The sequence below is a fragment of the Dipodomys spectabilis genome, unplaced genomic scaffold, assembly GCF_019054845.1.
Source record: "Dipodomys spectabilis isolate Male_0828 unplaced genomic scaffold, ASM1905484v1 ptg000207l, whole genome shotgun sequence".
Lineage (NCBI taxonomy): Eukaryota > Metazoa > Chordata > Mammalia > Rodentia > Heteromyidae > Dipodomys > Dipodomys spectabilis.
The window spans coordinates 9,577,935-9,810,586 of NW_024870884.1; the positions used below are offsets into that span (position 1 = coordinate 9,577,935).

The 232,652-nt window shown below is 39.6% G+C and overlaps 3 protein-coding genes across 8 annotated transcripts; 1 reads left to right on the forward strand and 2 right to left on the reverse strand.

Annotated features, from left to right (window-relative positions):
• Window positions 1–260: 260 nt before the first annotated feature.
• Window positions 261–26,191, reverse strand: Dnajc12 (DnaJ heat shock protein family (Hsp40) member C12). Its single transcript, XM_042696424.1, has 5 exons — window positions 25,990–26,191; window positions 21,601–21,679; window positions 13,571–13,710; window positions 4,914–5,106; window positions 261–1,070 (listed from the first exon to the last, which is right to left on the reverse strand). The coding sequence occupies exons 1-5, from the start codon at window positions 26,065–26,067 to the stop codon at window positions 979–981; spliced, it is 582 nt and encodes a 193-aa protein (XP_042552358.1). The 5' UTR covers window positions 26,068–26,191; the 3' UTR covers window positions 261–978.
• Window positions 26,192–58,232: 32,041 nt separating this feature from the next.
• On the forward strand, window positions 58,233–88,056 carry Sirt1 (sirtuin 1). 2 transcript variants are annotated; one of them, XM_042696400.1, is made up of 9 exons: window positions 58,233–58,677; window positions 61,844–61,960; window positions 64,170–64,411; window positions 67,962–68,114; window positions 76,111–76,258; window positions 77,075–77,154; window positions 78,863–79,049; window positions 81,142–81,687; window positions 86,061–88,056. In XM_042696400.1, exons 1-9 carry the CDS (start codon window positions 58,284–58,286, stop codon window positions 86,387–86,389), a joined length of 2,196 nt encoding a protein of 731 aa, XP_042552334.1. In that variant the 5' UTR covers window positions 58,233–58,283; the 3' UTR covers window positions 86,390–88,056. The 2 variants fall into 2 exon arrangements, with proteins under 2 accessions (XP_042552334.1, XP_042552335.1); XM_042696401.1 differs by lacking the exons at window positions 58,233–58,677; window positions 61,844–61,960; window positions 64,170–64,411; window positions 67,962–68,114 and adding an exon at window positions 75,503–75,618.
• A 1,848-nt stretch (window positions 88,057–89,904) lies between these two features.
• On the reverse strand, window positions 89,905–191,964 carry Herc4 (HECT and RLD domain containing E3 ubiquitin protein ligase 4). Of its 5 annotated transcripts, XM_042696326.1 has the most exons (27): window positions 191,814–191,964; window positions 190,098–190,128; window positions 188,871–189,174; window positions 167,394–167,553; window positions 156,227–156,298; window positions 155,188–155,264; window positions 150,862–151,083; window positions 148,927–149,018; window positions 144,606–144,736; window positions 137,220–137,380; window positions 133,376–133,452; window positions 133,026–133,150; window positions 129,377–129,436; window positions 129,133–129,244; window positions 128,142–128,331; window positions 126,879–127,051; window positions 117,559–117,678; window positions 110,596–110,619; window positions 107,881–107,979; window positions 105,269–105,436; window positions 104,711–104,854; window positions 103,347–103,513; window positions 102,293–102,359; window positions 98,569–98,651; window positions 94,641–94,824; window positions 92,189–92,291; window positions 89,905–91,527 (listed from the first exon to the last, which is right to left on the reverse strand). In XM_042696326.1, the coding sequence occupies exons 3-27, from the start codon at window positions 189,094–189,096 to the stop codon at window positions 91,319–91,321; spliced, it is 3,246 nt and encodes a 1,081-aa protein (XP_042552260.1). In that variant the 5' UTR covers window positions 189,097–189,174; window positions 190,098–190,128; window positions 191,814–191,964; the 3' UTR covers window positions 89,905–91,318. The 5 variants fall into 5 exon arrangements, with proteins under 5 accessions (XP_042552260.1, XP_042552262.1, XP_042552261.1 ...); XM_042696328.1 differs by lacking the exon at window positions 156,227–156,298 and having other exon boundaries at window positions 191,814–191,963; XM_042696327.1 differs by lacking the exon at window positions 110,596–110,619 and having other exon boundaries at window positions 191,814–191,963.
• Between the last annotated feature and the right edge of the window lie 40,688 nt (window positions 191,965–232,652).

Consider the following 232,652-nt stretch of genomic DNA (forward strand, 5'->3'; position numbering starts at 1 on the left):
AATGCTAGCCTTGAGCAAAAGAGCTCAGGGACAGCATCCAGGCCCTGAGTTCAAGCCCCATGACTAACAAAACTAAAATATAGTTGAAGGGCTAGGGATGTGGCTCAAGTGGTAGAATGTGTTTGCTTAGCAAGCATGAGGCCTTAAGTTCAAACCCCAGTACCAGCAAAGGAAAAGAAAGAAAGGAAGGAAGAAAGGAAGAAAGAAAGAAGAAAAGAAAGAGAAAGAAAGAAAGAAAGAAAGAAAGTTGAATATACATATGAACACTGGAAACAGTATTTATTTCATTCCATAGAGTCTAGACAAGTAATTTTGCATTTCATTTGAAAACAAGAGTCAGAAAACAGTGTAGATCCAGCATTAATAGAGATCATGGTATACCAAGGAACTATTTAAATACAGAAACTCTTACCAATTGGTTTCTATAAATAGTATTACCAGGAAAAGACAGAATATAACCTACTTGGATCTATGAGTCTCAATTTGTTCAAATAACAAAAGAAACTAGTCTTCTAAAATTTCCTCACTTAAAAAACACATTGTACTCATTACCTAACTCATGTCATTGTAATCCCTGTATACATCACATTTATAATAACAATAAAGTACATTTTTTTAAACACAACATATTGTAAGATGGGGTGTAGCTCAGTTACAGAATATCCACAAGACCCTGCATTCAATCCCTAGCACAAAACAAACAAAAAACTCATCCAGACAATGAGTTCAAAGATGGAGGAAACAACCATACTCAGTGACTCCCAAACATGAAAGGGAAGGGGGTGGCAGGAAAGGGGTTGTGGAGAGTCAGGGTCTCACCATGCAGCTCAAACAAGCATCAAACTTAACAATCCTTCAGCTTCAGCCTCCCAAATGCATATGCCACCATGTCCAACTCAAACATGACATTTTTAAAGATATGTACAAATACTCCACTTTTAGCCGCACAGGAGATAGACCTTGGGAGCCAGGGGCATTTCATATTTCATAGTTTCTGAACTTCCTCAGGAGGTCTGAAGGAGCATCTGCAGACCAGCGAAAACGAAAGTGCCAACAGCTCACATCTGAATCTTTAGAAGAGAGAAAAGAAATATTTAAAATGGAGTGTAAGGGGAAAAAATGCCAAGATTATACTAGTAAAACAGCTCAGGGATAAGATTTCAGGGTAAAATCTCTGCTGTGAATTATTAGTATGTACAGAAACAGCTTATCAAGTACACTTTGGAATTCTTATAAACAGGAAATATGCTTTGTGTGAGAAGGCCTCACTTGCTGAAATGCATCATAATAATTCTAAGGATGGGAATTTAACAATTTACCTAAAAAAGAAATCGGTAGCTATGCTCACATAGCTTTCAAATACTTCTTTTGAAATCTGAGGCTCAAGTTTCAAAGCTATGCAACACGGGCAGGAAACTCTGAGATTCTTATCTGCAATCAACCAGCAAAAAGCCAGAGGTGGAGTGGTGGCTCAAGCAGTAGAGCATCAGACAAGATTAGGCAACACAGACAAGAATTTGAATCAAAATAACTTTGAAGGCAATCTCAGGAAGCACTGGTAGGTAAATGGGAGAAGGGATCAAACGTGTCAGAAGTGCATATCAAAATTATCACTTTCAATGACTGGGGGACCCTGGGAAGTAATATACAACTGGTTATCCAACTGGAGAAAAAGACCTGAAGATTTCAGCCTCCCACTCCCAGCCATTAGTTTATGGCTGCATCTTAAGGATGTTTACTACAGGCATTTCCTTTCTGCTCATTGCTTGCCAAGCAGGCTCCATTGCCAGAGAAAGACCTCTGTGGATTTTCTCAATGTTTGTAGTACAGGCCTCAGAGCTGGCAATGCCTGGACAGGTAAGGGTACCCAAAGGATGCGGCTGAACACCAACAGCATCTGCTGCATGAGATCTTATTTTTTTTCTGGCCCAGGATGCTACACAAACCTGTTTGATGCTACAATTGTACTTATTAGCATTCTGCTTCTGTTTATTGTGTATTGAAACAAAGTAAAGGGAGACAGCCTTGCACATCGGTTTCCCAGTGCTGTGTGCACATTTTGCTAGTAGTTGTAATGGGATAGGGACCATAGAGAAGGCATCAAAAAAACTCCAAAGCAAATACAAAGCACTGTAATATACATGAAGCCACTCAGTGCTTGATAAGGCTGACAGGAGTGATATCTCTGAAACACTAATGCTATTTTTAAAAAATGTATACAGCAGTAAGGTGAAACTAAATAATCGTGCAACTGCACTTTGATATAGCAGACTCCAGCTTTAAGGTAGTACTTAGAGGCATCAGTAATCTCCTAAATAGCATTAAGGGGGAAAAACCATAGTAACTAGCAGAATTTCGTAATAATTCTCCAACCACAGCTTCTTGAGCAAGAATTGAGGAGGTGAATATGAGCAAAGCACATTATATGCATTTATAAAATTATCACAGTGTAAGCTAGGCACCTGTGGCTCATACCTGTAATCCTAGCTACTCAAGAGGCTGAGACCTGAGGATCACAGTTTGATACCAGCCCAGGCAGAAAAGTCCATGAGAGCCTTATCTCGAATAAACTACTCAGAAAAAGCTGAAAGTGGTGTGCTGTGGCTCAAATGGTAGAGTGCTAGCCCTGAGTACAAAGAGGCTCAGGGACAGTGTCCAGGCCCTGAGTTCAAGCCCCAGGACTGGAAAAAGAAATTATCACAGTGAAACCCCTTTGCACAATTAATATACAGTACTTTAAAAAAAAAAAAACAGTAATCCCCCTAGTACTGGCCCAAAGTGGAAATATATCTGAGCATCCACAATAGAAGCAGAGGAGGATGGGACACTAGAAGAGACACCAATTTATTGAATATTTATAATCCTTTGATTCTTTTTCATGATAAGCTCCTATTGCTGGATTTTTTATATTGAAATAACTAATTTCTAAAAAAAAAAGTTCATAGAATCCTGAAGAAAGGCTCAACTTAGTCCTCAGCAGCATCTCTGAATTCTAAAATGTCCAAGCCAAGCTCTCTCCCTTCCTCCTACCCTCAGAGTCCTGATGAACACAGATGAGATCAGACTCAAAAACAGGTTCTAAGGGCTCGGGAAGCTTGGAACTGAACATTCTAGTGCTGAAAGGAGAAATATTCTGAGTGCTTGCCTCCATATGTGTGTGTGTGCGCATGTGTGCGTGCATAGACAGGAGGTGTGGTGTTTGTTTAAAACACTGTTTTGTGAAAGTCAGGTTCTGCTTTGATCACATTTGTTATGTTATCGTCATTGCCAATTACAAAGCTGATGCAATCCAAGAGCTGACTTGCTAACCAGCAGTGATGTCAGAATCAAATTCTAAGAACTCTTCCTCCCAGCAAGTCACGAATACATAAAACTTCTCCAAAACAGAAAACCTATTATTCACAACAAACTGGTTATCTTTTTTTTTTTTTACAAGCATCCAAGAATATTCTAAAACCTTCTGCTTAAAGGCTCAATTCTAATAGTGTGCTACACCATCATCCTAGGACTCAACAAATCAGAATGTGAACAATTCTAGCATATGTATATTAACACACCTAAACTAGTTAACTCAGCCAGATAGCTAGCTGGGCAAACTACAAAAATGAGAATTGCTAAGATTTACCCATAGCATGCTCTCCGCAAATCACTAATTCCCATTTAGTTCTATCATAACTCTCTGAGCAGGTTTTTTTTTTTTTTTTTGTCGGTCGTGGGGCTTGAACTCTGGGCCTGGGCGCTGTCCCTCAGCTCTTCAGCTCAAGGCGAGCGCTCTACCACTTGAGCTACAGTGCCACTTCCGGTTTTCTGGTGGTTTATTGGAGATAGGAGTCTCACGGTCTTTCCTGCCCGGGCTGGCTTTGAACCGCGATCCTCAGATCTCAGCCTCCTGAGTAGCTAGGATTACAGGCGTGAGCCACCAGCGCCCGGCTCTGAGCAGGTATTTTTTATCATTTTATTGATGAGAAACCCCAAGTCTAAGAAATAAACTTTTGTCAAGTAATACAGATAATAAGTAATAGAAGTAGGCTGTGAGGGGCTGGGAAGGTGGCTCAGTGGTAGAGCGCTTGCCTTGCATGCCAGAGGCCCTGGGTTCGATTCCTCAGCACCACATAAGCAAAAAGAAAAAAGCCGGAAGTGGTGCTGTGGCTCAAGTGGTAGAGCGCTAGCCTTGAGCTGAAGAGCTGAGGGACAGCGCCCAGGCCCAGAGTTCAGGCCCCACAACTGGACCCAAAAAAAAAAAAAAGAAAAGAAGTAGGCTGTGAACACGGGACATTGAATTTTGCAGTGGCCTACTTCAGGAAGCCTATCAGTGACATACACATTATAGATGAAGTATCATCTCAGGATACTGCAGCATCTTGGAATACAGACTCTGAAGCCAGACCTTTTGCCAAACTGCCTAACCTTGGGCAAATTACTTCACCTCTCTGGGCTTCAGTTTTCTCATCTGTAAAATAAGTGTATCAATAATGGTACCAGTTTCCCAATCTCCTAGTGAGGATTAAATAAGCTAATCTATGCAAAATTAATATTAAATGAGGCAATCATGTACAATAATATATTTAAATAATGTTCTTGCACATAACAAACATGCAACAAATGTTAGTTAGTGCCATTTCAATAAAGCAAAAGACATTCCGAGAAATACTTCAAGTTCCCTTGGAAAAAGAGGATTTTCCACTTTCTACGTCAGTGCAAAGTACTGGACCTCCTAGTTTTTAAGCAATAGTCTATCATTTGAGCCACATGCCTACCCCATAAAGTATCTCTTAAGATGTTAACCTAATCCTAAAGTTTAGCTAACTACTGTGCACATTGGAAAAGGTTGAGAATGAATACAATGTACACTGCCTTCCCCTTCTTTAGTTTCAGACATTCTGTGTCCTACAGAGCTGTGTGACATGACTTACTTGGAGAATCTGGATTTGGTGGGGAGAGTGACTTGGATTCTTTCTGCTTCATTTTCTCTGCAGTTGAACCCAGATCCTTTCTCTTTATTTCTCTTTGCTCATTCCAGTCCTCATTTTTACTCTTGTTGGTATGAGTCTGGTCAGATCCTTCCAGCATCAGGTCTTTCTTACCTCTGACAGCCCAGTGCATTGACTAAATTAATTAAAAGCAGACACATAGATATTAAATACAATATAGTTTTCTACATTTAAAGTTCAAGAAGATGTATAACACCTTATCTACTATTATAGTACTGGCTAACAAAATATTAGACTTGACTATTAACCATATATTTATCAATTAATCAGGACATTAATGAATCCCTATATTCATTCATTAATATTCACTAGTTTGGTAACATGTTAGAAGAAGCCATATTCTGGTCCAGAGCAAAGTAACCAACATTAGGGAGATCCAGAGAATGAGGTAACCCAGCAATTCCATTCAAAAAAGTATACATCAAATAATTGAAAAGAGATATTCAAATGCCATAGGAGCCAGATGCCAGTGGCTCACACCTGTAATCTTAGCTACCTGGGAGTACAGATGAGGAAGCTCTTGGTTGAGAATTAGCTTGGGCAAAAAAAAATAAAGTTTGTGAAATTTTATTCAAATGGAAAAGATGGGGAATCGTGGTATGCACCAGACATCCCAGCTACTGCAGGAAGCATAAATAGGAGGATCAGAGTCCAGTTTGGTCTTGCCAAAAGCAAGAGCTTTTATTTATTTATTTATTTATTTGACAGTTGTGGGGCTTGAAATCTGGGCCTGGGCACTGTCCCTGAGCTCTTTGGCTCAGAATGAGTGCCCTACCACTTAAGCCACAGTGTCACTTCTGGTTTTCTGGTAGTTAATTGGAGGTAAGAGTCTCACAAACTTTCCTGCCTAGGCTAGCTTCAAACCATGATCTTCAGATCTCAGTCTCCTGAGTAGTTAGGATTACAAGTGTTAGCCACCCACCTCTAGTAAGACCTTATCTTTATTTTTTTTAATTCACATAGGTTTTTTTTTTTATTGTAAAGATACTATACAGAGGGTTACAGTTACATGAGTGAGGTAATGGGTACACTTCCTATTGAACATTGTTAACCCCTCCATTGTTTTCCCCCGACCATCCCTTCCCTCCCTACCTTCCCCGAGGTTCTTTTTTTTTTTTATTGTGATTAAGTGATTACATAATTTCCAGAATTTCACAGTATTGTGGAATAATGATGCTCATTTAAAGTCACAAGTTCATTCTAACTTTCCTGGAGCAAATTGTCTATCACAGTCTATAACATATAACGGTGTTCACATGTTATACACCATACATGTGATCATCAGCATGGGGATATTTAGTAGTGGTTTGACCAGATGAGTGGGAGTTCTTTGTTTCTTAAGTCCTGTTAGTTTTGTCATATCACCTAACATTTTGGATTTAGCATCCACTTATCAGGGAGACCATGTACCATTTAAGACCTTATCTTTAAAGCAACCAAAGAAACCTGGTACATACCTATAATCCTTGCTACCCAGGAGGCTAAGATCTGAGGATTGCAGTTCAAAGCCACCCTAGGCAGGAAAGTCTGTGACTCTCCGATTAAGCATGAAAAAAAAAAAAAAGGCCAGAAATGGAGCTGTGGCTCAAGTACCAGAGTACTAGCCTTGAACATGAAAGCTTAGAGAGAACAGCAACAACAACCAAAGAAGCTAAGCCAATGGTTCACATCTGTAATCCTAGCTACTAAGAAGACCGAGATCTGAGAATCAATGTTCAAAGCCAGCATGGGCAGAAAAATCTGTAGTACCCTCTCCGGTTAATCAAGAAAAAACTGGACTAGAGGTATGGTTCAAGTGGTAGAATGACATCTGTGAGGGGAAAAAAAAGCCAAGTGAGAGCAAGAAGCCCTGGTATGGTTGAACTATGAACTATCAACATCACAGGTTAGCTAAATGGCCTGGACATGATGTTTCTTCATTTCAATAATGGTTTTGAAAGCCATCAGTGAAAATACATTCTGAGATAGCAGTCTTACTCATTCATCATCTTCCTGAGTAAATCAAAATAAAATATGTTATCATCAGACTCCTTGCATCTGCTGGACCCAATTATAGAAATAGGCAGAAGAAAGATCCAAAGATTCCATATACAGGTACTGCTTATGTTTTGTGGTTCAGAGAATCCATTCAAAAGTGAGCTACAGGCCAGGCGCCGGTGGCTCACACCTATAATCCTAGCTACTCAGGAGGCTGAGATCTGAGGATCGCAGTTCAAAGCCAGCCTGGAAAGTCCATGAAACTCTTATCTCCAATAAACCGCCAGAAAGCTAGAAGTGGTGCTGTAGCTCAAGTGGTAGAGCACTTGCCTTGAGTTGAAGAGCACAGTGCCCAGGCCGAGTTCAAGCCCCACGACCGACAGGGGGAAAAAAAAGTGAGCTACAAAGACTGGTATGTTGGGGCTAATTTAGATAACCTGCCAGTCACTTATTTTGCAGCTCCTCTGGGGTATTGGTTGTGCTGGACAGCACTTAACAGCAAATAAGTTAGTATAATGTGAAATTAATTTCAATAGATTAAGCATCGATAGGGCTGGAGATATAGCTCGGTGTTAAAGTGTTTGCCTAGCAGTTCTGAAGTCCTTGGTTGGCTTCCTAATACCACAAAAAGAAAAGGAAAGGAAAGGAAAGAAAAAAAAGGAATCAAGAGAAATATCAAATGATAGGCCACTGACAGAGATTAAGAGAGAATCTGTATAGTCAAGTAATGAGCTTGGAATGAACAAGGAATGAACTAACATGGAAGTGGAAAACAAACCCTGGTACAAAGGCCACTAATCCTGAAGTCTGTAAAAATGGTGTGTGGTTTTTTCTTCCTTCATGATTAACTTGGCTACCAGCTTTCTTTACTAGCTCTTTTGGCCACTCTCCCTAGGAAATGAACCTTGATCAACATTGGAACATACAATTGTTTATCTACCTGTCTTTAAACACTGGGACAGCAATAGTGGCCATCATTCTAGCTATGCAAAAGGCTAAGAACTGAGGATCCCAGTTAAAAGCAAACCCAGACAGACAAACCCAGGAGATTTATCTCCAATTAACCACCAAAAAGCCAGAAGTAGAGGTGTGGCTCAAGTGGTCTAATCGCAGCCTTAAGTGAAAAAGCTAAGGGACTGAGCCCAGGTACAGTCCCAGCGCCAGCACAAAAATAAAAAGGGGCAAATGGAAAAAGAAATAATTGACTTGAAGGAGCCATGGCTCAACCAAATAACTACAAATTTGATCCATTTTTTTTTTCTTAGTTGTGGGGCTTGAACTCAGGGTCTGGACACTGACCTTGAGCCTCTACTCAAGGCTAGCATTCTATTCCTTGAGCCACAATGCCACTTCCAGTTTTTGGAAATAAGAGTCTCACAGAGACTTTTCTGCCTGGGCTGGCTTTGAACTGTGATCCTCAGATCTCAACTTCCCAAGTAGCTAGGATTACAGGTGATAGCCACTGGCACCCAGTTTGATCAGTTAATTTTATCCTGGATCATCATGAGTGGATTATTTTATTTGATCAGTTAATTTTATCCTGGATCATTATGAGTGGATTATTTTATTTGCCTCGATGATTTCTTGACCTGCTTTTGGGTAACATCCAATTAAGACAAATTGTCTTTGAACATGCTCAGAAGGTATTGAGTTTCCTCTGTGGCTGGACAAAGAGCGCCAAGCAGGCATAGTAGGAAGTTTCCTGCAGTCTATGGTTAACTAGACTCACCCCAAGGACCTCACCCAGCCAGGAGCCCAGACAATCAACAGACAAACAGTTCTATGTGTAATGATAGGAAAACACTTTGGCAAACAACCAATTCACCAAAACCCAAAGAAGGTTTCTAACTGCTTTTTATAAATGCACAGCACTTGATGTGGTATGGGATGGTTCTAGCAGCTCATCAGGACATTTCCTTTACTTTGTGGCTTCAATGCAGTCATTTCCCAGCAGTCCTCCTGAAGCCATTCTGTACATATTTTGGAGTTAGCTGGGGAGCCATCCATACCCTGTATGTCAAAGATGGATCTCCCTAAATTCTTTGTGCTAAAAAGTTTTCTGCCCAGCTGGGTGCCGGTGGCTCACGTCTGTAATCCTAGCTACTCAGGAGGCTGAGATCTGAGCATCACAGTTCAAAGCCAGCTTGGACAGGAAAGTCCATGAGACTCTTATCTCCAATTAACCACTCAGAAAACCAGAAGTGGCGCTGTGGCCTACGTGGTAGAGCACCAGCCTTGGGCTGAAGAGCTCAGGGACAGCGCCCAGGCCCAGAGTTCAAGCCCAAAAACTGACCAAAAAACTCTGCTCTCACGCTATCCCATGGTTTCAAAGGCCTGTACCACCGAAACTCTCAATTCAAACTTCCTCTCTGGTTTGTTGTTGTTGTTTGTTTTGATACTGTGGTTTGACATCAGGGTTTTGCACTTGCTAGGCAGGTACCTGCCACCTGAGCCACTCCTCCAAGCTCCTCCTCTTTTGAAAATTATTTTGCCAGTCCTGGGGCTTGAACTCAGGGTCTGGGCACTGTCCCTGAGCTTCTTTTGCTCAAGGCTAGCACTCTACCACTTGAGCCACAGCACCACTTCTGGCTTTTTCTGTTTATGTGGTACTGGGGAATTGAACCCAGGGCTTCATGCATGCTAGGTAAGCACTCTACCACTAAGTCACATTCCCAGCCCACTCCCAAGCCCTTTTTATATTCATTATATTTTTAATGAGCTCTCAATTTTTTTTCCTGCAATGTCCTTCCTGAACTATGATCTACCTATTTGTACTTCCTACATAGTGGGGACAACTGGCACTGTGCCCAGCTGTGGGATGAGAAGGGAATCCTGTGAATGTTTTGCCTGGGCTGGCCTCAAACCGCAGTGTTTTCCATTTTAGCCTCCTGAGTAGCTAAGATTACAGGTGGGAGCCATCACTCCCAGAATGTATTTATCTCTCTTTTAAAACAACATCACATGTCTAAATTTGAATTTCCAACATATTGACCTGGGTGAATTCCTACTATATTTTTACAAATGAATCTTCCAGGAGAAACTGCTAGAAAAAGAAACAAGTAGCTAATGAAGTGACAAAGAGTTAGTATGAAAGGGAAAAAAATGATCAGTTACAGTTTCCTCACTCATGGGTGAAATGTGTCACCCCTGAAGCTGGGGCTCATTTGAAGAATTCTCCCAAAAGACAATCTTGAGATATGATCCTGTGTATAATGTTGCAGAAGTGCCTTGGCATTTCATCTTGCTTTGTAGGAAAACAAAGAATATTGCTCTGACCAATGCTTCTCCTTCCAGAGGTATTAAACTACTTAGATAAAAAGAGAGCCACAAGAGCGATGGTGTGGAAGAAAGAGATTTTATGAGATTTAACACCCTATAAATGTGCCAGGCAAGCAAATATGCAGGTATGTTTTAAACAAATATCCACTTGAAATCCAAACCCTAAAGTTATAACCATTTTGTTGTCAAAATGGCTTACTAATACAACTAACCCCAGGACCCTAATGGTGATGGTTTTCTACAAAAAGAAAGCCAATGATCTATTGGATGATAAACAATACTAGGTATGTTCATTGTTCTTGATTTCTCCAGAGTACAAACATAAAAGGATAAGCCAATGAAATAACTCAAAGAGAAAGCACTTGGGAGGCTGAGATGGGAGAAGAATTTGAGTCTTGAAGTTCAAAACCAAGCTGTGCAACATAGCAACATTCCAATTTTTTTAAAAAAAATTTTTAAGTTGAGAGAAGGCACTTTTAGGATATGAACAGAAAGAAAACAAAAGAAAGTTACAGAGACCAGAATGATGCAAGAATCATGTGTACCATAGAATGGGGGATTCAGAACCCACTAAGAAGCCAGGCACCAGCAGCTCACACCCGTATTTCTAGCTACTTATGAGATCGAGGATTACAGTTCAGAGCCGACCCAGACAGAAGAGTCAGTGTAAGACTTTTATCTCTGACCACCAAAAAGCCAGAAGTGGAGCTGTGGCTCAATCAATAAAGTGCCAGCTTTTGAGCAAACACCTAAAGGACAGTGCCCAGGCCTTGAGTTCAAGCCCCAGTACCAATACACACACACACACACACACACACACACACACATCCACTGAGACTGATTGAAAAGCAAAAGAAAGATAGAAACAAGCAGCTTTTGCCCAAAGAAAATGGTGTAAGGAAAAACTGCTGATATTAAAGCAGAGAGACATGCGCCATATCTGTATTACTAATAGAAATAAATCTAAAACCACATGCTTACACAGCACATACTACTTAAACTCTGCTGACAAGACAAATGATATAGCCAGTAAGATGTTAAGTGTAATTATTGCAAGGCCTCAAACAATTTCATAGTGAAGCTAAACTCAAAGCTAAAATGATGTGTTTGGAGACAGGAAATTAGTATTAAATGGAAAGATGTTGGTGATATAAATTAAAGTAGAGATATGGAGAAGACTTCTTGGAAATTCCACAGCTAACTTGATATAGGCTGTTAGAAATTAAGTGACAGAGTTGAATAGATCATCAAAAAAAAGCTATAAATCAGAATGCATTAGAATAGCAAGGATTAGTGATTCAGTTGCAGTTAGTGTGTCATATTTAGGAGGGTGGAAATGTGGTTAGGCAGAGTTGGTAGAACAATGTTTATTTTGCTAATGTCAACAAGGAATTTGTATATACACAGTGAAAAAGTAAAGAGTCTTACTTCTGAATATATGAAATCAAGTCAATCATTTTTGAAGGTTCTCTGAAGTTACTTTGTACCTAATATACAATAATTATATAGTTTCTCATAAATAACTAATCCTCCTTAAACAAATCCATACAAATGAGATGAAGAAAACAGTTTACATTTTAGGTAGAGTGGCATTAACCTTCTATTTTCAGAGTTTCCATTGGTTTTCCCCAATATTCCTAAGATGTTCCTTCAGGGTTGAGGATATGGCTCAGGTGGTAGAACATCTTTCCAGCAAGCATGAGGCCCAGAGGTCAAATCTCATTAATACCTCAGTTCTATAGGCCTTTTATGAAAAATTTCCCTCCTAAAAACTATGAAGAAGGAAATGTAAATGTAATTCTGAAGAGCTGAAATTTAAGAGCAATTCATCACATTATAAATCAGTTCTTACAATGTTCCTGAAATTTTGCCTGTAAAGCAATTTTCTGGATTCAAAGTCATTTTTTAAAAAAGTGTTGCAGCTGGAAAGGGAAGGTGGCTCAGTGGTAGAGCACTTGCTTTGCAGGCATGAGGCCCTGGGTTCAATTCCTCAGCACCACATAAGGAGAAAAATCCAGAAGTGGTACTGTGGCTCAAGTGGTAGAGAGCTAGCCTTGAGTTGAAGAGCTGAGGGACAGCGCCCAGGCCCAAAGTTCAGGTCCCATGAACAACAGTGTAATGAATTCTGATACTAAATCATGCCTAAGAAAACAGAAACTTTAATGATTGTATCTATCTATAATTTATAAAGAGCAATGTAAGTAAAATAAATACATCATAGTTATTATAGTGATTTATTTATTTTTGGCAGTGTTGGCCTTCCATGTACATGATAGGCATGTATTCTGTCATTGAGCTACATTTCCAGACATTATAGTGATGGTTTGAATATGTTGGGGTTTATTTAATTGCATAAAGAAAGGTAACATGGTTTAACAAGTCCAGTAATCCTTTTTTGTTTGTTTGCAAGTACTGTGGCTTGACCTCAGGGCCTGCGTTCTATCCCTTAGCATTTTCATTCAAAGCTGGCACTTTACCACTTGAGCACACAATTTCCAGCATTTTGTTGGTTAATTGGTTATTAGAGTCTCCTGAATTTGTCTGCTTAGACTAACTTTGGACTGAGATCCTCAGATCTCAACTTCCTGAGTAGCTAGGATTACAGGCATGTGCCACCACAGCCCTGTCCAACAACCTTTTAGTAAAATATATAATAGGAATAATTTGTAGTTTTCTTTCATTAATGAGACTCTCTTTTAATAGATTTTTTTTTTTTTGGTGCTGGTGAGGGGGCTTGAATTCAGGGCCTGAGTGCTGTCTCAGGACTTCTTTTACTTAAGGCTAGCATTCTACCATTCAACTCCACGTCTGGATTTTTTTTTTTTTTTTTTTTTTTGGTGGTTTAATGGAGATAACAGTTTCACAGACTTTCCTGTGCAGGCTGGCTTCAAACTGCAATCCTTAGATCCAGCCTCCTAAGTAGCTAGGATTACAGGTGTGAGCCACCAGTACCTGGCTACTTTTAATAGATTTATAAGCTTTGAAAGAAGAATAAACTGATATGAACAGAAAGGATGAAGGAAAATGAACCTGCAGTGCTTCAAAATTCAGTTATATAAGCCACCAGAGAATCATATTTATTAGAAATCATAAAATGAAGTATAACACACAGGGAGGGGGAAACACGCTAGAAGTTGTAGCCATAGACTTTGCTAGCACAGGCTGATGGCCTCTGCTCCAAATTTTCACAGGGTTTTGTGAAAATTGAATTATACCCAGACTCTCCCAGTGAATGTGTTTATTTTCTCCATCCTGTTGTCTATTAAGTCTTCATCCCAGTTATGAATCTAACGAATTCTCCCCATCTCCAGAGAGCAACCCACCGTTTTCACTGAGTCAGCCAAAGCTTCCCACTGCTGGAAGGGCATCGCTATCTGGCTCCTTCGCCAGTGGTCATAGCGGGCGCGACTCTCCTCATTGGTCAGAATCTCCTTGGCCTTCTGCAGCTTCTGAAATGTCTCCACTGGAAAACAGATGAAGAGATGAGCACTTCTCTTTTAGGAGGATTGTTTTAAACTCAGAAAAAAAAACCATCAGATCTCATAGAACCAGGGCCTTGCCATTTGCTGTGTGACCTTTAGGCTGGTTTACCTTGTCCAGCTTTAGTCCTCTCATTTGTAACCTGTATGATACAGACAAGTGAGATCCTGCACATGAGGAGCCTGGTACCAGCATAGCAGCTCCCTTTACTGGATTTCAGTGATGTGCCTTCTAGGGCCTTCTATGTCCTGCAAAGGATTTTTGTCTTTTTACTGTCATTAGAGCAATGGGAAACTATTAGAAAGCTTTGGATACAATAGTGTTGGTGCTCAGTAAGTGGTAGTTTTGTCACTAGTCTATCTGACCACACAGCATGCAATAGAAATCCTTTTTTCTTTTTTTGCCAGTCCTGGGGCTTGAACTCTGGGCCTGGGCACTGACCTTGAGCTTCTTTTTGCTCAAAGGCTTCTGGCTTTTTCTGTGTATGTGGTACTGAGGAATCAAACTCAGGGCTTCATGAATGCAAAGAAGCACTCTACCACTAAGCCACCTTCCCAGCCCAATAGAATCCTTTCATGGCTCTGCTGGATACACTTCTAAAGTCCCTTCAGCCCCAGTATAGTTAAAACTTTCTGTAGTGCAGAAAGCAAGAACAATATATAAAATTCAAGTATATTTCCAAACATGATCACTGAACAATCTGAAAATGAGATTAAGGAAAGAATTCATTTTTATTTATTTTTCTTTTTGGTCAGTTGTGGGGCCTGAACTCTGGGCCTGGGTGCTGTTCCTCAGCTCTTCAGCTCAAGGCTAGCACTCTACCACTTGAGCCACAGTACCACTTCCGGCTTTTTTCTTTTTGTTTATGTGGTGCTGAGGAATCGAGCCCAGGGCCTCAGGCATGCAAGGCAAGCGCTCTACCACTGAGCCACCTTCCCAGCCCCTCATTAATTCTCTATATCGCTTCAGACACGCGTGCCTCTTTCTCTCAAATCTTACTTCCAAATCATTATCAAACCCTGTTCATTCTGTCTTCAAAATACACCTAATGTCTAATTTTGTCGCCACTTCTGCTGCTACCAACCTGGCAAAACACAGCTGTCACTGGGTAAGGTGGTATTCACCTGTAATCCCAGTACTTACGAGGCTAAGGCCACAGGATGTCAACTTCAAAGGCCAGCCTGGGCTATAGAGTGAGACTCTGAGTCAAAACAAAGAAGCAAAGTGGTTGATCCTGAGCCGCCATGGCATAATCATGCCACTTCATTTCTAGCACCCTGCCTGCGGCAGCAGCACTCCAGGACCCTTCCCCAAAGTAAGTCCATCCAGGTTCCTTTCAAGCCATTAGCTACTTTATTATCAATCCTGGATGAATGAGTTAAATCCTAGCAATGAATGAGTTAAAGAGAAGATGCAGTTACTGAAAGCTTCAAGAAGAAAGACAAATAAAGATCATCTCTAATGAGCAATTCTTCCTAACGCTCATGAAAAGGGAAATGTCCCATTATATGAATGAGATATCACTTTCTTCCAACAGGAATAAAGAGCTTATGAAATTATCCCCAAGAATGCACGTGCCAATCACGCTTAGTGCAGATTTGCATTTTTAATCTGAGTCACCTTTGCTCTGCATGTTACTGTCGGCCTCGCTTGCTGGAATTTCCAGGAGAGAAGCCCACTTGGAATTATTCTGGTGTCAATCACTCCACAGCAACAGATATGCAGAAAGCAAAAAAGATCTCTCTTCTGTCATCTGATCTTTTCCTTGTGCCATATCTTTACCACATTTAATAAAATGAGCTTAGGTGATATTTGCTCTAGAATGTATTGCTAATTCAATGAATCACACAGCATAAACATCTGCCAATTCTGGGAAGTGAGACCTCATTTTGTAAGCAAATGATGAGCCAACGATGTTGGAATCCTTGAGACGCTTTCTGATTTAATTCCTAGGCCTACTTTGAACAATGTAAAGGTTCTTTTAACTTCATATTTCACCATCGGATTTGTGTCTATATGCTGTTGACAATTACTTGAGAACTAATAACAATAGGCTGCCAGAATATATTTTGAAAAATTCTAGAAGAAAATAAACCAACGCTTAGTAGTGGTTCTCCGGTAGGAAGTGATAGGAATACACTTTTCAACATTAGTTATTACTGTTATTTGTAATTTTTATTCTGAGGGAATTTGTGAGTCAAGTTTTCATTCTTATAATGAAAAACCAGAGATGATTAACTTAAAGGAGAGAAAGGTATAGTTTGAAAGTTTCAGCCCATAATCAATTGGTCCCATGACTTTGGGTTTGGGACAAGGTGGGAGTATTCAGTAGTGCAAAGCCACTCGTGTATGACCAGGATGCAAAAATGAAGAAGAAGGAGGAGGGAGGAGGGATGTAGGGGGGGAGAGGAGGAAAAGGAGGGGAAGAAGAGGAGGAGGAGCAAGAGGAGGAGGAGGAGGAAGAGGAGGGGAGGAGGAGAAGGGAGGAGAAGAAGCAGGAGAGAAGGAAGAGGAGGATGATAAGGAGGAGGAGAAGAGGAGAAAGAAAAAGAGAAGGAGAGAGAGAAAGAGGAGAAGAAACAGCAGGCAAGCTTCCTGTAGGCACCACCTGTTAAATGGTTCATCACCTCCCAACAGTGCCACCCTGTAGATCATATCAAAAAGTAGAATTTGTAGAGAACACTCAACACTGAAAAAATGTAACAGGGGAAAAGGCAGTAAGGAGGGCTGTTTTGATTGTCATTTGTTTTGTTTTGCTTTGTTGGTCCTGGGATTTGAACTTAGGGCCTGGGTGCTGTCCCTGAGTTTTTTTGCTCAAGGCTAGTGCTCTCTGCAACTTGATCCATAGATCTGCTTCCAAGGGACTTTCCTGCCCAGGCTGGCTTCTCAGTCTCCTGAGTGGCTAGGATTACAAGTGTGAGTCACCAGGACCCAGCAGGAAAGAGGTTTTAAAGAAAAAAAACATTGAGATACGAAAAGCTATCTCTTAACAAAGAGCAAATTGCTCCTCTTTAAATATCCAAATATCTCTGAGGTTTGAACGTCTGTAATGAAAATACCATTTCACAGGCTCTTACTTTAGTCTGAAGATAATTATCTTCATAGCCAAAAAAAGAGTTAAGAAAGTGTTATTCTGAAATAATTACCGCTGCACAGGGTCTGGCATGAGCACCAGTCAGGAATCTTGGGGCTCAGTGACCCTATTTCTATAGTACAGTCAGTCAGTACTGCCTACATCACACCTACCTAGAGAGAAGGAGAAATTTCTACAGGCCTTAGATTTAGATTTTTTAGATTTTTTTTCCCTCCCTAATGAATAAGAGAAAGATTGAATGATTGCTAACAAAAAGCTAAGTGTCCCATTGTTTTTATCATGAGCGACCTAAAAACAAGAAAGGAAGCCCAATCACAATTGCCAACATCCGCTTCCCATGTGCAGGACCCCCACTGAATCTGCACAGCAAACCCATGAAGTCATACACAATCAATCTGCCCATTTTACCTGTGAGAACACTGAGGCTCACAGAGGTCATCCAAGGTCAGACAAGGCTGTGTTCACCTCTACTGCTCCATCATGCTAACAAATCAGTAAAGGGCAACAGTTGACGTTGCAATTTAATTAGCGAGCCAAAAAGTTTTATATTCAAATTGAATTTCTCCTACCTACAAGGGTTTTGCAAGTTTGCTTTCTCAGTTCAATAAGATGCATTTTGAAATCTGCCCATCTGAGTTCTGTCAAGTAAAATTCATTATCTGAGTAAATTTTTTTGTCAGTCCTGGGGCTTGAACTCAAGGCAGGGGTGCTGTCCCTGAGCTTTTTTTTTTTCTTTTAATTGTGAAAATACCGTACAGAGGGGTTACAAATACATGGGCAAGGTCATGAGTGCATTTCTTATCAAGCATTGTTGCCTCCTCCTTTGTTTCCCCTTACCATCCCTTCCCATCCACCCCCCCACCCACCCACCCCCACCCCCCACACCCACCCCCTCCAGGTCCCTGAGCTTTTTTGCTGAAGGCTAGCACTCTACCACTTTGAACCACAACACTACTTCCATCTTCCTGGTGACTAATTGGAGATAAGAGTCTCACAGCTTTTCCTGCAGGGGTTGGCTTTGAACTGTGATCGTCAGATCTCAGCCTCCTGAGAAGCTAGAATTACAGGCATGAACCACCTGTATCTGGCTAGGGTGAATTTTTTTTTTAACTATAGTTTTTACCAGTAAATACACTCCTCCTCCTTCTCAGAGGGTATAGAGAACCACTTACATTTTCAGAAAATCATATTAATCCAAATTGAATAAACTAGGTGCTTTAATAGATTTTAAAAAAACATCTCCACCCAAAGGCTGGAGCTATCATCTACCAGCCTGACAAGGAAAACATTGACGTCTGAGCCTTTCATTGTAAGCAATATTGACACTGCCCAGTGTTTCTCAAAAGGAGCTTCAAGGTCCATACATGAACCCCTCATCACCATAGCAACTAGAAATGGCAATGATTACAGTTATTCATCACATATTGTCAGGAACAGAGCAACAACTCAGAGTCAAGCTTCATGGGAAAGGAACTCAGTTAAAGAGTAACCTGGGGTCATGGTTGTTTTTCAGTGTTTACATCCAATATTTTAGAATTTTGTTCTAGGACACCTCTCTTAATATTAACCCCAGTCCAGGGGGGTAATTTGTGTATCCTCAAGAAATACTGATTTAATGATCCGTTAACTCATTCAAGAAGTGGGGCTGAGTAGGTGTCCTGTCGGCTGCTGCAGGCGCTCTGTGAGGAACAGGGCAGAGCACTATGAAGGAGACAGGCAGGGGTTCTGCCCTGCTGAGCTTCCAATATGACAAATAGCAAATGGGCAGCAAAAGACGGTATGTCACACAGTCCCTTGACTGACATATGAAAAAGACACAAAACATTAGAAAGAGCCCATCTCAACCATCAAGCCAAGCCTGTAATCCCAGTTATATTGAAGGAGAATAGCAATCTGAGACTTCTCCAATAAGTAACTAAAACAAAAGAGGGCTAGAGGCATGGTTCAAGTGATATACTAAGTGCCTAAGTTCAAACCCCAGTACCACCTCAAATAAAAAAAGAGTAAAATAAAAAATCATATATACACACTGACTAGCAACCTATAGCCAATATAATAAACAAAAGATGTCAAAGTAAGGCAGAAGCCTCTGAGTTAGATCTCCAGCAACATACACATTAAAAAAAATTTTGTCAGGTGCTGGTGGCTCACACATGTAATCCTAGCTACCCAGGAGGCTGAGATCTGAGGATCAATGGTTCAAAGCCAGCCTGGGCAGGAAAGTCTGTGAGATGCTTATCTCCAATAAACCACCAGAAAACCAGAAGTGGCTTTGTGGCTCAAGCAGTAGAGCACTAGCCTTGAGCTGAAGAGCACAGAAACAGCACCCAAGCCCAGAATTCAAGCCCCATGACAGACCAAAAAAAAATCTTTTTTAATAAGCTCTGAGGGTGTAGTTCCAGTACCAAGGTGTTTGTATAGGATGTACTTAGTTCTGGGTTCAATCCCTAGTGCTGCATAAAAGATTAACAAACAGAAAAGAAATTTATAAAATAGGATAAATGATATAATTAAAAGTTTTCATTTAAAAATAAAAATCACCAAGAAACCTCAAGTGCATTGATGATGTTTAAGTTGGGTGGGAATCTGTTCTAATCTTCTTGTTTCCTTTATATATACTTCTTTCCCCATAATTAAAAGGAAAAATCACCATCTGCAAAGTGAAGCATTTAAAAGACTGTCTGTAGGTGTCCAGGCATGAAATGGCAGTGGGTTGCCTGTGGTACTGGCAGTGAGGATGGAGGGAAGAAGACACAGAAGACAGATATGGGAAGGAAATCAACAGCTTTTGGTCATTGACCACATATGGACATGAGAGAGTAGAAATAGACAAGGGCTTTTGTTGTTATTACTGCTTTAGTTGGACCAAAGCTACTCTTAACCGATCTACACACCCCTCCCAGGATGAAATTTCTACTTGGCCAACTGAATGGATGGAGGTATCATGCATCTAGTTTTTGATGCAGTAACTTTGAAGTGTTTCAAAACGAAAATTTCCAAGAAGCCGTTACAACCACTATCTATAAAGAACAAGAAGCTGGATGTTGGTGGCTCAGGCTTTCTACTTAGGCTGAGATCTGAAGATACCGTTTGCCAGCCTGGGCAGGAAAGTTCATGAGACCCTTATCTCCAATTAACCACCAGAAAACTGGAAGTGGAACAGTGACTCAAATTAGTAGAGCTCTAGCCTTGAGTAGAAGAGCTCAGGGACAGGACCCAAGCCCTGAGTTCAAGCCCCACAACTGAAAAAAAAAAAAAGAATTGGGTTAAAGGCAGATTTGGAGGCCCTCACCAGAGAGCTGGTTAGTTACTTGAAGCCTCAGACTTAAGACAAGGCTCCATAGAGAAAAGAGAAGTAAAATGAGAAGAAAGCTTAGAAGGGAATCTTAGGCCAACAGGGAAGAATCTACAAAAAAGAAAGTAGCAGAGTCTGAAAGAAAACCATGAATGTGTGTTATTCTGGAAGCTAGGAGAAAAAAATTCTAAGAAAGGTATTGTCAACACTGACGAAGTCTAATATAAGCCATGAAAGACAAGAACTCAACTTTTAATGTCACCATTTGCTAACAAGTCCTTGATTCATTTCTGAGAAAGATGGGGAGGAAGTCAAAGTGATGTGAAGGGAAAGCTCGAAGAGAGGAAATAGAGACATCAGCTGTGGGCTTCTTCAGGAAGTTTGGCTCAGAAGAGAAGGAATAATGAATCTTAACTCCCATTTCCTGCATGCAATGGTGCTGCATGCCTATAACATAAGCTCTGGGGAGGCTAAAGGATGAGGGTCATGAGTTCAAGGTCAGCAGGGGCTATACAGTAAGAGTCTGTCAAAAAAAAGGAGGAAAGAAAGAGAAAAGCAGAAAGAGAGAGAGAGGAAAGAAGGAAAGAAGGAGGGAGGAAGGGAGAAAAAAACAAAATAAACTGAAGTAGGAATATATGAACATATTCAAGTCTCATGAAATGAAGGAAACAGCAAAGTAGCAAAATTCTCATCGAGACTACTGCCAATTACAAACATACTTAAGCCATGTTAACACTCATTAACTGGTTAAATAAAGCATGCACTGGTCACATTTTTTATTATTAGTAGTAGTAGTAGTAATAGTATTATAAAGAGGATATACAGAGGGGTTTCCATTTCATAAGTGAGTTAATGAGTTCATTTCTTCACTCTCTCTCAATTTTTCCCTCCTGCCCTTACCTACAGATTGTAGAGCTCATTTTCCACATAATGGCTAGTGAGTACTGCTTCCACATTTGTTCACCTTTTGTCCTACCATTTCTGTGTCCCCTCTCACCACCCCCAAAGACAGATAAATTAACAAATAAGACCAAAACAAATGAGCCAAGACACCAAAAAAGCAAAAAATAGACAACACCATCTTTACCAACAATGCAGAAAGAAAAAAAAAAACCCTGTTTCAGTTTTCTGGAGTTTATTTCAATAAATATTATTCTATATGTTTGGAGGCACAGAAACATTATGCCCTTGAGTTCCTCCCCTATGAATATCTTCCTTGAGTCTTACTCTGTGGTGAATGCCCAGAGTCCTGTGTAATTTATCATGAAACTGTACAAATTCTAAATCACAAAGCAGCACACTGTAGCAGAAAGAAAAATGGATTGTCAACAACTATTAGAAAAGATCCTTCTCAATTGTCTCCCCGACCATCCAATGGCAAAACCAACATTTGGCACTAAATAGAATACCTTTGAGGACCATAGATAAAAGGAAGTTACTATTGAATGCCTGAGTTCTCCATATGGCCACTGTTAAATTCTTACCAGCTTTGGGATTTTCAGGATGCTTATCAGGATGACATTCCAGAGCTCTGATCTTAAATTCTGCCAGGATTTGTTCGACCTAAAACAAAAAGTGTTTAAAATAAGGAGACAGTTTAAATGAGACCCCGCAAAAGTGGGGTCTCAGTACTCCCTAAAACAGCCATATGATCTCCCTTGTAATTTTTATTCTTTCTTTTTTTCTTCCTTCCTTCCTTTCCTTCTTTCGTTCCTTCCTTCCCTCCCTCTTTTCTTTCTTTCTTTCTTTCTTTCTTTCTTTCTTTCTTTCTTTCTTTCTTTCTTTCTTTCTTCCTTCCTTCCTTCCTTTCTTTCTTTCTGAATGGGGAGAAGGGGGCTCCTGTGGGGCTTGAACTCAGGGCCAGGGAGCTGTCCCTAAGCTTCTTTGCTCAAGACTAGTACTCTACCATTTGTGCCACAGTTCCACTTCCTGTTTTTTGGTAGTTAATTGGAGATGAGTCTCACTTTTCTGCCCAGGCTGGCTTCAATCTGCTTCTCAGTTTGAGGCTCATTCATGATTTGATTTGATTTACCTATTCAATTTCTTTCTTGTGAATTATTCAGACTTGGTTTTAGATGGGTGTGGTAGCACATGCTAGCACTTGGGAGGCTGAGGTACAAGGGTCCAGAGTTTGAGGCCATCCTGAACTATATAGTGAAACCTGGCTCAAAAGGAGAAGAAAAGAGAAGACAACTTTATTAAATAACAACTTTAATATCATCAATGAGGGACAACAGATTATGTGGCTCTGAAATTTGATTGCTTAGTTTTTAGTCCCGGTTCCTCCAAGAAACTTTAGGGAAAAATGGTATAACTTTCACAAATAAATAGGTCTCTTTTTTACATTAGATGCATAATAAATGTAGAGTTACTGTTACAAAGCTTGACCACAATTAGACTTTGATAATAGTATCTATAATTAAATACCAGTGGTTATATATAACCTGCCATTCAGGAGGGGGTTTTTGCTTTGTTTTTGGTCAGTCATGGGGCTTGAACTTTGGGCCTGGGTGCTATCCTTGAGATCTTCAGCTCAAGGCTAGTGCTCTACCACTGGAGTCACAGCGCCACTTCTGGTTTTCTGGTGGTTAATTGGAGATAAGAGTCTCACGGACTTTCCTGCCCAGGCTGGCTTTGAGCCATGATCCTCAGATCTCAGCTTTCTGAGTAGCTTGGATTACAGGCATGAGCCACTGGCACCTAGCTCCCAGTTTATTTAAAAAGCTGAATTTTGAGCTGAAGAGTCCAAGATCTGAGGATTGAGGTTTAGAGTCAGTCCAGATAGACAATAACCAACAAAACAATTAACCAGCTAAAAACCAGAACTGGAGGCATGGTTCAAGTGGTTAGAACACCAGCTTGAGTAAAGAAGCTGAGTAAGAGTGTGAGACTCTAAGTTCAAGCCCCAATACCAGCACAAAGAGAAAAAGAAATAGAGAGGAAGGAGGAGGAGAAGGAAGAGATGAAGGGAGGAAAAAAAGGACAGGGAAGAGGACTGGGAAAGGGAAGAAAGCAAGGAAGGAAGGATTCTAAACAATTTAGAAATACAAACTCTGAAAATTTCCTATCAATATAGAATAGAAAGTAAACACCCTCTTATCCTTTCCCTTTCAATGTTTTGCCCATATTTATGTTTATGTTGGGAATTTTTCTTTTGGGGGGGGGGGTCCGGTAGTGGGGCCTGAACTCTGGGCCTGGGCAATGTCCCTCAGGCTCTTCAGCTCAAGGCTAGCGCTCTACCACTTGAGCCACAGCTCCACTTCTGGCTTTTTTCTTTTTGCTTATGTGGTGCTGAGGAATCAAACCCAGGGCCTCATGCGTGCAAGGCAAGCACTCTACCACTGAGCCACCTTCCCAGCCCATGTTGGGAATTTTTTAAAGCATGAACATGTGTGTGTATATGTATGGGTTTAAAGCTGAGACCTCACACAAGCTAAGCACACACACTACTACTGAGCTCTACCCCATCCCTAATATTAGAATTTTAATATCAGTATTATTAAAAAAAGAAGCTGTGTGTGTGTGTGTGTGTGTGTGTGTGTGTACGCACACACGCGCATATGCACGCCATTCCTGGGGCTTGAATTTAGGGTCTCAAACTCAGGAATTTTTTTCTTTTTTGTGTTTTTGCTTAGGGTTGGTGGTGCTCTACCACTTGAGTCATACCTCCACTCCCAGTTTTTTGCTGGTTAAACTGAGATAAGAGTCTCAGATTTGTCTTTCCAGACTGGCTTCAAACTTTGATCCTCAGATTTCAGCATTCTGAGTAGCTAGGATTACATGTGTGAGGCACTTTTACACAGTAGAAAATCAGAGAGATTTTTTTGCTCAAGACTAGCACTGTACCACTTGAGCCACAGCTCCACTTTCAGCTTTTTTTCCCTTTAGCAGTTTGTTGGAAATAAGAATCTCAATGACTTTCCTGCCCAGGTTGGCTTCAAACTATGATCCTCAGTACTCAGCTTCCAAAGTAGCTAGGATTACAGGAGTGAGCCATTAGCTCCTCTCTAACTCTCTTCTTTTAGCTATTCTCTTTGACTATCAGGAAAATAAATAAAGCTATCCTCACCTGAAAAAATAGTATGAAGAGATAAAAATGACACTGATCTATCAACCAAAAATATAAAGTTTAAGGGTTTCTTGCTACTTTTTTATTTTTTTAATTGCTATGCCATCAGAAAACATTCTGGTATTGGTCTAAGCGAGCACATAGTAAACTCTCAGTAGTACTATCCTGTGACTGCTCTTTCCCTACTATGGGTTTTGCTAACTTAATATTTTGAAATGAAGAACAGCCTCCATCTGTCTGTCTTTCTTTACCTCACTCTTTTACTGTCACAAAGTTCATCTTAAACCTTCTTCAGGGAAAGCTGATCAAGTAGCTTAGTTTGTTTTTGACACAGTCTACTTATCTCCTGGACTCCCACCCGGGGCCAAATGCAGTCCACAGGCAGTGAAGCCTCAAGTCAAGATCCCCAGCACCCTGCCCTCCCGCTCCGACATCCAACCGTCTAGAAAGCTGAGGAAGCTTTTGGCCAGTAAGCAGTGAAAAAAAAAAAAGAAAGAAAGAAAGAAAAGAAAAAGTCCAAATCTTCTCATAATTAAATAAATCAAATAAACATCCCAAGGGTGATAAAGTTTTACTCTGGGTATAAAAAAATGAATGAACATTAGAATGCGAATAGTACAAATTTCTGGAAAGCAGTTGGGACACAGGAAAGACAATAGGTGAACTACTAAAGACCAGTAAACATGCTAAGATTTATTATGGGAATATAATTACCTTTACTTTATAACCAGGCACATATTTTTAAAAATACAAGTTATGAAACTTATCAGTTAACCTATCTTCTTTTAATTGTGATTCTCTCAAAAAATAACACATTTGTTGGTAGCATATCTAAAAGGATGAGGAAACCATTTGGCAAAACATTAATAAACTTTTTCAATTGTTACAAGCAAATTTTACTAGCAATGTTAACAATAGGAGCGTATTATTCTTAAGGAAAAATACTTCACTAAAAGAGTATTACCATGAGACAGTGAACTGGATATGATAGCGTAGACTTGTAAATCCCAACATTTGGGAGACAGAGGATTACAAATTAGAAGCCAGCCGGATCGTGCAAGGAGCCCTGATTCTAAATAAATTAAATTAAATTTCACTTATTTAAAGTAAGAACAATTTGTTCTCTGTGTGTGTAAAATATTAGGGAACAAAATGTCAAAATATTCAATATTACCCTTGGAGATACATTTATGATTTTTCCAGCATTAAATGGCATCTACAACCTTCAAAACTGCTTACGGGGAAGTTTTTAAAGCATTATTCCTTTGTAGATTCATGGACCACAGAGTTTTTCACATATTTGGTTCAGAAGTTACTCTCTGAGGAAGTAATCCTTGTTACACAATTTATGGTCCTAACACAAAACAATGATTCTTAGTTTATAAATCACATAAAAGTACTTTTTTATAACATATTTTGAAATCACTGATTTCTAGAAGATTACATTCACTTCAATAGAGCATTATTGCCATAACAAAGGTGCATCTTGTGCACATTATAAAGCACTGACATAAGAAATTACATTAAATTTTCAATATGATTTAGTATACTTAGTATATTGTAAGGTAGAATACATGAACATTCGAGTTTTCAACCAGAAGCTTCCATACAATTGCCAGAGTACACTTAGTCAAGTAAAGACCTAACATACATTTCAATCCTTAACTTTCTTTGAACCAAAACTGTTTTACAATGACACAAGATTAGGGTTCCATGCAATATGACTAAATGTTCAAAGTGAATGTCTGAAATAAAAATCTTGAAATACTGATGTAAAACAGGATGGCATTACCCACTGTCTTACCGAAGAAAGTTCATCACATCCCAGTAAGGTGTAGAAATCTTCACTGTCTTCTAACCTGTAATCCAGTATTGAATCCATTGAGATCAGTGAAAATCAACTGCTCTCAGCTACAGAAAACACAGAAGGCTTTGATTTACACAGGCACGAAAGCTCTTTAAATACAAATCAGAGCCACCGTACTTTCCCGAAGACAAAGGCTAGCTTTCAGAATCCACCAGATGTCAGTCTACACCTTCGTAAACACTACCTTTCATTGGCCCGGACAGAAGACAGAAGAATAGACCACGTGCAAACCTTGCAGAGTTGCCTGGGAAATGTAGTTTGTGTATGAAGCCACCTCATCCTATGTGTTCATAAAGACTGTTTATAAACTCCCCCAAATTAATTATCTCTCCATTCCTTGTAGGTTTTATCTTTTTTCTCTTTGTTTTAAGAGAAAAGAAATTCTGAAGAAATGCAGTAAAAATCTGAAGATGTGTTCAATATGAATAGTGGTGACTTTCTTTTAAAATACTCCTTTAAAATATTCTATAATTTAGGGGATGGAATGTAGGTCTTTGGTAGAGCACTTATCTACTTTGTGCCAATCCTTGGTTCACTTTACCAAACAGTTACAATAATAAGAAATCAAAAACAATAAATGTCCAGTGGTCATAAATAACAGTCTATATACTTTGTACACAAAGTAGTCATTTTAAAGGATTAGAAACATTTTCAGCTGGGCATCGCTGGTACATGCCTGTAATCCTAGCTACTCAGGAGGCTGAGATCTGAGGATTGTGTTTTGAAGCCAGACCAGGTAAGAAAGTCTAGGAGATTCTTTTTTTTTTTTTGGGGGGGGGGGGGGGTTTTGGGTGTCTGGTCATGGAGCCTGAACTCTGGGCCTGGGCGCTGTCCCTCAGCTCTTCAGCTCAAGGCTAGTGCTCTACCACTTGAGCCACAGCTCCACTTCCGGCTTTTTTCTTTTTGCTTATGTGGTGCTGAGGAATCGAACCCAGGGCCTCATGCATGCAAGGCAAGCACTCTACCACTGAGCCACCTTCCCAGCCTTATGAGACTCTTATCTCCAGTAAACTACTCAGAAAAAGCCAGAAGTGGTGCTATGATTCAAGTGGTAGAATGGCAGCCTTGAGCAAAAGCTCAGGGACAACAGCTAGGCCCAGGACCAGAAAGGAAAAAAAAAAGAACATTTTCAATGTCTAAGATGTTCACATTCTTCTATTTGTTAGTTGAATAAAAAAGGCTATCAGTCTATATTGGGAAAAATTTACTAAGCACTAACATATTTTACCAAATACAAGTTTTATCCCAATTTTTTAAGTAAAAACAAAGCTAGAAGCTGGGTGCCAGAGGAATGAGCCACCGATGTGAAACCAACTTGGGCAGAAATGTCTGAGATGCTGTCTCCAAAATAACCACTAAAAAACAGGTTAGAAGCAAGGTTCAAGTAGTAGTATACAAGCTAAACAAGACTAAGAAGTTCTAAACTAAATCCACACTAGTGGTACATAAAAAGCCAATAACAAAATTAAACCAGGGATTGTGATACAGGCCTGTAATTCCAGCACTGGGGAAGCAGAGGCCAGCTGGAAGATCCTGAATTTGAGGCCAGTCTAGACTACATAGCAAGTTCCAGACCAGCCTGACCTACCCAGTCTAGACCTTGCCTCAACGAATGAGTGAATATATGAATGAATGATTTTTATGTTTTATGTTGGGTGATAAGGGTTGGATTCTTGGTCTTACAACAAGCAAACATACATTCTACAACTGAGCTACATCACAGCCTTGTATAAATTGAAAAATATGTGTAATTACTCAGGAGGCTGAGATCTGAGGATTGCTATTACTATTTGAAACCATGTAAAGAAGGAAAGTTCCATGAGACTCTTTTTTTTTTTTTGGGGGGGGGGGCGGGGGGTCTGGTCATGGGGCCTGAACTCTGGGTCTGAGCGCTGTCCCTCAGCTGTTCAGCTCAAGGCTAGCGCTCTACCACTTGAGCCACAGCACCATTTCCAGCTTTTTTTTCTTTTTGCTTATGTCGTGCTGAGGAATCGAACCCAGGGCCTCAGGCATGCAAAGCAAGCGCTCTACCACTGAGCCAACTTCCCAGCCCTGAGACTCTTATCTCCAATAAACCACCAGAAAACTAGAAGGGGCATTGTAGCTCAAGTGATAAGAGTGTTAGCTTTGAGCACAAAGCTTGGGACAGTCCAGGCCCTGAAATGAAGCCCTAGAACAGGCCTACACACACAAAAGTACATGTGGTATGATTATAATGTTATGAATATATACCTACATAAAATATGAGAAAGTATATATAAAATATGTCAAATTATTACTAAAGGTTATAGCTTTCTGTGTGGTTATAGGTTTGTTTGTTTTTTCTCTTTTTCTTTTTGCTGGTCCTCCGGCTTGAACTCCGGGCCTGGGCTTTGTCCCTGAGCCTCTTTGTGCCCAAAGCTAGTGCTCTGCCACTTGAGCCACAGTGCCACATCTGACTTTTTCTGAGTAGTTTAATGAAGATGAGAGTCTCACAGATGTTTCTGCCTGGGCTGGCTTTGAACCATGATTCTCAGATCTCAGCCTTCTGAGTAGCTAGGATTACAGGTGTGAGCTGCTAGTGCCCACCTGGGTAATTTATATTTCTTTCAATTTACGTACATTTGTTAAGATTCACACACACACACACACTGGGGCTGTAACTTAGGGCCTCACATTCTCACTCAAATTTTTGCTTCATAAATGGTACTTTACTGTCAACGTCTAAGGCGTTGGAGTCCCTGGGTAAGGGTCGCAAAATCACCGGGACACAGGGGATGCAGAGTGCAAACAGCAATTGCCACTGCATGCTGTGCTTTATTGCTAGTGGGTATTTAAAGACAAGCAAGCATTATCTTTGCCAAGATTTAGTCAGGAGACATTCACACAAACAATTTCAACAGATACAATTTTGCTTAAATTAGCCGGACGCCGGTGGCTCACGCCTGTAATCCTAGCTACTCAGGAGGCTGAGATCTGAGGATCGCGGTTCAAAGCCAGCCCGAGCAGGAAAGTCCGTGAGACTCCTATCTCCAATAAACCACTAGAAAACCGGAAGTGGCGCTGTGATTCAAGTGGTAGAGCGCTCGCCTTGAGCTGAAGAGCTGAGGGACAGTGCCCGGCCCAGAGTTCAAGCCCCACGACAGACAAAAAAAAAATTTTTTTTTTGCTTAAACTACGAGACAATGTCTTCGTATATTTTTATCTAAACTATTTTAGAGCAAGCTCAAACCACTTCCCCGTACTCAGGAAAATGCTTGACTAGCTGTACGTGTATGTTTTTTGTTTGTTTGTTTTGTCGGTTGTGGGGCTTGAACTCTGGGCCTGGGCGCTGTCCCTCAGCTCTTCAGCTCAAGGCGAGCGCTCTACCACTTGAGCCACAGCGCCACTTCCGGTTTTCTGGTGGTTTATTGGAGATAGGAGTCTCACGGTCTCTCCTGCCCGGGCTGGCTTTGAACCGCGATCCTCAGATCTCAGCCTCCTGAGTAGCTAGGATTACAGGCGTGAGCCACCAGCGCCTGGCCTGTTCGTCTATGTTTAAGCAAGCAGAAGAGCTACTTCCTCAGCTCTCAGGAGTCTGTGACATGTGCTTTGAGATACAGAGAGAGAACATGTTCCCTCTCTAGCCCGACATGCCAAGAGCTTTCCACATACACAAACACAGTCCTCAGATAATCCTGAGGCCGGAGCCTGCATCATTCTGCCCCTGCAACACAGACCCTGAGTCTTCACAATTTCCTTCTTTTTTCTTTTGTTCTAAAAGTAAAGCTTGGGGCTGGGAAGGTGGCTCAGTGGTAGAGCGGTTGCCTTGCATTGCCTGAGGCCCTGGGTTCGATTCCTTAGCACCACATAAGCAAAAAGAAAAAAGCCGGAAGTGGCGCTGTGGCTCAAGTGGTAGAGCGCTAGCCTTGAGCTGAAGAGCTGAGGGACAGCGCCCAGGCCCAGAGTTCAGACCAGACCCAAAAAAAAAAAAAAAAGTAAAGCTTTCCACAGGGTCATCATAGAAGCTTGCATTGCTTTCATAAATATCAAATATAACAGTACAAGTACAAACAAAATAATAATCATAATTCCCATACCACTAGCAGTATGTGAAATGCTTTGTAGTATTCCTTTGGGATCCAACCCTTCCAACTGTTTAATAAATGCATCAGCAATATTAGAAGCATCATCATTTGCAAATTGTTTACCAAAAATATCATGTACATTAAATTGTAACTGAGCAATCAATTGAGCAGCAGTAGAATTTCCAAGTAAATACTGCTGTATTACATTTCAATCATGTATAGATTCATTATATTTTACCTTAGTAATGCAAAAGGTAGTCGAATTCCAATCACATTTCAATAATAACTGTCTTTCCACAACCAATAACTTTTTTCCTAACCATCCCACCGTCTGTTTAAGAACATTAATCTGTGTTTGTAACCAAGCATCAATTTCTACCTGTGAGACCCACAATTCATGTGAATCCCGGTGCCAATATTTTACAAAGTGTTTAGTTTGTAAGGAAGTGTATAGGGCAATTTCAGACACCGCAGCAACAGTGGTAATAGCAATTAAGCTTAAAATCACAGCTACAATGGCTCCAATCATACGCTTTGTACGTTTTAGCAGTTTGGTAAAAAATTTAATAACAACACTATCCAGGAGATTTTGGGACCATTCTCTTCCTAATTTAACAGGCAGCCAAATATGAGTTCTTTGTTGTAAAATCATAATATTATCACTGTCATTAAAATCAAGAGAGGAATTAACACAAGAATACAGGTGACAATTAAAACAAGAAATAGTAGGAGAAAATGTAAAATTTCCTACTAAAAATATAAAAGGCAGAGGTACACAAGCAGTTACATCATAAGATTTGTACAAAGTAAAATTATAAGTGGACACAGAGTTTGCTGTGCCCGAAAACGATCCATTTGATAGCATCCCGAGTTTCAGCGCTGCTGTGACCTTCCAAAGATGAGTCTGAACAGCAGTGGGTGCAGCCATGACAGCCCATTGAGCATCTGCAATGCCTCCATCTCCCCAGGCCATCAATCGAGCTCCAGCAAACGATCCATTAATGGCATCCAGCATCCTAGTAACATTAGATAAATCACATCTGGTAATATTCCATTCTGAACATGTGTTAATAAACTGTCCAAAAGGTCCGCAATCAATAAAATTATTGAACATTTTTCCAAATGTTCCTCTACACTCTTGCCACACAAAAGGCTGATATTTTAAATCAATATAAGTAAAATTAGGGCACGTAGGTAAGGATAACTTGCCATCAAAGGTAACGCTTTCTCAGCTGCTATTAATGAACCAAGTAGTTAATCACTGCAGCTGTGTTCTAGAAGTGGAAGTGCCTTTCCCAGGTAAATCAATTCGTAACTAAACACGGAGGAGGCCCCAGACAAACAGGCAAGGAATGAGTATAGTAAGTAAAATTTAAAAAGCTACCATCATCCTTATTGTTAAATGTCAAATTATTCCAAGGAGGAGATAAAACAGCAGGAACGGTGTAGATGGTTATATCCATGTCTCCCCAGACAACGGGTTCCAATAAAGGAGGGTTAGGAACAAAGGCCCAATAACTTACATTGGCATAGGCAGAGTTTACAGTAAGCAGGGCGCAATGGCCAGCAACAAGTGCTCAAGTGGTAGAGCACTACCTTGAGCTGAAGAGCTGAGGGACAGCACTCAGGCCCAGAGTTCAGGCCCCACAACTAGACCCAAAAAAAAAAAAAAAGATTTTTCTGATATTTGTTCCAAATGGCGCTCAGCTCTAGTTAAAATATCTCCTTGTGGTAAGCTTTAAAAGTTAAGAACAAAAAGAGCCTGATGTAAAATTATTTTAGGATTTTAGGATTTTGCATGGAAAACTACAAAATATCCATACTTTCGTCCAACCTTTTCCTCCTTTTTAATTTTTTAATTTGTTGTTTTAGTGTGCCATGAACTCGTTTAATAATGGCTTGTTCTTGGGGGTTATATTTTATTTTTGTAATATGTACCACATCATAAAGTTCACAAAATCTTTTAAATTTGATACTTTTTTTTTTTTTTGGGTCCGGTCATGGGGCTTGAACTCTGGGCCTGAACACTGTCCCTCAGCTCTTCAGCTCAAGGCTAGCACTCTGCCACTTGAGCCACAGCGCCACTTCTGGCTTTTTTCTTTTTGCTTATGTGGTGCTGAGGAATCGAACCCAGGGCCTCAGGCATGCAAGGCCACCTTCCCAGCCCCTAAATTTGATACTTTTATAGGCTGGTCCATTATCAGTCTTTATTTTGGCAGGTATTCCCATGATGGCAAAAGCTTCCAATAAGTGTTCTATTACATGGTTAACAGTTTCTCCCGTAAGGGCAGAAGCCCAAACAAATTTGAAATAAGTATCTATTTTAACATGTACAAAGGAAAAACGGCCAAAGGCTTGTACATGGGTTATATCCATTTGCCAAAGCTCATTAGGTTGTAATCCTCGAGGATTTACTCCAGCAGGTACAACTTTCAGATGCATTGGTCTGCAAACAGGACATTTTTTAATAATTTGTTTAGCTTGAGAATAAGGTTTTTTATAATGTATATGTAAATAGCCAGCATTTGTATGTAAATGAGCATGTCCTGTTCAGCAGAAGCAAAACTAACTAATTTATCAACCTGATTATTACCATACACAAGGTACCCAGGTAACGAAGAGTTAGCCCTATTGTGAGTTACAAACACTTTGGCATTACGTTGTTACAGTAATGCTTGTAATTGTTTAAATAATTGGTTTAGCTGGGGTTTAGATGAATACGTAACAGCAGTGACTATATTAGTCACAATGCCTACAGCATAGGTAGAATCAGTAACAATATTAATATCTCCCACAAAATCTTGCCACATCTTAATAATAGCAAAAAGTTCATTTTGTTGAACTGATGCTAAAGTAGTTGTTTGCACCCAATATTTATTTGTCATCCAATAAGCACTCTTTGTTTTGGAGCCATCTGTAAAAGCGGTAAGAGCAGTGGGAAAAGGGGCCTTGGTAATTATATCATTAATGACAAATTGTTGTTTACACAAGCAATTCCACAATCTACCTTTGGGAAAATGATAGGAAAATTGACCAGTAAAATTTACTCATGCTATTTGTAGCACTTTCAGACATGTTTAACAAATATTCTACTTGGTCTTTTGGTAAAGGAAAAATGATTTCAAATAAATCATACCCCAATAGAGTATATACCCATTACCTGGCCTGTTGAATAATAATTGCCAACTGTTGTTCATAAGGCATAATATTTTTTGTAAACCTATGCCGTGTATAAATCCACTCTAATGGTAGTTCATTTTGTCCTATAATTCCTGTTGGGTATTTCCATGTATCCAAAATATATAAGTTTATAAGTTTATGGGTTGATCCAGCGTTATTCAATGTAAAAACTTTTTTTTTTTTTTTTTTTTTTGCTAGTCATGGGGCCTGTACTTTGGGCCTGGGCTCTGTCCCTCAGCTCTTCAGCTCAAGGCTAGCACTCTAACACTTGAACCACAGCACCACTTCCGGCTTTTTTTTTCTGCTTATATGGTGTTGAGGAATCCAACCCAGGGCCTCATGCATGCAAGGCAAGCACTCTACCACTGAGCCACCTTCCTAGCCCCAAAACTTTTTATTCTCTGCTCTACAAATTGTAATTTTCTTTTAGCCTCCTTAGCTAAAGTTCTTTTGCTATGTTAATCAGGCTCCCCTTATAACAATGAAAACAAATTATGTAATTGATAAGTAGGAATTTTTAAGGCCGGTCGCATCCAATTAATATCTCCTAGTAACTTTTGAAAATCATTTAACGTATGTAATGGATCACATCGTAAAGATATTTTTTGAGGTGCCACTGTTTGTCTAGAAACAACATATCCTAAATATTTTACCACCGTATCTTTTTGTATTTTTTCAGGTGCTATTATTAATCCAAAATCTTTACATATAGAGGGTAAGCACTGTAACACCATTTTTAATTCTGCCATATTTGGTCCGGCAAATAAAATGTCATCCATATAGTGAGAAATATAAATGTGAGGCCATTTTTGTCTAACAGGTTTTAAGGCCTTATCAACATATATCTGACACATGGTTGGAGAGTTCATCATTCCTTGGGGCAACACTTATCATTGGAAGCGCTGATGAGGGGCTTGATGATTTATTTGTGGTAAAGAAAAGGCAAATCTTTTACAATCTTTTACATGTACAGGAATGGCAAAAAAACAATCTTGTAAATCTGTTACTATTATTGGCCAATTCTTAGGAAGCATGACAGGCGACGGTATATCAGGTTGTAAAGCCCCCATAGGGTACATGGATGCATTAACTCCTCGTAAATCAGTCAGCAATCTCCATTTCCCTGACTTCTTTTTAATAACAAATATTAGAGAATTTCATGGTGACATAGACAGCTCAATATGTCCTTTGGTTAACTGTTCTTCAACTAATTGATGAGCTGCTTCAAATTTCTCTTTTGATAAAGGCCATTGTTTAATCCAAAGAGGTTCCTCAGATTTCCATAATATCTTTATGGGCTCCATCTAAAAATGTTAAAATTGAATATGAGCTCCCCATTGTTCCAGTACATCTCTACCAATTATGTTAACTGGAATTTCCATAATATAAGGTTTAAGGACAGCTGTCTGTCCGTCTTCTGAGGTTATAGTAACATACGACACCGCTTGTCATATAGAATTTACGGAAGTATTGCTAACTCCTTTAATATTACAGGGGATTATTTCATATAATAAATGATTAGGCCATTCATGAGTGTTGATAATTGTAATATCTTAGCCGGTATCTATTAGTCCTGTCAATATCTTTCCCTGAATATTAAATTTAATCTTAGGCTGCATTTTAGTAATATGAGTAGTCCAAAACACATTTTGTTGGTTAGTTCTTCCAAATCCCCCAATGCGGGGTGTACATGACTTTCCAATAGATATATATGATAATAACAAAATTTGAGCAATTCGTTCTCCCTTTTTAAAGGAAATATCTGCAGCAGCTGACATTAAAATTTTTATTTCCCCAATATAGTCAGCATCGATAATTCCTAAATGTACTAAAACTCCTTTTGCATTAAGACTGGATCTACCGGTCAATAGGCCAAATGTTCCTTCAGGTAAAGGCCCATAAACTCCGGTAGGAATTTTTCGTGGCTTATCACCACCTTTCAAAGAAAAATCTTCTAAGGCTGGTATATCCACTGCGGCGCTGTGGGCTGTGGCAGGGACGAGGGAGAAATTGGTTGGCTGCCCTCGGTTATTAATCCTGGGTTCCGTGGCTGGCCCGATGGAGGGTTTCCCTGCATAGGGTAAGCATTTTTTATAGGAATTCCTTTATTACCTATTTTTGATCTACACTCTCTTGCCCAGTGCTTTCCTTTTTTACATTTAGGGCAAATTCCTGGTCCTCTCTTGTTAACATCAGTAGCCTTTTTACAATTCTTCTTTATATGTCCCATTTGACTACATCCAAAACATTGTAGATTAGAGGGTTTTGTTTGCAAAGCATGCCAGGTAGTGGCCATAGTTTCAGCAAACACCTGCATACGCTGGGATTCAGGTGTAATGTCTTTGCACGCCCTTAAATATGTATTCACATCCCCAGATTCTTTAATAGGCAATAGGGCCTGTCTATAGTCCTCATTAGCATTCTCATAAGCCAACATACACAGCAGTTATTGCTATGCAGCCTCTTGCACAACAGTACGCTCCAAGGTCAATTTCAATCGTGATAAAAATTCAACATAGGGTTCATTAGGTTTTTGAATTACTTTAGTCCAGGAGCCATAATGCTCTCCTACCAGCCGAATCCTCTCCCATGCCTCAATACCTATGTGTCGTAACTGCTCATGGATCTCTTCAGGAGAGTTCACTTGCATATGAGCATCTGGATATTGTTCTGTTCCACTCAACATGGGAAAGGTTATGACCTGCAGGCGTGGATTATTGCTCTGTGCATTTTGTCTAGCCCTTTCTGTACATAACTCAGTAAACCACATTTGCCATTGTAGGTATTCAGGTTCCTTAAGCAAAGCTCTACAAAGCATCTTCCAATCCTCGGGAGCAAAATTAGTGTAATGTCGGGCAAGCCCATTAAGCAATTCCTTAACATAATGAGACTGAGGACCATACAACGTCACTGCCTTCTTAAGTTTACCAATATCATCGACAGCAACACCCTCATATCTGGCTGGTTGATCTATACCATTCATAGGGGGTGAAGGTCTTACAGGATAAGAAAAAGTAGGCATTTCATCATCAGACTCACTGTCTGAGCCCTCTGTTTTGTTTTGTTTTTTTTTTAATATTTTTTTATTTTTTATTGTAAAGATACTATACAGAGGGTTACAGTTACATGAGCAAGGTAATGAATACACTTCCTATTGAGCATTGTTACCCCCTCCATTGTTTTCCCCCTACCATCCCTTCCCTCCCTACCTTCCTTGAGGTTCTTTTTTTTTTTTAATTGTGATTAAGTGATTACATAATTTCCCAAATTTCAAAGTATTGTGGAATAATGATGCTCATTTAAAGTCACAAGTTCGGGCTGGGAAGGTGGCTCAGTGGTAGAGTGCTTGCCTTGCATGCCTGAGGCCCTGGGTTCGATTCCTCAGCACCACATAAGCAAAAAGAAAAAAGCCGGAAGTGGTGCTGTGGCTCAAGTGGTAGAGCGCTAGCCTTGTGCTGAAGAGCTGAGGGACAGCGCCCAGGCCCAGAGTTCAGGCCCCTCGACCGGACCCCAAAAAAAAAAAAAAAGAAGGGCTGGGAAGGTGGCTCAGTGGTAGAGCGCTTGCCTTGCATGCCAGAGGCCCTGGGTTCGATTCCCCAGCACCACATAAACAAAAAGAAAAAAAGCCGGAAGTGGCACTGTGGCTCAAGTGGTAGAGCGCTAGCCTTGAGCTGAAGAGTTGAGGGACAGCGCGCAGGCCCAGAGTTCAGGCCCCATGACCGGACCCAAAAAAAAAAAAAATAAAGTCACAAGTTCATTCTAACTTTCCTGGAGCAAATTGTCTATCACAGTCTATAACATATAACGGTGTACACATATACACCATACATGTGATCATCAGCATGGGGATATTTAATAGTGGTTTGACCAGATGAGTGGGAGTTCTTTGTTTCTTAAGTCCTGTTAGTTTTGTCGTATCACCTAACATTTTGGATTTAGCATCCAGTTATCAGGGAGACCATGTACCGTTTGTCTCTTTGCTCTTGGCTTACCTCGCTCAACATGATTCCTTCTAGCTCCATCCATTTCCCTGCAAATGCCATTATTTTGTCATTTCTAATGGCTGCATAATATTCCATTGTGTATAGATACCACAATTTTTGGATCCATTCATCTGTGGTGGGGCATCTGAGTTGTTTCCATATCCTAGCTATTGTGAACAGTGCTGCAATAAACATGGAGGTGCACGTGTCCTTGTATATTGGTTCCTGTTGTTCAGGGTAGATGCCTAGAAGTGGTATGACTAGGTCGTAAGGGAGGTCATTCTTTAGCTTTCTAAGGATCCTCCAGACTGCTTTCCAAAGCGGTTGTATAAGTGTACATTCCCACCAGCAGTGTAATAGGGTTCCTCTTTCTCCACATCCCCTCCAGCATTTGCCATTGGCTGATTTGTGGATGTGGGACATTCTGACTGGGGTAAGGTGGTATCTCAGGGTTGTCTTTATTTGTATTTCCTTCACCACCAGGGATGATGAACATTTCCTCATGTGTTTCTTTGCCATTTTTATTTCTTCATTTGAGAAGTCCCTCTTTAATTCTCTTGCCCATTTAGTAATTGGTTTGAGCCCTCTGTTTTGTGAGGGAGTGACGCTGTAAAGATTGCTTTGGCCAGCGGAGGAGCCGAAGGCTGCTTTACTTTCACTTTCTCAGATTCTCCTTTCACTCTGCTAATTTCTAACTCTAGATACTGTAATCTTGATACAATCAATTCCATTTGCTCACACATTCTATTTACGCTTTCAGTTTGTTCCTTTTCAGCATTCTTTACTCCTTGTTTTTTCTGTTAATTGTGATGCATCCTTATCTATTGCGTCCTTAACCTCAGAGTCCAATTGTAAATCTACAACAGAAGGGGCGGTCTCTTTAAGTCTGCTATTAATCTTTCCTCATTTAAAGCTTTAAAAAGGGTATGTAAAATAGCCCAAATGGACCAAAATCTAATAGGAATTCTTTCCCCTTCTGGAACAGCTCTTTCTACATTATACTTTACTTGTTTCCAATTATCAACATCTAACATCCCTTCGTCGGGGAACCAAGGATTCCATTCCCTAACTATATTCTGTCTGAAGAAGAAATAGTTACACCATAAGCAACAAGTAAATGTTTTAGCATATGTAAGTGCGGAATAGACTTAACTTGTCCCATCACCCTTTAATAACAGTACTTACCTGAATATCCTTCTTGAATTCAACACTGCAGGGTTGCTGTTCGGGCGCCAATTGTCAACATCTAAGGCGTTGGGGTCCCTGGGTAAGGGTCACGAAATCACCAGGACACAGGGGATGCAGCATGCAAACAGCAATTGCCACTGCACGGTGTGCTTTATTGCTAGTGGGTATTTAAAGACAAGCAAGCATTATCTTTGCCAAGATTTAGTCAGGAGACATTCACACAAACAATTTCAACAGATACAATTTTGCTTACACTATGAGACAATGTCTTTGTATATTTTTATCTAAACTATAGTAGAGCAAGCTCAAACCACTTCCCCGTACTCAGGAAAATGCTTGACTAGCTGTTCGTCTAGGCTTAAGCAAGCAGAAGAGGCAGAAGAGCTACTTCCTCAGCTCCCAGGAGTCTGTGACTTGTGCTTTGAGATAGGGAGAGAGAACATGTTCCCTCTCTAGCCCGGCATGCCAAGAGCTTTCCACATACACAAACACAGTCCTCAGATAATCCTGAGGCCGGAGCCTGCATCATTCTGCCCCTTCAAGATAGACCCTGAGTCTTCACACTTTACCACTTGATCCATATGTCCACCTCCAGTAAACATATTTTCCAATAAACATATATTCCAATAACATGTATTAGTTGCACAAGGGGGGGGGGGGTTCACTGTTACATTTCCACATAAGTACACAGTGTATCTCAATCAACCACACTCCCTCTATTACTCTCTCTCATCCCATTCCCCTTTCTAAGGACATTTTTTTTTTTTTTTGGTCTGTCATGGGGCTTGAACTCTGGGCCTGGGCTCTGACCCTGAGCTCTTCAGCTCAAAGGGAACGCTCTGCCACTTGAGCCACCGCACTACTTCCAGTTTTCTGGTGGTTGATTGAAGATAAGACTCTCACAGACTTTCCTGCCTGAGCTGGCTTTAAACCGCTATGAACTGCGATCCTCAGATCTCATCCTCCTGAATAGCTAGGATTACAGGCATGAGCCACCAACACCCATCTCTAAGAACAATTTTAACAGATTCCATTGTTCTGTTTTCATACATGAAAATAAACTACTTTCATCATGTTCATCTTCATTCATATTCTCTTCACTAGCCCTCTTTCCTCATATATTTTCTTAAGAGGAAGAAAGGGAGGAAGAGAGGAAGGGAGGGAGGAAAGAAGAAAGGAAGGAGAGAGAAAGGGAAAGAAGAAAGAAAAGGAATAAACCAGTAAAACACAAACACACACACACACACACACACACACACACACACAGCCAAATATCACGTTATCAACTGTAAGGTCTGCACAGGGACACCTCCCTCCCTCTTGGCTAAGTTTCCGCCCAGTATCTGTTACCTAGGTAACAGGCAGACCTGGAAGCAGTCACCTTCCCCTCCTGCTAGGTCACATCCCCCCCCCCCTCTGGTCACATGCTCCCATATGACCTTAGGAGGGTCCCAGACCCTGAGGTCACATCCAGATCCAGTGTGGCCACACCTTTCCCCCACCAGGCCACAATCCTATCCCTGGCCTAGATAAGTCCTGGCCCAGAGGTGGGTGACCCCTTTCCTCCCCCACCCCCACCCCTTGTCTTTTCAGCCCTGCTTCTCCAACTTGCTTGGCGGGGGCAGCAGTTCGGTAAATAAACTTCTTTTCCTGCCTGAATAGCGCATGGTGTTCTCATCAGCTACCTAATGAAACCTATTTAATATACCTTACATCGACATACTTAGTAGAAATGGAACTGAGAAAGCTTGTTTCAAGAATTTATTCTTAGGTGGGTTTGGTTTGGCTGCACATTCCACCTTGGCTGTCATTAATCATTTTTTGAAAGTAACAGTAACAGACAAAATAAAGTAGGGTCTGTAGGTGTGGCTTAGGAGTAGAGGGCTTACCTAGCATGCCTTTGATCTCCAGCTAAGAGAAAAGAAATGAGTGGTCCCAGTGCTTGTACAAGGTCTTAACAACATCTCCCTCCTCCTCCTCCTTCCCCCTCTTCCTCTCCCCCTCCCCCTTCTCCCCCTCTCCCTCCCCCTCCCCCTCCCCCTCCCCCTCCCCCTCCCCCCTCCTCCTCCTCCTCCTTTGTCAGTCATGGGGCTTGAACTCTGGGCTTGGGCACTGTCCCTCAGCTCTTCAGCTCAAGGCTAGCACTCTACCGCTTGAGTCACAGCTCCATTTCCAATTCTCTAGCAGTTTATTGGAGATAAGAGTCTCATGGACTTTCCTGCCTGGGCTGGCTTTGAACCACGATCCTCAGATCTCAGCGTCCTGAGTAGCTAGGATTACAGGCATGAGCCACCAGCGCCTGGCTACAACATCTCTTAAATTAATTGAAAACATAAACTTAACCTACATAAAACTTTAGCACATCACATAGTGAAATGTTAGATCATGTGGTCTTGAGGAAAATATTAACAAGAATTCATGGCAGTATTATTGGAGGAAAGAAGGGGGGAAATGCACAAGCTGTAATATAAAGATGGCAATGCCCACTGTATGTTCAAAGGTGAGGAAGGTAATTATATGCTAAGGCATGTTGGAGAAAACACAGCATTGTTTCCAACAGAAAAGAAAAATTGGAAACAACTAAAATGTCATGAGATGGAGAAAACAGTGCATAAATTATGTCATGAGTAGGGTGAACTACCGTAATTAAAAAGAGATGAGGAGGAGCTGGAAGTTCACACCTGTAATCCTAAATACTCAGGAGGCTGAGATGTGAGGATCACAGTTCAAAGCCAGCCTGGGCAAGGAAGTCTGTGAGACTCTTCTCAAATTAACCACCACTTGCTGTGACACTAACTTTGAGCAAAAAAATCTCAAAGATAGCGCCCATGCCCTGAGTTCAAGCCCCACAACTGTGTGTGTGTGTGTGTGTGGGTGTGTGGGTGTAGAAACAAGACATCTTTATATTTATGTATTTAAAGATCTCTAAGATGAATTATCAAATGAAAAGGTGAGTCTGAGGAAAGTTTTATAGTATTATATCTTGTGTCATTTTAAATAATATGTACACTTGTACTTTTTCTTAAGGTATACAACTCAGCTCAAGGTGAACGCTCTACCACTTGAGCTACAGAGCCACTTCCGGTTTTCTAGTGGTTTATTGGAGATAGGAGTCTCAGGGTCTTTCCTGCCCAGACTGGCTTTGAACCGCGAGCCTCAGATCTCATCCTCCTGAGTAGCTAGGATTACAAGCGTGAGCCACCGGTGCCCGGCTAAGGTATACAACTTTTAAAAGCAGACAGCAGTATTCTGATCGTAGAAGAAGTTGAATACAGAAAGGAGGATTTCCAGCTGGAGGCATGACTCAAGTGATAAGCAACTGTCTAGAATGTGTGAAGCCCTGATCTCAAATCACAGTCCTGCACCCAAATAATAGAAATCCCAGTACTGAACCCAAAATAATAGAAAAGAATTATTTGAGTTATATTCTTTTTTAAAAATTTATTCTCTTTTTAACTGTATTCTATCAATGTAGTCACTCATTTTTTTTCTCCCCTATGCTTTTTGTGTTTGTTTTTGTTTTTTTTTTTTTTTTTTTTGGGGGGGGGGGTCCAGTCGTGGGGCCTGAACTCTGGGCCTGGGTGCTGTCCCTCAGCTCTTCAGCTCAAGGCTAGCGCTCTACCACTTGAGCCACAATGCCACTTCCAGCTTTTTTTTTTTCTTTTTTTGCTTATGTGGTGCTGAGGAATCGAACCCAGGGCCTCAGACATGCAAGGCAAGCACTCTACCACTGAGCCACCTTCCCAGCCCCCCCTATGCTTTTTGTTTAAGCAAATATCACCTGTTTTAGTTGCATATGTTCACGGAGTAAAACCTAACAATGTATATTTAGCGAGGCACAGTAGCTCATGCACGTAATCCCAGCTACCCCAGGGGCAGAAGTCTGCAGGATCATAGTTGGACGACACAGCCAGGGCAAAAAGTTGGGGAGACCCACCCCTCATTTCAACCAATAACTGGGAGTGGTGGTGCTGGTCTGTTATCCCAGTTTTGAGCTGGGACTGGACTGCAAATCCAGGCCTACCATAAAGACGAGATGCTTTCCCCAAAATCACTAACTCACGAATGGCAATGGGTATGGCTCAGCCTGGGCCTTGCAAGCACAAGGCGCTGGGATCAAACTCTAGCACCACACAAAGCAATCACATTTAAAAAGAGAAGAAAAACAAACTAACGCCTAACGTAGATTTCAAAGTCTTCACGTAAAACAGCTAAAAACCCCTTGGCCTTCAAAATGCAGAAGCCTTCAGCCCAGGAAGCGGGCTCACTTCGGACTTCAACTCCCACAAAGCATTGCGGGATTGGCGTCAAAGGAGCGACGGGAACGTGCCTACAACTCCCATAAGGCACAGCAAAATGTGCCTACAACTCCCATAAGGCGTAGCAGAAATGGCGCCAAACGAGCGTAGGAGCCGGGTGCCGGTTGTTTTTCTCTCCCCAGTAGTGGATGTGCCGTCCGCTGCAGTTCCTATTGGAAGTGAAGAGGAAGACAACTAGAAAGAAAGACCGAAAGGCCTAGAGACTAAAGCCGAGAGCGAGGACGGAATGGCAGGCCGCCCCTCGGAGGCGTCCTGCGGCCCGGGGTTTCCGGGAACGTGGCCCCAGGCCTCTGCGTTCCTCCCTGGCGTGGGGCCGCCGTGCCGAATCCAACCAGCGCCTTCCCGTCCAGGCTTCCAGAGCGCCCACCCCGAGTTCCAGACCTGCAAGCACACGTCGGGATTTGCTTCCCCCAGCTCAGGCGCCCACACCCGCTCGGGCCAGGATCCGGGACGCAGCCGAGTCAGCCCTGTGATTCCCTGGTGGGCTTCAGAGGACTGACTCCCACGGCCCCGGGCCCGTGGCTCTACCGTCCGGACGTACTTTGCAATCACTGAGGTTTTGTAGAGCTGAAATAAGCGAGTCACACAGAATGTTGCCACAAAGAGGTTTCTTCTTTCACGATGTTTGAAGAAGGGGAGAGTACGATCTTGAGTTTACGTGTTTGACTTTTAAAAAATTATTCTGCGTCTATCTGTTTGCCCTGTGGCTTGAACCCAGGGTCTTGGAGCTGTCTTTTAGCTTTTTCTCTGTCACTTGAGCCACACCCCCTACTTCAGGCTTTCCTTGAAGCCCTTGTGGCACCTTTCCTAGAAGTCCCCGCCCAGCACCTGAGGGCCGTGGGCAGTCCTCCAGGGTCTGAGGTCCTCGCTGTGGCCACACCTCCTCCCTCTCCCTTTCCAGTCAATCTCCATCACTAGTTCTGCCCCGTGCCCCTTTTCCCCCTTTCCCTACCTTTTTCCTTCCCTTTCCCTTTCCCTGCATCCCTGGCACCCTCCATCTTGTGCAGACGGCAGTATGTTCTCCCCCCAACTAACTCTGTTCTTCCTGAACCATGTGGCGTCTCCTTTCAGTGGACCTTAAACTGAGTAGCTAGGATTACAGGCATGAGGCGTCAGAGCCTGGCAAAAATGAGAATTTTTAGTGTATACCTTCTAGTATTTCTAGTCCTAGGCCTCCTCCCTCTGGCACTTCAGAGAATCTATTTAAGTGGTAAGTTCACAGACACTATAGGAAGTGAAATATAAATGTAGAATCATATTCAAGAGCACATTGATGGTTCAACAAAAGTTGCTTGAGGACATAGTCTGCAGTGGGACGCATTAAGAGGAATCTATTGTAGTGGCTCCTTCCATAAGAAACTTGCATTGCAAGAGACAAGACTCAATCTATGACCCTCAAGTCAAATCAAGCATACCAAACTACATCCCTAAAAAAAAAAAGACTGTGTAATTGTTGCCAACACTTTGAAATGCTGGACTTTTACATTAAATTCAAGACTTCTAGGGACCAGTGGTAGACTTCATGGGCAGGCTCAGGCACATTGGTTTAATCCCTAGAGCCACAGAAAAGAAAATGTACATAGTCTGAAGTCAGACAAGAGATTCAGATCCCAACTACAACCGACCAGCCCTGGGATTCTGCTTAAGACTACCCTCCTTGGCTGGGAATGTGACCTAGTGGAAGCGTGCTTGCTTCACATGCATAAAGCCCTGGGTTCAATTCCTCAGTACCACATACACAGAAAAAGCCGTAAGTGGTGCTGTGGCTCAAATGGTAGGGTGCTAGCCTTCAGCAAAAGGTTAGGGACAGTGCCCAGGCCCTGAATTCAAGCCCCAGGACTGGCAAACAAATAACAACAGCAAAAAACTACCCTCCTGTACAAGGTGGCAGGAGAGGAGGGGGGGAAGATGGTGGCATCTAACTCACAGGAGTGATTTGAGGATTGAACAAGATAACATGAATTAATGAAGTATCATAATCAAGAACAGATCCCTAAATGCTATCTTCTTTCATCCTGGTCAGGAGGTTCTAAGGGAGGGGTTAGGGAGTCAGAAACTGAGCTTCTAGGGAAGCTGTGTAGAAGGAGTGAGCTAAGAAGGCAGGAAGCAGTGACTGACTGTCCATGCTAAGACCTATGCTAAAGCTCAGAAGACATACCTATGGCCAGCTGTTTAAGCCATATGGTTTCAAAATAATCACACTTGGGGGAGCTTTCCTGGTTTGTTTTTTGTCATTTATGGGGCCTGAACTCTGGGCCTGGGTGCTGTCCCTCAGCTCTTCAGCTCAAGGCTAGCACCCTACCACTTGAGCCACAGTGGCACTTCCGGGTTTTTCTGCTTAAGTGGTGCTGAAGAATCAAACCCAGGCCCTCATGCGTGTAAGGCAAGCACTCTACCACTGAGCCACCTTCCCAGCCCTTGTGTTTGAGTTTTGAAAACTAAAGACTGCTGGTACCAGACTCGTGGTGCACACTAGGAGTCCATACTAATTATTATATTGATTTTTGAACTAAAAAAAAAATACCTGACAAGAATTAAATGATTTCATGAATTCAAACTGCTGTTTGTTTGAGAGCTAGTAACGCTTTCTTGTTTTGTTTATGTGTTTGTGCTGGTGCTAGGCTTGAACCCAGGAACTCATACATGTGGTTTGTTCTCTCTCCCTCAGCTACACAGCTAAACCCTACTGAAGATATTTTAGATCTTAGGATGCTTGAACTTGCACACAATCACCAGCACAATCTCATGATTACCACTAGAGGGAGTAGAACCAAAGGAATCATCAAGCCTCCAGGTACAGTACTGGAGATTTGTGGTTGTTTTTGATTTTTGGATGGCTCAGAGCCAGTACTGTTTTTTCGTTGAAACATGTTTCTTTTATGAATTTTTTTTTTTTTGTCAGTCTTGGGGCTTGAATTCAGGGCCTGGGCACTGTCCCTGAGCTGCTTTTGCTCAAGGCTAGAAATCTACCACTTGAGCCACAGTGCCACTTCCAGCTTTTTCTGTTTATGTGTGAACCCAGGGCTTCATGCACGCAAACCCTCTACCACTAAGCCACATTTCGTGCCCCTCTTTTATGATTTTTCAAGTTCAAATCCTATGCTAAGATGGTAAATAAAAGAATCCTACTGACCTTCATCTCCAATTCCCACTCACACAATAGCCACTGCTTTTATCCTTTAAAATAGTTTCAATTTATATACAAATATACATGTTTTAAAATTTAAAACCACGATTTGTCCCCTGACTGACTCTGGTTTCATCTATCACGCTGCCCGCTCTACAGACTATATCCTAGATCTTCAACCTTGCTAAGCTTATTCAGCCTTAGCACCTTTGCACTCACCCCCTTGTCTTACTGGCCGACTCTCTTCTCCCAGGTCTTCCTTACTCAGGAGTCAGCTCAGATGTCTGCCATCTGTCCATCTGTGTCACTCACCATTGTTATATTTAAGATTCTTGTGTAACTGTGTTCTTAAGCATTTATTCATCACTCAAGTGCAGTCTCTGAAAGAATGGGAGCCTTGTTCCTAGTTCCAGGTCCCTGGTGTCTAGAATGCCCATCAGGAACTCAATGAAAAAGTGAATGAATGAATGAATCTGTGTACCCTGTCCTGTGACCTCTTTCCACTTAATATATCTTATACAAGCTGTGTTTATGTGAATGAGCTTCAGTGTTTTAACTTTAGTCAAATTCTTATTTTTTTTAAACTTAATTTTCATTGAAATTCACATGACTCAAAAATAAAACATACTGGGCACTCACTGGTGCCTGTAATCCTATCTACTCAGGAGGCTAAGGTCTAAGGATTACAGTTCAAAGCCAACTTGGGCAAGAAAGTTCGTGACTCTTTATCTCCATTTTTAAACTACTCAGCAAAAGTTGGAAGTGGTGCTGTGGGTCAAGTGGTAGAGCACTAGCTTTGAGCACAAAGAGGCTCAGGGACAACACCCAGGCCCTGAATTCAAGCACCAGGACTGGCAAAAAATAAATAAATAAATGAATATAAGACAATGTTAATAGTGCAGTCAAGCTTTGACATTCACTACTGTCTCCCACCTATCTCATTCCCATTCAATAGACATTTATTAGCTTAATTAAGTGTGTGTGGGGGGGGTGTACACACACACATGTGCGTGCTTGCACATACCAGTGCTGAAACGTGGAGGACCTCCAACTTTTACTTGGTCTTTCGGTGCTCTACTACTTGATCCAGGCCTCCAGTTATGGCTTTTTGCATATTAACTGGAGGTAAGAGTCTCATGGATTTGTCTGCATGGGATGACTTCAAACTTTACCACTCAGATTTCAGACTGTATGTGTGAGCCATCAACACCCGCGCTAATTGCATATGTTCTTATTCTTACAGCAACATTTATTTACATTCATCCTTTTACTAGTTGCATCGTCTTAATAATTTAGATTTATAATTTATTTCATTCAGTTTTCTATGACTTGGGCCACACCTCTACACTGTGCTCACTGCACACGGAAATAAGCTGAGGCCCTTTAAAAGTACTGACACATGGCTCCCACTCCGAGAGACTTCCATAGTGGCTCAAAGCTGCAGTCTCTTTTTTTTTTTTTTTTTTTGGGTCCGGTCGTGGGGCCTGAACTCTGGGCCTGGGCACTGTCCCTCAGCTCTTCAGCTCAAGGCTAGCGCTCTACCACTTGAGCCACAGTGCCACTTCCGGCTTTTTTCTTTTTGCTTATGTGGTGCTGAGGAATCGAACCCAGGGCCTCAGGCATGCAAGGCAAGCGCTCTGCCACTGAGCCACCTTCCCAGCCCAAAGCTGCAGTCTCAATGTGAGGATTTTACAAGACACAGACAGCATGGCTGTCTACACTCAGAATCTTAGTAATCCCAAAGGCAGAAGTAGAAGGAAATTTGCCAATTCAGGCCAGGGCAGGAGCAGGAAAAACAAACAAAAACAAAACAATGAACAGCATCTATTCTTTTGTTTTTACCATGCCCCCCTTCAAGTAGTCACTGAGTACTTCTGCATAATAAACTTCTGGGCATCAAATAGTCACTGAGTACTTCTGCATAGTAAACTTCTGGGCACTGAAGGCTCTGCATGGTAAACCTTGCTATTCAGGAGGCTGAGACTCGAGGATAATGTTTTGAAGCCTTGAGACTCTTATCTGCAATTAATCAGCAAAAAATCAGAAATGAAGCTGTGGTTCGATTGGTAGAGTGCTGGTCCTGAGTGAATAAAGCGAGTGTGATTTTGGTTCTGAATTCAGATCTGGTTTGAGCCGGGTGCACCCCATAATAACCACGCAGGCGCTGTTGCTGTGTCATTGTCTTGTTGTACTGTCTTTGTGTCTGGTTCTGAGTATAACCTACTGGTTTAAAATGGGACAAAAACCCTCTAGGGGCTGGGAAGGTGGCTCAGTGGTAGAGGGCTTGCCTTGCATGCCTGAGGCCCTGGGTTCGATTCCTCAGCACCACATAAGCAAAAAGAAAAAAGCCGGAAGTGGTGCTGTGGCTCAAGTGGTAGAGCGCTAGCCTTGAGCTGAAGAGCTGAAGGACAGCGCCCAGGCCCAGAGTTCAGACTCCACGACTGGACCCCCCCCCAAAAAAAAACACCCTCTAAAAGCAGTAGCCCCCTAGAATTGATTGGGGCCCATTTTAAAGATTTTCCAAAAAAAGGCTTCTGAGTCCGGAGACAAAGTTTAAGCCCAGCACCAGCACAAAAGAAAAGAAAGACAGACAGGAAGGAAGGGAGGAAGGGAGGCGGGGTGAGAGGGGAGAGAGAGAAAAATATTTAAAATAAACTTTAAGATCCTACATTTGTGTTTAATTTTGGTACCTTTTCAATCTGCAGATGAGCCTGAGCTCTGACCTGGCTCTCTTTAAGCCTTCATTTCAGAGGCTGTAAGGATGAGATCTGAGGTGGAGAGGGGATACCCTTCCCCACACACCTCTCTACTTCCAACCTCTACCCCCAGTTCAGTGCTCCCCTTCCCCTCTCTGCATAGTGCCCTGGGCTTGCTAGAGTGGCCTCACACTGACCCTTTTGCAGCTAGGTAAGATTCTGTGTCTCTCAAACCCAACTCACATGGATCTGTGAGGGAAGGGAGAATGAGGGGGAGAGGTGTCCCTCTCACCCCTCTGCGCTGCAGGCTAAACTGAAAAGTGGGGGAAGTGAAAATTCCAGTTCCCTCATGGCTGTGCTGAGTGTATTCTAGCCTCCAGCAAAGCAAAGCTGCCTTGTTCCCTTCTGTTTCCTTAGTCCCTTCTTTTTAGAGGAATACCTAGGTTTCGTGTGTGTGTGTGTGTGTGTGTGTGTGTGTGTGTGTGTGTGTATCCCTCCCCCAAAAATTCTCCCCATGGGCTGGGAATGTAGCTTAGTGGTGGAGTACTTGTCTCGCATGCATGAAGCTCTGGGTTCAACTCCTCAGAACCACATACAGAAAGATCTGGAAGTAGCATTGTGGCTCAAGTAGTAGAGCACAGTGAGGCTCAGGACAGTGCCCAGGCCCTGAGTTCAAGCCCCAGGACTTGGGCGGGGGGGGGGGGGGGGGGGGGGGGGGAATGCTGGGTGCCAGTAGCTCATGTCTGTGTTCCTAGCTACATAGAAAGCTAAGATCTGAGGATCATGGTCAAAGCCAGTCCGGGCAAGAAAGTCCATGAGACTCTTATCTCCAATTAACCACCAGAAAACCAGAAGTGGTGCTGTGGCTCAAGTGATAGCACACTTGCTGAATGGCTCAGGGACAGTGCCCAGGCCCAGAGTTCAAGCCCCACAAGGGACAGAAAAAAAAAAGTCTCCCCTGACTTGCTCAGGATTTTTCATTATTTTTCTAAGTCTACTAATGCTAGTGAGAACTCAAAATGCAGGCATATAAGAATATTACTATAAAGCCGAGCGTTGGTGGCTCACCCTGTATCCTGGCTACTCAGGAGGCTGAGATCTGAGGATCATGGTTCAAAGCCAGCCTGGGCGGGAAAGTCCCAATTAATTATCTAATCTCCAATTAACTACCAGAAAACCGGAAGTGGTACTGTGACTCAAGTGGTAGAGTACTCACCTTGAGCTGAAGAGCTCAGGGAAGCGCCAGGCCCAGAGTTCAAGCACCATGACTGACTAAAATAAATAAATAAATAAATAAATGAATATTAATATATATTCATTGAGTTTGTCAATTTTGAAATAATACAAATTTTCTGGGTTTTTTTTAAAGGGACTGAGTATATTACTCAGTGATAGAATATTTGTCTAGAATGCTTGAGGCCCTAAGTTCAGTCCCTAGCAACCATCACCAAAATCAGCAGCAACAGCAAGAATTCCATGATTTATTGGGCGCTGATGACTCTACCCTGTAATAACAGGTACTCCAGGGGCAGAAATATGATAACCTAGGTTTGACAGTGGGGGTGGGGATGGGTGTTAAATCTCCAATTAACCATCAAAACCCAGAAATGGAGGCCCTAAATTTTAGCCCTAAGACCAACAACAAAAAAAAAAGAAAAAAAGAAAAGAAAAGAATGGGGCTGGGAAGGTGGCTTAGTGGTAGAGCGCTTGCCTTGCAGTTTGATTCCTCAGCACCACATAAGCAAAAAAGAAAAAAGCCGGAAGTGGCACTGTGGCTCAAGCAGTAAGTGCTAGCCTTGAGCTGAAGAGCTGAGGGACAGCGCCCAGGCCCAGAGTTCAGGCCCCAGGACCGGACCCAAAAAAAAAAAAAAAAAGGAAAAGAAAAAAATAATTATATTATTTAAGTTGGAAGTCCTTTATGAACATAAAACAATGTAACCTGTTGAAATTGTTTTAATAAGGCAAGGAGGAGAGAATCATAGAGCAGATGAAGCTGATCAGATACATTGTATACATACGTGGAAAAGTCACAATAAAATCTCCCTTGTAAACCAAGCACTGGTGGCTCACACCTGTAATCCTAGCTACTCAGGAGGCTGAGATCTGAGGATCATAGTTCAAAGCCAGCCCAGCGCTGAGAAGGTGGCTCAGTGGTAGAGTGCTTGCCTCACATACATGAGGCACTGGGTTTGATTCCTCAGCACCACATAAGCAGAAAAGTCCGGAAGTAGCATTGTGGCTCAAGTGGCAGGGTGCTAGCCTTGAGCTGAAGAGCTGAAGGACAGCGCCCAGGCCCAAAGTTCAGCCCCACAACCAACCAAAAAAAAAAAAAAAAAACAAAAAACAGCCAGCCCAGGCAGGCAAGTCTAGTGAGACTCTTGTCTCCAATTAACCACCAGAAAACCAGAAGTGGCATTGTGACTCAAAGTAGTAAAGCACTAGCCTTGAGCAAAAGAGCGCAGGGAATTCAAACTCCTGAGGAGGAATATATGGGGGGAACCTTCCCTTGTACAATTAATACATTTTTTGTTTTTTGTCGGTCATGAGGCTCAAACTCTGGACCTGGGCACTGTCCCTCAGCTCTTCAGTTCAAGGCTCTACCACTTGAGCCACAGTGCCACTTCCAGTTCTTCTGGTGGTTAACTGGAGGTAAGAGTCTCAAGGGGACTTTCCTGCCCGGGCTGGCTTTGAACCATGATCCTCAGATCTCAGTCTCCTGAGTAGCTAGGATTAGAGGCATGAACCACTGGCACCTGGCTGAACTAATACATTTTTTAAAAAACAATGCAAACTAGAATCCTTGCTGATATGGGTGCTACTTTAGCTGCTGAACAGTAATCACTTTGCCACAATTCTTTGTCCAAAATAATCTTGAAAAATGTGAAGTTTGAACTATGAGATCTTCGAGACCTTTGTTTAAAATGAATAGGCCTATGTCCAGGGTTTCTGTACACGATACTATTTTTCTTCCTTAACCTAAGGAACATGTTCCTTCTTGCTTCCTAGTACACATCCCAAAGAAATAGAACTTTTATGTGTTTCAAGCAAATTATGTTTAACGTTTAATTTAGAGATTTTGTTTTTACAGGAGAACATTTCATTTTCTCATTCCAACATCTCTAACCTCCCTCCCTCATTTTCCTCCTCCTCTCCCTCCCTCCTTTCCTTCTTCTTTCTTTCTTTTTTTTTTTTGCCAGCTGAAGTTTGAACTCAGAACTTCTGCTTCCTAGGCAGATGCTCCAGCCTGACAATCTGCCTTTCTGAAGTAAATAAATACAATGGAGAATTAGCAAGTTAAAAAAAAAAGTGGAGCTGATGGAAGGCAAAGAGAAGGGAATGGAAAAGCAAGAAGGAAAAGAAGGAAGAAGGGAGGATGGGAGGAAGAGATGGAGGAAAAAGAGGGAGAGAAGGCAGGAAGAAAAGTAATGCAGGTATCAGTGGCTCACACCTGTAAACCCCAAGAGGGTGAAATCTGAGAATCAAAGTTCAAATTCAGCCTGGCCAAAGAAGTTTGTGAGGGCTGGGAAGTTGGCTCAGTGGTAGAGGCTTGCCTTGCATGCCTGAGGCCCTGGGTTCGATTCCTCAGCACCACATAGGCAAAAAGAAAAAAAAAAGCCGGAAGTGGCGCTGTGGCTCAAGTGGTAGAGCGCTAGCCTTGAGCTGAAGAGCTGAGGGACAGCGTGCAGGCCCAGAGTTCAGGCCCCATGACTGGATCCCCCCCCCCAAAAAAAAACAAAAACAGAAGTTTGTGAAACTCTATCCCAATTAACCAGTAAAAAGCCACATTGGACATGTGGCTCAGGTAGAAGGACCTGATTTCTGGCAGTCTCCCTGTGCCTATCAGAAGAACAGTATCTACTTAGTCTATTATCTACCATGTCTGGTGTGAATGGAATAAAGATAACAAGATGTGTCATTGAGCTGGAAGAATGCATATTTTAGGCCAACATCTTCAAATGGAGAATGGAAGACTTCCAGGAGATGTGTAGGTGGACAGAATTTCAAGAAATTCTTCCATACCTTCAGTTTCCTTCTGTGCCCTTGCACAGTGTGACTCAGCTAGCCTTCCCCTGCTCTGCTCACAACAGCACTTGTCCCCCGTCCAAAGAAAAGTCAGGCCCACCTCCATCCCAAAGATGGCTTCAGTGTGACCATGTCCCAAGTGCTACCAAAACAAATAACAATTGGAAATGGCCCCTTTAGTGTTCATGATGCCACAATCCTCTTTAAAACCTCTGCCTCTCAGACACAATTCTGTTTAGAATGAGCCATTGAGTATAGATGGAGAGCACTAGGGACAGGACTTCGTGAAGTTAGCGTGGTGGTTCTTGCTGGGCCGCCTCCCTTCTTCTACCCCCAGGTGGGTGTGCAAGATACTCTGTTCACAAAGGAAAGTTTGAAGAGGCAAAGCACTTCAGTAAGAAATGCCGAAAAGCTTTGTGTGAATTCTGCTGTGAATTTCAGTTTGAAAATTCTTTAGTGACAAAACTAAGTCCCAAAATATGCCTTTGTCTGGAAAAACAACTAAATAGCTGGAACAGTACATAGAGCAAGCAGATTCTTTTTTTTTTTCTTTTTTTTTTGGTCAGTCAGTGTGGGGTCTGAACTCTGGGCCTGGGTGCTGTCCCTCACCTTTTCAGCTCAAGGTTAGCCCTCTACCACTTGAGCCACAGTGCCACTTCTGTTTTTCTGGTGATTAATTGGAGATGAGGTTCATGGGCTTTCCTGCCCAGGCTGGCTTTGAACCTCAATCCTCAGATCTCAGCCTCCTAAGTAGCTAGGATTACAGGCATGAGCCACAGGCGCCCGACTGAGCAGATTCTTTTAACTGGAACATGATGGTGTTATATTGAAATGTTCAAAGGTTTTTTACATTGGCTCAAAGTCATACACAGGGCTGGGATGTTGTAGCCCAATGACAAAGAGCTTGCTTCGCAAGTAATATCCTGGGTTAAATCCTCAATACCAAAAAAGAAAAGAAAAAAAATGCAGTTCAAAAACAACACATAAACATTTACCTAACTGACTGCTTTCTGGTACCAGAGCTTGAACTCAGATCCTCATGCTCTGACTTGGCTTTTTCTGCTCACAGCAGGTACTCTACTATCTGACTACATGTCCAGTGTGGCTTTTTGCTGGTTAATTAGGATTGTGTTTCCCAACTGGAGTTGGGATTGGAATTAAAGGCAGCACAATTGTTCAGTTACTTGGTTGTCACTGAATTCCATGAGCCACATCTCCTCTCTGGCTTTTTGCTAGTTATTTTGGAGATAAAGTCTCTTAGATCTTTCTGCATGGGCTAGCTTTGAGTTTTGATCCTCTGGATCTCAGGTTCCTGAATAGCTAGAATTAAAGGCAGCTTCTAAAATGTTGTTTGTTGGTTGATTAGTGGCACTAGGGTTTGAACTCAGTGACTTGTGTTGCAAGACAAGTGTTCTATCACTTGAGTCATGATCTTGGTCTCTTAAAAAATGTTTTAAAGTAGTTATCAAAGTGTACACTAACACAGAGTGTGTGTGTGTGTGTGTGTTAACATGCATGCACACGTGCATGCACAATAATCCTGGGACTTGTACTCAGGGCCTGGGCTCTGTCCCTGAGATTTCTTGCTTAAGGCTAGCACTCTACCACTCCATGTCGGGCTTTTTTTTTTTTTTTTGGTGGTCGGGCTTTTTTTTTTTTTTTTGGTGCTTAACAGGGGAGATATGAGATTTATAGACTTTCCTGCCTGGTTGGCTGGAACTATAATCCTCAGATCTCATCCTCCTGAGTACTAGGATTATGACAATGAGCCATTGGTATCTGGCATCACTGTCTTTTAAACACTGGTGAAAAGCAGGCTGCATTACCAGTCTGTTTGCTATATAGTTTAGAATCCCTACATAACTGTCAAATGATGTTTGATAAGTTACAGAAGACTAAGCTCTGTAGAGAAGTCTACCTATCTTATAACCTAATCAAAATGAGAAAATAACACACCTTAAACCATGAAAATACTGCATCAGATAAGTTTGTGAATGTAACTAGGGTGTGTGTGTGCGCATGTGTGTGTGTGTGTGTGATGCTAGGGATCAACCCAGGATTTTGCAGATACAAGGCAAGCACAATCCCACTGAGCTACACCCCCAATTTCAACCTAAGCAGGCACCCTACTTCTTGAGGGTTTTGGGGGGCCCTTCCCCTCCCTTTTCCTCCTCCATCCTTCCCCCACCCCCTTTCTTTCTTTTTCTTTCAGGGTGTTTGTCAGTAGTGGAGCTTGAACTCAGGGCCCAGGTGCTGTCCCTTAGCTTTTTAACTAAGGGCTGGTGTTCTACCATTTTCGCCACAGCTTTATTTCAAGCTGTTGATGAGTCTCACAGGGGCTGGGAAGGTGGCTCAGTGGTAGAGTGTTTGCCTTGCATGCATGAGGCCCTGGATTCAATTCCTCAGCACTACATAAGCAGAAAAAGCTGGAACTGTCACTGTGGCTCAAGCAATAGAGCGTAAGCCTTTAGCTGAAGAGTTGAGGGACACTGCCTAGGCCCAGAGTTCAGGCCCAAAGACCAATACACACACACACACACACACACACACAAAGAGTCTCACAAACATTCCTGCCCAGGTGGCTTCAGTGATCCTCAGATCTCAGTCTCCTGAGTAGCTATTATTACAGGCATGAGGGAGATGTTGGTTACTTTCAAGATAGGGTCTTTTCATGTCCATGAAGGTCTGGACGGAGCTCCTATTTGTACCTCTCTTTCCTGCTGGGATGACAGATGCGCACAATGGATGACAAGTGTGGGTGAGTGTGCTCAGCCATTGGTGAAGTTTTTTTTTGTTTTTGCAGAATTTTCCCTCAAACTGTGTTCTCATCACCTTCTAGGTATCTAGGATTACAATCTTGAGCCACTGAGCCTGGACAAGTAAGAGCTTTTTGTTACTGTGGTGTATTTTTGTTTTTTTTTTGGGGGGGGGTCCGGTCGTGGGGCCTGAACTCTAGGCCTGGGCGCTGTCCCTCAGCTCTTCAGCTCAAGGCTAGCGCTCTACCACTTGAGTCACAGCACCACTTCCAGCTTCTTTTTACTTATGTGGTGCTGAGGAATCGAACCCAGGGCCTCAGGCATGCAAGGCAAGCCCTCTACCACTGAGCCACCTTCCCAGCCCCTTATTGTGGTTTTTAATGCAACTCGTCTCTCATTTATTTTACCTGCACACATATTCCATTTCTAACCTTTCTGCAAGGGAAGAATCATATTGGCCACAGCACTTCTCTTAATTCATAAACTTGTGATGTTACTATACAACAAATATAGGTGAATAAATAATAGGATGTTCATAGCTCAGAAACTTAATTTTTCCCCCCAAGAAAACTAGGAATGTTGTTTCTGTCTTAATGGTACACAGACTCTCAAACAGTCCACCTATGTGAGAAGCCATTTATGAAAAAATTTTGTAAAATAGACAAAATAGAGAACAGGGCCAAATAGGTCAGGAAGAAGTGAGATGGCTCTGTAGCCAGGCATGTGCAAGCAGCAAGGAAGGGCAATGGGGTTGGTCATTGATTATTTAGAGGAGATCATGTTGAAGAGTAACTTTAATGAGGACTTTACAATTTTGACATAAAAGATACTTTTAGCAACAAACATTGACCAGATAAAGGGGTAAAGTGTCATTTGGGGGGGAGAGAAATTAGGGTGCTGGTCCTGGGGCTAGAACTCTGGGTCTTGGGCACTGTCCTTGAGCTTTTGTGTTCAAGCTAGTGCTCCACCACAGGTACAGCTCTACTTCCAGCTCTTTTGGTAGTGTTTTTTGTTTGTTTTTAAGTGGTGGTCAGGGTGTCATGGACTTTCCCACCTGGGCTGGCTTCAAACTGTGATCCTCAGATCTTAGCCTCCTGAGTAGGTAGGAATTATAGGCATAAGCCACCAGTGCCTGACTCTATTTATTTTGAGATACAACAACTTGGATGTAGATGGAACTTAAGAGACAATTTCTAGCATTCTAATTTTATTTTTAGAGATGGAGAAACATGAACTAGACTGCCTAAGCTAACACAGGTAGACAGCTGGGGATACAACCAGGACCTCTGTTAAGTTTAGAGGGTGGTGTATGATAAACTTGGAAGAATTCTGTAAGTGAATAGAAATGCTACACTCCAGGAAGGTGCCATACCAAATCCAAGCTCTGGAGCTCTCATATAATATGGGTCCTTAATTAAGACTTCATGTGCTATGACAGAGGCCCAGAATTTCAGGGTAAATGTAAAGTGAATGACTTCAACCTCTGACTTTTTTTTGGTCATGGGGCTTGAACTCTGGGTCTAGGCACTGTCCCTCAGATCTTCAGCTCTAGGCTAGCACTCTACCACTTGAGCCACAGTGCCACTTTCCTGTTTTCTGGTTTATTGGAGATAAGATCTCACGGACTTTTCTTGCCTGGGCTGCTTTTGAACCTCGATCCTCAGATCTCAGCCTCCTGAGTAGCTAGGATTACAGGCGTGAACTGCCAGCACGGGGCTCACCTCTGATTTTTTTTTTTAAATTTGGCTGTCTCAATTTTCACAATAACCCAGTCCTCCATGTATTATTTTAGAGATGAGAAAAATTAGGCTCCCCCCCCCAAAAAAAGAAGGTTGTCACTTGGTCAGGTGACAAAGGATAGAGCCAAATTTGAACCCAGCCCAGATGTGTGTTCTCTCTCAGCGACCCTGGCTGCCTCACATAACCCAATATACTAATTCTACACGTGAGAGAACTGGGTCCCAGTGGTGGGAATCAACCCACACTTGAGGCCAGAAAGCAGGTCTTTGCAGGCGCTGGTGTGGCTCATGCCTGTAAATCAATCCTAGCTACTCAGAAGGTCGAGTTATGAGGATCACTGTCCAAAGGCTGCCTGGGCAAGGAAAGCCCGTGAGATTCTTTATCTCCATCGAACCAGCAAAAAACTGGAAGTGGAGCCGTGGCTCAAGTGGTAGAGGTAGCCTTGAGCCCCAGACTGCTTAGGGACAGCGCGCCCAGGCCCTGAGTTCAAGCCCAGTGCCCCCACCAAAACCAAAAAAGCAGACCTAGGAGGCCAACCCCTAGGCCAAAGGCCTGGGCGCGCGCGTGCGCGTGCGCGCACCTCCCGGCCCGGGTTTGACAGTTCACACGGAGCGCTTTGCAGGTGATGGCGGGAAGGACGAGCGCGGGCTGGGGGAGGCAGGCGCCGCCGGAGGAGCTGTCGCCGGGGCGGGGAGGCCGCGGAGCGCGGGGCCCTTCGCCTCCTCCTCCTCCTCCCGGTCCTTCCGCGCCGTAACCGGCGTCGCCGGCCAGGCGCACCCCTTCCTCGGCCCTCAGGAACCAACTCCCCGCCCCGCGCCCCCCAGTCTGAATGCCGAGGTGTGCAAGCCCGCGCCGGGAAGGAGCTGGGCGCGCGGCGGGGGAGGCGACGCCGCGGCGGCGAGCGGCGAGCCCGGCGGCACGACGACGCCGCCGCCGCGCGGGTCGCCGCGGGGGTGGGGCGCGCTTCCGCCCGCCCGCGCGCCCGCCTCGCCACGTGACCCGCCGTGTTGTGGTCCGGCCCGCGTGGGCGGCGGCGGCGGCGGCGGCGGCGTGGGGGGCGGGTCACGTGACGGGGTTTAAATCTCCCGCAGCCGGAGCCGCGGGGGCGCCAGTGCCTCGCGTCGAGCGGGAGCGGAGGAGGCGAGGCGGGCGGGCCAGAGAGGCAGTTGGAAGATGGCGGACGAGGCGGCGCTCGCCCTTCAGCCCGGCGGCTCCCCCTCCGTGGCGGCCGAGAGGGAGGCCGCGTCGCCGCCCGCCGGGGAGCCGCTCCGCAAGAGGCCGCGCAGGGACAGCCCCGGCCTCGGGCGGAGCCCGGGCGAGCCCGGTGGGGCGGCCCCGGAGCGGGAGGCAGCGGCGGCCGGGGACGGCCTGGCGGCGGAGGCGGCGGCGGCGGCGGGAGGGGAGCGGGAGGCCCCGGCGACGGCCGCGGCCGGAGAAGGAGACAATGGGCCGGGCCTGCAAGGCCTAGCCCGGGAGCCGCCGCCGGCCGAGGACTTCGACGACGACGACGACGACGACGAGGGCGACGAGGAGGAAGAGGCGGCCGCGGAGGCGCTGCAGTACCGAGGTGCGCGGGGCGCGGGCGGCCGGCACTGCGCGGGCTAGCCTCCCTTCCCGGTGCGGGGCCCCTCCCAGGGCAGAGGAGTGTGTGCGGGGACCCGGCGGCGGGACGGGCTCCGCACGGGCTCCGCGCGGCCCTCGGCCCCGCCGCGCGCCTCGGCCGCCCGGCGCTGTGCGCAGTCTCGGGAGCTCTCGCCGTCGTCTTGAAGTTTTCCCTCCCTTCCTCCCCCCCTCCTCTCCCTCCCTCTCCTCCCCCTCTGCCGCCGCCGCCTCCTCCTCCTCATCTTGTAGTGCTTTGCTTTAAGACTTCTTAAGATTTCTTTTAAACAGAATTCGGCCTCCCCCCCCCCCCCAACCTTTAAGCCTGAAACTTTTGGCCGTCGCATTGATCGACCTTTTGTAACTACATTTTGCAAACTGACACCTGTGCAATTTCTTCCTCCTCCTCCTCTTCTTCCTCTCTCTTCTCCTCTTCCTTTTTGGTGAGTCATGTTTTCTTAAAACTCTTAAGTTTATATATATATATTAGAATACCCAACTTAATAATAATAGGCATTGCCTTCAAATTAAAAAAAAACCCACGCAACTTCTACTTTTCTGTGATACAGTTAACATTGGGTGTCAACTGGAAAGTTTCAGAACTTTAGTTAGGACTACTTTTTTTTTGGGGGGGGGGAGTCCGATCGTGGGGCCTGAACTCTGGGCCTGGGCGCTGTCCCTCAGTTCTTTTAGCTCATTGACACTTTTGGTCTTGACTGCTACATTCCCCTCCCCTGAGGTGCTGGGGACCCAATCTAGAGCTTGGCAAGCCTCACAAGCTCTTGACCACTGAGCCCAAACCGCCTCTCTGTTTTGACTTTTTAAAAGTTGCTTTCCATGCCGGGCACCAATGGCTCATGCCTGTAATCCTAGCTACTCAGGAGACTGAGATCTGAGGATCGTGGTTCAAAGCCAGCCCAGGCAGGAAAGTCCATGAGACTCTTATCTCCAATAAACCACTAGAAAACTGGAAGTGGCGCTGTGGCTCAAACGGTAGAGCGGGCGCCTTGAGCTGAAGAGAGCAAGGACAGCGCCCAAGCCCAGAGTTCAAGCCCCATGATAGACAAAAAAAAAAAAAGTTGCTTTCCAGTTTTGGGGGGCTAGTTTTCATAGTCCATATTAGCTTGGAGCTTCCTACATAGGCCAGGTTAGCCGTGAGTTGTTCACTGTCCTGCTTTTGCCTCCTGAATGCTGGCTCTTTATTTATTTATTTTTGGCCTGGGTACTGTCCCTCAGCTCTTCAGCTCAAGGCGAGCACTCTACTGCTTGAGCCACAGTGCCACTTCCAGTTTTCTAGTGGTTTATTGGAGATAAGAGTCTCACAGGCTTTTTTCTTTCCGCTTATGTGGTGCTGAGGAATCGAACCCAGGGCCTCATGCATGCAAGGCAAGCGCTCTACCACTGAGCCACCTTCCCAGCCCCTTATTTTTATCTTTTGAGTGTGTGTTTCAAGTCAGGGTCTCGAATTCTCCTTTTTTCTGCTCACAGGTAGTGCTCTACCACTTGCAGCAACCTTCTCTGTCATCTTTACTTTTTTTTTTTTGTTAGTGGGATTTAAATTCAGGATCTTCTGGTTGCCACAACCATATCCTTTTTTTGGACAGATCTTTTGTTATTGCCTAACATTGGCCTCTAACCAGCATCCTCTTATGCCTCCCTGTACCTGTAATTACAGTCCTTCTCCACCATTCCTGATTTATATGTTTAAGGTGGTGTCTCATGAACATTTTACTCAGGTTGGCCTATAACCAGGATTCTCCCAGTCTGTCTGGGGAGTAGCTTTGATTACAAGTGTGAGCCACTACTGCCCATCTTGTTTTAGTGGTTTGTTTTTAGTGGTTTGTTTTTCGTTTTCTTTCTCTCTCTCTCTCCCTCCCTTCCTTCCTTTCTTTTCTTTCCTTCCTTCCTTCCTTTTTTTTTTTTTGTCGGTTGTGGGGCTTGAACTCTGGGCTTGGGCGCTGTCCCTGTGCTCTTCAGCTCAAGGCGAGCACTCTACTGCTTGAGCCACAGCGCCACTTCCAGTTTTCTAGTGGTTTATTGGAGATAAGAGTCTCATGGACTTTCCTGCCCGGGCTGGCTTTGAACCATGATGCTCAGATCTCAGCCTCCTGAGTAGCTAGGATTACAGGCATGAGCCACCGGTGCCCGCCTGGTTTGTTTTGTTTTGTTGTGTTTTGGGTCCGGTCATGGGGCCTGAACTCTGGGCTTGGGCGCTGTCCCTCAGCTCTTCAGCTCAAGGCTAGCGCTCTACCAATTGAGCCACAGCACCACTTCCGGCTTTTTCCTTTTTGTTTATGTGGTGCTGAGGAATCAACCCAGGGACTCATGCGTGCAAGGCAAGAGTTATACCACTGAGCCACCTTCCCAGCCCCTCTTTTGGTTTTTTGGTCAGTCGTGGGGCTTGAACGCTGGCCTGGGCGCGCTGTCCCTGAGCTCTTTAGCTCAAAGCAAGCGATCTACCACTTGAGCCACAGTTCCACTTTGGCCTTCTGGTGGTTAACTGGAGATAGAGTCTCTTGAGCTTTCATGCCCAGGCTGGCTTGGAACTGTGATCTTCCTATCTCACCTCCCTGAGTAACTGTTTTAAAGATTTATAAATTATTATTAATTTTTGGAGGTACTAGGATTTGAACTCTGAGCCTTGTGCTTGCTAAACAGGCAATCTATTGCTTGAGCCAGGACCTAACCTTTATAGCTTTTGATTTACTGAAATTCAGATTCTGTGCAGAATCCCTGTAGATGACAGAACTGCTCTGGTGAATGGTGCATTCACTGTGTATGCATTCTCTACATATGCAATATGAATGTTAACTTTTTAAAAATTTCATCGGTTATGGGGCCGAGCTCTCTCAGCACAAGGTGAGGGCTCTACCATTTGAGCCACAGCACCTCTTCTGGTTTTGTGGTGGTTAATTGGAGATGAGTCTCACGGCCTTTCCTGTCTGGGCTGGCTTTGAACCATGATCCTCAGATCCCAGCCTCCAGAGTAGCTAGAATTAAGGCGTGAGCCACCAGTCCCCAGCTGAAAGTTAACTCCTTTAGTCAGTGAAAATGGTTGCTTTGTACCATTATAGGTTTTCATTTTAGATGCAAATGTTTCAGCAGCCCTGAGTTACTTTTGATCTCTTTTGCAGATAACCTTCTGTTCAGTGATGAAATTATCACTAATGGTTTTCATTCTTGTGAAAGTGATGAGGATGACAGAGCTTCACATGCCAGCTCCAGTGACTGGACCCCAAGGCCACGGATAGGTATGGCTAAGAGTTGTGCAGCTTTGGAATGAATGCCTTTTTCTTTTGTACCAACTTTAATTTTTTTCTGTTCTTTTAGCCTGGGTTTAGGTTTTTAGCTATGTGTGGTGGTTTTATGGTGGTATTTTTTTTTTTTTTTGGAGGGGGGTGGTATTCAGGGCTTGGGATTGAATATATGACCTTGCATATGCTAGGCAGGCTTTACCACTGTTCCCAGTTCTATTTTTGTTTTTAACAGGTCAGACCATAAAGAATAGCCAGGTAGGGGTTGGGAAGGTGGCTCAGTGGTAGAGCGCTTGCCTTGCATGCATGAGGCCCTGGGTTTGATTCTTCAGCACCACATAAGCAAAAAGAAAAAAGCCGGAAGTGGCGCTGTGGCTCAAGTGGTAGAGCGCTAGCCTTGAGCTGAAGAGCTGAGGGACAGCACCCAGGCCCGAGTTCAGGCCCCACGACCAAAAAAAAAAAGAATAGCCAGGTACACCTCAGAAAGTTCTTCCTCCAGTTCTCTAGCTAGAATGTCTTCTCCCTTCATTTGACATCTTTTTTTTTTTTTTTTTTTTAATTATTTTTAGCTAGCACTGGGACTTGAAATCCAGGCCTCAAGCTTGCTTGACTTTTTTGCCTCATTTTTTAAGCTTCATTTCCAGTTGAGCACTTGGTGATTAATTGGAAATGGAGTTTTGCAGAATTTTCTGCCCATGCTATCTCGGCAAACTTGCTTGGTCTCAGCTTCCTGATTATCAGGATTACAAGTATAATTACAAGGATTAAAAGCCACTATCTTTTGGCTTGACATCCCCACCCCCACCCTTTTTTTTTTTTTGGTCAGTCATGGGGCTTGAACTCTGGGCCTGGGCACTGTCCCTGAGCTCTTCAGCTCAAGGCAAGTACTCTACCACTAGACCCACAGAGCCACTTCTGGTTTTCTGGTGTTTTATTGGAGATAAGAGTCTCAAGGGACTTTCCTGCCCAGGCTGGCTTTGAACCATGATCCTCAGATCTCAGCCTCCTGAGTAGCTAGGATTACAGGCATGAGCCACTGGTGCCGGACCCTTTTTCTTAATATCTGACACTTAACAGTCTTTTTTTCAGTTGTATTTAATGTGGTCATATACTATTTCTGTTTTACATTGTCAAAGTAAGATGCCTCACATGTAGTTTGCTCAGTATTACATACATGAATGAGTTGGGAAAGGTTTTTTTCTTTCCTTTTGGTGTTGTGTATCAAACCCTGGACCTTTCTGATACTAACCACAGCCCCTTGGTAAAGAATTTTGAAATAGAGTACATTATCATTTTTTTTATATTTGTTGGGGATCAAACTCGGGGCTTCACACATTCTAGGCAATACTCTATCTTTGAATTATACACATGGACCTACATTATCAGAGTTTTATACCAAGAGATCAAGCCTCAGGGCTTCGTATATTCTAGGTACGCAATGTTCTACCAATGAGCTATATCCTAGTTCTGTGATATAACTATATTGATAGTGATATTTTTTTTCCTGTGTTCTTACTTTTCCAAATGGATTAGCCATTTAAACATAATAACATACATTTTTAATTTTTTCAAGTTAGATAGCTGATCTAAGCAGCCTCAAGGCAAAGAATTATTAATGCTTGAGACAGCATTGTTTGTATCATGAAACTGAAGGTTATTGCTGAAAAAATAGAAAAGATTTACTTATGAATATTTTTCTTGTCTCTTCTGTCTCCCTGATGTTATTTAACCAGTCTCTCATGTTATTTAACATGGAATTTCAGGACTTTTAAAATGTTTTCCATAGTTTACTGAACCGTTAAAAAATAACTTGTTACTATGTTCTGTAATTCTTGATTTTAACCACAAAAACTTACATTGGTAATTAGCTGCACTTTTTTCTTTTGGTGGTGGGGAGGTGCAGAGGTTTAAACCCTGGGCTTATGAATGTTAAGCATGTGTTTTACCACTGAGATATTCCCTTCACATCCCTTTATTTTGACTGTTTAAAGCATAAGGAGTCCCTTCAAGTATTGATTAGATCTCTGTAACTTTGGGATATAGCATTAACTGTGAAGGGTATACTGAGAGTGAAGTGCCTTTAAAGTTGCATTTTCTTACTTTGCATAAAACCTTATAGATAGCTGACTCATTACTTCAGAAAATAAATGCGATTTTTCTGATTACTTAGAAGAAAACTTACCTAAGTCTTTTTCTCTTAATATAGGTCCATATACTTTTGTTCAGCAACATCTCATGATTGGCACAGATCCTCGAACAATTCTTAAAGATTTACTGCCAGACACAATTCCTCCACCTGAATTGGATGATATGACACTGTGGCAGATTGTAATTAATATCCTTTCAGAACCACCAAAAAGAAAAAAAAGAAAAGATATTAATACAATTGAAGATGCTGTGAAATTACTCCAAGAGTGCAAAAAAATAATTGTTCTAACTGGAGCTGGGGTATGTAAGATGTAGAAAACACTAGCAAAGGGAGAAGTGGTGTATAGATTTTCTTACTCTTTTTCCATTTTCTTCTTTTTCTGCTGTAGAAAAGTAATCCTTGGGGCTGGGAAGGTGGCTCAGTGGTAGAGGGCTTGCCTTGCATGCCGGAGGCCCTGGGTTCGATTCCTCAGCACCACATAAGCAAAAAGAAAAAAGCCGGAAGTGGCGCTGTGGCTCAAGTGGTAGAGTGCTAGCCTTGAGCTGAAGAGCTGAGGGACAGCGCCCAGGCCCAGAGTTCAGGCCCCACGACCGGACCCCCCCCCCAAAAAAAAAAAAAAGTAATCCTTGGTGATAATGGGTGAAATGGCCCCACACTAAGGGTAACAGTATTGCTAAATGGTTCAGATTTTAGAAAAACTCCAATAGCCTTAAAAAATACATACTTTTGGCCAGGTGCCAGTAGCTCACACCTACCAATTATAAGCCTAGTTGCTCAGGAGACTGAATTCCATGGATGGAGGTTTGAAGGTATCCTAGACAGATACATTTGAAAAACTTGTCTCCAATTAACCAACACACACACACACACACACACACACACACACACACACACACACACACACACACACACACACACACACACACACACACACACACACACACACACACACACACACACACACACACACACACACACACACACACACCCCTACACCTCTACACCTCTTATCTGCTCCTAGCACAGTAGGTAAGTGAGGTTAAGGCAGAATTTTTACCTACATTCTGCTTGTGTGTTAAGGTATGTCAGAGTCTGGTGGAGCTGTTGGTATTTGGTCAATTTTCATTGAGAAAACCTAATTGATAATCAAAGAGCTTACCTGATGATAAGAAGTTAGTGTTGGGAAGTAATAGGACATTGACAAAAAATTGACATTTTTTGACTCATCTTAGGCTATTGATATTGTGTGTTGAGTGTGTAAAACATTAGCAACTAGAGCAATTGGAGTAATATTCAGTCCTGCTTTCTACTATTTAGTTTTAAAAGAGTATTAAATAGGCTGGGAAGGTAGCTCAGTGGGAGAGTGCTTGCCTTGCATGCATGAGGGCCTGGGTTCGATTCCTCAGCACCACATAAGCACAAAAAGGCCAAAAGTGATGCTGTGGCTCAAGTGGTAGAGCGTTTGCCTTGAGCTGAAGAGTTGAGGGACAGTGCCCAGGCCCAGAGTTTAAGCCCCATGACTGACAAAAAAAAAAAAAAAAGTATTAAATAATCATCAAGAAAGTTTTGTTTTCTTTTTTGGTGCTGAGGATCAGATCCAGAACCTAATAAGTATGCTAAATAAGCATAAGCTTGGTGTTTGATGCACCTGCAGCCTCAGTATAGATTTTGCTCACAGATGTGATATTAGTTTGATTTACACTGAGGTCAAGGTGGCACCAACTCTGTTAAATTTGTGACTTTATCTTGAACTAACTAGAATGCCAGACTGGAGGTGTGGCTCAAGTGGTAGAGTCCCAGCCATGAACTAAAAAAACTGAGAGTTCAAGGCCCTGAAATCAAGCCCTGGAATTGGCATGAAACAAATAATAACTTCTCAATTCCCTACTTGAAATGTCAGGATTTGTTAGTAGAAAAAGTATCTAAAATCTACTTTTAAAAAATTGAAATACTGTGCATTGCAATTTGTATTTTCTTATGGTTTTATGTCATTTTTTTTGTGATAGTCATACACATCCACACGCACAAAAATATACCCTAGCTGGTCTAGAACTTAGAACCCTGCTTCTTCCTCTCAAGTGCTGGAAATAATTGGTGTGTACCACCGTGCCTAGCTTACTTGCTTACTTCATTATTGACTTAAGTTGGCACTGGGGCTTGAACTTAAGGCCTAGTGCTGCTCCTTAGTTTTTTCTCTCAAGGCTGGTGCTCTTATGAATTGAGTCACAGCTCTTATTTCTGGGCGCTGGTAGCTCATGCCTGTAATCCTAGCTACCCAGGACGCTGAGATCTGAGGATCGTGGTTCAAAGCCAGCAGGGGCAGGAAAGACCGCAAGACTTCTATCTCCAATAAACCACAAGAAAAACGGAAGTGGCGCTGTGGCTCAAGTGGTAGAGCACTCGCCTTGAGCTGAAATGCTGAGGGACAGTGCCCAAGCCCAGAGTTCAAGCCCCATGACTGACCCCCCCCACCCCCCAAAAAAAGTCTTATGAATTTGTCTGCATGGGCTGATTTTGAACTGTGATCCTTAGATTTCAGCCTCCTGAGTAGGACTGCAAGCATGAACCACCAGTGTTCAGCGTTGTTTTTTTTGAAACTGTTTCCCTAGTTGGCCTCAACCTTCAGGGCTCGGGAAATCCACCTGTCTCATCCTCCTGAGTTGCTGGCACTACGGGCATCCCTACCTTACAAACACACACATAACTATTTTTAGGGTGTTGTTATGTACCCCAGGCTGATGTTAAACTCCTGATCCTTCTGGCTGTTTTATTTTTCTGTCAGTTGTGGGGCTTGAACTCAGCCTGGGCACAGTCCCTGAGCCTCTCTGAGCTCAAGGCTAGCACTCTGCCACTTGAGCCATAGCGACACTTCCTCATATCTTAAGGGCTTGGATTAGAGGTTTGGCACCATGGCCATCTATGATGAAGTATTTAAAAAAAATACAAGACTGAGGGTAAGGCTCAAGTGGTAGAGCATCTGCCTAGCAAGAGCAAGGCCCTGAGGTCAAACTCTAGTGCCACCAAAAAAAGAGAATATACAAGCTTAGTATTTTTATTCATTTATTTTTTTTGGCTGGTCCTGGGCTCTGGTTCCTAAGCTTCTTTTGCTCAAGTCTAGCGCTCTACCACTTGAGCTCACAGTGCCACTTCCGGCCTTTTCTGTGTATATGGCATTGAGGAATGGAACCCAGGGCTTCGCATTTTCTTTTTCTTTTTTTGTCGGTCGTGGGGCTTGAACTCTGGGCCTGGGCGCTGTCCCTCAGCTCTTCAGCTCAAGGCGAGTGCTCTACCACTTGAGCTACAGCGCCACTTCCGGTTTTCTGGTGGTTTATTGGAGATAGGAGTCTCACAGTCTCTCCTGCCCGGGCTGGCTTTGAACCGTGATCCTCAGATCTCAGCCTCCTGAGTAGCTAGGATTACAGGCGTGAGCCACCAGTGCCCGGCGGGCTTCGCATTTTCTAGACAAGCCCTCTTACCACTAAGCCACTTTCCCAGTCCACAAACTTATTTCTTTGGAAATCATTTGTAATAAAAATTCTTGCTTGATTTCTAACGTAAAATAAATTGGTTGAATTGATTTAATTTTGTTTTCAATTACATTGTGGTCATTTTTGTTAGTTAAGTGTTAGGTTTCAAATTAGCCCAACTTCCTTACATCCATTAAAAATAGATTATGTGATAGGTTAGAGATACTTATTTGGCTTTGTTACTTCTGTTTGTTACTTCTATAGTAGTTCCATTCCCCTAAGGAAGTTTAAAAATAAAACTATTTCTTCCCTAAATGGTGTAGTAAGGGAGCTCATTATTACTCAGGTAGGAGTAAAAGTTGTATGTCACGCATATTTTCAGGTATCTGTTTCATGTGGAATACCTGACTTCAGATCAAGAGATGGTATTTATGCTCGCCTTGCAGTAGACTTCCCAGATCTTCCAGATCCTCAATCTATGTTTGATATTGATTATTTCAGAAAAGATCCAAGACCATTCTTCAAGTTTGCGAAGGTACCACTAATTTTCTAGTTGCTTGATTTATGAAAAAGTACTTTGTTAATGTATAGATTTTTTTTGTGTGTGTGTGTGAGTTTTTTTTTTTTTTTTTTGTGGTGCTAGTGATAGAATCTAGAACCTTCTGCATGTTTGGTATGTGCTTTTATCAACTGAACAACATCCCCAACTCTATTTTATTGCCTGGTAAATGGAGTGCTGCTAATGTGGTGTATGATCACTCACCAATCATCAGAATCTTTCTTCATTTTAGATTTTATTTTCAAAGAGTTGGATTTTGTTTTTGTTTTTAAGATACATAGACCATGAATTATTTTTTTCTAAGTCAGACCTAATTTGGTATACTTTGTAGTAGGCAAACTTTAACATGATAATGTGACTAAAAACTCATTTGTAATTAGGGGCGAAGAAGATTCTTAGCTTGGATTTTTGTCAACAGATTGCACAGTTTAACCTCATTCTCTAGAACTGTACTGTTCAGCAGCATGTAGCTGTATTTGATGTGTGTTGATGTGAATAACACTAGAGTTTTAGGGACCATACTACAGCAAAAAAATTAAACATTTTGCTGATTTTATTTATTAACTACTAACAAGTGATTATTCATTATTTACAGAAATAATACCTTCAAGCGCCAGATGTGTTTGCACACACATGTAATCTTAGTACATAGGAAGCAGACAGGAGAATGAGTCCAGCTTGGGTTTCATAGTGAGACCCTGCTTCAAAAAAAAAAAAGGCATTTTATTTTGGATTAAATGCTTGAAATGTTCACTTTTAATATGTGGTTAATAGAGAATTTAAAATTACAAGCATAGCTTACATATATCTATTGTATCCTAAAGATTTTAGTCATTAGAAAACTTGGATTTTTTTATTTCTTTAGTCTTGTGGAAAGGTTTGAGAAAACCTTTTGTACTAGAACTGTTAATGAATATAGGAATAATATTGATGAACCTGAACTTGGTTTCAGCTTGGGTCCTCAGTTTGCTAAGCTGGAGCTCCTGCCACTTGAGCTATATGTACCTCCAGCCCCCATAAACCTGAATTTTACAGGCTGAAAAATAACTAGAACATGGGCTGGGGATGTGGCTTAGTGGTAGAGTGCTTTCCTAGCATGCTTGAAGCCCTGGGTTTGATTACTCAATAACACATGAACAGAAAAAGCCAGAAGTGGCACTGTGGTAGAGTGCTATCCTTAAGCAGAAAGAAGCAGCTCAGGGGCAGTGCCCAGGCCCTGAGATCAAGCCCCAGGACTGACAATAATAACTAGAACAAAAAAGGGTTTGGAGGCATGGCTCAAGCAGTATAGTGCGTATCTAGCAGAATTCAATCCCCAGTACCTGTAAAAACAAAACAAGAGGAAAAAAAAATGTGGCAACTGAGAATAGAAAATAACAAAATGAGAAAGATTATAAATTTATCCAATATAAATTTATCAGCTTATATTACCTTTTTTTGTGTGTGTGTGCCGTGCCAGTCCTGGGGCTTGAGCTCAGGGATTGGGCACTGTCCCTGATTTTTTTTTTTTTTTTTTTTTTGCCGGTTGTGGACCTGAACTCTGGGACTGGGCGCTGTCCCTCAGCTCTTTGAGCTCTTCAGCTCAAAGCCAGCGCTCTACCACTTGAAACACAGCGCCACTTCCGGCTTTTTCTGTTTATGTGGTGCTGAGGAATCCAACCCAGGGCCTCATGCATGCAAGGCAAGCACTCTACCACTGAGCCACCTTCCCAGCCTCTGTCCCTGAGCTTTTTGTTATTTATTTTTATTTATTTAGTTTTTGGTGGTTGTGGGGCTTGAACTCTGGGCCTAATCGCTTTTTGCTCAAGGCTAGTGCTCTACCATTTTTAGCCACTGCTTCTAGTTTTCTGGTGATTAATTGGAGGCTAGAGTTTCATGGATTTTTCCTGTCCAGACTGGCTTTGAACCACAATCCTCAGAGCTCAGCCTCCTAGTAGCTAGGATTATAGGCATGAGCCACCAGCACCCAGCATCCCTGAGCTTTTTCTACCACTTGAGCTAAAACTCAAGAGTCTCATGGACTTTCCTACCCTAGTTGGCTTTGAACCATGATCCTCAGAAATCAGCCTCCTGAGTAGTTAGGATTACAGGCATGAGCCACAGGTACCTGGCTATATTAACTTTGATGTGTAAAAACCTATCGATATAATTACAGTTATACCGACAAAGGCAAGTCTTAGGAATTTTAAACAGAAATCAAGACAGTAGCTAAAACTGGCAATGTGTTGTAATCACTTTAAGCACTAAAAATAGATTTTATAATGCTTAGGAGGAAAAATAGATTAATCACTTGTCTACAAAATTGAAAATATGTATGAAGTACAACTTCTAATTTTGTTTATATAAATTAGTTTTTGCTTGTTTTTTAAGTTCACTTAATGTGAAAAGATAATTTGTACTTATCACTTTGGGACCTGCCTAAAAGCCTTTAGTTACTGTTATATAATAACATACTACTTTATAGTAGCTCAGTATAACTTTTAGTACTCTAAAAAATGATTACCCTTGGGCACATGTCTATAATCCCAGCTGTTTAGGAGGCTGAGATGGTAAGATTGCTTGAGTGCAAGAATTCTAGGCTTGAGTGTGCTATACCAGTCAGGTGTCCTGACTGAGTTTGGCACAAACTTGATGACTTCCAAGGAGCCGAGGACCACCAGATTGCCTAAGGAAGGGTAAACTAGCCCAAAACAGAGCTGGTCAAAAGTTCTATATTGTTCAGTAGTGGGATGATGCCTGCAAAGACTCACTCCAGCCACACAGCAAGACCCTTCTTTGCACACTTCACACACACACACCAAAAACCACCAAAAACCAAAAATGATTACCAGCAGTGCCAAACACTTTGTTCCCTAGCTTTAGCTTATTTTTCCCCCACTTTAATACTCTTGGAAGTAGTTTCATAATGGCACTTAATAGGACTAACCATTGTTAAATAGTTGTAGCCAAATCTTTTTTTTAAACTATGGTTGTTTGGTAATTTTGAAATTATCAATGTAACAGGCAAAAAAATTAACGTTCTAGCTGTCATGCATGTATGTGTGTATGCTAGGTGGATGTGTGTGTATTCTTGGTATTGAACTCAACTCTGCATATGTTCTACCGTTGAGCTAGACCATCTGTTACCAGCCCCAGGTGTTGTGGTATTTATTTGTTTATTTATGGCAAACACTTGGGGTTGAGGTGAAGGTCTCACATTTGCTAGGTAGATGCTCTACTACTTGAATCATTTTTGCTACTTTGTAGATAGGGTCTTGTATTTATGCCTAGGCTGATCTAGACCAGGATCCTCCTATTTATGATCTTCCCACTTAGGTTCCCTGTGTAGCTGGGGGACAGTGCCTAACTAGGGCTTGTTTGAGATGGCATTTCACCAACTTTTTCCTGGGTTGTCCTCAAACACCAATGCTCCCATTCTCTTGACTCCTCTGAGTAGTTGGGATTATAGGTGTGAGCCACAATGCTTGGCCCAGTATTCTGCTTTAACTGGAGTAGAGGACTGCATTTTTGTTTTTGGATGTTACCAGGTTTGAATGCAGGGCTCACTTGTCTAATTTACTGAGCTGGCACTCCTCCAGCTCATTTTTTTTTTTTTTTTCTGTTTTTTGGGGGGAGATGGGATTACTGAGGATTTTTCTTTGGGCTGGCTTTGAATCTTGATCCTCTGCATCTCAGCCTCTATGAGCTACTAGCACTCGGGGCTGTTTTTGTGTGTGTGTGTGTATTTTTTAAACTATATGTTTATCTTTTGAATTGCTTGTCTTGTTTTTCACCTTTTTTGCTTGTTTCTTTTGTGCTGGTCCTAGGACTTGATTCTGGGCCTGAGAGCTAGCTGTCCCTGAGCTTTTTCGCTCAAGGCTACCACTCTACCACTTGAGCTACAGCTACACTTCAGATTTGGTGGTTTAGCGGAGATAAGAGTAGCAACAGACTTCCTTGGCGAGGCTGGCTTCACACTGCGATTCTATCCCAGCCTCCTGAGTAGCTAGGATTACAGGCGTGAGCCACCAGCACCTAGCTTGTTTTTCACCATTGGGTTTTTTTTTTCTTTCTTTCTTTCTTCCTTTTTTTTTTTTTGTCACTTTGAGTGCTTTTCCATACTGATTTGTAGAAATGTTATAGCACTTTAGAGTGCTTTTACTGGAATTCCAACCTCCATTAATGCTAGGAAGTATTATAGTCTTTTCTCAGTTACACTCATACTAATACCTAAAAGAAAATTGTGCTAGGCCTTAAAACTAGAAAATTTAAACTGAGGAATCAAAACTTGGGAAGTTACTAAGAACTGATATTGCACTCAGAACTATGTATAAATGATAGTTGTGCTTGTTACCGACTTTTGTAGCCAAATGATGAATTATTTCTATACTTTCGTTGTTTTAGTCTAGGTCTATGTATATCTGGAGCAGGGTTTACATCAGCAACTTGGTCTAAGGGTCATCTAGTAGAACGTGGCCTGCACAAGGTCTCTGTCATATGTTCTGTTTTTCTTTACAGCCCTTAAAAAAATGTGAAAACGCAGCCTTTTGCCTTATCTCTGACATAATAAAGATGAAATATAAGTGCTTGTTAACGTTATGCCTAGTACATACTAAAGGTATATTAAGTAGTAACTGATAGCATCACTAATCACAATTCTCTCAGGTAAGTAAGGGTTGGCTGGCAAACTATTAAAAAAGGCTGCTGCTTCCTTTCTGATGTTTTAAAGTCATGCATAATCTTTCCAAATGTGGACCATTCTTAATTTGATTGTGAGTCATTATTTACTTAGATAAATAATTATATATAAATGGTGCAAATCATTGTCTTTTTTGGTGTTCTTGGGGTTTGAACTTGGGGCCTCATGCATGCTAGGCATATGCTTTCACTTAAGCCATTTTCCCTGTTCTTTTTGCTTTAGGGTTTTTGTTTTTGTTTTTGTTTTTTGTTGGTCGTGGGGCTTGAACTCTGGGCCTGGGCACTATCCCTGAGCTCTTCAGTCAAGGCTAGCTTTGTCCTATAATGCTAGAGCTGAGAGAAGACAGAAACCATGTGACAGACTGTATAGACCCTGAAGCCTAAAATATTTACTATATTGTAGCCCTATATGGAAAAACCCACAGATTAAATGAAGTTGAATTTGTCAAGTAGCTAACCTTAAGTATTGGTAAGTCAAGAGACTGAAGTCTATTCAGTATCTATTTAGTGTAGTTTTGTGAAATGGATGAAACACTACAAGAATTCATAACATTCCTCTGTTTCCTTTTTTCCCCGGGGCAGGGGCAGTGCTGTGGATAGTTCTTCCTGCATGTATGGCAAGTGCTGTACCACTGAGCTCTATCTCTGTCCCTCACTTCTTTTAATAGCATAAAGAATCTAAGTGCTAGGTTGTTTTTTGTTGTTGTTTTGGTCAACTCTTTTACTACCTTCTTCTGTTCTATAAACTCTAAAACCTTGATGAATCATTTTAGTTCTTAGTGGCTGTAATTACACCCATTTTCAAATTGCTAGGGATTTGAGGAACGAAATAGGCAGCACCATTGTTTTTGGATGGAAATTATACTAGATAATTTTGAGTTCTGAGCTTTGACTGTATTGGTCACTTATGGCCAATTACCTGATTATTCCCAGGTTTTCAGACACAGATGTGTGGAATTAGGCTTTTTTGTTTTGAAGCTTTGTTCTCAGAAGAATGGTTGATTCCTTTAAAAAGCTGTATTGAAATCTGAGATAGCCTGTCTTAAGTACAGGTAGCATCACAATTAAACCATACTCTAAATGTGAACTGTATCCCATACCTTTGGTTTTCAGCAACTTCTCAGATTAAGAGTCTGTTTTAAGAGTAGTGTGTATTAAAACAGTCCTTGGCTGGGAATGTAGCTTAGTGGTAGAGTGCTTGTCCTGCATGCGTAAGGCCCTGGGTTGGATTCCTCAGTACAATATGGAAAAAAAGCTGGAAGTGGCACTGTGGCTCAAGTGGTAGAGTGCTAGCATTGAGTAAAATAAGCTTAGGTACAGCACCCAGACCCTTAGTTCAAGCCCAAGGACTGGCCAAAAAAAAAAAAAAAACCCCAAACCTTTCAGATAATAAATTCCTTAGCTTGAATATATTTAAATATAGCAATTTAGACACAACCTACTTCATCTGAAAGAAAACGGAGAGTTAAGGTTCAAATCATTTAGCTTCTCAAATATAACATGAAGGTTTATAAAATAAGAATTCTTCAAAAATACCCTCAGTATCATGAATTATAGAGATCCTATTTATCTGTTGTACCTCTTTTAAACAGTGTTTAAAATGTTCTATAGCTAAGTATCCTGGGTAGGAGACATTCAGTATAGTATAGTATAAACTATACTATATTACAACTCAGTAGCATTTCAAAACCTAAATGTTGACTTCATTAAGCTCTTTTGCTGCTTGCTATACACATTGTTCTGTTTCTTAATATGCAGAGAGGAGTTTTATTATTTTTTTTAATTTTTAATTTTTTTATTTTTGGGTCCAGTTGTGGGGCCTGAACTCTGGGCCTAGGTGCTGTCCCTCAGCTCTTCAGCTCAAGGCTAGCACTCTACCACTTGAGCCACAGCACCACTTCCGGCTTTTTTTTTTTTTTTGCTTATTTGGTGCTGAGGAATCGAACCCAGGGCCTCAGGCATGCAAGCACTCTACCACTGAGCCACCTTCCCAGCCCAGGAGTTTGTTTTTAATACACATTTGAATGTAAGGCAACATTTTTGGGTTTTTGTGTAATAAATTTTAAGGATCATATGGATATGTACATGTAATTGTAATTAGCCAAGTAAGTTTTGCCAAGAAAGTGTCTATTTGGATAGCAAAAGTACTTTTTAAATTTAAGGTATTAAATTAACTAAAAGCAAGCTCAAAAATATTTTTGTGTAAAAAAGTGAACATTGCCCCATCTCTATGTAGTTCATATATATTCTTCCTGACTTGTTTATATGGACATACCTTTATGTATGTGCACATAGTTTTCATTTTTCTTTAGTAACAGAAACAAACTACACATGTTGGTGACTAAGATTTTTTTCATTTAGGTCATGGACGTTTTCAGAACATCTAGCTTTCATTTTAATGGCTGCGTATTTAATATTATTGATGTACAACCTGTTCCCTACTGAGGGCCATATGGTTGTATCTAGTTTTTTTGCTAGTATTTTGATGGGTTAGAGCCTGTAATAAATGGTAAGGAAGTAAGTAGATAATAAAGAAAAAGTAAGAAGAAACTTCCTTTGCCAGTCACTTACTAAATGAAATTAAATAAAAACACTTGTCAAAAGTTGGGAGGACCAAAATTGATACATTTTCTCTGATCTTTTTGCCATGTGTATATCTGAATTCTTTGTTTTTAAAGAAGAAACAGCATTGAAGCATTATTTGGGGGGAAAAACACACACACAAAATCCAGCAACTCAGCATTCATGAGCAACTCTATACTATCCCAGTATGTGCCTGTGCAGTGGAAGGAAAACAATTTTGGTAAGGAATTAAAACTTTAGCTTTAAACTTCCAACAGGTTGATATTTATAATGAATGATGAATCAAAAAATTTTTTTAATCTTACGTTGACAGCCTTTTTTTTCTTTTTAGTTTAAAAAGTCACCATTCTTTTGATACTTGTAAATTTATTGTAAAGTTTTCTTTTTTCCTTAAAGAAAAATCTGAACTTGCAGCCAACAAAAATTAGATATCCTAGGTATTGCTTCTGTTAAAACGTTAACATTTACTAGATAAATTTATGGGTCACTTTCATCCTTTTCTTAAAGGAACCAAGTTCACTAATTGCTGAGTTTTGTAGATGTTGTAGAAACAATCTTTAGGTGTGTGTTGTATCTATCTCTAGAGGCTTTAAGGTGGTGCTCATGCATTTTAAGATTACATGGGGGTTGTTATTGGAAACTTTGTTAAACCTAAGCAGGATGTATGTTATATCATTAATATAAATTTTTTTCTACCTTTTACATTATGTAGGAAATATATCCTGGACAATTCCAACCATCTCTCTGTCACAAATTCATAGCCTTGTCAGATAAAGAAGGAAAACTACTTCGCAACTATACACAGAATATAGATACCTTGGAACAGGTTGCAGGAATCCAAAGGATAATTCAGTGTCATGGTTAGTAAATTTCAAAATGGCTTTCTGTATTTTTTTTTTTTTTTTTTTTTTTGGGTCCGGTTGTGGGGCCTAAACTCTGGGCCTGGGCACTGTCCCTCAGCTTTTCAGCTCAAGGCTAGTAGTACTCTACCACTTAAGCCACAGCGCCACTTCCGGCTTTTTTTTCTTTCTGCTTATGTGGTGCTGAGGAATCGAACCCAGGGCCTCATGCATGCAAGGCAAGTGGTCTACCACTGAGCTACCTTCCCCGCCCTGTAATTTAGTTTTACAGGATTATTAGAAAGCAGGCTATCCATTAATAATGAGATGGCATTATTATCAAATATTAATCTTAACCTGTATAGCCCAAAAGAATGCAAAAACAAAATAAAAATGACCTTGATGCTTGAATTATACAAAACATCAAATATTAATGTACTTTTGGGCTGGGAAGGTGGCTCAATGTTAGAGTGCTTGCTTTGTATGCATGAGTCCCTGGGTTCTATTCCTCAGCACCACATAACTAGAAAAGCTGGAAGTGGCTCAAAGCCAGCCCTAGCAGGAAACTTCGTTGAGACTCTTATCTCCAGTTAAGTTAACCATTAGAAAACTGAAAGTGGTGCTGTGGCTCAAGTGGTAGAGTGTACACCATGAGCTGAAGAGCTCAGGGACAGTGCCCAGGCCCAGAATTCAAGCCCCAGGACTGACCAAAAAAGAAAAAAAAGGTTTTAATTCTGTCAAGTTTCCTAAAATTCTCTAATCTCTCTTGTGTCAAACTAATCTTTATGTTCAAGAAACAGATGGTCTTTTAATAAAACATATTTTGGTTGCTTTTAGGTTCCTTTGCAACAGCATCTTGCCTGATTTGTAAATACAAAGTTGACTGTGAAGCTGTACGAGGAGATATTTTTAATCAGGTGATTTATGTATTTATATTTTAGTATTTGTCTCTGGTCTGTCTCTTCTTTTGTCTCTAAATCCTTTTAAAAAAGAATCCACAAGACTCTTAACAGTATCACTGGAAATTCTGGTGAAATAGAAGAAGCTTTGATACTCTTAATCAAACTTGAGTGGTGATCCATACTTATAATCACAACCTTTTGGATCTGAAACAGAAGGATAAAGTCTGAAGCTGTGGACAGTGCATTTACTAACACTGTATAAAGAATACAGAGCCATTTATTATGTAGAAAATCAACTCAAGCCAGGCCCTGGTGGCTCATACCTGTAATCCTAGGTACTCAGGAGGCTGAGATCTGAGGATCACTATTCAAAGCCAGCTCAAGGCAGAATATTCCATGAGACTCATCTCTTAACCACCAAAAAGCTGGAAGTGTAACTGGCAGATCACTGGCCTTGACTAAGAAAGCTCAGAGACAGTGTCCACGACCAGCAGCAAAAAAAAAAAAAAAAAGTTCTTGGTAAAGGTCTTTCTTGTTTGTTACTCCTGAAAACTTGTGCCTTTAGGAACTGAGCAGCACAATAGTTTTTTTTTTTTTTTCAATTTTTTATTGTAAAGATACTATACAGAGGGTTACAGTTACATGAGTAAGGTAATGAGTACACTTCCTATTGAGCATTGTTACCCCCTCCATTGTTTTCCCCCTACTATCTCTTCCCTCCCTACCTTCCCCGGGGTTCTTTTTTTTGTGTGTGTGATTAAGTGATTACATAATTTCCCAAATTTCAGTATTGTGGAATAATGATGCTCATTTAGTCACAAGTTCATTCTAACTTCCTTGGAGCAAATTGTCTATCACGGTCTATAACATATAACGGTGTACACATATACACCATACATGTGATCAGCAGCATGGGGATATTTAGTAGTGGTTCAACCAGATGAGCGGGAGTTCTTTGTTTCTTAAGTCCTGTTAATTTTGTCGTATCACCTAGCATTTTGGATTTAACATCCACTTATCAGGGAGATCATGTACTGTTTGTCTCTTTGCTCTTAGCTTACCTCGCTCAACATGATTTCTTCTAGCTCCATCCATTTCCCTGCAAATGCCATTATTTTGTCATTTCTAATGGCTGCATAATACTCCATTGTGTATAGATACCACAATTTTTGGATCCATTCATCTGTGGTGGAGCATCTGAGTTGTTTCCATATCCTAGCTATTGTGAACAGTGCAGCATAATAGTTTAAAAGTCTAATTGTTAAGTCATGTACTTGTATGATAGACTTGCTTTGAACCATGTTTATCAGTTTCAGCCTCCTGAGTAGCTAAGATTATAGGCATGAGCCACTAGCACCTGGCTTTTGAGTATTTTGAAGTAAAAAAATGAAAATGGAAGTATTTTGTATATATGGTCAAAAAAATGCAGTAATAGAACATAGAAGGTAAGTTTTTGGTATTTTGCTGCATAGTTAATAAGACATAATTAGATGATGGACTCGTGACTGTCAAATCTACTTCTACATCTATAAACAATATCATAGTATTTCATTGAACGTTATGTCAGTAAATTTGAAATGTTATTGACATTTAAGTTGTGTTGTTCCCCTGTTTACAGCTTTTGTTTTCTGTGGTAATTCTGAAATGCATTCTTCAGCTGTATGAAATGATTACTTCTAACATGGGCTTCCCTTTATGTCCAACGAATATCTGCAACATGTAGGTAGTTCCTCGATGTCCTAGGTGTCCAGCTGATGAACCACTTGCTATCATGAAACCGGAGATTGTCTTTTTTGGTGAAAATTTACCAGAACAGTTTCACAGAGCTATGAAGTATGACAAAGATGAAGTTGATCTTCTCATTGTTATTGGGTCTTCCCTAAAAGTAAGACCAGTAGCACTAATTCCAAGTAAGTTGGTAATGGTTTTGGGGGAGCATTTCTGCATATAATGCCATAGGTTGTTACTGATCTTAATGTTTGTAGTGAAGAACTAAACTTTATTTTTTAAGTGATTTTTTTTTATTTGAAAAAAGGACATTTTTGTCAAGATGGAGTCAAAGATAACTAATTTTATTAGAATGAAATTTATAAGAGGGTTTTATTGTGACAGTTATAATATGCATATATGTACTTTATCAAACTCAGCCTTATCCATATATTTTTGGTAGGTTTCTTTATATGTGTATTTTATAATATCACCTTCCCATCACCCTCAACTAAAGCTTTTTAATGTACTATGATTTAATGTGGCAGAGATTAGCTCTGATTAATTTACATAAACTTAATGTACTTTTGATCTTAATATGTTTATAGTGGTGTTGGATTTTGTTTTTGTTTTTGTCAGTTTAAATGTGTATGGCTTGTTAGCTGGGCACTGGTGCCTCATGCCTGTAATCCTAGGTAAAAAGTTTAAAAAGTGGAGCTGTGGTTCAAGTGGTAGTGCCAGCTTTGAGTGAAAAAGCCAAGCAAGAGCGTGAGGCCTTCAGTTGAAGCCTTAGTGATGGCACCAAAAAGAAAAGTTATACCCTATCAGAAGTGTAATCCACTTGTACAAGATAGTAATGTAGTAGTCATTTATTCTGTTATAGAAAAGTTTGTGTTTGGATCTACCTCACCAAGGACATTTGTGTGTGAAAATGCTTATGTGGCTGGGCACTGGGTGTGTCTCATACCTGTAATCCTAGCTACTCAGGAGGCTGAAGTCTGTGAGGATCAGTTTGATGCTACCCCTGGCAGGCTTGGGCAGTAAAGTCTGTGGGATTTTACCAATAAACTACCACAAAAATCCAGAAGTGGGGCTGTGGCTCAAGTAGTAGAGTGCTAGCATTGAGCAAAAAGGATTAGGAATAAGTGTCCAGGCCCTAAATTCAAGCCCCAGGTCCAGCCCGCAAGCATACACATGCTTATGTGTAATTTGAAGCCAGAATAATTTTGGCATGTTTTCATACTACCTTCTTCCTCATTATTTCAGGTGTGTCCTTTGAGAGAAACACCATCAATCAAATAGCCAGTTGAAATAGTTGGGAGAAACATAATCAAAGTCTCCAGGCTACCTTTGGTAGCCTTTTAGCAATTAATTTGGTAATCCCTAAATAACTGCGAAATCCTACTTTACAAGATTAGAAATTAAAAACTGGGAGTGAAGGGGTAATGTTTTCTAAAAAGAAATGTAGTCATACCTGACTTACATAAATGGTAACCTCATGTTATATCATGATCCTTTATGATACATTTTTAAAAAAAGACAAGAAATTATTTGTAATTATCTGAAGCATGAAAATCTAGTATGCAAGCCTATTTATTCCAGTGCTGAGGATTAAATTCAGAACCTCATACATGCTGAGCTACACCACATGAACCATGTACTTAAGCCATTTTGTGTTTTGTTTTTGAGACAGTGTCTCAAATTCCTGATGAGGACTCCTGCTTTAATTCCCAAGTAGTTGGGATTATAAGCTCATACCACTGGGTGTAATATGTTAGCATGATAGGCAAAAATCATTTTGAAAATCTAAAACTCTGTGTACTAGACTGACACTTGCACTCCTTGTTATTTTTTTTCTCTATCATTTTCAGCCACATTTCCACTTTCGGCTTTTTGCTGGTTATAAGTCTCAAATATTTGACCAGGCTGGCTTTAAACATTGGTCTTCAGATCTCAGCCCCCTGATTAACTAGGATTACAGGTGTGAGCTACTAGCACCTGGTTGAAATGTAAGGTGATGGTATAGATTTATAGGACTGTTAATCACAGACTGCAATAGTACTGAATGGTAACTTAACATTAATGTTCTATCCTCAACTCAAATATTGTGGGAAATTTTCTTCTCTCTAGAGAAGAAAACAGTTAATTCTGAGGGGTTAGGTTTTTTTTTTTTTCTTTCTGAGGGATTAGGTTTTAATCAAACTTACTGGAGGGTGTCTTTATTGGCATAGTGCATTTGTTGTGGTCTTATTAGCATTTTCTTTTTCTAACACTTGCTTTTCACCTTGTTTTTAGGTTCCATACCCCATGAAGTGCCTCAGATATTAATTAATAGGGAACCATTGCCTCATCTGCATTTTGATGTAGAGCTTCTTGGAGACTGTGATGTCATAATTAATGAATTGTGTCATAGGTTAGGTGGTGAATATGCCAAACTTTGCTGTAACCCTGTAAAACTTTCAGAAATTACTGAAAAACCTCCACGAACACAAAAAGAGTTGGTTAATTTCTTAGAGTTACCACCAACACCACTTCATATTTCAGAAGAGTCGAGCTCACCTGAAAGAACTTCACCACCAGTTTCTAAAGTAATTGTTACAGCAACTAAGAGTAAAGTTGATGATTTAGTCATATCTGAATCAAAAAGTTGTATGGAAGAAAAACCACAATTAGTACAGACTTCTATTAGGAACAATGAGAGTATTACTGTGGAAAATTCGGATTTAAAGGATGTCGGTTCTAGTACTGAAGAGAAAAATGATATAACTTCAGTTGCTGAAACGGTGAGAAAGTGTTGGCCCAATAGACTCCCAAAGGAACAGATCAGTAAGCGGCTTGATGGTAAGAAATTCTATTGATCCATTTGACAGTACAGTTATTTTAACAAAACGAAATAAGTATTTTGGGGCAATTAGCTGACTTAAGAGGGAGAGTGCACACACATCAACCCCAGGGCTTCATGCATATTAACTAGACAAGGGTTGTAACCATTAACTATTGCTGTCCCCCACCCCCAGGTTGTCAACTGGTAAGTAGTAGTAAGAGATTTAAATCTGATTTATCTTAAATAATAGAGAAGTATTTACTTTTATTGGTTAGCTATGTTGTCTTTCTGCTAGAGTATGGGAAGATAAATATTAAGTTGAGAATAGGTTTTACATTGCATGTTGTGCCATTGTCTGATGAGAATTATGGCTAAGATTTGGGTGCTATAAGCTACCTCTCATGAGATACAAACATAGCTCTCTGAGAACAGGCCCAGAGAGGTTAAACTCTGTAAGGTAACAATTAGGAAGTGGAAGAACCAAATTCATTTCCTCAGAGGCTTAACCATTGTGCAATTTTTCCCTGATAATAAGACTGACATGGGGCTGGGAAGGTGGCTCAGTGGTAGAGCACTGGCCTTGCATGCCTGAGGCACTGGGTTCAATTCCTCAGCACCACATAAGCAAAAAAAAAGAAAAAAAGCCGGAAGTGGCGCTGTGGCTCAGGTGGTAGAGCGCTAGCCTTGAGCTGAAGAGCTGAGGGACAGCGCCCAGGCTCAGAGTTCAGGCCCCACGACCGGACCCAAAAACAAAACAAAAAAAACTGACATATATACTGTTTGGACATATGCAGGTCACCTGCCACTGTGGGGAAGAGAAGTGAGACTCCATATCCAAAATAACTAGCAAAGCAGGGGTCAAGTGTTAGAGGGCCAGCCACGAGCCAAGCAATGGTGCAAATCCCTAAGTTAAATCAGTCCCCTATACTGGCACCAAAAAACAAAAGTCTGTCAGTATTAAAAAAGGTGAAATAGCCTTTTGCTTTTTGGAAATTGATGTTTTAAGTCAAAATAGTATATGTGGGCAGAATCCTAATTTTGTCAATGGAAAGAAAATGTCCTGTTTAACTGTTTTGGATAACTTAAAACATTGTGTCATTCTACTTAACCATACTTGGTGTAAAACTCTTCAGACTTTAGATGAATGTGTACAAAATGTTCCATTCATTTGCTGTAAAGACATTTTAGTTCAGTTGATTTTTTCCCTACAAAGGTACTATTCTAAATTTTGGAGACAAAATGATCTCATGTTTGCATAACATAAAAATAAGCTGATCAACTCATTATTTTAGTGGATGCTGTTGAAACAGATCAAAGTACTGTGTTTTAAACAGAACACCCGAACAATAGGTTCTACTCATAAGATTGGGTTTAGAAAGCTTTCTAAAAAACCTAACTTTCTAAACAATAATGAGTTTTGAATAGATGATATTCTTTTATTTGCAGATGTAGTTTTGTTCAATATCTTTAACAAGCATTATCACTGTCTCTGGAAACAGAGCAAACTTAGAGTTAGTCTGTTCTATATCATTCATAGGTTTATTCTACTATGAGTAGAATTTTTACCTTAGGTATGTTGTGCCTCTGCTCTGAAACAAGCAACAAATGGTCACTGCCTCAAGTATTTAACCCTTCAGGTACAGGCACCAGAATCAGATGTCTCAACTTCTTCTGGGTCAAAATTAGTTAATCTGTAAATTGGGAATAAAATCACATACCTGATACGATTGTGCAGATTTTTAAAAATACATAAGCTAGGAGTTACATACTGGCAAATCCCAGAACTCAGGAAGTGGAGATAGGATTACAAATTTCAGGCCAGTGTGGGCTGCATACATCTCAAAAAGACAGTATAACATTTACAGAGAATAAAATTGTTAAAACCTTGTGATCACATTTCATTAGCCACTTACCACCTCTACTTGTACTTTCTATGACATTGTGCAAAAAGGAAGAAATGGAAACATAAATTTTACCCCCACCCCCCACAATCCTAGGGCTTGAACTCAAGGCCTGGACACTGTCCCCGAGCTTTTGCTCAAGACTAGTACTCTACACCATTTGAGCCAAGCACTACTTCTGGCCTTTTCTGTTTATGTGGAGAAGCAAACCCAGAGCTTCATGCATGCTGGGCAAGCACTCTACTACTAAGCAACTTACTCAATTCTGGAGAGGAGGGCAGAGCCAAGTACAACATTTTTTAGTAGTAGAGGCCAGAACAATAGAAAAGTGTAAGACAGTCATATGCTGAGACCCCTTAAAAAAAACTGGGTACACATAATATGGGCTGGGAAGGTGGCTCAGTGATAGAGCGCTTGCCTTGCATGCCTGAGGCCCTGGGTTCGATTCCTCAGCACCTCGTAAGCAAAAAAAAAAAAAAAAGCCGGAAGTGGCGCTGTGGCTGAAGTGGTAGAGCGCTAGTCTTGAGCTGAAGAGCTGAGGGACAGCGCCCAGGCCCAGAGTTCAGGCCCCATGACCGGACCCCGCCTCCCCCAAAAAAATCACATAGTATTTTCTATTAGAAATGGATTTTAAGTATTTTAACTCCGTGTTGCAACTGCAAATTAATACTAGTGTCTTAGGAAACAGAATACTTTTTTTTTTTTTTTTGGTCCATCATGGGGCTTGAACTCTGGACCTGGGTGCTGTCTCAGCTCTTCAGCTGAAGGCTAGCACTCTACCACTTGAGCCACAGCGCCACTTCCATGAAAACAGAATACTCAATACTCTTTTCTTAGAAAACTAAGTGGCTTTCAGTGTAATAGATTGTGAACTCAATTTTATGGATTCAGGTCAGAATTGTTACATGGAGGGTTTCACTGAGAACTTGGGTAATGGTACAGTCTAAAAAACTGACCTAAGTAGCTGGGCAGTGGTAGCTTATGCCTATAATCCTAGCTACTCAAGAGGCTGGGCAGCAAAGTCCAGTTAAATTACAGAAAAAGCCAGAAGTGGTGATGTGGCTCAAGTGGTAGAGTGCTTGCCTTGGCAAAAGTAGCTCAGGGACAGTGCCCAGGCCCAAAGTTCAAGCCTCAGGACACCGCCCCCCCCCTCCAAAAAACAAAAAACAAAAACAAAAAAACTGCTAAGTGGTAATGTGTGCCGAAATAAGCTTTTCTGATCTGAGCCTAATAAATTCTAAGTGTAATGTTTTTTTTCTTACATGCTCATGACATCCCCACCCTCTTGACATCCACTGACAGTTTATATTTGTAATAGGGAGAAAAAAAGTTAATGAAAAGTTTATTTATAAAAGCATGTGATCAAAGTATATGTCATCCTAGCACTTAGCAGGCTTTTGAGGCAGGAGGATGGTCGAGTTGAAGGCCAGTTTGAGGTGCCTAAGACCCTGTCTAAAGAGGGCTAGGGGAGCAGTATGTGTTTTCAGTTGCACTTAATATGAACTGGGTATCTAATGTAGGCTAGACTGAATACTACACTTAACCATAAACATTTTTTTTTTAAATTAGCTGGGTGCTGATAGTCCAGGCCTATACCTAGTTATTTGGGAGACACAGACTCCATTTCCAGTTAGCCAGCAAAAACCAAAGGAGAAGCTCAAGTGGTAGAGTGCCAGCTGTGAGCAAGGAGCTAAGTCACAAACCTAAGGTCCTTGAGCTCAAACCCACTTTTAACATTTAAATATGAACCTCTACATTTTTTGGGGGGGGGGGGTGTCGGTCGTGGGGCTTGAACTCTGGGCCTGAGCACTGTCCCTGTGCTCTTCAGCTCAAGGTGAGCGCTCTACCGCTTGAGCCACAGCGCCACTTCGTTTTCTAGTGGTTTATTGGAGATAAGAGTCTCATAGACTTTCCTGCCCAGGCTAGCTTTGAACCGCAATCCTCAGATCTCAGCCTCCTGAGTAGCTAGGATTACAGGCGTGAGCCACTGGCACCTAGCTGAACCTCTACATGTTTTCCTGGACTTTATAACTTAGAGAGTTGTATAATTTTCTAGATGGGAAAACAGACTTGGAGATGCTTGTTCACAAAACTCGAAAGGGGTAGAACTAAGATTTGACTAACAGACTATTGAAAAACAAAACCCAGGGCTGGGAAGGTGGCTCAGTGGGAGAGCGCTTGCCTTGCATGCATGAGGCCCTGGATTCGATTCCTCAGCACCACATAAGCAAAAAGAAAAAAGCCAATAGTGGCGCTGTGGCTCAAGTGGTATAGTGCTAGCCTTAAGCTGAAGAGCTGAGGGACAGCGCCCAGGCCCAGAGTTCAGGCCCCACGACCGGACCTCCCCCCCCCCCCAAAAAAACCCCCTAAACTTACAAAAGCAATAGCTTCCAGTGGTAGTTAAAAAATCAAGACCTTTAGTTGACTCTAATCAGTGTTCAGTTCAGTATCAGGAAACTGAAAGTAACTAGTGTTTATTGCTTTTTCAGGTAATCAGTATTTGTTTTTACCACCAAATCGCTACATTTTCCATGGGGCTGAGGTGTATTCAGACTCTGAAGATGATATCCTATCCTCTAGTTCATGCGGCAGTAACAGTGATAGTGGTACATGCCAGAGTCCAAGTTTAGAAGAACATATGGAAGATGAAAGTGAGATTGAGGAATTCTACAATGGCTTGGAAGATGATGCTGATATCCCAGAGCGAGATGGAGGAGCTGGATTCGGGGTTGATGGAAATGACCAAGAGCCAGTTAATGAAGCTATATCAATGAAACAGGAAGCACCAGATACGAGCTATCCATCAAACAAATCATAATGTAATTGGTCCAGGTACAGGAATTGCTCCACCAGCATTAGGAATTTCAGCATGTCAAAAATGAATGTTTACTTGTGAACTCAGTAGAGCAAGGAAACCAGAAAGGTGTAATATGTATAGACTGATAAAATAGATCTTTTTCCCATGGGTAATTTTTTAACCATTATTTCTGTTCTTGTACACTCAACACTAACACTTTTTAAAGAAAAGGTACTAAGTATCTTTAATCAGCTGTTGGTCAAAACTTTCTTTTAAAGGTTTGTATGATACATCTGTATGTATATATAGTTTTTGGTTTTGCCTAGTGAGTTTAAACATTTAAAAGTTTTCAAAAAGCCATTGGAATGCTAATGTAAAGGGAACAGCTTATCTAGACCAAAGAATGGTATTTTCACTTTTCTTTGTAACATTGAATGGTTTGAAGTCCTTGAACTTTTTGATTTACACACTGGCATCTTCCAAAACTTGTGGCAGCTAACTTTTTTAAGACAAAAAAAATGATACGAAATGTGATGAGAACGAAGTCAGCAATGTGTGGGAAAGCACCTGGTGTAATACTTGGTGCTCAAAAGTATTGTATTTATTATTCAAATGAAAATGGCTTTTGTACTTCCTAAGGACATGTAGTAATGTCTATATTGGCTCATAAAACTAGCCTGATAAGCAAATAAATGCTTTGGAAATGTTTCAGTTGCTTTAGAAACAATAGTGCCTGCATTGATCCCCTTAGTTCTGAGTGTTTGCCATTGTTGTTTAAATACCTATCACTGTGGTAGAGCTTGCATTGATCCTTTTTCAGAGTATTAAACTGCCAAGGTGTGAATATGCAAAGCCTTTTTGAATCTATAATGGTACTTCTACTGGGGGAGTGTGTAATATTTTGGACTGCTTGTTTTTCCATTAACGAGGAGAGCAACAGTTCCCTGATTACAGTTCCAAAGTAATAACTCAGCCAGAAAGTACATGTCTCCTATGGGGAGGACTTGGTGAAATGGAATGAATACCAAACAGCTAGCCTAGTATTATGAAGATGAACATTGATTGTAATAGCAGAATAGTTTATGAAACTAGCTAGCTCCTATAAGGTATCTTTATTTAAAAGCTTAGCCTGCCTTAAATAGAGATAATTTTTCTCAACTGCACAAGCTTTTAGCCTTTTGAAGTTCATACCTGCAAACTTACATAGTAAGTGCTTAACAGACCCATTTTTTTGAGCATTACTCCCAAATTATGAAGTATTCCTGTTGGTTTAATATTTATTAAAAAGGGGGTTGAAATTCAGCTGTTCTTTTTGCTTAATACCCAAATAGGACCATTATTGCCAGAGAAAAACTCTTACTGAATGGTCATTTCCATACCTGAAAGACATCTCAAACTGAGTTTATTTGGCTACACTAAAGAATGCAGTATATTTAGTTTTCCATTTGCATGGTGTGTTTGTGCTATAGATGATATTTTAAATTGAGAAATTTGTTTTAAATTATTTTTACAGTGAAGACTGTTTTCAGCTCTTTTATATTGTACATAGTCTTTTATGTAATCTACTGGCATATGTTTTGTAGACTGTTTAATGACTGGATATACTTCCTCCAACTTTTGAAATACAAAACCAGTGTTTTATACTTGTACACTGTTTTAAAGTCTATTAAAACTGTTATTTGACTTTTTTTTCTGTTAACTTGTATAAATTTGTCCAGCTTTTGGGTTTCATCATTCCACAGTTAAGTTAAAACAAACAGCTGAACCAGGCCCAGTACCTGCAAGCCGATAGCAAGCTCAAATCAAGTTACGGTATCAGCAGAGACAAGGAGTAATAGTCCTCTCCCTTGGGAGTGCCTGTCAAATGACTATTAATAATAACTTAAAGTACCTACAGCCCGAGCCTCACCTAAGTGACACAGGGGATGACTTGTACAAAAATAAAAAAGCAACAGAAAACATTCAAGAGTCAGGTGTTGGTGATTCATGACTCAGAAGGCTGAGATCTGAGGATCACGGTTCCAAGCCAGTCCAGGCAGAAAAGTCTATGAGACTCTTCAATAAACTACTCAGAAAAAGCCAGAAGTGGTGCTGTGGCCTAAGTGGTAGTGCACTAGCCTTGAATACAAATAGGCTCAGGGATAATATCCAGGCCCAAAAGTTCAAGCCCCAGGATTGGAAGGGGGTGGAAAGGTAATACAGGTGATTTGCTCAGATTTGAGCAAAAGCTTATAATGGAATTGGGGGAGAGCTCAACCTGGCTAAAGGAAGCAGATAAAACTACCACTACCACAAGTAGTTTTCAATTGCTAAAGTACATAAGAACTATAGATGAGCTGGCCAAGAACAAGGATATACTGTCCTTGTGAAAATTGCCACTTTGTGCTACACATACTACCACACAAAGACATTCCTAATAAAGTAGTACAAGAATTCATTTTGCTTAATCTGAGATAGTCTTGTTAAAAAGCCCATGCTAACCTTTGAACTGCTAGTCATCCTTTGCCTCTGGCCCTAGGATTACATGCCTGTGTGACAACAAAAATCTGTAATCCTAGAAAAAAATTTACCCCTTTGCTATTGCTCAGCTGGGCACAGGTGGCTGAGATCTGAAGATTGGGGTGGCTTGAAGCCAGCCAGGGCTGCAGTCTATGAGCCTCTTCCAATTAACCAGTAAAAAGCCAGAAAGTGGTGGAATGCTAATCGAGCAAAAAAAGCTCAGGGACAGCAATCAGGTCCCAAGTTCAAGCCCCAGAACTCCCCCCCCCCCCCCGCCCCCCCCGCCCCAACAAAAAAAATCACTGGGATGCTTAATTTGCCTCAAATATCTGGAGGTTCAAGTTTAGCCAACCCAATAACCATAGTTTCTATAATAGCAGACTCAGTATTTTTTCACTTGCTACTCTGATCCACAAAGCAGGAGGGTCTTCTTAAATGACAAGCCAGGAAATGGTGGCTCATGCCTATAATCCTAGCTATTTAGGAGGCTAAAACCTGGAGGATCACAGTTTGATGCCAATTCAGGCAGACAAAAACTGGTGAGATTCTATTTATATCCAGCAAAAATGTGGACCAAAGGCAAGAATTACCACCTGAATTATCAACCTACAAATCAACTGAAAACAATGAGACCTTGAATTTAAACCCTGGTACCAGCACAACACACACACATACACACACACACACACACACACTTGAAATATTTTCACTGGTATTTTTTTGCTGCCATATAGTCTTGTCATTAATGCTACAATGTTAGTCTATAGTAACCGGGGGAAGAAGTATCACTTACCTCAATAATTAAGCCTTGTATGGTAAGCTATTATGTCCTCATTAAAATACCTGGTCATGGAATTCTCATTTCAAAGTGGCTGCTGTTTCACAGATCAACTTCATACATAACAAAGATTACTAATGAAAAAAAGTCCCTGACACATATAGGTGTTTTTATTGTCATCTGAAGTATCACCACCCACAAAGCATAGACAGAAATAGTATAACTATATGCATGGAAGAATGCTCCTACAAGGAAAATTACCTTAAATGAAAATGCTATTTTAATGGATTTCTGTAAAATACAACCATGATTCAATAGTTGCTTTAAAAACTACTGAAAAGTACAGGTCAACAATCGCCATCTCCAAGCCCTTGGACTTATCTGCATTTTGGAAGTAAGCTTTTGAGAATATCCTAAAATATTAGTATCACACCAGATGGGTCATAAGTCCATTTAGTGAATATCAGCAATGTCTTCAATAATTCATATTTTGCTACAAAATAAAAAATAAAATTTGAAATTGCAGATATATACCTCTATAAAATGTAAATTTATAAGGGAATGAAGATATAATCCAAAATTTAAAAAACTTTCCCTGAGGTAACCCCCTTCTTAAAGAGTCTTGGAATCTTAGGAGAACCACTGAAAGTTCAAATATTAAACCAATAAATCTTTATTATTCAAACAGTTTTCACGGCATATTTTTATAAATTTAAAAAATAAATATTTGTATTATAGCAGAAAGTCACACGGATTGCATCAACTGACTTGTACAATGTAATGACATGAGATAAACTAAGCATCAGCACCATAAAACTGTTAAAATTCAAGGAAATAGTTCTTAAGCACTGAAAATTTTGACTACATACAACCTGCACCATCAATAGTTTAGAAGCTATAACTCAGTGATTGGTTCTCATAGCGGCCATGTTTCTATTTCTGGCAACTGTAGAGAATGTTCTTCCATTACTAAATAATCAAGAAGCTTCCTGATAACCTCCCATCTATGAGTATGTCAGGATTCACAAGAGAACCATAAATTACTTAATATCCCTATCTGTAATTTAGGATTGCACAGATATTTGTTCTAGCAAAAATGCAAAGACTGTTTCCACCATGCTTCTTTTTTCCTTTTTATAGAATCTCAGAGTAAAGATTTAAATCATAATTTTTAATCCTTAAATTCAGTTCAGCTCAATTACAACCATAGAAACTGTACTGGTATCAGAACATAATAACTATTTTATTACAAAACTTACTATTTACAAAATGGAAAAATAATTAAATGACTATTGCAGGCCAAAGTTAAAGGTTTCTCACCCAGTGATTGAAGAAAAATTAAGCAACATTTCCATGCACTCACACATCAGATCATTTCTGAAATATGCAAACTCTTAAAATTCATGTTAGTAAAACTTTAATGTATTCACAATACTTGTATGTTTATGTGGGAGATGGGAGAATTCCACGGTTCTGTACAGTAAATTTAGTATTAACAGTTTGTGTTCATATTCCTTTAATATTTTTTGGCTTCCATGAGTACTCATAGCACTGGACATTTCACAGGGAAGAATTATAATAGTACCTTTGTCACTTTGCTGAATTCATCACAACCAGAAAAACACAAGTAGTTTAATGCTTTTGCACTAAACTGAATAGTTTCATCTCTGAAGTTATATTAAACTGAAGCCTTCATTGTGATCAATAGCTTGGATCAGTTTAGAGCGTAGAGTTTCTTTTTCTGTGTATTTTGGAAGATCTAGAAGATTAAAACAGGTATGGGAAACCGGGAGATAGTCCTCACCGCCTCCTGTTGACTGGATGACTAGTTTCAGGCTCTTCATACCGAGAATCGGAATGCGATCACTACCTGTCAGAAATACTGCCAACAAGAAAATCATTTAAGAGTGGCAACTAATATTCAGTAGTCACTGTAGTATAGTCTCACATGAAAATCTGCTCTAAGGTAGGAATAATGGAAGACAAGTTTTTTGAGACACATACTAATTACGCTTTTGCAAACTACCTCTTAAATGTTAGTATCAGCACAAAGAAGTGGCCCACCAAGTCAAACTGCAATTAGAACTCAGATTATTTATTTTTAGCAAGGACTCAAACTCCTGCCTGAACTCCTTAGTGCTGGGATTACCATCACCAGGCCTGCCATAAAATTCAGATGTGACAGATAAACACAAAAGACCCAAAAACTGTTTTCCACAGAAACTGCCAAAGTTTTGGTGCTAAAACAAATTTTTAAAAAATGACGACAGAAAATAGCTACATTCCAAAAATCTTAGGAATTCTAAAAAAGATTCTACAATTATAGTTTATATAACAAATTTGTAAGATCCAAAGCTGTTTTGGAGGCCTACTAAATTTAGTTGCTGAAATATTCTCATATTCAAACACATGCTAATGATACAGATAAGTGCTTTAAAAATTAGCTTAAAAACAGGACTTTGTTGTATATTATATAATCAAATCTACAACTTATTCTATAACAATTAAATTCCTACAATAAAATATCGGTTAGAAATACTTACACAGAAATTGTTTTTTCTTTTCCAAAGGTAATTCATGGAATACTTCCCAAAAAATTTTTATCGTAGGATGTTCTGCCCAATACTCCCCTTTGTATTCTGTATTCTAAAAACAATATAATCTTTCATTAGTATTAAGGAATATTAATTTTGTCTGGTAAACTGGCTTTCTTAGCCTATAAAGCTACCATGGTCTAAGAGTTTGGAAACCTGTGGAATGCAGTTTATGTAGTATTTCCTCGACATTTTGAAATTTAAAGCTCTTAGTTTCCAGAAGAAAAGATGTACAAATGACCACACCTGTCTCATCACTTCAAGAACATGATGGGGGGGGGGGGGGGGGGGTCAGTATTATCAATATTTGAATGATAACTGAAATTACTAAAATGTTAGAGGAATATTAAAAGTTCAATACAGAATTAGCTATAATCATAAAATTTTCTTTTGCTGTTTTCATGAACAGAGCCAACTGTTTTGTAAACATGTAACTAAATGCTACCTCTATGACAGTCAATTTCCAGAATGGTTCCTCTAAGCCCTCCTGTCCTTGTTAGTCTTCTCCCATGAAGAATGGGCCTCAACTGTGTTATCACTATGATTTGTGCATCTGCAGAATGTATAATTTCTGGAAGATCATAAATAAAACACCTATATGAGCTTTAGCTGCTATTTCATGGAGACACTCATGAAGCCTCTTGGCAACAGCTATGTGGGCAAAGAAAATATCCTCATTCAAGCCTTAGGGGACTGCAGTAGTAACAAACATCTTGACTACACCATCAGAGAACTCAAGCCAACGATACCTAGCTAAAAGAGCCACTCTTGAATTCTTGGCCCACAAAAATTGTGTGAGACAATGATATTTTTATGCTACTAGTAGCAATATACTTCCCTCCAAAATATTTTTCACATAGTGAATCATTTATTGACATCAACTCAAGCTTGACCTTAACTTTCAATTCTTAGAATCAGAGATGCTTCTAGTATCAGGGTTTTTGGAGAAACTGTTCCCTTATGAATTCACAACCCTTATCTTCATATATTGACTTATTCAACAATTATGTAATGAGGTTTAGTCCAAGTTTTTGGCACCAGGACAAAGTTTAGAGAACAAAGTCCTCCTTACTTACCTCATGGAATTTTACAGTCCAGCAGGAGGCTTTCCAGATTCAACTGCTAAGGATATCATTAGCCTTATATACCAATTCACTAAACTCTTACCCTCCTTTGTGATCATCACAATTCTATTAAGAGTAATTCAAGACTGTAATGTTCAATAGTATTCTACAGAACTATGGATGTCCCACAGTTTATTCATCTACCAAAACACAACTGGTTGTTTCCAGTCTTGTGCTCAATGGCAGGGATGATTTTTGTTTTCGTTTTTGTTTTCTTTAAAATCCAGTGCCAGGGATTAAACTCAGTGTTCTGAATATTTGAGGAAGGTGTTCTAGCACTGAGCCACATACAGCTCTTATGAAAGACTTTTTCTTTCTTTTTTTTTTTTTGGGGGGGGGGGGGGGTCCGGTCGTGGGGCCTGAACTCTGGGCCTGGGCGCTGTCCCTCAGCTCTTCAGCTCAAGGCTAGCACGCTACCACTTGAGCCATAGCACCACTTCCGGCTTTTTTTTTCTGCTTATGTGGTGCTGAGGACTCGAACCCAGGGCTCATGCATGCAAGACAAGCACTCTTATCACTGAGCCACCTTCTTAGCCCTTATGAAAGACTTTTTGTGCCAGTTCTGAGTCTACAACTCAGGGCCTAAGGGTTTTTCCCTGAAGTTTTGTACTCAAAGCTAACAGTCTACAACTTGAGCCACATCTCCACTTCCAACTTTTTGGTGGTTAATTAGAGATAATAGCCTAATGGATTATTCTGATCTTCAGACCTCAGCTTCCTGAATAGCTAGGATTACAGAAGGGAGCCAACAAACACCTTGGTAAATATTGTAATAATTTGAACTTGTTTACATAAGGATTTTCCTAGGATGGAGGCCAATGAAAAGCCATTTAGTTTTGGCTGGGGATTCCATTCAGCCCAGGTCACATACCACCACTAATATAATCAAATACAAAAATACAGTTGAAGCTCATTCAGTATGGAATAAAAAAAGTGTTCATTATAAAAGGACAGTAAATTTCACAAAAAAGGAAAAAAAAATCACATAAAAAGGCCAAGACTTCCATCAATAAGCCATATGTCTCATAAGCTGCTCACTCTAGCTGAGCTTTCTTGTTCATAGGTGGTAATCTACTACTTAAGCCACATCTGCAGCCTGGCTTTTTTTTCTGGTAAACTGGAGATACAGAGTCTTGAAGACTTCTGCCCATACTGGCCTTAAACTTTGATCCTCCAGGCTTCATCCTTCTGAGCAGCTATGATTATGGAGGTATAAGCCACAAGTACCCAGCCATATTTTTCTTTTTATTTAATATCAAACATTTGTTTTCCCCTACCTTTTCCAGTTCCTTCCAATCATAATTTGTATTTCCAATAACCATTGCTTGTAGTTCATTAGGTTGGAAGAGTAGAAGAACTTTTCCTCCACAGACCTTATGAAAGCCAGCATGAAAAGCATCAAATAAGGAAGCTACTGATTTATTGAATATGTAATCCACATAAGCATCAACAAATTCCTGCCTAGAAATAAAAAAAGACGCATGTATAAGTTACAAATCCAGTAGACTTTCGGGTGGCTCTTGCATTTCCTGCTACTTTTCTACAAAACAGAAAAAAAAATGGATAGAGTTAAAAGGACAAAGTCATGATAGAGAAACCCATTATTCCTCCCACATTATAGGGAAAAAGTCAGGTATTGGTGGCTCATGTCTAGAATCCTAGTTACTCAGGAGGCTTCAATCTAAGGATCAAGGGTCAAAGCTAGCCCAGGCAAAAAGTCTACCAGACTCTTATCACTAAAACCAGCAAAAGCACCAAGTGTGGGATGGGATGTGGCTCAGTGGTAGAGTGCTTGCCTTGCATGCATGAAGCTCTGGGTTCGATTCTTCAGTACTACCTACACAGAAAAAGCCAAAAATGGCGCTGTGGCTCAAGTGGTAGAGCACTAGCCTTGAGCAAAAGAAGCTGAAGGACAGTGCCTAGGTGCTGACTTCAAGCCCCAGGACTGGCCAAAAAAAAAAAAAAAAAAAAAGCCCAAATCGGAATTGTGGTTCAAGTGATAGAGTACCAGCCATAAGCAAAAATGCCAAGTGAGAGCATGATGCCCTGAATTTAAGACTCACTACCATCACCAGCCTATAATCCTAGCTATTTAGTAAGCTAAGATCAAGGATGAAAGTTTGAGACAAGTCAGTACAGATAAATTCTGACTAGTGATATGACTGAAGTGGTGGCGTCAGCCTAACAAGAGTGAAATCCCTGAGTTCAAACCACGGTATAACAACAGTCATCAGGAATTTTCATTTAGTATTTACAATGATTCTTAGGCTATCCCCAATTAAAAACAAATATATATCATTTCCTAATGGGCAGACTGAGACACTGGCTATCAAAATAATTTGTGGGTGTGGCAGTGCTGGGGCTTGAGTCTCATGCTCTTCCTTGTCTTTTTCGCTCAAAGCTGGGGCTCTACCATCTGAGCCATACCTCCAATTCTGGCTTTTTACTGGTTAATTGGTGATCAGTCTCGCAGACTTTTCTGCCTGGGCTGGCTTTATCTGCAGTTCTCAGTTCTCAGCCTCCTCAGTAGTTAGGCTTAGAATTAATGAACTACTAGGGCTGGGAAGGTGGCTCAGTGGTAGAGCTCTTGCCTTGCATGCATGAGGCCCTGGGTTCGATTCCTCAGCACCACATAAGACAAAAGCCGGAAGTGGCGCTGTGGCTCAAGTGGTAGAGTGCTAGCCTTGAGCTGAAGAGCTGAGGGACAGCGCCCAGGCCCAGAGTTCAGGCCCCACGACCAGACCCCTCCAAAAAAAAAATTAATGAACTAGTGAAAATTTTTATTATTCAACTCAAATGTATCACTAAAGACTAATCTGCTACAAACAGTGGGTAATTTAAAAAAAAAAAAAGAGCTTTGAGGTTCAGCCATTTTTCCTTGGGTTCCAAGGAATCTAAACAACAATAAAACTTTGTGTGCCTATGCTGGGGCTTGAATTCATCAGGAACTGGACACTGTTCCATAAGCTTTTATTTTCAAAGCTACTGCTTTACCATGTGAACCACAGTTCCACTTCCAGCTTCAGACTTCCCTGCCCAGGCTGGCTTCTAACTGGGATTCTCAGATCTCAGCCTCCTGAGTAGCTAGTATATAGATATAAGTCACTGGTACCTGGTAACAAAATGATAAAGAATATGCTAGGCACTGATGGCTCACATCTACTTGATAGGTGAAGACTGAGAGGATCATGGATCTAAGCCAGTGCAGGTAAAACTCTGATGAGAACCACCTCAACCAACAGCCAGGCACTAGGGCACATGTAAGTTATCCTAGCTATGCAGGAAGGGTAACTAAGATTGATTGCTGGCCTACCCCACAAAAACCAGAGCACAAATGGCTGGAGTTGTGGCTTAAGAGCAGCAGAGCCCCTGTCTAGCAAGGGCAAAACTCTTGAGTTCAAACCCAGTAACTGGGCAACACTGATGAAGAATACTCAAATTGACAACTACTTAAATAATAATTAAACAAAAAACCAGTACTGGCAAAAAGAACTTTAAACAAGAACCATTACTTGCATAGTGTAAGTCAAAAGATTCTCTTTTTTCTCTAAAGATACTAAAGGAAACTAAAAGGACACCCCCTGTACCAAGTAATTAATGAGGGGAAAAACTGATGAAAGGAGACCAATATAAAAATCAATTGGTGGGCTTAAAGAAAAAAGTGGCATGATAATCCCTTTAGGTGAAACTTTGTTGTACAATTAATAATTTTATAATTTATCCAATTAGAAAACTGAATTCAGCAAGTGAAGCTGTGACTCATGTGGTAGAGCACTATCCGTAGAGGGGGAAAGGGGAGGGGAACAAACTCAAGGATTAACACCCAAAGCCCCAGGACCAGCACACACAAAACAGTTAAACTACAGTGGTAATCAAGTAGAAAATGCCAAATCATTTTACCTGCAAACACATTTTCGTCAAATTCTAAAATTGTTTTTCAGTTAAATAATCTATGTAAGTTACTTATTTTGTGCTTCTGGGGGTGAACTCAAGGCCTAGGTGCTGAGCTCTTTTTCTTTTCTCTCAAGACTAGCGTTCTACCATGTGAGTCACAGCACCTCCACTGACAGCTTTAGTTTAATAACTGGAGGTAAGAGTTTCACAGACTTCCTGCCTGTGCTTGCTTCTACCTCAATCTTCAGCTCTCCGCCTCCTAAGTAGCTAGGATGACCGACACCTAGCTCATGAACTATTTTTAGGAATCACAGTGAGTTTAACTACAGAAACTTTAAAAGTAGAAAACATCTAAACCATGGTCAAAATTTACAAAACCAAGTGATTTTTTTTAAAGAACAGAAGGATCTACATTTTTTAATGTCATTTTAACAGCTTTAATCAAAGACATATTTGCAGTTGAAAATATCAAATCATCCTAATAGCCAACATTAATTGAGCAAATACATGTGCTAAGTCCTAAGAATCTTAAGATTATTGCTTCACCTAAACCTCAAGAGCCACCAAGAAGTAGGTACAACTTGTCAATTCTCCTCAATGTAACGGACAACCAAGACGTTACTAATTTACTGATGGTTACATAGAAGCCTGCCAGTAGTAGAAATACAATTACAATTGTTTTGGCCACAGCTGCTAGGCTAGTGTATAAAGAGTTGTTCTTTAAAAAAAGGGATGAATCAAAGCAAAAAGGACTGGGCATGGCTCAAGTGGCAGAGAACCTGCCTACCAAGTGTGAAACCTCAAATAAAAGGTAAATCTTCTAAGTTGTATAAGGGTAGTTGTTAGGGTACTTCCTATTGTTCTAAGAAAAAGGATTTGTTTTGATTTTTATAAAAGCCAACCTTTCTGATTTCAGCCATTTCTTCAAATTCTATATAGTTTCTAATGGTAAGTTTTCTTTTCAGCCCTGCAACTTTGTTTTGAACTATGAGCTGGGCAGCTTCTTGGAGCTCCAGTCCATTTTTTATTGCTGCTTTCTCCAGTTTGCTAGCAAGTTACCAATATTTTCTGGCTTCCAAAAGAACATGTCTGCAGTTGTCTCTTCTCACTTCTCATTGTTCTTGTTTTTTTTTATCATTCCTTTATTGATATCTTAAATAGGATTTCAGAAACCAAGGTGATTTACTTCATCAATGAAAATTCAAAGACTGTTTTATCTAAGTAAAAATGGTTCATGATGGCTTCTTAAATACAGTAGGAAGCACCCATTAAATGTTATTACTCCCACTTATGCTGCTAGAGTCCACTTACCGATTTTGTTTGTTAACAGCTGTATCTGCACCATTTAGAACCAGCTCTTTCACTTCTGTTGCACCAAAGTTTTCAACTGTGATCTATTAATTTAAATGTTTAAAAAAGTCAATGTCAGACGAGTATTTTAATAATCTAAATTCTCCCTTCCCCTTGTTAAATATAAAAATACAATAAATCTGAGACAAAAGTGTATAACCAAAAGCTTATTTATGAATTCTGCCCAAAGTCACAATTAGGGATTTTCATCTTCTCTAGTAGATTAATATCCTATCACCATTTTAACTAGAAATTACTGTTTGGTTAGTTAAGCACAGGGTTAACTAAGCATTGATACAAAACCTTTAGAATGTAGAAAAATGTTAAAAGGATATTTTCCTTAGATGAGAAACTGATTTCAAGTATCAGAATGTATTCAGTGTAGAACAATTATTCATTTTCCCATGACTACTTCCTCCTATTCCTCTATCTGGATGAATATCACACATTAATTGGATTTCTAAGGATGGTCAGTTTCTTTGAAACTTTGTATTTCTCCTTCAGATCTGGGCAAAGCAGTACATGTCTGTAATCCTAGCACTTGGGAGGTGGAGGCAGAAAGATCATGAATTTGATATTAGCCTCAAGCGGGGTCCTTTCTCAAAAAGCCAACAGCTTGGGGGGGGCGGGGGGAGGATGGAAAGGAATGGGAAGGGGAAACAAAGGAGCAGGATACAATGCTTGGTAAGAAATGTACTCATTATCTTGCCCGTGTAATTGTAAGCCCTCTGTACAGTATTTTCACAATAAAAAATAAATAATATAAAAAAAGCCAACAGCTATCAACCAACCAAACAAAATACTATTCCTACCTCTAAATCTTTCTTACTTTATTCCTTCTCTTATTATGATAATCTAAATAGACTACACAGGAAGGAAAGTTTAATTCCCACTAGAAATAGGCATTGAAGATTGAGGAAGAAATGTCATTTGTTTTTTTTTTTTTTTTGTCGGTCGTGGGACTCTGAACTCTGGGCCTGGGTGCTGTCCTTCAGCTCTTCAGCTCAAGGTGAGCGCTCTACCACTTGAGCTACAGCGCCACTTGCAAGAAATGTCATTTGTAAAGCACCTAGAAGAATTGGTAGGATTCTGGACGATCAGAAAAGGAAATTCCAGGCTGAGCACATCCATTTAACCAGAACAATGAAAATGCATAGCAAGTGGCTCTAAATGAGGAAGTAAGGTAAATGAAAGAGCCCAGTATAATTTGGTATAAGTGAAGGATACAATAAAAAGTTGAAGAAAACGAAATTAAATATGCCTTTGAGGCCTTTTCTAAAGCTTTTATTCTGGAAGCAGTAAAGAGCTAATTTGAGAAAGAAATAGCAGGAAGAAATGTTTAGACTTCAATTGTTCTTGAAGAAAATGTCTACTTCAAGGAGTTTACAAATGATGACTATAATATATCAGAATTTAAACGGCTTGGAACTCAATATTTTAGTTAAGCGTGATAATCAATATTCATAAGCTGGGTACCAATTGCTAACACCTGTAATACTAGCTACTCAGGAGGCTGATATCTGAGTATCAAAGTAGTTGGAAGTCAGCCCAGGCAAAAGTCCCTGAGAGTCTTATCTCCAATTAACTACGTGGTAGAGTGCTAGCCTTGAGCAAAAAGAGCTTAGGAATAGTGCTGTCCCCACCCCAACCTCCCCCCCCCTCAAAAAAGGCTAAAAAACTTAAATGGACATAAATGAATGCAATGAAAAGGGGAACCAAAATTTTACAGAAAGTATGATAATTGCAAGGAAATTTCTTTTTAATTTTGAAAATTTATTCACTTCAGCTTAAATATAAAATTTTTTTTTATAGCTCCACTATGTGTCAACTCTTATAAAGACCACTGACTTTATAAACATTTGTAGGCAAATTGGCTTTTGTGTATATGTGTTTGCCAGTCTTGGGGCTTGAACTCAGGGCCTGTATGCTGTCCCTGAGCTTTTTTTCCTCAAGCCTAGCACTGTATCACTTGAACAAAGCTCCATTTCTTTTTTTGAATAGTTTATTGGAAATTAGTCTCTGGACTGTTGTGCCTGGGCTAGCTTTGAACCATGATCCTCAGATCTCAGCCTCCTCAGTGGCCAGGATTGCGACACAGACATCCGGCTGGTAAATCATATAAGAGCAGAATATGATTTTTTTTTTGGGGGGCGGGGGAGAAGGTCAGTCGTGGGGCCTGAACTCTGGGCTGGGCGCTGTCCTTCAGCTCTTCAGCTCAAGCCTAGCTAACACTCTACCACTTGAGCCAAAGCACCACTTCCAGCTTCTTCTGTGTTTATGTGGTGCTGAGGAATTGAACCCAGGGCCTCATGCATGCAAGGCAAGCACTCTACCACTGAGCCACCTTCCCAGCCCCAGAATATGATATCTTTTGTTAGCTTTGACAACAAAACCATAATCAGACTAATTGGGGTAGAAAATAAACATATAAATAAAGATTTCTGTAAAAAGCTGTTGGAGTTGGTAGCTCATGCCTTTATAAGCCTAGCTACTTAGGATGAGCAAGGTTCCAGCTAACCTGGGCAACAAGAGATATCCAAAACCCTCAACTCAACCATTAAAAAAAGCTGAGGAGGGCTGGGAAGGTGGCTCAGTGGTAGAGCGCTTGCCTTGCATGCATGAGGCCCTGGATTCGATTCCTCAGCACCAAATAAGCAAAAAGAAAAAAGCCGGAAGTGGCGCTGTGGCTCAAGTGGTAGAGAGCTAGCCTTGAGCTGAAGAGCTGACGGACAGTGCCCAGGCCCAGAGTTCAGGCCCCAGGACCGGACCTCCCCCCCCAAAAAAAAAAAATTAAAAAAAAAAAGCTGAGCATGGTGGTATGGTCCTGTCATCCAAGCTATGTAGAAGTATAGATCCTAATCAAAAAATAAGATCATATTTGAAGCATATAAGGTCTGAAGCAGAAAGGTCTGAAAGTGATAAAGCCTATCAAGTATCTTTAAGTCCTGAGTTCAAACCTCAGCAATGCCAAAAATAAATATCCTCAAACAACCAAACCAACAAACAAAAGGATTTTATCATGTTCATAAGTCTAATTTATAATATTTAAACTGTCCCTTCATCCTTCCTAATAGTCTCTTAAGTGTCAACTAGTCTTTTTCTGACACATTCCCATTTGTCAATAGCTTTACATGTGAAGAGATGTTATTCAACATTCCTTTTGCTGACTTAAATGAAATATTGCATAATTTACAAGAGCTGTAGTTTCATTTCCAAGTGTATATTTATTTGCATTTATATCTTATTAATGTGTCAAATTGTAAGACAATATAGGCAAGGATGAACATTATGTAAAGTAGAATGAAATGTATCAGAGAGAATCCATCTTTTAAGTGGTGTAAGTAGTAAGCTCATTGTTAATCTCTCCTGCTAACAACCTTTTGCTTTTCTAAGCATTCCTGTAATTGTAGGTTCAAAAGTGCATTACTAGACAAAGATCTTTTACATTAAGTATTGTTAGCATAATAGTAAAGTATATAAGCAATCAAGTCACATGGTTGAGTATGAATACTAATTTTTCCATGAAAATTGACAATAAAAGGAAATAATGCATGTAGTATGACTTATACACAGTTGGTGCTCAATAAATGTTAGCTTAAGGGTGAAGAATTCCAACTACTATGAGAAATCATTGGGCACATTGGGCCATGATGAACAATCAGGCTAACCTATGACAGTATCTTACCGTAAAATTTAGACAAAATGTTTCCTCTATATCATCTTCTGGATAATCCAGTAACTGTTGCATACTTCTGTAAAACAATGTATATTTCTTTAAGGCAAAATATTATTGTTATTTTGATGATTTTGCTTACGTATTTCTCATTCCCTGTTAATAAAAAATCATGTATTTCTCATTTGTTTTTATTTTTGTGTAATCTTATTCTATTTTATATTAGTAGATATTACTTACATATTCAAAAAAAGTATAAATGAAGGCACTCAAAAGTGAAAGTCCAATTAAATCATTTCATCATGTTCAGAAAATACTACTTTCCTAAATTTATTATCCAGTATCTATGAAATACTGATTAACCACTAAAGATGAACTTTAGAAACAAAACATTTAGTCTTTTTTAATGAACATTTTTATCTCAGTAACATAATGAATTTTCATAGGTTGACGACTGACTAGTGGTATTAGAGTTTGAACTCAAGAGCTTCATGCTTGCTTTGACAGGCTCTCTACCATTTATGCCATGCCTCTAACCATTAGATTTTCCATCATTAAAAGGGTTTCCAGCAGGGCACCAGTGTCTCACATTAATTTTAGCTACTCAGGAGGCTGACATCACAGGATCACAGTGTAGTTCAATGCTAGCCCAGGCAGAAAAGTCCATTAGACTCTTTTTTGCTTTTTCCATGAGACTTTTTTTTCTTCTGCATATATTTTTATTGTAAAAATACTGTACAGAGGGGTTACAGTTACATGAGTAAAGTAATGAGCACATTTCCTATCAAACATTGTTACCTCCTCCTTTGTGAGACTCATGTCCAATTAACAACCAAAAAATCAGAAATGGAGCTGTGAGTTCAGGGAAACCATCTATGGCACAGGGCTTTGCGTTCAAGCCACAGGATGGGCACAAAAAAAAAAAATGGAGAGGAGGGACCCTTCCATTTATTAACTTCAGAAATGGAGCAGAAACAATTATTCCTAGAAATCAATAATATAGACCTTTTTCTGTACAGTTCCCATTTCTTCCCAAATCTTACCCTTGACACTTTTTAAAACTAACCTCCCAACATCAGGCATTAGTTCTTTCAAATCATCCAGGGATGGCTTCTTTTTCAGGAGTTTCTTATATAAAGCCAAAGGAAAGTGAAGGTCCACAATAGTAAAATTATAAATTGCTAACCCACAGATAACACCAATCAGATGGAACAAATCGCTATCTTCAAATGTCTGAAAATAAAGTTTTAAGATTGATCTAAGTTAAAACATTGATTTTATTACAAAAAGTCACCCTCAGAAAAGTTTAAGGATATAGAAAAATTCATCCTCATTACTACCTCCCTAGTATAACGACATCATTAGCATTTTTTATTCCCACTCAATTTTCTAAGACCTAAAAACTTACTATCTAGGTGAAATCATAACCTACACACCCTTCCCAAGTGGTATTTCATAGAAATCAGAATCTCCTACCATTATATAAGACAGCTTCCTGGAAGAAAGACTAATACATGCAAAGTTTACAAACAATGTAGCTCATTCATAGAAATTTTCTTCAAATCAGATTACTAATCAGTAGAACCATCACGTTTATTTGTTTTTGTTTTTTTGGGTCCAGTTGTGGGGCCTGAACTCTGGGCCTGGGCACTGTCCCTCAGCTCTTCAGCTCAAGGCTAGCGCTCTACCACTTGAGCCACAGCGCCACTTCTGGCTTTTTTCTTTTTGCTTATGTGGTGCTGAGGAATCAAATCCAGGACCTCAGGCATGCAAGGCAAGCGCTCTACCACTGAGCTACCTTCCCAGCCCATAGAACCATCACGTTTATTAAATCAGAACTCAGCAACCTTTTTCTGTATAAAGAGTAGGTGGTAAATATTTTAGACTTTGTAGGAATAGGTCTCTATTGTAGTTACTCACTTGTACCTCTGATGCAGTAGGCTCAAAAGTAGCTATAGCCAGAATGTGACTCTATACAAAAGTATGTGGTGGAAAGAATTTGGCTGATAGTTTTCTTATCCTTTGTCTAAATGATCTCTAATACTAAATTAATCCTTCCCAAGAAAAAACTCAATCTAGTAATTATTATTCAATTTTCAAAATGAGATAAACAGAGGAAAAAGTCAGTATTATTTTCAAGCTGATCATCTTTCAAAAATTATGGTTGGGCTGGGGGAGTAGTTCAAGAGGTACAGTGTCCGTGTAGCAAGTGTGAGGTCCCGAGCTGCTTATTTGACTTTTGTAGAAAGCATTGGTTTGAATAATTATAAAGTGCAAAAGTTTAGAATATTTCTAATAATAAACTGAACAGGTCACTGAACTAAATATGCTAGAATGATTTACTGAGTTATATATACATACACAGTAAGTACATAGGTATGTATAAACACATAGGTATGTACAAAAGAAGCAATTTGGATGGACAGTTACCTTATCTGAAAACCAAATGAGCCTGGAATCTTCATAATATCTAAACATGCCATATTTAGGATCCAATAATTCCCTCATGATGAGCAAGAAAAATTCTTTGCGTACCCCTCCTGCATCAACAGCATCTTCTCCAACAAATATAACCTGAAACAATATAATGCAAACACTACAAAGAAGTAAAAGAACACTTTGGTGTCCTCATAATATGCCACTTAATTCTTTAAAAAAAGAAATATACAGTTTTGTTTTTAAATTCTCAAGATACAAAAAAAAAAAAACCTCACCAAAACACTGAACTTTAAGCAACTTACGTAAAAATCCCAATTACACAAAAAGAAGTGTTGGTCAGTTATCAGTGGCTCACAACTGTAATCTAGCGCTGGCAGGAAAGTTAATGAGACTCTTTTATTTCCAGAAAACGGATGCTGTGGCACAACATGATAGAACATGAGCCTTGAACAAAAGCTCAGGGACAGCATCCAGGCCCTAAGTTCAAGGCCCACAACCAAACAAAAAAAAAAAAAAAGAAAGAAAAAGGAATAGAAAAAGAAAAATTACCTTGAGTGGCTTCTTGTAATCTATATTCTTCGTTTTTCTAAGAACTTCCATTGCATCTCCCACAATATTTTCTCTACGAACTACTAGAATTAGGCAGGGATTCACAGATTCAATCACTGGGAGAAAAAGAGAGGAGACGTTCTGTCTGTGGGCCTGGTCAATTGCCATCTAGAAAACAAAAGTTTAAAATTGTAGAAGCAATGGTGCAAAGCAGCTACTGACTAGTTATATAAGCCAACATCTACCTACAGCTAGAGATATACTATTGAGTCCTGATGTTTCTGCATTCACACAGCATTTAATGCAACATTTAGTATAGCATAAGAATTTGGTAAACTGAACATGGAATACTTTGAATTTGCATATTATTATGAGTTATAACTCATAACTTTATGAAGAACTATATCATCTGGGCAAGTCAAGTTAGGAACTGATGTCTAATTATTTAATATAAATCTGTTCATTTTTAGCCACTGTGGGGGGAGTGGAGGGTAGGGATGGGGAGTAAGGATAATAAGAAAATGTTTAAAGAGGGACTGGGAAGGTGGCTCAGTGGTAGAGAGCTTGCCTTGCATGCCTGAGGCCCTGGGTTCGATTCCTCAGCACCACATAAGCAAAAAGAAAAGAAGTAGCGCTGTGGCTCAAGTGGTAGAGCACTAGCCTTGAGCTAAAGAGCTGAGGGACAGCGCCCAGGCCCAGAGTTCAGGCCCCATGACCGGACCCAAAAAAAAAAAAAAAAAAAAAGACAGAAAAGAAAATGTTTAAAGAGAAAAAGAATAATCTAGCTATTATCTAGTGTATTACAGGAATTTATCAGACATAGAGTGATCATCAAATGTACTCTCAAACCAAACATTTGGCTTTTACCATTTAAAGCCTTTGTTGTTTTTCTGTGTTCTTGCTCTAAAACAGAATATATAATATTAAAAGTACAAATCAGGGTAGACAAGAACTCAATGTACATCCTACAAAAAAGAAGAATGAGGGAAGTTGTGAGTTGGGAGGGACGAGTGAGAACGCTGAAAGGGATGCACTGTATTCATAAACTGCTTTGATGAACGGCAACTCCTTTGTATAATTACTTAAAATGATTAGTTTTATTAGACTTACAAAACTAATTTTCTTCTTGTAATTAAAGTAGAAATAAGCATTATCTCTAAAAATTTTCCCCTTATTTATTGTGATTAGTAGTGTGTATATAAATGTGTGAGTGCACATGCACATGTAATGTGTGCTGATCCATGCTATTTTGCTCAGGCAAGCACTCTATCACTTGAGCCACAGCTCCACTTCTAGCTTTCTGGTACATAATTGGGAGAGAAGAGCTCATAGACTTTCCTGCCTGGGATTGCTTGGAACCACAATCCTTTGATCTTGGCCTCATGAGTAGTTAGGATTATAGGCATAAGCCACTAGGATCCTCCAGCCCTAGTACTTATTTTTTAAATGTTTAGAATGGTTTCAAATAACAAATTGACAGAATGAAGTTATCAACGTCTGTTTCTAAAAGTATTTTTAGAATATTAAATAGTCAAATGTCGCATCTCATCATTACCTTGGTCTTGAAATCAGTCAGATATTCTGTATCTGAGGAAGATAAATGTTTTTTCTGGGTACTTGGATTTGAACTCAGGGCCTTACATTTGGTCAGCTTACATGCTCAGGACTGGCACTCTACTATACTTCCAGACCTGCTTTTTGCTGGACAATTGGAGATGGAATCTTACCAACCCTTCTGCCTTGGCTGGCTTTATTTTGAACAAAAGGAGGTTGCAATATTCAGCCTCCTGAGTAGTTGGATTACAGCTTCAAATTGATAAAGTAAACTTACTGTAATTCTTTAAGGTCATGGTATTAACTAGTTTTAAAAAGTCTTCATTATGAATGAACAAATGCTGAAAACAAGAGAGTAGTTGGTAAAAGCAGAAGAATGAAAGATGATAACCAATCTCAAGATTCTAGAATTTTCTTCAAGGAACTTCTAAGTAACGGAATGCTTCCTACTATATACTTCACCTGTAGTCACTCCATCTTTTACCAAGTAAATAAACAATAGACGTATAACCTAACACATTTTCATGTAAACTAGTAAAAACTTTTTAAAAGACTGCATATTTATATAATGAAAAAAGCTTATATTATTTTAAAGATATATAAAGAAAGCTGAGTGCCAGTGGCTCACTCCTGTAACACTAGCTACTCAGAAGGCTGAGATCTGAGGATCATGGTCGAAGAGCAGCCCAGGCAGGAAAGTCCATGAGATTCTTATCTCCAATTAACCACCAGAAAATCAGAAGTGGTGCTCTGATTCAAGTAGTAGAGAACTCACTTTGAGCTGCAGAGCTCAGGGACAGTGCCTAGGCCCAGAGTTCAAGTTTCACAACTGACAAAAAAAAAAAAGATAAAGGAAAAACATTGTTTTAATTGAAGCATTTTTTATAAACCTCTCCCAGAAGTATATGCATGTCACATTTGTAGCTACTTAAGTTACTTCTGCAAATGACAAGAGCATAATACTGTACCCAAAGAAAACATTATAGGCAAGTTTCAAATATTTCTGTTGTACAAAACATTAGAGAAGCAAGTCAAATTAGTCTCATACACTATTTTACCTGCATCTGTAAGACAGCATCTGTTTGTAGCAGAGTAGTTTTTGCTTGGGCATCAAATACAAATGGATACGTACAGATTGTAACAGGGATATCTGCCAACTGAAAGTAAAAAGTTAATTTATTAGTACAAAATGATTTGTTGTATATTATTCCAAGTACTGTTATTTTTTTGTTAAGGTGATCACATTCTTGATTTAGCCACACATCTGTAGTTCAAGAACTATAAGTAAAACATGTAGCTTATTTCTCAATGCAGAATTATTTTGCGGATTAAATGAGGCATCAGAATAAACCCAATTGCCCATTTAAGGAGAGAAATGTATACTTTATAGAATCCTAAAGTTATAAAATAAAGTATCTCTCTCTCCTTTATCTCTTCCTCCTCGCCTTAATGTTTTTCTCTGATAGGCAGTCCTGGGAATTAAACTGAGAGTATTATACTCGCTTGCTAGGCAAGCATTCTATTACTTGGCTGCATCTTCAGCCCATGGTTTCTTGAGACAAGATTTCATTATCTAGCACTGGCTTGTCTCAAACTCACCATCCTTCTGCCTTTGGCTCCTGAATGCTGGAATTACATCATCCAGCACAAGTATATTTTGCTTAGCTTATAACAACTTGAGTTTCAGTGCACTAAATTTACCTTACAATTTAGCATTCCTATAAGTAAAATACACAGTTCTTACAGATTACAGGTCCTGAGATCATTGCCTATATTCTTCATTTAACAGTTACTTATTGAGTGACATGACGGTGCCAAAATTATATTGTTAGAATTAAGATTAGGTGAACGATCCAACATTATCATTTTTAAACGATAGTCACTTTAATGAAACTATCTCAAATAGTGATTGCTATTTACAAAATACAAAGAATTATAAACTGTCATTTAACATTCTTACAATTGGGGGCTGGGAAGGTGGCTCAGTGGTAGAGCGCATGCCTTACATGCCAGAGGCCCTGGGTTCAATTCCTCAGCACCACATAAGCAAAAAGAAAAAAGCCGGAAGTGGCGCTGTGGCTCAAGTGGTAGAGCGCTAGCCTTGAGCTGAAGAGCTGAGGGACAGCGCCCAGGCCCAGAGTTCAGGCCCCATGACCGGACCCAAAAAAACAAACAAACAAAAAAACATTATTACAATTGTGCTAACTCTGAATTTGCATTCTTAAAAAAAATTTTTTTTTAAATCACTTTGTTGTTGTTGTTTATTTGGTACTGAGGAATTGAATCCAGGGCCTCATGCATGCTAGGTAAGCACTCTACCACTGAGCCATACTCCCAGCCCGATAAATCTGCATTATTATTATTATTATTTTTGCATCAGTTGTGGGGCCTGAACTCTGGGCCTGAACACTGTCCCTCAGCTCTTCAGCTCAAGGCTAGTGCTCTACCACTTGAGCCATGGCGCCACTTCTGGCTTTTTCTGCATATGTGCTGCTGAGGAATCGAACCCAGGAACTCATGCATGCATGGCAAGCACTCTACCACAGAGCCACCTTCCCAGCTCCTGCTTTTTTTTTGAACTCTGGGCCTGGGCACTGTCCCTCACCTCTTCAGCTCAAGGCTAGTGCTCTACCACTTGCCACTTCCTGTTTCGCTGGTGGTTTACTGGAGATAAGAGTCTCACCGACTTTCCTGCCCAGGCTGGCTTTGAACTGTGATTCTTAGATCTCAGCCTCTTGAGTAGCTAGGATTACAGACATGAGCCACCGGCATCTGGCTAAATCTGCATTCTTATACTCACTAAGGATTACTTAGTCTTGTTTTGCCTTTACAAACATATCTATCTCTTTTCCATTTTAACTACCTTATTTTCAACTTGACTCTCTTACTTTGGGCTAGTAAAACCAAATTGATCTAATATTGCTCAGCTCTGCCAACTTAGTTCTCAATATATTAAGAAAATATACTGAATTATGAATGTGCTTTATAAAACCTTACCACTCCTCAATTTATTTCATGTGTCAATGTTTATATTTGTCAATCTTTATATTTGTTACTAAGCTCTTTTCTTCTTTTCCTTCCTTCTTTCTTTCTTTCTTTCCCTTCCTCCCTTTCTACCTCTCTCCCTTGCTTTCTTGTGGTACTGGGGAGCCACACCTCCCCCTCATGCTTTTGCTTTTATTTTCTTCTGATAGGGTCTCCCAATTTAGCTTTACTAGAGTGGAATCTGTCAAATTTTCAAATGAAAATCTGTTTCTTAATATTAAGGACATTTACATTTTATATGGGAATATTGGGAGAGCAGGAACTACTGTAAAACAAATCTTACTGAAAATATCAGGCAGAATTGTTAACAGGGTTTAATTTTATTCAGAGAATTCTTCTGAAATGTAATATAGAATAATTTCTATAAACTCAAAATATCAAACTGAAATAACACATATACGTACAATTAAAAAAAAAATCAGGGGCTGGGAAGGTGGTTCAGTGGTAAAGCGCTTGTCTTGCATGCATGAGGCCCTGGGTTGGATTCCTCAGCACCACATAAGCAAAAAGAAAAAAGCCGGAAGTGGCGCTGTGGCTCAAGTGGTAGAGCACTAGCCTTGAACTGAAGAGCTGAGGGACAGTGCCCAGGCCCAGAGTTCAGGCCCCACAAACAGACCCCTCCCCCCACAAAAAAAAAAATCACACAGAAGAGGAAATTTTACTCTTCACATAGTAAGAACAGAAGGATATCTTACTCTGAATACAAGACTTTATTACACCAAACTTACCTCAGTTAATCCATGGCTGACATCCTAAGACAGCAATGCAGAATGCAACAATAATGAGGAAGAGCAATGTTAGTGTCCAAACAACTACTTCTATTCAAAGAAGCATTTTGTATCTTTTGCCTGAACTAATGAGGTAGAAAATGCATTTACCACAGAAGTTATCCTTCCTCTATCAGTTTAGGTCTATAAATGTGAGCCTTTGCTTCAGATATTTTCTGAACATAAAATTATCTAAACATTAGCACAATTATCTCATTTGCAGAATTCAGGTTGACTAAAAACACTAATTTTAAAGTTGACATAGTCTTGAAAAAATAATTTTATGGCTTAGTTTCTTTTCCTGGAAAATGGAAGAAATATTTTTCAGGCTTTTGAGAATGGGTTAAACTTAATAAAATAAAATGTCTTCTATATGGCAATACTACGCAGAAACAAAACAAGGGAAAATAAGCTACAAATTAGTTTCTGACAGAAATAATCAGTAAAACATAAGCTATCTTATATTATTTTTTAAAACCAAATTAATTTAAAATATAAAACAGAAAACAGATTGGTAAGTAGCAAAAAGAAAATTTACACAGCTTACCACTTTACTGAAAAGGAATAAATACTTTCTTGAAGAACACTTCCTACCTCTAGAAAAGGCCAGCCACATGAGTATTGTTTTTAAAATCCAAATTTAAAATATAAAGTGTAGGACAGGAAATGAGTTGAGAGGTAACAAAAAGAAAATTTACAAAGCATACCACTTTACTGAAAAGGAATACTTTCTGGCAGAAAACTTTCTTATTATGTTCAGCATTAGACCAGCCATCTTCAGAAACAAGTTACTAAATTTATGCATGCTGCCTGGTATAGTGAAGAATCAATCTTAGCCAAAGAGAAGTTGTGGCCCTGGGCTACTAGGAAGATCTATAGGCCTTTGAAATATCACATCTGAAAAGTATCTTTATTTTCCCAGGGCCTTTTGTCACTAGACAATGAAATAATGTGACTTATAATGGAGATATGGGCTATGTGCTGCCAGTTCTGCCTCTAGAAAAAGCCAGCCACATGACTGAGACCCAATAAACACTGAGAGGTTTGTGTGAGCTTCATTGATTAACAATCCTGAGTAGTACCATACATTAATACCAAGCAATTAAGAGTTAAAAGAAAAGGAGGGGGTAATAATGCTCAATACGAAATGTACTCATTACCATACTCATGTAACTGTAACCCCTCTGTACAGCATCTTTACAATAAAAGAGTTAAAAGAACAGTGAGTACTCTGCTTTGGGTATATCTCCTAGATTCTTCCTCATATGCTTCTTTTTTTGTTTGTTTGTTTGTTTTTTCTGTAGGTCATGGGCTTGAATTCTGGGCCTGGGCACTGTCCCTGAGCTCTTCATCTCAAGGCAACTACTCTACCAGTTAAGCCACAGTGCCACTTCCAGGTTTCTGGTGGTTAACTGGAGGTAAGTTTCACATACTTTCCTGCCCAGACTGGCTTTGAATGGCGATCCTCAGATCTCAGCCTCCTGAGTAGCTAGGATTACAGACTTGCCTACCATTGCCAGGCTCTCAAGTGCTTCTTAATGTAGTGGATTTTAATCTACATCCTTTCCCTACAGCAAACTAATTAATCCTCTGTGTTTTCTGAGTTCTGTGAGTTCAAAAACAAGTTACTGAACCTGTGTTTAATGTGGAGAACTCCTTGTTCAAACTTGAAATGGGTATCAGAAGATAGGACACTCTAGAATTTAGGCAACTTTATAGCCAACTGGAAACAAGGCAAAACTCAAACCACGGTGAACATGTTATGTTGCTAGCTTGGTAGCTGTTTGGAGGTGAATATACGAGAACTCAATTACATAGGACAGTGATGAGTTAAAACATACCACAATTATACTGAATAATTAAGGTTGATGACATAAATACACACAGTACCAAAGATGAAAATTCTCATCAATTTATATTACTTTTACTACCAATTTTTATGGGTTATACCACATAGATAAAAAAAAATTTTTTTTTGGTTGGCCGTGGGCAATGACTCTGGGCCTGGGTGCTGTCCCTCAGCTCTTCAGCTCAAGGCTAGCACCCTACCACTTGAGCCACAGCGCCACTTCCGGCTTTTTTCTGCTTATGTGGTGCTGAGGAATCGAATCCCGGGCCTCATGCATGCGAGGCAAGCGCTCTACACTGAGCCACTTTCCCAGGCCAGATAAAGTTTTTAAAAGGAAAGAAAACTTTTAAAAAAATCACTTGAGGGTGACATTGACCAGAAACATACTCTTTACCTGCCTTATGTAACTGCATTCTTCTGTACATCAACTTTTTAAATATCAAAAAAATGTAAAAAAAAATATACTTGAATCTCACTGTAACATGAAAAACCAGTATAGATCTTTCTTTTATTTTCATTTGGCCAATTTTTCCTAGACATACAGAAGAAATGGATATACAATAACTTAAAAAAATGTACCATAAGGGAAAAATAGCAAAGGGCTTAGTAGTAATTAAAGTATTTCTTATAAATAGTTTAAAAGAATAAGGAAATACACAAGAAATTAGAGAACAAGCATCAAATAGCAGAAGAGAAAAAGATAAAGCATGCCACCCTATCATTTTGCCAAGATATAACTGCAGAGGGAGAAAAGAGATAAAACAAGGAATCCAACTGAAAAACATTTCATACATCACCATTAGTGTCTTGGGGGAAAAAAACAGGATTATATAATCACGGAATCAAGCAATAACTTCACAAAAATTTATAACTGGAAAGAGTTTTGAAAAAGGACAGGAGAAGGGAAGGTGGTAAGATAAAAAGCTAGGCATCTCAGCAGAACAAAAGGCCAGTATCCTTCTATGAAAGCCTGGAATCAAATCAGATTTTACAGGTTTTTTTTTTTTAGTTTGGAATTTGTACATGTTGCTTCTGCAACATTTGGGATGTTCAATCTGTGTATATAAAGCCAGAAATTCACAAAATTAGTTATTTAAGCTTAATGATCACAGAAGCACATACTTGGCAGATTCATAAATTTCCTGACTGGTAAAGAAAGGTAATGGAAAATCCTCTCTTTCAACAGATGTCAAAGAACAAAGCAATTTTTTTTTCAGAGATTGGCAAGAAGTTTTTTTTTTTTTAAATACAAAAAAAATGAGTAATACTTTCTTGGGGGGATGAGAGAAGACTATGTCTTGAGGCTTGAACTCAGAGCCTGAACACTATCCCTAAAGATTTTTGCTCAAGGTTAGTACTCTTGAGCCACAACACTTCTAGCTTTTTATTAGTTAATCCGGGATAAAAATCTCACAGACTTCCTGCCTGGGCTTGGCTTTGAACCATGATCCTCATATCTCAGTCTCCTGAATAGTATGGATTACAGGCATGAGTCAACAGTGCCCAGCAAATTAACAATACATTTCACTTTTTTGGGGGAGGGGGGCAGGGTCGTGGGGCCTAAACTCTGGGCTTGGGAACTGTTCCTCAGCTCTTCAGCTCAAAGCTAGCGCTCTACCACTTGAGCCACAGCACCACCTCCATTTTTCTGAGTGGTTTATTGGAGATAAGAGTCTCACGAACTTTCCGGCCCAGGCTGGCTTTGAACCGTGATCCTCAGACCTGAGCCTCCTGAGTAGCTAGGATTATAGGCATGAGCCACTGGTGCCCAGCTATCAAGACACATTTTAAGACACACAAACATGATGTAAGATACACATAGTAAAATAGTTACATAGAAAAAAAATTTTTTTTGGTGGTGGGACTGGACTTAAACTCAAGGCCACTAGCTTTGCTTTTGGTTGGCCCACTTGGGCCACATATTTAGCCTAACATTTTGCTGGTGAGTCTTATGAATTTGTCTGCCCAGACTGGGTTCAAAGCAAGATCTTCAGATCTCAACCTCTTGAATAGCTACAATTACATGTAAGTAACTGGTGTGTGACCTGGTTTATAATTCTTTGTCTTGTTGTTTTTTGAGACAGGGACTTACTACATAGCCCAGGTTGACCTTGAACTCAGTTTCCTGCTTCAGCAGGTATGGACAAAAACCCTAGGTAAAAGGACAACTGGTATACTTCATGATGATACAGACAATGTTTTTTAAACTAGGTTATAGAGTCCTAGGGTATATATGTCTATGGATTTATAATTAATCTGGGAGAATTTTAAATTTAGTGATTTTTTATTTGCATTTATTTATTTATTGCCAGTGCCAGGGCTTGAACTCAGGGCCTGGGCACTGGCCCTGTGCTTCTTTCACTCAAGCCTAGCACTTTGCTACTTGAGCCATAGCTCCACTTCAGCGTTTGTGGTAATTTAATAGTGCTAAGAGCTGGATTTGAAGTAGCTAGGATTACAGGCATGATCCACCAGCAACTGGCTTAAATTAAGTGTACTCATATCAGAGATAACAAAATTGTCTGTATTAGGCCAACATCCTCTCTCCATTCATCTGTAACCCTACTCTTGACCAACATGTTTTCTGCTTTTTGGTATTCATTTTGTTAATCTATAAGTCTGTTTAATGGAGTTACACTATTAGAATACACTCATAATATTCCATGTACATGTGTGAAAATAGCACAAGCTAATTTGAGAGAATGGATGGGCTTGGGACAGATGGTGGAGAATGATGGAAGGGTGACATTGATCAAAAAGCATTGTACTAATATACTGACATATTGATTTAAAACCCTTTTGTACAACTTTTTTTTTTTTTTTTTAAACCAGGGCTGAGAACCGAACCCACGGCCTTGCGCGCGCCAGGCGGGCGCCCTTCCGCTGGGCTAAGCCCCCAGCCCCCTACAACTAATTTTTTAAACAATTGTATCTTTACTATTATAAAGATGATGCAGAGAGGGGTTACAGTTAGGTAAGTCAGATGAGTAAATTTCTTTTTAGACAATGTCATCCCTTCTAAAGATAATTTTTTTCCCCAAAACCTCTAAAACTAAAATAATCCATTTATAATCCCTGCATTACCATTAAACTCCAAGGCCTCATTAAAACCAAACTAGCACCTCAACAGGAACCCTATGATTGTGTATGACTTCATACAAAATTTATTCAAAGAGTAGAAGTCAGACAAGTATTATATCTCATACAAAAAGGAGATGTTTTTATTATAGTCCAGACAGAGAAAAGTAGCAAGAGTTACCAAGCATCTGAAAAAGGCTGCCTATTATAAAACATTTTCTGTGCTAAGACTGTCAGTAATAATTACCATTTACCAAGACTTCACCAAGTTTTGCACCCATTCAGGTGTTTTTTCGTTTTTGTTTGGTTATGGGGCTTGAACTCAGGGCCTAGATGCCATCCCTGAGCTCTTCGGGCACAAGGCTAGCATTCTACCACTTTGAGCTACAGGGCCACTTCTGTTTTTTTGGTGGCTGATGATTGAGATAAGAGTCTCACAGACTTTCTTACCTGAACTGCAATCCTCAGATCTCAGCCTCCTAAGTAGCTAGGATTTCAGATATGAGCCACCAGTGCCCAACATGGTCTTTTGTTGTTGTTGTTGCTATTGGTATTTTTTTTTTGGGGGGGGGGGGGGGGTTCGGTTGTGGGGCTTGAACTCTGGGTTTTGGCGCTGTCCCTGCGCTCTTCAGCTCAAGGTGAGTGCTCTATTGCTTGAGCCACAATGCCACTTCCAGATTTCTAGTGGTTTATTGGAGATAAGAGTCTTACAGCCTTTCCTGCCTGTCTTTGAACCTCGATCCTCAGATCTCAGCCTCCTGAGCAGGGAGGATTACAGGCATGAGCCACTAGCGCCCAGCAAGTCCAGTATTTCTAATTAACTGAGCTAAAAAACATTCTTTGATTTAAATTTTCTACACAGAACATATATAGCTGGCATTTTAATGACAACTGTGGCCACTATATTTATACATGAAGAATGAGGATGTAGACCCAATACCTGGAATAGTATTTATGCAACAAGTTCCAAATAAGTGTTTGTATAATATAATTTACTACATTTACATTTATGTATACACAGACACAGACAGACAGACACATACACACACACAGTTCTGAAGCACAGTCTTGCTATTATAGCCCATTTTGGCCTCAAACTCATGGTCCTGCCTCAGTCTCTCTGAGTATTAGAGCTACACATATGAGCCACAATACTAGGTTTTACTAAGTACCTGTTGAATAAGCAAATAAATATATCTGTATGTACAAAGACAATGAAACTGATTCAGCCTTTAAGTCACTTGAGATTGAGCCTTCCAGTGATTCTACAGAAGAAAAAAAAATCACTGAGTCTCTGCAAGTACTGAGAGAAGGAAGTAATGTTTTAGGAGTGACTTGATTCCTGGAGGAAAAAACACACCAAAAAATCACATACTAACCACACTGTTAACAAACAAAAAACCCTACTATGGTTTTAGTTACTACTAGACTTAGTCCAGACACTGTCAGAGATGTTGGTGAGTAAACTATGCCTATCCACAAGAGCTTCTAATTGGTAACATGCAAGTAATAATTTACCCATGCTTCTATAATCACCAGATATAAATTAATTTACCCACTTTAGGGATAGAAAAATTGGCCTCCTTAACACAAAAATATATAGCAATTAAGAGTATTTTGTATCTAGCTGCTTATCTATTTCCACATTTAATTATTGAGAGTCTAGTTATCAGAAACTTGTCCACATGCAAAAAAAAACTATGTACATATGAAAATACATATATATGTACATACACATGCACACACACAGATAGGCAATCTGAAATACATTAAACGTATATAACAAAGAAAGAAAAAAGTGTATTTTGTCTCTTTGGTTTGGCTTTTGCAGAACAGAATACTTGCTGTTAAACAAAAATATTTACACTATATATTCTAAAGAAAATACTGAATAAAAGCTATGAAATAAACTCCAGTATTGCAAAAAAACCCTTTGTTTCTTTTGTATTAGAACAAATGACACGAGAATTAAATCACAAAATATACAGGAAACGTACCATTCCATAAGCCTGTTGTTGGACCCAGTTGATGTAATCATTCCTTATGTCTATCAGTTCTTGTACTTCATGTATATAAAATTTATCATATTGTATAATCTGTCCTGATTTCTCATTTACCTAAAAAAATTAAATTAAATTAATTAATTCTGTTTAATTTAACCAGAAATACTAAGAATCAAGAATATTTAAATAGGAAAGGATTTGGGAGTATTTCTCAGTTTTTCTCCTCCTATAAAAAATATTACAGAGTACCTATACATGCAAAGAATTAGTTGTTATGGGAGATCGAGCATGCAATATCTGCACTAAGTACCCCAAAATCTAGTAGAAAAGTCATAAAATGACTTCATAGTGACAACATAGTATGAAATATGTACCATTAAAGTATATATAGAATAAACTAGAAATTATACAAACTTCTGGTTGGAAAATGGGACATAAACAATAACAATAGCTAGACTTTATTAAATCTTATTCTGTATCCAATACTCAATACAGAGGATAGGATGTGAAAATAAAAGTAAGTACAGATTATGACCCCACAAATTACACAATAGTTACAATAGGAAAAACAAATCTTTATGGTACCAAGTACCACCTTAACCAAATGAACAAACTAACCATCTCTTAATACTGACTGGGAAAATATTATATTATAACATGATATACTACAGCATGACTTTTTTTTTTTGGGGGGGGTCCGGTCGTGGGGCCTGAACTCTGGGCCTGGGAGCTGTACCTCACCTCTTCCGCTCAAGGCTAGCTCTCTACCACTTGAGCCACAGAGCCACTTCTGGCTTTTTTCTTTTTGCTTATATGGTGCTGAGGAATCGAACCCAGGGCCTCAGGCATGCAAGGCAAGTGCTCTACCACTGAGCCACCTTCCCAGCCCTACAGCATGACTTGTAAAAGCTCAAGATTTGTCATTTAATTTCCATTTTGCAAGAAATATAAGGAATAGAGAAAGAACTAAAAATCCTGATGAAGAAACTACTAGAGGAACCCTGGTTGTGGAAATTTTCTCATTTGGTCACCACTCTTCAAGAAGACAAGGTAATAACGATAGAAAGCAGGAAAGATACTCTAAATTAAAAGTTAACTAGATGGCCAGGCACTGGTGGCTCATGCCTGTAATCCTAGCTATGCAGGAGGTTGAGATCCGAGGATCGTGGTTCAAAGCCAGCCAGGGCAGGAAGGCTGTGAGACTCTTATCTCCAATTAAACACCAGAAAACCGGAAGTGGCACCATGGCTCAAGTGGTAGAATGCTACCCTTGAGCTGCAGAGCTCAGGGACAGTGCCCAAGTCCAGAATTCAAGCCACACAACTGACCAAAAAAAAAAAAAAAAAATTAACTAGATGTTGGGGGTCAATAGTCAAAATATTGTGTATACATGTGTGACACACCAAGGTAAAAACCTTTTGAACAATTAGCATACACCAAAGAAAAATGAGTAACAAGAATGTAAAACAGATCAAGGTTAATTGGGGATACTAATAAGAAGGCAAACAGAGAAGAATCAAAGAGGATGAATATGGCTGAGAGACATACATGTGTGAGATGGGACAATAAAGCTTGTTAAAACTGGTTTGGCAAGGGAGAAGAAGGGAGTGACACAGGTGTGAGTCTGATCAAGGTACAACTATACACACACACACACACACACACACACACACACACACACACGGACATATCCAAATGTTGGGGGGATGTCAGGGAAAAGGCTTAAGAAGGTGATTAAAGGAATTCTGATGGCAGATATGGTCAAACACATTGTCAGAAGTGAGCCTTTTATAATTATAAACTCTAGACCAGATATAAAGCAACTATGGAAATCAGCCCAAATAAGTATGCAAAAGACATCTTTTTTTTTTTTTTTTTTTTAAAAGAAAATACATCTTACTCCCAAATCAGCATGAGGGATAGAGGGAATGAGCTCAAGAAGCAAGCAGAAATCTTACTAAAAAGGGAGAAATCAAGAGATTGGAGGCTCCAGGATGGCCAGTGAAAAAGAAAACTACCAAAAGAAACCAAGTGGATTAAGCCCCAAAACAGTGTCTAAAATTCCCTTCATGTCTTTAGCTAACTCATATGTTCTTTTGTCCACAATGGCATTATACTAAAGTAACAGATGTTTAGAAAATTCTACAATCATCCAAAATTTAGTTTCAAGAACATTAAGATGCACAAAGATCCAAAAGACACAAAACTCAAAAGCAGAAACTGTCTATTTCATCATTTACAAATCTTAAAAGCCCTGAGTAACAACAAGGAGAGGAGGCAAGAAAAATGGGGAGAGAAACCTTGAGGAACACTGTAAAAAAACAGTTTAATACTCTCACTTCTACTCTAAATGCAAGACACATTATACAGATCTGAAGCTTGGGCTACAACAACTAAATTTTAAAAACTCGGTATCAGAGCTGGGCACATATGGCTCACGCCTGTAATCCTACTCAGAAGGTTGAGAACTGAGGATCAAAGTTCAAAACCAAGCATGGGCAAGCAGCAGGTAAGCAGTAGGCAAGTAGTAAAGTCCGTGACATTCTTATTTCCAATTATCCACCAAAAAGAATTAGAGCTGTGGCTCAAGCAGTTAGAGCACTAGCCTTAAGCAAAGAAGTTCAGGGACTATGCATAGGCCCTAAATTCAAGCTCCAAACAAAAAGAAACAACAAAAGAACATCTTAATCCCAAATCTTACTCCCATGGTTTAAGACTGTAATTCCAACTATTTAGGTGGTTGAGATCTGAGGATCACAGTTTGAAGCCAGCCAAGGCAGGAAAGTCTGTGAGACTATTATCTCTAATTAACTACAGGGGTGAAAAAAAAAAAAAAAAAGCCTGAAGTGGAGCTGTGGCTCAAGTGGTAAAGTGCTATCTTTGAGAGAGACAGAGACAGAGAGAAGCTAAGGGACAGGTCCCAGGCCCAGTGATATCTCCAATACTCATAATAAAAACAAAACTTCAATTCCAGTATAACTCCTGATTAGACTGATTTAATCCCACTACTACATACCAGACAGAAGTAGTATGCATTCATTTAAACCAATTTCACTTCGGTTTCTACTATTTTACAACCAAAACTTATGAACATACGAAAAGCAAATAAATAAGAAACCAAAAAAGATGTCTAAGAGACGAAGAAAAACAAAAAAAGCCAGATTCAGAGATGACCTAGATGCTGGAGCTAGAAGCCAATTCAGGCCAATATTCTCTGTACCATTACACAATCATACTGGAAATAAAGCATCTAAAGTCAACAAGTAAAACTCTGATATAAGAACTTAGATCAAGGGGCTGGGAAGGTGGCTCAGTGGTAGAGCGCTTGCCTTGCATGCATGAGGCCCTGGGTTCGATTCCTCAGCACTACATAAGCAAAAAGAAAAAAGCCAGAAGTGGCGCTGTGGCTCAAGTGGTAGAGAACTAGTCTTGAGCTGAAGAGCTGAGGGACAGTGCCCAGGCCCAGAGTTCAGGCCCCACGACTGGAACCAAAAAACAACAACAACAACAAAAAAAACTTAGATTAAATTTAAAAGATGAATCATTTAATTCATTTTACAAAGCCAGAATAACCTTGATACCCAAAGTTGATAGGGATTTGAGAAATAAAAAATACAAATTGATATATCCTTTATGAAAAGACATAAAAACCTCCACAAAACACAACAAATTAAATCTGACAATAACTATAAAGTACAGTAATGCTTAAGTGGAATTCATTCCAAAAGTATAAAATTGACTTTGTATTCCAAAGTAATAAATTTTATATTTCAGAGGAAAAAAAGGTTGAAAAGAATCATTTGTTCAACATGATAGATATAAAGTGCCTGACAAAACTCAAAACCATTCATTCATAATACACAGCAAACTAGAACAGATAGAAACCTTTTCAAACAGATAAAAGCCCTCTCACAACTAAACCCTATCCAAAACACCAATTTTACTGATAAAATATGACAACTTTCTCCCTAAAATCAGGAAGTATACGCATAGAGGCCCACTTATATCATTCACATTCTACTAGGATTCTTAATAAAATACTGCAAAGACTGGGGAGGTATGGGGATCATGTATGAGGCCCTGAATATAATCACCAACAATGAACAGGCGCATGCATGCATACACACACTTGTATTTATACATATTTCATTTGTGTATGTGCATAAATACTCGTATGCATTGACTGTGTACAATAGGTACAGTGATTTGCGTGTGTGTGTAAGTGAGTTTTCTGGTCCTGGAGCTTAAACTCAGAGCCTGAGCTTTTTACTCAAGGCTAGCATTCTACCACTTGAGCCACAGCTGCACTTCTGGCTTTTTTGGTAGTTAATTGGAGACATGTTTAATTTGTATGCTACCATGCAGCTCATTTGGAAGAAATAGACCAGAGTGAAGCTTCTACAACTGGGTTCCAAAAAGACAAAAAATACATATATTATACATGGACTTCTTTTCATCCTAGAGCAAGGGGTCAGGAATCACTTGTAGGTCAAATATTACTTACTGATATTTATAAACAAAGTTTTACTGAAAAGCCCATTTATTCACCTGCTGTCCACAGCAGAAATTATAGCTGAATACTTGTAGTAGAAACAAGAAATCTCACAAAATATATTACTATTTGGCCCTTTAAAGAAAAACTTGTGGCCGAGCACCAGTGGCTCATGCCTGCAATCCTAGCTACTCAGGAGGCTGAGATCTGAGGATCACAGTTCAAAGCCAGCCGGGCAGGAAAGGCCGTGAGTCTTATCTCCAATAAACCACTTAGAAAACAAAAAGTGTCGCTGTGGCTCAAGTGGTAGAGCACTGGCCTTGAGCTGAAGAGCTGAGGGACAGCGCCCAGGTCCAGAGTTCAAGCCCCATGACCGACAAAAAAGAAAATCTTGTGGATCCTTGCACAACTAAAATCATTAGTCAAACTCCTATTTACTAAAAGAGAACATATATAAATATAAAAACACATGATGGCTTCCCCATCCCAATATTTTAAATATAAACATTAAAGTGTATTTATTTATTTGTATGTGTGTGTGTCTGAGCTCAGGGCCTAGGTACTGTCCCTGATCTTTGGTGCTCAACACTAGTGCTCTACCACTTTGAGCTACAGCTCCATTTACGACTTTTTAGGAATCAACTGGAGGTAAGAGTCTCATGGACTTTCCTGCCAGGCTGGCTTTATATTACAAGCCTCAGATCTCAAGACTCCTAAGTAGCTAGGATAGAGGTGTGAGCCACCAATGCCCAATTGTCCCTTTTGCTCAAGGCAAATGCTCTACCACTTTAAGCCCCAACTCCACTTCCTGATTTCTTGGTAGTTAATTGAAGATAAGAGTCTCAGGGGTTTTCTAGCCTAGGCTGACACTGCCCTTGGTCCTCAGTTCTCATCCTCCTGAATAGCCAGAATTACAAGTACGAGCCAACAGTGCCTGGCCATTTCCTTATTTTCATATCTCTAATATCCAATAAAATTGACAAGTATACAAGTAGGTACTCAGTATTTTCAAAATAAAAAAATAGGAGAAATCACATGGTAAAAATTCAAAATGACTATTCAAACTACCTTAAATGTTTAAAATTTGTAAGTTTGGTCATAATATTTTTACTTCAAATTTTAATTAGTTTAATATGTAGGCTTATAAACTTTAGTTCAAGGCTGGTTAGAGTGAATAAATGTAGTTCTTATATTTATTTAAGGATTTGTTTAAAGATTCCTTAAAGAAAAATGGATGTGAAAATCATTAATTTGGAAAACCAACACAATTCTTTAGCAACTAGGCCACACAGACCAAGGTAAGCCTTTTCTTTTGACATACTAGTATCACTACAATATACCTTATAAAAACTCTGAAATAACCCAATTACTTGCGAGTAAACTCATTATTCTCATAATTTATTCATTCCTGACAGCAGGTACCAAAGGTATTTTTCTTATGATGCCATTTGGAGCACTGAAATGATTTTTCATTTAAAAAGTTTTCCAAAGGACATGACATATGGGAGGAACAAGCACATCCATATATCCTGAAATCTAGTTCTCTAGAAAGTTCTTAATCTTGCTCCAGGGTGAGGTCAAAAGGAAATCAGAGAAACAAAACAATTATAAACAAAGCAATTGTCAGATTCAAGTATCTTTGGGGAAAAAAAGTTTCTGATAAGTAATTTGGGTTTCATAAAAGTGAATAATCACTGTTAATAACCATGGGTATTTATCATAGAGCAAAATGAAGTACAGTTTTGTTCCAAGTAGGGGTAGGAAAAAAATAACTAGCTATCCTAGAGAGGCCTAGAAGACGGTTAAAAATTCATCCTCGAAAGATGGTAATGTAGCTCAGTGACAGAGCAGTTACTTAGTGTGCATGAGATCTTGCATTTAATCCCTAGCACAGAAAAATATAAAAACAACGGAAAGCAAAGAAGGAAAAAGGAAGGATAAGGAAAGGGGGGGAGGGGTCATCCTGTATTATTCTTTTCTCAAGTACGTATCAACTTCAAACAAGAATCCATTTTCTTATAACCCAATAAATCAAAGTACTGGCTTTCTGGAATGTGATAATACCACCTTTAATAAGTTAAATTCTTATATATTTTAAATAACATATCAGCCCTGGAAATAAATTCCTTTACAAATGATTAGTTATTTGCATATTTATAGATGAATGCTCAAAAATCACACTATTACAAAAGGGACTAAAACATTATCTTTTGATTCCTAATCCAGGCCCTATAATGTAATACAGTACTATATGTAATCTAGCCTATATATAATCTAACTGTATAAACTCCTAGATCTAGGGGCATAATAATAAAGCAATCCCCCTTTAAGTATATTATAGTATTAATATAGAACATTACAAATAGTTGGGGCTTTTTTTTTTTTTGGGTCCGGTTGTGGAGCCTGAACTCTGGGCCTGGGCGCTGTCCCTCAGCTCTTCAGCTCAAGGCTAGCGCTCTACCATTTGAGCCACAGCGCCACTTCCGGCTTTTTTCTTTTTGCTTATGTGGTGCTGAGGAATCGAACCCAGGGCCTCTGGCATGCAAGGCAAGCGCTCTACCATTGAGCCACCTTCCCAGCCCTAGTTGGGGCTTTGAAAACAGATTTTGATTCAGTAGTTCAACACTAAGACAGTAAGATTCATTTTTCTCATATATAAAAAGGAGTAAAGGCTGGGAAGATGGCTCAGTGGTAGAGCGCTTGCCTTGCACACATGAGGCCCTGGGTTCGATTCCTCAGCACAACCAACAAAATAATAATAATAATTCAAATTAAATTAGTTTTTTAAAAAAGATCTATGGGGAACACATTCTGTTCTATGGAATGAAGTGCTGCCTGATACTAAAATCTTAACTCATAAAATAAAATAAATTTAAAAAATATCTCTGGAAATGGAATCTTCTCAGGACCTTTCTCAGTAGAGACTGGGGGTTTTGTTTTGTTTCGTTTTTTTTTTGTCAGTCCTGGGGCTTGAACTCTGGACCTGGGCGCTGTCCTTGAGCTCTTCAGCTCAAGGTTAGAGCTCTACCACTGGAGCCACAGCACCACTTCCAATTTTCTGGTGGTTAATTGGAGGTAAGAGTCTCATGGACTTTCCTGCCCAGGCTGGCTTTTAACTGCGATCCTCAAATCTCAAGCCTCCTGAATAGCTAATATTACAGGCATGAGCCACCAGTGCCTGGCTGAAACTGAGGGCTTTTTTTGTTTTGTTTTTTCATCGGCCGTGGAACCTGAACTCTGGGCTTGGGCACTGTCCCTGAGCTCTTCACCTCAAGGCAAGCACTCTGTATCACTGAGCCACCTTCCCAGCCCGAGACTGGGGTTTTTTTTAAAGATAAGTTATATACTCAAGGCCTTTCTATGGTTATTAAAAGACAAAAAAAGAGAGTAATTAATAATCAACTCCAGCTGAAAATGAAAATTCACCAAAATAGCAAGAAGTGTGTGTATGATGTGTGTGTGATCTAATAAATCTTTTGAATCCTAGCCAAGAGGTTTAGCTCTGTAATAGCTATGGACCTAGAACTTGATAGGTTCTGTTAGAGAATGACCTGTCTTCCTAAGGAAGAAATTACTATCATTTCTTTCATAACAATGAAAAGAAAAATTAGTTGTTTGTCTAGGAATCTGGAATAAATTAACTATAAAAAGAAAAAGTTCATTAAGTTGAGATGGTTGAGAAAAATACCCAGGAACCTAAGAAAATCAAAAGGGAAACAAATGAGCCATAAGGTTCTTTCATACAGAGAGCAAAGGATGGCCAGGAGCCAGTAGCTCATGCTTAGCTATTTGGAAAGCTGAAATCAGAGGATCCTTGTTCGATGCCAGCCTGGGCAGAAAAACACATGAGATCCTTATCTCCAATTAACCAGTAAAAGGCTGGAAGTAGGGCTGTGGCTCAAGTAGTAGAAAGCCAGCCTTGAGTGAAAAAAGTTCTCTGAGAGAGCACCCAGCCCTGAAAGAGGGAGGAAGGGAAGTAGAAAGGAAGGGGATCCCAATAAGACTACTCCTTTAGCCCCTTATTAATTACCTAAATGTTAGGCAAGAAGCATCTGAAAGTACAAAGTATCCATTACAGAAAAAATTTTTTAACGTTATAGATTCATAGGAGGTTTTGGGTCACTCTGTAGGCTAGAAACATATGCTTCTCCCTTAGGTCATGTCTGATCTAAATAGCAACTCAAGAATACCAAATGGCATAACAGAGATATATATACCTACCAACTGTCAGGGATGCCTCAAATCCATCTCTAATGAAACAGCTGAGACTCTACTTCTTCATATAACTTTGCACTTCTACAAGTGTAAAGGGTACTATTTCTTACACTGAGAAAAAGGGCAGGAAAGAACAATAGGCAAATTAATGAATTATATAGGGGTTCAATTTCAAATTAGTCATTTGTTTCAAATGAAACATTCACTTTGATTGAGGCCACTAGTACCTGACATCAAAAGAACATAAGTTTAAATGTTCATAATAACAACAAAGGCCCAGTAGCTTTCATATGATAATCATTAAAAACTCATAAAAATATACAACTAAATCAACATAGTATATTTCTCACAAGAAAATACAAGAGTTCTAATTCATTAATATGCTATTATTCTGCCCAATTATAAACATGTTATCTGCAAATGCTTAGCAAAGTCCAGGAGGACCAAAGTTCCAAAGTATAATACATTACATTTTTAAAAGGAAACATAACTTTTTCAAGTTTCAATATGTATTTCATGCCTCTTTAATATATCAATGTGGAAAAGAACATTATCAGTTTGTTCACATCAATGGGAAAGAAGAAAATAAAGAAACTATTAGACATACCCTATGTAGTATTTCTAAAACCTTTAATGCAGTATGAAGAAAATTGTTGAAAATTCTTCTTTCAGAAGGGGGGATGCCAATCTTGTAGAGTTTCAAAAGATGTACCACAACTTCCTTAAAAAGCTCTACTATCTTGAGGAATAGTGGAGGTTCAAGTATGGACCACCAGTTTTCTGTTATTAAAGGGTGAACATGCAAATAAAATTAATTTAAAAGGATCACAATTTTCAGACATACTAACCTTTCTTTTAGAGTTGTGGTTCTTAACATTTTGAAAATCCCAGGGTGATGAACAAAGCAATCTAGATTTATAATTTTTCCCACAACTAAGCTAAAGTATATTATCCTAAAAATTTTCAAAAGCAAAAATAGATTATGAACATTTAACTAAATTTATCTTAGTTACATAAATTAAAACTCACTTCATTTAATAATAAAACCAGTTAAAAACATGTAGAAATAAAAATTTTTATTTTTGAAGAAAAGTTTAAAACTGTATTGCTCAAATATTTAACGATCATTCTAAATTTCAGCTTAATATAAAACTAAATTATAAAGTGCCAAGTTTAAAATGTAAAAGCCTCCTGAAAATCAAAAACAGATCCTTAATATAAAATTATAATTTCTCTTTCCCTACATTTGTTATTTGTAGTTATATAACTACAAATATTATCCCCTATAGAGCAGATATAGAGAATACAAAAAATTCTTAATTATTACTGGCTAACACCTTCAGATTCTAGTATTCTATCCTTTGTGCTTCTTGCTTACTTACTACACTATCCTTAGCTTTCATGTTCTTTTTTTTTTTTTTTTTTTTTTTTGGAATCCGGTCGTGGGGCCTGAACTCTGGGCCTGGGCACTGTCCCTCAGCTCTTCAGCTCAAGGCTAGCGCTCTACCACTTGAGCCACAGCGCCACTTCCAGCTTTTTTCTTTTTGCTTATGTGGTGCTGAGGAATCGAACCCAGGGCCTTGAGCATGCAAGGCAAGCGCTCTACCACTGAGCCACCTTCCCAGCCCCAGCTTTAATGTTCTTGTACCGGAACAAATGTTAACAACCCATTATAAAGGCCTGAAGTTAGAAATTAATCCACAGAATTAGAAAGATTAGAGTTTAGACAGACACACACATACAACAGAAAAGAGGCAGAGCTGTAAGAAGGTCCTCTCCCTTCTAACAATGTCAAATAAGGCAGCAAAATTTAAACAAAAAGATTTTCACTTATAGAGAAAAGGTTTCAAAAAAATATTAAAATTCTTACCAAGTACTTTTAATGGTGCCTTTTCTAGGTTCACAAGAGCTGTGCCAAAGGGAATTGCTATTGTTGTGAAATTGTTGGAATCACTCATCAGGGGACATTCTGGCAGAGTAAGATAAAACCTCAATGCTTCAACATCAGGTAAGGAGCTGGTCAATTTAGGTATAAGGTTCTTTTCCAAACTAGCTGCAACCTATATTTTGACAAAAAGCAAAACCTACTTCATTTAAGTGAATGCACTTAAAAAAAGAAAAGAAAGAAAAGAAAAAAGGGTAGATCTCATGAAATGGTGAAATGAAAATGCTGGCTTAGAAGGAATGTAGTTTAAACTATAATGAAAATTAATGCCTAAGCATTGCTAAGGGTGAAAAATGTTTAAAAGTCTGTAAGTCTCCATCCATCTAAATTCTCATATCACTATAACCTACTATCTATGAATAGACTTTAACCAACAAGGGATTATTAAGAAATTCAGAGACAAACATTTGAAAAGATTTATACTTCTTTGACAGCTATATTACAATTGTTTTAAGATAAAACTTATTTTAATTATTTTAATGAATTACTTCAATTGGTTTGAACTCAGGGCCTTGAGCTTGCTAGCCAATTACTCTACCACTTGAGTCGCATTCCTAGCTCTTTTTGCTTTTTGGATAGGGTCTCATGCTTTTTGCCCAGGGCTGACCATAAACAGTAATCTCCTTCCACATCTCTCACATAGCTAGGATTATAGACATGCATGTACCACCATACCCAAATTATTTATGAGATAGATCCTTACTTTTTCCCAGGCGTAGCCCAAACTGGGATCCTATTAATCTCTGCTGAGCTGCTCCGTTTACAGAAGTAGCCCACCCTACCCACCAACTTCCTTATTTTAATTCTTATAGTAATGTATTCAATAAAATTATACAAGCATAGCATAAATGAGCTTAAAAATTGCAAAGTTCATTAGCTGTAAGTGAATGTAATTAAAAATTATTTTAAACCAAACCTGCTGAGATATCTGAGGATGATCAGGTTGTATAAGTTTGTGGAATAAAAGCCTAGCAGCATTCATATCAACGCCTGAAAATTTGGTGCCTGTTCTATAGTGATCATCATTGCTAAAGAAAGATAAAAACACAAGAACAAAAAAATTATTTGACTCCTTTTTTATTAGCATACAGTAATTGTACTACTTTAATAAATGATTTAATACATTTGAAAGTTTAACAAAAAAGGGAAGTATGACTTACCTAACAGCTAAAAAACTTCCATTTAGGCAACCAGATGAGGAAAATGTTCCATCAATCTCACTAAAAAGAAATTTAAAGAGAAAACAATTTTTGAATGAAAAATTTGTTTTTCTTTTTTTGTTGTTCCTTTTGGTGCTAGTCTTCGAACTTCAACTCCAAGCCTGAACTTATGTGTTCAAAGCTAATGCACTCCCACTTGAGCGATAGCTTCACTTTTTTGTAGTTAATTGGAGACAAGAGTCTCACAAACTTCCAACCCAGGCTGGTTTTGAAATCCTCAATGTAATTGTAACCCCTCTGTACGGTATTTTCACAATTAAAAAAAGAAAAAGAAAAAGAAAAAAGAAATGCAATCCTCATTACAGGCATAAGTCACTGACACCTAGCAGTTTTTTAAAATAAAACTTTAAGCCAGTTGTCAGTGGCTCACGCCTGTAATCCTAGCTACTCAGGAGGCTGAGATTTGAGGATCATGGTTCAAAGCCAGCCGGGCAGGAAAGTCCAGAAGACTCTTATCTCTAACAAACCATTAGAAAACCAGAAGTGACACTGTGGCTCAAGCAGTAGAACACTCGCCTTGAACTGAAGAGTGCAGGGACAGCATCCAAGCCCAGAGTTCAAGCCCATGACGAACAAAAAATATTTAGAACCAGATTGAGGAGGGTTTTCACCACAGTGAAGCTGAACAGAATGAGAATCTACCTAATTTTTAAAAAGGAAAAAGATGCCTGGAGGCATGGCTCAAATAGTAGAAGGTCTGACTAGCAAGCACAAACAAGAATAGTATTTAGTATTTAAAGCTAGAGGAAACTCCTATAACCAATCCTCAAATTAAATTGAAATTAGGTAAATTACTGAGGAATGATTTTTAATTTGTGTGTGTGTGCATGCATATTCACATCTTAGGGCTTGAACTTTGGGCCTATGGTGCTGTCCCTGAGCTTTTTTTTTTTTTTTTTTGGTCAGTCGTGGGGCTTGAACTTTGGGCTTGGGCGCTATCCCTACACTCTTCAGCTCAAGGTGAGCGCTCTACTGCTTGAGTCACAGCACCACTTCTGGTTTTCTAGTGGTTAATTGGAAATATAACAGTCTCACTGACTTTTCTGCCAGGGATGACTTTGAACTGTGATCCTCAAGATCTCAGCCTCCTGAGTAGCTACTTTACAGACATGAGCCACGGGCACATGGCCTGTCTATGAGCTTTTTTGCTGAAAGCTAGTGCTCTATCAGCTCCACTTCTGGCTTTTTGGTGGTTAATTGGAGATAACAATCTTAATGACTTTCTAGCCTGGGCTTACTTTGAAACTCGATCTTTAGATCTCAGCATACTGAGTTAGGATTGATTCACTGGCATCCAGTAATTATTTATTACTATTTGCTCTACACTTTCTTAAATAAGTTCATCTTCTGATTCATCAGGTAAGATGACAATCTTAATTTTCCCATCAGCATGCATATTTAACTTTTTTGTTTTGGCAAGTAATGAGGTTTGAACTCAGGGTATCCCAATTGCTGGGCTTGCTCCCTAGGCTGTGCTCTATCACTTGAGACTTATCTCTGACCTTGCTTTTGGCTAAATTTTTTTCTTTTGCCAGTCCTGGGGCTTGAACTCAGGGCCTGGGCACTGTCCCTGAGCTTCTTTTCCTGAAGGCTAGCCTCTACCACTTAGGCCACAGAGCCACTTCTGGCCTTTTTTGTTTATGTGGTACTGAGGAATCGAACCCAGGGCTTCATGTATGTTAGGAAACCACTCTACTACTAAGCCTCATTTCCGAGCCCTATTATTTTGTTTTGTAAGAAGGGCATCTAGAGGACTTTTCTGCCTAAGATGGTTCCAAACCTTCTTGGTAGCCAGGATGACAAGCCACTAGCTATGGGCATGAACACTACAACATTGTGCATTTTCTGGTGCCCGTACACGGACTTGAACTCAGGCTCTAGCCACTGTCCCTGAATTGTTTTGTTCAAGGCTAGTGCTCTACACTTCACGCATTCTTGACTTTTTGGTGGTTAACTGAAGATAAGTGTTTTCAGGATTCTCCTGCCTGGGCTGACTTCAAAACTCAATCCTCAGATCTCAGCCTCCTAAGCAGCATGAGCCATCAGCACTGACATTTAAGTTTTTAAAAGTCCACACTGGGGGCTGGGAAGGTGGCTCAGTGGTAGAGTGCTTGCCTTGCATGCCTGAGGCCCTGGGTTCGATTCCCCAGCACCACAAGCAAAAAGAAAAAAGCCGGAAGTGGCGCTGTGGCTCAAGTGGTAGAGTGTTAGCCTTGAGCTGAAGAGCTGAGGGACAGCGCCCAGGCCCAGAGTTCAGGCCCCACGACCGGAAAAAAAAAAAAAAAAAAAAGTCCACACTGTAGTAATAATCTTCGGTGTTTGACAACCCTGGTGGTATTCTTGAAGATATAAAAATCATAAAATAATTTAAATACAACCATGCATGTTGGTAAATATGTCATTTAGAAATTGTGTCATAGGAACACCATAGAATACTCCTAAGACAAACTAATAGGAAAGAAATAAAAACAGCCAGGCACTGGTAGCTTACTCCTGTAATACTAGGTACTAAGGAGGCTGAGATGTAGAGTGCTGTTCAAAGCCAGCCCAGTCTCAAAGTCTGTGAGACTCAACTTTAATTATCCACCAGAAAACTGGAAGTGGCACTGTGGCTCAAAGTGGTACAGCATTAGCCTTGAGCAAAAAAGAGTTCAGGAACAGCACACAGGCCCTGAGTTCAAGCACTACCACCAATAACAACAAAAAAAGAAAGAAAGAAACATTGTATAGCTACTATATCCCAGACTATAGGATGTCAATTATAGATTACTGCTCTTGGGGCTATGATGAACAAAACATAAGATCAAATCAAGAGAGGAAAAATGTTGCACTGAAGAAACTTGGATAAGCATGAGGCATATGAGACAGCTACCAGCATAACACAGCATATCACTGTACAAGAAACATTTTTATGACTAAATGACTTCCAAAATGACTAAATGACATTCTAAAATGACTATAAAAAGTAGATAGTAGTAAATATACATATGAGTTACAGGGTTGCTCACTATCAAATATTAAGTACTATATATATTTCTGGCAGATGCTGGGCTGAACAAACAATTGTGTGGTAATGCTGATATCACCACAAATACGTGAAAAATGTATCATCCTCTGACAGCTACAATTTCACTAGCCAACTGACATTTTCAGCTACATTTCTGATGGGACCAACACATACACAAAGTGTCAAATTGTCATTGCACACAGCACATAAAACACTTCATCCCAAATACCAACAAAAAGCAAAGCAACAAGCAAAACCCTAAGTGATAGACTATTCAAGAAGAACTATTATTTAATTCTGTCAAGGATATACAAGTTTAAGACAGTAGTCATAAGACAAAGTATTCCAAATAGAACTTTATAAGAGCTACATTTCATATTCCACCATAATATACTTTTGAATGTATAAAAGGACTACCTATATAAATGTAAATGAGATTTTTTTTTTTTAGTAACTCCATTGGGAAACTGCATCATTTACATTTTTCTATATAAAAATGCAGTGAATGGTAGTGGAAAAACATTTTAATAAATCCCCATCAGTAAAGGTTGTGTCTTTGTACAGGTGCAATGTTTTCCTTACTTGGCTATCTCCACAGGAAACCTTCCAGAGGGGTAGCTTAGCCATTTTTGAATAAGAGTTTCATTCACTGTCCAGATCTGCTTTGAAGGATCAGGATATCTAAAGTCATCAGGTGGCCCAGAGTTCTAAATTTTAAAATTAAGGAGATTAGTCAGGTATATATTGCTCAATATATATGTATATTGCTCAATGCAAGAATCTCCCAGTATGTATCTTTTTAAAGTGTTTAATTAAAAAGAATAAAGTCACTTTTGTCTAACCATTTAAAGAAAAATAGGTAAGAGAGAGGAAAAAATTTAATTCTTCAAAAATTTTTGTGCTAAGCAATGTTTACATGACTATATTATTACCTGAAGACTAGAGTAATGTGAAAAGCTTTGGTCTCCACCTGAGAAAATTCTTTTTACACAGAAATATTCTTGAGAATCTGTAATAAAAATAAAACCTTTTTTAAAAAAATAACAAAATTAGAATTCAGTATTTTTTAACACATTTCAATGCATCAAATTTGCTACTGGATTTGTTCAACTCATCTAATTAGACTCCCATTAAAGGACACCCTAATCTAAGATGACTTGTAATATTCTGAATAATCTGGGAATTGTACTGACGAAAGGATAGAATAACAACAGTAAATGATTCTATAAGCATAAGTTTCAAGGCTTCTTTCTATTCTGCACACAAATATTTTTTCTTTTGTGCTGAGGAATGGAACCCAGGGCCTCATGCATGCTAGGCAAGCACTCTATCACTAAGCCACCTGCCAGCAAATATTTTCTATTTCTGTTTCACTAAAAATCTATTTAACATGAATATAGAAATGGAATAAATGTTACAAAAGATAGAACAACACAAAAATTGAGAATACTGTGTCTATCTATGTAATTGGGATTTGAACCTGAGGGCCTTGTGCTTGTTACACAGGTGTTTTTGTTTTTATCAGTTCAGTCATAACCCTTCCCCCAGTCCTTTATATTTTTCATATAGGTTCTCCCTTTTATGTCTAGGCCAAACTGGACCACAATTCTATTTACATTTCCTGCAGATAGCAGTCTTGACAGACCCATACCATTTTGTCCAACTTTTCATCTTAAATAAGGGTCTCACCAACTTTCTGCCCAGGCTGGTCTCAAAACTAAGATCCTCCCAATCCCAACCTCCCTAGTAACTGGGATTACAGGTATAAGCCACTGCACCTAAGACTACATGTGTGTGCGCATGCACATGTGCACACATGTGCACACGCGCACACACACACACACACACACACACACACACACACACACACACACACACACACACACACGCTTGCACTCACAGTATCATACTTGCTTCACTTTTTGGCTCCTGCCTGACACTCTACCACTAGAGCCATGCATCCAGTCCAGCTTCTTGCTGGTTAACAGGAGATGGACTCTCACTGACTTTTCTACTTCTCCTTTTTTTTGGCTAGGGGAGAGAAGAGGGAGAGGGGTGCCACTCATGGGGTTTGAAATCAGGACCTAGGAGCAATTTTCTCAAGGTGAATGTTCTACTACTTTGAGCCACAGCACCTCTTCCAGTTTTCTGGTGATTAATTAGAGATAAAAGTATCATGGACTTTTCTGCTCAAGCTGGCTTTGAACCACAATACTTAGATCTCAGTCTCATGGATAGCTAGGATTATAGGAGTGAGCCACCAGTGCCTGGCTCCTCACTGACTTTTCTGCCCAGGTTAGACCTCAGTCCTCCAGGTCTTACTATCCTGAGTAGCTAGGATTACAAGAAAGGCCCAGAAAGAATATTTACTTTTTTTTTTTTGGGGGGGGGGGGCAATGGAGAGGGGACTTGGACCACAGCTCACCTTCCAGTTTTTTTCTGGGTAGTTTATTTGAGATAAACAATCTCATGGACTTTACTACCTTGGGCTGGTTTTGAACCTCAATCCCCAGATCTCAGCCTCCTGAGTAGCTAGGATTACAGGTGTGAGCCAACAGTGCCTGGCTAGAATATTCATTCTTAAAAAGAAAAACAATACAGCACAAAATAGTTTTGGGGCAACAATAGATCAGGACACTTCCCAATGCCAAATTATTTCCTCTCAATCAATCTATAAAAGATAGCTGACATCTACAGTTTCTTGATGAAAATTAAATCAAGCCCATAATATATAAAATAACAGCAAAATTAGGCAGGGATAAAGAAATAGCAATAAACTTCCTTTTGAAAAAAACGCTTAAGGCTTCCCCTTTTTTACTTCTCTTCTGCTTCCCCAAATAGAGTATGCATAACCAAAAGTACTGCTACATTAGTAGTATTTTGAGGTATCACATAACTTCATATTGTAGCTTAAGGATAGTTATTTCCAACTATAATCCATCTCTGCAATATTACTTCTACTCCCAATAGTTAACTATTTCTTTACCTTGTATATTATCTGTGACCATCACTGCTATAGAATTATTGATCTTTTTGGTAGCGCACTTGCCTACAAAGCATTCTGGATTTAATCCCCAGTTTAGCAAAACAAAGCAAAACAAAATATTCCTTTCCAGGAAAAGAAACACATCATAATTTCCTTGATTATTCCCTAAGCCAACTAAAATGTTTGACTACTGTAAAAGAACTGAATAATTGCCAAATAAATACACAATAAATTTATAAAACAAAACATACTAATTTTCTACAAGTCACAAAAGTGTCTTAATGCTATAACTTTCAAGAACAACTAAAAAAGCTGGGTGCTGATGGCTTATGCCTGTAATCCTAGCTACTAACTATGAAATGATATTATCAACACAAAGGCACAAAGTCAAAGCAAAATATAAGAGCAACGGTAGAATCTTATGCTGATCTTTGTTTAATAGGAACATGACTAAATTAGTCTTATAAAAAATAAAAAATGGGAGCTGGGAAGGTGGCTCAGTGGTAGAATGCTTGCCTTGCATGCATGAGGCCCTGGGTTTGATTCCTCAGCACCACATAAGCAGAAAAAGCTGCAAGTAGGGCTGAGGCTCAAGTGGTAGAGCACTAGCCTTGAGCTGAAGAGCTGAGGGACAGCGCCCAGGCCCAGAGTTCAGGCCCCACGACCGACAAAAAACAAAACAATAAAAAATAAAAAAAATAAAAATAAAAATAGGGCTGGGAAGGTGGCTCAGTGGTAGAGTGCTTGCCTTATATGCACAAGGCCTTGGGTTCAATTCCTCAGCACCTCATAAGCAGAAAAAAGCCAGAAGTGGCACTGTGGCTCCAGGGGCAGGGCACTAGCCTTGAGCTGAAGAGCTGAGGGACAGCACCCAGGCCCAGAGTTGAGCCCCTACAACTAACTAAATAAATAAATAAAGTGGTTGAGGATAGGGAAAAATGAAGAAAGGGATGATACCTTAACAAGATGTACTGTACTTAATAAACACACGTGCTGAATGGTATCCCCTTTGAATAACTACTTAAAGGTAATAAAGAATAAAATAAACCTTCCAATTTATGCGTAATAAAAAGTATGGACCTTTTCAAATATCAATGTTCATAGCATGCTCATGCCCATTAATGTGAATAGATAAAATCTAAAGAACACACGAACACACACACACACACACACACACACACACATCAAGTTTTATTATTTTTAGAAATAACTAGTGCTGGTGGCTCACACCTGTAATCCTACCTACTCAGGAGGTTGAAATCGGAGGATCACAATTCAAAGCCAGCCCAGGCAGGAAAGTTTGTGGACTCTTATCTCCAATAAACCCCTCAGAAAAACCGGAAGTGGCACCGTGGCTTAAGTGACAGAGTGCTAGCCTTGAGCTGAAGAGCTGAGGGGCAGTGCCCAGGCCCAGACGGATCAAAATCAATCAAACAAACAAAAAACAACCCTGGATTCTGGTTTGGACACAAGCTCTCTTAAGTTCCAAACGATCCACCCTTTAAAACTGCTTTTGTAACTTTATCCAGAATTTCCCTATGCATAGATAAGCAAATTTAAACTAACTATATTACATTGTTCTGGGGTTTTTGTTGTTGTTGTTGTGACAAAGAGCTTTTTATGTAAACAAGACTAGAGGACTCACTGTTGAGATTACAGACCTGTACCTTCAAACCTATAACTTGATATTTCAGCTTAACAATATATCTTAGAATACTCGCAGATACAGAAACATTTTAATAAGAAGTTTGATGTGTATAGCAAAGTTTACAACATACATTAGAACTTACCAATATCTGATGGACATTGCCCATTATAAGGAAACCAATTTCCTTTTACAGTGAAAGGACTCTTTCTGTTGCTTGTTGACCCAGTTCCCAGCTGCCCATTACCACCAAGCCCAAAAGAGTAAATTCGTCCTGATGAAGGAACAAATGCAGAGGTATGCTGCCTAGAATGAAATGATTGAAGATCTCAGAATTTATAGTCCAAACAATTTACAATGAGAGGAATAGAGCAAATTTTTAATAACCCAATTTACTTTTTAAAAACAAGTTTAAAAGTCTGGGTAAAAACACACAATATTCAGTATCGTTACTTTCATTATAAATATTCACTTAGGAAAAAATAACTTTAATAAAATGTAATTCTGTAACTTCTAAACAAAACATTAATAGCTTTAAACAGAATAAACTCAGTAACATGGAGGTAGGTTGTGTAAGTATAATACAGAAAATTCAGATCTATTCAGAAATCCTTTTTTAAATGATTCAGCACTGAAATAGTATTTATTTATGTTGCCCAAGGAAGTCTTCTTTCCCCTTCTCTATTTCTCAGAATCTAGTGAAAAGCCTACGTCAATTAAAGCCCATAGCTGGCTATGACCAAATAGTTTTAGGCTAACTGGACTCTCAGTTTTGGGTCTACATGCCTCACACATGGCTTCACACAGTTTGGAGTCATGAAGATACTTATGTTAGCTACTCTGCCACATACTAGAAAAGATATGGCTCCAGTAGAACACCAGCCAAAAAAGCAAGGTAAAGCCCAAAGTTCAAACCTAGTATTTCCTTAAAAAAAAAAAAACTGGGATGAACAAAGGTTTAACATGGCCCATTCTGCCTCCCTTAGAAAGTGTTCACTGTGGAATTGCAAAGGTATATCAACAGATTGAAAATTACTATCAAAGTAGTCTGTTCAGCTTCTCAAAACCAGTCTCCCTATCTCTATAACAGAGGTAAACCAAGACAATAATACATATCTGAAAAACCCTCCAAGTGATTAGAAAGTCAGGGCCACTAAACAATTATAACTATTTCAAGTATTATAATTCAGTGTTTAAAAATAACTCATATACCTGTATTACTAGAAAGAGAACCATTTTCTTTTGGATGATCTCCATGATGGACTAACTTCTAATACTGCTTCACTAAAGATTCTTAAATATTTAACAAGAAAGTAGTTCTTTTTTTTTTTTTTTTTGCCAGTCATGGGGCCTGAACTCTGGGCCTAGGCGCTGTCCCTCAGCTCTTCAGCTCAAGGCAAGCATTCTACCACTTGAGCCACAGCGCCACTTCTGGCCTTTTCTGCTTATGTGGTACTGAGGAATTGAACCCAGGGCCTCATACATGCAAGGCAAGCACTCTACCACTGGGCCACCTTCCCAGTCCCTAATTCATATTTCTTACAATACTGACCACCTGAAAGCCAAACTGGCCAAGACCCCAGACATCTACAACTATTCCTTCTGTGTGTTAAGTCCTTGGATTTTACTTTATAACTGAAATGTCTTCCCTGATGCATATTACTAAAATTGCTGGAAGAACCAATTTCCAAAGTGATAAACAACAAATCATGTACATAGTTGACAGAAATACAAAATTAGTTAATATTAAATAATTTGTGATAATTCATCCAAAAGAAGACCAAAATTTATTATCCTATAATACTGAGTACGGCATTCTTGTCATGGCTTAGAGGTATTTGAGTATCATATATGTCATATCTTAATTTTAGGTTTCGTCTTATAATTTTTGCCTTTGATAAATAGGACTTCAGCCAGTATGAGACAAGCAAAACTTGAGCTACACATAAACAGTTGAGTTTTGACTTTTTAATGTATACTCTACACTGGGCCCAAGAATAAGACATATATGAGTGCTATTTCACCTGGAATACAGCCTGCAATGAACAAGCAGCTTGAAACAGAGCTGCCTTGGCCAATATGTACAGTGAATATGAGGCCACTCCAGCTAACCCAAGACCTGAGGAAGAACCAGTTCAACTTAACTATGGAATCAGAAACAAACACTTATCATTGTAACACTGACAGGTTGTTTGTCAACGGCAAGAGAAAAATTCTTTTTTTTTTTTTTTTTTTTGGGTCCAGTCGTGGGGCTTGAACTCTGGGCCTGGGCGCTGTCCCTCAGCTCTTCAGCTCAAGGCTAGCGCTCTACCACTTGAGCCACAGTGCCACTTCCGGCTTTTTTCTTTTTGCTTATGTGGTACTGAGGAATCGAACCCAGGGCTTCGAGCATGCAAGGCAAGCGCTCTACCACTGAGCCACCTTCCCAGCCCGGAGAAAAATTCTTTAAAAACTTTTACTTCCAAATAACTGAATTAAGAAGTTCAATAAGGGGAGGGAGGGGGGAGGCTGGGAAGGGATGTGAAGGGTAAACAAAGGAGGAGGCTGCAATGCTTGGTAAGAAATGTACGCATTATCCTGCCCATGTAATTGTAACCCCTCTGTACAGTATGTTCACAAATAAAATTAAATTAAATTAAAAGAAGTTCAATAAAAGCATTTTTATAGTCCTCATTCATGTTTGTTTCTAGATCAATCAATGAAGCCTCTTACTAGCAACATTATCAGTGTATCTTAGATATAAAGGGTCATAATGAACAAATTATAACATTACATCATATATAAGAAAAGATGATATACTAAAGTGTCTTAATAAAGATATGTAGGAAGCTGCGGCCATAGTAACATGATATGTTTTATCTTTTTTATTTTATTTTATTTATTTATTTATTTTTGGGTCCAGTTGTGGGGCCTGAACTCTGGGCCTGGGCACTGTCCCTCAGCTCTTCAGCTCAAGGCTAGCGCTCTACCACTTGAGCCACAGCGCCACTTCCGGCTTTTTTCTTTTTGCTTATGTGGTGCTGAGGAATAGAACCCAGGGCCTTATGCATGCAAGGCAAGCGCTCTACCACCGAGCCATCTTCCTAGCCCCAACATATGTTTTAAAGTAAACTTTTTTCATTTAAGTAAAAGGAGTACACTCTCCAACAGGATAAATACATAAGCCAGTAACAGGGATTCATTATCAAGTTATTATGTACTGAACATAATTGTGTGTGGTAAACATCTGTATGATTGGCAGTATAATTGGTTTGTTTGTAGTAGTATCACCATAAACAAATGAGTAATAAATGACTATACTGTTATGATGGCTCCTGTATCATTAGGTGCTAGTTTTTTAGCTCCATTACAATGATTTGGGACCATCTGTAATATATATGATCAAACATCACTATGTGGCACGTGACTACATATGTTCTGACAATATACTCAACTTTGCACATCCAAAGACAAAAAATAAAAGAATAATAATAACCAAAGAGAGAACAGGGAGGCTATGCTGATAAAATATAAAAGCCTATAAGTCCAGCACAGGGGAAGCTGAGAAGGATCTTGAGTCTGAGACCAGTCTAGGTTACATTAGCAAGACTCCATCTCAAAAACTAGCCTGCCACCAGTGACTCATGCGCTAAATAAACTTCTTAAAGTAATAATTTAGTCATAAGTGTCTTGTTATAACAGTAGGAAATGAGCTTAGACATACATAATGACCTTTTTGTTGTTGTTCCTCAGAACAGTTTTTGGTGTAAAGGTTTTGGTTGTTTTTTTTTTGTTTGTTTTGGTTGGGGGTTTGAACTAAGGGCCTCAGTGCTGTCCCTGAGTTTTTTTGCTCAAGGTTTACACTCTATGTCCAAGAATATGGTACCAGTATCTGCCTAGCTTCTGGTGAGATCTTCATGTAGAAGGGTAAATATAGGCATCATGTAAGATGTGGAAGAAGGGGAGTACTTTATAGTAATCCATTTTGTCATGTAATCATGAAGGGAGTATTAATCCCTCTTAACAATTACATCTTAAACACTTTGACACCTCTCGCTTTTATTGTTAGGCTGGATACCAAGTCTGGACATAAGTTTTGGTAGAACCAAACTATGTTAAAATCATAGCAACGTAATAAAAGGCTTACCACAAGGAGATGCAACAATTATAAACACTTGGATAGCTAATAAAATGACAACCATCAAAATATGCAGTAAAAATGAACAACATTTAAGGGAGATGACATTGGTACAATTGAAGGTTTTACCTCTCCCTAGCAATCATGATCAATAGGAGGAAAGAAAACTAGAACAACACTTAAATTAACCAGATCTAACAGACATGAACAGAGTACTCAACAACAAAACATTCTTCAAGTATGTACTGGGCATTCTCCAGGTGTTAAGATACAAATTGTTAAAGACACTATCATAACATGTTAAAAAGAAAAAAAAGCTAGCAAAAAGTAACAGAAGGAAAGCTAGAAAATTCACAAATGTATCAAATTAAACAATCAATGGATCAAACTGAAATAAAAATTAGAAAATGCTTAGAAATGAGTGAAAAAATTCTGAAATACATAGTTAAAGAAGGGCTAAGGGAAAAAGGTATTGCATGGGGTGTGTGTGGGGAGGGGGTATGGGTATGTGTGTGGTGTAGGTATTAAGGCTGAGCATGATATGGCTCACATCTGTAATTTGGGACCTAAAGACATACAGATGGAGAACAAGGTTTGAGTCAAGTGTGGGCAAAAGTTAGTGAGATACCATCTCAATCAGTAGTGGAGTTAAAGAATAGTGCCCTTGTAATACTACCTACATGGAAGAGCATTGGATAGAAGTACAGTCTAGGCAGGTCCACACTAAAACACAGACTCTATCTAAAAAATAATGAGCAAAAAGGGAGATTAAACTGATAAAGTACCTGCCTTAAAAGATGACCTAGAGTTACATTACAACATAAATTCATTGGGATATACTATATATATATGTCATTAAAAAAACCTCTCTTGTAAAACAAATATACGCTAAAAAAAAAAAAAAATCAAGAGAATCAAATCAACATTTTTTTTTGGTCCGTCATGGGGCTTGAACTCTGGGCTTGGGCCTGTCCCTGCGCTCTTCAGCTCAAGGCGAGCGCTCTACCACTTGAGCCACAGCTCCACTTCCAGTTTTCGAGTGGTTTATTGGAGATAAGAGTCTCACGGACTTCCCTGCCCGGGCTGGCTTTGAACCGCGATCCTCAGATCTCAGCCTCCTGAGTAGCTAGGATTACAGGCGTGAGCCACCGTTGACTGGCCAAATCAACAATTTTATAACTTATGAAACAAGAGAGAACTATCTGACTATGTTACTGTAACTCCTCTGTACATCACTTTTATAATAACAATAAAGATTTTTTTTAAAAAAGAAAGAACTAAACATAAGGATAAAAAGAAAGAATATGTATATAGCCTGGATGAAATAAATATTGCTAAAAACATACTACCAATTATACATAATCAAGAAGAAAACAAAAGCTAAATAAAGCTATAATCCAAACAAAATACGGTGAAAACATACACTCACACCTAGAACTGATGGCTTTACTTATAAATTCTACCAAACATTTAAAGAACCAGTGTTAGGTCATGACTTTCAGAGTTAATGCAAAATAATCTCTTATAGGAAAACTTATTGTGATAAAATGATTATACATACAGAAAAACTGATCACACTGACAACATGATCTATATCTAAAGGACCTGAGAGGCTCCATACCCAGGCTTCTACAGCTGATCAATAGTTTCTGGCAAAGTAGCAGAAAAAAAAAAAAAAAAACAACAACAACGCACAAAAATCAGTAGCCTTTCTGTAAACCCACAGAGTACAAGCAGAAAAGGGCAATTAGGAAAGCAATTCGTTTGCAATAGCCTCAAAAATAAAATTTTAAAAATATTTAGGAAATAAGAAATATCTACAATAAAAACTATAAACCTGAAAAAAGAAATTGAAAATGACATCAGGAACTTCCATGCTCATGGATAAGAAGAATATCATGAAAATCAAGCCAGCGTCAGTGGCTCACATCTGTGATACTAGCTACTCAGGAGGCTGAGATTTGAGAATTGCGGTTCAAAGTCAGCCCATGCAGGAAAGTCTATGAGACTCTTATCTTCAATAAACCACCAGAAAACTAGAAATGGTGCTGTGGCTCAAGTGGTAGAGTCTATCCTTGAGCTGAAGAGCTGAGGGACAGTGCCCAGGCCCAGAGTTCAAGCCCCACTATTGACAATTAAAATTTTTGTTAATAACAATTGTTGTAATAATGAAGACTATTTGGAACTGGCACAGCCTTAGGCCTGAAGATCAATGGAACAGACTAGAAGACACAGAAATAAAGCCATATACTAACATTTATCTGTTACTTAACAAAGGAGCCAAAAATGTAAGGTGAAAAAAAATATAGGGAAGGGAGAGGAGAAAATGGGAAGAGAAGTTAACAACCATACACCACTGGTCCAGGATTAAATCGCTTGCTGTATCTGGGCACCTGCTATATCTGGGTAGCTTGTAATACTAGCTACTAAGGAGGCTGAGATCTGAGGATCACGGTTCAAAGCTAAGCCCAGGCAGGAAAGTCCATAAGACTCTTATTTCCAAATAACCACCAGAAAACTGGAAGTGGTGCTGTGACTCAAGTGGTAGATAGAGCGCTCGCCTTGAGCTAAAGAGCTAAGAGACAGCGCCCAGCCCAGAGTTTTGTGGGTTTTTTTGTTTGTTCTTGGGGGGTCCAGTCATGGGGCCTGAACTCTGGGCCTGGGCGCTGTCCCTCAACTCTTCAGCTCAAGGCTAGCGCTCTACCACTTGAGCCCCAGTGCCACTTCCGGCTTTTTTCTTTTTGCTTATGTGGTGCTGAGGAATTGAACCCAGGGCCTCATGCATGCAAGGCAAGCGCTCTACCACTGAGCCACCTTCCCAGCCCTCAGCCCAGAATTTAAGCCCACCACCAACAATTAAAAACACACACACACACACACACACACACACAAACGCTAGCTACTCAGAAGGCTGAGATCTGAGGAAATAGTTTAGAAGACATCCTGGGCAGATAAATTAAACTTATTTCCAATTAATCAGCAAAAGGCCAGACAAGGAGGCATGGCTCAGGTGGTAGAGTGTTGAGAGAAAAAGCCATGTAAGGGTGCACAAAAAAAAACCCAGACACATAAAATGATGAAGATATATGAAACACTGTAGCAGTTACAAACTGAACACTGTAGCAGTAACAAACTGAAAATAGAATCACCATGTGAAAGACACATGATATTAGGAAGTATCCATAAAAAAAGAAAATTTTATGAATCACTAAATAATCATGGACAGCTGTTTTCATTGTTGTATGTTTGGGGTTCTGCTTTTTTTTTTTTTTTGAGACAAAGTCTCGTGTACTCCAGATTGACCTCAAACTTGAGATACCCCTGAATCCAGTGCTAGGATTACAGGCATTTGCCACTACACTCAACCCAATAATTATACCATAGAAACAAAAACTCTTTTCTATTATAGCTTACCTTCCACAAGCAATCTGTGTAACAATGCTTCCCATAAGTTCAAAAACTTTCCGTGGGTTTATTTCATGACTGGTAGAGTTATGACCCAACTGGCCATACCCTCCAGCCCCGAAAGTAAACACTCCACCTTCCTAAGAAAAACAAACAAAAAATTACTGATAAAAGAAAATAAACTGATCTTCAGAAAATTAAGTCAATACTTAGACTCTTCTGTTTTTAAAGTTTGACAGATAAAGCTGATTCTTTCAAGAGAGTAGTAAGTCTTAAAATTAAAGAGAATCAAGGTTGAAAGCTAAATATTTTCGTGTATTTTTGAAGTGTTTTAAGTTTTCACTATTTTAACATATTTCACTGAAGTTCTCATTAAAGAAGTATTTATTTGCAATGCCTTTTACTATCATTATGCTCTGTTGAAATTCAATCTTTGAGTAAGTCCAGCACAGCAATAGAGGTCTGTGATCTCAACACTCAGGAGGCTAAAGCAAGAGACCTTGAGTTCAAATCCAGCCAAAGCTACTAACAGCAAAAACAGAAAGGGGAAAAATATGGCAATATTTTAGTATATAGTTGTTATACTACAATGATGGTCTTTAAAATGTGAATATAAAAATATATTGGTACAGGTGGCTTATGAGATTTGAGGACTGCAGTTAGAACATAGCCCAGATGGAAAAGTGAGTAAGACTCTTAACTCCAATTAACCAGTAAAATGCCAGAAGTAGAAATAAGGAAAAATTTACCAGATGTCAGTGGCTCTTGCCTATAATACTCATCATGAGGCTGAGATCATAAGAGCACAGTTCAAAGGCAAAAAGGCCTGTGAGACTCTTAACTCCAACTAACCAGCAAAAACCCGGAAATGGTGCTATGGCTCAAGTGATAGAGCACTACCCCTGAACACAAAAGCTCAGGGACAGTGTCCAGGCCCCAAATTCAAGACATAGGTACTGTCTGTGTAAATTTATATTTTATGAGAATATAATTTTTTTATATATTGCAAAGAAAAAATTTTCTTTTTAAAACTTTTTAAAAACTTCAGATACATAAAAAATATAATAAATTATGATATAATCAATATACTTTGTAATATTAATGAACAGCACTAAGAGTGAGTGTTTTACTGATGCCTCTCTTCCCCTTTTGGGGTGATTAAAGCAAACTGTGATGAACATTTTCCCCCTAAAATTTATATATATATTCAATTGCATACTTCTCCAAATTAAAAAAAATGCATTACCCTGCCATTATCACAGTCAGAAAAATAATAGTTTCTTCATTTAAAACACTTATGTCCTCCTCTTTTTCTTTCATCAGATCACAAAATATGACAGGTTGGTGATATTAAAAATAGGACAGCCAACTGGGTGCCAGTGGGTCACGCTTGTAATCCTAGCTACTCTGGAGGATGAGATCTAAGGATCACAGTTCAAAGCCAGCCAGGGAATGAAAAGTCTCTTATCTCCAATAAACCATTCAGAAAATGGAAAGTGGTACAGTGGCTCAAGTGGTAGAGCGCTAGCCTTGAGCTGAAGAGCTGAGGGACAGTGCTCAGGCCCAGAGTTCAAGCCCCACCACAGACACCCTCCCCCCCCCAAAATAGGACAGCAAGTCTGATAGGGTGAGCCCAGCATTTGGAGCCTAAAGGAAATAAATCCTGAGTTGGAGGCCAGTTTGGACTACATGTTAAAACTTCATCCAAAAAACAACTGAAGCACAAAGGACAGGGATGTGGTTCAAGTGTTAGAGCATACCTAGCAATTGAAAGGCTCTGAGTTCAAATCCTAGTAATGCCAAAAACAAAACACAGCATGCAATTTATGTTCGCACTTTAGGCCCTTTCCTACACAAAAGACATCAGTGCCAAGTGAGCATGGTGGTTCACACTTTTAATCCCAGTATTTGAGAGAATGAGGCAGGAAGATTTTAAGTGTGAAGCCAGCAAGACCCTAATTTAGAAAAGACATTGGTTCTTTTAACTTTAACTATATATTCTATGGCTCATTCTACAATATAAAGTACAGATCTTTTCTCATTCTATTTTAGTTTGGTATTCTCCATCACACAAAAGTATTATAATTTATTCAATTAGAATATTATCCATAGAGATGTAACTTTCTTCTTGTCTTTTGCTATTAAGATGATAATAAAAGGCAATACATAATTTTCTGCTTAGGACTTAGATTCTTGAAAATAGTTGTTAGATCAAAAAGGTATAGCCGGGCGCTGGTGGCTCACGCCTGTAATCCTAGTTACTCAGGAGGCTGAGATTTGAGGATTGCGGTTCAAAGCCAGCCCGGGCAGGAAAGACCATGAGACTCCTATCTCTAATAAACCACCAGAAAATGAGAAGTGGCGATGTAGCTCAAGTGGTAGAGCACTCGCCTTGTGCTGAAGAGCTGAGGGACAGCACTTAGGCCCAGAGCTGAAGGCCCACAACAGACAAAAAAAAACAAAAAACAAAAAGGTATATATATGTGATTTACATAATGAATTTGAAAAAATGTGACCAATGGTCAGATTTCATATCCACTAACGTAAAATGCCTTAGTATTTATTCTAATTTAAAAAGTATATTTCAAAAATCTTCCCTAATGTTTTCTTTTTTTTTTTTTTATTGTGAACATACTGTACAGAGGGGTTACAATTACATGGGCAAGATAATGAGTACATTTCCTATCAAGCATTGTACCTTCCTCCTTTGTTCCCTATGTTTTCTTAATGCTATTCATCAAATACGTATTTTACAAAAGGAAACTGCTTCATAAAATAACCAATCTACATGTAAGAATTATATGTTACAGAAAATCCAAAAATGCATCAATACAGAACATAAATTCTAATTTGAAAAAAACAATGTTTACTTCTGGGACATTTAAACCTAGTTTCATTAAAAAAAAATACATATACTTGTAGCATATGCCACAAGTGCTCATGAGAATAACTCTGATGTTAAACGGAATGGAAGCGCAGAATATTTAAGATAACTATGGTGGCAGACACCTATAATCCTGGCACATTAATAATAAACATTTTTTAAACATTTTGAAGTCTGTTTACAAGCTAATTTCTTATTAATTCATTTTGGCCAGACCAAAAAAAAAGGTAAAGCTTAAAAAAAAAAAAAAATCACGGGCTGGGAAGGTGGCTCAGTGGTAGAGCGCTTGCCTTGCATGCATGAAGCCCTGGGTTCGATTCCTCAGCACCACATAAGCAGAAAAAAAAGCCGGAAGTGGCACTGTGGCTCAAGTGGTAGAGCGCTAGCCTTGAGCTGAAGAGCTGAGGGACAGTGCCCAGGCCCAGAGCTCAGGCACCAGGACCAGGCCAAAAAAAAAAAAAATCACTTTGTAATTTGGCCAATGAAATATCTGCTATATCCTTTATGCTGACATAAATTAGTGTAACAAGTAATTCTTCAATAAAAATTAGTTGAAAATTTTTGTTCTGTTTTTGCAATACTGGTAATCAAATCCAGGACCTTGCACATGATAAATGATAGACCACTGACCTACCTATTTGAAAATTTTCATTTTGCCTTGTAATCAAAACAGATCTAAGCAGGGCTGGGAAGGTGGCTTAGTGGTAGAGTGCTTGCCTTGCATGCATGAGGCCCTGGGTTGGATTCCCCACACCACATAAACAAAAAAAGCCGGAAGTGGTGCTGTGGCTCAAGTGGTAGAGTGCTAGCCTTGAGCTGAAGAGCTGAGGGATAGCGTCCAGGCCCAGAGTTCAAGCCCCACAATCAACCAAAAAAAAAACAACAAAAAAAAAAACCCAAAAAACAAAAAATCAACTACCCCAAAACAGGCTAAGCAATATTGTTACTGAACTGGAATATACATACTAAAGTGAGGGATGAGAGTTAAAGCCATTGACTACACTGTTGAAACTTCATTATAATTGCTAACACAATACTTAAAGACTACAAATAACAAACTCAGTCTCTTATTTGTTATATTTATAAGCCAAATTTAAAAAATTGGGGGATGCGTTTGAGTTTTTTGTTTTTGGGGCTTGAATCCAGGGCCTCAGGATCTTGCTAAGCTTTTTAGCTCAAGGCTGGCACTCTGCCACTTAACTGACGAACTGGAGACAGTCTCATGAACTTTCCTGCTTTAGCTGCCTCTAAACCTCCATCGTCAGATCTTAGCCTCCTAAGCAGCTAAGATCACAGGCAGGAAAGCCATCAGCACCTCGCTGAGGAAATGATCTAACACCAACAGTATGTACTCTCAAGTTTTAATATAAATACCTTGAAAATACTCAATAAATATAAAAAAAACTACTGTGAAGTAATAAAGACAAACTTTCAGAAGTACAATACCTTGGTTAACGCAGCAGTGTGATCTTCTCCACAACAAATATAAACTATTTTCTGAGATCTTAATGACTTTAGTAAATTAGGAACATACCTATCTGAAAATTCCAATAAAAGAGATTAATATTTTTAAAGTTAAAACTCTTCTAAAATATAATTCGTATACAGCTCCCACGCTCAGTAGACTGTGATGACTAAATTTTTTTAACTATGAGTAGATTGATTTTTGCTTATAAGCCAACTGTTAGGTTCCAACTCATCTATCTATTCAACTAAAACTCTGTTAGAGTTACATTTTAAACAGCATATATGCAAACCTGCACAAGACTCTGCCCTCAAGGAATTTTAAAAGTCTGTTTCTAACTTTCTCCCTATGTATCATTCTTTAAATTTAGGTTAGTTATGTTTATGGAATACTACGTAAAAGCCTGAAAATCCAACTTTCCTCTATTTTGTAGAAGGAAACATTATCATAATGACATTTTTTTTACACAAAACAAACTTCTTTAATTCTATATCAGTTTACATTATCAGTTTCTTTTTTCATTTGTTTGTTTTGCCAGTCCTGGGGCTTGAACTCTGGCCTGGGTGCTGTCCCTGAGCTTCTTTTGTTCAAGGTTAGCACTCTTATCACTTGAGCCACAGTGCCACTTGCAGCTTTTTCTGTATATGTGGTACTGAGGAATCAAACCCAGGGCTTCATGCATGCTAGGCAAGCACTTTACCACTAGGCCACATTCCCAGCCTCTCATGATCAGTTCTTAATAGATCAACAACTCACTTTGTCCATTTCAGTCATTAAACAGTTAAAACTTTATGAAATTAGTATTTCTGGCAATCACAATATTAACAACTATAAAAAATGACACCCAAGATCCCAACTGTTTATTTATTATTTTAAACTTTTTTATTGTAAAGATACTGTATAGAGGTGTTACAGTTACATGAATAAGGTAATGAGTACATTTCCTATCAAGCATTGTTACCCCCTTCTTTGTTTTTCCACTACTATCCCTTCCCTCTCCAACTCCCTCCCCGGCCTCCCCAAAGTTATAAAGTTCATTTTCAGCACAGTGTCTTGTACATCTTATTGTTAACTGGTTTAACATAGTTTTAATTTCTTAAAATCCTAAATGTGTATTTTAAACATTCTAGTATCCATGCCAAAAGAGTGCAACTAAAACTTTATTTAAACCAGGTAATTATGGCTGTAATCCTAGCTATTCAGGAGGCTGAAATCTGAAGATCATGATTTGACACAGCCCAAGTAGGAAAATCCATGGGACTCTTATCTCCAATTAACCAATAAAAAGCCAGAAGCAGAGCTGTGGTTCAAGTGGTAGATTACTAGCCTTGAGCAAAAAAGCTGAGGGATAGTGCCTAGGCCCTGAGTTCAAGACCCAGGATCCACCCACCCAAACACAAACACACACATACAACAAAACCTACACAAAACCTTTGTTTAATATCATATAAATATTTCCTTAAAGTACTCAATACTTAATGTTATTTTTCCCAAATATTTTCTGGGGGATACATTTAGGACTCAAAACCAGGCCTTATGCATGCCAGGCAAAAATGCTCTACCATGGAGCTACATTCCCAGCTCCTTCCCAAAATAATTTCATAGTCTTTTTTTATCACTGGTGGTGGCCAATGAAGAAATAATGCCGGTTACTAACTTGAAGTAGTATTATTGTCTTTTAATGGACATCCAATAAAAAGAGTTTGACTAAACTTCTATAGTTTATGATAAAATCATTTTTTTTTTGCTTCCCACAATCATCTCAAAATTTTATCAAATCAAAACTTTAACACCTTAGTCCATTTTTATTCTTGGAAATATTTGAGTACCTTTCCCTCTAACACACTAAAAACTGTTCATTCATTTCAAATGATTATCTTTTTAAAAAGTATATTTGAATTAAAATGAGAACTTACCATTTTCATCATTAAGACCTAGCTGACCAAATTTGTTGCGTCCCCATCCAAAGATAGCTCCAGAAAGGGTGAGTACAAAACTATGGGCGCCTCCTGCTGCAACTTGCATGAAGGGGATTCCAAGCAAAGACTTAAGCAGCTGTGGTGAAGTTTGTTTTTTACAGTCAATGCCCAAACCCAACTGGCCGTATTTATTCTGTCCCCAACAGAAAACTTCACTTGCTGAAAGACAAAAGATTCTTAAATTATTTTTCTCATATCAAAATAATTTTCAATTGAAGATCATCAATTTTGGAACATTCCTCCCTTCATTAAATGCCAATACTTATTTTTTCTTTTTAGCAATTAACTTTCTTTACATGGAAATGTACTACTACCTAGAAGAACTACCTGTATTAATACACTTGAAGCTTGACTAATTATACAATAAACGGTTAATTACCTAACAAGGGGTAAGGCTAATCTTATTTCCTTTTGTTCTTCAACAAAGGACTGTCTTGCTTAATATTCTTCAAGTTCTAGTTTTATTCTATAGCTTCTCCCAAGAGGCACTCATATACAATTAAGGCTTGAGTTATCAACTATATGCTAATCATACTGAAATTTTTATCACGTGTCCAAATCTCCTAAGTAATAACAAGACATGTAACTGAGCATTTAGCTTACATTGGTTTCAATATATTTTTTTTTTTTTGGTCGGTCCTGGGGCTTGAACTCTGGGCCTGGGCACTGTCCCTCAGCTCTTCAGCTCAAGGCGAGCGCTCTACCACTTGAGCTACAGCGCCACTTCCGGTTTTCTGGTGGTTTATTGGAGATAGGAGTCTCACGGTCTCTCCTGCCCGGGCTGGTTTTGAACCGCGATCCTCAGATCTCAGCCTCCTGAGTAGCTAGGATTACAGGCGTGAGCCACCAGCGCCCGGCTGGTTTCAATATTTAAAAGGTCTTAACATAGTATGGTCTTACCAAAGAAAGCCTCAAACTGAATTCATGACAACCACTCTAGCACTGATCTTATACCTAATACCTGTATCTCCTTCTGAATTTTATTAATAATTAGCTGAGTAGCACAAGGCATATGCCTAACCAATCATACTTGTTTAGTAAGTCATATTCCATTAATAATCTGTCCTCTCAAACACACCCAAATCTAGTCTTTATCACTAAATTATACATGATTTTCTATTTTGGTCCAGTCGTGGGACCTGAACTCTGGGCTTGGGCGCTGTCCCTCAGCTCATCAGCTCAAGGCTAGCGCTCTACCACTTGAGCCACAGCACTACTTCCGGCTTTTTTCTTTTTGATTATGTGGTGCTGAGGAATCAAACCCAGGGCTTCATGCATGCAAGGCAAGCACTCTACCACTGAGCCACCTTCCCAGCCCCTATACATGATTTTCTTAAAAAAGAAAAAATAAAGTATAGCCAGGTGCTAGGTGCTCACATCTGTAATCCTAGCTAGTCAGGAGGCTGAAATCTGAGGATAGCAGTTCAAAGGTAAGCCCAGGCAGGAAAGTCTGTGAGACTCATCTCCAATTAACCATCAAAAAGCCAGAAGTAGAGCTGTTGCTCAAATGGTAGAGTGCTAGCCATGGGCACAAAGGATCAGAGGCAGCACCCAGACCCCGAAGCTTCAGGATTGGCACCAAAAAATAAATAAAAAGTGGGCTGGGAAGGTGGCTCAGTTGTAGAGTGCTTGCCTTGCATGCCTGAGGTCCTGGGTTTGATTCCTCAGCACCATATAAGCAAAAAGAAAAAAAAGCTGGAAGTGGCGCTGTGGCTCAAGTGGTAGAGCGCTAGCCTTGAGCTGAAGAGCTGAGGGACAGTGCCCAGGCCCAGAGGTTCAGGCCCCACGACCAGACCCAAAAAAAAAAAAATAATAATAATAAATAAATAAATAAATAAAAAGTATGACAGATGTATTCTTCACTGTTTTATACCATAATAGTTTCCTATAACAGTCTGTCACTTTTGCCTTCTCCTGCCTATTTTATAACCTTTTAGACATCTTTTTATTTTTATTCAAAGAACAACTTGCAGCCAAGGGCCAGTGGCTCATACCTATGATCCTAGCTGAGATCAAGGTTTGAAGCAAGCCCAGGCAGGGAAGTCTGTGAGTCTTATCTCCAATTAAACAGCAAAAAAGCTACAAGTGGAGCTGTGGCTCAAGTAATACAGTGCCAGATTGAAGCAAAAGGACTAAAGATAGACTCTAAGCCCTGAGTTCAAGCTCCAGTACGTACTCTAAAATTAAAATTAGGCCTGTTGCCAGTGGTTCACCACCTGTAATCCTAGCTACTCAAGATGCTAGGATTTAAAGCTTGTGGTTCAAAAATCACCCAGGGAAAGAAGCCTATGAGATCTTAACTCCCACTAAACATCAAAAAGCCAGAAGTAGTGTTGTGGCTCAAGTGGTAGAGTGTTACTCTTGAGCACAAAAACTCACCAACAGGTCCCAGACCCTGAGTTCAAGCCCGAGGACTGGCACCAAAAAATAAGTACATAAAATATAAACAGTTCTGGGGGGGAGGGGGGGGGGAGGCGGGGGGGAGGATGGGAAGGGATGGGAAGGGGAAACAAAGGAGGAGGCTACAATGCTTGATAAGAATTGTACTCATCTTGCCCATGTAACTGTCACCCCTCTGTACAGTATTTTCACAATAAAAATTAAAAAATATATATATAAACAGTTCTGCCTGGCGCTGGTGGCTCACGTCTATAATCCTAGTTACTCAGGAGGCTGAGATCTGAGGATCATATTCAAAGCAAGCCCAGGTAGGAAAGTCTCTGTGAAACTATTATTTCCAATTAACCCTGAGAAAACTCCAAGTGGCGCTGTAGTTCAAGTGGTAGTGTTCGCCTTGAGCTGAAGAGCTGAGGGACAGCGCCAGGCCCAGAGTTCAAGCCCCACAACCGACATACATACATACATACATACATAAAATATAACAGTTCCAGTGGCTCTAACAGTAGCAGCAGCATCTACTGTACAATGAATAAAGTAAAAGGCTCGAAGGCTGGAATTTAGTAAGACAAAAATTACAATAATTTCAGGAACTATACAGCCTAAGAGGCAATTAGTCTAATAAATGTAATTTGAGGCAGGAAAATACATTTACCAAGAAGTGAGTAGGGACATTGTGTTAGTACTAACGAGGGCACAGAGTCAAGAAAGTCTTTTGTTTTTTAGTGTTGGCATATAGTTTAATGTTGGTATTGTAAGATATATTCACATTTCAGTTGAGACTGAAATGAAAAGCAATCTATTAAAAAAGGCCTTGAATTGGGGCTGGGAAGGTGGCTCAGTGGTAGAGCGCTTGCCTTGTATGCCTGAGGCCAAGGGTTCGATTCCTCAGCACCACATAAGCAAAAAGAAAAAAGCCGGAAGTGGCACTGTGGCTCAAGTGGTAGAGCGCTAGCCTTGAGCTGAAGAGCTGAGGGACAGTGCCCAGGCCCAGAGTTCAGGCCCCACGAATGGACCCAAAAAAAAAAAAGGCCTTGAATTTATACGTAAGGAGTTCGATTTCTTTAGATAGCCAATCTTTTTTTTAAATCATTTTTCTTTTTGTTTTTTTGAAACAGATTCACTGTATATTCCAGGTTGACATTTTTATTCTTCTGTCAGCCTGTGATTAGAAGTGCATGCCCTTATGCACAGCATACACAAGGCACAGAGTTCAAACTCCAGTACACAGGGGGTGTGACTTAACAGGTGAAGCAGGTCAAACGTGAAGCCCCAAGTTTGACTCTCAGTAATGCAAGGAGGAAAAAAGCCACACAAACTCTAATACTACAAATAAACCCCCACATGTATGGCAAATTCTTACAAATCCATATTCCAACCCTCAGGTGACATATGAATAAATTAAACCAGTGAAAGAGAAATACAAACAAGTGAATAGGATGCTTTGCCCTGTAGTTGCCCTGTCATGTTTATCTGGGAAATTAACTGTTTGGTGAAGCAATCTTCCCCAGCTGTGTTATGACAAAAAAAAAAAAAAAAAATACTTAAGAGAAAAATCTGCTGAATATGTATAAAATTATTCCACACGTAAGAAAATACTGAGAAAAATTAAAAGGAGAAAATGGTACAATATCAGTTTCAAGGATTCCAAGATTTGACATTATAAAATTTTTTCCAAATTGATTTAGACAATAAAATCTCAACCAAATTTGCATAAAAACTAATAAGATAATTCTGAAATTTATATAGAAACAAAACAGATCAAGAAGAACCAAGAAACCTTGAAAGAAGAAAAAGCTCAGGACCTTGATGCTCAAAATAACAAAAAATAAAACCAAATTTAATGAAAAGAAAAACAATGCTTACCTTTAGAAAGTGCAAGGGAATGATAGTAACCACAAGCAACCTGTACTATCTGGATATCTGACAAACTCTTAATATTTCTAAAAAACAAGAAGAGAGAAAAGTAATCAGTTCATTCCATATAACAAGTGAATCTTGAATGCTACTTATGTACGGTATTTATTAGTCACCTACTATATGCAAAGTTGTCTACCCACCTAGCAGATCATGGGATTTTTGTTTACATTTTGGGATTTTCTTTTTCCTTTTTTTAAGGTGTGTGCCAGTACTGGGGCTTCAACTCAATGCCTAGGCACTGTCCCTTAGCTTTTTTGCTCAAGGCTGGCACTCTACCACTTGAGCCACAGCTCCACTTCTATATTACTTTTTAAAATCAATATCAATTTAACAAAAATCTGTTAAAATCAATAACATCTAGATATAGACTTTAAAGGTGTGAAGAAAAAACACCTTGAAAGACAGTATTTAAGCAACTATGCTTATATGTCAAATACTCCTGAGTGCGCTAAATAATTCATGTTTTCTTTTGTTATCAAATTTTTAAAAATTAGTGTGAAATTTGGCAATATATTTACAAAAGTGTATATAATCTAATTTTTCTAAACTTGGTATTTTTCCTTAATATATTCTCCTCTTATCAGATTTCTTAAGAATCAAGAGGGATTCCTATCATATGTTCTTTCAATTCAGGAACTATGAAAACTACACTTTTATTTACATCTAAGTTAGTGACATTCATTTTAATTTAGCTCACATTTATGGTGATCAGTAATGCTGTATTATTATCTCCATTCGTGTTGTCCTTATGCTTTTATAATCCCCCCTTTCTAACTTTCTCTTCAAACGGAACTTGATTCTAAAACCTAACGAACGCTACAAAAATCTATTAATTTTGTGCATAAATAATCCCAGTATCTTCTTATGTACCTCCCCTTCACCTTGACAACCTTCTACTGTTTTTCCTCAATGAATGTATTCAAGGAAAAAAACAGGGAGGGGGAGCATGTTTCTTATTTCCCTTTACCTGATACTGCCACCTGACCTGATTCTGCCAAATGAGAGTCCGGAGCAAGTTCTGAACAGAGTGTCGATACCCATGATTTTCGGGAGGCAGCTTCAGCAAATCAAATTGTGAGCAGGAAAAAGGAGAGTTACTCTAATTCCGTATTGTTGTATTAAAAATATTTTTATTTAGTGGATTTATGTTCATTTATTTCTTAACTACAGAACCTGAGAACTGTACTGCTACAAATTAGAAGAATCCAATAAATTAGCAGGATCCAATGTACCTTCAAATTTTCAAATGTAACAGAATGCCATTCTTCTGTAATAGTAAAATTAAACATTGGCCATGCAAAGTTTGGAATAAAAAATAGATGGACATGTACAACTATGCTGAAGTTAATATTTACTATTATTGCTTATGAGTATTAGACACATCCCATATTGATTTGTTCTATTAAGTATTTTGGAAAAATTACTCCAGTTATCAATTTCAAATCGCAAGACCAAATAAAACATTTCAAAACACTATACTCTCATAGAACCCTGTATTTTCTCCTTCATATCATGTATCACTACTGATTATCAGTGTATATATTCACTTAATATTTGTCACCTCTGTTCAATAATAAGCTCAGGCCAACCATGTGTCTTATATTCACAAGCATCCTAATACCTACTATAGTGCTAAACAAGCACTATACATGACATACAATGTTAAAGGTAATTGCATTTGTAGTCTTGAAGACCTAGTGGTTACTAGTCATAAAGTTTGCCAAAACCATCTTGTGAATTTGCTTAGAAATTTAAATTCAGTGATTCTCCTTTGTGAAATATTATAGTGAGGTTTGGAAGCTAAGATAAATGCTAATTTCTTTAGCTATATCTGTATGCAGGTAAGAAAATGTGTTCTGTAGTATTATATTGAAGAAAAATTATCTCTCTTCATGTTAGATTTATTAATACATAACAATAGTGAAAGGAGGTTTGTTTTCTTGGCTTTCAGAATTAAACTTATCCCATTGTTTTCCCATGTTTCATTTTCTCTATAGATAATAAACTAGAAAAAGTTTAATTAGCTGGGAGCAAGTGATCATACCTGTAATCCCAGCTTTGTGGGAGGCTGAGATCAGGAGGCTCAGGGTTTGAGGCCAGCCTGTGCAAAAAGATTCTTGAGACCCTTCCCAACTAATAGCTGGGTGTGCTGGTATGAATAATACATGATAATCATCTCAACTAAAGAAGCTGGATGTAGTGATAATTCAATTATTACCCTAGCCATATTAAGAAGCAAAAAATATGATTGCATTCCAAGGTATGCACCCAGGCAGGAACCCAGATCCAATCTCAAAAATAATCAGTGCAACGAAAACAAAAAAAGAATTGGAGGCATGTCTCGGCAGTAGAGGCACCTGCCTGGCAAGCACAAAGTCCTGACTTCAAAAAAAAAAAACAACAAAACCTAATACCACCAAATAAATAAATAAATAATACTTAATTAAAACACAAGTTTATAAAAAATAATTTTATAAAATCATCAAAAATAAACTATAGTTTTCATATAAAGACTTAAAACTCAAAATGATTAAAAACAATTAGGGGAGTGGAGAAGGGGGAAGCAAGAGAAAATAAGGGAGAGGGTACTCCTGCTCAAAAAGAAACGTACTCATTACCTTACTTATGTAACTGTAACTCCTTTGTACATCACCTTTATAATTAAAAAAAGTGCCTGGCACACAGAACAACAAAAAACATGACTACATTAATCTGTTAAAAGTTGGCAATACTGGAATATGTAATAAGGGACCTTAAAAATACAAAATATGGGAGTTATAGGACAAACAGGGCTACATAGTAAGAACATATCTCCAAAAAAATATTCAAAATGTGGGGAGTAGACAAATAGAAAGTCAAATATGAGCCAGGCGCCGGTGGCTCACACCTGTAATCCTAGCTACTCAGGAGGCTGAGATCTAAAGATCACAGTTCAAAGCCAGCCCGGGCAGGAAAGACCATGAGACTCCTATCTCCAATAAATCACTAGAAAAACCGGAAGTGGCGCTGTGGCTCCAGTGGTAGAGTGCTTGCCTTGAGCTGAAGAGCTGAGGGACAGCGCCCAGGCCCAGAGTTCAAGCCCCACAACCGACAAAAAAAAAAAAAAAAGTCAAATACGTATGCGTTAATATATTCTTTCTTGTTTGTTTTTTCTTGTCTTTATGATCATGTTAAGTTGATACCACTTCAAAGTATCTTGGAATCATTTCAAAGTAGTGTCCTATATTCAAAAGATTAATTTTTTTTATAAACTTAATGATAGCTACAAAATTCTACAATAGACAAACCAAAGCTTTAGGTAAGAATCAAAATGCACTAACAGAGTAAATCTCTTAAATACAAAGAAAAACTATTAGATAATCTAAGAGAAATACAGGAAATAGAATATACTAGAAAACTAGTTATAAAATGGCTATAGTAAGAACTTATCTACTGATAACTACTTTAAATGACAATGGACTAAACTGTCTAACGGCCATAGAGGAACTGAAATGTTTAAATGTAAGACCTAGCTATAAGCTCCTTATTTCACCTCTAAGGACTAAAAGTGAAGGGATGGTGAAAGATAATCAATACAAATAGAATTTTTTAAAAAGGCAGTAGTCATATTTACATCAGATAACACAAACTTTAACTATAAATGGCACATAATACATAAAACTATTTACAGACTTAACGGGAGAGGCAGACTCCAATAGAATAATAGTTAATAACCCACTTTCAGTAATGAACAGGACATTCAGACAGAAACTCACAAAAGTTGGCAGAGCTAAATCAGGCACTCTAAACAGACCTAACAGACACCTACATAACATTCCATCCAGTAGCTAAAGAATACACAATCTTCTCATCAACACATGTAACATTCTCCAGAATATATCATATGATAGCCCAACAAAACAAATACATTTTTAACTGAAATTTTATCAAGTATCTTTTCTAACCACAATGCACTAAAACTAGAAATGAGCAACAAGAAAAATTGGCAACTACATAGATACATGGAAATTAGACAGCTTGGTCTTAATCAATGAATGAATAAAGAATTTTTTTAATTTCTTAAGACAAATGAAAATGGAAATAGAACATACAAAGCCTATGGGGTTACAGCAAAAAGCATGACTAAAAAGAAGATTTGCTGAATACCTCCGCTTAGAGGATTTATCGTTCAGAGGCCAGTCCATTAAAAAAAAAAGTTAGAGAGACTGAATGCCAATCAATGGCTGGGCATGGTGGTGGACACCTTGTTACTCCTGCTACAGATGAAGCAAAATGCCTGAGCACTGTCGCTTGTGCTGATCATCCCCAGCAATTTAGGAGGCACAAATAGGAAGAGCAGTCCCAATTGGCTGAGGCATAATGTGAAATGTTTTGAAAACAATCAATTCAAAAAAAGGAATGATTTTTAGCAATCAATAGCTACATTTAAAAAAATTTTTTAAAATAGGTACTAGTAGCTCACACCTGTAATCCTAGCTACTCAGAAGGCTAAGATCTGAGAAATGTAGTTCAAAGCCAACCAAGGCAGGAAAGTTTGTGAGACTTTTATTTCCTATTAATCACCAAAAAGCTGGAAGTAGAGCTCTGGCTCAAGCAGTAAAGCTCTAAGCCATGAGCAAAAAGAAAGCTTAGGGACAAGTACCCAGGCTAGCACCAGTACTGGCACATACACACACACACATCTCAACATATCCAGCATCTCAAAAGACAAGAAAAATTAAGACAAATCAACAAATTAACTGATGACAAGAAAAGAAATAAGTGAAATATCGAAGAAAAAGCATACATGCAAAAGATCAATAAGATGAATGTTTCTTCAAAACAATAAAACAAAACTGACAAATGGTTAGCCAAACAAAAAGTTACCAAAAAAAAAAACACCCCAAAATTTCAAAACAGACACTACAAGTAACACTATAAAAATATAAAGGTTCCCTTGAGATTATTACAAACAAGTCTACACTAACAAATTTCATAACCTAGAAAACAACGCACAAACTTCTGGTCAAGCTTGAGCCATAAAAAAAATAGAAAACCTTAGCAATTACTAAAAGACTCAGTATTTAAAAGTTACCCACCAGAAGAAAGTACATTTAAAGAAATGATGCCAGTTCTTAAAAACTATATATAAATAACCTGGAACAAAACAGGATGTCTACTTTTACTTCTTTCATTCAACAGAATACTTCTAGAAGGAAATACTACCCAGAGAAATCAGAAAAGGACATTCAAATTACATAGATAGAAAGAAGTAAAATTGTAACTATTTACAAATTACATGACTGTCTGGAGAAATCTCTAAAGACCTCACCAAGAAAACCTATTAAAGATAATGAATAAATTTAGCAAACTGAGAAGATTAAAACAACAACATAAAACCATCAATAGTACATGGGTCACCAATGGCTCTAGCTTCTAATCCTAGCTATTTAGGAGACCGATCTAAGGATCTCTGTTCCAAGTCAACCTGGACAGCAAAATCTTTCAAACTCATATCCCAATTCTCCAGCGAAATGCTGGAAGTGGAGGTGTGGCTCAAGTGGTAGAAAGCCATCTGAAACAATCGATCAGTAGAATAACAGGGAAAATACTTAAGGGCAATGGAATAGGCAAGAATTTTTTGGACCTCAAAAGAGCAAAAAAAAAAAAACATAAATGAAACTGCATCAAACTAAACAGTTTCTGTATGTCACAGGAAACACTAATCAGAATGAAAGGAAAAACTACAAAATGGAAGAAAATACTTATAAGCTAGGCATCTAGTAAGTGTTCATATCTACCATGTTTAAAAAAAAAAACTTAAACAGCTAAAAACTCAATAGAAATAAACGCACAAAAAGCATAAAATAGTGGCTAAAAGCAGAAAGAGCTGGAAGCATGGTTCAAGTGAAAGAGTGCTTGCCTTGCAAACACAAGACCCTGAGTTTAAATCCTAATACTGCAAAAGGAAAAAAAAAATTCACTTTGGCAAATGACAAAGATAATGTAAATGTTTGGTTGCTCCTAATTTTTTTAAAAAGTATACTTAACAGAAAAGTAAAAATATTTTGCATACATATCTTCACATACACATATACAAACCATAAAGATTCTTCTGCTAAAACAAAATCAGAACTCATATCTATAGCAAATATTATATGTTACTTAAAAATTTAAGGTGACTCTCAAGTTTAGTGTGTCAAATACTTTTAAATGACTATGAAACAACAAAAGAACTGAATCTTGGCTGGGAATGTGGTAGAGTGCTTGCCTAGAATGCATGATGCCCAAGGTTCAATTCCTCAGTACCATATAAATAGAAAAGGCCAGAAGTAGCATTGTGGTTCAAGTGGTAGAATGCTAACCTGAGCAAAAGAAGCTCAGGGAGAGCAACCAGGCCCCGAGTTCAAGCTCCACGATCAGCAAGAAAGAAAAAAAAAAAAAAGAAAAGAACTGAATCCTTTTTGCTTTCCCCTCAGTGGTAAGGATCAAACCCAGGGCCTCAGATTATCACAGAAAATATTCAACCACTGAGCCATATCCCTAATCTTCAATATAATTTCCTAAATTAATTTTTTAAATGGCTTAAAATTTGTAATGAAGAAGTTAGCAAACTTGGAAATAAGGTTTACATAGCCCTCCCTTCAGAATTATTAAAGACTATTAATTGTTGATTGTGTCTAGTACTAATGAGTTCATCTATTTTCCCAACTTAATGTATAATGCCAATTCTGGCAAAAAGTTGGCATTGCCAGTTGTTTTTAAAGACAAAATTCTAAGCCAGTGCCAGTGGCTCATGCCTGTATATAATTGTAGCTACTCAGGAGGCTGAGATCTGAGGATCATGGTTCAAAGCCAGACTGGGCAGAAAAGTCCGTGAGAGTCTTTATCTCTAATGAAAGACCAGAAAATCAGAAGTGGTGCTATGGCTCAAAAGCTCTAGCCTTGAACACAAAGAGGCTCAGGGACAGCACCCAGGCCCTGAGTTTAAGCCCTACAACCTACAAAAAAATAAAAAATCTAAGGGCTGGGGAGGTGGCTCAGTGGTAGACCTCTTGCCTTGCATGCATGAGGCCCTGGGTTCAATTCCTCAGCACTACATACGCAAAAAGAAAAAAAAGCCAGAAGTGGCGCTGTGGCTCAAGTGGTAGAATGCTAGCCTTGAGCTGAATTGCTGAGGGACAGCGCCTAGGCCCAGAGTTCAGGCCCCACGACCTGACCCCCCCCCCAAAAAAAAAATCTAGTAACTAGTAAAAAGTTAATTAAAGACAGGTTCCAGGGCTAGGAATGTGGCTTAGTGATAGAATACTTGCCTCACATGCAAGAAGCCCTGCATTCAATTCCTCAGTACTACATACACAGAAAAACTGGAAGTGGCGCTGTGGCTCAAGTGGAGAGTACCGGAGCCTTGAGCAAAAGAAGCTTAGGGAGAGTGGCAGGTCCTAAGTTTAAGCCTAAGGGAAAGGGAAAGGGAAAGGGAAAGGGAAAGGGAAAGGGAAAGGGAGGGGAGGGGAGGGGAGGGGAGGGGAGGGGAGAAGAGGGGAGGGGAGTGGAGGAGAGGGAAAGGGAAAGGGAAAGGGAAAGGGAAAGCCAGGCTCCAGAGGCTTTGTCAAGTAGTCCTACCTATTCAGGAGGCCGAGATCTGAGAATTGAGGTTAAAATCCAGCCAGAAGTAAAGATGTGGCTCAAGTGACAATTTCAGTCTTCAGTGGAAAAAGTCAAGCAAGAGCTCAAGGCCCTGAATTCAAGCCCCAGTTCTAGCATGCATGCAGTGCACATGCGCCTGTGTGCACACATGCGCGCGCGCGCACACACACGCACACACACACACACACACATACACACACAGATTTAATTAATAATTTCTTATTTCCAAGCTAAGCTGTAAAACCCTAATATTGAGAATGAGAAACAGCCTTTTTCTGACACTTATATTCAGTCCCCAATACGAACAAATAGGAGGGAAAAAACTTTAATACCAACTTTTTTTCAAGTTTGCAAAATAACAACTGGTCTCATTTCCACACACTTCAGTGGTAGCAAGCTTGCCTAGCATTCATGAGGCCTTGCACTCAATCTCCAACACTGCCAAAAAGAAAAGAAATATACTAATTTTTATGTTTCCAATAGTTGCTGGAATAATAAGCACTTGCCCACTGTATCCAGCTTTCCTCCATTGAGATGGAGTCTCATTAATTTATCTGTACAAGTTGGCTTTGATCTCAATCCTATCATTCTCAGCCTCCAAAGTAACTAGGATTACAGGTGTGAAACATCTGTGCCCAAAATCTAGCTAGAAATGCGAGTCTATGTTATCACTGAACTATTGAATATTTTGCTGTTTTTTCAAAACAAAAGTAAAAATAAGAAAAAAAAATTCGACGGGTGCAGGTGGCTCAAGCTTGGAATCTTATTCAGAAGCTCAGATCTGAGGATTATAGTTGAAAGCCAGCCCAGGCAGGAAAGTTTGTGAAAAACTCTTATTGCCAATTAACCACCAAAAAGGCCAGTCTAGCTGTGGCTCAAGTGAAAGAGCATTAGCCTTTAGCAAAAAAGCTCAGGGATAGCAGCCAGGCCCTGAATACAAACCCCAGGCCTGGTAAACACACACACAAAAACAGTAACTAGCAAGGCTAGTAAAAAATTTCAGATACAATCTATTATTAATTATATATTACTTAATTTTGAAGTGCTGCTTAGCTTGCTGGTTTTTGTTTTTAACAGTATTGGGGATTGAGCCCAGCCTCAGACTTACTAGGCATAAATTGTACCACTTGAGACACACATTCCCAGACCTTTTTTGTTCTAGATACTTTCAGACAGTTGTTTTCAGATAAGTTCTAATTGTTTTCAGATAGGGTGTTCAGTTATGGCCCAGGGCTAGCCTGAGACCATAATGCTCCCTACATACACCTCACCTCGCGATTTACAGACATGCATCACTATGGTGTGGCTTATTTGCTGAGATGAGGTCCAGACTTTTTTTTTTTGCTGAGATTGGCCTTAAACTCTATCTCCCAAGTAGTTATAAGTACAGGTATAAGTCATCATGCTCAGCATAAAAATGGCTTTTATCAAGAAAGTATTTTGCATCTGAGCACTAGTGTCTCCTGCCTGTAATCTTAGCTACTCAGGAGGCTAAGATTTGAGGATCGTGGTTCAAAGCCAGCCCAGGCAGCCCAGGAAGTAGCGCTGTGACTCAAAATGGTAGAACACTACTAGCCTTGAGCAAAAGGAGTTCAGGGAAAGCATCCAGGCCCTGAGTTCAACCCCATGACCAACCAAGAAAAAAAAAAAAAAGGGGTAATATGCTCAGGTGGAAACCTGGCTCAAGTAGTAGGGTACCTACCTAGCAAGCATGAGGCCCTGAGTTCAAACAGCAGCAGCATAAAAGGAGGGAAGAACAAAGGGACAGCTAGCCTAATTGAATGTATACCTTTCTGATGGATTTATGAAAATGCTTTATGTTTATTACAATTTACAAAGCTGCCTAATATCTATCTATAAATCACCTTTTAAAAGGGGGAGGGAAGGGGGGGAAGGGGGGGGTAGAGCCATGGCTCAGCTGGTAGTGTCAGCCAATGAGCAAAAGCAGCCACAGGTGCTGAGTTTGAGTTTTGATCTTGGACTAAGAAAAAGGAAAGAAAAGGCCTTGCCACTAAAATATGATTTGGTACTGAAAATTATTGTGTCTGTCATAACAAGCCAGAGCTGTAGAATTTTTTAAAACTGAAAAGTTCTAATAGTATAAATACCTTCACATATAGAGACTAAAGTTAATATAAAAATTCAGAGGGGCTGGGAAGGTGGTTCAGTGGTAGAGCGCTTGTCTTGCATGCATGAGGCCCTGGGTTTGATTCCTCAGCACCACATAAGCAGAAAAAGAAAAAAGCCAGAAGTGGCGCTGTGGCTCAAGTGGTAGCGTACTAGCCTTGAGCTGAAGAGCTGAGGGACAGCCCACGTCCAGAGTTCAGGCCTCATGACTGGACCCCCCCCCAAAAAAATTTATATAAAAGTTACCTCCTTACAATTATCTTTCTATTTACTATTCACCTGGTATTACATCTGAAACCATATCATAAATGAATAACAACAAAAAGTCTGAGGTTACTGGGTTCATCTCTATTATCCTAGCTACTCAAGAGGCCAAGATTTGAGGATTGTGGTTCAAAGGCAGCCTAGGCAGAAGAGTCCTCAAGACTTTCTTCAAATAACCAGCCAAAAAAAGAATAAAGAAAGAAAACCAGCAGACTTGAGAAGCTAGGAGAAAGTTCACGGCTCCAAGTTCAAGCCCTGGTACTGGTACAAATAACAACAAAAATAAAAAAATAAAATACAAAGCAGAAGGTCTATGTTAATATTAAGAAAAATTAGAACGTTTCACCATAAATCATGGTGAAATATTGTCTTAGATATCACATAAACCTTTTTCAGCCTAAAAACAAAAACCCTTTAAGTTTTAAACTCAAAATACTACAGCAATTACATGTGAGAGAAAAAGTAGAAAGTAGGTCAAATGTGAGGTCATTACATAATTTTTAGTCAATAACTGTCACTTTCCAAATTGCCACTTTCTAAAAAAAAGAAAAAGAAAAAAATTAAAACAAAATTCAGTGAGAAAAAAATTAATTTACTTAAAATAAATTTCTCCTAAAAATTTACTTAAAATAAATTTCTCCTAAACAGCACCATCATTAAGAGGCATCATAAGCAAGTTGAGAATTCTGTTGTTTTTATCACAGAAGAAAAAATGAGGAAATTCATTTGGGGAGCTGTGTGGAATTTGGTTATAAAATGTTCAATAAGGAAAACATTAAGTATGATATATATAATAAGTATATAATATATAATAAGTATATATAATATGTATAAGTATGATATATATATAGTTCATATTAGAAGTATCTATTCTGAAATATATTAGCTCTAGTACATATCATTCTATCATAGTTCTTAAAACAAAACTTAATGTTAAAAATATGCAAATGAGTTTTTTTAAAAAGGTGCTATTAAAACAAATCTAAAATTAGTATAACACTTTGGCTTCCTTGAGAGTTTTGTCCCAGTAACTAATACTAAGAAGAACAAGAACGTTTTAAGAGGCCAGAATTTGTGTAATTTTTTTTTAAACAAAGTATAACTAAGTTAGGATATTATTTGTGTATCTGAAGAACTAACTAGGCAAGGACTCTACCATTCTCTTTTTATTTAGCAATAGTGGGTTTGAACTCAGGTCCTTTGCATTTGCTAGACAAGCATCTACAACCTGAACCATATTCTCACCCTTTATTTTGTTTTACAGAAAGACTTTATCTTGTCCAGGCAGGATCCTCCTGCCCCTACCTCCCAAGAAGCTGGGATTACATACAAGTGGGTGCTACCACAAACAGCCTTTTCTTTTTTCTTTTTGGCCAGCCTGAACTCTGGGGCCTGGGTGCTGTCCTTCAGCTCTTCAGCTCAAGGCTAGCTAGCACTCTACCACTTGAGTCACAGCACCACTTCAGACTTTTTCTGCTTATGGGGTGCTGAGGAATCGAACCCAGGGCCTCATGCATGCAAGGCAAGCACTCTACCACTGAGCCACCTTCCCGGCCCCAAAGGCAGCCTTTTCTTTAAATCTATTTGTCTACCTAGATCAACCCTACATAAATCTATAAGACTACACTGATGAGATATTAGTTTTAAATTTTGAAGTAATTCTGTAATTCTGAGTCAATGGTTAATATTCATTCCTATTTTAAAAAGTAGGAGTAACTCTATCCTTTGTACACTAACCATGTTTGATCTTCCACACTGAATAAAAACAATAAAGCCTAAAAATCAAGTTAGAGAAAAATGAGTAATATTTAATATTTTAATAGCTGAGATATTCAAGATAGTAAAATTAGTAGCTTAAAAATCAGTCTATACCACAAACAGAAAATTTATAATAAAGCATTTATTTTCTCATTCCTCTTTACAATCAGAAATTCTATTAATTATAGAGAAAAATATAGAGTATACAAAAATAGCCAATCAAATAGCTTAATTCAAGTTAAAAGCAAAAACCTACCTAATAAGTTCAAAGGATTCAAAGAAATAATTAGGTGTCAATGCTTACAAGCTCATAGTAAGAATGATTTAAAAAATTAATTATAAAAGATTAAGGACCTCTTTCCCATCACCTTTGTTACCTGGGTACTCTGATACATTCCTCTGATCCTAGTAGGCCAAGTTGTCCATCAGAATCGAGACCCCAAGCATACACCTGGCCCTTGTCATTAAGCGCTAATGTATGAGCTTCTCCACATGAAACAGCTACGATATTTTGGGCATCCAGGGCAACAACCTGCTCTACAGAACACAAGTCAAGAAGAGAGACATTACATTCTAGTTTTGAACTTCCAGTGAGAATACATTCAAATCTTCATTTGTAGTTTTTAAATTAAGTAAATGCTTACACACAGTAATCACAATCAGTTACATTGAAAAAAATCTACCAAACATGTTCCCTACAAAATTGTCATTGTGGCAGAATACAGATAACTATAAGAAAGCTACTCCAAATACTAAGTGGTCAGAACATCTTGGTTGAAGGTTCAAAGATTATTTCAGAGGTATTCTCCATTCAAAACCAGTATCAATCAAAAAAGACCAGGCTTTAAATAAAACTATTTTAATAACCCGGATGGTTTAACAATGAAATTATAACAAACACATAAATTATCATATACATACTACCATGGAGTGATTTTTTTTTTTTACCAAAGAATTTGAACTGGCAGTTTCTTTGGTCTCAAATTTTCAATCTTTCTGCCTCTAAATCCTGAGAGCTAAGATTATACTCATGCACTACCATAGCTAGTTCAGATTTTTAAAATATAGCATCCATTCTGTATGCTGAATGACAATTATAACTGGCAAGTTCTAATTCCAATGGAATCCTATGTTAGCAACAATTATGTAACCTCTGTATGTTTGAGTTTTAAATAAAAAATTCATTTAAAACCTCTGGCCCTTCCACACTTCAGTAGTCAGACATAACAAATAGTAAGCAAAGTCAAATTATTTCTCTAGTCCTCAGTATCCTTAAGATATACAATGTTTGTCAGTGTTTCACTAGTGTAAGTTTTTCTAAAATTAATTTTTAAGTTAGTAAAAAAATGCTACAAATACGATCTTCAACAAACTAAAATCATCATGTTGAAAGTGATTAAAAATGGATCAATGAAGAGTTATATTTCTAGTTCACATGTGCAAAAGTAGCTATCGAGTAATGAAACAGACTACATCAAAAAAGTTTACATTCCTGGGGCTGGGAAGGTGGCTCAGTGGTAGAGCACTTGCCTTGCATGCATGAGGCCCTGGGTTCGATTCCTCAGCACCACATAACCAAAAAGAAAAAAGCCGGAAGTGGTGCTGTGGCTCAAGTGGTAGAACACTAGCCTTGAGCTGAAGAGCTGAGGGACAGTGCCCAGGCCCAGAGTTCAGGCCCCACGACCGACCCTCCCCCCCCCCCAAAAAAAAGTTTACATTCCTATGTAGAAAGCAATTCAAATTGCATCTGGATTACTTTATGTGGCATTCTGGAATAAGTAGTTATCCAGAGATATCCTCTAGGAATCATCTGCACAACTCTTATAACATGTTAAGTATTATGAGTTTATATCTCTTAAAGTGGATAAATAGTTCACTGAAGTTTATTACACTAACCCCTCATTTTTGTATGTATTTGTATTTTTTCATAAAATTATACTGTACAAATATGCAAAAAAATAGGATATACAACACAGTCCCTCACAAGAAAAAGGACTCAGAAGAATCTTTTGCTTATACAAAGCAGTCTATAAATCTTAATTATGGAAGAAAGAAAAGAAAACATACAAAAGAATCTATTATTACTCAAAGATTTCTGAAATCACTGAAGTCACTGTCTTGCCAGGACAATTGTCAAAGTAAGTAGCAAAAAAAAGACATGACAACAAAAGAAGTAAATTAACACTGGCTGCTTCACCAGTAACGAAGTAGCAAGAGTTCTTAAGATAGTTGAGGGAGCTGGGAAGGTAGCTCAGTGGTAGAGCGCTTGCCTTGCATGCATGATGCCGTGGGTTCAATTCCTCAGCACCACATAAACAGAAAAATCTGGAAGTGGTGCTGTGGCTCAAGTAGTAGAGTGTTAGCTAGCCTTGAACTGAAGAGCTGAGGGATAGTGCATAGGCCCAGAGTTCAGGCCCCACAACCAACCAAAAAATAAAACAAAAAAAAATTCATGGACTGGGAGGTTGGCTCAGTGGCAGAGTGCTTGCCTCTAGTTCTAGCTTTGAGCTAAAGAGCTGAGGGACTGTGCCCAGGCCCAGAGTTCAGTCCCCACAACAACAACAACAAAAAAGATAGTTGACTATACAATCAAAAGCATCAAAATCAAGAAACAAAACTAATCATTTACATCAAACAGTATTATTAGGGGCTGGGAAGGTGGCTCAGTGGTAGAGCACTTGCCTTGCATGCATGAGGCCCTGGGTTCAATTCCTCAGCACCACATAAGAAAAAAGAAAAAAGCCGGAAGTGGTTCTGTGGCTCAAGCGGTAGAGCACTAGCCTTGAGCTGAAGAGCTGAGGGACAGTGCCCAGGCCCAGAGTTCGGGCCCTACGACAGGACCAAAAAAAAAAAAAACAGTATTATTAAATTAATATCACTGCATTCCTTATGTTCTAGGCACTAGACTTACAAAAATGAGTATAACAGGGGCTGGGTAGGTGGCTCAGTGGTAGAGTGCTTGCCTTGCCCAGTCCCAGAGTTCAGGCCCCACAAGGGGGGGGGGGGGGGGGGGGGGGAGTAACAGGGCTTAAGTCTTCAAGAAATTTAACAGTTTTTGGGGAAAGAGATTAACACTAAAATAACAATATGCAGCAAGCGATATTTATTTAAGCCTTGGAACTTATTAGGAACAATTCTGGATGGCAATAACACTTAAGTTCTGACAATAATACTATGATCTAAGCTCAGAAAAAAAGGAAAAGATTCCATGTATCCACTGAAGAAATTCAAATTATTTTATCAAAACAAAATAAAAGCTAAGATTGGTAGAAAAAAAAAAGTTAGCTCTCAAAAAAATAACCTTCCCAAATTTTAAAGAAAAATGGATAAAAGGTATGAACTACACAGAAGAAAAAGAAAAAGAAAACAGTGGTTAATCATACCAAGAAGTTCAACTTCAGTGATAGGAGAAATGTAAGCTCCATAAGAAGGCAATAATGCATTTTGCTATATGGGCTGTCTTTCAAAAAATGCGTTTATCAGCCTGGGGAGGGGGGGAGGTATGTTTATCAGCCTGGGGAGGGGGGGAGGTATGTACCTAGCACATATAAGGAACTGGATTTGATCTCTAGCAGCATAAAAAGGGGAGGAAAATGTTTATCAGAAAATGAGAATATAAGTCATGGAGTGGTGGACAATATTTGTAATAGGCAGAGCTGATAAATTGTTATCTAAAATACTCAAGGAACTCTAGAAGGAAACTTTATGGTAAGAATACAAAACTACCAAGTTAAAAATAGCAAAAAATACCTGAACACATACAGAACCAAAGAACACGTACAGATGGTAAGTAGGTATACAGATGCTCAACTAATATCTCATCTCGTAACTATAAACTAGAACAATCATATAACAAAAGCCACTAAGGACACAAAACGAAAACTCTTACTCTTCGCTGATGGAAAAATAAAAAGTAACTGAAAAACAGTTTGGCAGTTTCTCACAAAACTATGTGATCCAACAATCCAACAGTTGCACTGCTTAATATTTATTGAAAAGAACACTTGTAACTACAAAAAAATGCATGGATGTACATTTATTGCAGCTTTATTTACAACTGCCAAAACAAAGAAGCATAAAAGTATACTATCCTTTCAGTGAGTGGTACTGGTATCCAAGCTAAAAAGAAAGGAGCTATGAAGCCCCTAAAAGACAAAACTGAAATAAACCATCTGAAAAGCTTATATACTGTTTGATTCCAAAAGTATAACATTCTGGAAAAAGTAAAAATATGGAGAATGGAATGGTTTTTTTAAAAAATCTAGGGATGGCTAGATTGGGAAAAGGAAGAAAGAAAGAGCATGCAGAGCACAGACAATTGTTAAGGACACTGAAACCCATTTTCATGATAACTACATGATTAAGTACATGTCACTTACATCTGTCAAAACCTTTAAAATATGTAATACAAAACTGAAGCCTAATGTAAACTATGAAATTTCTACTTTAATTTTGTGGTCATTACCTCAACAAATGCAAACTATGCTACAGAATAGTTCTCAAGTCCCAGGATAATCTGAGAAACAGCCTATCTGAGGGAATGAAATCTGCTTTAAAAAGTTATCACTGTTCTATCAGTATTTATAGATCATAATATTTCATATCTAAGATATGAAAAAGGACATTTGGCCTCAGGAGGCACAAGAATACAAGAAAACAGAAGACCGTCTCAGAATATTTTTTAAAAAGATTTTTTAAAAACAGCTGTGCTGTCCGGGTGGCTCATCCCTATAATCCTAGCTACTCAGGAAGCTGAGATCTGAGGATCATGGTTCAAAGCCAGCTCGGACAGGAACATCCATGAGACTCTTATCTCCAGTTAACCACTAGAAAACCAGAAGTGGTGCTGTGGCTCAAATGGCAGAACGCTAGCCTTTATGTGAAGAGCTCAGGGACAGCATTTAGGCCCAGAGTTCAAGACCCACAACAGACAAAAAAAAATCCAACAACCAGCTATGCTATATTGGCACACACCTCTCCTAACTACTTGGGAATCTAAGGAGTCCCAGAGTCTCAGAGTTTAAGACTCAATCTGGATAATATAGTGAGATCCTCTTTAAAAGCAAAACAAAACAATCACAGTCAGAAAACATAAAGAGTAAAGTGGGGGCAGAGGGGTGCCTGGCTCAAATAGAGCACCAGGCCCAAAGTTCAAACCCCTGCAATCCTCCCAGGACTTGGAGGGCTGAGGCAAAAGGATTTTGAGTTTAACCCAGCCCCTCAACAAATGAAAAAAAAAAACACCAAAAGCATAAAAAAGCTACTTAGTTCCAATCACTTAAGAGGATTCAGCTGCCTTCCCTTGAGTTTTTTTTTTTTTTTTTTTTTTTGGGGGGGGGGGGAATGGGGTGAGGGGGGAACGGTTAGTCATGGAGCTTAAACTCAGAGCCTGGGCACTGTCCCTGTGATTTTTTTCTACAGAGGAGCACAGCTCCACCTCCAGTTTTCTGGTGGCTAATTGCAGATGGGTCTCACAAACTTTCCTGCCCAGGCTGGCTTTGAACCGTGACCCTCAGATGTCAGCCACCTGAGTAGCTAGGATTACAGGTGTGAGTCACCAACATCCAGCTTCCTTGAGTTCCTTTGCTTCCTGGCCCTCCTATCCCTATTGGACCCACCTATTCCCCATTATCTTCAGCAGTATTCCACAGACAATTTCCATGCTAGTAAAGAGATAGCATACTAATGCCATTATCCAGAACTTGCACTCTTGGCTTCCTCCCCTTCACTGATGCAAGTAAGGATGATGATGACCTCTGCTTTCTGATGTCACTGAGAATTTAACAGAGATAAGACAAGAAGACCCTTACTACTGCCCAAGGGATAGGTAAGGATTAATATAAAACTAGAGAAGGCATTTAAGAAGTTTTCCTCACAAGGAGTAGAATTTCCCTTCTATTTCTTATCACAAGTTTAAAAACCTCACACCTTGTAGGTTCTGTTTTCAACATGAACCAGTGTAACTCCATGCAATAAACTAAACAAAGAAAAAGGCCATGCCCTGCCCTCAAAAAGTAGACTAACCTTTTTTTTTTTTTTTGGTCAGTTGTGGGGCCTGGACTCTGGGCCTAGGCGCTGTCCCTCAGTTCTTCAGCTCAAGGCTAGCACTCTACCACTTGAGCCACACCGCCACTTCTGACTTTTTCTGCTTATGTGGTGCTGAGGAATCGAACCCAGGGCCTCATGCATCCAAGGCAAGCACTCTACCATTGAGACACCTTCCCTGCCCCTTTTTATACCTTCTTATAAAACAAAACAATATTCTACACAATGCATAGTGAAAATTGAAGGGCAATAAATCTCATTTATTTTTTGGTATGGTTGAAAATAAGTTGATTCTCATTATTTTTTACTACTTATGTTCTATAGAGTCACCATGAACTTAGCAATGTCAAATCATTGTCCTTAAGGAAAATCAAGGTTAAATTCCTACAAGCCTCTGGTGAAAATGTCAACTGAGCAATAGAGAATCTTGATGTGTCTGTGTTCGTGTATGTGAGTCTATGTGAGTTTAAAACACTTTAATAGGGGCTAAGAAGGTGGCTCAGTGGTAAGAGCGCTTGCCTTGCATGCATGAGGCCCTGGGTTCGATTCCTCAGCACCACATAAGCAAAAAGAAAAAAGCTGGAAGTGGCGCTGTGGCTCGAGTGGTAGAGCGCTAGCCTTGAGCTGAAGAGCTGAGGGACAGCGCCCAGGCCCAGAGTCCAGGCCCTATGACTGACAAAAAAAAAAAAAAGAATACACATAAACATACATAACCATGACACTATTATACATATACATGTTTATGTGTATATAATATGCATATACACATATATACAATGGTATATATATATATATATATATATACATATATTCACAAACATTACAAAGTTATAGTAATCAAAACAGTATGTTATAGGCATACAAACAGACTAACAGAATAGACCATAAATAACTCCAAACATACAGGGAAAATTATTTTTCAACAAGGGCATCAAAAGTAGACAATGGGGGAAGAGATACTATGCTAGAAAAACTTGGTTTCCAGATACAGAAGAATGAAACTGGAGGATCTGATGGTTACTCTGATGTAAAGCACTGGCAAATGAGCAAAGCATCACATACCAAGTTTGAGTCCTGGTTTCAGACAAAAAAAAAAAAAAGAAGGAAATAAAAGAAAGAAATTGTAGCCTTATATACAAAATCAAGTCAAAATGGATAAAGAACGCTCTGTTGACACTGGACTGACAGATCATTTATCACAAAAAAAAACTCATGCTATAAAAAACAAACAATGCAGCCATAAAATTTAGGTAAACAATCACATGAACAACCTATGGCCTGGGATGAAAACTATCTCACAAGAGGTTAATAAATTCATAAAGAGCCCTTACAAATCAGGGCCAAAGTATAACCTGAATTAAAAATGAGCAAAGTCAGGCACCAGTGGCTCATACCTGTAATCCTAGCTATTCAGGCAGCTAAGATCTGAGGATTTCAGTTTAAAGACAGCAGGAAAGTTCATGACTCATCTCCAATTAACCACCAAAAAACACAAAGTAGAGCCGTGGCTCGAGGTGTAGAGTATAGCCTTGCATGAAGAAAAAGCTAAGGAACAGCACACAATACTGGCACACAAGCACACATGCCCACACACAAATGGCAAAGTATCTAAACATTTTTCCAAAGACAGAAAAATTGCCAACAAGATATATGAAAATCTGCAGTCTAAGAATCGTAAGTGAAATGCAAATTAAAATCATTCCCTTATATACTTCACGTCCATAAGGATATTACCAAAAAGAGATAAATGCCAATGTTAAATGTGGAAAATACGGGTCCTATACATTGCTGGTAGGCATATATATTCCAGACATTATGGAAAATAACAAAGGTTCCTATAGAAATTTTTTTTTTTTTTTGGGTCCGGTCGTGGGGCCTGAACTCTGGGCCTGGACACTGTCCCTCAGCTCTTCAGCTCAAGGCTAGCGCTCTACCACTTGAGCCACAGCACCACTTCCGGCTTTTTTCTTTTTGCTTATGTGGTGCTAAGGAATTGAACCCAGGGCCTCAGGCATGCAAGGCAAGCGCTCTACCACTGAGCCACCTTCCCAGCCCCTATAGAAATTTTTTAAAATGTAACTATTTCATACTCAGAAATCCCTTTTCTGAGTATACACCCAAAGAATATGAAATCTCCTAGAAAGGTAACTCCAGTCCAGTGTTCACTGCAACATTATTTACAATGGTCATGACATGGAAACAACCTAAACGGCCTCTGACAAGTGGATAAAAAAAATGTGATGTGTGTACAGCAGACCCAAGTAAATCGTTCTAAAGAGACCAATGCTGCTGGGCACCCATGGCTCATGCCTGTAATCCTAGCTACTCAGGAGGCTGAGATCTGAGGATCACAGTTCAAAGCCAGCAAGGGCAAGAAAGTCTGAGACTCTTATCTCCAATTAACTACCAGAAAACCAGAAGTGGCACTGTGACTCAAGTGGTAGAGCACTCACTTTGAGCTAAAGAGCTGAGGAACAGCATTCAGGCCCAGAGTTCAAGCCCCATGACCAACAACAACAAAAAACCAATGTTGAAGAAAAAAAACATGAATCCTGCTGGTAGTTGGTGGCTCATGCCAGTAATCCTACATACACGGGAGGCTAAGCACTGAGGATCAAAGTTCAAAGTCAACACAGGCAAAAAGTCCGTTAGACTCTTACCACAATAAACCACCAGAAAGCCAAAAGTAGAGCTATGACTCAAAGTAGTTAAAGCAGTAGCCTTGAGCAAAAAAGCTCAAAGACAGGATAGCACCAAACACACATACATGTGTGCACACACACACAACCTACCACACCACAATGCTCAGGATACAGGAATTCAGAACTGTACTGAAAATGCTTAATTCAATTTTCCTATAAGGCCAATACTTCTGCTAGAAACAAGCTGCCTTTCAATAAAGCTAAAGTTCTGATTTTATCATTTCAACTAAATACATTAAGTTTTTTGGGGGAGTTAGGGGATTGGTCATGGGGGAACTCTGGGCATGGGAACTGTCCCTGAGCCCTTCAGCTCAAGGCTAGTGCTCTACTACTTGAGTCATAGCTCCACTTCCAGTTTTCTGGTTGTTAAATGGAGTCTCACCTACTTTCCTGCCCCAATGCCTCTGAACAGTGAACCTCAGATCTCAGCCTCCTGAGTAGCTAGGGTTACAGGTGTGAGCCACCAGTGCCCAGCTTACCTTGCTTTTTGAGCACCATTTGCTTTTGGGGAAGAATACAAATAAGTATAGTAGAACCCCATTTGTGTGTGTGTGTGTGTGTGTGTGTGTGTGTGTGTGTGTGTGTGTGTGTGTGTGTGTGTAGTAGAACCCCATTTGTGTGTGTGTGTGTGTGTGTGTGTGTGTGTGTAGCCCATTCTTACGTGTGTGTGCACGAGCACCAATACCAGAGCTCGAATTCAAGCCCTGGGAGCTTCCCTTAGTTTTTTTGTTCTACCACTTGAGCCACAACTCCACTTCTCTTTTTTTTTGTCAGTCCTGGGGCTCAAACTCAGGGCCTGGGTGCTGTTCTTGAGCTTCTTTTTGCTCAAGGCTTGAGCCAAAGTGCCACTTCCAGCTTTTTCTGAGTAGTTTATTGGAGATAAGCGTCACAAGGACTTTCCTGTCAGAGCTAACTTTGAACCATGATCCTCAGATCTCAGTTTCCTGAGAAGCTAGGATTACAGGTGTGAGCCACCAGTACCCAGTTATTTCTGGCACAGTACTAACACACACACACACACACACACACACACGCGCGCGCGCGCACACACACCAACTACATAGCATTACATTCATTACATTGCTAGGTGGATCTTATTTTGAAGGTTTCTCAACCAAAAGAGATATTAACATTGTTTTTTGTATCTTTCCAAAGTAACATGTTACAAATTCAAATAACATTGTACAAATTCAAATAGTTTTATTAATTTCCTGAACATAAACTTTTTAGATAAGATGGTATTGTATTTGTAATTCTGCTATATAGTAGTAACTTTCCCATTTTTTTCTTATATAGAAACAACATACAAATACTTATTTACTATCAAAAGTTTCATTAATTGGTGTGAAAAAAAGGTACCATTGTGTACTATTTTGCATTTCTCTATGAATGAGGGTGAGCAATATTCACTTAAGAACTGCTTTTCTTTTTACTTTTCTGTGACCTACCTGTTTCACATACTATGTTATTTTGCTATTATATTTTATATTTTGTTATTTTGCTATTATATTGCTATTTTTTCAATTTCAAGAGTGTTTTACATGTGGGAGATTAGCACTTGTTAATATGAATCAGAAATGCTTTTCTATTTGTCTTTTCAACTTAGTGACATGCCTAGCATAATGTTTTGTACTTTTATAAGTAAAATTTTCTTCTGTTTGTTGTCAATTTTAATCAGAAAGGCTTTCCTGACTCCAAAATAATAATTTCAAATTGTCCATGATTTCTTCTAGTACTTTGATTAGTCTTTACATTTAAATACTTGAGTCACAGAAATTTATCCAAATAAATTCCACACATGGCATGAGGTATTAATCCAACACTTTTATTCTCTAGATGACTTCCAGTTATTCTAGGACCATTTACTAAATTGTCTCCACCTAAATCTTTTCCCTAGTATTCAAGAAGATGTAACTCTATGTCTTGGTTTTGACATTACATCTTATGGTTTAATGTGTCTATTTCTGAGGTAGTATTAAGGTTTTATAATTAAATGTTAACATCACATAATAGCCAAGTTTTGTAAACAGTTCAGATAGTCCACAATAGAGATGAGTGGATCAAAAAACTGTGGCACCTATACACAATGGAATTTTACACAGCCATTAGAAAGAATATTGTCATTTGCAGACAATGGATGGACCTAGGACAAATCCTGTTAAATGAGGTAAGCCAAGCTCAAGCTCAGAGAGACAAATGGCACATGCGGAAGCTAGATCTAAAATACATGATAAATTACACAGTACTCTAGGCATTCAGTCATAGTGAGACCAAAGGAGGATACTCCTAGGAGAGGAACAAAGTAGTGTAATATACCTCTATGTCTCTAATCATATAACAAAATGAACTCCAAGAAATGGAAACGAGATTTTTTTTTTCTTTTTCCTTTACATCTTTATAGAGAGGTAAAAGAGCACAAAAATGGAGGGACACAGAATAAACAAATACAGCAGTAGTACTCAGTAGAAACTATGTTGAAAATAAACTATACAACTTGTGGGTGGGGATGTAGATGGGAAAAACTGGGAGAGAACAAAGGGTGACAGTCAATAAGAAATGTACTTACTACTTGACTTATGAAACAGTAGCCCCTCCATATACCACCTTTATAACAAAATTAAAAAATAAAATGTTAATATAAAGCTTAATGAGAAAGGCTTTCCTGATTTTTATCTAGTTTCCTTCTTCCCTCCCCCCACAAAAAAAGGTTTCACTATCCCCTCAATAATGCATTCTTCATACAAGTCTTACATTTTTCCCCCCTTGTAAATCTAACCATATTTTACTCTGGTAAATTAAAACATGAAAGATTCATTGGGGCTGGAAAATTTAGGGCTTTTTTTTTTTTAGTCGGTCTCAGGGCTTGAACTTTGGGCTTGGGCCCTGTCCCTCAGCTCTTCAGCCCAAGGCGAGCACTCTACCACTTGAGCCACAGTGCCACTTCCAATTTAGGGCTTCTAAGAAGATAATTCTAAAAATTTCCCCGTTTGGTAAATCAGCTGCAGACTAGAGACTGAGCAGATTCTGTGCTGGGAAGGCTTTTAAACTGGCCGTCTTGCAATTCACTCCTATAGAGAAAGGAAGGTTCTGGAACAAACGGTTTACTGTCTGGCTATCTGCAAGGGAAGAGCTTTCTGCTTTCATCAGGGACGGGTAAGGTCCATGCTAGGAGGTCCAAGTCATCCCAAGAGCCAGGCTGCATCTGTACCCAACCGCACTGTCTCCATCTCCAAACCTTCCAGCGTTGGGCTTGAACGATAGCCAACCAGAAGACCTACGGTACTGAGTTTCTGCTTCCCTGATTCCTAGCGAGGTTGAAGAAGGGTGCACTTTAAAGGAGATCTTATTACTTTTCCCAGACCTTTAGGCTCAAAATAAACAGATACACAGTAGTTTGTGTTTGGAATTGAATTGTCAATGATATAGCTGAAATTTCCACTGATGTTTCCATTTATTTGGGGTGTGTGCATCTTCACCATTTCTTCGTAGTGTTCCTTGATGACAAGTGGTTAAGTGATGGGAAATATCTCTTCCATAAATCTTGAAAATGACAGGTAGAAATGTCACTGTCACATTAATGTGATCTGTAAAGCCCACAATGCCAAACTCAGGTGGCTCAAAGACAAGTTGGTGGCCAAGAAACTGCCCACACAAAGCAGCAACTGTTGTGTTCCCGCGGAACCCCTCCAATAAAGGGACGTAGGTCTCGGGCATCTCTTCCCACAAATCTGTGACATCGCAAAATGAGGATGTGATATTTGTAGTTCCCAATGGCCTTCACATCTTCTAGTTTACACATGACTATGTATAGTGAGTAGGTACAACGTAAGTGTTTTTTAATTCCCATGATGAAATGAGTTTCGTACTGTCATTTTCAAAATGCAAGATACCTCACCAAACATTAGGCTCATGTACTCGATGAGTCACCAGTGAGCGGACGGCTGGGGCCCTGTAGTTCAAAAGCATCTTTACTAGGTTTTTAAGTTCTTTTTTTACTTTTCCATCGGCAGACCGGACTTCAGCGGGCAGCGCTGGCAGGCGGGATGTGCACGCGCCACGCGCCCCGCCCCACCCGCCGTGGACCCAGCGCGGGCACCGGGCAGGGCACCGGGCAGGGCTGGCGCGGGGAGGGCAGTGGGCTGCGCGGCCGGGGCCCGACCCGGTGGACGGGGCCTGGGCACTTTCTTTTTTCTTGTGGGGCCTGAACTCAGGGGCTGGACACTCGCTGAGTTCTTTTGCTCGAGGCTAGCATTCTAACATTTTGAGCCACAGCTCCACTTCGAGTTTTTGAGTCGTCAATAGGAAATAAAGAGTCTCACGGGGACTTTTCTTCCCAGGCTGGCTTTGAACTGCGATCCTCAGAGCTCAGCCTTCTGAGTAGCAGCTAGGATTACAGGTGTGAGCCACCAGCATCTGGAGCACATTTCTTATTTAATGTATCTTAAAAGCTATTTATCTTTTTTGTCGGTCGTGGGGCTTGAACACTGAGCCTGGGCACTGTCCTCAGCTCTTCAGCTCAAGGCTAGCGCTCTACCACTTGAGCCACAGCACCACTTCCGGCTTTTTCCGCTTCTGTGGTGCTGAGGAATTGAACCCAGGGCTTGCAAGACAAGCACTCTACCCCTGAGCCACCTTCTTAGCCCCATTAAAAGCTATTTTATCTTTTTCTTGCTATATTTTTCTTGCTATAAATTATCTTTTTCTTGTTGTTATAAATTGTATCTTTCATTGTTCCAATTGCTTCTTATTTCCATTGTGTTAATTCTGATTCTGAGCAAGTTATTTAATCTCTTATAGTCTTATTTTCCTCACCTACAGAACTGAGCAAGGTAATTGTATGACTTTTTGAATAATGCAAAGAATATAGCACCATGTCGGCATAGTTATTAGTTTTAAATATCAGCATTACAATTTGTAAATATTTCATTAAGTTTATCTTCCATAATATGATTTATATTTTCTCACTATAAATTTCCATACCATTTTCTAAATAAACATTTTCCTTTTTATTCCAAATTGTAGACTCACTCAACTCCTCAACTGAGTGTACAATAAACCCATAGTTAGTTAGTTAACACAAACCAGTCAACCTTTTACCTAATTACTCCTCAAGACTTGTAGATTTATTACTGCTGACAGTCTAGAAATGAAATCTATAGCTTAGAAATTCTTGATCAGTTAGCATGTATGTGCTTTTTTTAAAGATGGTATGTAGCTCAATTCCAATCACATAAAACATTAACTTACCAATTATAGAGAGAAAATGCTTTCTTTATCAGGAAAGGGGGGCAATACTGAGGGGGTTTGCCATTAGGGTTTTGCACTTGCTAGGCAGATGCTATGCCAACTGATCTACACTTACAACTTTTTTTTATACAGTCTAGAAAACTTATTGCCTAAGCTGGCCCAGAATCATGAGCCTCTGAATCTCTACCTCCTAAATAACTAGGATTACAGGTGTGAGCCACCAGCATCCAGTGAAGATAAAAACAAAAAAACTTTTTGAACTCAGGACCTGGACACTGTTCGTAGCTTTTCCCCTCAAGGCTGGCACTCTATTATCTGAGCCACAGCTCCAATTGAGCTTTTTGGTGATTAGAAATTGGCCTTGAATTGTGATCCTCAGATCTCAGGCTCACAAGTAGCTAGGATTATAAGCATGAGCTACTGGCACCTGGGGAAAATTCTTTGAAGAAGCCACCACTGTTCTGAGTAAGCATTTACTGAGTTTTGTTTTCTTTGTAAGTTAAAGCTGAAGGCATAACTCAAGTGGTAGAGCCCCTGCAATGCAAGTGCACATGTCCAAGTTCAAATCACAGTACCAAGGAAGGGGTAACAATGCTCAATAGGAAATGTACCCATTACCTTACTCGTGTAACTGTAACCCCTCTGTACAGTATCTTTTCAACATTTTATTTATTTTTTTTTTGTCGGACATGGGGCTTGAACTCTGGGCTTGGGTGCTGTCCCTGTTCTCTTCAGTTCAAGGCAAGAACTCTACCACTTGAGCCTCAGCAGCACTTCCTGTTTTCTAGTGGTTTATCGGAGATAAGAGTCTTAGTGAGTTTCCGGCCAGGAATGGCTTTTAAACGAGATCCTCAGACTTCAGCCTCCTGAGTAGCTTGGATTACAGGGGTGAACCACCAGCACCTGGCCTTCAAACCCACAGTACCATCATAAAGTTTTATGAAACACTAAATCAATGAATCTCAGAGACAGATGAATATACCTACATTCACAACACAACTAATTCAAGTTCTAATATTAACCACCAAATCAACCTTACTATGGACTTGTGATATTAGCAGAATGGCAGTTAAGACAGCAGAGGGATATATAATTTGATGTATAACAGAGAAATGAGAAAAAACTAAGTGTTATGATAGTGAGTTTTGTTGAACTATTCTTGGTCTGGGGGTGCATCTCAGCATCAAAGTACCTATTTAGCATGCTTATGGCCCTGGGTTTGATCCCCAAACTCACAAAAATGTATTATACATATACATGTAATATTATATGTATACTATATATAATTAAATTTTGAAATGAATATTCTTTTACCACACAAGATTATAGAATACAAAAGTGGCATAACAATATCATAGTAAAATGCTGGTTTACTTCAATATGCCACCAAATAGAATGGCAAGGAAAAACAATTTGTGCATTAGAATTTGATCTGTTTCAAACAGAAGACATTATTGTAAATAATACTAAATATAAGCACAATTTAGGGGATAAGGCCAAGAGACTGGTTGGCTTAAACTTTCAGATTTAATTTATAGCTGTTCACCAGTCATCTATGGTTTTGACAAGTTACTTACCAACTTGTGCCGCCATTTCTCCGAAAATTTATCCCCTAAGATGAGGATAATTCTTGCAAACTGTGTCACAAGGATTTTGAAAGGAACCATGAGTTATTGTGTAATGCTCTGGAAATTCCTCAGGTGTACGGTCCTACACAAAGTAAAGTATTATTATACATCTAACAGTAGCACCTACGTTGATTTTCTTTTCCCCTACATTCCACATTGTGATTCTTGGGTACTAGAGGTCTAACTCTGGTAATTAATTACTTTTCTTCAAGTCTTCACATCATCCATGTATTTCTATTCCTTAGAAAATATTGTGAAAAGCAGGAGTTATAAAACAATAAGCTTCTCTGGCCTTATATGTTTTGGATATAAGACACACAGAAAAATTTAGTATTTTTAAATCTGCTCTTCAGTGAATAATTTTATTTCATGTATTTATGTATTTATTTTCCTATGCTACTTTTTAAATTTTCAACTACATTTAAAGGAGCAGTTCATTCGCAGACTTGTTTTATGAACAGAGAGAACGGGTCAGAAGATGAAGCAAGAAAGACAAGCAATGCCCTTTTAATTCTAATTTCTGATATGTGATCAAAATGACTAATAGTAGAAATTATTTTGAGATGTAAGAAACATCAAATCAATGTTCATCTTCTAACTTCTATGAAAGTGCTGCAAATAAACTTTTTTTTTACTAATTGCTACTCTTCAACAATACATGCAAACACATATACAGTACATATATATATGAACACATACACATACGTACATAATTTTTAAGTTTTTAGTCTTACGCTGTTCTCAAAATGCATTTTGAGTTTATGTGCAAGGTAAGGGGGATATGAAACATAGTATCTTAACTATAACTGCAGCTATAAAATAGCACTTTTGTAAAATTTATTTTTAATTAAAATTTTGGAATTATTAACCAAAACTGAAACTAGTTTCTTCCCAGGTGAATAAATATGCTTCTACTTTCTTGGTATGTCAGGAGAAACATTTGGGAGATTGAAGTAAATATTTGGCCAGGTTCCAGTGGCTCACACCTATATTCCTGAGATCTGTGAATCTCAGTTCAAATCTAGCCCAGGTAGCTAAATCCAAGGCTCTATGTCCAATTAACTAACAAAAAACAAGACGTGCAATTGTGAGTCAAGTGACCTTGAAAAGAAAGAAAAGGCTCTGAGTTTAAGTCCCAGTAGAGGAAACGAGGGAAGGAAGGAAAGGAATAAAGGAGGAAGGTGCATAGGAAGTCTTTCAATGTCTATTTGCCTTATAGCTTTTTTTTTTTTCTGCTTGCAATACTGGGGTTTGAACAGAGGACTTTGTGCTTGCCTAGCAAGCTCTCTAACATCTAAGTCATAGCCCAGCCCTTTTTGCTTCAGTTATCTTTCACATACGGTTTCCTCAGACATATGGACATCTCAGACTGAAATCCTTCTCTGTCTCTGGTGTAGCAAGCATGCCCAACCATATCCAGCTTGTTTCTGAAACAAGGTCTTGCTTTTTTTTTTTTTTTTTGGTTGGCCATGGCTCTTGAACTCAGGACCTGGGTGCTGTCCCTGAGCTCTTTTGTTCAAGGCTAGTACTCTACCACTGAAGCACAGATCCACTGCCAGTTTTGGGGTGTTGAACTGGAGAGAAGAGTCTCAGAGCTGAGAATGTGGCTTATGAAGCCGTAGGTTTGATTCCTCAGTACCAGATAAACAGAAGGGGCACTGTGGCTCAAGGGGTAGAGTGCTAGCCTTGAGCAAAAAGCAGCTCAGGGACAATGCCCAGATCTCAAGCTCAAGCCACAGAACTGGCAAAAAAAAAAAAAAAATTCTCACAGACTTTCCTGCCCAGGCTGGAACCATCCTCAGATCTCAGCCTCCAAAGTAGGTAGGATTACAGGCATAAGCCACCAGTGCCCAGCCTAACCCTGTTAAACTCTTAAATTCAGTTTTCTCATCTGTAAAATGGAGACTTATACCTGCAATAGCTACCATAAAATACTGCTTTGAGAATTAAACGAAGTACTTTAAAAAAATTATAAACCACAAGAAGCTATTGAAACAGTGCTTTTTTTTTTTTTTGGGTAGGTTGTAGGTCCTGAACTCTGGGCTTGGGTGTTGTCCCTGATCTCTTCAGCTAAAGGCTAGTGTTCTACCATTTGAGCCACAGTGCCACTTCCAGCTTTTTCTGCTTATGTGCTGCTGAGGACTCGAACCCAGGGCCTCATGCATGCAAGGCAACCACTCTACCATTGAGCCACCTTCCCAGCCCTGAAACAGCCCATTACTTACAAATTATGGTCATAATACTATTTCTGACATGAAACAAATCAAACACATACAAAATATTTATTTATGCTTATCAACACCAATTTATACCTATGACTGATATTTAGTAAATAAACTTGTCAATAGTAATACATTTCCTATAGGTTATCTTAAGATGTTCAGAAGTAAATCTGTAGCTATAAAAACTAATAATTTGCTGGACGCCAGTGGCTCATGCCTGTATTCCTAGCTACTCAAGAGGCTGAGAGCTGAGGATCACAGTGTTCAAAGCCAGCCCAGGCAGGAAAAGTCTGTGAGACTCTTACCTCCAATAAACCACTCAGAAAACAGGAAGTGGTACAGTGTCTCAAGTGGTAGCATGCTAGCCTTGAGCTGAAGAGCTGAGGGACAGCGCCCAAGCCGAGTTCAAACCCCACAACCAACAAAACAACTACTACTAATAATTCATTTAAAGGGACTCATAAAGCATACTGAAGATTCATTATTTCCTTGCTAGTTATAAATTAGGAAACTGAGACACTAGCTTCAGAAAGTACTTAAAAAGGTCTTGCCCTTTGCGGGTGGCTCATGCCTGTGATCCTAGCTACTCAGGTAGCTGAGATATGAGGATTGTGGTTAGAAGCCAGCTTGAACAGCGAAGTCCCTGAGGCTCTTACCTCAAATTAAGCTGGAAATAGAGCTGTGGCTCAAGTGGTAGAACACTAACTTTAAGCAAAAAAACTCACAGACAGCACCTAGCCCTAGCATTCAAACCCCAGCAGTGCCACCAAAAAATAAAAGTTCTTATGTAGGAAAAATACACGAAAGTGAAGTAGACATTAATTTCTCGAGAAATATTTCAGAAATAGCTAGGGTGACAGAATACCTACACAAAACAAAGATGAATGTGAACTTAATCAGCTAAATCTCCAAAATGGTTCCAAGGATGTCAAGAATGGAAACACTTTCCCAATAGGCCATAGGCAAAAATCTATTTACCATATACAAGGCCAGGTCCTCTAGTGAATTATCATGATTCAATGCCTCTAGCTCAGTCCTATCATCTCAAAGCTACTCATTGGTCTTAGATCTGAGAATGGAGGTTTAAAAGCAAACAAATCCAAGAGACTCTTATCGTCAAATAATCTAAACATGGGAGGACACACACACACACACACACAATATAAGTGTGACTCAACTGACAGAGTGCCAGCAGTGCAGACTCATGCCTGTACACTAATCTTAGCTACTCAGGAGGCTGAGACCTGAGGATCAAGTTCAAAGCCAGTGCAGGCAGGAAAGTTCACGAAACTCTTATTTCCAATTAGCCACCAAAACAAACAAAAACAAAAAACAGAAATTGGAGCTGTGGCTCAAGTGGTAGATCCATATCTTTGAACAAAAAAGCTCAAGGACAGTGCCCAGGCCCTGAGTTCAAGTCCCAGGGCAGGTACACACACACACACACACAAACATCTTCATTCAAGCACCTTAAATCAAGATGGAAGTTAAAGATGAAGACCCTAGTTTTTCCTACTTTTCTGTATCATGGAACTAAGATTTCTGATAACGAAAGGTTTTCCTCAGGATCAAAAACACAAATACACACATAAATACATATATAAAAGTAAGCAATCGAGCCCCAAACCTACTTCCTACTTCCTGGCAACTTATGTGATTACTAATAGAATGTTTAAAATTAAAGTCATTATCTTTACACCCAGAAATCTTGCTTTAATTCCACAATGACATTTCCCATTATTTAATTTTCATAGGATATATCATATAAAATTTTAATTCTTTCCATTCGTTTTACTTATACCTTAATTCCCAACCCAAAATCTAAATTTATGTGACAATTTTTTTTTTATTTTCCTATTCCATAGACTGTGGTACATACTTTAGACAAAATGAGTTGGCCCCTAAATCCCCAAAAAGGGATACTAAAGAGAAAACCTACCCTCCCAACTTTAAATTAGTAAATAATGTTTCCAGGATCACAATGGAATTATCACAATGTTAACTATACCACAAAGGGGCTAGTTAGGTTTTCTGAATCTAAGGTATAGTTAAAAGCTACTTCAAAGCCAGGCACTGCTAGCTTGCCTATAATCCTAGCTACTCATATGGCTGATATCTGAGGATTTTAGTTCAAAGCCAGCCTGGACAAGGAAGTCTGTCAAACTCATCTCTAATTTTTGGTAAAAAAGGCTGGAAGTAAATAAAGCTGAGGCTCAAGTGGGAAGACACTAGCCTTGAGCAAAACAAAAAACAAAAGAAAAAAAAAACTCCAGGATAGTGCCAGGCCATGAATTCAAGCCCCAGAACAAGCACCAAAAAAAAAGGAAAGAAAGAAAGAAAAAGCTATTCCAAACAGTAGTCATACCATTACAGTCAGTCAGTATACTGACAATTTCTATGTGCTGGCCTTTTACTATTTACTTGACCTTTCTAAAGCAATGCAAAGATGTTTGGCCTATAGAGCACCCTATGTACAAAGAAAAGTAAAAACCTCACCTTCAAAATCTCAATTTGAAACAACATTCCAAACCTAAGCAAAAATGTAAAGGAAGGCCTCAAACATAAAGACAATAAACTAATATATTAGCATCCTGAGTACCTCAATACCTGAGATTATAAAAATCTAGTAAATTCCACAAACTATCCTTTAAGGTACAGTACAAGAAAGCTGCTATTTATCTTGAGTTGTACAATAATTAAATGTATTGGATCATTATCATTCATCCAACAAAAATTATAAATTAAGGCAGAAGAGATTAAGACCCTAACTACAAAGAAAGGATATGAATTCTACAGTATTTGTAAAGTAGAAAAAAAAGGAGTGAGATGCACACAAAAATGAAACTTCAATACCTATTTTATATCTACATTAATTTCAAAAAAGTAGAGTAATAACAGAAACCACTTATATAAATAAACTGATAAAGAAATAATTGCTACAAGAAACACAACTACCATTACTGTTAAAAGTTAAAAGAAACTCCATATATGTGGTCTTAATCTGAATTTACGGCTTAACAACAATTTTTAGTTAACATAACTAAAAGCAAAAACAGAAATATTTCTGAAAGTAGTATTTAATTTTAAAACATATAGGAAAACAGAACATGAAATGTGACCAAATTCCTCAAAATTCTTATTACCTGAAAATTTTATTTTGCTTATTATAACTACTGCTACAAAACCCACATTCACAAAATCTTTTATAGCTAACGTGGACAGTCAAAAGTGGAAGAGAGAAATAAAAGGCATTTCCAACTAAACCAAATAAAATTGTATATCTAAAATATGTTAGTGATAAATAATGGAATCAAAATATATTTTAGGCTGGGTGCTGGTGGCTCAGGCCTGTAATCCTAATTACTCAGGAGGCTGAGATTTGAGGATCATGGTTCAAAGCCAGCCCAGGCAGGAAAGGTCATGAGACTCTTACCTCCAAAACAGAAGTGGCACTGTGGCTCAAGTGGTATAGCGCTAGCCTTGAGCAAAAGCAGCTCAGGGCCAGCACTCAGGCCCTGAGTTCAAACCCCAGGACTAGCAAAAATAATAAATAAGTAATAAATAGTATACATTATGTTTTATATTATATCACATATAATATATATAAAGAATGCATATATACATATATATTTTAGGTAAGTAACTGAAAAAGAATGCTTTCATTCAGCCCCTCTCCTCACTGAACAGAAACATCACAGAATAAACTAGGAATTTAAAAATCTGTCCAAGGTGGCTCTATACCTTTACACTCTATATCAAAGATTATCAAAGAAGGATACTTTTCTCTATTGTTTTACAATGTCACGCAATAAGAAAATACAAATACAACAGTAGTAGATTTTAAGACAAAAATGCTAAAAGCATGCAAAATGTCAAAGATATATTTTACTCGTACTTTGTTTGTAAGCCTGATAAAGGATTATAGGCTTAGGTGTTCAGAAATTATACATCATTTCCAATTTTTTAATGATATAATTATTAGAAATGGTTAGATAATTTTTTTGACTTACCTGGTTTCTTCCTGGATTTTTCATGACCTAGCTGTCCTAGATCATTACATCCACATGTGTACACAGTTCCATCATCCAGAACAAAGACTGTATGTCTGAGTCCACATCCTACATCTCGGATTTTTTTATTTATAAAAAAGTCACTTTTTCTGGGCTCTAGTACAATTTCTTCATCAATTCCACCCAAACCTAGTTGTCCAAAAGATGCATTTCCCCAGCACAACATGCTTGTAATTATTTTGGTCTTCCAGTTTCAATAAAAAACTCCCTTCTGAAACACTGGGAAGTTGGAAGTACCCTATGTCTGAAGAGATAGAAAAAAAGTTAACATGACTTCAAAGAAAACCTGATACACAACTGTTTGCATCAAGTACTAGGCTACAGTAATTACTATACAATAAACATTAAAAATATTTATAAGATGCTACAAGTAAATATTATTCTATCTCAGAAATTAATCAGCTATATTTTTTAATGTATTACAAACAAATGTTTAGGAAAAACCAGTTTCTACAATTCTTTGCAAAACTTAAACATAGTAACTAGTTTGACTCGTTACTTTATGACAGACTACATATTAACTATGATACACTCTGTATTAACTAAAGGAAACAATAAATCCTGAATGGAATTATTGAGTTTTTGTTGTTTTCTTTAAATAATTTCAATACCAGTATAAAAAAAAGTTTATTTTCTATTCCTGGGGCTTGAACTCAGGGCCTGAGCACTGTCCCTGAGTTTTTGTGTTCAAGGACAGTGCTGAAACACTTGAGCAGCTCCACCTCCAGTTTTAGGTAGTTTATTGGAGATGAAAAGAGTCTCACTTGGCTGGGAAGGTAGCTCAGTGGTAGAGTGCTTGCCTCCCAAGCATCAGGCCCTGGGTTTGATTCCTCAGCACCACATACACAGAAAAAGACTCAAGTGGCGCTGTGGCTCAAGTGGTAGAGCACTAGGCTTGAGCTGAAGAGCTCAGGGACAGTGCCCAGGTCCAGAGATCAAGCCCCATAACTGACACACACAAAAAAAAAGTCTCACAGGTATTTCTGTGACTGGATCTGCACTGAGATCTTCAGATCTCAACCTTCTGAGTAGCTAGGATTACAAGTGTGAGCCACTGGAACCAGGTTAGAAAATCTTTTCAATATCGAAAAACATACACTCAACTGCAGAAATACAACCTTGCAATATCCCTTAACTCCTAACTTAATTAAACAATCTAATACCTACCTCCACATCAACAAAATACTGAAGTTCTTATCTGTAACAGAAATGAAACCCATTATGGAAAATTGTATTAATTCCTCACAATTTAAAAGACTTCTAATTATTCGTACTAATAAGGTATATAGGAAATTAAGATTTTTCTGTACAAGTTAATAGATTTCATTATGACAAATTTTACATGTATATAATGTATTTTATCAATTCAACCCCTTCCCACTTGTTATTAAGCTGTAATCTTAAAATACCGTATTTTTTAGTCAAAATATTAACATCTTAACTTCTCTATTAATTTAACTTTAAAACTGAATTAGTGGGATTATAACAACAACAACAACAAAAAAAAGTGCAGCCTAAATGTCAAGATCCTCCTCTGAGTAATCTGTTACCTCTGGGATAACTATCAGAAGACCCGGTGGCAGCGGAGGGGGGGGGGGGGGGAAGGAATGCTTATGATCCCAGGAGTGCTGGTTTTTCAGGAATAGGAGAGGGGGGCAGGGACACTGATGGTTCCGTGGTGAAAGCTGCAGAACTTTCCAGTACACTGAACAGTGCTTCTGCTAGTAAAGACAGAAGTATCAGAAATCCTCTTCATTTAATCCTCTATAGACTTTTAAAACACATCGCATAGAAAGAAAGAAAGAGAGAGAGAGAGAGAGAGAACCCAAGTCATCCTTACTCCTGCAGTAGTCACACATTCCTTACACCTAGCCTACGGGAAGTTTCAGGATCCAATTTTCCTGCATTTCGGACGTCCCATCCCACTAGACCCATCCATGAACTGGAAGTTTGTTTTCATGATGGGGGGGGGGACATGGGTCCCCGACAGTTTCAGAGAGTTCTTCTACACGGTTTTCCCTCCCACCACCCCCCCCCCTTTTTTTTTTTAACAAAGGGAGAGGACAAGAGAAGTCTCTCGGATCTCGGCGTGGTAGGTTGAGCCACCTTTTCTTTAAGAAGTCGGAAGGGGGTAGTGGAAAGTCGTCCTCTCACCAGCAACAGGTTAGGAGAGTGAGAAGCAGTTTCCAGTCTTTCCCTGACCACGCACCCCCCCCCCCACGGTGGCTCACGTGCGGGGGTGGGGGTAGGGTGGGGGGACGGGGAGCGGGGGGGACGGGGAGCGGTGGAGGGACATGGTCCTCACACACTCGCTCACACCCAGCCTCGTGGGCCGGCCCGGCCAAATCACCCCGCAGCTGCCCGCACGCACGCACGCACGCAGGAAGAGGCTGGTCGGTTCGGGCTGGGCCCTCGGCGGCCTCGGCCCCCCGGGGGGGGGGGGGGGGAGGCCCTGCCTCTGGGACGGGCGGGCATTCCGGCCCGGGGGGGGGGACGAGGGGGTGGGAGAGCCCACGACCCTGCCCTGGTCCTCCCCCCCCCCCCGCCCACCCCGCACCCCAAGCGAGCGCCCCCTCGCCGGCCTGGCCTGCGGTGGTCCCGTCGCGGCCAGCCGCCGTCCCACGCCCCCCAGCGCCGCCGCCGCCGCCGCCCACCCGGGCAACGACTCCGCCCGCCCCGCAGGGCAGGGACAGCCCGAGGCCAGCGGAGCCGGGCTCCGCGGCCGCCCAGGCGCGGTCCCCTCCGCTTCCCGGGACCCTCCGCCGGCCGTCAGCGCCGGCGACCACCAGGGCCGTTCCCCACCGCCGCGCCGCCGCCGCCGCCCCGTCGGGGCCGCCGCTCCCCTCCCCTCCAACCCCCTACTCCGCCCCTGTGAAACTTTACCCGGTGCCTCAGAGAAACGCTGCCGCCGCCACTCTCCAGTCCCGAGACAGCCGTCAGCGGACCCGGATGGAGCGGGAGGGGAGGACTGGAGGCGAGCGGGGTGGAGAGAGAGCACGAGGGGTGGAGAAGTTGAGGGAAGAGGCTGACGAGAAGGGAGAGGGGGGAGGTGACTTCGGGGAAGGGGGAAGGGGAAGGGTTGGCCGGAAGTGAACCGCGTGACACGCGCCAGGGCCCGCCCACTTCCGGTCTGCGCGCAGGAGCTAGAATCCTCCCGAGGTACCGGGCCCCAGGCGCCTGCGCGGCGGGCAGCTTTGTGCTGGTCTGGGGTCCCTGGGAGCAGCCAGCCACCTGCGGAGAAGTTGGCCTGGGGGGGGGGGCAGAAAACAGGACCCAGGAAGTGTCAGTCAGGCCGTTAACATGTCTTTAATCAAGCTGTGGGCCGCCCAAGGAGCACTCAATGAGGAAAATCGCCTCGGCCTTTGTTTGTTTGTGGGGGTAGGGTCGGTTCTCTGCGCACTGTCTCTAGCCTTTGGGGGGTTTTCCTACCTTTCCTAGGAATTTGAAGAAGCAGTTGAAAGTAGTCAAATAGAAAGATGAAGACAGGTAACTTATCTTTACTATTGATAACAATGGCTCGTTACAGGTCAGCATCATGGGCCCAAGTTCCTGGTTACTGTGGGCTCACCACGGTTTCTACCATCTCTCTGGAACATAAGCTTAAATGGCCTGGCCGATTCAACCCGAGGAAACTAGAGCAAATAGCTAGAGCCTGTGCTTTATAAAGGTTTCCCCCGCCTGGCTTTCACACTTTAACCGAACCCAATCAGTGTTAAGCCAAGTTGTTAGGGCCAGGAAGGTTTATTCTGTTAAGAATGGTAGAGTAGGGCTGGGAAGGTGGCTCCTTGGTAGAGCGCTTGCCTCCCATGCATGAGGCCCCGGGCTCGATTCCTCAGCTCCACATAAGCAGGAAAAAGCCAGAAGTGGCGCTGTGGCTCAAGTGGTAGACAGCTGGCCTTGAGCTGAAGAGCTGAGGGACAGTGCCCAGGCCCAGAGTTCAGGCCCCACTACCGACAAAAAAAAAAAAAAAATGGTAGAGTGGCTTCCTGAAAGCCTGTTACTTATAGTATAGTAGAACACAATATATACATAATACAATAGCAATTATATTTAACATTTCTAGAGACGTTTTGGGCCTAGAATACAATATGTCTGAAAATAATTGTTCAAGGAAGCAATTATTACATGACCAACATTTTATCACAAACATAAATAATGAACATACACTAATGTTTATCAAATCAGAGATAAGCGAAAATTCAAAGAACAAATAGTGAAATGGTGCTGAAAGACTATCTTTAACACAGGTTCCTCGCTCTTTACTTCTTGGGGAGAAACGATTGACAAAAACTGGTAGCCAACAATCTACTAGCATCTGGGAAAGAGAAGAGTCAGGAAGTCTCCTGCAGCTAACTTAAATGATCTAGGACCACCACATGGTCCAGGAGATATGGGCCCTTTCCAGCAAATGACAACTATAAGTATAGCCCCAAATTATTTAAAAACAAGGAAATTTGGGGATTTTATATTAACTGAAGACCCACCTCCCTATGAAGCCTTGCCTTGAAATAATCCTCAAGCCTCAGGACTGCTGCGATTAAAGGGCCTGCACTGTCATGCTAGGCTTTATTTTTCAACAAGTTATAGCTATGTTACCTTCAAAACTGTGGGTCCTTCTTCCTTAGTACCTGGGCTTACAGATGAGTGCCATAGTCTCTAGCTTAGGTTCTACTACTGGAACCTAACCTATGACTTAAAGGTGAAGGTTGAGACTAAAAGGAATTAAACAATAGGCTGTGTTTCTCTTTTAGCGGAAAGTCTATTTCAGATGAGGAAATGTCTATGCTAGAACATGTTTGAATAAGTGCATTAATTTCCTGGGCTGTTTTAACAAATTATACCACAACTTATGTATCTTAACAGAAATTTATTGTCTCACAGTTCTGGAGGTCAAGTCTTGAAGGCAGCAGCAGTTTGGTTTCTTCTTGTTTCCAGGGGGAGAATTTATTTTCAGTGCCTCTCTCCTATTTTCTGCTGCTTGAAAATTGGAAATTTTGTGGAAGTAGTATTCTAATCTCTGTTTCCATCTTCACTTGTTGTTTTCCTTTCGTGTCTAAGTCCAAATTTCCCTCTTTCTATAAGGACACCAGTGATTGGGTTATAACCCACTCTCAATCCATTATGAGCTCATCATAATTTGATTGCATCTACAAAGACTTTATTTCCCAGTAAGGTCACACAGGTCCCTGAAGTGAGCATTTCAACACATTTCCAGCAAATGTTAAGGGCGTGTGAAGGCAACAAGTTGGGCTGGACTGATGCACTTTACAGAAAATTACTTCTCCCTCAATTCTTATGTTAATGATATATCTCATTGGGTTGATAAAGGATTTCAAGAGATACATTGTAACATTGTACCCATAGCAGCAGCTATATGTGGAGTTTTGTAAATGTCTATTACCATTACTATTATTTTCTCCCCCAAACTACAAATAGGGATAGTATCAGGATAATTGGGAAATCATAGCACTAGAAAAACAAAAGTAAAGTATTTTTAAAGGATAATTATCAGGCTACTGAGAAATCACTAAAAGATTCGTTCTTAGCTGTTTTGTTCTTGCTTTCTTCTATTCAGCCATACTGCTTCCTGATGAGCCTGACCTCAACTTCATCAGTGCCCCTAACTCCTTAACTCACCAGTCTTCCTGACCTCCCTATCCATAAAACTACCCTCTCCATCCCCATCATGGCTGAGACCTGGAGGATATCTCAGTTTAAAGCTATCCCAGGCAATAATTGCCTCAAAACTCCATCTGTAAAAAGCCAGGCTGGAAGTGTGGCTTAAGTGGTAAAACTCCAGCCATACAGATGAGCACAGGCTCTGAGTTCAAACACTGGTACTGGCCAAAAAAAAAAAAGTAATCTTCAAATATTTAAATAGATGCATAACTGTTTTTGTATTCAAGACTAAAACTTTCATAAACTTTCAGTATTCTGTCCTTCAATATCTTACACAGCTTGTGCTCATTTTCTATTTATTGAATTATCGGTGGGGCTGGCTGGCAGTGTTGTAAATTATTATACACTTTAAAATAAATTTGGTAATGTATTGAAGAACCCGTTTTCTTCTTAATAATTATAGTTATAATAATATTTATTATAAGACATTTCACAGGTAAATTATTTACCTATTGTGTCACTTTCAGTTTGTATCCTAAGAAAATAGAAGATATGTTGGTCATGGTGGTGCATTTTCCATTTGAAATTCTAAATGGACAAGAAATTTGAAGGGGAACACTATTCAATTCACCTTAGTCCCTTAACAACAATTAATAATTATTCTTCCATTCTAATTTTTCTAAAATCTTAATGTGACTTACACCTATCTCTAGATTACCCTCATGGAGAACTGGTGATCTATGGGGTAACATAGTTTGAAAACTTTCTGAGAACGGAAGACCGACATTGTGTATGTAACTGCTCCCTGTAGATAATTTATTAGCTTAAAATGTTGGCATTTGTTAAGTGCTTTTAATTCTACCAACTTCATTTTCTTCTCATGGACTCCACTATTCTTAACTTCAATACTATTTTCCAATTCATCCTTTTACTCTTCTTCCCCATCTTATATTTCCTTCTTGCTTTTAATTTTTTTTTTTCAGTAGTAGGGTTTGAACTCAGAGATTCATGCTTGTTAGGCTGACATGATAGTATTCGAGCCACGCTCCAAGCCCTTCTTTCTTGCTTTTTCCTCTCCTTTTCTTCCTCCTGCTTATCCTCCTCTACAGCCTTCTCCTCCCTGCTTTTTCTCCATCTTTTTCCCTCTTTGTTTTTAAAAGAGGGTCTTACTGTATAATTCAAGCTACCCTGGAGCTCCTATCTTCCCAACTCAGCCTTCCAAGTGCTGGGAGTGTGGACCATCACTACTGGCCATTGTTTTCTTCTGTTTTGAAAAACAAAAATAGACTTCTGTTTAAGCATTTTTAGATGGAACCATTTGATTCAGCAAACATTTGTGGAACATAAGATCAGGAACTCTGTTAAAAAATTCTGGACAATATGAAAGTAGATTATGGATTGACCTCACGATAATATATACTCAGCAAGACATAAAACCCAACACATTATAGTGATAAACATTCTAATAAGACTGTATGGCACGTGTGATCACTTTTTGTTCCTTTTGAAAGAACAGACTGTCCAAAAGAATTTGCGACCAATTGTCCTTGAGTGAGCAACTATAAAAGCCTCCTATAGGTTTTGTTTTTGTTTTTTTATCCACCCCTGCTTTCCAGAGTTGAAGCATTCATCCAACCAATCAAGGGATTGTGCAGCCTTTCCTAATATGATCCCTCAATGAGTCCCTACAGTCTAGAAAGTTCCCTATTTTCTTCCCTGTCTTAGGGACTCCATGGTTGTTTTTTGTTGGGTTTTTTTTTTTTTCCCCTCTTTGGTCTTTAGCCTAGAATTATGGCTTCAGCCTAAAATACATAAAACACTCAAATCTTTTACAAGATTCACTCAACAAGTCTTACTGAGTGCGTTCTCTGTGCTGCCCTCCAATCTGTCTAGAGAAGAGATATGCAAAAGCAAGAAGGCAAGCAGATAAAAGGACCTTGAAGGCTGGAGCTGGTAGCTCACACCTGTAATCCTATCTACTGAGGAGGCTGAGATCTGATGATCTTGGTTCAAGTCCAGCTGGGCAGGAAAATCCAAGAGACTTTTAGCTCCAATTAACCACTGCTGTGGCTCAAAGTGGTAGAGAGTGTTGAGCAAAAGAGTTCAGGGACAACGCCCAGGCCCTGAGTTCAAGCCCCATGACTGACAACACCCACAAAAAGCATTCTGAAATTGTAATAAATGCAAAGGGTAGAAATGGAGCATAATATAGTGAATCCTTGAAATAGGATGAGCAATGAAGGCATCAATATAGGGTTGCCATGAAGACTGAAAATAAGCTGGACACAGTGATACATGCCTTATAATACCAGTACCCAGGAGTCTGATTCAAGGCCAGATTAGCCTATAAATTCCACATCAGCCTGGGCTACATAGCTAGATTCAAATATTAGCAGTAGGAATAATAATCATGATGATAAATAGAAAACTGAAAGTAAAGGAAGAGAAGGATCAAGCCCCGTGTAGTAGGAAAACATTCTAGGTGGAAGGAGCCAAAGAAAGTCCTTGAGGCAAGAAAGAATTTCACATTTTCCAGAAACCAAAGATTTGTCAAGATAGAGCACAGACACATTATAAATGTTTAAAAACAGGCAGAGGGTAGATAAAACTGGCAGAGGCTGGTACAAGTAGGGTGCACACAAGACTTTTAAGTGAAAGGGAAATAGGACAGTAGTGACTCTAAGGAAAAAGCTAACATTTGTCATTGAATAGACAGAATTGCCGGATTCGAGGAGAATGAAAATGGTGGGAGTTACGTTATTTTGGAGGCTTTTGCAATAATCTAAGGGAGCAAGAATAGTGGTAGGAGCTGAGGTGGTAGTGCTAGAAATGAAGTAAAGAAAGTAGATTTAAAACTTATTTGGGGGCTCGGGAAGGTAGCTCAGTGGTAGAGTGCTTGCCCTGCATGCATGAGGCCCTGGGTTCGATTCCTCAGCCCCACATAAGCAGAAAAAGCCGGAAGTGGTACTGTGGCTCAAGTGGTAGAACACTAGCCTGAGCTGAAGAGCTGAGGGGCAGCACCCAGGCCCAGAGTTCAGGCCCCACAACCGACAAAAACACACACACATTTGGGAGATTGGGTTGACATGGTAGTGATTATGGTTTGTGGGGTTGCAGCCATTGGTAGCCCTTTTGACTTGAGCAATTGGGTGAAGAATGGTGACATTTACAAAATGAAGACAATTGAAAGTAGAAGATAGGTTTTGATCAGGAAAAACAAATGTTCTGTTCTAACCTTAAGTTTCAAAATCAAGAATATGTTTGTATCCTTATTTGCTAGGGCTGTTATAACAAAGTACCACAAACTGGTAGCTTTAACAAATTACTAGCTCACTTACTTATGAATTATATAGCTTAAAGAAATTATATTCTCACAGTTCTGGAAGCCAGAAGTCCAAGATCAAGATGTTAACAGACCTGTTCCCTCCCTCCCCCTCAAGGCTTCTTTTCCTATGCTCGTAAATGGTTACATTCTCACTGTGTCTTCACATGGTCTTCCCTTGGTCTATATGTTCTCTGTATCCTAGGCCAGAGTTCTTTTAAAGACATTAGTCATAATGGATTAGGGCTTATCCTTATGACTTCATTTGATCTTAATTACTTCTTTGGAGAATACTTGTTTTTACCCAAATGACCACAAATAAAGCCATACTAAAGCTACCAGCACAACTATGTTGTGCTAGATATAGAACCAACCCAGAAGCCCCTCAGTAGATGAATGGATCAAAAAAATGTGAAACACATGCGCGTGCATGCACGTGTGCGCACGAACACACACACACACACACACACACATACTATAGCTGGGCACCGGTGGCTCAAGCCTGTAATACTAGCTATTCAGATGGCTAAGATCTGAGGATTAAGGTTCAAAGCCAGCCCTGGCAGGAAAGTCTGTGAGACTCTTAATTAACCACCAGAAAACTGGAAGTGGTGCTGTGGCTTAAGTGGTAGAGCGCTAGCCTTGAGCTGAAGATCTGGGAGACAGCATCCAGGCCCAGAGTTCAAGCCTCATGACTGACAAACAAATAATGAAATTCTATTCTTCCATCAGAAAGAATGATACCACCTCATTTGTAAGGAAATAGAAAGATGGGGGGAAAAAATCATATTAAGTGAAGTAAGCCAGATCCAAAGAAGTAGAGGTCCCATGGTTTCCCTTATTCACAATGAATAGTACAGGTCTAGGATAATCTTAGCAGATGAGCAAAATAGCTCAATAGCTATGTACATATGGCCATATAAGATGATGCTAACCGAAATGAACTCCAAGACATGGACACAAGAAGTTTTTCTTTGTTGTTGTTTTTAATGTACTATGTGATTTATTGTTTCTTTTGTATGTTCTTCCTTCTATGGTATATTGTCACTGTATTTGATTTTGGTACCCTGGTATTGTGTATAAGTTTATATGAACCAGGGAAAGGAAGGAAAAGAACAGAATAGTGAGACAAAGGACAAGGGGGGAACCCATGCAACAGTGATATTCACAAGACAGTATGTTGGGGCTGGGAAGGTGGCTCAGAGGTAGAGCACTTGCCTTGCATGCTCGAGGCCCTGGGAGATCAATTCCTCAGCACCACATAAGAAAAAAGCCGGGGGGCTGGGAAGGTGGCTCAGTGGTTGAGCGCTTGCCTTGCGTGCCTGAGGCCCCTGGGTTCGATTCCTCAGCACCACATAAGCAAAAAGAAAAAAGCCGGAAGTGGCGCTGTGGCTCAAGTGGTAGAGCACTAGCCTTGAGCTGAAGAGCTGAGGGACAGCACCCAGGCCCAGAGTTCAGGCCCCACGACTGGACCCAAAAAAAAAAAAAAAAAGACAATATGTTGGAAATGATCTGTACAGCTTGGGGGGGGGGGGGGAGTTGGGAGGGAGGGAGAGTAGGAGAATAATGAGGGAAGACTTAACAAGTTGGGCAGAAAATGTACTTATTGCCGGGCGCTGGTGGCTCACGCCTGTAATCCTAGCTACTCAGGAGGCTGAGATCTGAGGACCGCGGTTCAAAGCCAGCCCGGGCAGGAGAGACTATGCGACTCCTATCTCCAATAAACCACCAGAAACCCGGAAGTGGCGCTGTAGCTCAAGTGGTAAAGCGCTCGCCTTGAGCTGAAGAGCTGAGGGACAGCGCCCAGGCCCAGAGTTCAAGCCCCACGACCAACAAAAAAAAAAAAAAAAAAAGAAAATGTACTTATTACCTTACTTATGTACATCACCTTGACAATTAAAGAAAAGAAAATACTTGGTTTTTTTTTTGTTTTTTTTAGTGTTTTTCTTTTTCTTTCTTTCTCTTTTTTTTTGTTTGTTGGTTGTGAGGCCTTAACTCTGGGCCTGAGCACCATCCCTCAGCTCTTCAGCTCAAGGCTAGCGCTCTACCACTTGAGCCACAGCACCACTTCCCTCTTTTTCTGCCAATGTGGTGCTGAGGAATTGAACCTAGGGCTTCATGCATGGGAGGCAAGCACTCTACTACTGAGCCACCTTCCCAGCCCCTGTTTCTTTATTTTCTGAGACAGGGTTTTTCTACATAACTCAAACAGGCATGACCCACTCATGCCCAGCTTGGCCCTTCTTCGTAACATATGCAAGCAAAACTATTTTATTGAGAATATGTTATGAAATATGCCACTTAGTCTAGAATATAACAATAGTAATTGGATGTTTATTATAGGAATACTTCTCAACTTTTACTCTCATAATTATCCCAACCTCCTTTGTCACTACTACAAGTTTACTCTCTGGCTTCAACTTCTTTCTTAGTATCCCAGAGTCACAGAGAGGTGACACATGAATACTGGAAATATCTTTAAATAATCTCTTTTTATAACTATGACTCTTTGTGTTTGTGTTCCATCCTGTACTTACACATATTCAACTGATATTCATACAGGCATAAACCTGAAAAATTACATGTAATGTGGTCCTTGACCAGTATGTGGGGATGTGTTCATGCATTTGCAATTATAGTGATATATTAGTTGATACTACTCTTTCTTATCAGAGAAAAGTTCTCAAAATACCAGATTATTTTAACAATAGTAAAGAATAAAACTTGTGTTTAGAAACAAAGGCTTTACTACAGTCCAAAGCCAGCCTGGGCAGAAAAGTCTGTAAGATTCTTATATCCATTTAACCAACAAAATGACAGAAGTGGAGGTGTGGCTCAAGTGGTAGAGTGCCAGCCTTGAGTGGAAAAAATAAAAGATCTCAAGGCCCTGAGCTCACACCTCAGTACACACACACACACACACACACACACACACACAGAATTAAAATTTGTATGAAAGGTGAATAGAAAATAAAATAAGTTTAAAAGCTTTTAAACCCTAATCTTCAGAATTCCTTACTTTTACTGCACTTATACTTATTAAACACATTGTTGGTTGCGTTTGGCATGCAGATAATTTCTAAGGTGGCTTCAAAATGATGACCCTTCTGCTTCTACCTCCCAAGTGCTGAAATTATATGCATGTGCCATCACACAAACTTGGATTTATTTACCTATGTATCCCCAAGAATGAATGAATACACATTGTTTCATGTTAGTTAGAAACTTTAGTTGACAAAATTTTTATCTTTGTTGAATAAAATATGAGAAATGAATTCCTAGAATTTTTATTAGCTAAGCACTGGTGGCTCATGCCTGTAATTCTAGCTACTCAGGAGGCTGAGATCTGAGGATCGCAGTTCAAAGTCAACCCCAGGCAGGAAGGTCTATGAGACTCACTCTTATCTCCAATTAACCACCAGAAAACTGGAAATAGTGCTGTGACTCAAGTGGTAGTGCACTAGCCTTGAGTAAACAGAGCTCAGGGACAGTGCCCAGGCCCTGAGTTCAAGCCCCACAACCCACCAAAAAAAAAAAGCATATAAAATTTTTTCAGAACAATATCTCTGGGGAAAAAGGGAAAGCTTCAAGAAAGACTGAATACATATGCAGCATACATAGTAAACATCCATTAAATATTTGTCAATTGAACAATTGTTCCTTATTTAGATTGCAATATCTCTAAAGGTATGTATACTTTAATTCATTATCTCTAGCAGTGATGAACTAGTGAACTTAGTTGAGATAATCCATTCATAATCTCAAAACTACATCTCAACAGGAATTTGTAAGAACTATGTTTTCAAGTCTCTATGAATTGAAATATCTATGAGCCTCTTGCTATCCTAGATACTTAGGAGGCTGAGACCTGGAGGATCTCAGTTCAAAGCCAGCCCAAGCATAAAGGTCTTCAAGACTCCATCTCTACTGAGCCAGCAAAAAGCTGTAGTTCAAGTGACAAGAGAAAAACAAGCAGTGGTCAGGCCTTTAGTTCAAGCTCCAGCCCCAGGGGGTAAAAGTTTTACACACACACACACACACACACCACACACACACACACACACACACACACACACATATATCAACAAATTGATGATGAGAAAAATCATGAGATATGTACTCAAACTTATTGAATATTAAACCTTAGCTTACTATATTTTAGAATATTCTGTTACATTACCATTAAGTTGCCAGTCATCTGACATGTCAGTTTTGTAACAAAAATGTTAAATAAAATAATTGAACAGGGGCTGGGAAGGTGGCTCAGTGGTAGAGCGCTTGCCTTGCATGCTTGAGGCCCTGGGTTCGATTCCTCAGCACCACATAAGCAAAAAAGGAAAAAAGCCGGAAGTGTCACTGTGGCTCAAGCGGTAGAGCGCTAGCCTTGAGCTGAAGAGCTGAGGGACAGCGCCCAGGCCCAAAGTTCAGGCCCCACAACCAGATCCAGAAAAAAAAAAAATTTTTTTTGAACACAGAAAAATAGAAATATTTGTGAGCTCTCAGGAAAGGGACTCTACTTTTTGATTTATATAGTCCAGGATCTTATTAAAGAATTCAGAATATAGTGGAAGTTTGATAAATCTGTTCAAGAATTCGATAATGCCAGGTGCTGGTGGCTCATGCCTGTAATCCTAGCTACTCAAGAGGATCGTAATTCAAAGGTAGCCCAGGCAGAAAAGTCCATTAGACTTTCATCTTCAATTAACCACCAAAAAGCTGGAAATGTAGTGGTGGCTCAAGTGGTAGACTGCTAGCCTTGAGCAAAAAAAAGAAATGCTAGCCTTGAGGGACAGCTTCTAGGCCCTGAGTTCATGGCCCAAGACTAGCACCAAAAAAAAAAAAAAAAATTCATTACCGAGTGTGGTAATGTACACCTTAAACTTAAATATAACTAAAACCAAAAGGACTGGAGGTCTAGCTCATGTGGTTGTGTCCCTGCCTAGCAAGCACCATGTTCTGAGTTTAAATCCTAGTTAATGCCAAAGGATAAGGAAAAGGAAAAGATTTCACCAGTCTAATACCTATGTGCTTTGTATTACTGTAACCTAGGACGATGCTTTTTTGTTTTTTTTTCTTTTCCATTTTTAGGGACTTGAACTAAGGGCCGGGGGGCATTATCCCTGAGGGTATTTTTTTTTTTGCTTTTTTTTTGGGGGGGGGTCCCATCGTGGGGCCTGAACTCTGGGCCTGGGCGCTGTCCCTCAGCTCTTCAGCTCAAGGCTAGAGCTCTACCACTTGAGCCACAGTGCCACTTCCGGCTTTTTTCTTTTTGCTTATGTGGTACTGAGGAATCAAACCCAGGGCTTCATACATGCAAGGCAAGCGCTCTACCACTGAGCCACCTTCCCAGCCCCTATCCCTGAGTTTTTATGCTCAAGGCTAGCACTCTACCACATGAGCCACTTCCAGGACAATGTCTTTTTTTTTTTTTTTTTTTTAATCTGTACTAGGAATCTAGTAAATAGTTGTTAAACATGATTTAGAAATCTGGCTGCTGGCAGGTGCAATTAAAATCTTTTCTTTTCTTAAAGTTTTCTTTGATTTCTTAGCTTCAGGAATAAGTTCAGATCAAAGTGAGCATAATTCTGAAAAACTTTTTAATTTTATTTGATACTGAGAATTGAACTCAGAGCCATTCGGATGCTAAGCAGTTCTACTACAGAGCACACTCTCAAACCTGAAAGACATTTGGTGTGTGTGTGTGTGCGTGTGTGTGTGTGTGTGTGTGTGTGTGTGTGTGTGTTTGTGAATATGAAATAGCTCAACCACACAGATATGGGAAGAAAGAAAAGAAGGGAGACAGGTTGGAGGAAAACAAGTGAGGCTCATAAGAGAAAATAGCTTCTCTGAAGGGAACCACATGCTCTGATACCCAAGGCAGCTGCATGAGAAAGCAGCCTAAAATTAGCAGAATGGGCAAGCCCAGGAAGAGAAGTCCGTGGCAGCCTTCCCTACCCTGGAGAAGTGAGGTGAGGGGCTGCGAGTCCAAGCAGCCGCGACAGAGCCTTTGGAATTCCTCTGCTGTTTGTGCCAGGTAAGGCCCACCCTCAGCTCTCCCAATGGAATGTAAAGGACTTTCTTAAAGGAATGCCCAGAGAACTGGGAGATTTAGTGTTGCCCAGGAAAGAGATATCTCAGGAGTCTAATGATCAAAGAATTCTTATGTCCATCCCTATTCCGAAAGTACTCATCTAAACTCTCACTTTTTTGAATTAGGAATTTCTTGGGTGTGTGGGTGCTGCTTCTTTTAAGAAGATGGGGGTGGGGAAGCTGTCTTGAAAACTTTGTAAAACCATCTGGGAAGAGGAATTAGGAAAGGGACTATCGAATGATATAAAGAAAGGGGCAAGACACTGTGGAGACAGAAAGATTAGAGATAATATCAACCAAGGTTCAGTAAGTGGCAATGAGCTTTTTCACACTAGACATACCAAGTGGTTGAGCCAGTTGAGGACGGATGACAGAATCCCGGAAATGGCTAGACTCTTGTGTGTGGTTGTTTCATAAATAATTAGATTGTGATTGATTTTTTCAATGCATTAGACTCATTCTCAAGCGAGGGTATTGGTCTATCATTAGCTTTTTTGTTTGTTTCTTTGAGATAAATACTGGCTGGCCTTCAACCTGCAATCCTACTGCCTCAGCCTCCAGAGTGCTGGTCTTAGGGGTACAGTCACCACACCCAGCTTTCATTGTTTTGTTGGAATAGTGCTAGGTATGAACCTAGAAACTGATGCGAGTGTTCTACACTGAGCTACAACCCCAGTCCTCCTATATGGAACTGTGCAACCATTGCCACAATCAATGTTAAACATTTTCATCACCTCCTCTAAAAAAACATAACCAGGGCTGAGAAGGTGGCTCAGTGGTAGAGCGCTTGCCTTGCATGCATGAGGCCCTGGGTTCGATTCCTCAACACCACATAAGCAAAAAGAAAAAAGCTGAAAGTGGCTCTGTGGCTCAAGTGGTAGAGTGCTACCCTTGAGCTGAAGAGCTGAGGGACAGCTCCCAGGCCCAGAGTTCAGGCCCCACGACCGGACCCCCCCCCAAAAAAAAAAAAAAAACTCTCAGGGACAGTGCCCAGGTCCTGAGTTGTAGCTCCAGAACCAGTACATACACACATACAAACACACACACACCCCTTAAATGTAAACAGACCAATATCTAAATGTATAGCAAGATCAAGAGTTGGAAACAAGCCTAGACCACACAGTTTCGGGCCAACCTAGGCTAAAGGTGAGATTCTGTCTCAAAAGACAAAAACAGAATGAGTGAACAAATGAACCAAATAGCGAGGGGAGGGAGGGGAAAGAGAGAAAGAGAAAAGAAAGCAGGCAAGCAAGAAAGAAGGAAAGCAAGAAAGCAAGCAAGCAAGCAAGCAAGCAAGAAAGAAAGAAAGAAAGAAAGAAAAAGAAAGAAAGAGCAAAAAATAAAGAAAGCCAGCCAGCCAGAGGGGGTTGGGCTAGTAAGGAAGATAAAGGAGGCTGAAATTCAACAAAACAGAGTTTTTGCAACTATGAAAACAAAACAATGAAATTTGTTGTAATTGTTATGAGACATGGGAAAGATAAGAAAAGAGTGACAGGGGTTGATTGGAATCAATTGTAAGCATATGTGGAAATGCAACAATGAAATTCTTCCCCCCTCAAAACTAAGCTGAGAAAAAAAGAAGGAAAGGGAAGGGAAAGGAGGAAAAATTGAAAAAAAGAAAAGGAAGAGGAAAGAAGAAGGGAAGAAAAAGAAAGAGAAAAGATAAGCCGGGCACCGCTGGCTCACTTCTACAATCCTAGCTACTCAGGAGGCTGAGATCTGAGGATTGCCGTTCAAAGCCAGCCCAGGCAGGAAAGACCATGAGACTCTTATCTCCAATAAACCACTCAGAAAACCAGAAGTAGCGCTGTGGCTGAAGTGGTAGAGTGCTAGCCTTGAGCTGAAGAGCTGAGGGACAGCATTAAGGCCCAGAGTTCAAGCCCCATGACTTGAAAAAGAAAAGTGTGTATATATAGTAAGGAAGAAAAATGTCACTGGAGGCATAGCTCAAGTGGTAGAATGCCTGCTTAGCAAGCATGAGGCCACTGAGAGAAAGGAAGGAAGGAAGGAAGGAAGGAAGGAAGGAAGGAAGGAAGGAAGGAAGGAAGGAGTAGTAATATCTTTGAGTTGTATTTGAGCACTGCTTAAATATAAGACCTGTGCTCAAACCCCAATACTATGCCAAAAAAAAAAAAAAAAAAAAGAGGAGGGAAGGAGAGGCAGAGGCAGACAGAGAAAGAAAAAGAAAATGCTGTTTGTTGGATGTATTAACTATTGATTCATCTCACAGGGGAACTTCATGCCTTCAGTCTCCAATATCAATGAACATTCACAGCCGTCTAAAACTATTCAGGCAGGGTGCTGGTGGCTCACACCTGTAATAGTAGCTACTCAGGAAGCTGAGATGTCAGGAAGGTGGTTCGAAGCCAGCCAGGGCAGGAAAGTCTGTGAGACTCCTATCTCCAATTAATCACCCAGAAATCAGAAGTGGTGCTGTGGCTCAAAGCAGTAGAGCTCTAGCCTTGAGCAAAAGAGCTTGGGGACAGAACCAAGGATGTGAATTCAAGCAAAAAATAAATAAATAAAACATAGATGTAGTGGCCCTTCAGTCTTACATAAGATTATAAAGGCTATGTAGGCATGGAAATTTTTATTTAATGGACGTTTTAGATATGATGTGATTGAATGAAGAACATCCATTTAGAATATCACTATAGATCTTATATGGTAATATATACATGCTAAGGTTTGGGGTTTTATTTGGGGTTATATTTTATTTATTTTATTTGGGAGGGGTTGTTGATCTCAGGGACTTACCCTTACTAAGCAGGTGTTTTACTGCTTCAGCAATGCCTCCAGCCCTCATCCAAAGGTTTTAGTAAATAATAAAAATGTCCTGTGTCTAGATAGTTCCAGGCATGTTCCAAGATTCTTAGTAAATAGCTGTATTTCTCTCCTTCCTGCTCTTTGTTCATACAATAAAACCTACAGGGCATATTTGGAGAAAATCTTAGCCTATCTGTATGCTTTGAATGTACTTAAGTGCTTATTAAAGCAGGAAAAGAGATACAGTTGTGGATATGAACTTTATACAACTGATTGTGGCATCTGACATTAGTTCACACAGGATGTGGAAATTGTTTTATGTGCTAGACCAGGAGGCACCAATTACAATTTCAAGTTTGAATGTAATAACTAACTTACTTTCTTGGGTCCTCAATTTATCTACATCTCCAGATTAGAAATAATAACACTGAAGGGCTGTGGAGCCAGAGGATGGAACATAGCTCAGTGGTAGAAGGCTTTCCTAAAAATAATTACACTGGATCAGTGTTATTATTGTTTATATTATTGTTTATACTATTGTTTATATTGTAGAAATACTTTATGGTTCCAAGATGCACCTGGCAGTGTTGATCTCATGTTAAAAGCAACACATTGAATTATAGTATTGCTTGCTAGGGACGTCTATTTGGTTGACTGTCATAGATCTTGTAGCTTATAATTACCTCGACGAAATCACCAGGTTCCACTGTATGGCTGTCAGCTTTCCAAGTCCAAGCTCAGAAATGTATTTTCCAAAAATTCTCAGAACAATCCACTTCTAAAAAAAACAAAACATATTAACCAAACTCCCACAAGAGAACTGCATTGGCAAGAATTCCAATATGTTAATTTACGATAAGAAAAGTGACTCTAGCCAGGCATTTGTGGCTCATGCCTGCAATCCTAGCTACTCAGGAGGCTGAGAGCTGAGGATTGCCATTCAAAGCCAGCCCAGGCAGGAAAGTCTATGAGACTCTTATCTCCAATAAACGACCAGAAAAGCAGAAGTGGCACTATGGCTTAAGTGGTAGAGTGCTAGCTGTGAACTGAAGAGCTGAGGGACAGCATCCAGGCCCAGAGTTCAAGCCCCACAACCGACAAAAAGAAAGAAAGAAAGAAAAATGACTCTAAAGCAAACCAATAACATGTTATCAACCTAGTTTTTCTTTATAATGAAACTTTTTTTTTTAAATCGAAGGAGCTAGAGGCATGGCTCAAGTGGTAAAATGTCTGCCTAGTAAGGCCCAGAGTTCAATTCCCAGTACTGACAAACAAGCAAACAAATAAAAACTGAAGTCATTGGGCTAGGAATGTGACTTAGTGGTAGAATGCTCGCCTAGCATATATGAAGCCCTGGATTTGATTCTTCAGCACCACATAAAGAGAAAAAGCTGGAAGTGGCAATGTGGCTCAAGTGGTAGAGCACTAGTCTTGAGCACAGAGAGGCTTAGGGTCAGAGCCCACACCCTGAGTTCAAGCCCCAGGACCAGCAAAACAAACAAACTCAGAATCAAGGTCATAATGCTTCTGGGTAGCCATAAGCTGGAGAAAGCAAGGAAGTGAACATAGCATCTGGCAGTATTAGTCTCCAGCTGCCAGCTTCCCCATCAGGAGCAGATTGGGCTTCTGAATAGTGATGATTCTTTTTCTGACTTCCCTTTTCCACTCATCACCAGTCATTCCTATTATCTCCTAAGACTTAGATACATAGAAGTACAGATAAATACATATGTATATTTATGTATGTTTATATACAAATAAATATAGATACATAATCTATACATACATTGCATATATAGTATCAATTAGGCTCTAGCCAATTTTTGCTCTTTTTTCTCCCTCTGAGGTGAAGGAGGGGAGACTTTGACTTTTTTTAACGTGTGTGTGTGTGTGTGTGTGTGTGTGTGTGTGTGTGTGTGTGTGTGTGTATACTAGGGCTTGAACTAATAACCTTGGAGATAAACAGTGATCTATATAAATACTTTTTTTTTGTACTGAAGTTTGAACTAAGAAACTTACGTTTGCTAGGCAGGTTGGAGGCACATGGCCAGCCTTTTTTCCTTTAGTTATTTTTCAGATAGGGTCAGACTCAGACCATGTGTTCCTACCTATGCTTCACTCATGGCTTAGATCACAGGCATGCACCACCACAACTGGCTGGTTGGTTGTGGCTGGTTGGCTGGTTGGCCCGCTCAATCTCAGTCTTCCTTATCTCTGCCTCCTGAGTGCACCAGCATACCAGGCCTTTCTAAATGAGAATGCTTGGTTTGTTTGTTTTCAAATATTGAATTGCTGTGTTAAATTGGAAATTGTTTGCTTTTTTCAGAAAAAAGAAATGTTCTTTCTGTATGTTCTTTCAGTATGTTTTCCTCATATGGAAAACATGAATATTAAAGCAGATTTTAAAGGTCAAGGCCAGCCTAGGTCTATCTACATAGTGAATTCCAAGCCACAGAACAAGACTGAATCAAAAACAAGAAACAAACAGAAAACAGAGAGAGACAGAGACAGAGACAGACAGACAGAGAGAGACAGAGACTACGAGCTGTGATGGGAAATAGCTTTATCACAGCTGTGATAAAGTTGCCAAGGGAAATTGCTTAAAAAAAAAGAAGAAGCTGAACACACTGGTGGCTCATGCCTATAATCCTAACCACTCAAAAAGCTGAGATCTGAGGATCCTGCTTCAAAGCTATCCTAGATAGAGAAATCTGGGAGAGTCTTATCTCCAGTTGGCCACCAAAAAGCCAGAAGTGCAACTGTGGCTCAAGTAGTAGAGCATTAGCCTTTAGGAGAAAAAAAAAAAAGCTAAGGGATAGCATCCAGGCCCTGAGTTCAAGCCCCAGGACAGGCACGCACACACACACACACACACACACACACACACACACACACACACACACACACACACACACACACACACACACACACACACACCCCAAGAAGATACAGTGTTAAATAGATAGTAAGTCTTAAGACACCATTATTCTACTATTCTTGGGATGTACTCCAGTTCATCTTCAGGAGTATTTTGTTTAGTAGACCTAAGTCTTCTTTGTCTGATTCCACATGTAGTTTTATATGCCTTCAATGCTGGCCTATTAGACAATTCAGACCATGGAAAGCCTAATCTCTCCTCTCTCCACCTGCCCAGATTTTTCACCTCTAAGTCACTTCCTCTTCACAGTAGTTTTGCGCATCTAGGTTAAATATCATACTTAGGCTGATATTCTTTTTCTAGATTGAATAAGAAGCAAGATAGTCACCAATACCTTCAATTATTCTTTTCTTGTCATAAAGTACCTACCCTCAAGTTAAATATATTGCTTTGATATTTGTCACCAGTCTATTTATTTGGCCGAAGAAGTCTTGTTGGATACCTGGTTGTCATATCAAATTATAATTTAAATCCTTTAGCTATGTTTAGCCCCTTGGCTGTGGGTGAGTTGAGAATTTAGAATGCAGAAGCAGGTGGTTCAGAGCATGGTAACTGGATAAGAAGCATTTCTACCTGTGTCTCATTGGCTTCAATCTGAGCAAGGTTGATGGCTATCTATGTTTTATACACGAGGCATATGACCTGGTTCACATTTCTAGTGGACGACCCTTCATGGTACAAAAACTCATCACTCTTGGCACTAGTGGGCATTCTTGTTGTCAGCCTCTGGAGAGATGCCAAAGACTGAATCAGTCCGGAAACCTGAACTGCTGCCGGGTCTGAGTCATCTGTCTAGGTGGCCCATTCAGCCTTTGGCCTTTCCTTAGGTTTACAGCTAGGCACAAGAATTCCAGTCTGTGGATTCACAGAGAAGACTAGATGAAGTTTATATCAAATGCATTTTTTTTCTTACTAGTATTCTTCCATTGGCTTTTAATTCATTAACTAACTTATTTTGACAGGGCTTCACTCTTCTTCCCAGGCTGGTTTTGAACTCCTAGACTCAAATGGTCCTCTGCTTCAGGCTCTTAAGGGCTGGGGTTACAGGCATGTGCCGCTAAGTTTGGGCTTTACCTAAATAATCGTGAAAAACTTAGAAAGCAGATAAGAAAAATTTTGGGAAAATCTGGTTCTGTAGGTTTTTTGTTGTTGTTGTTGTTGTTTTGTTTTTGGTACGGTTGTGGGGCCTGAACTCGGCCTGGGCGCTGTCCCTCAGCTTTTCAGCTCAAGGCTGGCGCTCTACCATTTGAGCCACAGTGCCACTTCCCGCTTTTTTTTTTCCTTTTGTTTATGTGATGCTGAGGAATCAAACCCAGGGCCTCATGCATGCAAGGCAAGCGCTCTACCACTGAGCCACCTTCCCAGCCCCTGGTTCTGTGTTTTTATGAGATGCAATTTCACGTAGAAGGGTAAAGAAAATTTTAATACAGTAAATAGCTTTAAAATAAAGTTCATGTAGTAATTAGATTTGTTTCAATGAATAAAATGAGTTAATCTGATTCTCTGTTTTCTTAACTCCTAAAAATGATACTTGTAGCAACCACTATCTAGTGACATGAAAGGATTTTTGGCCGCCTTTAATTTTTTAAGTTGTCCTAGTAAAAAAAAATAATTATAATGAAAACCATTCTCAGGGGTAATAGTATTTGTGTGCTTATGTATTTATAGACCAGATCTCAATATAGACTGGTCTCAGATCCTAGGATCAATCATCCTGTCTCAGACTCCCAAGTAGCTGGGACTCTATGCATGTGCCACTGTGCCTGTCTTGTTGTTGATAATGTTGTTTTTATTGGAGTGTAGAAGACCATTATGTGATTGTAAATAACTTAGACAGATGAAATGCTAATAAGATATCAACTTAAAGTTCTTTTAAAAATGTACTTTTTGCCTTAAAATATGAATAAAATGATTATAAACCAAAAAAAAGACAAGTGAAATCATAGAGGTTATTCTCTATAGCTGATGAAATAATATATAATTGTTTAGTCATTGTTAAAAATCCATTGTTTACATTTTGTAGTCTTTAGGCCTAATGCCACTGCTCCCTATAACCTGTAACTTAAAATTGATGCAATTTAGCCATATATTCATGTATACTTCTGGGGGCACTTAAATACAAAACTAATTTTAAGTAAGTGAGAATTATTTAATAGACACTTCATTATTTCTTCTTTTTATAAGTATATATTAATTGTATAAAATATTTGTGATATTTCTATTTGAATTAATATAATATACTTTGATCAAAAAAGAAGATATCAACTTAAAATATTGCAACTATATGGTTACTCATTCCTAAGTTTAACATGCCTAATAATTTTCACATAGAAATTACTTATTATTATTATTATTATTACTATTATTTTGGCCAATCATGGGGCTTGAACTCAGGGTCTGGGCACTGAGCTTTTTCACTTTAAGTTAGTACTCTACCACTTTGAGCCATAACCCACTTTGGTTTTCTGGTGATTAATTGGAGATAAGAGTATCATGGCCTTTCCTGTCAGGGTTGGCTTCAAACCTCAATCCTCAGATCTCAGCTTCATGAGTAGCTAGGATTACAGGCATGAGCCACCAGTGCCTGGCTTTTATTATTATTTATTGTTACTTCAGTTCTTTTCTTTGACCAATCAGACCAATCAATCATTTGGATTTCCCAAGACTTGGAAGCACTTTGGACTAAGTAGCATATTCCCAACACTACCACTTGTCTCCTTTAGAGGCTTTTCCCAAATTGTCTCTTAAATGCATTCCTAACAAGAACATGAAGGCCTCTGAAGGTGATGTGGTGTTTTAGAGAATAGCTTGGGCTTTGGCGTGACGCAGGACCTTGAGTGTGAATCACCGCTTTGAGTAGCTTTGTGCTCATTTCTTCTCTGATCTTGTGTTTCCTCCTCTATAAAAAGAAGATAATGACATAGTAAACCTAGGACAAACTCAAGGTGGACTTCCTGAGATGTTTTCTGATCCTTGAATTTGTGAAAACTATCCTAGCATATAATTTTCATGTCTCACCCTGCATATATTGAGGATAATGATGCATACTTCTTGGGTTATTGGATTAAATTACATATTAAACATGAACAGCAGAGCTTGGTTGATGTGGATGGACACTGGGCTGGAGTTAGCTAGTGTCACAGCAAAGTCATCCATTCCTTCTGTTTCTTTATTCCTTTGGAAGTAAATCCAAGTTAGAGATAGTCACAAATAGTCAAAATCTTGATGGACACTAGTCCATATCATGTGTATTTTACGTGTATTATTTACTGCCAAGCAAACAGAACACTTAGGGGCATTCGCTGGAATTCCCCAAAATCAAGGTATGGGAACAGACAGAGCTTGCCTCTCTGCTATGAAGATTAGGTTCATAAGTACAAAACTCAAGAGCAACAGTATATTAAAGCATTAAAAAATAATAACTAGTCTGATCCTTACAGGGTGGTCATAAAGCAAGGACCTGATATAAAACAAAAGTTGTGGAAAGGTGGTCAGGAAAAATAGCAAAAAGTCAGATCAGAAGAGTAGGAAGGTATGAATGCAACTCTTATGAAGCACATTGGAAAGACCTTCAAGAAAGGTGGCTATGGTAAACAGCACCAAGATTTTTCTAAAGCAAGGACTCCTCTCCCAATTACCTCAGGAATTGTTAACATTCTTCGAATCAAGCACATGTAATTCCTCATTTTGTGAATATCCAGTCATTTTTTTCTTTTCCTTTTCCTTTCAGTTTCCTTCTTTTCTTTCTCTCTCTCTCTCCTTTCCCCCCACCTTTTGTTTTTGGTCCTGGAGTTTGAATTCTGGGTTGAGGTGTTGTCCCTAGGCTCCTTTTGCTCAAGGCTAGTGCTCTGTCACTTGAGCCACAGACCTACTTCTGGCATTTTCTGTGATTAATTAGAGACGAGTCTCACTGACTTTCCTGCCCAGGCTGGTGTTAAATCGAAATCCTCAGATCTCAGCCTCCTGAGTAGCTAGGATTACAAGTACAAGCCACCAGTACCTGGCCTCTCTTCTATTTTTTTTTTTTGGGGGGGGGGGGTCAGTCCTAGGACTTGAACTCTGGGCCTGGACTCTGTCCTTTGGCTCTTCAGCTCAAGGATAGTGCTCTATTACTTGAGCCACAGCATCACTTAAGGTTTTCTGAGTAGTTTATTGGAGATAAGAGTCTCAGGGACTTTCTTGCCTGGGCTGGCTTTGAACAGTGATCCTCAGATCTCAGCCTCCTGAGTAGCTAGGATCACAGGGGTGAGCCACCGGTGCCCAGCCATTGTATTTTTTAAAATACGTTTTTTATTGTAAAAGTACTGTACAGAGGGGTTACAGTTACATGAGCAAGATAATGAGTACATTTCCTATCAAACATTGTTACCTCCTCCTTTGTTTTTCCCCTACCCTCCCTACCCTCCACCTCCACAACTACACTCCCCCTCTCACCCAGCCTCCCCGCCTAAATTGTAAAGTTTGTTTTTCAACATAGTGTCTTGTACATCTCATTGTTACAATGGGTCAACCTGTATCCCTATTTAAGCATTTTGTTCTTTCCCTTCCCCTCCCCAAACTAGAGAAGTGTATATACAAGATTCAGGGCAACGGAATCAAATACAGTAAAAACAGGGGTTATACTGTGGGGGAGGAACATACAAAGAAAAAAAAATCACATGGTACATTATAAATACTTTAGGAACAATAGCAAGAAAGAAAAAACACTCCTATCTTTATCTTAGGGTTCATTTCACTTAACATTATCTTATCTGGTCATATGTATGTAGCTTTTAACCTTTTCTGCTTGTCCCAGACACATACTAGTTATTAAGGGAAATCATAGGACCTATGTTTCTTTGGGCTTGGATTACTTCACTTAATATAATTTTTTCCAAGTCTTTCCATTTCCTAACAAATGGGGCGATGTCATTCTTTCTGATGGAGGCATAGAATTCCATTATATATATATATATTTATATATGTATGTATATATATTTTTTTCTTGATCCATTTATCTACTGAGGGGCATCTGGGTTGGTTCCATATCTTAGCTATGGTAAATAATGCTGCAATAAACATAGTTGTGCTGGTAGCTTTAGCATGGTCTTGTTTGTGATCAGTTGGGTAAATGCCCAAAAAGTAGGATTGCTGGGTCATAGGGGAGCTCTATGTGGAGTCTTTTGAGGAACTTTCAGACTGCTTCCAAAGTGGTTTAAGAAGTTTACACTCCCACCAACAAGGCAGAAGCGTTCTCTTCTGGCCACATCCCCTCCAGATCTGTTGTTATTAGATTTCCTGATTATAGCCATTCTAACTGGGATGAGGTGGAATCTCATTGTTGTTTTGATTTGCATTTCTTTTTTTTCTTTCTTTCTTTTTTCTTTTTTTTTTGCCAGTCATGGTGCCTGAACTCTGGGCCTGGTTGCTGTCCCTCAGTTCTTCAGCTCAAGGCTAGCACTCTACCACTTGAGCCAGTGCCACTTCTGGCTTTTTCTGTTTATGTGGTGCTGAGGAATTGAACCCAGGGCTCATGCATGCAAGGCAAGCACTCTACCACTGAGCCACCTTCCCAGCCCATGATTTGCATTTCTTTTATGGCTAAAGAGGTTGAGCATTTCTTCGTGTGTCTATTGATCATTCTTATTTCCTCTTCAGAGAAGTTTCTCTTTAAGTCTTTGGCCCACTTGTTAGCCCAGTTGTTTCTTTGAGAATTTGTTGTTGGGGGATTTAATTTTTTGAGTTCCAAGTATAATTTAGATATGAGACCCTTGTCCGTTGTATGGACAAGGTTAGTGAAGATCTTCTCCTAATCCTTGGGCTTTCTATTGATCTTGCTAGCTATGTCCTTTGCCATGCAGAAGCTCTCCAGTTTCATGCAATCCCATTTGTCCTACCTTTCTTTGATTTGTTGTGATTCTGGGTCTCTACTGAGAAAATTTCAGCCTGTGCCTAGGAGACCTATGGTTTCTCCTATTCATTCCTGTATGTTTTCAGGGTGTCTGCTTTGACTTCTAGGTCTTTGATCTATTTGGAGTTGATTCTGGTGCAGGGTGATATATAAGGATCTAACATTAGTTTTCTATAGGTATTTAACCAATTTTGCCAGCACCATTTACTGAAGAAGCTGTCTTTCTTCCATTCTATTTTTTTTAGCTCCCTTATCAAAGAGGTAGCTAGAGGTCTGTGGGTTCATTTCTGGGTTTTTAATTCTGTTCCCTTGGTGCTCGGGTCTGTTCTTGTGCCAGTACCAAGCTGTTTTGATTACTATGGCTTTGTAGTAGAGTTTGAAATTTGGTATTGATATTCCTCCAGCACTATTCTTTCTGTTAAGGATCATTTTTGCTATTCGGGGGTCTGTATTTTTTTTACGCACAGTTTTCCGATATAAAGCTTTACATACTCACTCTTCTTATACTTTAGTATACTATATCTATACTATATATACTATCTATACTATATATATACCTCCCTAGTGCTGGGATTACAAGGATGATCCACCACATTCAATTGATTTAATTCTTTAAGTATATTGATGTATTATACAAATATAACTATTTAAAGATCATTCAGTGAGTTAATGCTGATGATGTTTTAGACCATTTGAGCTCTCCTGACACAGAATTGCAATAATTGAGTAAATATATATTAAATTGAGATAATGGGGGGCTGGGAATATGGCTTAGTGGTGGAGTGCTTGCCTACCATGAATGAAGCCCTGGGTTCAATTCCTCAGCACCACATATACTGAAGAAGCCAGAAGTGGTGCTTGGGCCAAGTGATAGAGTATTAGCCTTAGACAAAAGAAGCTCAAGACCAGTGCCCAGACCCTGAGTTCAAGCACCAGGACTGACAATAAATAAATAAATAAATAAAGATAATAATTTAAGACAACTCAATGATTTATACATCATTTTTATGGCACACCGCGGAAAGATATTTATTGCCTGCCTACCTTGAGACATGCCTTAAGTATAGAACTGTGTGGTGAAAAACAATTTTTAAGGCTCGAATTCTCAAGTAAGTTATTTAGTTGGGTAGATTAAAACTAAATGCAGGGGCTGGGAACGTGGCTCCGTGGTAGAGCGCTTGCCTTGAATGCATGAGGCCCTGGGTTCAATTCCTCAGCACCACATAAGCAAAAAGAAAAAAGCCAGAAGTGGTGCTGTGGCTCAAGTGGTAGAGCGCTAGCCTTGAGCTGAAGAGCTGAGGGACAGTGCCCAGGCCCAGAGTTCAGGCCCCACGACCGGACCCAAAAAACAAGAACAACAACAAAAAACTAAATGCGTAAGTACAGGAAATGTTGTTTAATTACATAATGAGAAAGAAATAGTTAAAGATATTAAGAAGATAGATGACAAAGAAATATTAGTGGAATTTTAGATGGAGATAAAGACCTATAAAAAGCAACAACAATAACAACAAAACAATACCTGGAAGCCAGGTGCTGGTGGCTCACACCTGTAATCCTAGCTACGTAGGAGGCAGAGATCTGAGAATCGTTGTTCAAAGCTAGCCCAAGCAGAAAAGTGCATGAGACTCTCATCTTCAGTTAACCAGAAAAAAAGCCAGAAGAGATATGGCTCAATCCACTAGACCATTTACAACTATATTTATCCCCAGTTCAGTTTACACTGTGGTAAACTTTTGGATTAAATTCTCTGCAACATTCTTCACTTATTCTTTTTAGTGAGGTTTTTTTTTTGTGGGGGGGGAGGTGTCGGTCGTGGGGCTTGAACTCTGGGCCTGAGCACTGTCCTTCACCTCAAGGCTAGTGCTCTACCACTTGAGCCAAAGCGCCACTTCCATTTTTTTCTGCTTAGGTGGTGCTGAAGAATCGAAACCAGGGCCTCATGCATGCGAGGCAAGCGCTCTACCACTGAGCCACCTTCCTAGCCGGTCACCCATATTTTGAATCAAGCCTCACTGCGTAGGCTAATGAAAGGAAAGGAACTCTAAGACATTAACACACATAATGACTACCTTAAACCAAGAGACCTTTGTTTAGACTAGACTTTAAATAACCTATTCTCAGTTTGGAATGAGGAACAATTTGGAGATGAGCATAGTGGACAAAAAAGCAAAACAAAAGATTTTTCAAATCTTCCTACATTAAAGGTACACTAGTTTTGTTTGACACAAAGTTTGCAAAATCTAAGAAATCACCAAATAGATGCATTATGCAAGTAAAAATGTGAGTTTGGATACAAATATAAAATCCAGATTTCTCCTGAATATCCATGGTTTGTGTTCTGCATACTCTGACTTTGTACTCTTATCTCTTTGGCAACAAGTTCACTCCAATTGACATTTACTCATTTATGATCAATTCCATGCAATAAATGATAACCTCAGAAATATGATTCCCTTGCTTTTCTAGCCAAGCATCTTTATTATGTCCTTTCTAGGACTTGAATTCAGGACTTAAGTGTTATCCCTTAGCTTTTTTGCTCAAGGCTGACACTCACTCACTTAGGCCACATTTCCAATTCTGGCATTTTTGGAGATGAGAGTCTTGTGAACTTTCCTGCCTGGGCTAACTTTGAACCATGGTCTTCAGACCTCAGCCTCCTGAGTAGCTAGGATTACACGTGTGAGCCACCAGCACCCCACTTTTATTGAGATTTTTGTGGAAAATAGCCCTACACAACTTAATATGTTCTTTTTTCTGTTCTCTTCTTGTTTTTGTTCAATAAACACCAAATCCATAAAACCAAAGTAATAATTTTCACAACTTCTTTGCCCATTTATACTTGGAAAAATAAAGCTGAATTGCCTTCTTCGGATTATTTCTGGGAAGGTGGCTCAGGGGTAGAGCGCTTACCTTGCATGCATGAGGCCCTGGGTTCGATTCCTCAGCACCACATAAGCAGAAAAAGCCAGAAGTGGCACTGGCTCAAGTGGTAGAGCGCTAGCCTTGAGCTGAAGAGCTGAGGGACAGCGCCCAGACCCAGAGTTCAGGCCCCACGACCGACAAAAATAATTAATTAATTAATTAACCTTACTAATAATTATTATTCATAAGAAGGCAGTGGTGGCTAATAAATAAAGTAAGTTTTAAACTAAAAGAGCTGTGTTTGATTCCACGCAGCTGTGTAGCCTACTAGTTGGATCATTTTGGGAAAACTATACTTCTTCAAATTAATTCCCTTTTCTCTCCCCTACTCTAGTTCTCCCGTTCCATGCAGATAACAGTGTGTCTCAAGGTTGCTGAGAATTAAAGAAGAGTGACTAAGGCTACTCCCTGAACAGGTATTCAAGAATGCTGATTTCCATCTTCTTTCCTCACATAATTAGTGTTACTTGGGTCATGAGTAAGAACATTAAACTTTGTTTCCAGCTTTCTGAGATGTCCTTGCAGTACAAAAATAGAATCTGAGTAGAATCGTCCAGAGCCTGCCATTCTAGCAGATTCCATGCTCACATTATTCAGGGAGAATTCAAACTCATTTTGCTACCCTTAAGTTACCAAAAATAAAAATTGAAATTGAAAAGTATTGACTTACATTGGTGTGCTCAGACATAGCTTTTAAAGCATTTAAATTTTGTTTCAAGTGAACAAAGCTGTTAAATTATTTCAGCACAATACTTATATTGAGACTTATATTCAAACAACAACAAAACTCTGTGAAAGTAGTAACTGCTTCCAGGGCTCTATCTTTGATCATTAATGCCTAGTACTTGTCTGAATATTACTATGTTCCCAGCTGAAATATTTCAAAGTGTTAGTTTTGCTTTACTTTTGTTTTCAATTTTCTAATTTTTTTAAATTTTTAAATGTTTTTAATTTTGTTTTTAAGTTTTTCTTTTTTGTTTGGTTATACCAAAGAATTTCAGGGTTGGCTCCATCACAATAATGAAAAACTAGCTAGATGCCAGTGGTGCATACCTGTAATCTCAGCTACTTGGGAGGCTCAGATCTGAGGATCGCAGTTCGAAACCGGCCCAGGCAGGAAAATCCATGAAGATTTTATTAATCACCAAAAAGCCAGAAGTGGAACCATGGCAAAGCACTAGCCTTGAGCACTAAAGCTCAGAGACAGTACCCAAGCCCTGAATTCAAGCCCCAGGACTAGCACAAAGGAAAGAAAGAAAGAAAGAAAGAAAGAAAGAAAGAAAGAAAGAAAGAAAGAAAGAAAGAAAGAAAGAAAGAAAGAAAGAAAGAAAGAAAGAAAGAAAGAAAGAAAGAAAGAAAGAAAGAACAACCTTCAAATACCAAATAATGTCCATTTGGAGTGTTCACTAAAGGAGAAAGTATGTTTTGTATTTTTTAAGTTTCAGAAAAGATTTATTTTAGTATAAAGTAGTAACACAGAAATAAAAAAGAAAGAAAATTTTCCTACCCCCCACACAGGAAATGAGAGTTAGACTCTTACCCTTAATTATTTTCAGATATATGTTATAAGTGTTAATACTTAAATATTTGCAATGGTGATGAACACACTCTAAGCCTTAGATTCACTTCTGGCTCAAGTATTTACTAATTGTATGAACTTGGGCAAGTTTTTAACCTCTTTTGAAGCTCCAGGTAAGAATTGTAACAGTATCTGATTCATACATTGTTGTACTTTTGCTTTTACTTTACTTTGTAGATTGTTGAAGGACTGCATTAGACAAAGCAGATAAATAATATGTTCCACATATTACTATTAACAAGTTCCTATCACATGGCTAGGGAATGTTAACTTATTTCTACAAAGCTGGCATATTAATATAATTATTAGTGTGATGAATCAGTGTGTACTTTTTTTTTTTTTTTGCCAGTCCTGGGGCTTGAACTCAGGGCCTGCACATTGTCCCTGAGCTTCTTTTTGCTTAAGGCTAGCACTCTACCATTTGAACCACAGTGCCACTTCCAGCTTTTTCTTTCTTTCTTTTCTTTTCTTTTTTTTTGGGTCCGGTCGTGGGGCCTGAACTCTGGGCCTGGGCGCTGTCCCTCAGCTCTTCAGCTCAAGGCTAGTGCTCTACTACTTGAGCCACAGGAACACTTCCGGCTTTTTTCTTTTTGCTTATGTGGTGCTGAGGAATCGAACCCAGGGCCTCAGGCTTGCAAGGCAAGTGCTCTACCACTGAGCCACCTTCCTAGCCCTCCAGCTTTTTCTGTTCATGTGGTACTGAAAAATTGAACTCAGGGCTTCATACATGCTAGGTAAGCACTCTACCACTAAACTACATTCCTAGTCCCCCAATTGTATATTTTCAAGACTATATATGTGATACTAATTGTCTTGGATTTCTTTAGTAACTTAGTGTTAGTAACAGGGTGTTTGCTTGTTTATTTTTTTTGACAGTACTGGATTTTGCACTCAGGGCCTTATGCTTAGTAGGCTAGCTTTCTATCACTTTAGCCATACTTCTAACTTTTGGATTTTTTTTTTTTAATCAATAGACTCTTGAAAACTGCTCTTGTCCTACCTGGTCTTGAACCATCACCCTCCTGCTTTCTCCTTCTGAAGTAGTTAGCACTGTAGCTAACAGATGCTTTTTTATTTTATATTTACCACTGTCAGTGGTATGTGTGTGTGTGTGTTCCTGAGGAATCCCAGATCCTCATGCATGTTAAACAAACATTCTACCCTGAGTCCCCAAGATGAGCTTTTTAAAAGTTCCAGGAACATATTCTCATAAATACTTCTTTTCCTTTCCAGTCCTGGGGCTTGAACTCAGGGCCGGGGGCTATCCTTGAGCATTTTTGCTCAAGGCTACTGCTCTACAATTGAACCACAGCTCTCTACTTCTTTGGAAATACTTTTTAAACTGCAAAGAAAGCTTTACTTACCCTAAAACTGGGGAAGCAAACATGAAGTGTTGTACTAAATGATCATTTCCCTGCACTTACTTTTCTAAATGCACTGACCTTAGTTTTGAATCCAACAAAGGCATTTACACATTCTGCGTGTGGATCTTTCTTTCTTCAGAGATTCCTCTACAATCTTTACCAAAGTAAAGATATCTTTACTGTAGAATTTCTTCACATTTTTCCTCCAGTCTCAGAGATCAAGAAAGCTTATTTCCTTAGTCACCCTAGTTATTTTTCACCCCCACCATCCCTCCAGGCAAGAACATCACACAGACTGGGTTATTAAAGTTGATCTGAAAGAGCAATCTGTTCTCAACCACTGTCCCTGGATCTGCAGTGGAACCCTGTAAATACCCTTCATTACTCTGGCGGGGCAGGATCACATTTCCTTCATGCTACTTTTGTGGCTGACTCAAGGTTAGGCAGAGAGATCTGGACTTGAGATGATCCTGGTTGATTGATATAAGGATGGCGCCTCTCTTGAGACAGGTAACAACGACAGGTTTACCTTTCAGGATCGTGCTTTTAAACAGGTGTTCTGTGTGGTTTTTAAAAACCAAGGAGTTTTTGAACTTAAAATTTAATTTTTGTTTTGTTTTCTTAAGCAAGCATTTTAAAAACTGTTGAGATGAGAGAGAAATGTCTAATTATATCCTGGGGTTGGTATAAGACCATTGATAATCCACCACCTCTTTATTGTTTTGGATAGCTAAGAAATTGTCTTTGGTGTAAACATTTTTCTCATTATAAAAGTCTAGGAAAATGCATGCTTTTGTGTTCAAAAATGAGGTACAGATTTGGTCTGGTTTGGTTTGGTTTTTCTTCCGGTGTTGGGAGGAGATATACCTCGACATGAACCTAGGAACTGCAAGTTCCTAGGTTCTGAAACTTTGGTATATGTGAGGAGTTTCTTTTAGACAGTTAAAGCTTGTGGGAATATGGAAAACTAGCAAATACTAAAATGAATCTATGAGCCTATTAGCACCAAAGTTCTCTGGCACTTTTCCTCCAAGTGAAGACTTTCTCTGTCATAGATTTCCCATATTCCTTGACATTCCTGCAGATCATCCCACCGTGAGTAAATTGTCTCTGTAGCTGAGTGGCTGAATTGAGAAAACAGTAACAAACATAACAAACACAGATCCATGTGTTGGATAGGCCACTCAGCTTATGGGGCAGGCTTGAGACACATAACCTTGTGCTTGCTTGTCACTAACAGTTGGTTTTTTAAGCTATGTTGGGTATTAGAAAGTTTTAAAGATTCTTTCTGTCACTAAACTCTGATAAAATCTAAACTAGTAAGTGTTGTGGTGTAATGTTTATACAAATATGTAATCATACGGATGGCACAGAAGCAAGGAAGGCCCTGTGATGCGAGAGTTGAAACTAATGTTATAAAGTAAAATCTACAATAGGAATTGGATGCATTTCAAGTTAGGTGCCCATCAGTGCTGAACATTTCTGAAACATGTGTGTCTAGATCTCTTTTAAGAGACCAGAAAGATTTGAACATTATATATGAGAATGTTACAATAGAAATGAAAGGTGGCAGAATTTCCTTGGGCTTTTTCTTCTGTAATTTTTTTTGTTCACTCTAAACCTACTTGAATACTTTATATGGATTCCTAAATTCTCTGCCCTAACAGCACTATTCTTTTAGTCTGAGTCTCCTCCAACTTCAGTATTTTACTCTGGGTGAAAAGCAAGATAAACAGGTTTATTTTTTATTATTTATTTATTTATTTTATTTTATTTTTTTTGGTCAGTCATGGGGCCTGAACTCTAGGCTCAGCTCTTCAGCTCAAGGCTAGCTCTCTACCACTTGAGCCACAGCGCCACTTCCTGCTTTTTCTGCTTATGTGGTGCTGAGGAATTGAACCCAGGGCCTCATGCATGCAAGGCAAGCACCCCACCACTGAGCTACCTTCCCAGCCCCAATAACCAGGTTTAGGATGGCAATTCACAAGAAGTAAAAATGGGTTCCCTTACAGGGTATGGACATTTTCTTTTGGAGGATCAGTTTGTAGCCCACTTAGCTACCTGAAGTAGAGGTTCCACTTTTCCATCCCAAGACCTAGCAGCACTGATATTGGTTATCATTTAAGATGTAAATAAGATCCCAGCCCAGTGGCTCAAGCCTAGCTACTTGGGTGGCAGAGTTCAGGGGGATATGGAGGTTTAATGTAGCCAGCCTAGTGAATAAAGGTTTGACACACTCCATCTCAACCAGCAGCTGAGAATTATGATGCAAGGAGTTATCCTAACTATTAGGAAACCCAGTGGCTGGGTACTCTCAATGGAAATGAGAGATTCATCGTCCAGCCTGGTTGGGACATAAAGCAAGACCTCACCTCAAAAATAAGCAATGAGGGCAGGGAAAGTGGCTCAGTGTAGAGTGCTTGCCTTGCCACGCATGAGGCCCTGGGTTCGATTCCTCAGCACCACATAAGCAGAAAAAAACCGGAAGTGATGCTGTGGCTCAAGTGGTAGGGCGCTAGCCTGGAGCTGGAGCTGAGGGACAGCGCCCAGACCCAGAGTTCAGCCCAGGACCAACAAAAAATAAAATAAAATCAATCAATCAATGAGGGGCTGGGAATGTGGCTTAGTGGTAGAGTGCTTGCCTAGAATTCATGAAGCCCTGGGTTCAATTCCCCAGTACTGTAAACAGAAAAAGCTGGAAGAGGCACTGTGGCTTAAGTGGTAGAGCACTAGCCTTGAGCAAAAAGAAGCTCAGGGACAGTGCCCAGGCCCAGAGTTCAAGCCACAGGACTGGCAAAAAAAAAAAAAAATTCATGCAAAAAGGGGCTGAAGGCATAGCTCAAGTGACAAAGGGACTACCTAAAAACTCAAGTGCAAGGACCTGAGTTCAATCCCTAGTATAGGGGGAAAAGGATTTGAATTGATGATGGGAATATTATTTGTTTATTTGTAATAATGGGGATTGAACTCTGAGCTTTGTGCCTGCTAAGCAAGCACTCTACATTTCCTAGCCTGAGATCCTCTTTTTAAATAAAATTGTTGGAGAATACACATAAATAAATATGGGAGTCTTTCTATATAGTCCAGGCTGGCATAGTAGGAATTAGATACATATTTGCTGAATAAATGAATAGATGGGAAGAAACTGTGTGAAGAAACTGTGATTTAATTATAATGCTAGATTGAAACCAATGAATTTCTTCTTATCAGAATGAAAAATAGTCATTCAACTTTAAGTGAAAAATTTCAAAACTCAGGAGTTTGACAAGATTGGTGATGTTATATCACCACTTAATTTGTAATAATCAATGGAAATTTTTTCAAATTCCAAAAATGTATAAGATTAATATCAAAGACAGTGATGGGGAATGAGCCCAGGATACTACTACTACTTTACAAAAGAAATATATGAGCAGATGCTGGTTTAAAATGGTTTTTTTCTTCCTAATTGATAATACTAACAAAAGATGATATCTAGTGTTGAGTTTTTCCAAATAAAAAAACTATTCCCAGGTTCTCACACGTGGTAAAAGTTGTAGCATGTTATGTTATATAATTATGTTTTTAATTTTATGTGATTTTTGTGTTTATGTGGTACCAAGGAATTGAACACAGGGCCTCATGTGTGCTAGGCAAGCATGCTACCACTAAGCCACATTCTTTGCCTTATATAATCATTTTGACTTTTTAAAATATCCTTTTTTTTCCCTGGCTGGTTAAAGGGCTTGAACTCAGAGCCTGGTCACTGTCCCTGAGCTCTTTTGCTTAAGGCTAGCACTCTACCACTTTGAGCCACTGTGCCATTTCTAGTTTTCTGGTGGTTTATTGGAGATAAAAGTCTCAGGGACCTTCTTGCCTTGGCTAACTTTGAACTGTGTTCCTCAGATATCAGCCTCCTGAGTAGTTAGGATTACTGGTGTGAGTCATCAGTGCCTGGCAGATTTGTTGTTTTTTAAAGAGAGTTTTTTGAATTTTTTTTTTTTTTTTTTTGCTGAATTTATTCTCAGACTGATTTACAAACCAAATATTTTTTGTTCTTTCCCCTATATGGATCCCATTCTTGTTTGAAGTTTCAGGAGCTCATCATGGTGATTTTCTAAATATATTATTATTATTATTAGTGTGTTTGTACAGAGGGATTACTACTTTAGCTTTTTTATTTTTATTTATTTATTCATTTATTTATTTATTTATGTTTTTTGTCAATCGTGGGTTTGAACTCTGAGCCTGGGTGCTGTCCCTCAATTCTTCAACTTGAGGTGAGCCCTCTACCACTTGAGCCACAGCACCAGTTCCGGTTTTCTGAGTGGTTTATTAGAGTGTTGTGGACTTTCCTGCCCAGGGTTGGCTTTGAACTGTGATCTTCAGATCTCAGCCTCCTGAGTAGCTAGGATTACAGGCGTGAGCCACCAGCTCCTGGCTTTGCTTTAGCTTTAAAAAAAATATTAGTTATTGTCTGTTTAGCCTCTGGAAAAGAGCACAATAAAGTTTTTCGGTTTAAAGCACTAGACTTTTGTATTGCCATTTTATAGTCAAATTTCCTCAATTATATCAATCATTAAATGATAGTAAATATCTTATGGTTTAAAATGAAAGGTCTTAAAAATTAGAAATTTTGGTACTTTAAAAAATGATGGTGCCGGGCGCTGGTGGCTCACACCTGTAATCCTAGCTACTCAGGAGGCTTACATCTGAGGATCGAGGTTCAAAGCCAGCCTGGGCAGGAAAGTCCATGTGATTCTTATCTCCAATTAACTACCAGAAAACCGGAAGTGGCGCTGTGACTCAAGTGCTAGAGCCCTTGCCTTGAGCTGAGGAGCACAGGGACAGTGCCCTGGCCCAGAGTTCAAGCCTCACAACCGACCAAAAAACGAAGTCTTTTTCCCTACCGCTGCCAAGCCGCGCGGAGGCTGAAGCCCTGGTGGCTCAAGAACTAGTACACGTCTAGGATAACCTTACCAGACAAGCAGAAAAAGTCAAAAGCTATGCACATATGACCATATAAGATGATGCTAAGCGAAAGGAACCCCAAGAAAGGGACACAAGAGGTTTTATCTCTTGCTGTTGTTGTTAATGTACTTTTAGTGTACTATGTGATTTGTTTGTTTCTCTTGTATGTTCCTCCCCCATGGTATAACCCCTGTTTTCACTGTATTTGATTCTGGTGCCCTGCATCTTGTATATACATTCTTCTAATTTGGGGAGGGGAAGGGAAATAACAAAATGCTGAAATAAGGATACAGGTTGACCCATTGTAACAATGAGATGTACAAGACACTATGTTGAAAATGAACTTTAGAACTTGTGAGGAGGTGGGGGGGAGCTGGGGAGATGGGGAGGGAAGGGATGGTAGGGGAAAAACAAAGGAGGGGGCAACAAGGCTCGACAGGAAATGTACTTATTACCTTACTTGTGTAACTGTAACCCCTCTGTACAGTGTCTCTAATATATGTATATATATATATATATATATATAAGATAGATAGATAGATAGATAGATAGATAGATAGATAGATAGATAGATAGATAGATTTGGCTTCACTGTAATCCACTGCTGCTGCCTCTGGGGGTGTAATGGATGTTAATACTGCTTTACAAGAGGTGCTGAAGACGCCCTCTTCCTCCATGGCACATGGAAGCCGTGAAGCTGCCGCAGCCCTAGACAAGTGCCAAGCACATCTTTGTGTGCTTGCATCCAACTGCAGCGAGCCCATGTATGTCAAGTTGGTGAGGCTCTGTGTGCTGAGCACAGCAACTTTATTAATGTCCATGACTGCAAAAAAAAAAAAAAACTAGGGGAGCCTGATGCCGGTGGCTCACGCCTGTAATCCTAGCTACTCAGGAGGCTGAAATCTGAGGATCATGGTTCAAAGCCAGCCCAGGCAGGAAAGTCCATGAGACTCTGATCTCCAATAAACCACCAGAAAGTTGGAAGTGGCGCTGTGGCTCAAGTGGTAGAGCGCTTGCCTTGAGCTGAAGAGCTGAGGGACAGCGCCCAGGCCCAGAGTTCAAGCCCCACAAATGACAATAAATAAATAAATCCATGTTTTAAATAGAATGTAATATAATGCATTTGGGGTTTATTCCAACATCAATCAGTAAGCGCCATTGACCTCCTGCTACAAGTCTATAGGTAGAAAACCAATTGCCTCCAGCCCCCCCTCCCACTCCCCCCATAGGTGCAGTCCTGCCATGGAATCCCTTTGCTCAGTTTTCTCCTGTCCAATCAGGTGGAATGTTTCACAGGCACATGGTTTATACAGCTCAAAATAACTTGGGACCTGCAAGCTGACAAATGCTCTGGCTCCGGTGGTGACAGGTTGTCCAGCTTCTTACAGCCATCTTCACTGAAACTGAAGTTAACTCCACACTCTCTATGGACAGCGACGCTCTATTTCCAAGGACTTGAAGATTTTTACTTGTTTTTGGCATTTTCTCCTGTGCGCTCATCTCCAAGTTCTCCTTTGGATAATTATCTTCGAAGTGGAGTGCCTGGGTTGAACATCCTCTGGGTCAACTAAAAAAAGAAAGGTAATATCCAAATTTAAGTTCACAAGTGTGGCTTGATAACAGGGCATTGACAGTGGGAAAGGGGATATTTCAGACAGCTAATTACTGTCACTGAGAGTGGAACCGAGGGTAACTTTCTAATTATGTATGCTGGGATACACAATTAAATGAAAAACAGAGAAGTCTACATGTAAAGCTTGGGAGGGGATGAAGTGGGGTTCACCAGAATCAGCCCGTTTTGAGTTCTAAGGAAAAAACACTTCAACAGAGTTAAGTTGTGATGTGTTGGTGGATAACACTGGCATTTTCCACTCATTTATTTATTAAAGTAATGCTGCTTATATAGAAAATAAGTATGTAATGCCTACTTCCTTTTTGAAGGAAATCAACTCTAAAATAACTCCACAGTTAAAGACTTTCATTTAAATTTTTTTATCATGTAAAAGGATATGCTTGCTATATTTAGTGTTGGGAGATCTGTTCCCTGGATTAATGTACACAACAGCTGCAGAAAGTCTTGCTCAAGGGACATTGCTCTTTCTTTCTCCTTTCTCTCTCTCTCTCTCTCTCTCTCTCTCTCTCTCTCTCTGTCTCTCTCTTTCTCGCTCTCTCTTCAACTACATCAAAGACACTTGACAGTCAGTGACAAATGTTTGGCCTGGTATATTGCACTATTAGCAGTAATTAGATGCACAACTTGAAAAATATTGTAAAAACTGTATAAGCAAAGGAAGAGGAAAGGTGGATCACTATGTATTTCTAGTCACAAAGAGTAGACATTACAGAATGTTGTTAAGAAATTGTATCAACTTTTCAACAGAGTTTTACATATTCATTAAAGTTACAAGTATCATTCAGCTTAAAAGGAAAAAAATAGCTATCTATTTTTCCTTCTCAAAACCTTGTGATGTCTCAAGTACTTTCACTCTAGTAACAAGTAAATTCTGAAAGCCCTAAATTAAAGTGGTCTCTCTTTAATAATAACGACACTTAAGTTCACATAAAATCCATAGTCATTTTTGAGGAAATCATAAGTATTTCCGTTTATAGCTATTATAAACATATTTTTAAAACAAAAATTAATATAATCTGACACATTGTTTCACAACAAACCAAATATTTAAAATTGAAGCCAGCACAGGAAATCTAAAATATATGAATGTGATATTTACAAAAGTGTTGAAAGACCAAATTACAGGCAGCACAGAATCTTATAATAATGGACCATGAAACAAACCATTGGAAACTATCCACATTTTTAAAAGATTGTCACGATCCCTGCTTAGAATAGGTGAGTAATGCTGTTGAAACTCATAATAATAACATAAAAACTTTAGTCTTCTATCTATCTATAGTTTATGATAGACACTCTCTATACAGATATGTATTACAATGTGCTAGCAAAGGCACATCTGCAGTATAACAGACTCACTGCAATTTATGGACACAAACAACTTGAGTTTTTATCCAAGCTGGTTTTGGAATTCACAGAAATAATTTCTACCAATTAGCTTTGGAAGAATATACAGCAGCAGATAAATCCATCTATTTTGGAAGGATTTTTAATGGACTAATGTTAGTATGTGAACAGGTGACAGACCGGTCAAGTTGCTCAATAGCTAATTCTTATATGTAAAAGAAACAATAGGTTCTGTTTACTAACTTGAAAACATAAGACAATGGTACTGTTAGCCTCTGAGCCACGAATTTCCTTCCTTTATATTGAGATTTGACAAATGCATTGTCAGTCTTATGTGTTATTGTCAATGTAACAAGATAGAAAATGAAAGGGTTTTCTTCACAGCCTTTTCCTTTTCCCTTTCCTAGGAGAAGAAAAACTAATGAAGCACTACACACATAGTTTCATATGTTGAGTCAACAAAGTCTTTAAACAGCATTACATATTTGCTTACAGGAAACAACCCAGTATGAACAGAATGCTCTGTATAGAGAGTTAGAAGTATGAGACTCTGAGTACAATCCCTAGTACTGGAAGGAAGGAAGGAAGGAAGGAAGGAAGGAAGGAAGGAAGGAAGGAAGGAAGGAAGGCAAAGAAAGAAAGAAATTTAAGAACACATTTAGAGCAGACATATATATTTCTGGGGGAAACCAAAATTAGAGTGACCATTTGCCTGCAGTCACTAGAGAGTTCTTGAGTTCACGGATAACCAGTCACCTTGACAATCTGTGACCAGGCTTCCTGTACATAGATAGATCTCCACTGCAGTCACAATGCAATCCCCATTCAGGGAGGGAGCCAGCACCCCCTCCTCTTGAACTAGAACTTGACCTAGAACTAGGTCTTGACATCCCAAGCTTACTTGAGGTGCCTGCTCTTCTCTCATTCCAACAAAGGTATGACGTCAATTTAATTAGGAAAGTTGCCTTGAAAAAAAAAACAAACGCTCATCACCTAAGATTAAAAAAAGAATGAAATGTTTTTTTTCCTGTTTTTCTTATTTTAGAATGAAATAAAAATGATTGTTAATGAGGATTAATTAAGGGTTTTTATTTGTATTTCCTATGTAACAACTCAGTTCGGGCTGGGAAGGTGGCTCAGTGGTAGAGCGCTTGTCTTGCATGCCTGAGGCCCTGGGTTCAATTCCTCAGCACCACATAAGCAAAAAGAAAAAAGCCGGAAGTGGCGTGCTAGCCTTGAGCTGAAGAGCTGAGGGACAGCGCCCAGGCCCAGAGTTCAGGCCCCATGACTGGACCCAAAACAAACAAACAAACAACTCAGTTCGTCATGAATGGCAAGCTGTTGAGAGAGAAAAAACAACTTCTATCACTTCTTTTCTATTTTTTTTTAACATTTTTATCATTATTATCTTTAAGTACTTGTACAAAGAAGTTCCCATTCTACAAAACAGAATATGAATACAAGGTATCTGACAACATTGACCCCATCGCTCCTAACCCATCCCTTCTCTCACTTTGCTTTTTTTTTTAATTGAGATTAGGTGATTACATAAGTTTCACATATTTCATAATATTATGGAATAGTGATAGTTAAAATCACAAACACATTTTACCCTTCGCAAGGCAAATGGTCATTCTCATGGTCTATAAAGTTTGCGAATTCTATGAGCTTGGACAATACAAATTATTTCTTCCACATCAGGTGATGTTCACATTTCTTTCCTTTTGCTTAGTGTAAGCTGTTCCTTCTTTCCCTCTCATTCCTCCCTTCCCATCGCTGTCTTTGGGTTGCTTAGTTCTTTTCCTTCTATGTCCAGTGCAGCCCATGGGCTCCTTTGTTGTATATTGTTCCGTTTCCCACTTACTCTGTTTCCTCCTTCTGGCCTCCCTCTATTGTGTGCATATATCTACCATATATATGGTCAAGAACATGGAGTCATTTAGTAACGATACAACAAAATGAGTGGCTGTCCTTTGCTTCTTGACTAATGCCAAATCCACCCCCTTTGCATTGTGATTCTAGGGATCAAAACTGAGACTTTGTGCATGCAGGACAAGTGTTTACACACTGAGCTATACCACTAGTCCCCATTCCTTTTAGATCATAGATGTCTTCCATTAACCTTTCCATGATACATAACATTTGTTTTCATACTATTTCTTTGCTGCTTTTCAGATTCAGTATTATAAGAGCTCTGGCTCTAACATTCTTTACACTATGTGATGTGTTTATTCTCTGCTATATATAAAAACACACACGTTGTGTTTCATAACAACCTATCTCCTTTTCTCCCACCAAAATAAAATATTCTGTACCTTCTTACTGTACCAATTGGGTTAAAATAAGGAAGGAAGGGATTATTCACTTTCAGCCTATTTTCTTAAAATCTTTTCATTCTTGTAGCCTCTGCCTTTTAGAGAAGGTCTCTGCTAAACAGAGGACCTCAGATAAAGAGGCAGAGCCTCTTTATTTTCTTTTCTCTTTTTGTTTTATTTCACTGTGCTGTTACTGGGACCTGAACTCAGGGCCTGATTGCTGTCCCTTAGCTTATTCACTCAGTGTTCTACCATTTGAGCCACAGCTTCACTTGCTTGTTTTATTTTTTTTTTATTTGTCTGTTTTAAGATTGGGGGGGGGGGGGGTCTAACTATGTAGCCCAGACTAGCCTTGAACTCTTGATCTTCTTGCCTCAGCCTCCTGAATGCTGGGATCTCTTGTGTGTACCAGCTCACCTGGTCTTCTAATATTCTTCTAATGCAAATGTTTACACATGTCTTTTTATATTTAATTTAATTTTTGTGCTGGTCTTGGGGCTTGAATTCAGGGCCTGGGTACTGTCCCATAAATTAAAAAAATATTGTTATTAGAAAAGTGATGTGCAAAGGGATTACAGTTACATATGTTAGGTAAATAGTACGTTTCGTTGTGGACAGTGACACCCCTTCCTTGTTTTCTTCCCGTTTTTCCCTCGTGTCCTTACCAACAAATTGTATAGTTCATTTTCAACAAAGTGTCTAGTGAGTACCACTGCTGCATTAGTTCACCCTTTGTCCCTTTATTTCTGTGCCCCCTCTGACCCTCCTAAAGATAGATAAACAACCAAGATGAAAAGAAAAAAAAAACAGCAACAATGAAAAAAACCTGCTTTCCATTTCCCGGAGTTCTGTTTTCTTTTTTGAATTGTCTTTAAGTAGTTGTACAAAGGAGTTGCCACTTAGCAAAATTGTTTACTGTTTTGTTTGCTCTTTCAAATTAAAAGATATTTGAGGGGCTGGGAAGGTGGCTTAGTGGTAGAGTGC

What these genes read in the sequence shown, in the direction of transcription:
- Dnajc12 (XM_042696424.1), bottom strand. Translation starts at nt 26,067, where the DNA reads ATGGATTCAATACTGGATTACAGGTTAGAAGACAGTGAAGATTTCTAC. An exon ending in GATGTGATGAACTTTCTTCG is followed by an intron (nt 21,680 to 25,989) that starts GTAAGACAGTGG and finishes TTTTTGTTTTAG; the next exon opens with GTCGAACAAATCCTGGCAGA. An exon ending in TCCTGAAAATCCCAAAGCTG is followed by an intron (nt 13,711 to 21,600) that starts GTAAGAATTTAA and finishes TCTGTTTTCCAG; the next exon opens with TGGAGACATTTCAGAAGCTG.
- Sirt1 (XM_042696400.1), top strand. Translation starts at nt 58,284, where the DNA reads ATGGCGGACGAGGCGGCGCTCGCCCTTCAGCCCGGCGGCTCCCCCTCC. An exon ending in TTGTTCTAACTGGAGCTGGG is followed by an intron (nt 64,412 to 67,961) that starts GTATGTAAGATG and finishes GCATATTTTCAG; the next exon opens with GTATCTGTTTCATGTGGAAT. An exon ending in GATCAGTAAGCGGCTTGATG is followed by an intron (nt 81,688 to 86,060) that starts GTAAGAAATTCT and finishes TTGCTTTTTCAG; the next exon opens with GTAATCAGTATTTGTTTTTA.
- Herc4 (XM_042696326.1), bottom strand. Translation starts at nt 189,096, where the DNA reads ATGTTGTGCTGGGGAAATGCATCTTTTGGACAACTAGGTTTGGGTGGA. An exon ending in ACACAGATTGCTTGTGGAAG is followed by an intron (nt 137,381 to 144,605) that starts GTAAGCTATAAT and finishes ATTTCATTCTAG; the next exon opens with GCAGCATACCTCTGCATTTG. An exon ending in TCATTTGGTTTTCAGATAAG is followed by an intron (nt 103,514 to 104,710) that starts GTAACTGTCCAT and finishes CTTTATTTTCAG; the next exon opens with ACATTTGAAGATAGCGATTT.